The sequence below is a fragment of the Staurois parvus genome, unplaced genomic scaffold, assembly GCF_062004578.1.
Source record: "Staurois parvus isolate SC_StPar_1 unplaced genomic scaffold, SC_StPar_1.0 ptg000147l, whole genome shotgun sequence".
NCBI lineage: Eukaryota > Metazoa > Chordata > Amphibia > Anura > Ranidae > Staurois > Staurois parvus.
The window spans coordinates 24,747,842-25,036,199 of NW_028317943.1; the positions used below are offsets into that span (position 1 = coordinate 24,747,842).

General features: G+C 39.9%; 1 protein-coding gene across 2 annotated transcripts; it reads right to left on the bottom strand.

Annotated features, from left to right (window-relative positions):
• Positions 1 to 54,914: 54,914 nt before the first annotated feature.
• On the bottom strand, positions 54,915 to 203,945 carry HMGA2 (high mobility group AT-hook 2). Of its 2 annotated transcripts, XM_089674149.1 has the most exons (6): positions 203,499 to 203,945; positions 195,301 to 195,390; positions 169,099 to 169,149; positions 164,434 to 164,448; positions 155,698 to 155,709; positions 152,196 to 152,282 (listed from the first exon to the last, which is right to left on the bottom strand). In XM_089674149.1, the coding sequence occupies exons 1-6, from the start codon at positions 203,601 to 203,603 to the stop codon at positions 152,196 to 152,198; spliced, it is 360 nt and encodes a 119-aa protein (XP_089530275.1). In that variant the 5' UTR covers positions 203,604 to 203,945. The 2 variants fall into 2 exon arrangements, with proteins under 2 accessions (XP_089530274.1, XP_089530275.1); XM_089674148.1 differs by lacking the exons at positions 152,196 to 152,282; positions 155,698 to 155,709; positions 164,434 to 164,448 and adding exons at positions 54,915 to 60,217; positions 100,333 to 100,359.
• Between the last annotated feature and the right edge of the window lie 84,413 nt (positions 203,946 to 288,358).

Sequence of the window (288,358 nt, forward strand, 5' to 3'; positions counted from 1 at the left end):
TATTGGCTGCACTGATCTTAAAATACCAGAGGTGCTGGCAGGCATTGAAAGCTACCAAGCTACCAGGGACTGGCTCTTGACTGCTTTGTCCACCATTGCCTGTGAAACACAAGAACCAGCTTACCTACCTGAGGACAGAGATGACACCCCATGCTTACGCCACTGGAGCTAAGCACCTATCCTGACCCCATATAAACTGTTAGCACTACAGTGAGCTCTTTGCCACCTTTTGCCCAAACCAGAGAAAGCCTATGGACTGCAGCCTGACCAGACATCTCTACCTGTATGCCCCACTAGTTTGTACCGTTGACCATGAATAGCCTGGCTGTGTGGTAAAAATTTCCAGGACATTTACCAGTGGGGCCATTGAAAGGTACTTCATGACACTGGTGACTCTGAAAATGGTTATTGGGAAAGTTAACCATGAAATGGTTGTGGTCCATGTCTTACACATAAAGTGATCATTGGAAGTGATTTATTTTTGTATTGAGGATTGTAGCAGGATTTTGTCACTAGCGTGGCTCCCTTGACAGACCTAACCAAGGACAGAGTGTCCACAACTGTTAAGTAGAACCCCAAAGCAGAAAATGCATTTCAGCAACTGAAACTTGCATTGTGTAAAAACAGTATTAGGGCTCATGTACACTGCAGCTGCTAAACCGACGTTCAGGAGCTGTTGAGCGTTTTTTTTTCAGCAGCCCCTGAACTCTCCTTTATGTTTTCCTATGTGTCCATGTAAACATAGTTGTTTACAGTAGTTTACAGGTAGTTGAGTTTACAGACGTTTTCTTAAATGCACCAAAATTGCATTCAGTAGATTTTAACGGCATTTCAAACGCCAAATGCTTGTAACCGCGGTTAACTGTTAAACGTGTTTTTTGTCATGTCCATATCCAGATGCTGTCCAGAGCCTTTTTTCTTCATCAAAAATGCATGCAAAGCATTTTCCATGTATTCAAATGGACCTAGTACACAAGCACAGTCAGTTCCAGGTTTTGCGTGAAGGAAAAAATGGTAAAACGTGCTGCATTATGCTCATGATGGGATCCATAGTGAATACAACCAGAAAAAACAGGTCATCTCAACACATACTGCTCTCTCTGCTTCTCTCTATTTCTCTCAAAATGTCTGAAAAAATTAATTATTTACTATTTTCAGTGCATTCTGGGCATTTGGGAGGTCTCCTGAGGTTATCTTTTAAAAACACTTCTAAATGCAAATGCACATAAACTCGGTATGCAAACGCGGCTAAACTGACATTTTTTTAACCTATGTTTTCTAGCAGTCAGTTTCCAGCTGTCAGAAGCGTTTTCCAAATGCCCTGTGTACATGAGCCCTTAGTTCCTCCTTGTTTCAAAAGAGAATTTGCAGTTCAACCAGATGCCTTGAGTGTGGGCTTGGGCATAGTCCAGAAGCCTGAACCCTGCAGAAAAGACTTTTAGTATAGTGGAGCAGGAGGGCCTGGCCATCAAGTAGGTCTTGAGTTCCCTAAGCTGTCACCTCTTGGGATGGCAGTTATGCCTGGTTACAGATCACTCACAACTCTAGCGGATATGCCAGGTGAAAGAGAAAAATGCCAAAGAAACACAATGAAAGTGAAGCTTTTTTTCTGTTGACTGCATGCATGAAAATAAACATGGGACCAGTTCATAATCACTTACAGGATCTACACAAACACACAGAATGTATATCACTGTATATACAAATTGAAATCAAATTCACAATGGAATTTTTTTTTCATATATGATTCTAGTTTCAGCTGCCATTTACTTATTTTGAATCATTAAAATGAATCATACACTTTCCAAAAGGAAATGACACTTTTAAAATGTTTTAGTCATTTTAGTAAAAATCTACATTTCTAAAGCTGTAAATAGCCTTAGCAATCATTCATCTGGAACACTTCAATCATAACAAAAATGCTTTCCAAATGTAAATAAAAGACCGAGCACAGCTCTCATAAGCCCCCTGCACCACACAAAGTACTGAATGGTTCACATATTTTCTTTACTAGTCTGAAACAGGGGCTTGGCATCCTGAAAGCTGGAGTGAATGAATGAGTCAGACATCAGGAAGACGCTCTCTGTCTTTATTTATTCTGACCTTAGATGTTTAAACAAGAGCACTGTGTGACACCTCCTCAGAGGAAACTCAGAGTGACACAGGGGAAAGGAAGCTGTGCTGGAATTACACCCTGCATTTTTCAGTGATACATACTAATATTCCATGGGATGTCTACGCAACCTAGGAGAATGGATTTCTAATTAGGGCTAAATAATTACTTTAATAAAATAAAACTGTCACAAAACTGAGCAATTGAAACTGCGAACAATGCAAAAGCAGAACTATTAGTCAATTTGGAGAATTTAAATAAATACACAAATCTTGTCTTTATTTATTAAAGTTAAGTTCAGCAATACTCTACATGCCTCCCAAGTCTTCAATAAAGTACACCTGTTACGAATGCTACTCCTGAGCTATTGACACGCAGTACAGAGGTACAGATTCTTTTTAATGTCAGAATTCTTTTTTTCTAAGTTTGTTCCAGAGGTCCGTGGTTAATGAAATGGAGCAATTAGATCAACATGACATCCTGGGAGCCCACACCATAAAGAAAATGGTCAATCATTACAGACTGCATTGCTCAGGTTTCTGATGGGCTTACTTTATGCTGCCGTATAACAGCCCCTTATACTTCAGCAGCCTGCATATCCTAAGTATGGAAAATAGTAAAGAGCCTTCTTGGCAGGGCTGGTCTAAAAAATAACATTTGTTGTTTGTGTTATGTTTCAGTATAATATTGATACTTTAAAGCAGTGGTCTTCAAACTGTGGCCCAGGGACCAGATGTGGCCCTTTGCTTGCTTTTATCCAGCCCTTGGGTCACTATTCCATCTACTGACTCCAACAATGGGACATCATTCCTGCCACTGACACCAACAATGGGGCACAAATCCTCACATTTTCCCAATTGATAGTATACAATTCCACCCAATATTATCAACAATGAGGCACTTTTCCTCCCAATTACATCAACCATGGGGCACTATTTCTCTCACTGACACCTACAATGGGGCACAATTCCTCCCAAAAACACAAACAATAGGGCACAATTCCTTCCACTGACACCAGCAGTTGGGCACTATTCCTCTCACTGACACCAGTGCGGAGATACAGTTTCTTCCAATGACAACAACCATGGGGCACCATTCCTCCAATTAACACCAATGGTGGGGCACTGTTCCTCCCACTGACACCAATGACAGGTTACTATTCCACCCACTGACACCAATAATTGGGCACAATTCCTCCCACTGACACCAACAATGGGCCACAATTCCTTCCATTGTCACCAATGATAGAGCACTATTTCTCCCACTGACACGAATGATGGGGAACTATTCCTTCCACTGACACCAACAATGGGGAACTATTCCTCCCCTAATTCCAAACATTGTGCATTGTTTACTTGTGAAAAGCCAGGACATCTTCTTCTTTGACTTCCCGCAGTCTAGCACCCCTAAAGTCTGAAAGACTGTTAATTGGCCCTTTGCTTAGAAAGTTTGGAGACCCCTGCTTTAAAGGAATCTGTCACAAAGCAAAGCACTTGTTCTGATGATTCATTCCTTGCAGTCATTCCTTGAATTATGTCACACACACACCATGTCTTGGGAAGTGAAGCTCAGTCAGATCACTAACACACTGCCCTGCAAGTATCATATGACACATGAGTCAGGGAACGGCTGCTTCCATTCATCTTACATAGGTAGATTATTAGTGCTGGTTCACATATATGCGGATTGGATGTGGTTTTAACTGCATCCAATCCACATGACATGTGAAATAACATTGCTTTCTATGGTGCCTGCTCACATATGTCTAGTGCACTGGCAGTGTGGATTAAGTGCAAATTGAAAAAGAGTCCTGTATGATTTCTGAGCAGTGCAGTTCAGTTCAGTTCAAGTGCAGATTACAGGCTATTGACTTCTATGGGAACCATTTCATCAGGGCAGCCGATAAGGGGGTAGCTCCGGGCCTCCTGTAGAGGTCCCGGGCCCTTCTTTTTGACAGGGGGGCCCGGCCAGCCCTCAGCTTATAATCCATTAGTAATATGGATTTTGTTCTCAGCCGGAACCCCTTGCATTGCTGCTCATTGCAGTTACTTATAAACACTTCAGTATTTTATAAGTGACAGCGATCCCGGCAGCACAGTCAAAACCCTCCCTTCTCTCCCTGCATATACAACAGAGGAGGGGGCGGGGTGGAATGAGGAGGGGACGGGGTGGAAGGAGGAGGGGGCAGGATGGGACTTGACTGAGCGGGACACACAGCTGTAGCCTCACACCCACAGCATCACCAGAACCCCGCGCCTGCAGCATGACTTCCTCCTGTAACAGTACATTGTTTTCTGTGCTGGAGAGGAGCACTGTGTACTGACAGGGAGAAGAGGGGCACTCTGTACTAGGCAGGGAGAAGAGAACTCTGCACTGAGGGAGGGGGCAGAAATTTTGGGGGTAAGCTCTGGGGGCAGGGGGGGAATTGTACACTGCATGTGGTGCACTGCTGAACACTGCACGTGGCGCACTCCTGAATATTGCACATAGTGCACTCCTGAAGGCTGTACATAGCACACTCCTGAATGTAGTGCATTTCTGATCCTTGAACTGTGTATGCAGCACACTCCTGGGCCCTGCACTCTATACACTGCCCACTGTGTATGTAACGCACTCCTGGACCTTGGCCCCTGTATACTGCACACTCTGTACACAGCGCACTCCCAAACCCTGCCCTCTGTACACTGCGCACTCCTCAATCCTGCAATCTGTTTGGAACATATTGCTGAATTCAACACTTTGTTCATAGCACACTCCTCAATTCTGCACTCTGTTATCAGCGCGCACTGCTAAAACTGTGCACTCCAACTGTAACACACTGCTCAACTTTACATTCTGTACACAGGGCACCGCTGAATTCGGCACTTTTTTGGGTAATACGCTGCAGAATCCTGCTCTCTGTATGTTGCACACTCCTGAACTCTGCATTCTGTAGGGGGGGGGGGTGGTAATGATGTTGATGGCAAGTGGTGCGATGGGGGTGTGATAGTTTCTGCCCCTATTTTCTGAGAGAAAAGCCCTGTAGCCTCATTTACACTTGTATTTGTAACTGCTCCCCCTTCTACTGGATGCACCTGAAAACAAAGATGCATTTTGTTTTGAGACAGGGAAGGGACCAGGGGTGTGGTGAAGGGCGGGGCCAGGAGGTCAAAGGGGGCCCTGTCAGGTGGGCTTTATGGGGCCCCATGATTCCTAACACTGGCCCTGCATGTCATCAATTGTGAACAGGTTAAAATCATGACCTGAATCTGATCTAAACCTGTCCTGACCCTGATATAAACCTGACCTGAACCGCTGAACAACTACAGTATCAATTAGCTGTGAAACCTGAGCTTTAATTTGCACAGCACATGTATGAATCAGCTCTTACAGCTGATTAGACGTATTTAATTGTGGATCACACGATATGCATAGAATAGGTTGAACATCACAGTGAACATCAAAGTGAATGAGAAAATTAAAAGTCTTGAATAGGATTCCTCTTTTCCTGGTATCACTTTATCACAAAAGCTTCAACATTCTCATCCTTTGGACTAAAACCAGCCCCAGGGTTAATCCTTATCCCCCTCACCAATTTCAGCAACATTACTGATCATTAATGATGTGGATGAGGCATTGAAAATAGGCTTTTGGAGTACGTTTAAACCATTATATTAGGGATGTGGAGCCAAAACACTTAACCAAGATTACAGTGGTACAAAAAAGGGCATTTCTTGTTAATAAAGTAATAGGCAGGCATCCTTTGGTGCATGCATTTTAACCGTTGAATGGGACATCTTTAGAACAGAACAGGCTCTGGCATTTGACATTTTGTTGTCAGGTACAAGGCTTAATCTTACTTGGGAAGAAGCTGAGCCTCATGAACAGCATGGGCCAAGGGCTAAGAACACCCAAGGGATGCAGAAATCAGTTTGAGGACTAAGGCAGGTACTTGCAGACATGAGGTATTTGCTTTTCAGCTTTGTTATCTTAGAAATGTGCTAGGCTTGGAAAGATATACTTAAATCTCAGTATCACTGGTAAACTCTGTCTGATTTATATTACAGTGGGCCATTACCCTCCAGGCCCTCCTCCTTCCATTTAACACATTTTTAACTATTTTTTGGGGTAGGAAGTACCTTTGCTATAAGGTACTTGCTCCTATTTCCCTATTTCTCACCTAGGCAGGATGATGTTTGTTCAGTCTGCCCCTCTCTGCAGCCTCCTGAGATACATCACACATTCCAAGCAGCTTCAGGTCTACTGTAATCAGCACATTACACTGCGCTTTGGGGAATCGATTTTGACTGATTAGGAAGAATCCAAGATGAGGACTCAAACAGGGATGGGCTGCAAATTATATGATGACCATGCTGGTCACATTGGGCTGGTATAAACCTGTTTTGTAAAAGCCAGCAGCTACAGTACTTGAATTGTAAAATTTACTTTTTGCAGAACCAGCTGAAGATTCTGTTTAAGCAGATATAAAGGCATTAGGTTGTCAATGCATGTCAATTTGGCCTGTCACACCTACTTCAGAGTAAAAGTTCTCACCTACAATTTATATTACAGGAGTTGACAAATTTAAGAGCCAGAATGTATATTTAGGGAGATAAGAAATTTGGGGTTCCATTGACAAAATAAAGAATTTTCCTCCAACTTATGAATCACTGTCTTATGCCTTAAAATATATATCTGGCCAAAACTTTTTCTTGTTTCCATTTTAGACTTATTGTCACAGCATGCATAGTTTTGGGGTAGACACATAGAAGACCAATGCGATTGAAATTCTTTTGCAGTATGTATGTCCTGGCAGTGCTTCTTGTCTTTTCATAAGAAAAATACATAGTTTACGGCATGTACACTATATTGCCAAAAGTATTGGGACACCCCTCTAAACCACTGGATTCAGGTGTTCCAATTACTTCCATGGCCACAGGTGTATAAAATCAAGCACCTAGGCATGCAGGCTGCTTCTACAAACATTTGTGAAAGAATGGGTCACTCTCAGGTGCGCAGTGAATTCAAGTGTGGTACCGTGATAGGTTGCCACCTGTTCAATAAGTCTATCTGTGAAATTTCCTTGCTACTAAACATTCCACGGTCAACTATTAGAGCTATTGCAACAAAGTAGAAGCAACTGGAAAGAACAGCAACTCAGCCACAAAGTGGTAGGCCATGTAAAATGACAGAGCGGGGTCAGCACATGCTGAAGCACACTGTGCGCAGAAGTCGCCAACTGTCTGCAGAGTCAATAGATAAAGAACTCCAAACTTCATGTGGCCTTCAGATTAGCACAACAACAGTGCATAGAGTTTCATTGAATGGGTTTACATGGCAGAGCAGGTGCATCCAAGCCTTACATCACCAAGTGCAATGCAAAGCGTCGGATGCAGTGGTGTAAAGCATGCTGCCACTGAACTCTGGAGCAGTGGAGACGTTCTCTGGAGTGATGAATCACGTTTCTCTGGAAATATAATGGATGTGTCTGGGTTTGACGGTTGCCAGGAGAACAGTACTTTCCTGTCTGCATTGTGCCAAGTGTAAAATTTGGTGGAGGGTGGATCAGGGGCGTATCTGCCGCAGGCAAACAAGGCATCTGCCTTGGGCGGCACTTTTCAGGGGGGCGGCACCGCCCCCAGGCAGAAGGGGCCAGTGCTGTTGCTGCAAAGGGCAGTGCTTGGCCAGGGGGGCGTGCTCGGGTGGGTTCGTGTGTGTGCTCGGTGGCGAGGATGGGTGAGGAGACAGAGAACCTGTCAGCCATGGAGCTGACTGGAGAGGGGGCAGGGCGGCATATAGAGGACCGTGCATTTCTCGTTTGCTCTATATGCCGCCAGTCACCTCCCCTATCCATCTCCTGCATACGGTCAGCTACTGTATGCTCCCCACAGCCACACCCCCCCCTCCCTCCAGCACTGCAGGGGATCTGTCCTGTCAGCATATGCAGTCCCCAGTGCTGACAGTCCCCCCCCCTTCCCCTCACACAGACGGGAGAGGAGAGAGAAAGCTGCCCCTCCTCCTCCCATCCTCTCCTCCTGTGTCTTCCCTGCCCACACTTCCAGCCAGCCTTGTGTATTCTCTCCCCCTTCTCTCTCTCCCTCCCTCTCTCTCTCTCTCCCTCTCTCCTCTCCCCTTCTCTCTCTCCCCTCTCCTCCCCTCTCTCCCCACTCTCCTTCTCTTCTCCCCCCCTTCCCCTCATCTCTCCCTCTCTCTTCCCCCTCTCTCCCCCCTCCCCTCTCCTCTCTCCTCCCTCCCCCCACCTCTCTCTCCCCCTCTCTCCTTCTCTCTCTCCCCCTCCCTCTCCCCCCTCTCTCCCCCACCCCCCTCTCCTTCTATCTCTCTTCTCTCTCCCCCTCTCCCCCCCTCTCTTTCTCTCCCCCTCTCTCTCTTCCCCATCTCTCTCTCCCTCACTCTTCCCCCTCTCTCTTACCCCCCTCTCTCTTCCCCCACCTCTCCCCCCCCTTTCCCCTCTCTATCTTCCCCCCTCTCTATCCCCTCTATCTCTTCCCTCTCTCCCCCCCCTCTCCCCTCTCTCCATCTATTCTCTCTCTCCTCCCCCTCTCTCCCCCTCTCTCTCCTCCTCTCTTGCTACCCCCTCTCTCCCCACGCTCTCTCTTCTCTCCCTCCCTCCTTTTTTTCTCCCTCCCTCCCTCCTCTCTCCCCCCTCTCCTTCTTTCTCTCTCCCTCCCTCTCTGCCCCCCCGTTCTCCCTCCCTCTCTCTTCTCTCTTCCCCCCTCCCTCTCTCCCCCCTCTCTCTTTCTCTCCCCCTCTCCTTCTCTCTCTCCCTCCCTCCCTATCTTTCTCTCCCTCCCTCTCTCTCTTCACCCCCTCCCTCTCTCTCTTCCCACCCTCTCTACCCCCCTCCTCTCTCTCCCCCCTCTCTCTCTTCCCCCATCTCTCTCCCTCTCCCCCATCCCTCTCTTCCCCCTCCCCCCTCTATTCTCTCCCCTCCCTCTCCCCCCTCTCTCTATCCCTCCCTCTCTCCTCTCTCTCTCCTCCTCTCTTGCTACCCCCTCTCTTCTCTCCTCTCTCTCCTCCTCTCTTGCTACCCCCTCTCTCCCCACTCTCTATCTCTCTCCCCCCCTCTTCTCTCCCCCCTCCTTTCTTTCTCCCTCCCCCCTCTCTCACTCTCTCTCCTCTCTCTCTTCCCCCCCTCTCTCCCCTCTCCCTCCTCCTCTCTTTCTCTCCCCCTCCTCTCTTTCCCCCTCCCTCCTCTCTCTCTCCCCTCTCTTCTTCCTCTCTACCCCCTCTCCCCCCTCTCTTCTCTCTCTCTTCCCCCACTCTCTCCCTCTCTCTCCCCCTCTATCTTTCTTCCTCTCTCCTCTCTCTCTCCTCTACCCCCCCTTGCTCTTCCCTCTCTTCTCTCTCCCTCCCTCCCTTCTCTTTCGTCTCTCTCTCCCCCCTCATCCCCCTCTCTCCTCTTTCTCTCCCTCTCTCTTCTCCTCTCTCGCCTATCTCCTCTCTCTCTTCCCCTTCTCCTCTCTCCCCCCTCTCTTCTCTCTCTCCTCCCCTCTCTCTTCCTCCTCTCCCATCTCTCTCCCCCTCCTTCCCTCCTCCCTCTTTCTCTCTCCTCTCTCTCTCTTCCCTCTCTTCTCCCTCCCTCCCTCCTCTCTCATCTCTCTCTCCCCCTCTCCCCTCTCTTCTCCCCCACTCTCTCTCTCTCCCCCCTTCTCTCTCTCTTTCTCCCCCCCTCTCTCTCCCTTCTCTCTCCCCCTCTCTCCTCTCTCTCTCTCCCTCCTCTCTCTCCCTCCCTCTCTCTCTGATTGGTGTCAGTGGGAGGAATAGTGCCCCATCATTAGTGCCAGTGTGGGAGGAATAGTGCCCCATCATTGTTGTCAGTGTGGCAGTAATAGTACCCCATCGTTGGTGTCAGTGGGAGGAATAGTGCCCCATCATTAGTGCCAGTGTGAGAGGAATAGTGCCCCATCATTGGTGTCATTGGGAGGAAGTGCCCCATCATTAGTGCCAGTGTGGGAGGAATAATGCCCCATCATTGGTGTCAGTGTGGGAGGAATAGTGCCCCATCATTGGTGTCAGTGTGGAAGTAATAGTACCCCATCATTGGTGTCAGTGGGAGGAATAGTGCCTCATTATTGATGTCAGTGGGAGGAATATCGCCCATCGCTGTCAGTGGGCGGAGCTCTAATAGGAAGAGGTGGCGCCTAAATAGGAAGGGTTGGGGTTTGCAGATGAAGGAGTGGATCTTAAACAGGAAGGGGTGGGACAAATTTAGATGCGGGGGGGTGCCCGATTTTAGTCTTGCCTAGGGCAGAACAAAACCAAAATACACCACTGGAGAGGATTATAGTGTGGGGTTGTTTTTCAGGGGTTGGACTTGGTCCCTTAGTTCCAGTGAAGGGAACTCTTAACGCGTCAGCATACCAAGACATTTTGGACAAATTCATGCTGTCAACTTTGTGGGAACAGTTTGGGGATGGCCCCTTCCTGTTCCATTATGACTGCGCACAAGTGCACAAAGCAAGGTCCATAAAGACATGGATGAGTGAGTTTGGGGTGGAGGAACTTGACTGGCCTGCACAGTCCTGACCTCAACCTAATAGAACAACTTTGGGATGAATTAAAACAGAGACTGCGAGCCAGGCCTTCTTGTTCGACATCAGTGCCTGATCTCACAAATGCGCTTCTGGAAGAATGGTCAAACATTCCCATAGACACACTCCTAAACCTTGTGGACAGCCTTCCCAGAAGAGTTGAAACTGTTATAGCTGCAATATTGAACCCTACAGACTAAGAATGGGATGCCATTAAAGTTCATGTGCATGTAAAAGTAGGCATTCCAATACTTTTGGCAAAATAGTGTATATTTATATATGATGAAACAATGATCTAGTGGGATGAAATGTCATCCTTATAGTAATTGTTCATTAATACCTGTATGTTGGAAGATTTCTTATATAATTTGATGTTTTACAAATATACATGCAAGCTTAAATTTTTGAATCTTAGCGTTCAGGTCATATATTTACACTGTTTACAGATCAATAGACTTACACCTCTGTTAAACCTATTTCACAATCAATGTAGGCTTGTTGTATGGGACTACAACATGAAAGTAACACAAATATGCAAATTAGGGGAAGTATATTAGGATATACTGGAAGATAAGATATTTTTAAGGCTGTAAATTGCTGTCCACCAAAGCTTATCTTATGACCTAACATTGAATACACATTTCCCAAATCCTACATATCTGCCTCTTCCATATCTGCACTCTTCCACTTTGCAGACTTGTAACTGTTTTAGCACAACTACACTCCTTAGCGCATTTGAATTCATGACATACTGTAGATGTGCTGAATTAAGGGAGTGTGAAGCCATACTGACTTACTACTAAGCCCACTTTCATTTATTATGCTATAGCAGCAGGTGCAACAAATATATGGGGAAATGAAAACAATGGTATTCTTATCATCTGTTGATTTGACACAGTACCTCTTGACTAAATGCATTTTGGTTGGCCTAAGGAGTCTTCCAAAAATAATTACCGTACTGCAAAATACCACCTGAATTTATTATACATAACAATAGATTCAATGTCTTCAAATGTGCAGTTGAAAAGTGAAGTGCTTGTGATATTTAACATGAAATGATTTAACAGGCCAATGACATATCTATTTAACAAGCTCCAATACCTGGAATATTCGTTATTATTAAATCTTTTCCTCTGCCAACCAACCATAAAGTTGCTGTATGTATCTTTATGAGATTCATAAAACACTGTAGTGACATACTGTATATGTATATAATATGTTGTGGATGTAAACCATTTCAAATCTGAATTGAGACCAGAACTCAAGTAAACCATCAGTCATAGGTCATCCATACAAGCACATTATTCACTGAAATAACCATTCTTATGAACTGTTGCCTAAATGATAATTATAGACATTCATAATGCACAGACATTTATTGCTATAATCTTAAGCACTGATTACTTTCACTTATTTTTCAGGGTGATTTGCTGGTATATCCAGCAGTGGGCTATTTATTGTAAATTAGGGAGATTTTATTAACAGTGAATTTGTTATTTATTACAGTTTTTTACAAATATTCAGCAGACAAGTTTAATGAATGCCACATATGTGAAGCACAAAGATTCTGTCAGGGCGTACAACTTGGTATATAGGTAAAAGTGTACTATTATAAAGTATGTGCCTCTACCCAATATTGAGCTCCATATCTCCATGTGCTGTACATGAATTGTCAGTTACTTATGCTTGATATTATTTGATCAGGCTGACCATGAACATGTCTTTGATCACATTTCTGCCAAGAGCATCTGCAACAGACAAATCTGCTTCTTCTCAGTATCGCTCTTCTCTGTGTAACTCCATACGCTTTACTCTTCCATTTGCACCACTGGTCCAGCCAGGAGGTTTTTGACCTCTGGTGAGATTGACAGAATAATTAAATCATTTTCATTAGCACACCTGTGTTTAAAACTTGAACATTTAATGGGTAATATTGGTCAACTAATTTCTTTACTAATGCACTGTTGTGAAATATTCCAAAACAAATGAAAGATAACAAAAATTAACCCACTCTGCTTAACATATTATGATTGGATCACTTAAATAATTACAACAGTCAAAATAATTACAACAGTCAACTGTTACTTTTTCTAGCTGAAAATGCATATAATGTAATTGATTTCATCTGTGGTCCTTCAAAACATTGGGCTACCATTTTTTACTCTCAGGTCTTCTGGACAGACTTTATATAGCAATAATATTATACTTGTTTAGCTGGAACCAAACTACTAGTTAGTTGATATCACAATTGCCTGGATAACCAACAAATCCATTGCTGAAGGCCAATGTAATGTAAAAGTGGAACAAAAGTCCTTTTTTTAAAAAAATTGCAAGCAGACATGCTCTTGAGTGAAAAGAAACCTACCTGTCTGCTTACAGTCTTCTGTGGAATGTGCACTGATCTGCGCAAGGGCAGCTGAATCTACATTTTGGTGTCCTGCAATGACTGCTTATGAGTGACATCATCCTGCGCCAGCCAATGAAAATGGTTGCAGTTCGATACCTGGAAGAAGCTGGATAGAGGATGCCTGTGATCGACCAATGGTTGAGATTGATCAAAAAAGACACAGGACACATTGGAATTGATTTGCTACAGAAGTAGAGCATGTTAGCACTTTTAAAGTGACTTTTCGATTTACAAAATGTTAATATTCACTTTACAAAGAATACCCAATCGCACACAATGAAAATAAGAAAAAAAAACAGTATTTTCGGTTGGACATGATTGGATGATAGAAGAAAGCAGAGCTTAATTTCAGTCACTAAGGTAAGTGAAAATTCACTTTGCTGAGTCAACAGCCTACAGGCATTTAGTAAATAAACCCCATTTAATCAAAGGGAGACTCTTTTAGTTAAAGAATAATGTAATGTCAGTGGTGATCACATGGAAACATATTCTGCTCTTAAAGCAGAACTGCAGGATAAGCAAACATTGTCTACATACAAGAGCCATGTGAATTTGTCATTGAATATTGGTGTGCTTTTTGTATTTCTTTTGGATCTGTGCAGTAATCCAATGTAAAACTTACCTCTGTGTAGGAACTTGCTGTGATAAAGACCGGTTACTGCTCTCTTTCTTTGACTCTCCAGGGTGACTGATCCTGTCTCTGCCTCCTCTTGTTACTTTCTACAGACAACCTGTGGAGTTCAGCTCTCTGCCCTGGCTATGTACAGCACAGCAATGATGTCATTACTACTTTTACATGATTATAACTGGACTTACAAAAGCATTTGGTTTACAAAATTGGATTAATAGTTTTTGTGGCTATTGGGGAATCTATTTCAATTAAAATTTTTGTGCCTAGAGTTCAGCTTTAACCTTACTGAACTTGATCTAATGTAATCAATCAATTGCAAATTCTATATTAAAATGTTTTTCTTTATACATCATTTACTATAAATTACTAAAACTCAAAATTAGCCTTTTAATTTAAAGGAAAAGTTCACTATGGGAACATGTTACATGTTCCACCCGTTTTTAGGGTGGAACATATAAAATGTTCCTGATCCTGTAGCCGATGCCCCCCCTTCCCCCCCATGACAGAAGTACGGGGAGAAGTTCCCCATACTAGCTGTCACGTTTCAAAAACAGCGAATGAATTAATGGACTACAGGTCCCAATAGCCTTGGTGGCTGTTGGCTTTTAGTCCTCAATTAACTACCAACGCCATTGTGAGTGCTGTGGTAGTTCATTGAGCCATCCTTTCAGAAGTATTGGCTTGCCCGTACGAGCATCCAGATACACTGACAGTGTGCAGGAGACCTGCATGGCATCAGTGATCTGCTGATCGCTGGTGCAATGTTTTAGAGGCTACTAACACCAAAAATAATAAGTACACATATATTTTACCCGCAAAAAAATGTGCATTTATTATTTTTTGTGGAAAGGTGAACTGATCCTTTAGCACCGATTGTGTTTACAAAAAACCTAGCACTAATCCCAACCCATTTCTTGGGCTAAATATATTAAAGTGATTCTAAAGGCTTTTTTTTTTTTAGAAAAAATAACAAACATGTCTATACTTATCTGTTGTGTGCAGTGGTTTTGCACAGAGCAGCCCGGATCCTTCTCTTCTCAGGTCCCCCCGCCAGCCCGGATCCTTCTCTTCTCCTGGCCCCTCCCTCCTGTCGGGCCTTTTCCTGGAATATGCTTACAGACTGCCTCCTGCCTTGACCCTACTTGACTCTGGATTAAGCTACCTGTCTCTGCAATCCTCTGTGGTCATGTGACACCCTTGACTATCAAAGGTTTCATTCACTTCTACTGTGCGTCTAGTGCGGCTTGGCCATTGACTATGGCAGGGTTTTTCAACCTTTTTTCAGTCAAGGCACCCTTCAAAATTCTGCATAACCTTGAGGTACCTCAATCTAAAATGTAAAAAAACTATTCTAATAATTTTATATAATGCAGCAACATTCACACATGTTGGACACTTAGAGATGATTTATTCTTCCAAAGCAAATATACCTTTGCATACTGGTACTGACTAGTATTCCAGTGTTTTTCCCTTGGTTTCTCTCCCTCACTCAGCTAATATGATACCCAAAATCCTTCTTATCAAGTGATTATGTCATCGGTTGTTAGGATGCCAGCAGCTAGAAGGTCAGAAAAGTGAACAATGAAAACCTGTGTACTAAAGGCAGGCTTGATCCACCTGATGGCTTGTATCCAATTTATGGGAAATTTTTAGGCATTTTGCTTAAGGCACCCCTGAAGAAGCCTGAAGGCATCCCAAGGTGCCTGGGCATCCTGGTTGAAAAAGGCTAGACTATAGCACTATGTTTTAAGATGTGCAGCAACCTAGTGCCAGTAGGCTTACTTGCCTGTAGGGAACAGGGGCTGCTATAGATGATGCTACACCTACCAACTATAGTTCTTGCCCACCAGGGCTAAAGCAAATGTAGCAGTGACCAGCATTTACTCTCTTGAGAAATGTACCTCTTTTGTAATATTCACCTGTTCTGTAATGTTTTTGCTAGCTTTAGCTGCTCCATGGCCACTGAAGCTATCCTTCTGCAACTTTCCGTATTGGTTGACTCTTTGGCTGAGCCTTAGGGGACCACACCCTGACCATGCCTGAAGAAGATGCAGGGCGGATCTGTAACATCACTTCAGGCAGGGCACAGGCTGTCATCCATCACCCATTGGAGCCATGTCCCTGTCCTGTTGGTGGTATGCCCATAGAGAAGGGCAAATCCAGGATGGCCTTGTCCTTAACATCCTCCAACAGCTCCAATCAATGAGACCATCTGCTATGGTAAGTTTGGCCTTGTTGTCCTTCCCTGGTCCCCAACATGCTGTTGCTCTGATGGCTTTTAGCTAATTTCAGGCTGTGACACTTTTTATGAATAAATCAAAGAGTGCGCTAAATATAAGTAAAAAAAAAATCCACCACCGAATGAAATGGGTACACTCACCAGAGCTCCATGCTGACCAGATTATAAGTCAGCAAAGATAGCGTTTGCTCTGGGATCAGCAGAAGTAATCCAAACTGGGAGCAATATACTGCAAGCAGCCAGTCAGCACAAAATGGAATAGCCTTAACAGCAGGTAATCATCACGTCTCCATACCATAGATCATGTTCGGGGAATCAAAAAAGGAAATCATGGTGCAGTACATTTAAAACCAAAATGTTTTATTAAAACATCAGAAATGCACTCACAAACAGGGTGTCTAGCCGACACCAGCAATGACAGCCTCAAGAGACGTGATGATTACCTGCTTAAGGCTATTCCATATTGTGCTGACTGGCTGCTTGCAGTATATTGCTCCCAGTTTGGATTACTTCTGCTGATCATCGCTCCCAGAGCAAACGCTATCTTTGCTGACTTATAACCTGGTCAGCATGGAGCTCTGGTGAGTGTACCCATTTCATTCGGTGGTGGATTTTTTTTTGCACGGTGTTTGATTTATACAAGATTTCAGAACTGTTTAATTACTTTGTTATGGTGGATGGACTTTTATATAACATTTTTTCTATCATGGACATTATTATTTTAAACTAATGATTTTTGTATTTACTTATATTTAGCGCACTCTTTGATTTATTTGCATTTTTACCTTTTTTTGGTTAGGAGTGTAGCTTTTGTTCTATTTAATTTGTGGCGCTTTTTTTTCTCTATTTCTCATATTATCTTTGTGACACTTTTTAAATGAAGTCTCACTGCCATGATGTAGGAGCTCTGGCGGTTTGACACCCTTTTTTCAGTCTCCTCTGTTTCTCTGACCACACTGCACATCCCATTGTTCTGGACGTGCTCTCTCATGCTCACAGAGTACAGCACCATAAACATTCAAGCAGAAATACTGGCAATGCAGGTCTGAGGACTTCCAACTTGTTCCCATGGGCCCAAAAGTTCTGCATGGAATCTGCTATATAATGTTTTGCCTCCCCTCTACAGGGATGCCTACTGACACACCTCATCAACACTATCTATGGTTTGCTGTGAGCACACATCATTACTGATCGGTTTCCAATAGTACTCCAAGTATTCACCAAGTTGGTCAGTGTGGTCCAAGCTCTGCATTTTTATCAGGGTATCCACATTGTGAGATACCTAGATGATCACCTGTTGAAAGACCAGTCCACCAGACAGTGCAGGCACTGCAGAGCTTCACATGGTTCCTCAGTCTTGAAAAGTCATTGCTGGACCCAACTCCTCACTTGGAGTACATGGGCCTGATATGATATTGAATACAACCCTGTCCAGGATCCCCCTTCTTAGAAAAATACTCCTGTCCCTCCACTAGCATGCTTTGCAGTCTTTATCTCAGAGCCAGACTTCAATTTGTGCCTGCTTTAGGGTTGATGGTGCCTCCACTGAGACAGTGCTGTATGCCCAAGTTCACTCTTCACCATTGCAATTGAAATTTCTGGCATGAGAAAGAATGTATGTATTTACTTTGGCTTTCATGTGATAATATCAAATGAAGAATTTATAAAGGAGATGACTGTCAACATTTTATTACACTTTTGTGGAAGCAGAGATGGGCTATAGGAGCACCCTCACAGCGCTTTCATTTAAATATTTATTAATTTTCATTTTAAATACATTTCATCATCATGATATATAAACATATATATAAAAATATACATTATAGTATTCAACATTTCTACTTTATTTACTTTATTCCAAATTTCCCCCCCCTCCTCCACCCCCACCCTAATCCCATCTTCCTACTTTTCCTTTTCTCTGCATGATTTTATATCAGCAAGTGCAGTTTTTCTATTATTTTCTTTATTCTTTCCTATATTTCGTATATAACTTAGCTTTTTCCCAGTTCTCCCATTTCCTATTATAAATCTCCATCCTATCTTCCTGGATATGACACAACCTTTCCATCTTTTTAATCTGCTCAACTCTTTCAATCCAATCTTCTTCCTTCGGCACCTCTATTTGCCTCCAGAACCTGGGTATCAGGGTTTTTGCAGCATTTATATAGTACCATATCCCTGATTTTTTATATTTATTAACTGATATATCCATGTTATGCAAAATACACACTTCTGGATCTAGGCCAATGTCTATTTCTGTTATCTTTCTTATCAAATGGGTTATTGTCTTCCAGAATATCTGAATTTTTGGGCATCCCCACCATATGTGATATGTCCTCACAGCGCTTTAATGACGAACGGAGGTGGTTTGGAGTGGTGCTGCAGAATTGGGTATGTGTCTGCACTGGAAAAATCTGACTGCTTCAGACAAACAGACCTGGTCTTTAGACCACTCCATGCATCTAATCTGCAAGACCAGACTCTCCCTATTGTGATGGATTTATAGCCCAGCACTGAAGTCTGGAAAACCCTTTCCTCCCAAGATGTGGAAAGTTCTCATGATAGAGGTCAGCTTTTCAGGCAAGGGAGGAGTCCTGAATGGCATCTTTGTGTAAGGGACTTGTTCGTAGGAGGAAACTTGATTTCCCATCAAAATTCTGGAAGTCAGAGCAATTCGGTTGTCCCTTAAATGCTGGACCTCTTGGCTGATTCTGGCATAGCAGAACTGCATGTTGTGACCCTGTTTACTATCCACATCCCAGGCATGGACAAGCAGGCTGATTTTCTGAGTTTACAGCATCTGTATCCTGGAGAATGGTCTCCCCAATCAAAGTCTTTTGCCACAAGTGGGGGATTCTGAATGTGAATCAGGCCTTTGCAGTGGATGCTGTGGTGACTGTGTGATCAGTTCAACCTGATCTATACCCTTCACCCTTTACAGCTCCTATCTCATGTGCTCTGCAGGAATGAGATGGAGGGCATTGCACTGAACTGACCCAGGAGGACGTTGTGCATGGACATACTCAGACTCCTGGAAGACTCTCAGTGAGTCCTTCTGGATTGGCTGGACCCAGAGGCCGGTCCATCATCCTGCTTCTTGGTCACTGAACTAACTGCATGGTAGATGACTATCGGTTTCAGTCATCCCTATATTCCTACAGGTTAGGAAGTTGTCTTCTCGCAAAGTCTACCATTGCCTGTAAGGTCTACTTTGCATAGTGCAAGTTCATCATAAGAAGTACTCAATGGGGTGCATTCTGTCTTTTCTACAGTCTGGTCTGGACCATCTAGCCTTGAGTACCAACAAGGTACTGTTTTAGAGGCCATTGGATTGTGACCTGGATTAAAAACACAACTGCTGCAAAAGTAACTACAGAGCTCACTCTCAGTCCAGTGAAGATGAAGATTGAGCTCTGCAGTCACTTTTGCAGCAGTTGTTTTCTTATTCTGGGTCACAATCCTGTGCAATGTTCTTTTGTCTCTTTCGGTCAGTTGACCATGTCGACCGTGCTTATGCTTATCAGATCGAATTTTCTCTGAAACTGTATATGCCGTCATAACCTTTGATACTCTACCTCATGACACGGCAAAAAAATTGGCAACTTCAGTCACAGAGGCACCAAGAATGTGCCCTCTTTGAAGCACAGTAAGCTCTGACATGACTCTGTATTACTAGCAGTGCATACAGTGAATGATAAAAGTGAGGCTTTCCACCTGTTAGCTAGGTGTCTCATCACTCAAAGTATGTTACATCACTTCCCATTTCAAAGCAAAACATGCTGCCACTTTCACACCCACAAATCATGTAGTGTTTCCGTTTTTTTGTCTAATCCCTGTATATGTGGCATGTGTTTGTGATGGGAACATACTCAATCATGTACCCCCCCCCCAGCACAGACACTGACAGTTCTTGATCTCAGACTAATGACTTCTGTGAGATACTGTACCTTTTAACAATGAGATACCTCTGATGCTTTGGAAACTCTCTACGAACCATGGCTTTTACTGTAGGATGCAACTAAGAAAATGTCAGGAAAGACCTACTAGAACAGCTGAACTTTATTTGGAGTTAATCAGAGGCACTTTAAATGATGGCAGGTGTGTACTGACTCCTATTTAACATTATTTTGAATGTGATTGCTTAATTCTGAACACAGCTACATCCCCAGTTATAAGAGGGTGTGCACACTTAAGCAACAACATTATTTAGTTTTTTTATGTCAACACCCCCCCCCCCCCCCTCATGTTTATACATCACAAAACCCTGACATTTTAACAGAGGTGTGTAGACTTTTGTTACCATTTCTTTAGTGCATCCAATTTTGAGGCTAGAGATGTTTGGTACCTATTTACTCAATGCAATATCATCTTTTTTATTTACCAAACAAATAGGTATTATATTGTGTTTCTGTGCCCTAAATTTTTTTTTCATGTATTTTGTCCTGAAAATCTGTGTTTGATAAATGGATGTGCAAATATTGGGGTTGATTTACTAAAGCTGGAGAGTGCAAAATCTGGTGCCGCGCTCTGCATAGAAACCAATCAGCTTCCAGTTTTTTTATTGTCAAAGCTTAATTGAACAAGCTAAAGTTAGTAGCTGATAGGCTACCATGCAGAGCTGCGCCAGATTTTGCATTCTCCAACTTTAGTAAATCAGCCCCATTGTGGGACATAAAAGATTGCAACTGCCAGCATTTTGTTCTACAGGATCTCTGTTTTCAGAAAATATATAATACTTGAGGGTTCTAAGTAATTGTCTAGTATAAAATGCTGATTTTGCCATATATGTGAGAAATTAAAAAGAATGCCCCTGACAGCAAGTGGTTAAAAGGAAAGAGACAAATTTGCTACTAGCACGGCTCTCACGCTCCTTGTCATGAACAATGGGTGAAATGCTAATTTGATATGCCCACTTTACTAAAGGGCAGAGTCTAAGGAGTAGTTGGTATTCCTCCAGGGACCCCATCATGTGAGTTTGGACTTGCAAGCTGCCCTCAGGTGAGCCAACAGGTACTTACAGACATGAAAGAGGGGGGATGCCCTAAAGGCTGTGAAGGCCTACAGAGACAGATTAGTACATTGATGGAGGAACTGGTAGCAGGCAGTACTGATGGCTAGACTGGCAGCAGAGTGTACTGCCAGAAGGTTGTACTGTACGAAGACCTAAAACAGACAACACTGGTAGCAGAGTGGGCTGGTAACTGTCCTACAAAAAAAAGGACTACTTCAATATTGTTTATAAGGACTTATGGATTTTTTTCCATCTTTATTGTCTGGGGATTGCTAAGTTTGCTGAGTACAGGGGAGTTGTAGCATGCCCTATCCTCCCCCTATTGTGGCTGGCCTCTTTGCTTTAACCCTTGGTTAACCCTAATCTCTAATAACTCCTTACCCCCTTTCTCCCCTTGGCTTTTTTTTTAACCATTACAATTGTATTTTGTTTTGAATTTTATTTGTTTTGTTCATTAGTGCTTTGTACCTGAAATTACATTTTGGGGAAATATTTTATATTAAAATTTCTACTTTCAATCCCCAGTAACAATATTTTTTTTTTACTAACAGTGGTCACAGTAAAAAAAAAGTGAATTTTTAAAGTTTTGTTTTACATCCTTTTGCCTATAGATTCTGTTGAAAATAAATAATATTTGCAAGACAGTACCATTTAAAGAAATCCCAAGTAATACGTGTATTAATTTGTTATCTTAAGTAATGACAAAGTTTTTGCCAAATAAACAGGCACTTTCCAAAAACGAAACATGCACTTAATATTATTATTATTATTATACTGGATTTATACAGCACCAACGGTTTGTGCAGCATTTTACGAAATGGATGAAGACAGTACAGTTACAAAACAGTTCAGGATTAGATGGTTGGGAGGGCCCTGCTAGAAATACACAAGTTGGTATTGTTGTTCTCTTTGAAAAATTGCTTGTTAGATTGGCTGTCATGTGGATTCTCTGGCTTTAGTACTAAGTCACTGACTTGAAAGAAGTATGCAGATAATGGAATTTGTCATCACTTTTTGCATTTTTGCTCCAGGTCATTGGGCTCCAGGTCATTGGGTTTTGAAGTGAAAAAAGGCCAGGCAACTAGCATGTTAAAAAGGAGGTCAGCAAGGGCCTTACCAAATTCTTTCAGTGAATGTTTACTTGAAGTGAGGAGCTAAAGTAGGCTTTAAATATACAAAGTAAAGATTCATTAGCAAACTGGCAATCAGACATTACACAAGAGGCAAAAGGTGTAGGAGAATGGGGTTAAAGTCTACCTGTTTGGCAATGCTCATGCAAAAAGCTTTCCGTGATCATGTGCTTGATAAAGACACATCAGGATACAAACACTGGCAGTTGATGACTCTTGGTCACAGCATAAAAGATTTGGGCCTGTTCATGAGAAAGAGACACTGGAAGACACCCAAGTCACATTTGAAACAATAATACATAGTGCTTAATGACAATGCAACAAGGCAATTCATTTTTTTCTCTGAAATTAAAGACAATAAACCTGGCATATTGAACTAGTAATCCCATGATAGAAGCATCCTGCAAATAACATTCATTAATGAGCAAGAAAAGTACATTGAAGCTTTATTACAGATAACGATTAGAGGCTCATTCATCTAGAGGATCAAGCTAGTGAGCATTTTCTCCAGACATATTTATGAACTAAATTTCACGTTGTATTACAGTTATTCATATTTTACAAGATTTACTATGATTTGGACAAGCATCACTGCAGAGATAGGCATCTCACTGATTAGTGAAGAAGCGTCTCATGTAGTTCCGCCTGGAACACACTCAAAATCATCCCCTGGATGTTAGCTCATCTTGAGGTTCTCAGACTCCTTTACAGTGACAGAAATGCCAAACAATTTTTTTTTCAACTTTATGCTTCATTCAATAGATTTTATTTGCTTTTGTATTTGTAAGGATGTTCACATCCTCTTATACAGTGTTCTCAAACTTTTCTCAGTCAAGGCACCCTTTAAAATTATGAACAGTCCCGAGGCACCCTTTGAAATTATGTACAGTCTTGAGGCACCCCATTCTAAAATGGGGGGCTTTGAAGTGAGAGGGGGAAGCTGTGATATGGGGGACTGAGAAGTGAGAAGGAGGAGCTACAAAATAGGGGGACTGCAAGGAGGGGGAAGCTGTGATATGGGGGGCTGTGACATAAGGAGGAGCTGTGAAATGGGGGGCTATGATAGGAGGGAGTTGAGAGGGGGGATCTATAATATTGGGGTCTGTGATGTGAGCTGTGATATGGGGGGCTGTGATGTGAGGAGAGTTGTTATATGGGGGAACTGTGATATGGGGGGCTGTGATGTGAGAGGAGGGAGCTGTGATATGAAGGGTCTGTGATGTCAGGAGAGGGGGAGCTGTGATGTGGGGGATTGTGATTGCAAGGGAGACTGTGATCTCAAGGAAAGACTGTGATGTGAAGGGGGGCTGTGATAGAAGTAGGGCTATAATGTTGGGGGCTCTAATGTGAAAGGGAGTTGTGATGGGGAAGGGGGGACTGAGGACATTAATGCAAAGGGGGCTGTAATGTGAAAGACCTGAGTAATAGAAGAAAAATTAGTTTTGGACCTCTGCAGAAAGAAAATATTACCAATCGGACCTCCGTGAATTTTAATTCAGTACCCCTGGTATAGATGATATGAATGGTATACTAATGTGTGTGTGTGTGTGTGTGTAGAAGTTTAGATGATATGTATCATGATGTGATGTCTTTGTATTGTAATGACAAAGTGCAATGGCCTGTGTGTACAGAAAGTATAGATGATGTGTATCATGTAATGCCTTACATGCGTAGAGAAGGTATAGACAATGTGTATGGTGGAGTGATGTGTTTGTAGCACATGATATAGATGATGCATATAATGTAGTGACATGCATGTAAAGTACAGATAGTACTAGATACAGGTAAAGGTACAGATAATGTGTATGCTGTACAGAAGGTATAGACAATGAGTATGGTGAAGTGATATGTGTGTGTGTGTGTGCGCGTAGAGAAGGTATAGGCAATGTGCTAGATCTAGTGATATGTGAATAGAAATTATAGACAATAGGGGATATTTACTAAACCTTGAGGGTGCAACCTGTCTGCATAGAAACCAATCAGCATTTAACTTCAGTTTGTTCATTTAGACTTTGGCAATAACACCTTGAAGCCGATTGGTTTCTATGCTGAACTGCACCCTCCAGGTTTAGTAAATAGCCCCTATTGCGTATAATGTAGAATAGGTATAGAAGAGTGACATGTGTGTAGAGAAGATATAGACAATGTGTATTATGCAGTGACATGTATAGAAGGTATTGACAATGTGTATGGTGCAGAGAAAGTATAGACGATGGGGTTCATTTACTAGAGGCAAATATACTGTGAAGTGCAAGTGTACTGCAAATGCAGTTGCTCCAGAATTTAGTAAATGAGGTAAAGCTTCACTTTGCAAAGAATACCTAATCACAAGCAAAGAAAATAAACAAAATAGCACTTTTACTTGCACATGATTGGATGACAGAAATCAGCTGCGCTTCCCCTCATTTCAGAGCTTCCTCTCCACTTGCAGTGCACAGTATATTTGCCTTTATTAATTAATCCCTCCTGGGTATGGTGGAGTGACTTGTATAGAGAAGATATGGGTGATGTTGTAGGATGTAGTGTCATGTGTGTAGAAGGTATAGACAGTGGGGGAGATTTGCTAAAACTGGTGCACACAGAATCTGGTGCAGGTGTACATAGTAACCAATTAGCTTCTAATGTCAGCCTGTTCAGTTAAGCTTTGACAATACAACCTAGAAACTAATTGGTTACTCTGCACAGCTGCACCTGATTCTGTATACAGTTTAGGTAAATCACCCGCAATGCGTATGATGGAGTTATGTGTTTAGAGACGATACAGACAATGTATATATGTTGTGACACGTGTACTGAAGGTATTTACAATGTGTATGGTTTAGAGAAAGTATGGATGACGTGTATGTTGGAGTGACGCGAGTAGAGAAGATATAGGCATTGTGTAGGATGTAGTCGTATATGTTTATAGAGAGTCTAAACAATGTGCATGGTGTAGAGTAGGTATAGCTGATAGGTATAGTGTAGTGATGTATCTGTGTATAGCAGGTATAGAAAATGTGTATGGTGGAGTGACATACAGTATGTGTGTAGAAAAGATATAGATGATGTGTATGGTGGATTAACATGTGTGCAGATGTAGTGACATGTTTAACAGGTTCCCGCCCGGCCTATAGCTAGATGGCGGCCTGCAAAACCCCTCGTCCTTCCGGTGGATGCCAAATGGCGTCCTTTCGGGCATACGCAGTTTGCATGCCCCCAGAGCCGCACAGCGGCACGATCTGTCAACCGGCCGTGTACCTCGGACACGGCCGATGACAGATCTGAGTACCGGCCCCGTTGCTGGTACCATGTGATCTGCTGTGACCATCACAGCAGGTCAAATGACAGTTGTATACAATGGATGGCTTCCTTTCATGCCATCCATTGTATACTAGTGTGTCTAGCTGTGAATGGTCACAGCGATCACATGCACAAGCTGGGCCAATCACAACCCAGCTATGTCATGTGCTTAGCCGTGGCCAAATCACAGCTAAGCACAAAAAAAAACCCCCTGAATGAATCGATGCCATTCAGGTAAATGCTTGCTTATAGCAAAGTAATTCTTTGCTATAAACAAATTGTGTAAAAAAAAAAATACTGATCACTTCCCCAAAGTAGTACAATGTTACTATGGTAACATTGTACTACTTTGGTCATAGTGAAATATGAAAAAAATCTTAAAAAAAATAAACAAATTTAATAAAAAAGTAAAACTAATTAAAAAAAAATATATATATAATTTTTTTTTTCATACTGTCACCAGTCAGTGTCCCTGATCACTGCCATGCCAGTTATATGATGACGCTGTACTGCACTGGTGACAGTATGTAAAAAACAAAATAGTGAAAATAATTTTTTTAATTTTTTCGTTTTCCAAAAAATTATGACAAAAAAATTACAACTTCGAAAAACTCGCCATGCCTCTTATGAAGTACGTCGGACTGTCTACTTTGCAAAAAGGGGTCATTTGGGTGATATCCGTACTGTTCTGACATTCTTGGACCTCAAGAAATTAGATTGGCCGTCAGTACTTCAGGATTGATTAATATTCAGATATACCATAGTTTGTGAACTCTATAACTTTCCTACAAACTAAATAATACATCCTAATTTGGGTTATTTTCACCAAAGACATGTAGCAGAATACATTTTGGCATACAATTATTTATTTGCAAACTTTTATAACAGAAACAAAGAAAAACATGTTTTTTTTCAAAATTTTCGGTCTTTTTTTGTTAATTTGGCAAAAAATAAAAACCCCAGTGTTGATTAAATACCACCAAAAGAAAGCTCTAGTTGTGTGAAGATAATGATAAAATTTTAGTTTGAGTACAATGTTGTATGACTGCGCAATTGTCATTCAAAGTGTGAGAGCGCTGAAACCTGAAAAATGGCCTGGGCAGGAAGGGGGTAAAAGTGCCCGGTATGGAAGCGGTTATAGACGGTATAGACAATGCTGCAAATAAGGTATAGATGATGTATGTCTACAGCAGACAAAGATAATGTGTATGATGTAGTGTCGTGTGTATAAAAGATATGGACAATGGGGTTAATTTAGTACAACTAGAAAGTGCAAAATCTGGTGCAGCTGTGCATGGTAGCCAATTAGCTTCTAACCTCAGTTTGTTCAATTAAGCTTTGGCAAAATAATCTGGAAGCCGATTGGTTTATACGCAGAGCTGCAGCAGATTTTGTTCGCCCCAGTTTTAGTAAATCAACCCCAATGTATATAGTGTAGAGAAGGTATTGATGATGTGGAGTGACGAGTGTGTAGCGAAGATATAGACGATGTGTACAACGTAGTGACTTGTGTATAGAATGTATAGACAATCATCCATAGAGAATAATCCAGAACAGACGCACTCAGTGTTTGCTTTTAATTTTTTAAAAATTATTTTTATTATGCGGGCATTCCCTGGCTCAGCACATACAATAAACAAATCTATAAAGAAATATGTCAGCGCTCAGTGATAAAAGAAAGATTAGCTGCTAGCAAAAAGTGTTCATACACAAAAAACACATACACAATAAATACAGTTTTGCAGCACTAAAAATCACCACAATTATAATCAACAACACCCGTGAAAGTAGCTGCCACCATCCGTCATGGCTCAAAAATGGGACAGTTTCTAAGAATGAGGCTTAATTGCAGAGATCATAATGATTCATGCAACAGTCAATAATACTAAAGGAGGGGTTCTTAGAGAAAGGTTACAATGAAGATACCCTGAATCAGACTATACATGAAGTTGCAAACATAGATAGAGATTCATTATTGTTTTTGAATAATAAGAAAAAAAGAGAAAGTAAATTATTTTCTCCTCTGATTACTAATTTTTCGATACAATATTCTCAAATTAGAAAGATTATTCAAAATAGGTGGAGTATATTGAAGGCAGATCCCGTCCTAAATTAAGTTTTACCAGATAAACCAGAAACTGTCTTTAGAAGGGCACCAAATTTGAGAGATTGATTAGCCCCTAATATCATTAACTGTTCAAAAAATGTTCCTTTTATTAAAGATTTAATAGGTTTCTATCCCTGCAACAAGTGTGATATATGCAGAGTAGATGGTATTAGGAAAAATAAAAGCACAATATTATCCTTGACCATTGCTGACAGGAAGTATCAGATAGATAAATGTATTTCTTGTGAATCCAGGTATGTAGTATATTTATTAGAATGTCCCTGCAAAAAACAATGTGGGAAGAACCGCTAGAACAGTGGTTCTCAACCTGTGGGTCGCAACCCCTTTGGGGGTCGAATGACCCTTTCACAGGGGTCCCCTAAGACTATCAAAAAACACATATTTCCGATGTGTAAAGAGCAGCTACTGTGTAGAAAGCAGCTGCTGTGTTGAAAGCAGCTACTCTGTTAAAAGCAGCTACTGTGTTGAAAGCAGCAGTATTGGAGGTAAAACGACACTCATGAATTATAATTACTGGGTAAATAATTTTATGGTTGGGGGTCACCACAACATGAGGAACTGTATTAAAGGGTCACGGCATTAGGAAGGTTGAGAACCACTGCGCTAGAAGGTTAAAAGATAGACTAAGAGAGCATGTCTGCAACATCATAAAGGTTTTAAAAATCATAGTATTTCAGCCCATTTCCGCACATGCCATAATAGAGACCCAAAGGGCTTGAAATTTAAGGCTATAGATAAACTTCACCCACATTGGAGAGGTTGTCATCAAATGAGGGAGGTCTCTAAGTTAGAAATTAAGTGGGTATTTGAATTAAAATCCTTTTCGCCTATGGGGTTAAATATTGACTGGGATGTCAATTGCTTTATCACCAGTTAACCTCCCTGGCGGTCTGATTGTTTCAAATTTTTGGTGCTGAAAGCGGTACCATTATTTTGCATGGAAATACGTAGTTTTTTTATTGTAGGCCTGTAATTTTTAGGAATAACTCACTGAAATCTGTCCGAACAAAAGTCTAGTAAACATTCCGGATATGATAAAACTTGAAACACAAAATCATAAATTATAATTTAATAAATAATCATAAAAAATAATAATATAATAATAATAATAATACATTTAATTCAATAATATAATCAAACCAAAAACACTGAAATTTGAAATATAGCGCCAAGTTCGCACATCGCTGAGCAAAGTCACAAAATCGTTTTCAGTGTCTGATGACGAATTTCCCTACAAATCATTATCACTCAATTCTGCAAGTGGTTCTGATTAACTATCGCTGTTCTCTAGCCGGTCTAAAACCGCTTTTGACCTAAAAGGACTCTAATTGGACGCCATGGACTTTTCTAAGTTTCCAGGCAGAAAGAACAGTCAAAATGCAGGCAGGGCACAGGACAAAGCACTAGGGACAAAATGTATGTGAAATGCTTTGAAACAGCAATGTTTTGCTATGTAATATTCATTTACAAAAAAATGACAGTTTTTAAAATGTTTAAATTTGCCGCCGTTTCTGGCCCCCATACGTCCCGACGTCACATGGACCGGAAGCTGGATGCCGGCATTGGCCGGAGGAGATGGCCGGGGACACTGCAGGAGGGAAATCACGGGAGCGAAGGACAAGGTAAGCGCTGCAGGGAATCCCTGAACAACGCCGCTTGGTATTCCCGAGTGTAGCTCGGGGTTACCGCTTTTGGTACTGAAACTCTACTCCAAGCTACACTCTGGAATACCGCCAAGGAGGTTAATATATATATATATATATATATATATATATATATAAAATTAATTTGTATTTTACCATGCCCGTTTATTGTACTGTGTGGCCCATCCTTAAATTAAGAAACGTACAAATTAGGATTCTTTATATACATATATTCAGATATGAGTATTCTTTTTCTGCTGGATATATTTTTTCTGCTGGATATTTCTTATGCTGCGCGGTACAGTATAAGAATTCATAGTTTAATTTCATACACCTAGAGAGGGTGTAATTAGTGCCTGGCGATCCAATATTTAATTAATATTCACTTAAGCACACAATTAACACTAATAATAGAGTAAGTTAACTCCTGGTGGCTCACAAATAACTATTCTACTAAAATTGCATTCAACATCTCACATATTTGTTTGTAGACACAATGGAGGTTTTCAATTTTTTAGAAAATAGACACATTGATATAGATAATGTTTTTCAAGGAGAAGAGAAAATAGATATTAATATACACAATTTATTTAGGAAAATCACACACATTATGGAGAAGAAATTAAATGTATGGTGGGATATGACAACCTTAGAAAAATATTTGAAAGAAAAAATTATACCTAAAAAACTCAGATGGGACATACCCATAGCTGATGGGTTGTTAGAGGAAGATGATGTGATAGAGTGGTTCAACTTCTTTAGTGAGAAGAGTATGGAACTGATATTATTCCTGATAAAAAGAAGGCAGAGAAAAATGCGTAAGATAGAAAATATGTTAAAGGAATATAAAGAGAAAGTGGAAACACACAAAGAACATCCAGACTTTAACAAATACATGACAGAATTAGGAAAAAATGTGAAGAATAAAGACTTGGAGATCCAGAATAGAAAAAAGAAAAAATACCAAAAAGTAACGCAAGAATACAATTTGAAACAAATATATAAATGGCAACAACCAGATATGACAGAAGGATTGAAATCGACAGACAGTACTCCAGCTAAGAATCAAAAGAATAATAAATTGACAAATAAAAAAACCATTAATTTTGCTAACAATTCAACCAAAGAAGCACGCCAACAAACACCTAAAATACAACCAAAAAAGATACAGGTGCAGCAACAAGAGCAAATGGTCCCACCACCACAAATATCAAAAAAACCACCCATATCACAACAGGTGAGAGAAGAATATAACAATAATAAGAGTTATACACAACATCCGAATAATGATTATAGGGGCCAAACACCATATTATTATCAAAACAGAGGCCCACCACCATATCAACAGCCAAGAGGTAGACCATACTACAGAAATAGAAATAGAGGTTATAATCACAGAGGGCACCAAAATTACTACCACCAAGGCCAAAATTATTACTATCAAGGTAGAAATTATGGGCCAAATTACAGAAGTGAATACAGAAATGACAACACAAACACATATACATCAGAATATGTAAATAATAACCAGATAAGAAATACACCACAATTATTCAAAGTTCCTACACAAAATAGGTATTCCCCATTAGAATCAGAGGAATCATACACGCCTTTACCTAACCCTTTTTTAGAGTGGAATCAAAATCTAGCAGAAGCAAATCAAAACACTGTAGAAAGAGGGGAAATAGAGGAGGAAGAAAACACAAACAAAAAGAGAAGGAGAGATTAAAAGGGGAAGGCATCTTTAATCTAAGTGGAACACCCTTAAAACAAGAAGAAATATACGCATTAGATCAGGGCTTGAAGTATGCTCCTAATAAAGGATTGAACAAATTTGAAATGTACATAAGCTTACAGAAATTTATAAGAAAATTAAACATTAAAAAATATTATGCTCAAAATCCGATAGAATATAATCAAGAGGCCAAAATATCAAAGTATCAACATAGCGATCTTAAAAACAAATCAGTTTTCAATCCCAAATCTAGCGATAACACATATATAACAACATTCAAAAAACTAGTAACAAAAGATTTAGAGCAATTGAACATACAGAAGCACAAATACAACTATAACCTTGAGAGAGGAATTAAAAGCCTTAAGGAGAGAAAAAACATAGTTATTAGGCCGGCAGATAAGGGGGGAGGTATAGTCATACTGTCCAAAACATTTTATGAACAATCTATGGAGGATATGTTAAAAGATGAGAGCACATATCAAGAACTTAAGAATAATCCAAATAAAGAGTATAAAAAAGAGCTAATAAAGATAGTAAATTATGGTAATAAAAAGCACATATTGAATGAAAAAGAAACTAAGTATTTAGTACCAACAGTATGCAAACTACCCGTAATATACTCAGTACCTAAGATCCATAAAAATCCCGTGAATCCCCCAATTAGACCTATAATAAATGGGATAGATTCTTTAACGGCAAGGATGGGAGAATATATAGATCAATATTTACAACCATTAGTGGTACAAACGAAGGCATACCTGAAAGATACCAGGCATATAATTCAATTAATGCAAAATCTAACACTCACTGATGATAGCATATTAAGTACAGCGGATGTCACCTCATTGTACACAAATATAGACCATGATGGGGCTATTGAAGCAGCAAAGTGGGCATTAGAAAAGTATTCTGATTTGAATAAAAAGCAGAAAAAATACCTTATTAAGTGCCTAATATTCTGTCTCAAACATAACTTCTTCTGGTATAACAATAAGTATTACCTGCAAACCAAGGGAGTAGCGATGGGGGCACGTTTTGCCCCCAGCATAGCAAATTTATATATGGCACAATGGGAGGAGGATACAATATTCAATAATCACAAACAAGAACTCATAGCATACTATAGATATATAGATGACATAATTCTAGTATGGAAAGGTAATGAAACGTCACTAGCGCAATTCTATAAGGAATTAAATAATAATAATCATAATATATCACTTAGCTGGAATAGCAGCGATAAAACCATTAATTTTTTGGATATATGGCTAGTGAAAGAGGGATTAAAAATCTCTACAAAAAATTACTTTAAAAATACAGACAGAAATTCATATATACCCACCCATAGTTGCCATCATAAAGCATGGATAAAGAACATACCCAGAGGGCAGTTTATGAGACTGAGACGAAATTGTACACATGATATTGATTACCAGGAACAGAGTGACATCCTTATAAAGAGATTTATTAATAAAGGGTACAAAAAAGAATATATAGTAGAAGAAAGAGAAAGGGTAGGAGTACTAGATAGAAACAAATTACTAACAAAAAGTCAGAATAACAATAGTATGGACAATGTTATGACTATTATAATGCCGTACAATAAGCAATATAAAGATGTGCAAAGAATAATAAATAAACATTGGGACATATTAAAGCTAGATAAAGATTTAAAAGATAGTATCCCTGAAAATCCAAGATTTATTTATAAAAAAGCCCCCAATATCAGAGACAAGATAGTGAAGAACGTATTAAATCCACCTAAACAAAATACACTTACTTTTTTTCAGGAAATTGGATTTTATAAGTGTGGAAGATGTTATAGTTGTATCAGAACAAAAAATAACCCCAGAAAAAGAATGCATTTCAATAATTTGATAAGTGGTAAAACATTTAAGATAAAACAATTCATATCATGTGACACCAAGGGGGTAGTATATGCATTGAAATGTCCGTGCAATAAAATTTATATAGGAAGAACAAAACGCAGGCTAAAAGAGAGAATAAAGGAGCATGTTCGGAACATTGCAAAAGGTTATAAATACCATAATGTATCATTACATTTCAAACTATACCATGAACAAAAAACAGAAGGCCTAGAATTTTGGGGAATAGAGAAGCATAAGGCACACTGGAGAGGAGACAATCTCATTAGAGAAATAAGTAAGAAAGAATCCCAGTGGATATATCTAATGAATTCCTTGCATCCTTTGGGATTAAACAAGGAATTTGATTTAGCCTGTTTCTTGAGCGATTATTAAATATAGAACATAATAAAGGGGAAAATAGAAGGATTAATGATTAAGCATACAATAGCATACACAAGCATTTCAAAGTAGTATGTAAGTTTAGTCCGCATAATATTAAACTTAAAGAATTTTAGATAAACATTTTAAATTTATTTTTTTTTTTTTTTTTTTTTTATTTTTTTTTTTTATTATTGTAATTTTTATTATTATTTTTTTTTTTTTTTTTTTTTTTTTTTATTATTGTAATTTTTATTAATTATTATTTATTATATTTTATTATTTTTTTTTTTTTTTTTTTTTTTTTTTTTTAATTCAATTTTTTTATTGTAATTTTTATTAATTATTATTTTTTATTTTCTATTATAATTTTTTTTTTTTTTTTTTTTTTTTTTTTTTTTTGCATTATTTCTATATAATATTTATTTTTATTTTATTTTATATATTTTAATTTTGTTTATTTTGAAAAAAAAAAAAAAAAATTTTTTAATAAATTGTATACTCTCCATTATTATTGATTTTTTTTATATAGATATATGTAATTTTATTTATTTAAATTTATTTCATATTAAATTTAAATTGAGTGTAGGGTATATATATATATTTTTAAGAATTAAAAGTCTGAATCAATAAAGTATGGTAAATAATATGTTTAAGTTAAATTTTAGATATTAATAAACTTTGTGGAAAGATGATCAAATATAAGATTGTAATCCAGATTGTGAGGGGTGTGGATGTAAGCATTAAGTATACAGCCGAAGGATGATGATGCGCACTTTGTATATATACAATGAATAATATTGAGATATAGTCTGAACTCCAAAGTCATGGAGAGGTAACGAATAGTTAACAAATCACAGCAAAAATGGAGCCGGCAGGATATAAATAGCCTCTGTGAATGATGGAATGCAAATCCACATCCCCCAGAGGAAGCTACGAGTCCCTGTAGCGTAACGCGTAGGGGAGGGGCGGTGACGTTATCACGCATCCACAGAGGAACGGCGAGTATATTTACTGCAAGCAAACACATCAGCCAGGCTGTCTGAAGCAGGATCTTGTTACATTGTATTCAAAGCGTTATTTACATTTACACAATGTGAGTGGGAGATCAAAGAGCAATAAATCACTTATATCCTGGATAAGACACTATGTTTCTTTTCCCTTCTCTGCATGTTCCGTATATGGAGGAATAAACAAAGCAGCCAGTGAAGAAAGCACAAAGAGAGGAGACGAGGGAGAGGTTCAAGCTGCCAACACAGACTTATCACATTAACTAAATTGAATAACAACACCATCTCAAATTCAAAGAAAATAATTGACATTTCCCTTCTTTTTTTTTTTTTTTTTTTTTTTTTTTTTTATGTTTTATTAATTTGTTATTATTTTATTCACATAGAATTGACATTCCAATTTTTCATTAATTTTTTATTAATATTTGTTATAATCACATATAATTTTCTAATTCATATTTATAAATTAATTTATGTTAATTGTATATTTAAGCACCATAGAAGTAAGTAAGGATTGGATTATAGGTGGTATATTAAGAAATTCACACAACCAAAAAAGGTTAATCACAAAAGGTTGATAATATTGGAGCGCGGTACAGTATAAGAATTCATCTTTTTCTGCTGGATACTAACTCATTTTTTACACAATCAAGTTTCCCCTGTATTTTTTATGTTTTTTTGGGAGTGTTTTTGGTCTTCTTAATGGTTCTGGACTGGACATAACGTTGTTAAGATGGCGCCGCTACTGGAAGTTAATACGGTTCATTTCACATCCCCAGAAATAACATCATTAAGATAGCACTGATTCCGGAAGTGACACTGGAATCTCAACTTTGGAAATATTTTTCCTTTATTGGGGATGGACTATTAAAGTAAGGTTGTTTTATTCTTAAGATTGTTCCTGATGCGCGCTTGCGCGAAACAGGCGGAGAAAGGTGTTTAGATATGCCAGAGATCCGACCACCACTCTCATCTGAGATTGGCGGCTATACGTGTAAGTGATACCTTTTGGATGGATGTTTTATTTACATATACGGATGTATATGTTTACAGTGTTACTGCTTTTGAATATCTATTTGTTAAAATAAATTACTGCACTATTAGACCGTTTTCATTGTTGGTGGTATCTTGTGGATTAAATGGGCTAAGAAAGTGTTGGAGTGAGATCGATTCCTTTGGAGTGTGTTTTCTTGGGGAGGAGCTTCACTTTATAACAAAGCATTTCCTGCTGTTCTATTTATTTAGACAACAACTGAGTCTGGTCAGTATTCACTTTTACTTGTGGTGGAGGCTCAGCAAATTCAAGTCACCATATTTGGGAAATTGAATATTTAACAGTAGAGAATAGAAGATTCTTTTTGGACTGTTTATACCTATTTTCTTGATTACACACTTTTCAAGGCAACACCATATAGCATGAAAGAAGAGATATTCCCACATATCCCCTTAATCCTCTCTGTCAATACCTGGAGCATATGCCCATGATTTAGAGTGAAGGTCTTCTATGCCCACATGAACCGAAGGCATAAGGACTTTATGAACCTCTGAAGAAGGATTAGGCAAAGAGAAATCTTGTAGCACAACTTCCATTTCAGAGGAAGTGAGATCCAATTGTTGATTTCCGAATTGAGATTGGTAGGCATGGCAAAGCTGCAGATACTGAATAAAGGATTGCTGAGGCCAAACTGTTTTTTAAGGGTATCAAAAGGCGTCAAAGAGCCCTTGGTACAAATCTGACCTGAAGTTTTAATGCCCTTGGATGCCCAAACAATTGGGTCGGGTATGGATTGGAATTCCAGCAAAAAAGGGTTAAACCACAAGGGAGTGTGGGGGGACCAACAGTTGGAGGCCAAATTACATTTAGTAATTGTGAGGTGCCACGCTGGGAGTACTGCCTTATAGATCTGGCTAACCTGGAGAAGGCACGAAGTTCCCTATATAGAAGAATTCATAGAGCCTAATATGAACCCAGGTATGCAGCCTCCAGGACTACAGAAGTAGCAGAGTCATCTGAGATCACTCAATTATGAGTATTTGTAAGGAGGGCAGTCAAAAAACAAGCATGAAGATTAAGGAATGCTAGCCCTCTTCATGGTATACAGAGAATTTTCTTACTAAACTGAGGAGGCTTGGAACCCAATAGAAAGGAAGAAATAATAGAATCAAACTGTTTAAAGAAAACTTTGGGTACCCACACAGGAGAGTGCTGTAGAGTATAAAGGAGTACAGGAAAGATATTTGTTTTAATTACGTTTATTTTACCAATAAGGGACAGAGGTAGCTTTTCCAAGGCTTTTAATTTCTATTTAATCGTAAGTAACAGAGAATATAGATTTAGCTTGGGAAAGATGAAAACATCTTAATAGCTAAGTAGAAGAAGTTGTTCATCCAAGTTAAAGAGAAATCCGGATCTGCAGTACCACGGGCTCCAGAATCAATGGGCATAATAGGTGATTTTCCGCAGCTGACAAGCATCCCAGACAGGCCAGCAAAATGGTCAAAAATAGTAAGTGTTGGATTAAGTGACAGTCCAAGGTCATTTAAAAAGAGCATGGGGTCATTGGCATATAATGCCCTCGTTTGCGTTTATTGAAGAAAATGCACTGCACACATTACAGGGGGAGAAAAATCAACCCAAATGTGTGTAGTTAAGAGTAGGTATAGATGATGTGTATGGTGGAGTGACATGTGAGTAGAGAAGATATAGATGATGTGTAGGATGTAGTAATGTGTGTATGGAAGATATACAGTGGATATAAAAACACCCCTGTGCACACCCCTTTGCAAAACAATGTCACCTGCCAAGATACTGTAGATTACACGGTGGATTGTGGATTTTGGAATATGAAGTTATGGAAATAATCAGTGATATCTTCACTATAGTAAAACATATCTGATAATACTAAGAAAGTAATAGTAATATAGGAATTGTAGGCACACACATTTGACTTTAAATGTGCGTACTTATTTGTATGTACAATATAACATATGGACACAATTTACTATAAGTAATGAATGCCAAAATAGATGCAAATGAATTGTGAATATGCTACATGTCTGTTACAAATATTATGAGCAAGATGGATTGGATAATATTGTTATTAGGTGTATAATGACTAGTGTGAAAAACAATGCATTCCTTTATCCGGGAAAGGAACTTCCATATGGATGAGTGTTAAGGTTTGGCTCTGTGCAATGTGGGAATCATTTCAACATTTGTAAAGCCTGTTAATTTCAGTGATTTACTTATATATACAGAAATACACTATAAAATACACTCCCTGGCCACTTTATTAGGTACACCTTGCTAGTACGGGGTTGGACTCCCTTTTGCCTTCAGACCTGTCTTAATTCTTCTTGGCATAGATTCAACAAGGCGTTGGAAATATTCCTCAGAGATTTTGGCCCATATTGACATAATAGCATCATACAGTTACTGCAGATTTGTCGGCTGCACGTCCAAGATGCTAATCTCCCATTCCACCACATCCCAAAGGTGCTCTACTGGATTGAGATCTGGTGACTGTGGAGGCCATTGGAGTATAGTTAACTCATTATCATGTTCAAGAAACCAGTTTGAGATGATTTGAGCTTTGTGACATGGTGCATTATCCTGCTGGAAGTAGCCATCAGAAGAAGGGTACACTGTAGTCATAAAGGGATGGAGATGGTCAGCAACAATGCTCAGGTAGGCTTTGGTGTTTAAACAATGCTCAGTTGGTACTAAGGCGCACAAAGTGTGCCAAGAAAATATCCCCCACACCATTACATCACCACCAGCCTGAACTGTTGATACAAGGTAGGATGGATCCATGCTTTCATGTTTTTTACGCAAAATTCTGACCCTATCATCTGAGTATCACAGCTGAAACCGAGACTTATCAGACCAGGCAATGTTTTTCCAATCTTCTATTGTCCAATTATGGTGAGCCTGGGTGAATTGTAGCCTTCGTTTCCTGTTCTTAGCTGACAGGAGTGGCAACCGGTGTGGTCTTCTGCTGCTGTTATGCATCTGCTTTAAGTTCGACATATTGCGTGTTCAGAGATGGTATTCTGCATACCTCGGTTGTAATGAGTGGTTATTTGATTTACTGTTGCCTTTCTATCATCTCGAACCAGTCTGCCCATTGTTCTCTAACCTCTGACATTAACAAGGCATTTTTGTCCACACAACTGCCGCTCACTGGATATTATCTCTTTTTCAGACCATTCTCTGTAAACCCTAGAGATGTTTGTGCATGAAAATCCCAATAGATCAGCAGTTTTTGAATCAGTCAGATCAGCCTGTCTGGCACCAACAACCATGCCACATTGAAAGTCACTTAAATCCCCTTTCTTCCCCATTCTGATACTTGGTTTGAACTTCAGCAAGTCGTCTTCACCATGTCTAGATGCCAAAATGCATTGAGTTGCTGCCATGTGATTGGCTGATTAGCAACTTGTGTTACCAAGCAATTGAACAGGTGTACCTAATAAAGAGACTGATGAATGTATAACCTCTGGATGGCAACAACTGAAAATGTTGACAAGCTGGTTTTTAAATGTAAGACCTCTCTCTTATTATTATTATATTATTATACAGTAATTACAAAGCGCCAATAGTTCGCTCAGCGCTGTACATTACAAAGGGGGACAGAACAATAACAAAACAATGCAAAACATGAGGGGTATTATGTGTAACTAAACTGCATATATGTGTTTTGGGCATACTTGAGGCTTGTTAAAGATTATATAGATGAGAGGCTGCTATCTACCTTCCTAATGATCATATTAAAAATGGAGCTGTCATATAAAAAAATTTTGGGGCTGGCTTTTTGGAAACAAGTGAGATAATAAGCAGAAGTGTATACCTCAATATCTCAGCAGCTGTCAGCCAGGCACAGAAGCAGTAATAATCTTATGTTTACAAAAATGATACAGTCAGTCTAATATAGGAAGAAAAGAAAATATGCATAGAAGACAGATATAAACTGTAGTTTCTTGTCACACCCACTAGGCAGTGCAACCCAGGTTATCAGGAAGGAATAAAAGAAACAAAAATCCTTCATAAAAATACTGTGTACAACATTATATGTTTAATAAAGTAGGTATTTATGCATCACCACTTATATCACAAATTTTCAAAGAACCATTTATTCCTCATTTTAGGATATTGGGTAAAGCTAGGCAGGTCATTCCAGGAGCTGCCAGTATGTCCAGAAATAAAGCACATATGAGGCCTAAGATATAGCGTCATTGTGAATTTGCATACAGTGGTTTAATACATACTTCTTACTAGTGCATGACAGGGAAGTTGTTGCCTGTACAGATTAGCTCAGGGGAGGACTTCACTGGGTGGCTTTTGGCCCCCGGCCAGTACAAATTACATATGTTGAGCTGGTGGGCCGAAGATATTTTCTTATCCTGGCCTTAAGAATTGACAGTACTAGAAGTACTGCTTTCCTAGTGGACTTCAATGGAGCATTTATCGGGTAGCAAGTAAGGAAAATATTCATACTCTTCTTTTGCAGGTATATTCATATTGGAATTACTGTTTTAACAACAAGGTTGCTTAAGACATCTGTTTAGAGGTAAATGTTTACATGTTAAACACACAACTGAAGAAACGAACCTTAACCACTTGCCCTCCTGAGGATTTACCCCCTTCCTGACCAGGCTTTTTTTTGCGTTATGGCACTGCGGTACTTTAAATGGCAATTGCGCGGTTAAGCAACACTGCACCCAAATGAAATTTACATCCTTCTTTCCTCACAAATTGAGCTTTCTTTTGGTGGTATTTGATCACCTGTGTGTGTGGTTTTTTTTTTGCGCTATAAAACAAGACAATTTTGTGAAAAAAACCCCAATATTTTTGACTTTTTGCTATTAAACATGTCCAGTTAAAAAATTTTAAAAATCAAATCGTGTCATAAATTTAGGCTAAAATATATTGTGCTACATGTCTTTGCTAAAAAAAAATCCCAATACGTGTAAATTAATTGGTTTACATGAAAGTTATAGCGTTTACAAATGGTGGTATAGATACTGGAATTTTTTATTTTATCTTTTATTTTTACTAGTAATGGCGGCAATCAGTGACTTATAGCGGGACTGCAGTGGGCATTTTGACACTGGGGGGAACTGACTTGGTGTCACTGACATCCCCAGTGACACCAATGCAGTGACCAGTGCTAAAAAACAAGCGCCAACACTACTAATGGCACTGGGCATGAAGGGGTTAACATGAGGGGCGATCAAAGGGTTAACTGTGTGCTGTTTCACAGTAAGCTCTGTGTGTCTACTTCACTGTAATCACACTGCTTTGGATGGCTATGCTGGGCACGCACACCCCTACCCATAAATGCAAAATCACATATATATATATGTGATTTTGCACACCCGTGCTGCCCTGTAGCAGTATATCTGCTATAGGATGGTCGGGAAGCGGTTAATAGTTATAGAAATACTTCTGTAACACTAAGTTGCACATGATTTATAGATTCCATATTGTTTCATTTTTCCTGCATAACTTTTCACTTAAAACAGGGTCCCTAGTCTGAATGTAAACATTGAAGACACCCACAGATTTGGAAAAAAGTCTCTCCGTATTACATGTGCTGCCATTTCTGTAGTCTAATCTCTTGTGGGGATTACTACAGTATACCTAGAAAAATGATCTACCATTACTGGGACATAGTTCTATCCTTCTTGAGTGAGGTCTACACAAAATGCATTGCTAGTAGTTGTGAGAGATGCTGACATTGATAACATTATGGAGGTTCTAATTTTTGTACTTTTGGTGTTGTTACAGACAGGGCTTTAATGATAAATGTGGGACAATACTTCTGCAAGATTAACGCAGAGATTTTTCTGGCCACCCAATGCAGAGTTTTGTCATGAACTTGTGTGATCACAGGGTCAGCCATTTTACTAGACAAGACCATATGCCAAGTGTGATCAAAATGGTGTGCATTCCGGTATACAATCCATTTGAAGATCTGGAACCTTAGCAGATGTCAAAGCCATTTAAGCTTTTTTAGTGCCATTGTTGCTTGTCCTGTTCATCAGGTCATTCCCACTTGCACATGGCTTTCCTCAGTGGTGCTATGATAATATCCTACTATTTAGGTCTGCTCAGTTATTGCCTAGATTCATTATACTATTGACCTGCTCTGGACTCAGATTTGTTTTGTGAGTTAGTAGGGCCATGATCTCTACTGGTTTTACAGTTACTTGAGGATAGCGTGATAAGGCATTAGCATCGGACTTGTCTAGATGATATTTTATAGTATACTGAATCTTTTTCTAGATGGGCCACCCACCTTTGCTCCAATGCTCTCAACTTTGCATTTTACAGAAAATACAGAGGGCTGTTGCTGGTGACAACTTCAAAAGGGACCTTTGACAGATATATACACTGATCAGCTATAACTTTATGACCACCTACCTATTATTGAGTAAGTCTCCTTTTTTCCACCAAAACAGCTCCTGTTTCTGCCAAAAAAGCCCTGACCCAGCAAGGCATGGACTCCACTAGACCAATTAGTGTATGCTGTGGTTTCTGGCATCAAGCTGTCAGTATCATATCCTTTAAGTCCTTATGTTGTGAGGTGGGGCCTCCATGGATCTGACTTTTTTTCCCCACACATCTCTCAGATGCTCAATGTATTGGAATCTGGAGAATATGCCTTGTCTTCCACAAACCAATTTTTAACCATTTTTGCCGTATGAAAGGGCATATTACCCTGCTGAATGAGGTCACCGCAATCATGGAATATAATTTTCATGAAGTGGTGAACTTGGTCAGCAACAATGTTTAGGTAGGTGGTACATGACAAAGTAACATCCACATGAATGACAAGTCCAATGTTTTCCAGCAAAATGTTCCCAAAGCATCACTCTGCCTTCTTCCCTTACTGCATCCTGGTGCTCTCTTCCACAGATAAGTGATGAACATGCACCTGGCCATCCACATGATGTAAAGGAAAACACGATTTCTGTGATCAGCCCAAGCAACCTTCTTTCATTACTCCATGGTCCAGTTCTGATGCTCACATGCTCATTGTAGACATATTTGGCTTTGCACATGGGTCAGCATAGGCACTCTGACTGGTATGCGGCTGCACAGCCCCATACGCAATAAACTGCACTGCCCATTTTTTCTGCTTTCAACCCATCAACTTCTGGGACAAAATATGTACTTGCTGCCTAATATATTCCACCGATTTCCAAATGTCATTGTACCAAGATAATCAATGTTATTCACTTAACCTGTCATTCTTCATACAATTACGGCTGATCAGTGTACACTTTCTTTTTACCGTATTGTACTTGAGATAGCATCCCTTCTAGCCCCTGGTTCTTTGCACCGGTATAAAGAGATAAAGGCTTACTGAAGTTGACATAATTGGCAATTGGTATGTGCAAAAAAATGTTTTTTCTTTATGACCTAAACAGCCTCTTGTTTTTTGTCCCTCATTCTCTTTTTTTATTGTTTTCTCTGTTTCCCCCTTATGAATCGTCTTTAACTGTCTTCCAAGCTATGGAAGGCTCATACCTCTCACAACTTCCCATTTGTCAGATGCTTCTATTTCATTTTTGTATGGCCTCACAACTTTCTGGGGGATCTCATGCACCAAATACTCAAAGTTGTAAACAGATGACATTTTGTGGTTTCAACTTTAATTCATGCTTTCTAAACTAATGAACACTTTCTTTAAGTGATGAGGGTGTTCTTGAAATGAAAACAATATAATTATGCCATCCAGATAGATAAGTAAATATTAAAAATTGAAGTAATCCAAAAAATACCTCATAGCACATTGAAACCTGGAAGTGTGCATTGTAAGTCTGAATGTCATTTGTTTGAACTGAAACAATCTCATGTGGGTTATAAAGATGGATATGGCTACTCTTTCTCTGCCACTGAATGTGAGTCACTTTGGGTGGGGGGGGCATGGAACCCAGCTCACTTTGGAGAGGTGGGGAGACCCCTGTCTCAGCTCCCCATATCCCTCTTTTGTGTAAGTCACCCTGTGCCTGTTAGCCATTTAAAGCATATCTGGATATGGATTACAAAGGATTTCCCTGCACACTTACCAGCCAGCCTGCAAAACAACCAAACTGGCCCTGTCTAAAAGTTTACATTAAAAGCAGAGGGTTTTGTTTTCACACATTTGCAAATACATGCATAAGCTGCAGTCCTGTGTCAAGGGGCCTCTGTAAACTGCGGTCCTAATGCTAAAATTTCCAGAGCCTCCACAGTGGGAGCACATATATCAATGGGTAGGTTAAGGGCAGGTGTGCCTGGAGGGAGCCCACCCCTCCTAAAAGGCACAGGGACACATTGATATATGTGCTCCCATTGTGTAGGCTCTGGAAATTTTAGAGTTAGGGCCGCATTATACAGAGACCCCTTGATGTGGAAAATGAAGACATTAAATACATTTTGTTTTTTTTTCACATTTTCTTTTACACATACTGTTATCAGTGCAGTACACCGTCATCATATGACTGGAGTGTCAGTGATCAGGATTGACAAGCCAGCAGCTTTGCTCCTTCTTCAAGCCATCGGGGAAGGGGGGGGGAGGTAGTAGGGTGGTAGCGCATTTTAAATGTGGTATAAATATGCTGAAGCATGGTGTTACTGCCCTCAGATACTAAACTATTAAAGAGGCACCCTAACTTACAAAAGATATAGCACTATTAAAACTAAAATCATGGCAATACCGAGACTTCAAGAAAAAGAAATTGCAAACAAGGGAAAAAGTAAGTTGGGAATAAACAATAAGATATACAATACAATAAAGTGGGAACATGAGAAATGTTTTCTGTAGATTGCATTAATATACTGTTATATATTCATTAATACAGTACTTACTCATTGCAGTAAAAACATTTTTCAGACCATATGTGTACGGTGTATAATAAAATAAGTAAATAAATATTAAAATAAGTCAAAATATGTGAGCATATACCTAAACTTCAAATACCAATTACTGCTACTATAGTCTAGATGAGAAATAAAAAATAATAATGAAAAAATAGTCAACATTGAGAAATAAGCTATTATGAGTATAGTAAGAAATTTAGGTGACAGATTGTGATACAAGATCTAAGATATACAAATAACCAGCTGAGTGGGGATGTAAACACCACACTTGTAAGACAACTTCTATATCATGAAGGATGAAAATAGATGGATAGGTTTGGTGTATAGGTTTATAGGACCAAAGATAATATTGGACCTATGAAAGGGGGTAGTTAATTATACAGTCATGGCCGAAATTGTTGGCACCCTTGATATTTCTCCAGGAAATCATGTATTTCTCACGAAACGTATTGCATTAACACATGTTTTGCTATACACATGTTTATTCCCTTTGTGTGTATTGGGACAAAACAAAAAAAGGGAGGAAAGAAAGCAAATTCGACATAATGTCACACAAACCTCCAAAAATGGGCTGGACAAAAGTATTGGCACCCTTTCACAACTGCGGATAAATAAGAATGTTACAAGCATGTGATGCTCCTGTAAACTCACCTGGGGCAAGTAACAGGTGTGGGCAATATAGAAATCACACCTGAAAGCAGATAAAAAGGAGAGACGTTCACTTAACCTTTGCATTGTGTGTCTGTCTGTGCCACACTAAGCATGGACAACAGAAAGAGGAGACGAGAACTGTCTGAGGACCTGAGAACCAAAATTGTGGCAAAATATCAACAATCTCAAGGTTACAAGTCCATCTCCAGAGAACTAGATTTGCCTTTGTCCACAGTGCGCAACATTATCAAGAAGTTTGCAACCCATGGCACTGTAGCTAATCTCCCTGGTCGTGGACGGATGAGGAAAATTGATGAAAGATTGCAACGCAGAATAGTCCGGATGGTGGATAAGCAGCCCCAAACATGTTCCAAAGACATTCAAGCTGTCCTGCAGGCTCAGGGAGCATCAGTGTCAGCGCGAACTATCCGTCGACATTTAAATGAAATGAAACGCTATGGCAGGAGACCCAGGAGGACCCCACTGCTGACACAGAGACATAAAAAAGCAAGACTACAGTTTGCCAAAATGTACTTGAGTAAGCCAAAAGCCTTCTGGGAAAACGTCTTGTGGACAGATGAGACCAAGATAGAGCTTTTCGGTAAAGCACATCATTCTACTGTTTACCGAAAACGGAATGAGGCCTACAAAGAACAAAACACAGTACCTACGGTAAAATATGGTGGAGGTTCAATGATGTTTTGGGGTTGTTTTGCTGCCTCTGGCACTGGGTGCCTTGACTGTGTGCAAGGCATCATGAAATCTGAGGATTACCAAAGGATTTTGGGTCGCACTGTAGGGCCCAGTGTCAGAAAGCTGGGTTTGCGTCCAAGATCCTGGGTCTTCCAGCAGGACAATGACCCCAAACATACGTCAAAAAGCACTCAGAAATGGATGGCAAAGAAGGGCTGGAGAGTTCTGAAGTGGCCAGCAATGAGCCCAGATCTAAATCCCATTGAACACCTGTGGAGAGATCTTAAAATTGCTGTTGGGAAAAGGTGTCCTTCCAATAAGAGAGACCTGGAGCTGTTTGCAAAGGAAGAGTGGTCCAAAATTCCGGGTGAGAGGTGTCAGAAGCTTATTGATGGTTATAGGAAGCGACTGATTTCAGTTATGTTTTCCAAAGGGTGTGCAACCAAATATTAAGTTAAGGGTGCCAATACTTTTGTCCAGCCCATTTTTGGGGTTTTGTGTGACATTATGTCATATTTGCTTTTCTGCCTCTGTTTTATATTTGTTCCAATACATACAAAGGGAATAAACATGTGTATAGCAAAACATGTGTTAATGCAATACCTTTTTTGTGTGAAATACTTGATTTTCAGGAAAAATATCAAGGGTGCCAACAATTTCGGCCATGACTGTATATGTTCCTATCAAATTAAGAGGATATATATAATTTTTTATATGGAATAGGAAAAGAGTGGTGGAACCCTATGTCAAGGGGAGAACTAAATTAAGGTATGTGCTTGATAATATAAAACCAAAGAATTATATACTTCTACAAAATGAGGGTGGAACCCTATAATCGGAGGTAAGGTGAAAGTGACACAACTACAGTATATAACAGTGTGCTCTTCCAGCTCTTCATTCAATCCACCAGGAGCCAGAGTATCCAATGTATAAATCCAGTACTTTTCCCTTTCACAGAGATGTTTAAAATGTTCTTGTGCATGAAGACAACTATGATTTAATTGGTATTACTGAATCTTGGCTTCATTCTTCACATGACTGGGCTATAAATATTCCTGGCTATGTTCTCTTTGGGAGAGACAGGGTAAAAGGGGTGGTGGTGGTGTCTGTCTCTATTGGAGAAGTGATCTCAAAGCAAGTGTGAAAGAGTAATGTAATCCTGTTTGAGTGTACAATTGTGTTTTAGGTGGCAGAATTGGATTTGGGTATATTTTGTACGCAACTTGGGTGATGTCAACTCTAGTAGTGGAGGTAAGAGTTGCCAGCAGTTGGTTTGGTGTAATTGAGGGCGTAGATGGTATTGCCGTCACTGTATTTTTTTAATATGTTTATATCAGTGTATTATTTTTTCACAGGAGGGTGTAGCACTGCTTTATTATTTAAGATTGATGTCCTAGACTTAGTATCACAAGTCGTTTGATGCTAGCGACCGCATTAGGGGGTAGGGTTATTCTTAAAGCTCAGAGGTTTCTCCTTTTATATATAATTGACTACCCCCTTGATAGGTCCAATATTATCTGTGGTCATATGAACCTATACACCAAACCTATCCATCTATTACCATCCTTCATGATATAGAAGTTGTTTTACAAGTGTGGTGTTTACATCCCCACACACAGTTATTTTTATTCCTATTTCTTAGATCTCAGATCCAAGAGATCTGTCACCTAAATTTCTTACTATACTCAGTTTTATAATAGCTTATTTCTCAGTGTTTACTATTTTTTATTTCTCACGTAGTAGGAGTGATTGGTATTTGAAGTTTAGATATATGCATACATATTAATTTTTTTAATTTGACTTATTTTATTCTACACAGGACCCTTATGGTCTGAAAAAATGTTTTTTACTGCAATGAGTAAGTACTATAATAATGAATATATAGCAATCTATATTAATGCAATATACAGAACACATTTCTCACGTTTCATTTTGTTAATTGTATATCTTATTTTTTATTCCCAATTTAATTTCTCCCTTGAATGCAATTTATTTTTCTTGAAGTCTCTCGGTATTGCCATGATTTTAGTTTGAATAGCACTTTATTGTTTGTAAGTTAGGGTGCCTCTTTAATAGGTTGGTATCTGAGAGCAGTAACACCATGCTCCAGCCTATTTATACCACACCTAAGATGGCCCCCGTGATGGCCTGAAGGAGCATACATGCTTCATAGCGTGTGAGCACAATAGAATACAATGCAATCTGCCAGTGCAGCTGCATAGAGGGACATAGACACCCCCAATGGGACCACACCGGAACTACACAACAGGACTTGCATACTAAAAGAGCTATTTCATCTTTGTGAGTTACTTAAACTTTTTCTATTAAAATTGTTTTAATATACTGCACTTAGAGGCACTGTTTCCCTTCCTTCTTTATCAGTAGAGATGAGCGAATTATTCAAAAATTCGATTCGGCTGATTCGCCGAATTTGAGGAAGAAATTCGATTCGATGCGAATTAATTCGCTACGAATTTAACTTATTAAAAGGGTTTCTAGGCTTCAGAGAGCCTTTAAATTAGTGCAGAACACTGTACCTTTAATTTAAATGCCCTTGGAGATGAGGAAGGAGAAGGAGAAGGACGAGAAGAAGGAGAAGGAGAAGGACGAGAAGAAGGAGAAGGAGAAGGACGAGAAGAAGGAGAAGGAGAAGGACGAGAAGAAGGAGAAGGAGAAGGACGAGAAGAAGGAGAAGGACGAGAAGAAGGAGAAGGACGAGAAGAAGGAGAAGGACGAGAAGAAGGAGAAGGACGAGAAGAAGGAGAAGGACGAGAAGAAGGAGAAGAAGGATGAGGATGAGAAGAAGGAGAAGGATGAGAAGAAGGATGAGAAGGATGAGAAGAAGGAGAAGGATGAGAAGAAGGATGAGAAGAAGGAGAAGGATAAGAAGAAGGAGAAGGATGAGAAGAAGGAGAAGGAGAAGGATGAGAAGATGGAGAAGGATGAGAAGATGGAGAAGGATGAGAAGATGGAGAAGGATGAGAAGAAGGAGAAGGATGAGAAGAAGGAGAAGGATGAGAAGAAGGAGAAGGATGAGAAGAAGGAGAAGGATGAGAAGAAGGATGAGAAGAAGGAGAAGGATGAGAAGAAGAAGGAGAAGGATGAGAAGAAGGAGAAGGAAACAAATAGATACAATGTTTCAACCGCTGTATGGAGGGAATGTCACAGAACTGTCAGAAATAGCGGAGCTCTGCAGATACACTTAGCGGAGCTCTGCAGATAGATACAGCGGTTGAAACATAGGCTATGTTTCAACCGCTGTATGGAGTGAATGTCAGAGAACTGTCAGAAATAGCCTATTTCTGACAGTTCTCTGACATTTATGGAAACAAATAGATACAATGTTTCAACCGCTGTATGGAGGGAATGTCACAGAACTGTCAGAAATAGCGGAGCTCTGCAGATACACTTAGCGGAGCTCTGCAGATACACTTTTTGCCGGCTTGGAATTCTTCTTATTTTCATCCTACTTCTTCTTCATCCTCATCCTCTTCTTCTGAGGATGAGGATGAAGAAGTAGGATGAAAATAAGAATTCCAAGCCGGCAAAAAGTGTATCTGCAGAGCTCCTCTAAGTGTATCTGCAGAATAGAGGAGCTCTGCAGATACACTTTTTGCCGGCTTGGAATTCTTCTTATTTTCATCCTACTTCTTCTTCTTCATCCTCATCCTCAGAAGAAGAAGAAGAGGATGAGGATGAAGAGGAAGAAGAAGAAGAAGTAGGATGAAAATAAGAAGAATTCCAAGCCGGCAAAAAGTGTATCTGCAGAGCTCCTCTAAGTGTATCTGCAGAATAGAGGAGCTCTGCAGATACACTTTTTGCCGGCTTGGAATTCTTCTTATTTTCATCCTACTTCTTCTTCTTCATCCTCAGAAGAAGAAGAGGATGAGGATGAAGAGGAAGAAGAAGAAGAAGTAGGATGAAAATAAGAAGAATTCCAAGCCGGCAAAAAGTGTATCTGCAGAGCTCCTCTATTCTGCAGATACACTTAGAGGAGCTCTGCAGATACACTTTTTGCCGGCTTGGAATTCTTCTTATTTTCATCCTACTTCTTCTTCTTCATCCTCATCCTCTTCTTCTTCTTCTGAGGATGAGGATGAAGAAGAAGTAGGATGAAATTAAGAATAATTCCAAACCGGCAAAAAGTGTATCTGCAGAGCTCCTCTATTTCTGACAGTTCTCTGACTTTCACATTTACAGCGGTTGAAACATTGTATCTGTTTCCGAATAAAAACATCTGTATCCTAAATGGAAACAAATAGATACAATGTTTCAACCGCTGTACATGTGAAGGAACTGTCAGAGAACTGTCAGAAATAGCGGAGCTCTCTGCAGGGACACTTTTGCCGGCTGATCGGGAAAAATCCGATTCGCGCACCCGAAGTAGGCTAATATTCGGATTCGACGCGAATTTTTCCTGAAATTCGAATCGAATTCCTCTTCGCCTGGTTCGATTCGCTCATCTCTATTTATCAGTTTCAAGATAGTGACTTTTTACTACTCAGGGGGTTGATCAGGGATTTTTTTTTACACTGTAATGATGCACCAGCAATCATTTGAACTGTCATGAATGGCTTTCATTCATGACTCATTGTTTACTATTGTGCTGCTGTGATTGGCCCTCTGCTATTACATTGTACAGGGTGCTATGATTGGTTCAGGTACCATGTGATCACTGGTGACCAATCACAGATGATGTCATAAATGGATTCCACTCATAACTCTTGTTTGCTAGATGACATGTGATTACACAGCAATTCATGGTATCTGGGCCACTCACAGCAGCCCAATATTGAGAACTGCCATCCGCTGTGTCTGACGGTTACATATAGCGCTGCTGAGTACCTCATCATACTGGTACATTATGGAGCCTGGGGAAGACGGTGGCCAGCAGTAAAATTACTGTTGGGCAGTTGGCAAGTGGCTAATGTGAAACACCAGTTTTGTTTAAAAGAAAAAAAAAAATCAACTCTAGTGAACTATATACCTTATAAGGTTACAAGGAGAGAAAACTATGAAGCTTCAAAAATGTTTGTCAGTTCTTAAGATATTGCAAGCGGAGTACTGTGTCCTTTCTCAAACTGTTTTCTGATTGGAAGATTATACCTTCATTATAGATTAACCATATAGTGCAATCTCAGTGTTGTAATGAGAAACGCTACAGTGTCTGCATCCCTTTAGAAGAGGATGTGTATATCTAACTAAAAATTAACTACTACTGTCACTCGCATATCATTGCAGATTTCTGGGGAAAGCAATGGGTCAATTACATAAAACAGGAAATGGCGAGTAGAGAACACCTGCCATTCTGACAGAAAGCAACCTTAAAATTTGACAATCTTAGAAATTACATACTTTCCGGACTGTAATGGAACAGCAGCTTTTAATAACATTGAAATAAAAACTGTCTTGTGTAGCAACTGAGTATGTTATATACGTCTGTGCGCAAATGTTGAGTTTTTCTTTAAGTGCCAGAACAGATAACTTTTTGACTTTATATACTATTGCTGTTTTTCTATACATGGCATCCATCCAAATGTATTTGTGTTTTATGAAGAATATTTCATCTTAAATGTTATATCCCTATGGTACATTTAGGAAAAAACCCGCACAGGATATTACTATGAATTATGATTCTTGGTTTTATATGACAGATTGTTTTTTGGGAAGTTGTTGTAAATATCAGAAAAATATGTTCACATCTTTTCATGTCAAAATATTTAAAATGAATGATGTGTGAATGATACGTTACAATATTTTACAGCATAAAACACTTTTCAAGATATAATAGTTGGCTTAAAATGTGAAGATGTTCTGCAAGGGAGCACTTACCAAACTTAGGTTCATGACAGTACTGCTTGAATGCAAGTGGTAATCAAAATCTTCCACTCCTTAAAAGCCTAAATGATGGGGTGGGGATGAATGCATTGCTCTCCAAAGCATTCCATTCAATTCCAAAATGGGAGGGGAACAGGAAGCCAAACATGCACTTTGTCTAGGGTGCTGGAGTAATCTATGTAACTGTATGTTAGCAATACATTCTTTTTGTATTCCCTTGGATCACATTCCAAGTTTTTATTTTCTTCTGAAGATAGAGTGGAAGACACATAACTGAAAGACCAAAAGTCACTAGTTTCCGTTGGCAGACATATGGATTTCACACTCTGTATTAATCTGTGATCCAAGCAACCAATGCACCATTATGTTTAACTATTTTTCAAGCATCTGCAGGTTGCTTTATAAGTATGATTCAGCTTTGCTTATAGTGCTTTAAATATTTTTGCCTCTTTGTGTAAGGGTACTTTTTTAAATTACATTTTAATGTGTTATATTTTTAAATAGGGTAGCCACTTAGTATAACCCCTTAACCACTTGACCTCCAGAGGATCCAGAGAAGTTGGTTATAAGTTTAGGCCAAAATGTATTCTGCTACATGTTTTTGGTAAAAAAAATACCAATAAGTGTATATTGATTGCTTTGTGTGGAAGTTATAGCGTCTACAAACTATGATATAGATACTGCAATTTACGCCATTTTTTTGCTATACAGCACTGCCCTAGTTTAACGGACAATTGCGCGGTCATGCAATACGGTACATAAATGAAATTTACATCCTTTTTTTCCCCACAAATTGAGATTTCTTTAGGTGGTATTTGATCGCCTGTGCGGTTTTTATTTTTTGCGCTATAAAAAAAAGGCTGACAATTTTGAGGAAAAAAAACAATATTTTGGACTTTTTGCTATAAAACATGTCCAGTAAAAAATTTAAAAATCAAATTTAGTCATAAATTTCTGCCAAAATGCATTCTGTGACATGTCTTTGCTAAAAAAAAAACCCAATACGTGTAAATTAATTGGTTTACGTGAAAGTTATAGCGTTTACAAATGGCGGGAAAGATACTGGGATCTTTAGTTTTTTTTATACTAATAATGGCGGCAATCAGTGACTTATGGCGGTGATCAGTGACTTATGGCAGCGATCAGCGACTTATGGCGGGACTGCGGCGGACATTCTCACATTGGGGGGTACTGACTTGGGGTCACTGACATCCCCAGTGACACCAATACAGTGATCAGTGCAAAAAAAAAAAAAAACACTGACACTGTACTAATGGCACTGGGGAGGAAGGGGTTAAGTTTATTTTTCAGAGAAAGGGTTAACTGTGTGAGGGGAGTGTTTTACTAGGGGGCGGGGGTGTGTACTGCAGGGAACACCGCTGATCGGGAGAGAGAAACTCTTCTGTCCCGATCAGCCTGTCAGGAGCTGTCAGGGAACAGAAAGCTGACAGAAAGCACAGCTACTGCAGCTGTGCTCTCTGTCAGCGATTGCCGCCGACTGCCGGGACATAGCCGGTAACCACCGGCTGTGACCCGGCGACTGACATCCGCAGCTGTGATAGGCGGGACAGGTAGGGCGGCGGCGCGCCTCACGCGCGCCCCCTACCGGTTTACAAAACACACGTTTTAAAACATGCTTTTTCCCAGCCGTGCCGCCCTGCCGCCCTGCCGTGGTGTTTATACAGTGGCTGGGCGGCATGTGGTTAATCATAGATGAAAATGATTTTTTTTTTCAATTTTGATAGCATGCATTTTTAACCATAACCTCTTTATGACAGTGAAAAGTTAAAAAAAACAAAAACAAAAACTAATTAAGGCATCAAAATAGTAATAATGCCAACATTTTTCCCTCAAAAAAGCCTGTTTGCATACTGCCTGATAATGCAGGTATATGTTTAGTTGTCAACAGAGTTTGTTTTTCTTTAGAGTAAAAATTCATTGTATATAATATTTCTCCCTTCATTAAACAAAAAAAAGCTTAATTTTTACAAAGGTATGTCAGATAAAGTGTTGCAGTCATGAAATGGGTTATTGCAAAGACTGCAGGACAACAATGTTAACAACTTAACAGTCTTCAGGATAACGAACCTTATCATTACATGCACTATATGGCCAAAAGTTGGCCACCTGATCATCACATCTATGTGAGCTTGTTGGACATCACATTCCAAAACTATGGGTATTAGTATAGGTTGCTTTATCCCCTGCCCCACAGCCGCGACAAACTCCACTGTCCTGTGAATGCTTTCTACAAAATTTCAGTGCATCTGCCCATTCAGCAAAAGTGCAAGTGTGACATCAGTTTTTGTTATTGGACAAGAAGACCTTGCTCACGATAGGTATTCTAATTCCTCTCAAAGAGTTTTAGAAGGATTGATTTCAGGGCTCTGCAAAAATTACTCAAGTTCGTCCACACAAAATTCAACAAACTGTATATATAACGACCGGACTTTGTGCATAAGCACATATATAAATTGTCTTTATGCCGTAGAACTGAAAGTAACATATCTTTGTACTGTAAGTAAGCTTCACTGGGAACACCCAAACTCAATTTTCAGGGTGTTCACACAATTTTGGCCAATCAGCCCATAACAGAGCTTTTAGTTGTGGAGTTGGAGGAAGATATATATGTGTGGAGATGTCAAAGCACTTGTGCTCCATTGAGATCTACAGTTCCTCTGCCATGGTGGAAGATGGGACTCATAATATTTTCATTCACAACTTCCTGTGAATGAATGATGTAGCTGTGAAGATGTAGGCAGCCACAGCTTTGCGAATTTCAGATCTGACAGGATTCTGTGGGGAGAACCGTAAAACCCTGTAAAGGGGGCAGGTGCTCTTGCATGCCTAAATATCGGTGAAACATGGTCAAAGGTTGAGTTATTTTTAAACTAGTTCAGACTAATTCAAATCTGGCTGCATGGCCATTACATCTACCCACTGGCTTCAGGATAAATATCAGGAAAAGGCTTACAGTCATCCGAGGGAGTTCAGAATTTTTTAAAAATTATTTTTACATTTTCACAAAAAATGTGCTTTTTACTTTAAATAACTTAATTTGACATTGCCAACATGCGCCCTACTGATTCATGAAGTGTTTAATTATAATGATAGGCCACTTATATATGTGGATCTACAAGTTGCTACTGGGATTCACTGTGTGGCGAATTGGAAAATAACGCATCCTGTATCAACCTTTAACATTTGACCAGCAATATGTAAAATTGTAGAATGATAGCCCATCTTTAATGTAAAACTGTGTCCAAGCTATGGACAAATATTTATATATTCTTGATATACTGTAAATAAGCTTCTAAACAAGGCTTTACTGATCTCTGCAGCTCCAGACACTTTAAATCAATTAAACCTTAAAATCTCATACTGTAGAATCACCGAAGATTTTTTTTTGCTCAACAGCTCAGCTCTCCCTCCCACACCTACACACACACTGAATTTATTATTATTATAATAATAATAATACAGGATTTATAGGCTTACATTACAGATTGGAAGGCAGATTGGCAAGATGCCATGTAACTGCCAAAAAAGGGGATGGCCGAAGTAAAGAAAAATTATGCCACAGTGGCTACAGCTACAGAGGTCAACAAGGCCTAGTTTTCAAGCTTTTGTGCTGTTTGTTAAGAAACTGCAAATAATTTCATGTCTGTAGCCTAGCCAAAAAGTTTCACTTTATACAGAAATTGTAACAATAGCAATTGAAAATCAGAAGAAATAACAAAAACATATAGACCACATGGGGATAACAGAGGCTATTATGTTTATTGTGCTAAAGAAACATGATAAACTATTTAAGAAATATGATCAATAAGCAAGCAATTTAAAGTACAATCACAGACAAAGTCTATGCAAAGAGCAAGGCAAAGGTTAGAAGACAATAAACAAAATTAAAAGCAAACGTCATCTTGAAGCATCTTGATATTTTTCCCCTTAATTCCACTAATGTGACAAGAGGAACCGGAAAGTAAAATGTCCAGTCTTGTATACAGGTGACCAGGGACAACAAAGAACAGTCTTATAAAATTTATCTCCCACAAAAATAAACTATATGTATAAAAATTTATAATGTTCTTTCTGTCTGAGTGGTCACCAGCTGCTTTTGTTCAGTCTGAAAAATGAGGTATAGTAAGCCCTAAGAGGTAGTAATGTCTTTTTCTGATTGTACTAAAACAAAGAAAAACATACGGTTAGGTGCTGCAGAGTTGAGAGCTCCTCGGGGCTTGATATCTAAGCAAGAAGATCAAAGCTTACCACAGACAGGGTCTACGTGGTCTGTGACTGTCAAAATTGCAATCAAATTGGTGTAGCATGAACACCTTTGCTCTAAAATGTAGAGCTATTGATAGGTTTAGCGGCCAAGGGAAACACTGGCCATATGAATGGGCACTACAATCTCCTTGAAGCAGATCTGCCAAGAAAATATCTGCAAAGGTTATTATATAAAAAAGTACCTTTTGGGGGTTTACTGAATTTAAACGCAAGACAGTAGAAAACTGGTTTATTTTTAAACACATCAGAATTTCAAAACCAGGCTCAACTTCAGCAAATATTTTGAAGCGATTTAAAGAAAAAAAAACCTGTAATTAACCCATGTAAGTAAGAAATAACTGCAATACACAAAATAATCCTGCAGAACTCCACAAACGTTTTATAAAGCATGTTATTGGATAATACAGTGGCTGAAAATGCCGCCCATGTACAACCAGCCTTGTTCTGACAAGAAAATGATTAATCACATCTAGAATCTCTGAGCCCATGACGACACTATTATGTGTTTTATATTGGACAAAATGAAACAAGGACTTGCATGGGAATCTTTTGCATCCTATTAGATGCATCTATATAGCACTGTATGATTTTATATACGGATGTTAATGATCTTAACACTATATCGATGTAAGGCCTTCCTCACAAATATTCTGCAAACATTAAATAATAAATCCAATTGGACTACAGTTTTGACAGAAAAGCAGGATTGGAGTATTACAGATGCAGTCATATGTAAAAATTCTATCACAAACAGGCAGTCATTAAGTAGTGAAAAGAATTTAACAAACAAGTTTTTTCCCCAATCCATTTTGTACCATTACAAAAGCATGCCACTTAAAATTTCATCACATGCTATACAGCTATATTTGTCTCCATGTTTACCAAACCGTGCACTTACAAGCACCCCCGAGGAACTCTTTCTCTGACCCAGTTATTAATACAATGTTAAGAACTTGTAAATACTGGCTAAACAGAGGATAAAATTCTACTTGAGAACTTAAAATACATCTTAATGCAACTCAATATAAAAAAAAAAAAAATCACATTGGTGTAAAATACATGAAAATACAATTAAATCCACTACATTAAACACATACTTATGATTGCATTATGCAAAAGCCAAGCTTGCATCTTCCCGCCTACAAAGCTTCAAGTTTTTTTGAAGGTTTTTGTTAGAAGGCATTGAGGTCCATGCTTATGAGTGCTGTGAAATTATATTGATCTCAGCTCATAGTAATTGAAAAGTAGGGATTCTACAGGATGAAGCAAAATTTTTACTTTGCTGGAGGCCCCCCTCTGAAAAGCTCACTCGCCCACCTTAATTTTAACCATTAAGGTGGTAAAACCTAGTATTGCAGTGCAACCATTGACATTAAATGAGGCTTATTTTCAAAAGTTGGACCAAATTAGAACTTGATTGCCAGCAGTGCAGCTGCACTGCATTGTGAACAGTAAAATAAGGGGAAGCCCAAAAGTTATATCTGTGAGCAAGCAGTTTGGTTTTTGCCCAGTTTTAGACCTCCACAGGGTCCCAGTCAATCAACCTGGCACAAATAAAGCTATGTGGCATAATGAAACCCCTCACTGTTGCAGAGATGACTCCAGCAGGGAGCAAATTTTAATTTAACCCAGGTTCCCTTCTAATAAACACAGACATATATATATATATATATATATATATATATATATATATATATATATATATATATATATATATGTTTACTTGGTATGAAGTTCTACAGAAATACAATGGTTAGGGATTAATTGCAGTCCTAGAAGTATGATCAGTTTAATAGTATCCGTCTGATATCTGGAGGTACTGTTGTTTTTGTAAATTAATTAGTCCATTCTCCTTTAACAATACAAATCTGAGGTAAATATATGGACAGTAATATTTCAACAAAAGGCTTAACATTTGTATTGTGTAAATCAGAAAGATTCTCCTTAAAAACCTATAAGAATTCAGTACAAAAATATATTCAAGTTAACAGTTCAATATACAGAAATCCAAATACAAAGTTGAAAGGAACAAAATGTTATTGCTGAACAAAGATTTTTTTGCATAACTGTATTAGGGTTTTTAGGTAGACAAACCAGTAAAAAAAGGGATAACTAACTGTACTATTAACATTTTCTGTAATGTATAGCAGAGTATAGCAGCATTAAGTCTTTAGGCTGTAGGGATCTGTAAAATTCAGAGGTAGTCATGAGTACTGAAGGGTATAAATGTTGCTTGCCAAGCATTGGCATGTGATAGGCACATCCTTTTTAATATATGACCCTGAAAGTTAAACCATACATTTTTACATTGGACTAAATTATGAAAATACATAATTTACAAAATTGTTGTATGGGGTTTCCTTTTGTCATCTTGGATGTTTGTCAAAAAAAGTTTACTAACAATGATGCAAGCATTTGCAGTACATTTGGATAAAGACAGTTCAGTTTGCATCTTCTTCTTTTACTACTGCACAGTTCAAATTCGGTAATCTAGGCAGAAACCTCACCTTCTGAATTTTTTATTTCAAGGAATAATTCAGAGGGCTGAGTTTGAATATTTCACAGCCAAAAGATAATACATGACTGATATATTAATGCAAGACATTCGACCAGTGGACCAAAACACTGGAGGCCAAAATCTCCTTTAAAGCAGATCTAAACCCCAATTAAACGGTTTTCCAAAACAGTTAAATCCAAGGCATACCTTGCAAGATAACGGTTATAGTTCCTAGTGTGCTTAGGTTAGCTCTCAACCGATCTGTCAAGCCATCAAATGGCTGGTATCATAACTGATCACATGTGCAGCACCGTAGCAACAAGGGCTAGGATGGCAGCTTTCATGGCTGTAAAGGATAGGGGAGTTTTAAGTGATCATTACAACCAAACATTAATGGTCAACATATAAAATAAGTAAAGCTTCTGCTGTGTTATTTGCTTTGCTGAAGTACAGATCTTGGTAGAATTGCAGAATTACTGAGTATTTTAACATGTATGCTGTAGTATATTATTCAAGCATTTTCAACCATAAACAAAAAAGAACCATATCTCCCAAGTTGTTCCTACAGTATTCTGCTTAAACTATAATGAGACAGTCTCCTTTTAGGCAAATTCAAAAGTTTTTTTTTTTCTTACTAATTAGTCTTTCAAATTTTATGTGTTTGAAAATATTAAATTTGTGTTACAGAAAGACCAATCCTTATAAGACATTGGGTCTAGTTATCAATGTTTTCACTTAAAATTCAAGCCTTTATCACCTAGGATTTAATTAGAAAAAAATGTGTGAGTCTTGGGTGAAAAACATTGATAAATATGCCCTCTTGTGTTGCCCCTCCCTTCCAAGATATTAAAATCTTCAGCATCAGTTATGCCCAATTTTCTAATTCATACTGCTTATTGGAGACCTACTTGATGAACCAGAAATAAAGGGGTAATGCAATGTCTTTCCAAAAGACGAGCTGATAGTCCCTTTCTTTGGATGCAACACCCATTATGCTCAAACAATGTGAGGGATTTTATTTACTGGTATATTTAAGTGAAATGTAATAAATCTTAGCTATGGTGTTTACAATAAATGTAAAATAAAATAAAAAAAAAAAAAACAATCTCATCCCTATTTACTAAAACATAAAGATAATATTAGATACTTACAACATTTTCAAGGTCATACTTGGCAACACGTGTTAACAGCTGTGTGGAGCGCTGAAATTTGCACTTTGGCTTTTAGTTTATTGATGTATTATGAAGAACATGTATATTAAAATCAAAGAATCCTGAACTTTAAAAATTCAATATATGAGCAATCATGATATTTTTTTGGCCATCAAAGAATTATTTATAAGACACAAACACTGAAATACATTAAGAAAAATATCTGTGTCCATGCCCCTCTAAAATTGATATCTCACAAGCATTTAAAATGGCTTTTTACAATGACAGAACCTCTCTGGGGTTTAACCCTCACAACGAAAGTATGATTGCTCAAGGATCCTTTATTTCCCAATATTTTTTAATGAAAAATGGCTGAATGAGGGTGAAGTATAATTCTTCAGCCTATATTGGATATAAAATGAAGTATTTTTTTGTCTCAAACCATATGGTAGAACAGTTTTGTTTAGAAACACAGGTTTTAAGCATGTTGCTTCCTTACAGAAACATAAGAAGCTACTAAGCAAAAAGTAAAGATCTACAAGAAGCTTTGGGGGAAAAAAATCCCTCATCTTTGGTGTTCTAAGGGAGTTTTGTCAAGTTTGGGTGTTAGCTGGTGTGGATTACTCATCTATGCACACCAAGCTTTGCCCATTTCAATGCCCATTTTGTTTTAAAAGTCCTTGTGTATGCAGTGCAATGAGTGACAATGACTAAAACCTGATTCAAGAATGTTTGACCCACACATCTTTTCTCAACAGCATTATTGATTAGTAGGTTAAAGATAAAAACATTTTTTTAAAAGTTACCATTTATCTGTATCCCCTGTCTTACAGCAGTATTTTAGAACTAAACCTGGGACAGTGAAAAGGATTATAAAGAAAGTAATGAACAACTTTTTGGAGAGGTTGAATCATTTTTGAATTCTGCCCAATAGGCAACAAGTGAAGAGATGGGGGTAGTACAAATTAAGTGGTCAAAGCAGCATCTTTTCATTTCTGAGATCCAGAAAAGTTGAAGGGACTGAATCTGAATCTAAGAAAAACTGCTGTCTGAGGTAGAGATTCATGTTGGCGGTTGTCTAGTCCTCTTCAGATTCGTGTGAGGAGGCCTCTTCAGTTTCTTCCTGAAATTGACAAAACACAAGATCAAGGTTAATTACTGATATGTGGTTTAAAGTACAGCACCGGAATTCTTTAACCACTTCAGTACTGGACACTTTCATCCCCTTCCTACTCAGGCCAATTTTCAGCTTTCAGTGCTGTCACACATTAAATGACAATTTTTCGGTCATGCAACACTGCACCCAAATTAAATTTTTATCATATTTTTCACACAAATAGAGCTTTCTTTTGGTGGTATTTAATCACCACTGTTTTTTTTTTTTGCTAAATAATAAAAAGACCGAAAAGTTTGAAAAAAATATGTTTTTATTTGTTTTTGTTCTATCATTTTGCAAATAAATCATCTTTCTTCACAGATTTAAGCCAAAATGTATTTTCCTACATTTCTTTGGTAAGATTAACTCAAATCAATGTATGTTATTTAGCCTGTCGGAAAGTGATAGAGTCCACAAACTATATAATATATATATATATAAATCCTGATGTACTGACAGCCTATCTGATTTCTTGAGGCCCAAAAATGCCAGGATAGTACAAATATCCAGAGTTTGATTTACACAATACGAATGTTACCACAAGTTTTTTGAAGTTGTAATTTACTCACTTGACATTCTTTGCAGAATTTTAGAAGATACAACTTTTGAGCTAATATTGATGGGACATTTTATTTTAGATTTTAAGTAAAGTCAATCAGGCCTATTAACTGTCTGCAATGTTGATCTTTTCAGATAAGCTTCAAATGAAGAATGAGGGCCAATGAAATCTGTCCATAATCTTTCAGACTATAGCCCTAGTAAACTAACCGACAACCCCACATCCCCCTCCCCCAAATGACTGTAGCGTGTGCAAAAAAATGATTTATTTTTTAATGGAGGAAACAAATTTTGGAAAAATCTGAAAGTACTTTGAGAATCTGAAACTTACTTGTGTTTTATCACTCTGCAGGAAACCAACATTGCTTGCTTGGAAATGATAAACACTCTGCCCCCTTTCTTTATCACTTTAAGGCAATTAAAAAAATATAACAACCATGTTATACTACCTGCTCTTTGCAGTGGTTTTGTACCTGATCATCCTCTTCTCGGATCCCCCGCTGGCGCTCCTGGCCCCTGCCTCCTGACAAGCATCCCCAGAAGAAGCAGCTTATTATGGGGGCACCCAAGCAGGCTCACTCCCAAGCCACTGCTCTGTGTGTCCACTTACACACAGAGCTGTGTCTTGCCCCGCCCCTTGTCTCTCCTCATTGGCTGTGATTGACAGCAGCAGGAGCCAGTGGCTCCCACTTCTGTCTCAGCCCATTAGCAGGGAGAGTCTCTGGATAGCCGAGAATCTTGTGCTCATCGCTGGACTGCGATGGAGCTCAGGTAAGTATTAGGGGGGCTGCTTCACACAGAAGGTTTTTTACCTTCATGCATAGAATGCATGAAGGTAAAAATCCTTGTGCTTTTACAACCACTTTAACACAAGATGTCCACAACAAAGGGAGGTAATGGTTAATCATAGACCGGAGAAGCAGTAAAACAAAATAATTGTGAAAGAAGGTTGTAGATCCTTCATAGCTAATGAAAAAATATCAAATCATATATAGTATCAATAGTTTCAAATGAAAAAAAAAAAAAACAAAAAACAAAAATGTATGTACTATAATCCCTACCATTTGAATGCTGACACTCTCAATTCCCCCAATGCGCGCTGGATGCAATGAATCACAAATTGCAAATACGTTTTTTTTTTCATTTTCCATGTGGTCATGTGACTGCAAAGCCCCAGCCCCTCTGTGTGCAGGGCTAATGACAGAAAGGAATTCACTAGAGCAGTGACATCCAACTACATCCACTGCTCTAGGTGTTGTCAGAGAGAGAGACGCTATCTCCTCCTACCATCCACACATCACACAAAGGGGCCATGTATGCAGCAACATTTAAAAGGTAGGAGTTATAGTGCCTAAACTTCTACTTTAAGGTAAAGCCTTTATTGATGCACGGTGCGTCCTAAGAAATACAGCAATGGAGAACAGAATAGGAGATGCAGGTGCAGATGCAAGTCAAGATGTATTAAAAAATTGTCTTGCAAATTTCACACAATGGACCATGGCTGGTATATGAACTAATAGATATTGGGCCAATTACAGCAAAAAGAGACAGTCATTGTAACTATATATTTAAAGCCTTTAACCATTTTAATACCATGCAATTTTACACCTTCCTGCCCAGGCCATTTTTCAGGTTTCAGCGCTCTCACACTTTGAATGACAATTGCGCGGTCATACAACATTGTACCCAAACTAAAATTTTATCCTTTTCTTCACACAACTAGAGCTTTCTTTTGGTGGTATTTAATCACCGCTGGGGTTTTTAGTTTTTGCTAAATTAACAAAAAAAGACCAAAAATTTTGAAAAAAAACAAGTTTTTCTTTGTTTCTGTTATAAAAGTTTACAAATAAATAATTGTTCTTCATAAATTTAGGCTGAGATGTATTCTGCTACATGTCTTTGATGAAAATAACCCAAATTAGGATGTATTTTTTAGTTTGTAGGAAAGTTATAGAGTTCACAAACTATGGTATAGATCTGAATATTGATCAATCCTGAAGTACTGACGGCCAATCTAATTTCTTGAGGTCCAAGAATGTCAGAACAGTACAAATATCCCCAAATGACCCCTTTTTGCAGAGTAGACAGTCTGACGTACTTCACAAGAGGAATGGCGAGTTTTTTGAAGTTGTATTTTTTTTTTGTCATAATTTTTCGGAAAATTAAAAAATTAAAAAAATTATTTTCACTATTTTTTTTTTTTACATACTGTCACCAGTGCAGTACAGCATCATCATATAACTGGCATGGCGGTGAACAGGGACACTGACTGGTGACAGTATGAAAAAAAAAATATATATATATATATTTATTTTTTATTTTTTTATTTTTAATTTTTTATTACATTTCTTTTATTTTTTTTAAGATTTTTTTTTCATATTTTACTATGATCAAAGTAGTACAATGTTACCATAATAACATTGTACTACTTTGGGGAAGTGATCAGTATTTTTTTTATTTTTATTTTTTTTTACACAATTTGCTTATAGCAAAGAATTACTTTGCTATAAGCAAGCATTTACCAGAATGAAATCGATTCATTCACTTTTTTTTTTTTTTTTGTGCTTAGCTGTGATTTGGTCACAGCTAATCACATGACATGTGCATGTGACCTGCTGTGACCATTCACAGCTAGGCACTAGTATACAATGGATGGCATGAATTAAGCCATCCATTGTATACAACTGTTGTGACCTGCTGTGATTGGTCACAGCAGGTCACATGGTACCAGCAACTCAGATCTGTCATCGGCCGTGTCCGAGGTACACGGCCGGTGACAGATGGCGCCGCTGTGCCGCTCTGCAGTTGCGTGAACTGAGCATGTGCGGGAGCACGCCAAACGGCGTGCACCCGTAATGCAGAAGCACTTTTGCCGCCGCCAAAGGTCATTGGCCGGGCGGCAAATGGTTAAAGAACCAAGCTTGAAGTCTTTATCACAAAATCTAAGAACAGATAAACTGAAAACCGGTCATGCAAGCAACACAACTAATGTTGATATGCATTTCCATCTTCAGACATCTGTTATTTTCGAACAATGAATAATTGTTCTCAAAACCAAAACAGAAAACAACAAGGCTGGTATTAAAACCTCATTCTGCTGTCAAACCTGAAACTGTAGGTAATATCTTTCATATCCGTTTTCTTAATGAATTGGTATCCCTTGGCCAACTCATACACTCCCACGGCTTCGCATTGTATTGTTATTGTACTGTCGCATGTTCTGTCTCCCATTGTAATGTACAGCGCTGAGCGAACTGTTGGCACTTTATAAATGCTGTATAATAATAATCTAATATTTTTCCTTCTGTGCCAAAGGAATCCATTTCTTCCTTCCTTTACATACAGCTGGCTCTACAATTTAATAACCACTATACATATTCTGAATGGAAAAAGGCATGTGAATGCAAATTACATCTGTTTGTTAATGTGAACCTAAGGTTTGCTTTACAGAAGGGACTGCTCCTTCCCTTTTGGCTACCACAACCCATATGATATATCTACTATACAGGGTATAGTCAAAATGCATATTTTCAATACATTTCTCAACATTTTATTTAATAGGAATATTGAACCTGATGCAACTGCACGTTAATTTGAGCACATTCATTCATGATGGGTTCCTTCAGGTGGCTCATGTCTGAATTTCATTGAGTACGCATTCTCTTTTAGCAAAGAAGTCAAGGGGGTTAACCACTTCCTGTCCGGACACTTTTACCCCCTTCCTGTCCAGGGCAATTTTCAGCGCTATCACACTTTGAATGACAATTGCGCGGTCATGCAATACTGTACCCATATGAATTTTTTAGCATTATTTTTGAAACAAATAAAGCTTTAGTTTGGTGGTATTTATTCACCACTGGGATTTTTATTTTTTTTGCTATGTAAATGAAAAAGTCCAAAAATTTTGAAAAAAAGTGTTTTTCTAATAAAATTTTGCAAATAAATAATCTTTCATCATAAATTTTGGCCAAAATATATTCAGTTATATTTTTAGTAAAAAAAAAAAATAAGCCAAATTAGTTTATAACCAAAATATATAATTTGTAAACATTTTCCTTACATTTTTTATATTTTTTTTTTTACATACTGTCACCCTAGCAGTACAGTGTCACCATGGTGACACTGTACTACTTGTGGGGGGTGATGTTTTTTTTTTTTTTTACAGTGATTGCTTTTACACCCATATAGGATGTAAAAGCAATAATTTCTCTTTCTCTCTGTTTGCATTCTTGCAGCCACTGAGAAATACTGAGTGAGCTGTGATTGGTCACAGCTTGTCACATGGTACAAGGCTGTTGTGAATAGCCTTGTACCATGTGACCTCTGTGATCACTCACAGATTTCACACGTAGTAAGCAATGATGTCAGAAGTGACATCTTGCTTACTACTTTGCATGTGATCACTGATTGGCCAATCAGTGATCACATGATCAGGACCTTGTACAGAGGTCCCATCCTACGATTGGTGTTTCACTGTGTCCAGGGAGCGCGCACAGCTAGAAATGGGGGGTGCCGTTTATGAACAGCAACCCGCCAACAGACCCAACAGTCATGACATGCATACTGCTGATTCTGTGTAATTGAATCACTAATTGAAAGGGGCATGTTCAATTAGTGAGGTCATTCATTCTTTGAAAAACAGGTGGCAATTATTGCCCTTATTTAAGGAAGGAAGGCAGCAAATGTTGGACATGCTGGTTACAATGCATTTCTATCTGAAATTCTGAGGAAAATGAGTCGTTCCAGACATTGTTCAGAAGAACAGCGTACCTTGATTAAAAAGTTGGAGAGGGGAAAACATATAAAGAAGTGCAGAAAATGATAGGCTGCTCAGCTAAAATGATCGCAAATGCTTTAAAATAGCAACCAAAACCTGAAAGACATGGAAGAAAGAGAAAAACTCCCATTCGAATGGATAGAAGAATAGCCAAAATGGCAAGGACTCAGCCAACAATCAGCTCCAGGAAGATCAAAGAAGGTCTAAAGTTACCTGTGAGTACTGTTACAATTAGAAGACGCCTATGTGAAGCCAAACTATCTGCAAGAAGCCCCCGCAAAGTCCCACTGTTGAAAAAAAGACATGTGCTGATGAGGTTACAATTTGCCAAACAGCACATTGACTGGCCTAAAGAGAAATGGCGCAACATTTTGTGGACTGATGAAAGTAAGATTGTTCTTTTTGGGTCTAGTGGCCGGAGACAGTTTGTCAGACGACCCCCAAACACTGAATTCAAGCCACAGTACACTGTGAAGACAGTGAAGCATGGTTGCACAAGCATCATGATATGGGGATGTTTCTCAGACTACGGCGTTGGGCCTATTTATTGCATACCAGGGATCATGGATCAGTTTGAATACATCAGAATACTTGAAGAGGTCATGCTGCCTTATGCTGAAGAGGAAATGCCCTTGAAATGGGTGTTCCAACAAGACAACGACCCCAAACACACCAGTAAATGTGCAACATATTGGTTCCAGACCAACAAGATTGGCGTTATGGAGTGGCCAGCCCAATCCCAGGATCTTAATCTAATAGAAAACTTGTGGGGTGACATCAAAAATGCAGTTTCTGAGGCAAAACCAAGAAATAGAGAAGAACTGTGGAATGTAGTCCAATCATCCTGGGCTGGAATACCTGTTCACAGCTGCCAGAAGTTGGTTGACTCCATGCAACACAGATGTACAGCAGTTCTCAGAAACAGTGCTTATACAACTAAATATTAATTAAGTGATTCAAAGGAAAGCAAAATCTTCAAACATATTTCAGTTTATATAGTGAATGTTTGAGTTTGTAAAGAAGAATACAAACACTGCTATTTTTTTGAACAGTCTATTATTCACTTTTCTTCAATTTGTTTAGAGAAACAACACAAATTTGATATATTTTTCTTCATGTTTTGATTTGGAATAGAATGTGTAGTGTTCCCAATGCATTTGTGTGTATGGAAATAAAAGCTATCAGAAGGATTTTGAGCTTTATTCACTTTTTTCAACACACTATTATTTTGAACACAACTGTATATATATTTATTTCATATGTGTCCAGACTTTAAGGACACCCTGCACAATGTAATTTGCCCGATCTCCTAAAATATGCTTGATTTCCCTAACAGGGAGCTAAGAATGGATTTTTGCCTAGACAGATAGCAATAGAAACATTATAAGGTTTATTAGATCTAATACTTAGGGGGGGATTTACTAAAACTGGAGCACTCAGAATCTGGTGCACCAGTGCATGGTAGCCAATCAGCTTCTAACCTCAGCTTGTTCAATTAAAGTGTTACTAAACCCACAACAGTAAAATCAGTCTCTATATGCAGTAAAGCATGTCTGTTATACTCACTGTGGAACCTAAGGGGCTAATCCTCTGCATTGTGTAAAAAAAGCTGTTTGATCCTGTCTTCTCTGCCCCTCCTCTTGTTCAAATGTCCACGTCTTATCTCCTGATAAGACAGACTGAACCCGTAGACACATTCACACGCTCAGTTTGGTGTGTATTGCTATAGAAGGTTTTTTTTTCTTTGGAGAGTGCATGTGATCAGCACAGCGCCAATCAGCACTGTCCAGACAGAGCGTCAGGGGATTTGCTTCCTCCTAGTGCAGAAAGAAAAGTCCTGCAAGCTTTAACCAGTGCTCTGCTGATGTTAGATTTACTAAAATAATTGCATTTCCATGTTCTGTGTACTGTCGGAGGCCAGACATAGTAAATGCAGGGTCCTGGGTTTACTAACATTTTAAGCTTTGGCAATAAAACCTGGAAGCGGATTGGTTTCTATGCAGAAGTGCACCAGATTTTGCTCTCTCCAGCTTTAGTAAGTCAAGCCCGGTATGTTTAATAGTGTGTTTTTGTCCTGAAGCAGTTGTGTATCAGTTTATATATCCTTAAAAACATGTACTATTGCAACTATTCAGCAGTTACATTTGGCAGTAAATTATGAAAAGTTGAAAAAACTAATTAAAAACATTGTACCTGTAACTATATTTCCTATAATTTAGGGAACATGTTAAAATCAGCCAAGCAGACTAGTTACAAGTAGCGTAGAATTACTTTTTACTAGGTGTACACACTAAGATGTGGTCATGGATTCTGCATTGTAAAATGGTCAGTGGGTACTTCACTGGAATGTGAGCCTACCCATTAGGATACCAGGCTGATAATTTAGGTTTTTTTTAATCATTATGTACACAGTGAGAAACCTAGGAAAAACATTTACCTAAACAGAAAAAATAATCTCCTTCACCACTAGCTAAACCAGATTATAAAAGTCTTCATACTTTAAATAGATTTAATTTTCCACATGGCTTCATTTTGTCTGGGTGGCTAAGTGACAGAATTTATAACCCTCTTCCTTTCCCAGGCTGCCACACTACCCCATTCAATAAAGCACGCCTTCAAGTTTCTCTGCATTACATGAGCAGGCTTTCATTCATTAGTGTTTGAAACACTTCAGCTGTGAAAGAGCTACTAAACGTTACCACGTGTGACGTTGCTGCAGTAGGGCACCCTGGTTAAGGATACAAAGCAAAGCTCTAACCTTTAAAATTTACATGAAAACCTTGTGCAATATGTTGGAAGCCACTGCTATTGTTGTTGTGACAGAAAATAAAAACCCTTCAAGGTACGAAACACCATAAACCACTAGGATAAACACACAGAAAAGGTTGACAGCTGCATAGATAGAACCACAGCATCAAGCTGTGAAATTTCACACTAGCTGGTACTTTTGTCAGCCTGTACCAATGTGGGAAATAAAGCAAGCATGAAAAGAAGCCCATTCCGAGACAAAATATCTTACAAAAATTGCAGCTTAGGTCACATCTATTAACTGGCTAGCAAGGCATGAACCTCTATGCCTAGTGTGACAGAGAAATTTAGACACAAGAGTGTTTAGTCCCAAGAGTAGAAATGTGCATAGGAAGCTGGTTTGTAGCAGAATTTGAAGGGAATCAATTCACCATTCAGCTTGAGCATACCCAGAGTTTCAGTGGCAGGCTCCAATTGCCAGGTGGCTGGCAGACCAAACTGCTTATAGAACAAAATCATAACATAATTGGTCATGTGTAATCTCATAAGAGGCTGTTCTCGCTCAGAAAAAGTAATTTTACATACCAGTATTATACACAATATGCATCATTGGGATTTGTGACTCTTTAGCACTCTCAATTATCTGTTTGTCCGGCAAAAGTATATGCTAAAATCCCTAATTACTATTGTTTGATAAAGACTAGTGTACATTTTTGCAGGGTGTTTTTTAGAGTTAATAAAACAGCACAAAATGGCATTATATCATATACTGGATCTAACAATAAATGGGCACCATACTCACCCAATTTCTATAAACTAGAATGTCTGAAGACTGTTATTTCCTCATGTCCTGTTTTGATAAAGGTTCTCACTGGATATAGTGATTGCAATGTACTGAATGAATACACTTACGTGAAGTGATTGCAGGAGGTTTGCTGATTTTTTACATTTGTTTCTCAGTGGAGTCCATTTTCCTCTTTAGTTTCTTACACTAACTAAAATGTTATGCTGTGTTTTGGATGGTAGGAAATGTTTAAAAACTACTGTAGAAAAGTTTGACTCTTGTTGGATTACTTTAACCACTTCAGCCCATGTATATAAACGGCTGGATGGGAGCAGTGCACGGGGGGGGTGGCCGTTTACTACCTCCCCGCCCCCTGATTGTGTACGCTCCCTGGGAGCGCGCAGCACCACGATCCGGTGCCCGCTATGTCCTCCGGACACAGTGGAACACGATCGTTGTACAGGACCTCTGGCCAATCAGTGATCACATGATCGGGACCTCACACAATCAGTGATCACATGAAGAGTAGCAAGTAAGATGTCACTTCTGACATCATTGCTTACTATGTGTGATATCTGTGAATGATCACAGAGGTCACATAGTACAAGGCTATTCACAACAGCCTTTTACCATGTGACAAGCTGTGACCAATCACAGCTATAGAATATAAAAAAAATAAAAATGAAAACATTTTTTAGAAAAATTATCATTTTTGGTTATAAACTAATTTGGGTTATTTTCTTTTTTACTAAAAAGATAACTGAATACATTTTGGCCAAGATTTATGGAGAAAGATTTATTTGCAAAATTTTATAAGAAAAACACATTTTTCAGTATTTTTGGACTTTTATTTATATAGCATAAAAAATAAAAATCCCAGTGGTGAATAAATACCACCAAAATAAAGTTTTATCTGTCTCAAAAAATGCTAAAAAATTCATATGGATACAGTGTTGCATGACCGCGCAATAGTCATTCAAAGTGTGATAGCACTAAAAGCTGAAAATTGGCCTGGACAGGAAGGGGGTGAAAGCGTCTGGACTTGAAGTGGTTTACAAATCATATACAGTACACAGCATAAATGAGTACACCCCAACAGATTTGTCAGAAAACCTTTACTTTCCTTTCAAAATCAATATTTTTTATGAGACACTATACTACAAAATACTCTCACAAATGCGGGCCATTGATTGCAAACCAAATTTGTTAATTTGCACACACAAAAAAGTATTTTTCCTAACAAATTCATTCAAGATCATGTTGCAAAAATGAATACACCCCAATAAAAGTCTAAAGGCGACCATAAATTTCCAATTTTCTTGCCGAATTATCGGCTGATAAAAAAATCGGCTGATATTCGTACCGTTAGTGGGGAAAATGTTGGCCGTTTTTCTTAATTTTAAGAGATTTTGAAAATCATCCAAGCTGGTAAATCCTGGGATGATTTGTTAGATCGGCCGATCTTCAAGGTAATTTATGGTTAAATCGGCCGTTCTTCTGGCCGATTTGACAATAAATTGACTATGAAGAAAAAGAAGAAATAGATTTTGCAGGAGAATAAGAAATAGAATATCAAGAAGAAGAATAGAAGAAAAGAGAAGATGAAATAGATTTTGCAGAAGAAGACGGAGAAGAAAAAAAGTTGCAACATTGTATCTATTTGTATGCATTTCGGATACAGATGTTTCTATTCAAGTACAAATAGATACAATGTTGTTTCTTGTCTTCTTCTTCTGCATAATCGTTTTCTTCTGTCAAATATAATAGCGGGTCTCTATGCAGGGACACCGCTATTATATTAATTGACGACCATAGACAGAACCAAAACCCGCCAACGTTTTTTTTCTTAATCAGTGGCAACGTCGGCCGTCTGAACGACCGATTTACAACCACGTCCCCACGTCTATGGCCTGCTTAAGGAGCAAACCTAAATTTTAGACAACAAAATCCTAATTAACAATAATTCAACTACAGATGAGTCTAATTATTCATTAAACAGATGTCTAGCACACAGTTGATTATAAAAGGAGTTATTTAAAGAAAACCCCTCCCCATTTCATGCTGTCATCAATGGCACCACATGGAAGAGAAATGTCACAAGGCCTGAGAAAGAAAATAATTTATTTACACAAGAAAGGTGAAGGCTGCAAGATCAGCAAAGCTGTACTTATCAGTCAGAATACTGTAGCAAAAATGATACAAAAATTTAACAAAGATGAAACTGCAACCATCTCACAGAGACATCCAGGCTGTCCACTGAAGCTGTCACCTCAACAGGAGCATCTTCTAATGAGAGAGGTTGAAGAAAATCGCCATGCAAGTTACGTGCAGTTAAAAAGCCAAACTGGGGTGATTGTTTCCCATGATACAATACAGCGTACACTGTGGAGGAATGGCATGCATGGGTGTCATCCACAAAGGAAGCCTCTCCTAAAGCCCATGCACCAAAAAGTTCCCCTAGAATTTTCCAGAGCCCATGCTGAAAGTGAAGACTACTGGGACTCTGTACTCTGGAGTGACGAGACCAAGATAAATGTTTTTGCAACTGATGGCTTCAAAACTGTATGGCGTTGCAAAAGTCAGGAGTACAAAGAAAAATGTATGGTGCCTACAGTGAAAAATGGTGGGGGCAGTGTCCTTCTGTGGGACTGCATGAGTGCTGCTAGTGTCGGGGAGCTGCATTTCACTGTTGGTATCATGAATTCACAAATCTACTACTCTATATTGAGAGAGAAGATGCTACCATCACTCCGTGTCCTTGGTCGTTGTGTACTTTTCCAACATGAAAATGATGCAAAACACACATCTAAGGCCACGGTTTGTTTCTTTTTTCTTAAAACAAATTTGTATTGTATTTTTGTAAAATAAGTACAAGAATACAATCGTGATATACAAATCTATCAGCCAACATATGTGTAGACTATGAGTACAAAAACCAGTACAACAATTATAATGGGAAGGAAACAGTGTCAGAAATAGACATAAATTATACAAAATATCAGTAAAAAGAGCAGAACCTCAAAATTGAGCAAATCCCTAGGAACGGAAGCTTGGTTGCGGAAGCCTGAACAAAAGCACATCTCTATTTGAGAAGACATTTGAAGAGAATTACTATGTGGGCTAGATACCTTGGAGAGAAGCATGCACTCCACTGTTGGACAGGGAGGAGGATAACTGTGAGGCGGGGCTAGAAGGTGGGTTGGATACTTGGAGTTTACCCAAAGTATTGGTTAGTTGAGCTTTGAGATAGCAATCTGTATAACAGAAGGGTTCCATATGAGCGGCTAATTCAGCAGGTGTAAAGGAATGCTCCATGTAGCACCTCCATCTTGAGATAAAGCGATGTGTGGACTTGAAGTTTTGAGTGATGGTGAAAAGCTTTTCCAAATTAAATAGATTAGTTAGCGCCTGTGTCACGATTTTGAGAGGTGGGGGGTTTGGATGGATCCAAGCTTGCATGAGGGCTCTGCAAGCTACTAAGAGACAAATGTGTATCCACTGGGGAAGATTGTTAGGATGAGCCAAATTTGTAGGGTCTTGGTAGCTGAAGAGACAGAACATGGGATCTTTGGAAATAGAGATGTTGTATATTTGATTGATGTACCGAAGACCTAAAAGGATAATAGGCTTGGTGGATGATTTTAAATTGAGTTTTGCGCCATGTTTTGCAGAGAACAAGCAAAGCAATTTTTTCTGTATCCCGACAGTATTTTGTTGGGAGCTTCAGCCGTAGACAGTTTGGAGGTCCATGGCTTAAATGGAGTAAGGTGGTATTTTGCAGATTGATGAGAGGTTAGATGAGACCAGATATCTGAGATGGAGTAGTGGTCCTGTCGCAGTAGAATCTTTATGAAGGAGCGTTGAAAGGGATCCTGTTTTAGGGAATATCATGACCGGAGAAATAACCAGCTGATGAAGGTAAGAGACGTGGGATCCTGGTAAGGAGTATTGAGGAGAGGGGGGAGGGAAAATGGAGGATAGCGGAAGGGGTATTGCAGGGATGAGGGGGAGCAAAAGGGGGAGCAAGCATGAGATCCTGCCTCGCCTACCAGAGGGGATAAGCTTGCATAGTAATTAACCATAAGGAAGGCGGGTAACCAGTACGAGAAAATAAATAAATGAATCTGAGAGCAGGCCCCAATGTTGTCAGGGCCTAGAAAAAAACAATATACAAGGACCATAGGATAAGTACTAAAGGACAGTAGACAGTAGTCCCTGAGTGCATATAAAAAGTAGGAAAAACCATTACTTAAGACCATGGGGAGGCAAGTCGGCGTGTAACATAGTGGTCTTTGGCCTGACCAAACCGTACAGTTGCAAGAAAAAGTATGTGAACCCCTTGGGATTACGTGGAGTTTTGCATGAATTGGGCATAAAATGTGCTCTGAACGTCATCTAAATCATAACAATAGAAGAACACAGTCTGCTGAACATAATACTACACAAACATTAGATGTTGCCATGGTTTAATTGCACATAACATGTAAGCATTCACAGTGCAGGGAGGAAAAAGTATGTGAGGCCCTAGCTTAATGACTTATCCCAGAGCTAATTGGAGCCAGGAGTGAGCCAATTTTGACTCCAATCAGTGTGATGATATTGGATGTGTTGCTGACAGCTGTCCTGCCCTTAAAAACACACACCTGTTTTGGGTTTACTGGTTTCAAGAAGCACTGTCTGATGTGAACCATGACTCACAGAAAAGAGCTCTCAGAAGACCTACGATCCCACGATCAAGATTCTTGCAACTGTACATGTTTGTGAGGCAGTTTTTGAGGGCTTGGTAAGTTTTGAAAGGGTGCAGTGTTTGGAAGAAGATGATGTAGAAGGAGAACTTTGATCCATAGCCGTTTCAGGGATATTGTTGAGATATTGTTCCGCGTCAGGGGGCGAGGTGAAAGAGCTGGTCTCCATCTGCTGGTTGGATATAGAGGCCAGAGTAAATTTGACATGCTTGTGGTAGAGAGTTGAGCAAATCGCAGAGAAGGCCTTACGTCAAGTAGTCCGCAAACAAAAGTAGTTGGTGTCCATCCACGGATAATGCATGCATGCGCCAAAACTTTTGAAGGATGGCTTGCAGCATAGTTCAGATAGCGGACAATCACAGGTCTAGGTTTAGAGCGGGAATCTGATGGTGGGCTGATACAGTGAGCCTGCTCAACTGCACATGGAAAACACAGGCCTAGTTGCTCCAGAATGGACGCTGCACGTACGTCAACAAGCATGGAGGGAATATATGCTTCGGGTAGACCTATGATGCGCAAATTGAGCGGTTTTCAAGATCATCTACCTTGTCTTGTAAATCCCTTTGAACAGCCATGACTCAGACTGCAGCGGCTGCTGTGTCCCCGTGACAGGCGAGGGGCAGAGGAAGAGCGGACGTGCGACCGCCCCACAAAGTGGTCCATATGATCCCCTTCTGCAGCGGGTGTGGAGGGGGGGGGAGTCAACCCCCAAGCTGTAGCAGGCTTATAACCGCAATGTGGAGGAAGGCAGCAGGAGCAGGGACAGCTCACCTCCTCTCCATGCGGCGCCAGAACCGGAAGTTCTATATCGGTTTCTGAAGAAGGTGAAAGTGATTCAGTGGCCAAGTATGTCTCCTGACCTGAACCCAATCGAAGACCTATGGGGATTTCTGAAGCGACAAGCTTAGCATCACTCTCCATCCAGCAACGAGGTTGTGCTTGAAGAATGGAAAAGTTAGATGTCTGTTGCCAACTTGTTCATTCTATGCCTAGAAGACTTCACTGTTTTATGCTTGATCACGACTCACTAGATACAGTGAGGAACAGAAGTATGTGAACACCCTGCGATTTTCCAAGTTCTCCCACTTAGAAATCATGGAGGGGTCTGAAATTCACATTGTAGGTGCATTCCCACTCTGACAGAATTGAAAAAAAAATAAATCAGGAAATCACATTGTATGATTTTTAAAGAATTTGTTTGTCTTGCACTGCTGAACATAAGTATTTGAACACCTAAGAAATCAGTGTTAATATTTGTTACAAAAGCCTTTGTTTGCAATTACCGAGGTCAAACGTTTCCTGTAGTTCTTGACCAGGTTTGCACACACTGCAACAGGGATTTTGGCCCACTCCTCCACACAGATCTCCTCCAGATCTGCCAGGTTTCGGGGCTGTCGCTGAGCAACACAGAGTTTCAGCTCCCTCCAAAGATGTTCTATTGGATTTAGGTCTGGAGACTGGCTAGGCCACTCCAGAACCTTGATATGCTTCTTACGGAGCCACTCCTTGGTTATCCTGGCTGTGTGCTTCAGGTCGTTGTCATGTTGGAAGACCCAGCCACAACCCATCTTCAATGCTCTGACTGAGGGAAGGAGGTTGTTGCTCAAAATCTCACAATAAATGGCCCCATTCATCCTCTCTTTAATACAGTGCAGTCGTCCTGTTCCCTTCACAGAAAAGCACCCCCAAAGCATGATGTTACCATCCCCATGCTTCACAGTAGGGATGTGTTCTTGGGATTCAACTCATCCTTTTTCCTCCAAACACAACAAGTGAAGTTTAGACCAAAAAGTTCTACTTTGGTCTCATCTGATCACATGACTTTCTCTCATGCCTCCTCTGGATCATCCAGATGGTCATTGGCAAACTTCAGACGGGCCTGATGACTTGATCAGGGGAACCTTCCGTGCAATGCATGATTTGAAACCATCACGGCGTAGTGTTCTACCGACAGTGACCTTTGAAACTGTGGTCCCAGCTCTCTTCATGTCATTGACCAGCTCCCCCCTTTTAGTTCTGGGCTGATTCCTCACCTTTCTTATCAGTGATACCCCACGAGGTGAGATCTTGCATGGAGCCCCAGTCCGAGGGAGACAGTCTTTAGCCTATTCCATTTTCTAACAATTGCTCCAACAGTTGATCTATTTTCACCAAGCTGCTTGGTAATTGCCCCGTAGCCCTTTCCAGCCTTGTGGAGGTCCACAATTTTGTCTCTGGTGTCTTTTGACAGCTCTTTGGTCTTGCCCATGGTAGTAGTTGGCGTGTGACTGACTGTGGAGTGGACAGGTGTCTTTAAAGAGCTCAGACAGGTGCTACTAAGTTAGATTGAGTGGAGTAGAGGTGGACTTTTTAAAGACACAGTAACAGGTCTTTGAGAGCCAGAATTTTTGCAGTTTCTTAGGTGTTCAAATACTTATGTTCAGCAGTGCAAGACAAATAAATTCTTTAAAAATCATACAATGTGATTTCCTGAATTTTTTTTAAAACATTCTGTCTCTCAGTGTGGGAATGCACCTACAATGTGAATTTCAGACCCCTCCATGATTTCTAATTGGGAGAACTTGCAAAATCGCAGGGTGTTCAAATACTTCTGTTCCTCACTGTAAAAGACAGCAACATAGTCCATTTAATACAAATATTTCTAAATGATATAGTGTTATAGCCAGTTACATTTTGTAACTTACAAGTTCTTTTTACTGTTACCCTAGGTATAAATGAGTATTTCACCCTTACAATGTGGGGGGAGCCCCACTGCAGGAATGATTACCCTCTTCCACAGAGTTCCACTTCAAAGATCTCTTCAGGGTAACAACACTGCTCATCCATATACACAATACAGCAAGATGTTACTGGCAGGATTACCAGGTAAAAATAAAAGGGGAAAACTGTACCTATGCTTGAAGCCTACTATATATACAGGCTGAAAAAGAATATCAATCAGTCTGTGCTCAGTGAGAGCTCATTTACACAGTGCAATGACTGGAGGATTTCTGCACTGGTTAAAGGTCATTTACAGCTAGGGCACACGGAAAAACAATTGTTTTCCGTGTGCCCCCATTTACACTGCAACACATACAGGATGGGTGATGAGCAGTGTTAAAATGCAGACATGTAGCATTTTACAGCAACACACAGGAAGGCACCACATTCATGCAAGCTGTGACACTTCACAGCTCACTTCTAGTAAAAACTGACAGCTGTCAGCATTCTAAAATAGAACTTTTAGCATGCGGGCAGTTTGATCTAGCCTTTAGAGGTTTGATTTACTGAACCTGATGCAGACTGCCATTAGCAATGTTCCTTAATGTTCTATATGCTATACTGCTTCATCATTACTATTATTACTATCATTGCCAAGATCCGCTCCTTCCTCACCCCAGACACCACCAAACTTCTAGTACACTCCCTCATCATCTCACGCCTTGACTACTGCAACTCCCTCCTCACTGGCCTACCCAAGTGCAGGCTCTCCCCGCTCCAGACCATCCTGAACTCAGCTGCCAGACTCATCCACCTTACCACCCGCTCCACCTCTGCCACCCCCCTCTGCCTCTCCCTCCACTGGCTCCCGATTGCCCAACGCATCAAATTTAAACTCCTTACCCTGACCTACAAAGCCGTTCACAACACTGCCCCTGACTACCTCACCAATCTGATCACCAGGTACCACCCTACCCGTACCCTTCGCTCCTCACAGGACCTCCTTCTATCCTGCTCCCTGGTCTCCTCCTCCCATGCACGACTGCAGGACTTCTCCAGGTCCTCCCCCATCCTCTGGAACTCACTGCCCCAATCCATCAGACTGTCGCCTTCTCTATTCACATTCAGGCGCTCCCTCAAAACCCATCTCTTCAGGGAAGCCTACCCCACCCTCACCTAACGGCCATCCTCCCTCATTCCTCCTACCACTTCATCCCCCCCAGCCACTTCCTACTGTACCTTTACCCCCTCCCTCCTAGATTGTAAGCTCGTAAGAGTAGGGCCCTCTTACCCCTCGTACGCTGTCTGTCTTTGTTGTACTGTGCCATGTATTGTCCCCCCCTATTGTACAGCGCTGAGCAAACCCTTTGGCGCTATATAAACTCGTAGTAATAATAATAATAATAATACTATGAAATAACCACATTTTAGCCCTTAAAAGAGTACTGGGGGGGCGCTGTTAAACAGCCGCCAAAGATGGCTGCACATTGAAACGACTCCTCACTGCCCGGGTGCACTATACCACTCATGCACATTCAGAAACTGTGCCTGACATCCTGCACCCCATCTCCGGCTACCTGTCAACCCCAGAGAGCTGCCTGGAACGTCTGGCAGGTGCAGATCGCCGGGTCTCCAACCCAAGTCATTGGAGGCACTGCCTTACACTTGGAGGAAGATGGCAGCCACCAGGGCCTCGAGGTCTGAATGAGTACCCCTGGTCTGCAGCCTCCTCACCAGCCCGTACTACCACCAGGACTGTCTCTACTCCCCGCCCACCCCATAGCTGAGCTCATAAGAGGCCGGTCTGCCCTGGCGGGTCTAGGCTTCAGCCCATCCTGCTGCTCCTCCATGCTAACTCCCGGCTCCCTAGGCCTCCACAGCCTTAGACCGCCACAATTGGTGGCTGGACTGCACCCCCATGGAGGGAGCTGCCGATACCCCGGTTGGGCCCTGGACACCGCTGCAGACTACCACGCCACTGATACGGGCTCCCTGCAACAGTGGGTAAGGACATGCATTCCTGACACCCCAGAGGCACCTCCACACCACAGGCCGATGGCATTCTGCTTTACTCTCCCACCTGGGGTCCCGTTATCCCACCATAACCTGAGCCTGCCCCAACATACGCTACCACGTTGGTTCCTGCCTGCTTCCTACCAGCACTAATGAGTGAAACACTTTGCCAGTCATGGGATACCTCTGCCAACCGACCTGCTGGGGATCCATGGCTTCTAGTCCACCCAGCAAGTCCACAGCCCTGATTCCGCCCTACCGGACCCTAGCACTAATTTTATCTTCAGTGTTTGTTCTAATATCATATGATTTAGTTGCATCCAGCTCTGCATTGCCTTGATACCCCTTGGAACTATTCTTCTTAACGACCACGACTGCCTCTGGAAGGTCTCTACCAGGTATCCCTGGCTCCCTCTGGAACCATAGGGAAACATTCTTCTACTACTCTGGCCAAATCAACCAAACCCATGGCGGGTTCTTCCAAGGCCTCAGCCACCCCTGATAAAAGGCCCCCCCCCACAGCTTTCACCTGAAAATCCACTCTCATCCCAAAAGCTTGTACCCCATATGGACGGCTCTTTCAAAGACAATCTCTCTGCCGCACAAATCGCAGATCCCACCACGGCAACACTTTGAGATTCAGCTCTCCTTGAAAAGTTTAAACTTCTCCTTCAACAGGAACTAAATACTGAAACAGAACAACTCCCTACTAAGATCACTCGTGAAATAAAGGACATAGGATCCGGTGACAATAAACACAAAATGGATGATACAATCTTGGTGATCGACAACCACAAACAAGATATTAATACTATCCAAATTGGATCTTGCTTCCGCACTTCAGAAACTTAAGGGACTTGGAGAATCGCAGCAGGAGAAGTAACTTAAGGATTAGGGGTCTCCCTGAATCCATAGAGGACTTAAACTCCACAGTTACCGCCTTATTACAGGAGCTCATTCCCAGAACTCCAATTGAAAGACTGGAATTTGACCAGATCCACAGGGCAATAGGCCCGAAAAGGCCGGATGGTCCCCCACATGACATCATAGTCAAACCCACTTTTTACAAAACCAAGAAGGCAGTCATGCAAGTGGCCTGGTCCAAGAACGAGTTGACTTTTCAATCCCACAAATATCAAATATTCTCTGATCTGGCTCTGCAAGCATTCTTGAGAAACAAGGAATTGAAACCCTTTTTGCAGATGCTACAAAAATATCGCTGGAAATTTTCATTCAAATTCACATTCTCCTTTCAAGGCCATCCCTATGCCTTCACCAAGCCGGAAGAGGCTCAAGAAGTCCTTACCAAGCTGCAGCTCATGATTCCAATACCTACTGGCTCACAGGCATCTTAATCACCCTCCCGCAAGTCTCCTCGCCTCACTCTTAGGGAACCTCTTCCCCGAAGACAGCGTCCTGCACCTAGACAGACTAGGTCAACCTCTAGACCCGAAGTCCCAGATGAAGACTGAATCACCACCATTCCTCCATCTTCTCTTTGCCCTTTTATTTTTTGGGCTAGTCCACTATTTGTTGACTCCACACGCCTATTACTGAGGGGCTCCCAGATAGTCCTGCAGACCTGAACATATTAGTCTCAGCGCATGCTTGTAACTATGGTTTTGGATTCCTGTCCCCTAACGTGTTATTGTGCTTTGTTTTGTTTTTTTTTATCTTTGAGAGCTCGCTGCCTCCCTTGGGGACCTCCTAGCATCTTATAATCCACTATTTGTTCCATTTCATAGGGGCTGAATTGTAGCTCCTTACAGCTCAACCAACTTAAGCCTATAATCACTTGGTCCCATTAGATCATGGAGATGGACCCCACTACCTATATTGCTTTTGGCCCCACTTGGATAGTCAGCAACATCCCTTTTTTTTTTACATTAGCACTATCAGTATTTGCTCACGAGTATGCGCACAAGCATGTTTTACTACTCATGTGCTTTTCTCCCTCATTTTAGCCCCCCCCCCCTTTTTATCTTCTCCTCCTCCCTTTCTTTTCTTTTCCCCTTTTCTCTAAGGTCAGGCAACAGCTTTGCTATTTTTATCTAATGTGTTTTCTGATCATACACTACAATGTGCACCTGGTCGGATTTGGCGATCCCCCAACTATGGCAGTGCATATGATCACGACCGCTGATTGCTCAGGCAATTTCTTCTTTTGAGAACCCTGCAGTTTAGGCTACTATTCATTCACTTACATCACTTTTTTTCCAGCTCTCCTTTTCTGTCCTATTTTTTCTGGATGTCCAACCGCCTGCGTCTACCAGATTTGGGACAAGCTGGACTTTACTGTGTCTTCACACTACTTCACCTTTTACCCACCATGATGGCTACCTCCAAATTTGTTGTGGTGTCCCATAACGTACAGGGATTTAACTCCCCCTGGAAGCGATGTGCCTTTAACTACTATGTCTCATTTTGCACCCATGTTATTGGATTGCAAGAAACCAGATTTTCCACTTCCTCCTTCCCCAAGTATCTCCACAAAAAAATACCCTAGGTGTTCCAAGCAACCTTTGAGGAAAAGTGGAGAGGCGTCCTGGTGACGTCTCACAAAAGCAACCCTTTCATATGCTCTCTCAAGATCGCAGACCCAACAGGTCGGTACCTAATACTACATGGGATAACTGTGTTCGTAGGGTGCTCTGCAACGGTATGACCTCCAGGAGAAAAAGATCTTGGGCATCCAGTGGAGGGAAGGGAGACCCGATGACATGGGAGCACATTGTGCACTGCATCAGCGCTTCAAGAGTGGAAGCAGACTGTAGTAAATAGCAAGGAAGGCACCTCTAAGTGCAGTATGCAGCAGTTTATTGAGTAGTAAAGGTTAAAAGCACTTACAAGATAGCAGTCAGATAAAAGCTCATCAGGTATAATGCCAGGGAGACACACTGAGCCGACCAGCGGTAGTGAGTGTGGTGGAACACACGAGCAAGATGGCTGCTGCACTTCCAGGAGAGGTGTGGAACACTCCTCATGGTCTGAGGAAGGAGTGTCTGCACACCGCCGTCTTGATGTCATTTCCGGTGTGTAATTGTGATAGATACACACAAGGAATTTGACTCTCTCTTGGAAGTATATGCATTATGTCTTGGAAAAATGGGGATTCCCGACTGCTTTCACATCCTAGCTTTCTTTATCGAGGACCCTCTGCCACGGTTCGTTATCTTTCTCGACAATCTTCCCCTTTTCCCATCCACAGGGGAACACGCCAGGGATGTCCTCTTTCCATAATACTTTTTATTTTGGCCTTGGAGCCCCTACTACATCTCATCAGATCTAACCCAGATATCAAAGGAGTTATGGTTGCCCATCAGTCCTTCAAAGTCAGCGCATTCGCGATGACCTGCTTTTGACCTTGACCCAACCACATACTACACTACAGTGGGGCAAAAAAGTATTTAGTCAGCCACCAATTGTGCTAGCTCTCCCACTTAAAATGATGAGAGAGGCCTGTAATTGGCATCATAGGTAGACCTCAACTATGAGAGACAAAATGAGAAAAAAAATCCAATCACATTGGCTGATTTGGAAAGAATTTATTTGCAAATTATGGTGGAAAATAAGTATTTGATCACCTACAAACAAGCACGATTTCTTGCTCTCACAGACCTGTACCTTCTTCTTTAAGAGGCTCCTCTGTCCTGCACTCAATACCTGTATCAATGGCACCTGTTTGAACTTGTTATCAGTATAAAAGACACCTGTCCACAACCTCAAACAGTCACACTCCAAACTCCACTATGGTGAAGACCGAAGAGCTGTCGAAGGACACGAGAAACAAAATTGTAGACCTGCACCAGGCTGGGAAGACTGAATCTGCAATAGGCAAGCAGCTTGGTGTGAACAAATCAACTGTGGGAGCAATAATTAGAAAATGGAAGACATACAAGACCACTGATAATCTCCCTCAATCTGGGGCTCCACGCAAGATCTCACCCGTGGGGTCAAAATGATCACAAGAACGGTGAGCAAAAATCCCAGGACGGATCGGCCGGAGGAGATGGCCGGGGACACTGCAGGGGACACATCGAGGGAGCAAAGGACAAGGTAAGTGCTGCAGGGACTCCCTGAGCAACGCCGCATGGTAAGCCCGAGTGTAGCTCGGGGTTACCGCTCTTGGTACTCAAATTTTACCCCGAGCTACACTCGGGAAACCGCTAAGGAGGTTAAGCAAGTCCATTGTCACCTAGATTTTTTTTCCTGTTGAATGAAAAACTTCTTAGCATTCTTTCAGATACCCACAAGAAATTCCTTAAAACATGGACTCCATGGATTCAACATGCCCATCCTGCTATATCAATAGATATAATTTTGCTATAATTCTGGGAGACCCCATAATCCAGAGTCAGGCACTTTTGATGTTCTCCTTTCGATCCTTTCTTGTCTCGCAACAACCTCACACCCCCCACCTTTCTCTTTTTTTTTCTTCTATTTCACTGGCTCTTCTGCAGGGATGACTTATGATAAGATCTATATTTTTTGGTTCGACTATATATATTGTGCATTTGAAACATTATCTTTTTCACAGTTGTCGACTGTCCGGCAACAGGCATATAGTTCTTCTTTTGCCCTTACACTGACTTATCGACTTGATATGGTTGATGTTTTTGTTTTCGCTCTTTTGACATGTAAATTATTTGTCTAAATTTACAGATATGTTTTTTCAGTGCATGACCGCCATTGACAGTTACTGTTTGTTAATTCTTTGTTTGTACACATGATAGCGGTTGCCTTTGTATCTTTCAAAAAATTTGTATTGAATAGTTTTAAATTTAAAAGGCAAAAGAAGAGTTCTGAAAAAATAGGAGAGAATCTGTAACCAGGAGACATACATACACACCTCATTAAAATCTAGCTATGTTGGAAGGCCAAGTTGCAGCTTCCAGGTCAAGGTATTTAACCATTGGAAAGGGACTTCAGCAAAGTAACATAAAAGGGCCTTTCAAAGTGGAAGTGCACAGTGATGTTTTTATGAGTACCAGGCATGAGGGCTGCTGAACACTGAACAGCTAGCACAGTCACTTCCACAACCAATTCACAAAGAAAATGAACACTGCAGCAATGCAAGGAACATTCTTTAGGAGGGGGTATTGTGAGGCTGAAAGAAGCAGGGATAGGTAGCGTTCTCTGAGAACCCTTTGTGCTCTGGCATTTTCTGCGTTCAACAAGACCCATTCTGCATCATCAATTATGTTCTATTACTTACTAATAAATATTATAGGTAATATTTCAGATTTATTTTCCACAATGCTATTTGATGTGTTTGTTTTCAGCTCTGCTGCATTATCACATTTTTTGTTCTGCAGCCCAGAACATAATGAGGTAATAATTCATTCTAAATATAATAAATTATAATGTTACTGAGTTAGCTTCAAAGATTTGCAGATTTACATAATGCAAATTATAAAGAAAATCTAGACTACTGAGGTCAACCACACATACACACACACACACACACACACACACACACACACACTTTCATGCAAAGCCACTCATTTCAATGAGGAAGAGTAGTCATGAATCTTTCAAGTATATCAGTGCAAGTCTGCTTTAATATATCCTAGTTTATATAAAAAGTAATTAGACTTTAGTATTCAACACTGATGAGGGACAAAATGTCTAGTTGCTATATGTTACTAAACCTCTTACAACACTGCTTTTTATATCACTTTAACAAGCAATCCTCACAGAACAGGCTGACAGATGGCCAGGCTGGTTGTCAGACTTGGTAGTCTAGCTCCAGGGTCAAGTTAATTTCTGTTGCATAGTATGCTATGGAGGAAGCCGGGGAGACAGGACAATACAATGGTGTCTAAAAAAAGTAGTCTCCTCTTCCAGGGTAGTAACACATCACTAACACTGCTTTGTAATTACTCTTCTCATATCCATTAGCCAGACTGTAAGTTGTTCATACTGTATATGGCTTACATTTTCACATAATAAACATGACATGCACAGCTTTGAGATGGAATTGCTACTCAACCAGTGATGGCTAGTACTAAAAACATGTGAATAGTGAAGTTTTCCCTTTTCAGTGAGTGGTTCACCACCCAGTGGGAGAGGATTTCAAAATAAACAATGAAAGACCTGCTGGGAACAGCAGCAGACCAAGACATGGACATGAATTTAGTAAAAACAAGAAACCAAAACACAAGGAATGTTTCCACCTTTGAGACATATGCTAGCTTGTGGATGAGGGTCTAGTTTGGTTATTAACATTTGGATGAAAAATGAATCAAAAGGCCAAGAAGCCACTTTTTGGCACACATTCATATGTACCTCTTTCCCTCAATCTTCTTATCGCACAAAAACCACAATAAGGACTAATATACTGTAAGCATTAACAATGTAAAGGACACCAGAGATTATTATTTCTCATGCCCCCGACTCCCCTTTTCCGTCTTTTTAGTATCCTTCTTGAAGTTTCTACTCCCTTCTCATTATTACTGCAACATAATCTCATCATATGTGTGAAACCAGGGGATGCCCTAGCCATTAGATATTTCTTTATCTATAGAGCATGGGGGGGTCACCACCTTCATACGCCAGATTCACATTTATTTTTTTGATTTTCCCCTTTGTGAAAAGTTGGTTGGTAGTCAGTTCTTCTAGTTCAATATGTGAAGGTTGCTGACTTAATTTCTTCATGCATCTTATACTGTACATCTTACATGGATTGATAACTGTACTTTTTGGTTCTTGCCTTGAAGGTTTCTCACAAAGATTAAAAAAAGCAAACACAAACCCCTCCCCCTGTTTTGATTTAGATGAATATATGGATGTGATCAGCTCAGTGTAAATCATGTCAATGCTTTTTTTTCTTTTACCAGTTTACTGCACTAGTGCTGCACATGTGCATCATGGATGTCTCTTCACAATAATGTAATCAATCAGTGTGCCAAAAATACACAGCATATAGCAAATACAAATTTGGTATATGAAAATAGTGTACAGTGCTTTATTGTAGTCCACTCTGGATGTATGCTAAACCAACAAAAGACGATTCTGTAAACTGCTTGGAACACTAAGCTGGAACATGACAAGTGTGTGTGTGGGTGAAGAGGAGGGTCTGGAATCACTATCAAGGAATCCAGTGTGTCACTTTATATCCCAGCAACATACCACTTAAATTCATGGCTGCACAGGCAGACTAATTTAAAGAGGGGTCAGGGATCCTTCAGCCAACAAAAAGTGCTCTCTTTACCAAACACTGTATTAGTGGTCACAGACAGCATGTGTTCTGCTCACTGGCCCCTGCCTTATGTGGTCAACCTTAAAGATTAGGTAAAGCAGCCTAAGTGTTTTTGAACACATTCTCACTGCATATACATTCCAAAATCCAGGTTATTTATGAAACACAGTTCACAACAATGCAGTGCAGTGAAGTTCAGTGAAAAAAAAGTACAGCAAGCTGCATTTTTTCACAAGCCTTTAAAAGCATATTTTCTTTTTCTGAAAATAGTAGAATGATGGACTTTAAAAAGCTGTAATATTGTTTCATCTGTCCACAGCACATTCTTCCAAAAGGATTTTGGCTTCCTCACGTAAGTTTTGGAAACTCCAATTTAGCAACCATTTGAACAATCCATTGCAATATTTGATCAATTTTTCTCTTTCGTCCACATCCATGGAGATTAGATACAGTGCCATGGGTTGTATAAACTTCTTGACAATGTTGCACACAGTGGACACAGAAACATTAAGATCTCTGGAGATGGACTTATAACCCTGAGATTGACCATGCTTTTCAACAATTTTTGTTCTCAAATCCTCGGACTATTCTTTTCTGCTCTTTCTCTTCTCCATGCTTCATGTGGCACACACAAACACACAACAGAAAGGTTGAGTCAATGTTTCACCATTTTAATTGGTTTCCAGTGTGATTTCTATATTGCCAGCACCTGTTAATTGATACAGGTGAGTTTAATTACAAATTACAAGAGCATCACAAACTTGTAATGCAATTGTTTCTTACAATTCTGAGACGTTGTTTGGGGGGGTTTTGCGTGCAATGTGTCAGATTTGGCTTTTTGTTTCTCCACTTTTTTTGTGTCATATGAATACAAAAGAAATAAACATGAGAATGCCTAAACATTTATAATTGCAACAATTTTCTGGGAGAAGTTGTGCATTATCTGACAGAAATGCAGGGGTGCCAATATTTCTGGCCATGACTGTATGTAAATACTATAACCCATTATAGATCTCACTAATTTTCTTTTGCATACACAGAACTGAAGTAGAAATTTGATAAATATCCCTTCTCTTTGTCCCTAGTTATCAACTATAAATTATTTTGTAACGGCCCTACATGCTCAGACCTATTTTTTTTACAATTAATTTATTTGAAGAATTTTTAGGGGTTTGTCCTGCTCTTTTGCAACTGGTCGATGATTTTGAATTTTTGTAGGCTTGCTTTCCTTTTTACAAATTCGGTTAGATTCTTTTTAACTTTTAAATGATGATAGTGTTCGATTATTTGTAGCTTTTTTTAACTTTGCATGTAAGCCACATATCGTTTATTTTTAGCCATTCAAACCTATTGCCCATGGGAATATATTTGCAGTGTGTTTGCATACAGTCGATACGAAGCATTCCCATTTCTGTTCTGTATTCTTTAATGAGAATATTTCCTCCCACTCTAAATCTTGGAGAGCAGCCTCTTGGATAATGTGCTTTTTTAAAATAAAGTGTTTTTATCTTTCTAGTATGTGCTGTTTACAGCTTACATTAAATGAAATCGTGAAATATGACTTTTTAAATTATGTTAGCAGGGGATTTTAGTGACTGGGTTTACATCTACTTTAATTAAACCACCATACCCAATGCCCAGTACTAGTTAACTGGTGAAGAGGACCTGACCGACTCATGGGAAGCTCTTTGCTTAACCACTTCCCGACCGGCCGTTGTATATAAACGGCCGGACGGTGGCACTGCAGGGTCGGGTGGCCGTCTATAAACGGCCTCCCCGCACCCTGCTTGTGCGCGCTCCCTGGGAGCGCGCAGCACCGCGATCCGGTGCCCGCTGTGTCCTCCGGACACAGTGAAACACCGATCGTCGGACGGGACCTCTGTACGAGGTCCCGATCATGTGATCACTGATTGGCCAATCAGTGATCACATGCAAAGTAGTAAGCAAGATGTCACTTCTGACATCATTGCTTACTATGTGTGAAATCTGTGAATGATCACAGAGGTCACATGGTACAAGGCTATTCACAAAAGCCTTGTACCATGTGACAAGCTGTGACCAATCACAGCTCACTCAGTTCTTCTCAATGAGTGCAAGAATGCACACAGAGAGAAAGAGAAATGATTGCTTTTACATCCTATATGGGTGTAAAAGCAATCAGTGTAAAAAAAAAAAATCTTCATCACCCCTCACAAGTAGTACAGTGTCACCATGGTGACACTGTACTGCTAGGGTGACAGTATGTAAAAAAAAAAATAAATAAATAAAAAATAATAATATAAAAAAATAAAATAAAAATGTAAAAAAAAATGTTTAAAAATTATAATTTTTGCTTATAAACTAATTTGGATTTTTTTTTTTTTTTACTAAAAAGATAACGGAATAAATTTTGGCTAAGATTTATGATGAAATATTATTTATTTGCAAAATGTTATAAAAAAAACACTTTTTTTTCAAAATTTTTGGATATTTCATTTACATAGCAAAAAAAATACAAATCCCAGTGGTGAATAAATACCACCAAAATAAAGCTTTATCTATCTAAAAAAAATGGTAAAAAATTCATTTGGGTACAGTGTTGCATGACCGCGCAATTGTCATTCAAAGTGTGATAGCGCTAAAAGCTGAAAATTGCCCTGGTCAGGAAGGGGGTAAAAGTGTCCGGTCTGGAAGTGGTTAAGGCCACATCATTCATAATAAGCAGGAACTACATCTCAGCCTTTTACATGTTGTCACTGCCATGTCCTGTACAAACACGTTGTGAACACAGAGATCAATACTGATTTTTCTTATTATTTATTATATAAATATTAAGCTGGATAAACAGATAATCCAATGCAAAAAATAAAAAAATGACTGGCTAGCATTATATGTGGACTGATCACAATTTAATTGTATTAACTTTGTTTGAACTTGATTGACACAACTCTGTTTATCAAACTAGTTATACAAATGTGGAAAAATTTGTTGGGACTCTAAGAGCTGTAATGAAACAATGCTTTATTCCGCTGGATCTCAGCACTGTATAGTTCCCCTAATGCTTGGATACAGCACCATGGATTTGAGTCTCGTCCTTTCCCGATTCAAAGGAGTACGTGCCAGGACCCATTATCACCTCTACTTTTCATCTTATCCCTCAAACCCCACATGAGCCACATTCGCCAACACAATGATATCAGAGGCCTTGAGGTTGCAGGAGTCCACCATAAAATGCTATGTTCGCAGATGACATCTTGGTGTACATTTTGTCACCACATATGACACTCCACAATCCAATGGGGCTTCTCTCTAGGTTTGCAAGCATATCGGGCCTCCACATTAACCCTACTAAATTAATCCAGTTGATGCATTTGCAGTTCACATTTAACTGGACCCCCTCTCGCCCATATTTAAGTATAACCCTCAGATCAAGCTATACTTTTCTGTTTTAAGCCAACATACCTCCCTTGGTTTGGCAACTCAGATCATTGTTGACTTTGTGGGAACACACGAATATATATCCTGGATCGGACACATGCACGCTGTTAAGAGGACTTACCTCCCCAAATTGTTCAACCCGCAACGTGTACTACAAATCTAAATACCTTCCCATGTTCTACGTATATTGCAAAACCAGATACTGAAGTTTATTAGGGGCCCAATCAAATCTCATATAAAATTAAGAAACTCTATATAAATCTAAAATATGCAGAGGCTTGGGCGTACCTAACATACTACGACTACAAAGCGGCACATATCACTCCACTGATACAACTGTACTCTACGTAAGACCTGCCACTATGGGCTTTTCTAGATAGTAAGTAAGCCCCATGCCATTGGCTTCATTATTATGGATCCAGTCCTCCCAGTGCTCTAAGCTCCTCAACCCATTTATAAAGCATACCTTGCAGGAATGGGCCAAAAATTCAGCAGGATTAATCTCACCCCACCTACCCCTACTAAATCTCTTTGACTGCCTATTGTTCCCTCTTGGAATTACTGACAAATATGCTCTTAGGTGGTAAATATCTCACAGTCATACATTGGTCTACTCTGTAATTTAACCATGGAATCCACTCTCTCGCAAACATTAGATAACTCTACCAAGCCTCGACGGAGGAATTTTTTCTCTATATACAACTGCACCATTTCGTAGACTCCTTCCTATCCCAGATAGAGTGATAACAATTGCACTTTGCCTGGGACCTTTCTAGCAGCCTGCAGAGTGATGCCAGCAGAAACTGGAAGGGGAAATTAAGGTCAGCATATTAAACATCACATACACTGCACTTCTGCAATGAGCATATTAGCAGTTAATGCACTGAATGCAGGAGTTTTAGTGCGCTTTCAGAAAGTGCACCACACCTCCAAGATGTATTAGAACTTCATGGCTAAGTGCAACTAACCCACAGGAAAGCCGCAGGTGCACTGTGCTGCACCCATGGGGCGGGTAAACTACAGCACAACAGTATGAAAGCAGTCTTATAGGGGACTCAAGACAGTAAGGGCTCATTTACGTTTGAGGTTTGGGGGCAGTAAAACCTCATATTTCTTTGTTGCCTGCAACTGGTTGGTTACCAAATCACTTAAGTGGCCTTTGCTCTTCAAAAGGTTGATCACTCCTGCACTAGTATATAACTAGATCAACTCACTGCTACAAATTAATGCCCATAGGGACCCATGGGAAGATCTTCTCCAGAGACCAATAAAGTATATCTCACGATGAAACCTTACCTTGATCACACATACTTTCATAGCTACTAAACAGACCATAGCATGAGCAAGTCTCCTTTCCTCAACTCAGAGGAGGTAAAATCTACAGTCCAAGGAACTTTTGTGAATGAAAAGCTGATCCTGGAAAACAAGCATGATCAGTTTCTTTTGATATGGCAACCTTGACTGGAATATCTACCTCCTTTGCTTTGAAGACCCAGGCAAATGCTCTCCGTCATCATCTCTAATATTGGGTGTTATTCTCTGTGGTTTCTTTTTCTATTTCTACCTATCCTCTCTCTTCCACTCCCTTATCTCCCCCCCTTCTTCCTGGCCTACAACTCTTGTTGCCTCCTCACCTTCATATTTTCCCTTTCAGATCTATGCCATTTAGGCAGCATGACTTGTCTTGATTAAACATGCCATATTTACTTAAACGTTATGTTTTTATACAGCATCCTCATATTTTCATCCAGTTAGAAACAGCTATGCATTGCTCTGTTCACTGCCTTGTCATTGAATGTACTACAAACATGCTGCATCTTTGCCCCAAAGGGCCTGTCATCTTTATTTTCCATGGAAAATGGACATTTTTGCATGCACACTGAACTGCCCGTGTGGGCTGGCAATGAAGCTGACTAGCAAACTGATTATTTGTTGTGTTATACCCTATATCTTGTGGTTTGTAACATTGTGCCTGCACAATTTTCTTAATAAAATTTTCTTTGCAGCAGAAATAATGCTTTATTACTCATGAAAAGTGATTACGTTAAAAACAATAGTCTCAAATAAACCTGCATGCTTTTGGTATGTCAGAGTAAAAAGAATGTGTGAACAGAAAAATTATTGCTTATTCTAGAAAGATATTCCAAAATGGCCTGGACAGATATTGTTGGTATCCCAAAAAAAGGTTAGAATTGGTTCAGTGTTATTAGAAACTAACTTTTATGTCATTAATCTCAAGTCTTTACTCTTGTAATCAGTCAGCCTATTTAAATAGAGAAAAGTCGTCTGATGTTTGGAATAATTGTATGCACCACACTGAACAAAGACCAGAGAAAGCAAAGGAGAGAGTTGTCTGAGGAGATCAGATTAAAAATTATAGCCTAGCAACTGCAATCAGCTTGATGTTCCAGTAATTACAGTTGCAAATATTAAGACGTTTAAGGTCTATGTTAGCGTAGCCAACTTCCCTAGATGTGTGCAAGAGGGAAATCAACCCAAGGTTGAACAGAAGTAAAGTGCAAATGGTATACAAAAAGCTAAGGACAACTTCTAAAAAGATACAAGCTTAACTCCTAGGTCAAAGTAAATCAGTGTCTGATCTCACCTACATCACAAGTGCCTGATCACATATAAAAAAATCCACGCTAGAATTTGCAAAAAACATATTGACAAACCACAGTGCTTCTGGGAGAATGTTCTTTGGACAGATGAGACAAAACTGGAGCTTTTTGGCAAGTTACATTAGCTTTATGATCAGAAAGAAAACTAAGCTTTCAAATACAAACACCATACCTACTGGCAAACAAGGATTGATTATATTTTGGGGCTGTGTTGCTGCCCCTTGTACGTGTTACCTTAAACCTTTGTAGTACACAACACAATCTTAAGTTTATCAAGGAATTTTGGAGCTAAATGTACTGCTCAGGGTCAGAAAGCGCTCTCTCAGTTATGGTCCTTGGGTCCTTCAACAATATAATGACCCAATACACATAGCTAAATGCACCAAGAATGGCTAAAAACAAAAATATTAGACTATTCTGAAGTAGTCTTCCATGAGCCCTGAATCCTATCAAACATCTAAAAAAAAAAAAGATAAAAAGAAAAAAAAGAGTTAAAAATATGCAGTCTGGAGGAAATGTCTGTCAAACCTGACACAGCTGGAGCAGTTTTCTGAAGATAAGTGTGCCAAAGGTACAGAAGTCTCATTGAAGGCTACATAAATCACTTGTTTGCAGTGATTGCTTCCACAGGTTGTGCAACAAATTATTAGGTTAACCATTCCCATTAGTTTTGTCCTTGCCTTTCTGATTTGGTTGATGCCCAATTTTACTTCAAGGCAATTGGTTGAAAGAAAAAAAAAATTGAAAAATGTACGTAGCACTCTCCAAGATAGCTAAGGGGAGCTAGCTAATTATTTTTTCAGTTAGAAGGGCTGAGTAGCAGCCTGGGCAATAGTCAGTTGGGTCAAGTTTGGGTCAGTGTGAGAAGCTCTGCAGATCAGTATCTTGATACCTCCCTGCTCTGCAATCTTGGATAAAATTTCTAGAAGTAGTGGGTGGGGGTGGTCTGCACTCTTAAATGATTCTGAGCAATCTCCAAGCAGGAGGCTTGGTATGAGGTCAGGACAGCCCTTAAGAGTGACTAAGCCTGCTCAGTAGCAGGAAAGAGCTCGGGTGAAAGATGTGAGGATGCTGAGATGCAGGAGCCTGGGAGGGGGCCCAGTGGGAAGGAGCCTACCTGCAGGCAGCAAGCAGGATAGGAAGATTGCTCAGCCCCACTGGCCCCCAGAGCGAGGACCACCTGTAGAGCCAGGAAAGGAGCCAGCCCAACGGAAGGCAGCTACCTACCTAAATCACCTCGCAGGACTGAGAATAGTGAGTAGTCCTACACCCCCTGGGCCAGTTAAGGGGAAAAAACCACTCTGGTGGGAAACCAGATTCGCTTACCTGGGAATATTTCATTTAAAGTGTCAGGCACTGGATACCCCTGCCCAGGGATTCCTCAGGCAGTTGAATAAGAGGAGGATTATCTGGGGTGGTACACCAGGAGAAGCTGGAGAGCTCTCCAAGAAGAGTTTCTGCTGTGTAAAGACTTGTACATAGTTGCTAAGGAGTTTACCTCAGTTCACCGTTCCTTGGGCATCCTATACACCCCTTACCTCATCCAAAGTCTATACTCCTTAATAAAACATAAAACCAAGCTCAAGGACTGCTTACTGACTCTGAATGCAAGTTGAGAAAATGCATGTTGCCTGGCTGCGCAGGACTATAGGGGGACCCAAAACTTCAGCGACTCCTACAGGGGTAGTGCTACATGTGATTCAAATAATTTACAGTAACTAGAAAATAAACTAAACCGTTAATAAAAGGAAAATCAATAGAGATATTAAGGAAATAGATGAAAAAGGAAGAGATTCTTGTTAATGGGTTTAAGATATACATTATCCTCCACAAACTTCCATGTAGTCTGCATGTTTACATAATTTATCACTATTTCCTTACACCATTCAGATTAGGAAGTCCTTATGAGCTCATGTCCTTGTTAGTTTTGAGCCTGAACTCTTCTCCTTTAAAGGGAAACTCATTTAAAACAAAAGAACTGTGGTGCTGACTGAACATGGCTTATGAAGTTTACAATTTGTGTCTAACATCCTTTTAGCAACAACTAGGGATGTCAAGATTTCAGAAACAGTAACTAGATGAAAAAACAATTTTGCTTTCATTTCAGGCAAAGCTGATACATACATGTCCTAGTAAATAAAACAAAAGGAGTGTATATGGGATTTTCTTAACTTGTTTGGAAATAAGAGTTTATCTCATAAAGTGACAAATGTACAGTATCAACTGTCAATCTGATTAGATGTAGGAAGCACAGTTAAGACTTATTTGTATGTAGCAGTGAAACCATGGCAGAAGTGCAAAAAGTAAGGCTTATAGGGGGTTGGGCAGTTATATGGCAGAAGTAGTTCAATAATGAGAAATGTAAAGTTATGCACTTTGATGCCAAAATTACACATGAAAAATACACATTAGAAGGGAATTTGCCGCCAATATTTTTATGTGCCAGATGCAATTGGAAAATGCTGCACTCAATCCTCCAGATACAAAGAGTTACAAATAGTATTTGAATAAAAAAAAGGTATGCAAATTCCTATTACTATACCAACAGTTACAAAGTATGATATAGCACCACCTACGGGGGTCAGACAAAAATATGGAAAGTGCTCGTTTATCTCGAGCTAACTAGGGAGGTGTGGATCCTGGAGTCTGAACGGCAGTGGACCTTCTGGTGTGCTTATGATGACCCCCAAGTGTGAGTGACACCATCCCTGGGAGTCTGCTGCAGCCCTAGAGGACGCCTTTCCGGTGACCAGACCTGACCAGACCCTGAAGTTTCCACGGATTTTTTACATACATTCCCCAGTTTGTATGTACTTCTGGTAAGTGCATTATTGTACTATTATCTTATGGAATAACCAGGAGTATACTGCATCACCTTGACCACTGCAATTTTGGAACGCCTTTTCATTACAGGACTTCTAATGTGCTATATGAAAGGATAATATATTGAAACAGTATATTTTGAACATTTTTTGCACTTTGATGGTCAATATAAGTTTTAGCGCTGCATTTTTTAAATCACATATATTACTGAGGTGCCGAGGTATGCCTTTTATGCTAGCAGCTTCCTATTAGCTTATCGTTTATCTAACCTGTATTCAGTTGTATGAAAAGTTGCGCTCATTCATTTCTGTTTACTAAAAATATGGAAACACTACATGATTTGCGTAGAAATTGGAAGTGATGTAACATTCTTTTGCTTCCAATGTGTGATGAGACACTTAGCTAGCAGGTGGGAAGCCTCACTTTCATCATTCACTGCATGTGCTGCTAGTAATACAGAGTCATGTCGGAGTTTACTGAGCTTCAAAGAGGGCAAATTGTTGGTGCCGCTTAGCTGGTGCCTCTGTGACTGAAGTTGCCAGTTTATTTGCGGTGTCACGAGGTACAGCACCAAAAAGGTTTTGACGGCATATACAACTTCTGGGAAAACATCTGATAAGCATGAGGGCAGTCGACATGGTCAACTGATCAAAAGAGACAAAAAAGGACATTGCACAGGATTGTGACCCGGAATAAGAAAACAACTGCTGCAAAAGTGACTGCAGAGTTCAATCTCAAGTCTTCTAAAGCCTACGTCCACAAAAAGTGTGCGGAGGGAACTCCATAAGCAAAACATTTACGGGCGAACTGCAATTGCCAAACCACTAGTGACTGATATTAATGCTCAGAAGAGGAGAGAGTGGTGCAACACCCATATATCGTGGACTATCAATGGAAGACTAATATTATTCGATGAATTGGGCTTCACACTGTTTCCAACCACCGGACATGTTTACGCTGGGCAAACACTGTGCCAAGCTTATGACCAGGATTGTCTTATGCCAACAGTAAAGCATAGTGGTGGCGAAATCATGGTTTGGGCAGCCATATTTTGGTATTCTGCAGGACCCATCATCACCTTGAAAGATAGAATCACTGCCAGCGACTGTGTACACATTTTGGCCAACCATCTGACCCACATGGTGCAGACATTGTTTCCCTAAGACAGCGTAATTTACCAAGACGATAATGCTCTGATTCACACAGCTGGTATTGTCAAATCGTGGTTTGCTGAGCATGCAGAAGTCATCTCATACCTTCCCAGGGTGCCTCAGTTGCTGGACCTCAATATCAGAGACATTATGGTAAATTTTGGACAACAAGGCTTGGGCTCGTTTTCTGCTTTCGGCATCTCTGCGAGAACTTTTTGCATGAAGAGTGGTATCAGATTACATTATCCATCATCCAAGAATTGTATGTGTCAATTCCCAGGATAATTTAGGCAGTCTTGGATTCCAAAGGTGGTCCAACACCATATTAGGTAACAATTATGTGTGGTATTAGGGTCCTGGTCACATAATTTGCCTACAATTTTATACTAAAAGCCCTAATCCACTCTGATTAAGATGTACGTTTATTAAGCAGAGATAATTTATCTAATTTCAGTTCTCTACAGTTCACAGAAGAAGAGAGGAGAAGTGTTTCCTCTGAGAACAGCTGAGATCTGTGTAGAATGGGGAGGACTGCGTGTGATCTCCTGAGATAACTGTGTGATTACAGAACACCTGGGTTTAAACAGGGAAAACAAAGTTGAAAAGACCATTACATGAAAATAATAAAGCACTGACCACCGGCATTTTTTAATGCACATTTTGGCACATTCTTTAAATGTGTATTATGGCTCCTTTTTATTGAGCATTTTAGCATTATTTACATTCATTTTGCCACTTTTTAACATGCTGTATTTTTTTAACATGCATTTTGACATGGTTTTTTTTAATGTACATTTTTCTAAACACACATTTAGGCGCTTTAAATGCACATTTTGGCAGAGGTTATTTAACATGCATTTTGGTGTGGTTTGTAACACATATTTTGGCACTTTTCTTAGCACGTATTTTGGCACTTTTTTAAAGTGCATTTTGATTTGGTTTTTATGTTTATTTCAGGTACTTATATAGCGCCGTCAATTTACGCAGCGCTTTACATATATATTGTACATTCACATCAGTCCTTAACCCTCAAGGGGTGTACAATCTAAGGTCCCTAACTCACATTCATACATACAAATACTAGGGACAATTTAGACAGGAGCCAATTCACCTACCAGCATGTCTTTGGAGTGTGGCAGGAAACCCACACAGGCACAGGGAGAACATGCAAACTCCAGGCAGGAAGTGCTGTGGCTGGGATTCAAACCAACGACTCTAGTACCTCCATGCGGAAGTGCTAACCATTTAGCCACTGTATTTTTATTCATATTTTGGCAAACTGCACATCTGCTAGCCATTTTTGGGTGCCATTAACAAATAATGGCACCGCAAATACGACCTGCATTTTGCACGACCTGCATTTTGCATTTCCAGAACACACAAAAACGCAGGTAAAAAATGAGCCAAAATACATGTTAAAAAAGCACCAAAATGCGCATAAAAATTTCAACTCATATTTTTTTTTAAAATGTGTGTTGAAAAAAGCAGCAAAATCTTTGTTACAATCCGCACCAAAATGTGCATTAAACAGGCCCAAAAAAGCCAAACTGAACCTTTTTTGGGCATGGAGTGTTGTGTGTTTTTTCAACACACATTTTGGTGTGTTGATAGCATATTTGTCAAATGACAAAATGCATGTCTGCTAACAGCATTTGGGGTGCCATTAACAGTGAATGGCACCCAAAAGCGCACTAAGTATTTTAACAATTCTGCATTGCTCAAGTGTGAATGCGTTCTAAACGACAATACACTAACTATACTGTGTGTGTGTGTATATATTATACTGTACACTATATATAAAACACAAATATACATATATACATAAACATAGTTATAATTTATAACAAAGTTTAACCCCACTGGTGCCGATATTAGGAAGAAAGAAGCATTCTTCCTCACATCACAGCAACTTCTCACCAAGATTCTCCATCTCTGGGCTGAAGAATCTGGGACGGAGATATTTTAAAGAGATGGCCAGTCATAAACTGGCCATTTCTGTAAAAGTGAAAGACAGAAGGTTGTATCCTGTGCTGAGAAGTGATGAAAATGTTCTCCGCTCCTCACCTCAGCTTCATAAACTGTCACACCTGAGAGATCAGCTGTGATCATCAGGATCTTGGCTTTTCTCTCTTTCTTAAATGGACCCCTGATGGGATTCAAACCAACGATGAGTCGAAAATCGGCCGATTTTTCGGATCGTTAGTGGGTTAATAGGTCGACCGTTTTTTGGTATTTTGTCAGATTTTTTTTTATCGGTAAAGTTTGAAAAAAATCGTCTGATTTTGCCGATCGGCCGATTTTCACGGCAATGATGGGCAAATCAGACGATCTTTTTACCGATAAAAAATCTGCACATGAGCAGTGACCTGCAAGAGGAACACAAAAAGAAGAAAAAGAAGAAGCGGATGAAGAATCCGCGGATCCGCTTCGGATGAAGAAGAAGAAGAAGAGGATGGAGAAGAAGAAGAAGAGGAAGAGGAAGAAGAGGAAGAGGAGGAAGAGGAAGAAGAAGATGAAGAAGAAGGAGGATGAAGAAGAATTCCAGTCCAGCAAAAAGTGTCCCTGTAGAGAGCTCCGCTATTTCTTTGACAGTTCTTTGACATTTAAAGTGGCTGCAACAATGTATCTATTTGTTTCCGAATAAAAACATCTGTATCCGAAATGGATACAAATAGATACAATGTTGCAGCCGCTATAAATGTCAAAGAAATAGCAGAGCTCTCTGCAGAGACTTTTTGGCGGCTGTAGACGGGATGAATATTGGCCGATTTTTTTTTACCGTTCCTGGTAACGCTGGCCGATTGAACGACCGATTTTTCTTTTTTTAAAGAAAAATCGACCGCTTTTCTCCCCATCTATGGCCTGCATAAGGCTGGCCATACATTATACAATTTTGAGAATTTTGCTTTAGATTTACCAAAAACCATATAATAGGAGGTAAAACCTAACAACACTTTCAATTGTATCCAATTAGGCAGGCTCTTGCACTATATAGTTGAAGGTAAATCTAAAGGAAATTGGGCAGAAATTGGACAAAAAATTGTATAGTGTATGATCAGTCAGTGTCTTAGGGCCAGTTCACACTACATGTGTTTCAGTTGCTTTTTTTCTGCATCCAAAAAGCACAGAAAGTAGGTTATATGGTTGCCAATGTCATAGTTCACATCAGAACTTGCAGTTCCAGTCTGTTCCAGTTGCAGAAAAAAAAAGGCAGAACATACTGCATTTTTTCTACACAGAACTGTACTGGAACACAGTAAAATGCAACAAAAAATGCACCAGAACGCACTATCACACAAAAAATGCACTGGAATACTTGTCATTTAAAGGAAAAGGGGGAAAAAAACTGGAATGCATAAAAAACGCACTGGAACGCATAAAAAATGCATTTAAAAAAAGCACCAGAACGTGCCAAAAACACACATTCAAAAAAACATCCAGAACGCATCTGGACTGCGTTTCTATAGTGTGAACTGGCCCTTAATCTTTAGTCAGGACCCCAGGTGTCACTGACAAATGTATTGAGAACAACGCTTTATAAACCTACTACATTATCATATCCTTGGCACAGGCCATCTTGCCAGGAAATGTTAACATACAGATTGCAGGTGGTAGCAGGCTAATCGGACAATAAATCGCTACAATGGATCATAACTGAGCAGAGTAGCTACTGCCAGTAATACAGCAATTGTATCTACTCATGTTTAAAGCTCTCTGTACAAATTTTTCCCCATTAGACAGTGATAGTTTTTCCACTTTTGAAAACAAATTGGGATATCACCTAATTAATATTTGCTCTCATTCACATAGCATAACTTAAAAAAAAAACAAAAAACATTTAACATTGTTGGTTACTTTTTTCTTTCTTAATTCTAGCTAGCCTTCTCCTTTTATGCAATGATGACGTACAAAAAAGGATAAAGGATACAAAAGATTCTCAAAGTACAGCAAGTTAGTTCACCATTTATTCAATGCAAATATTAAATACAGACACACAACAGAAAATGCACTTATAATGTGCTGGAGAGGCACAGGCAGTAATAATCACAGTCCACTGGAAGCACTGCCAAGATACCTTTCATATAGGTTAATCCTGTGCAAGCTGTCTGCTGGCATACAAAGCCTTGCAACCAAATTGTCTTTGTGCTTTGGGGAAAGCGCCATCCATTCTCCTCCACTGGCTAGTTTTGCTGATCTCAAGGGTATGTTACTCTTGCATTTAAACTGAAGAAGGGGAGGGTTTTCCCCGAAACACATCCCATCATCCACTGGCCAAGCAGCAGAGAAGAGGAGGATGGAAAGGCTATGGTAATCAAATTCCTCCCCTTTTATATGACCCCCCAATTCCCCTCATTTATTTTCCTGGTGTCACAGAGATAAAGAGTAAGACATCAATAAAATCTTACAAAGTTTTAGCTTGACCTGGGAAGCTGCATGCCAGTGCATGCTTATTGTATAGAGACCACAACAGACATAAACTGACTTTTATTCAGCCATGCTAACAAAAAGGTAAACATTAAATTAAAAGAAAAATAAATTCTTACCTGACTAAATTTTTTCTCTTGTTGTGGCTGCAGAGAAAAAATAAAACACATTAATCCCGAGAGCCACAAATATTAAACTCACTTATGCAAAATTACCCCCCCCCCTTCCCCCATCCATCAAATAAGCATCTTCAGATTGAATAAAATAGTTCAATAAGATCAGCCTCCTACACTGGTCATTTTTGTACTTGGGTATACTGTATATTTTTATACCTTTGTTTAAAAAAAGCCCATTTAAACTGTTGTACTTGTGAGGAGTCCAACTGAAACTCTACAGGAAGCTTTCAACAATACTTCAGCATAACCAGCAAATTCAGCTACACAGAAATGTTCAGATTTTTTTTTTATTAATTTATATTTTTGGTCCGCATAAAAGAGACTGGCTTAATGTAAATTTTATCAGTCAGAACGCATTTATAAAATACAGTGTTGATTTCAAAGAAGGTAGAACAATATTCAAACAAGAAAAAATATAACTCCAATACAGTGTTAAGCAGAGAGAAATCCATAGGACAGGGAAGGCTCTACACCAGGGGTGTCCAACGTGTGGCCCATGAGTCACATGCAGCCGAACACAAAATCGCAAACTTACTTAAAAATATGTTGATTTTTTTGAGGGATTATTTTTTTCATAAAAGTGTGTTTACACTTAGTGAATGCATCCAGGTAAAGATAAATCTGACAGTCTCTTAACTGGACTTTCATAAGTTTTATCGTCCCAAAAAAATCTCCCACTCTTCACAATCACGCTTATTCATGTCATCAGTATTCGGCAGCACCTATATTTGTGAGCAACTTTCAAGGATGAAGCACATGAAGGTCAAAATTAGAACCAAAATGTCTGATGAGCACCTCAAGAATCCATTGAGAATTGCTACTACATCCATCAAACTAGATAATCCAATTTGGCCTAGGAAAGTCAAAAGGTTGGACACACCTACTCTACACTATGTCCTGCTTATATGAGTGGATAAAAAAATGCACATAGCTCTGGGTAATACTGCACTGTCCAGCGTTAGCGAGATTTACTTTGCCTTTTTAATTGGCCCCTTTATTTCAAATTCATGTTTACTAAACATTCACTAAATTTTCCTTTGGTGTAGGTACTGGTGGGACCTAATGCCTGGTCCAATTGTCCTTGACCATTAATGACCTATTTCAAGGAAATCCAGATGTTCCCCAAACACACACCCATATGATCCTAAGTGCTGTGATATATAAGAGGCATTACAGTGCATTTTCAGTGAGTGCACATGTAAAACCTAACAATTAACTTCTCTTATTTCCTCCCTTTGGTCTGTTAAAAACAGAAGTAGAACTGCTGTTTTATCTGTATGATAGGTGAAAAAAAACCTGCTGATCCTGCCAGAAATAATGTGAGCCAATAATTTACTGTGTTCTCTACCTGTGCTGTACTGTTATCAGTTAGAATTGTTTACAGCTCTCTGTGAAAAATACCCCCACCCTCCACTCTGTTATGGAGGAGAGGTGTTCTGTAGTCCTGTCCTAGGATGACAATGCTGCTTTTCAGCAGATACACACAGTGAGTGTCATCCTAGGACAGGAAATGTGTTTCTGTTACTGGCTGGATTATCAACTAAAATTAAAGGCAAAATAAGCCTAAAGGGAAAAATAATGCAGACACTGTGTCTAAGGACTGGTAACCTGCATTATATTTAATTTTATTGGTTTTAGAAATGCTCTAGGCATTATATCTTTTTACTGGAATTTCTTTCTTCATTTTGATTGTATTTCATTCATATAATTTGCAGGTGCTCCTTCTAGTGGTCATTTTTATATCAACATCCTATTTGTAGGGATTACCGATGATCTCAATTATCTTTAGACAGTTTACGTTTTTTTTTTTTCCAAACCCGGCCAAGCCTGACCATTTACTGGCACTGAAAGGGAGGCAGTAAAGCAAGAAACAGTATGCATATATAAAGACTAAATAGGAGTACCCCATGTTCTTACTGGTTTATATACTATGCACAAAAACAAGATTTTAACCACTTTACCCCCCCCCCCCCTCCCCGACCAGGTAATTTTTTGCTGTTCGGCACTACGCTATTTCAACTGATAATTGCGCAGTCGTGCAATGCTGTACCCGAACAAAAATTTATGTACTTTTTCACACAAGTAGAGCTTTCTTTTGGTGGTATTTGATCACCTGTGTGGTTTTTAATTTTTGCGCTATAAACAAAAAAACCCCGCAAATTTTGAAAAAAAAATATTTTTCACTTTTGGTTATAAAACAAAATCCAATAAAACGCAAAGTTAGTCATAAATTTAGGCTAAAATGTATTCTGCTACATGTCTTTGGTAAAAAAAAAAATCTCAATACATGTATATTAATTGGTTTGTGTAAAAGTTATAGCATCTACAAACTAGGGTATATATATTGGAATTTATGTAGCTTTTACTTTCTGACTGCCTATCACATTTCTTGAGGTGCTAAAATGCCAGGGCAGTACAAACCCCCCCAAATGACCCCTTTTTGGAAAGTAGACACCCCAAAGATTTTGCAGAGAGGCATGTTGAGTGCATGGAACAATTTATTTTTTGTCACATTTTTTTAATATGACAATTTTTTTTTTTTTACACATAGTTGTCAATTTAATGATATATTGCTAATGCATGCCATGGGTATATGTGGAATAACACCCCAAAACACATTCTCCTACTTCTTCTGAGTATGGGGATACAACATGTGAGAGACTTTTTGGCAGCCTAGCTACATACAAGCCCTCAAAATCCAATGACCACCTTCAGGCTTTCAAAGGGCATATTCTCTCATATCACTTCCCCACTACCAATCACAGTTTCTGAGGCTCTAAAATGCCAGGATAGTACAACCCCCCCCCCATGACCCCTTTTTTGGAAAGTAGACACCCAAAGAAATTTGATAAGAGGCATGGTGAATATTTTACAGATATTTTTGTCACAGGGTTTAGAAGAAGAAAAAAAGAAAAGAAAAAATTAATGTTTTCTTTCTTCGTTTTCCAAAAACGTGGCAACAAATGAGATCTGCAAAACACTCACCATGCCTCTTATCAAATACCTTGGAATGTCTATTTTGTAAAAAGGGGTCATTTGGAGGGGTTGCTTCTAGTATTCTGGCATTTCAGGGCCAACATTAGAAGCTTATGCCACACATCACCCACTCTTGAAGACCAAGCCTTTTCTGACACTTTGTTCACATGAAAAAACTGTTTTTTTGCTAAAAAATTACTTTGAACACCAGACATATATATTTTTTTTAAACCAGAGGCCCTAGAGAATAAAACGGTGGGTGTTAAAAAATTTTTACGTCACACAGTATTTGTGCAGCGATTTTTCAAACGCAAATCTTTTCGGAAAAATACACTTTTTAGAATTTAAATGCACAAATACACAATATGTTGCCTAATTGTTTGATACAATATAAAAGATGATTTTACGCTGAGTAAATAGATACCAAACATGACATGCTTTAAAATTGTGCATGTCCGTGCAATGGCAACAAAGTATATACATTTTTATTATCGATAGACGACGCTTTAAAAGCCTTTACAGGTCACCAATTCATATTTACACAGGAGGTCTAATTACTGCCCTTGATCTGTCGTTCGCTTCAATACCTCATACACATGGTGCAACTGCTGTTTACATACCAACACAGGGTCAATGCTTGCACACGCAGGTGCACGTGCGCAGGCTGGCAAGGGTGCTTTTTTTGAAAAAATTTTTTTGTCATTTTGATTTTTATTTTTACACTGTCCCTTTCATTTTTTTTATCACTTTTAATGCTATCACAGGGAATGCAAAGATCCCCTATAACTTCATTGGGCATTGTCATATATTCTTTTTTGAGAAATCAGGGGTCTATCAGACTCTAGATATCTCCTCTGCCCTTACATCATCTAATCTCACCAAGATCAGTGTGATCAGATGCTTTCCCAATTTACAAATGGAGCTGTTTATATCCTGAGAAACTGAAGTGATGAAATGCTCATAGCTTCCGGTCTCTTAGACTATAGAGATGATTGGAGCCATTCTGGTCTCTGATCAGCTCTATGGTCAGCCAGCAGAACTGCCAGCTGCTTTCTCGGATTCCCCTGTGGGACAGGAAAGCCCAAGAAAATTGTGGAAGGCAGCAGGAGGGGGGGAGGGATGTCCCTTCCCTGCTGCTCGTAAAAACAATTCAGCAGTTAATTGGTCACTAGGATTGCTTTTACATGAAAGCCGACCACCAGCTGAAAAAAATGGTACCAGAATGATGCCTGTAGCTGTAGGCATCATCCCAGTATAACCACTCAAAGTCCAGTGACGTACCAGTACATTACTGGTCCATGTTGTGCATATATGTAACAGCAGAGAGTTACATATGAGTCCCGTTCACCAGGATGTTCATTCCGCTGGACACAGCAGACACGAGGGGGGAGCACTGCGTGGCCGCTCGGGTGCGCAGCGCCCTATGTTAGTACAGCCAGAGCAACGTACAGGTACGACGCTTTGCCTGTAGCTGCCGCTCAGCCGTAGTGCATTGCGGGCAGGAAGTGGTTAAAACACATTTATTGACAGTATTCAGATTAAACTGCTCATACTCACATACTGTAAAAAAAAAAAAAAAAAAAAATTGGAAAAAGGCTACTTACATTAATTATTTTGTTTGCTTTTTTTTTTAAACATTTTACAAGGGCTTACAAGTTTCATAAACTGATCTTCTATATCACCTTTTCATTAGTAGTGTCCAGGTATAAGTAACGTACTTAGTTTTTTTTCTTTTTTTCCAGAGCATGCTTAACCTGCTAATAGTGAGTGCCCAGCACTAACTTGGCACTGTTGCCATTTTCTTAACTGTTCTTATCTAGCAAGTCCTCTCGCCTGAAGCCAGTTGTTAAGACCAGCTTCTGTTGAATAGAGAGGTACACACATGCCGAAATTCTATTCAGTACCCGTGGAACTGTCTGGATTTCGATATGCGCATAGCGGACTTTAAAGTCATAAGTTTGAATGGCGAGACTGAGAAAGGGAGAGGGAGTCAACCTCCGACTCTTTCAGCTGCCTCTGTGTTCTGAGTAGAAACGAATAGACAGATAAGTTATACCGGATTGAGAGTCTTTACAGTTTAGTAGCAAATACTGTAGTCAACAGACCCATTTGCTTGCTCTAAATGGCAAATGAAACATTCATATTCAATCATGCAAAAAAAAAAAATTCAATTCTATTCAAAGCAAATACATATACACTAAAGCACTATACAATGAACAGTCATAACTTTATCCCCAGAGTTAAGTGAACATTGATAAACTTGTTACAATGGCATCTGAAAGTGGATGAGACATAATAGGCAGCAAGAGAACATGTTGTCCCTGAAGTTGATGTATTGAAAGCACAAAAAAATGGGCACTGCAGTTTGCTGTGTATGGGGCTGTGTTGACGCAGACCAGTCAGGGTGCCCATGCTGATCTGTGTCTACAGCCAGAAGCACCTACAATGGGCATCTGAGCATTATAACTGGACCATGGAGCAATGGAAGAAGGTGGCCTGGTCTAATGAAATAGGTTTTCTTTTACATCGTGTGGATGGCCAGGTGTGTGTGCATTGCTAACCAGGGGAAAAAATGTCAGCAGGATGGAGTATGGGAAGAAAACAAGCTAGCAGAGGCAGCATGATGCTTCGGCTGGGAACTGGGAAACCTTGGTCCTGCTATTCATGTGGATGTTCCTTGACATGTACCACCTACCTAGACATTATTGCTGACCAGGTGCAACCCTTCATGGAAACGGCATTCTCTCAACGACAGTTGCCTCTTTCAGCAGGACAATGCACCTTGCCAAAGTGCAAAAATGTTTCAGGAACAGTTTGAGGAACACAACGAGTTCAAGGTATAGAGAATCTGTGTGATGTGCTGGAAAAACCTGTCAGATCCATGGAGGCCCCAACCAGCAACGTGCAGGACTTAAAAGGATCTGCTACTGACAGCTTGGTGCCAGGTACCACAGCACACCTTCAGAGGTCTACTGGTGTCCATGTCTCAACAGGTCAGGGCTGTTTTGGTGGCAAAAGGGGGAAAGACCCAATATTAGATGGATGTTCATAGAGTTATGGTTGATGAATGCATATTCCATTTAAAAACTGTTCTGCTTTTAGATATCCATGAGCGCAATACTGGGGAAAACAAAAAGTTATAATAGATTGCAAGGGAGAGAGACTGACTGCAAGAACAATTGAAAGGAGCTAGCCAGAGATTGCAAGATCCAAAGCCTTTGAAAAAATTTGTAGGTCTCTGCTTTTTATTTGTTCAGGTTAGAAATGAAACAATACTGAAACCCTGGTCACTAACATGTTATCCCCAATTACTGCGGAGGTATAAAACAGAGGCTGGGAAAAATTTGAAAATTCACGGTTTATTTTTCTTTTCTGTAGTACTGGATCATATTTTTTCTTGTTCACATGTATTTAAGGAGAAACTAGCAGGTAACAGTAATGAAGTCCTAAGGCTGCAGTACATACGCAGAACTGAGGCAGCCTGTGGGATCATGGTATTTCAATGGTTGCCAAGACAAGAGAAAAAAAGCATATGTCGGAGCACTGGTTCCAAGTATGCTAACAAGATAATATATCGTGCATTACAGGGACAGAGGGAAAGGGGGGAAAAGAAGGGTTAGAAAGAGGAGTGGTAGAGGGGATCCCTGGGGTGTCAGAAGGTGGAGCCCAGATAATCAAGAAGTCACAGAAGACCAAAATCAGGTTATCAGGGTTCCAATGGGGATAAGTCAAAGCTCAGTGGAAGGAAGTGATCAATCATGGCTGCCATCAAGCAGTAAAAGCAGGGACCCTATCTTGCAACCTGGCTTAAGTTTTAGCATGGATCATAGTTTGGTGACCCTATATTTTGTTTCAACATAATTAAATGTTACGGGAAGACTGGAAGCAGAACGGGTTTGAGTGGAGGCAGAGAGATAAGGTTGATAATACAATATCACCAACCACTACCCTTGTTATGCATTCTAACAATATGCGTATCAACGGACTGGATGCATCTGTCCTTTAGTGTTGTATCTGTAAAAATATAAAAATCTCCATCACTTGTGGAGGGAGCTTACTGGACTAAAATGGAACAGATAACCAGATATAGTAGTTGGTGACATTTATCTGAACATGCCCAGTTGAATGTGACTGACTTATATGAGCTATACCAAAAGACCAACATAAATGAGAACCTTCACAGACAGATCAGCAGATACATAGCAAAGCTAGCAATTAAAGAGTTTGTCTCTTGGTCAACAGTGATGTGGCAGGTCTAGCTTTTCTTCATTTGGAGTTCATTAGGATATCCAGACATAAAAGCTTTTTTGGAAAAAGGGGGGTGGTGACAGATGATTCCAGTACCAATTTATTAAAGGTTTTAATTGTGTGCTAATATTCCAGTGTACATTCACCTTTTTCTCTTAGCCTGTTTTATCTTTGTGTGGATAGAGCTACTTCCACTTGCACATGAACAACTAATTCAAGCGAAGACAAAGCCAAAACACAATTTTTGGAGAGAGCCACAAGAAGTGCAAAAATAATGCTAAATAAACTGCTAAAGATTTGGACAAAATTCTACAGAGTATAAATAAATATATTTAAAGTTAACTAACCAATATTTTTTAAAGTTACAAAATGTAAATTCTAAAATAATATTCTTCCTGCATTTTTTTTAATCACAACTGAAATAATGTCAAAGTAACATCAAACGGACAATCTTCTACTCCAACTGTCCCTGTTCCTCAGTAAATAAATCTTTGTGCATTGCTCTGCTTCAGGTCCTGAACTCATGTGACTTTGCCACACTGAAGCTCAATGAAAGAGCGAGCTCAACCAAATGTTCCATGAATTACTTTCTGACACTTCAATGAGGGGGAAGACAATTTCTGAAATCGGGCCAACGTTGGCACTCTGCCCAGTATGTGTCACAGTTGTTCTGAAAGTTGCCCTTCTTAAAAAAAAATAAAAAATAAAATTAACTCCATACTTTTCAGACCAACATACAAACAGACCCATGAAACATTTCAGGGTTATAACCGTGTGCATGTTTTTCCAGCTTGTGTCACCAAAAGGCTCCAGACACTACACAAAAGGTTTTTTTTTTTATCTGTTCCTAGATTTATGAATGGTATGCTCTTGAACTTCTAGTACATTCAACACACTATAAATTGACCTTAGTTTAACTGGGAAAAAAACAAAACTTTTTTTCTTATCTAGAACATATATTCTCGATCTACCCATTTGCTTTGTATTTTATAGAAACTTTAAAAACATGTAATCTCCTTCCTTCCTTCTAGAGTTTTGTTTTCTTTTTTTCTCTTATTAAGTGTTCTTGTATGGCAAGACCTCTTACGGTTACCTCACATATATATTCCTATTATAGCAAAATTTACCACCCTAACTCCTCCCACAGTTTTTACACTACATAGACAGTAATATACCGAAACGTGCGGATTGTTCTTGATTGGTGTGCTATTACTTTGTGGAATGTTTCGCCGAATGGTTCACGAAATATCGGCATTTTTGCGGGGAAATTAGTCCCATAGGAATGAATGGCGGAAAGTTCAAAACTAGAGTGGGAGCTGACAAAAGCTAGAGTGTGAGCTGAAAAATCAGGTCATGATTTCTAAACTGCCATCACTCCCTCATTTTCAAGCCCACCTACACAAATCTTATATCAAAATGTTCAGCTATCCCTGCTGCCACTACAAATGTCCACGACTAAGCCATAGTCCTGATAGTTTTCACAATATGACCATTTGTTTGCAACTCACACCGCCCATTGACATTCATTGAAACTCCACTCTAGCCACCTCAAATTTGAAGGGCAATTTCTAAACTGCGACTGTGCCTTCATTTTTAATGTTCCAGAGACATACTATGCATCAAAATGTAGTTCTGGGTCTTGCGATTCTCACAATATAAAGCTCTTCGGTGTAGGATTTATAATTATTAAACTACAATCGTTTGAAGATGGCAACCGCCGGTGAAGTGACCAAGTTGGAGCAGTTTGTTTTTAACCGCTCTTCTCCGACCTTGCTGTAGAGTGAGTTGCCATAGGAACCCAGGTGTGTGAGCAGGCAGCAGAATGACAAAAGCTAGAGTAGACTACTGGTGGAGGCAAGAACACTTCACACAATTTCCCCAGAAATTGTAGCTTTTCTAGTTTTGTAAAGCATCCTCTCTGTTAAACCTAAGGAAAACCCACAACACACTCACATTTCTACTTCTGAGCTATGCTTTGAGAATATCCTGGCAGCTTTTAGCATCTTGGTTAACCACCCTACAGGTAGAAAAATACTGGCTCTCTGCACAAATCTGTACACAGTTCTACAACCTTGTGGGCATTAATACGGTTCTGAATCAAAACAAGCTGGCATTAAGAGAAATCCCTTCATGTGCAACCATATAAAAAGTGTTTGTAAAACCTAATGACTTATCTTATTTGTTCTTTTGTGATCCATTATATACACACACACACACCATAGAAAGAATTATCTTATACATGTTCATTAAGTGCAAAAAAATACATATTGATTGTGTCAGAAATGTAATGTTCTCCTTGGCACGCTTCCTGGGAGTCCTTCCTGTTCTCTTGCAGTATGGAACAATTTGTTTCTATGCTGTGGAGATGCAGATAATAGGATGGATCCAAAAGTTTATAAGCAGATAACTGGGAAAGGCTGATCTGAAATTGGTTGTACACTAGTAGATGCTGCTGCAGGCATCAGTCCAGTATCTTTTTTTTTAGCCGGTGGAGCACTTTCTTGTAAAAGCAATACTAGCAGCTAAATAGCCACTAGATTTTTTTTATTACAAGCAGCGGGGGGCATCTCCTGTTCCAGGATTGCAGCCAGCAATTCCGCTGGTTGACCACAAAGCTGATCAAGAACTGGAATGGCCCCGATCATTGCTATGGTCTAAAAAAATGGAAGCAACGAGTATTTCGTCACCAGCGGTTTTACCAGTTGTAAACAAATTACTGGTTTGAAAAAGCATCGGATCATAATGATCTTGGTATGATCTGAAGCTTTTAAGGGCAGAGAAGACATCTGAGGTCTCTCAGTAAAAAAGGAACTGTCACTACCTATTGTTATCACTAGGGATGTTTACATTCCTTTCGATAACAATAAAAGTGATCGAAAAAATAATAAAAGGTACAGGGTCAAAATAAAAAATAATAAAATACATAATAGGAAGCAATTGTCTGAAAAAGGCCTGTTCTTCAAGTGGTTAAAGCAAATTAATTTTTGAAATACAGTAATACCTCGGTTTACGAATGTAATTCGTTCTGTGGGAATTTTCGTATAGCAGAAAATTCGTAAACCGAAACACCTTTTCCCATAGGAATGCATTGAAAGCCAATTAATCCGTTCCTGAGGTCAGAAAAAAGCATTAATACTGTACAGGAACAGGATTACTCAAGCAATAACATTTCAAACATCCAACTTCAACTTTTAAAGCATCACACATCATCTTTTAAAACATGGCAAACTTTTCAAACAATTTCAACACTCTCTGGAGGAGAAGAAGAGCAACTAAGCAGCACTAACACAAGCAGGTTCTTCTTCATGTCTAGGCTGTTTTAGTAGGAACCTTTCCATTGTCTGCTGCCTCCGGCGCCTTTTCAGCATCCTTCGGAAAGGGGACATGACATCGGTGTCAAAACTGTTCACAAGTCTCTGGGCTAGATATCTGGGAGGTGCTGTTGTACAAAAACCTGTAGGTTTACCAACAGTTGGCATGCCTCCTTGAGTTCCCTGGAAGAGAACTGTTCCTCACTTGTTTCCTCCTCCTCAAATGAGACCCGCTCCTCCATCGCCTCCTTCTGCAGTTCCACCAGGTCCTCAGTGGTTAGCTCAAGGTTGTGTCCCTCCTCTACCAGCTCGCAGACATCTTCCTCAGTCACCTACAGTCCCATGGTCCTCCCCAAGGAAACAATCTCCTTCAACACTGTTGACTCTGGTGCAGGTGCAGAAGCATCGGAATCAGGTGTCACAACACAGTCTGGCCACAGGTTGCGCCAAGCTGAATTTAGGATTCTATGGCTGACCCCGGCCCAGGCAATGGTGATAATCTGCAGACAGCTACCAATGTCAAACTGGTCTCTCCAAAATTCATGGAGGGTGAGGCTTGATCGATCTGTCATCTCAAAGCATCACCGGAAAAGCTCCCTTGTGTAGAGTTGTTTAAAATTGGAGATGACCTGCTGGTCCATTGGCTGGAGTAGTGGGGTGTTGTTAGGCGGAAGGAACACGACTGATGAAGTTAAAGTCCTCCAGCAAGTCTTCGACGCCTGGAGGATGAGCAGGAGCATTGTCCATGAACAGCACGGCCTTGAGCAGCAGGTTATTGTCGACAAGGTGCTGCTTGACAGCAGGACCAAAAACAAGATTGACCCACTATACAAACAAGAGGCGTGTGACCCAAGCCTTTGGGTTGGACCGCCACAAAACGCTCAACTGCTCCTTCTTCACCCAGTATTTCTTGAAGGCCCGTGGGTTCTCTTAGTGGTAGACGAGCAGGGGCTTGATCTTAAGGTCCCCACTGGAATTGGCGCAGAACAGGAGGGTGAGACGGTCCAACAAAGCTCACCTCCCTACCTTTCCATAGACTCCAGCATGCATGGTGCTAAACCTCCTAGGCGCAACACCGACTCCAGCATGCACAGTGCTACTGTGTAAACCTCCCAGGCGCAACACAGACTCCAGCATGCAGGGAGATATAAACCTGCCAGGCGCAATGCATCCTGGGGAAACTTGCTTCGTATTGCAGTACAAATTCGTAAACTGAGGCAATATTATCAATGGATTTTTATTCATAAACCAGAAGTTCCGTAAACCGAGGCGTACGTAAACCAAGGTATTACTGTAGCTTTAAACAATATCTGTGAAGCCTCTGTTGGCATTATCGCATGCATTGCTGAGATTTTTCCTATGAATATTAGTTTGAAAATGCATCAGAGTATGGCCAGTTTAGATGGATCGAAATTCAGCTGGTTCAGCAGGGACCAGCTGAAGTTCAATTCATGTGCGGAAAACCCCACTCAACAGAACTCGATCGTTAGATCAGCTTCAGTTTAATGGGGATATTGGAAAATGTTTCTTGATATCAGCATATTCTGACTGTGAAGATTCCTCCATCCACACAAGTAATGTACAGTGGCTGACCTAAAAAAAATGAGCCATCTATGGCCAACTTAAAGCGGAGCTCCACCCAAAAAGTGAAGTTCCGCTTTAAGCCTTTGTCCCCCGCTCCCCATTAAGGATTGGCACCTTTGAGGAGTGGGTACACGAATTTGACAGGTACCTGCCTATGCGATCAGATGTGGAAGTTGTCCTCCCACCCGTCCTCCCCGTAGTCTTCTGGGACACGTGACAGGTCCTAAAAGACTACGGGGCCATTCACAAAGCGCTGTGCTTCTCACGCATGCGCAGTGGGCACCTGGCTGTGAAGCCGCAAGCTGTCAAAGCCGGGTGGCCACACTGAAGATGCCGGTACCAGGGAGAGAACACGGCCAGTGAAACCAGCGGTGGTGAGGACACCGCTGGAGTAAAGGACAGGTAAGTGGCTGTATTTTAAAAGTTAGCAGCTACAGTTTTTGTAGCTGCTGACTTTTAATTTTTTTTCAGGCAGAACTCCGCTTTAAGTCTCTCAAACTTAGTTCACTTAAAAGGCCTGGGCTTTTATTTCTTAAAACAAATTAGGAATCAAGTGCATTTCTGGCAGATCAAAGGTATTTTCTGTACTTTAAAAATGATAAAGAAAAAGCATGGGGAAATGTGCATACACAATACAATGTATTGTATTTTTTCTATTTAAGGCTTGGTTCACAACAGTGCGATTTCAGTCATACAGAACTGCAGGACAATGGAAAGCACATTGTTTTCAATGTTGCCCGTTCACATGAATGCAACTCAGCATAGTACAATTTTGGAAATGGGTCCTGTACTACTTTGGTGCGATTCCAGAGTGATTCTTGCCCCATAGAACATACAAACCACATCCAAAGCACAACCAAGTTGCACTACATCTTCGCACTAAAAATCAGATCTAAACAGGATCACAGCAGTGTGAACCTAGCTTTAACTTCACAAATCATGTTCTTTTAAATGAAAGCTTAAAAAGGCAAAGCTGTTACTCATCAGAAAAGTATCAGTTTTCATAGCTTGTAAATTCCAGTCTTACACACTGCACATGCACACTGCTCTACATATTTTTGGTATCAGGGATATGCTGAAATGAAGATTGCTCCTGCAGTGCAGACATCAATGTGACTCCTCTTCCAGACTCCTGAAATAGCACAATATTAGTGCTCCGGGGTACAGCAATTGTACATCTATGCATGTGTGGTATTTTAGAACACTGAGAGATATGCAAACAGGAAGAAAAGTGATGGGTACTAAACAAGATGGTGCCAATATAGGCACACTGGCTACCTTGCAGATATGACTTGATTTTCATTCAAGTGGGCTGTACTAAGGATCTTAGGAAAAGTTAGCTCACAGTAGCAGTTTTGATAAATATGCTTTAATGAATAGTTCCACTTTAAAGAAAATCTGTACATATCTTAAAGTGGAGCTCCAGTTCCCCCAAAACATTTTTTTAAAGCAGATCCACAGTGACATTACATATAGCATTAACAATTGGAATAATTCAATATTAAAAGCATTGTAATTACTTAGAAAATTGTAAATATTTACCAGGATCTCAGAAGCAGGCAGGCGCCATGATGTTTGTGGGCATCTGAAGCCCGCAGGTCTTTATTTCCTGGAATCGTGCTGCTGGCTATCCCAGCATGCAACACTCGTTCTCACACATGCGCAGTACAGACACTGTTTGGTGTGACGTGTGCAGTACAGGTTGCCATAGCAATGGTGGGGACTGATGAAGTTCCCGCCCCCATCAGACAACCTGTACAGCACCGCAGTGCAAGCAAGGCTATATGCAAACAGTCAGTGGAGATGGATACATAAGGAGCAATACACAAGCTGAAATGTCCATTGTTCCTAAACAAAATGGAGCCAGAGAACCTTTCTGTAATGGCATTGACATTGTTTCAATGAAGAATAGTCTCTAAAATGGACTAATTATAAATTAGACCTGTAAAAGCTTTGTTTGTGGTATCTATAAAAAGTGCAGGTGCCAGTAAATTGCAAAGTCTTTTTTCCCCCAGTTGGTCATGCTCACGCTTTTCAAGGTATTTTTTTAAAGGATCTCTAAGAAAAATCTTGATAAACTGGGGCCTCAGCCATGTGAAGCAGCTGCTGGTTGGAGACAGATTCCATTTTTGTCTAAACACCTGTACTTTGAACAGAAGCTGCAAAAAATATTCAAAACCTAATGTTTTCTCTAATAAAGATTATAGTTAAATGCTAAACACATAACTAATGCCAGATCATAAATGTATGGATAATCACAGATGGCTGCTTATCTACCAGATTTAGTAACATTTGAGGACAGCATGTGTTCTCTCCCCATTTATGCTCCATGCACACTAGCATTTTTTAAAGCTCCTAGAAGCTATTATCAGCATATTTTTTTCTGCTCCTAGAAGCTAAATAGTGTTACTCAATGTGTCCAAGCACACTACTTTAGGCTATTAGCATTTTTTGAGCTTCAGCCTCTAAAAGCAGAAAAAAAAACTGTTTTTGTAGAGCTGTTGGTGCGTTTTTCAAGCAGAAAAAAACACTAAACTCTCCTAAACACTGCTAAAATGCTCCTATCAGTTTTTTTCCTAGCTTTTTTTACCCTCCCCATATACTGTAAAAACACTAACGCTCCTAAACGCTTTTGATCACTACTAAAAAAATGCCATTACCAGTGTTTTTTTTATCTAACATTTTCTTAGCTTAAAAAAAAATGCTAGTGTGCATGGAGCCTGAAAAATACATGAGTACAACATTTTGGGGGAATGTTTGCCTAAACAACATCTGATATCATCGAAATTAGGTGACCAACTCCATGAGCTACTTTTCAAACACTGGACCTTTTTAATAACTACAGTGGATATAAAAAGTCTACACACCCCTGTTCAAATGTCAGGTTTCTGTGATGTAAAAAAATGAGACAAAGATAAATCATTTGAGAACTTTTTCCACCTTTATAACCTATAAACTGCACAACTCAGTTGAGCAACAAACTGAACTCTTTTCGGTGGAGGGAAGTTAAAATAAAAAACTAAAATAGTACTTTTGATTTTATTCCAGCACTTCATCTTTTTGGGTAGGAGTCTATCAGCATGGCACATCTTGACTTGGCAATATTTGCCCACACTTCCTTGCAAAAACACTCCAAATCTGTCAGATTGCGACAGCCCTCTTCAGATCACCCCACAGATTTTCAATTGGATTCAGGTCTGGGCTCTGGCTGCGCCATTCCAAAACTTTCATCTTCTTCTGGTGAAGCCATTTATTTGTTGATTTGGATGTATGCTTTTGGTACTTGTCATGCTAAAAGATGAAGTTGCTCTTCATTTTCAGCTTTCTAGCAAAAGCCTGAAGGTTTAGTGCCAATATTGACTGGTATTTGGAACTGTTCATAATTCCCTCTACCTTGACTAAGGCCACAGTTCCAGCTGAAGAAAAACAGCCCCAAAATATGATGCTGCCTCCACCATGCTTCACTATGGGTATGGTGTTCTTTTGGTGATGTGCAGTGTTGTTTTTGAGCCAAACATATCTTTTGGAATTATGGCCAAAAAGTTCAACCTTGGTTTCATGACACCATAACACATTTTCCCACATGCTTTTGGGAGACTTCAGATGTGTTTTTGCAAAATGTAGCCAAGCTTGGATGTTTTTCTTTGCAAGAAAAGGCTTCCGTCCTGCCATTCTACCCCATAGCCCAGACATATGAAGAATACGGGAGATTGTTGTCACATGTACCACACAACCAGTACTTGCCAGATATTCCTGCAGCTCCTTTAATGTTGCTGTAGGTCTCTTGGCAGCCTCTCAGACCAGTTTTCTTCTAGTCTTATCTATTTTGGAGGGACGTCCAGTTCTTGGTAATGTCACTGTTGCACCATAATTTCTCCACTTAATGATGGCTGTCTTCACTGTGTTCCATGGTATATCTAATGCCTTAGAAATTCTTTTGTACCTTTCTTCTGATTGATACCTTTTTTACATTGAGATCCCTCTGATGCTTTTTTAGCTCTCTGCAGACCATAGCTTTTGCTGTAGGATGCAACTAAGAAAATGTCAGGAAAGACCTACTGGAACAGCTTAACTTTATTTGGGGTTAATCAGAGGCACTTTAAATGATGGCAGGTGTGTACTGACTCCTATTTAACATGATTTTGAATGTGAGTGCATCATTTTTAACACAGCTACATCCCCAGTTATAAGAGGGTCTGCGCACTTATGCAACCACATTATTTTAGTTTTTTATGTTTACTTCCCTCCCGTAAAAGATTTCAGTTTGTTTTTCAACTGAGTTGTACAGTTTATAGGTCACATTAAAAGGTGGAAAAAGTTCTGAAATTATTTATCTATCCATTTGTTTACGTCACAGAAACCTGACATTTTAACAGGGGTGTGTAGACTTTTTATATCCACTGTACAGTATATGCAATGTCCCATAGCAGCCTAACAGTTCTAAACCTGCAGTGGAAGACAAACAGAAAATACAATTTCCACTGAAAGGATGTTGTGGAACAATCAAGCCAGCTCTTAGCTTATTAACAAATAACAATATTTTTGTTTTTGTACGTGCAATACAATAAAGAAAAACAAAAAAGCAATCCTTATCATGTCATTAGTTCAAGTTTCACAGGTTTTCCCATGAAATTCATAAAGTTTGTATGGCAGATGATTGTTAATGAAAATTTCAGTCATTCTTTCATGTTCACAGAATTTCCTTTTTTGCGTAAAAATAAAATGGGGGGAATCAAAACTCGAGCAGTTCTGCATGACAGCCAATCAAAATCTTCAGTTTGTTCAGTTAAGGTATGAAAACAAAAAGGTAGAAGCTGACTAGTTGGCATGCACAACTGCTCCAGATTCTAGCTGCTCCGGTTTTGCTAAATTCCCCTCAATGATTGCAATAGAAATGCAGACTATTTTGAAAACAGAAGTTCCTCTGTCAAGTAGGTACTGGGGTTACAAATACTGTGGAGACCCAGTTTGGAGGAGATAAAAGTTGTTTACTTTGTACGAGTGGACCACTGGACAAAAACCACATAGCAATGGGAAAAGTCTGCCAGCTACCCACAGCCACAGAAGCACAACGGGAAAGCACGTGTGACCAAAATGCACATTTTAAGTAGGGTGTAACAAAAACTGATGAAAAAGGTTCAGCTGCCTCTAGAGGACAACATCGAGACACTGTAAGTGTCTTCAAACTCGCTTTGTCATCTATCTTTAGCTTTCACAAATTTAGAGTGGAAGGTGCCAATTATGCCAAATAATAGGTAGATATTAGCTTGTTCTTATTCGGTTGCTGCAGCCGTTTTTACAGTGCCGGATATGCAAGTGATACATTACAGGAGCAAAATTAAACCTGTGCGGCATGACCCAGTTGTAAATGATTGAAGATATGGTTTGATGGGAGCTGGAATTCATTGGGAAGCTGTTCAGACAAGGATGAAACAAATTCTACCACATACGTTGTGCCTGTTTATCTGCAGTATTGTCTTCTCTACATCTGTTCAAAGTGCAGAATTTATACAGCGGGTCTCAGGTTCCAGAATGCAGGGGGCAGGGAGCTCAAGTTACACACTGCACAGCTGAGTGAAAGCTGACTGGAGAAAAGGGACAAAAACATACTTCACACAGCACACAGGAACAGAGCTGGGGCTGTCAATCACAGGCTGTGTGCTGAAGCTCCTTTCCCTGTCACCTTTCTACCTCTTGGTGTCAGAAAAACTTGTCAGAAGTGACTCATGCAGATAGCATAGGAACTAGGCAGCAACAAGGCAGCAGACAGAAATTACACTTAGTGCTCTGGATTGAGACAAGTAAACACAATATATATGCTTTGCTCATATTTCATTTCTGAAGTTTACAGCCACTTTAAGTCCAAGTGAAAATAAGCTTTGAGCATTTGAGGAACAGTGAAGAATTCCAAGAGATCAGAGTTATGGTATTAGCTGTGTTATGTGTGACTGTGATATTCCTCTTTTGTTGATCTAAAGGTGAAACATTCAGGTGATTCAGAATACACCTTTTCAGGCCATGACTCCCTATAGTTGTATACTCTTGCAGTTAGTGTCCTGCACCATGGCTGGTGGAAGGCATAGAGACCGTGTGTCTTTTTCCTTCACATCCATATTTATCTCAGGCCCATCAAATATGCAGGAAGCAAGGCAAACCCCCCTAAATGGAAACATAGACACCAATAAGTAAAACAAGGTTCTGGCTAGTTTGGGGCTGTAAATGTAATAGTTTTAAAATAATTCAGTTTTAAAAGTGATAAAAATTGTCAGAAAACATCAAAAGACATAGAAAATAAACCTTAATGACTAATATTTTTACATGCTTGCTATTTTATAACATGTTAAGGTTTCTAGATCAGCCATTAGATTAGAGCATTCAGTGACTCACACAGTGAGGAGATTATTTAATTTCTCAGGTCACGTTTCCCTATAGTGGCAATGTATGTAAAAATGGTTGCTTGTAGTCTCCACTGGAAACCCATGTGATAGGGTGAGAATGCAGGAGCATGAGTGAAAGACAGGTAATCCAATAACAGAAGAAGCATAAACACAGACCTTCATGGCAGAATCACCAGGTATTCTTTCAATAAAAGTGGCAAATTTAAAAATAAGAGAACATTTTGAAATAACTTAAAATGTTAAAGCGTATATGATTTTTTGGAGATTAGATTTAGATACATAACTTTCTTTCAAAAGCACAAAGCAGCAATCAGAGCCTGCATATTTAGTAATTACATATGAATGGCCTGTGTACATGTACAGCATAACTGCAAATTATACAAAAACGTTTGTAAAAGAATAGATTTACAATGCTGATCCCTTACATATGTAACTAAAACACATAGAAAATATATACATGCTCTTCAAGCAAGGTGACTTGATATATAATCAGCACTTATGAAGAAATGAATGTAATTTAGAAAACATTAAAGTGGAACATTTGTATATTGGAATGAAAGAAAAAAAAAAACAACTTCAATCCAATTCCAGCAGGTGGATGCAGTCTATTAGTTCTATATAGAAATGAGTGAAATATACTACAACTTTGGTAAAATATTAGTTGACAGGCATTCCCTAGCTGGATTGGGCAATTGCTAAGATTATTATTAGGAATCTGAGCTAGGCTTTGGTGCATGCTTTTACCTGATATAACCATTTGTTATATAAATTGGTAAGCTATAATTTCAGTTTCCTGCCTAGCGGCTGTGCTACACCTTACAATTTCCTAGATTCCACAGGTAAATTTTATTAGGAATAAGGCAAGTCTTAACTCATTAGTCACATAATTATCTCCAAATTCTCTCCATAGGAGAATCAGATGACACATTTTCAGACAGAGTTGCATTATCAGTAACTGCTAAAGATGGTAAAAACCCTTGATAAGCTTAGAAAGAGAATACCTCCCCACACCATTTCATATTTTATGTATTTGTTTCCTTGATAATATACTGTGTACATTATACAATTTATTTGAAAAGCACACTGCAAATTTCTCATCTGTTCAAGCTGCACTATGCCACAATCCGTTCTCTTCACTTAAGGTCAACCTTTCAAGTTGTGGGAGTTCTTCAGTAATACATACTGTAGTATACCTAAAAAGGACACCCGCCATTCATATTTTGTTAAATGTTTGAATACTAATAATTAAAAAAGCTATTAAAAGGACAAGTGTAATGCTACAAGACAAAACAGGACTACAATGAAAACCGTGAAACCTGATTTTGCAAACAGTTAAATCTCCACAGCATTACAGGTGATGGTTAAAGTGCTTTAAATTTAAATTTTTTAGTCTGTCCGAAAATCACTTAAAGGATAAGTTCACTAAAAATAAATAAATACATACATACTTACATAAACAAATGCACATGTTTGCAGGTAGCAACAAAAAGTGCATTTGTTTATTTTTGGAGTCTGTAAATCATAGCACCAGGGATCATCAGATCACTGGTAACATGCAGGTCTTAGAAGTCTGTCAGTTTAATCTATGTGCTCATACCTTGTATGAGCAAGCAATTTTACACTGACAGGAAGACTGCATGAACTACCACAGTGCCATGGTAGTTCATTGAGAACTACAAGCCAACTTCCTCAAAGGATGTCGATACTTGTAGTTGATTCATTCACAGAACTCAGTGAATGAATGATGCGGATACGTGGATTTAAAAAACTGGACAGCTAGTACAGGGAACTTTTCACCTTACAGCTGAGGTGGATACAGGATCCAGGAGTATTACCATGGCTGCATGATTCCAAAGGGGGTGGGATTTGGGCAGCAGCTGCAGCAGTGGGAACATTTTACATGTTCCTAAAGGTGAACTTATACTTTAAAAACTATTGAAATCAAAATGATGCAGCGCTACCATAATAATAAAATAATACAATATGGCAAAAACAAAGTGACATATATATGTGACAAAAAAATCAGTGGCTTGATCCTCTCTGGGGATCTCCATATAAAGTGACAAAGTATATATATATATATATATATATATATATATATATATATATATTTATACGTGCCAACAAATCAGTGGATTGATCCTCTCTGGGATCTCAAGTGGAAAAGTGATCACACCTGGTATAAAAAACCAGGAACCAATACCCCCACTATCCAAAATAGGATCATACACAAAATAAAATAAAACACAAATAATGATTGACATTCGTCTCTCCTATATAATGTCCGCATATCACCCATATCGTTTGCCTTGAAAAAGGCACGTGATAGCGTGACGTAACGCGTAGGACGCAAGTGTGGTGACGTACTTCCGGTGCGGATGCCATCTTGCTGCACCCAATGAGTTCCCATGCAAGTACACCTGTAGCATGAGGTCTTTTGAAAAGCTTGTTATAATCTTACTAAATGTGAGTGGGCATTTGGATGTGCTGTGATTTGAGAGTCCCTATTAAAACGGATTTACACTACGGGAGGTTTCTTTTTATCTTTATCCTATCTGTGAGTTGGTGGCTGGCTGCGTTATACTGGAGGGGACCTGGCTGTTCCTAGTGAGAGGGATATCATCTACCTGAGCAGGTGTCCATTACCAGTGAAGATTCCTGGCTTCAAATAACAAAAGCGTTTTGGCCCTTTGAGGGTCGCATCAAAGAGGTGAAGGGTCATTTTAGCTACATATGGATTATTTCCATTGGTGGTGATGCACATCCACAATATCACCTGCACTTAGGAGTATTTGGAGTTTTGGGTGTATATGCACCTATTTGGACTTGGTTGTTTTTACGTTTTTTTTATTTTTTCATTTTTCGTTTTTTTTATGTTTATGGACTATTATATGTTCACTTTTTTTTTTTTTATGTGTTTGCTCATAAATATACCTTTTGTATGTGTGTTTTTTGGCACCATTGTATTTAATTGATCCCACATTTAGGGATCCATTTTATGTCACTATTTAATTTTTGGCTTAATTTAGTAATTATTTTTCACGATCTGTATGAAATTGTTGATCCCTGTTAGGGGTTCACGTTCTCATTTTCACCATCATTTGCATGAATATATTGATTCCTATTTAGGGATTCACGCTTACTGGGTGTTTTATTTTATTTTGTGTATGATCCTATTTTGGATAGTGGGGATATTGGTTCCTGGTTTTTTTATACAAGGTGTGATCACTTTTTCACTTGAGATCCCAGAGAGGATCAATCCACTGATTTATTGGCACGTATATATATATTTTATGTCACTTTATATTGAGATCCCCAGAGAAGATCAATCCACTGATATTTTTGTCACATATATATATTTATGTCACTTTGTTTGTTTTTGCCATATTGTATTATTTTATTAGGGTAGCGCTGCATCATTTTGGTTTCGTTAGTTTTTATTTCCCCATGGTATATGGTTAGGTGCTAGCAGCTCCCACTCACCTAATTTATCACGTAATAGTAGCGTAGGAGATCTTCATTATACTTTAAACTATTACCATTTTTATCACAGAGAGACAAAGACATAGGTGATCTCAGATTTTAGACATTCGGTGACTCTGAAGAAAATGGGCAGATCCCAGATTTTTGTGATAAACCTGTGTCTGGCCACAATTTGCACTTTTGCATTTGCAAGTTACTGGCCATAATACAGTCTTGATGACATACATTGTATCACTGCTGCAGGTTCTGGTAATAAGAAAATGCTGGCAAGTCTATGTTTTATCACAGGGAGCCTAGAAAGACTACATGAAAGAGTTAAATGACAGTCCGATCACTGAGACTTAGATGTCCATTAATTAGGAACAGGTTCAACCATAAAAAAGATCAATTGCATCTGCCTCAACACACATTCACAAGTTATATTATTCAAGTGTTAAGTTTCAGACACTGGGTTTCTATATTAGCCATTTATCTCAAACACCTCACTATTTTAAACTTCAGTAGCACAAACATGAAGCCACACACCATGGATCCAAACAGCTTAAAGCGGAACTACACTGTATCTGAGCACCACAAATCAAACGCACTATTTAGTTTATTTTTAATATTCAAAGCAAGCTCACCCATCCATCAATGTCTCCATGCTTCATTTTGCTGAAAAATCACTTAGAAAAAACACCCCCCTAGCATTTCTGAAAGTGGCCATCTTGAGTAAGGGTAGAAGATTCATGTAGCATTTACTTCCTTGAGTCCATCTGCCCTTAGCTCAGGCATACAGGCAAGAGGGTGTGCTTAGCTGATAAAACCCCTCCTCCCCTCCTGAAGACCCCAGGGATGTATGGCATTATTTGTCTAGGCATGAAAACTAGAAAATAATTACTTGGGAAAAAAAAAAAAGTAACAAGTAAGTATAATATACTTTCCTATCTATTTACTAATGGTAGCAGCATAAGGATTAAAAATAGTCATTGTTGATTGAGAGAGTGAAGTTCCACTTTAAATTCTAGGTATGGTTATATTTGCATAGTTATATTAGTCCAATTGGGGTGTTTGTTCCATAGCTAGCCAAAGAAACAATATCCATACCCAGAATTTGGCTTTAAAACAAATTTTTATAAAGCAGTCACAAGGACATTTCACCCACTGTTTCCAATGCTTTTTGTCCCCAGCTGGGACTTAATCATAGATCAAGGAGGTCATTACTGATGAAAGTTACTTAGAAGATTAAAATGAATAGGGTGATCATGTCACTTTGAGGACTAAGAGAAGTTCTAGCATGTATGTATAAATACTCCTTCTTCAATGACTCCTTGTTCAATTATTAAGCAACAGTATGTGAAGAGTGTCAAGCACATCTGAGGCATGGATGGAGTGTCCTTGTTTGTGGATTAATAAAATGATTTAAAACTATTTGGATCAGTTGTGTGGTTTCATCTTGTACTACATATCTGAGCAGTCAAGGATCCTGGAGTGGTGTGCAACCGCAGCTGAGGTGGATACAGGATCTGGGAGTGTTACCATGACTGCATGATTCTCTAGCTATTTTAGGCAATGTTCTGTTTTGAAATTAAAAAAAAAAACCAGAACACTGTATCAACATCTAGCATTTACTTCATCTATATAAAAGTTAGTTTGCTCCATACATCTCTAACAGGCTGCCATTAAGAAGGAAAACCAGTTGAACATTTAATGGCAGTCAATCCTTCCATAAATCCAGTGATCTCCCAACTTTCTGCACATTCTGCCTCCGCTACATAGTTGTTACTACATTGCTACTAGTCTGCTACAAGTTAATCAACATTGTTCTCCGTTCTCTCTGTGGACTACAAAACACTGCCTCCTGTGTTAGGACAGATTGGGGGGGGGGGTGTTCTGTAGTCCTACCCTAGAATGACAACACTGCTCCTCCATAGATACAGTGTTACCAGGTGAAATTAATGAGAAATAAAGCATGAAAAAAGAAAGTGAATGCAGCCATCTCATCTAAGGAATGACACGCTGTGATGTATTGCATTTTCATTCTTTGGTTTAAATATGCTTTAAACCACAATCATGAAGATTAAATATATTTGAAAACCTGCTGATACTCGAAGGTGACCTATATATGATCCAGCTATCCTCTTTGTCTGTATTTCAGGGTTAGACACTGACTGTGAACTGGTCCAATAATTATTTTGCTGGGTTCATTGCAGGTCACACAGTCCACAACTTCAAGAAATCGGTGGAAAGGGGGGGAGGTGCTTGGACACAGATAATTGTGGAAAACATGCCTGGGATAGCTTAGCCTTAGAGCTAGCAAGCGAAAGGAGAAGGGAGGGGAACAGTTCACCCTCATGCAACTGAGGCTTTGTGATTCCTCCAGTAATGTTACACATTTTTTTTTCTGTACCATGAAAAGATCCCTTTAATGCCTGTGCCCCATCACACAGCAGACTATGTCTATGAATGGCACCTATCAGACTCTAGGATAAATCTAGTGATTAGAGAGAATTTGCCAAAGGGCCTTTGTAGCTCAGAAAAATGCCTACTCCAAAATGGAATGCAGTGAATTCCTGGGAGCACAGGTCCTCCTTTGTTGGAACTCTAGTGGTATTCTGGAGCAAATAAAGGCACAAAAAGGGATCTGAGATGCAATAAGTATTTGGAAAAATGTTCAAAGGGTTCATTTAAACATTCCTTGCTGTTAACTGAATCAATCTGTTTAGCATAATATACAATCTTTAGAATCATCACTCTGAGATACTGTATATAATCCAGTCTAGTTTTAGTCTAGCAATGTTATTTTAAGTCAGGCACTTTTAAAATGTATTTTAAGTTACTTAGCAGTGCATAGTGCTGCACTACAACATGGCACAAAGATAGTTTTAAGAGGCAATACAAAGTGGTTTTGTATAGTGCAAGTTGATTTCATTATAGTCTGGACGATTCCTGACCCAATTTTAGTCAGTACACTAGAAAAACTGCATTATTTTGTAATCTGCCTGGCCAACAAAATTAGCTTTAGGCTTCTTTTTTTGTGCGTTTGTCTACTTGCCGCCTGTCCACAGAGCTCAATAGCTTTATCTGTAGCTTGTACGCATGTACATGCACACATGTGAATATGGCAAATCAGTGAGTCATACCTGCTTGGGCAGATCTGAAATTACAATCAACACAAGGCAAGCCAAAAACACGTAGTGTATGCTGTGATGTCTCTGTAAATACTTGTAATGACTATATACATATAGTGGAAAAGAATTGGTTTAAAAACAAAGAAAAGAAAATGTGTCACTCAAAACAATTATACAGCTGTCACATACCTAACTGGTGGCTGAGGTGATGAGAGGGCTCCCCTTACAGCTTAGTGCAACGCACCCCTGAGGATAGTAACAGAAGGTACAGTGACTAAAGAAGCACGGGTTGCCAATGATGTAGTTGCCTGGTGATACCTGATGAGACGACACCTGTGGGTGGACAGGATACAGGAGTGGGCTCTCCAGAGGACTGACGGATCCAGATGGATGGGCGGAGCAGGAAGTGAAGTCAGAAGCCAGTCAAACACAGAGCATCAATCAGGAGCAAAGTCAGGAGCGAAGTCAGGAGCAGGCCAGGGTCATGCACAAGTCATCAATCAGGAATAAGCAGGAGCAGATCCAAGGAACAAGCCAGGGTAAAAGCCAAAGCAGATCAGGGTCAAGCCGGGTCAATAACTGATAATCAGCAGGGTAATTCGCACAGAAACACAGGAACAGGAGACTGACAATAATCCAGCAACTATTGTGAGGGGCTGCAGTCCTTATAAAGGCCACTGGGAGCTAACAACTATCGCGCCCTGCGTGTGCCGATGTGCGACTGCGTGCAATGCGCCTATGCGCATGCACACTTTTGCGGACATCAGTATGGCCATATTGGGCATTGGCACATTTGCCAGGGCTTCCTCGTTTCCTTCATTGGCAACAGTAGGTTCCCATTAATTCTCAATGTTCTTGAAATAAACAACATTTAAATATGTTTTAGAACTGACGTCTTTTCTGTTAGCCAAAACATCAGATGGAATTTCAGCATTTATTGTGGGAAAGAGAGATCCATATACATAACAGCTCACTAAAGATAAAATAAAAAGCAGTTTTTGCTGCAACACTTCCAATCAATCATTCAACCTAAAGCTACCCACTCAGTACCTCCTTCCAGCCACTAGACATCGTTCTTGGGTTCAATGATGGCTAGCATCATTTTTATTAAGTTTTTAGTTTTAAAACACACAGCCGTTTAGCATAACACAGTAAGAAAGGTATGCAGACATACAGTGACAGTTCAAGTAATCCAAACAAAGTCACTAGTAGCTTCCATAAGCACACGGACACCTGAAGGCAGAGGACACTGCAATAACATAAAATTATATCTATCAATGCACTTATATTTTCCAGTTAAAGATGGAACACTGTATGAACAAGAACTTGCATCTATTTAATGACCTAAACCTAACTTGCACAAATAGACCAAAGTACTGACATATGGCTTGTATAGCAATAGAACCTCTGCAAGAAAGTAATATGAAGACTTCAAGTGCACAAAGGGACAGTAGCCTGTCTAAAATCAGGTGGAATGGGGCCAGACCAGGCACTGTCAGCCAAGGGTTCCATAATCTATCACATTATTATTATTATACAGTATTTATAAATCGCCGATAGTTCACTCAGCGCTGTACATTACAAAGGGGTACAGAACATGACAGAACAATACCAATACAATGCAAAACATGAGGGGATCGAGGGCCCTGCTCTTTCGAGCTTACAATCTAGAAGACATCTATCCTATTGCTGGTATATGATTTTGTTCTTGGGAGATAAAGTTAAAGCGATTCTAAAAGGGTCATTTTTTTTTGTAAAATAACAAACATGTCTATACTTACCTGCTGCGCGCAGTGGTTTTGCACAGAGCAGCCTGGATTCTCCTCTTCTTGAATCCCCTACAGGCTCTCCTGGCCCCTCCCTCCTGTCGGGTGCCCCCACAGCAAGCAGCTTGCTATAGAGGCACCAACTGCTCCGTGTGTCCATTCACACACAGAGCCACGGCTTGGCCCTGCCCTCCCCTCTCCTCATTGGCTGACTGGCTGTGATTGGCAGCTGTGGGAGCCAATGGCTCCAGCTTGCTGTCTCAGCCAATGAGGAGGTAGAGACCCAGGACAAATATATGTGCCCAAATGACACAGTGCAATATTACATAAATCCACTGTAAATAACAAAATAATCCATATATAATTCTTCAAATTCCTTGTGTTCACTTAAAATATATAAATTCTGTTCTTGTTAATTCACCTCCTGTGTGTGAAGTCACTTTAAAATTCGTGCACCCCCACCAGTTGTGCTCTTACCTCAAATATATGACCAAACCATTAAGTGAGGTCATATAAAGCCTGTGTCCCTTAATTTGAACCAAATATGGATGGGATGGTGTCTTAAGTGGGATCCCTTTCGCTCATCAATTGGCTCTCCTCCCATGATGGATATGTTAAAAGAGTAACCAGATCATAGTGCTTTATCCTTAAACAACCATTTATTGATATAAAAAACATTTATTTATATGTGATCACTCACATGATCAATGTACAGAAAGCACTTTGTGCAAAACATTTGCCTCCTAAATTTTGGCAGTGATGATATTCTGTGTGTATCCAGCTGGTGTCAGTATGGAACCCTCTCCCTAGGGGAGGGGCTTTGACGTCACCACGCTCGATGGTTCCATACTGACACCAGCTGGATACACACAGGATATCATCACTGCCAAAATTTAGGAGGCACATTTTTTGCACAAAGTGCTTTCTGTATATTGATCATGCAGGACACCATCCCATTCAAATTTGCTCCAAATTAAGGGACACAGGCTTTATATGACCTCACTTAATGGTTTGGTTATATATTTGAGGTGAGAGCACAACCGGTGGGGGTGCATGAATTTTAAAGTGAATTTTCACACAGGAGGTGAATTAAGAAGCACATAATTTATATATTTTAAGTGAACACAAGGAATTTGAATTATATATGGACTATTTTGTTATTTAGAGTGGTGCACCAAAATTGCCGAAACCAAAAATTCTAAATGCACTTGGCCGAAAACCGAAACTGAAATGCGCAGCTTTTAAAAAATATATTTTTTTTTGGAAAAAAATACACTTTTGATAAAAAAAAAACAATATATACCCCAATTGTTTTGTAAAATATGTAAGAGGATGTTACGGTGAGTAAATAGATACAAAACATGTCACACTTTAAAATTGTGCGCGCTCAGGGAATGGTGTACTTAATCTCCATGGGTGATGCTTTAAAAATGTCTACAGGTTAGCAGTGTAAAGTTACAGAGGAGGTCTAGTGCGAGAATGATTGCTCTTGCTCTGACGTTAGTGGCAATACCTCATGTGTGGTTTGAACCATTTACATATGCGGGCATGGCCTACGTATGCGTTCACCAGTATGTGCGAGCACGAGGGGTTGGGGGCACTTTAAACTTTTAAAAAAAATTTATTTAACTTTTTTTTTTTTTTTGCACTGTGCCTTTTAAAAAAAAATTGTAATCACTTTTATTCTTATCACAAGAAATGCATGCATCCCTTGTGATAGAAATAATTAGTGACAGGTCCGCTTTATGGAGTGATATGGGGTCAATAAGACCCCATAGCTCTCCTCTGCAATGTGAAGCATTAGATTAAAAAAAAAAAAAGTAACAGTGGAGTGTGGCACAATTTGGTAACTTATAATTAATTAGGCAAAATTGTATGAGTATGTGATAGGTGCAGGCGATCTACTAATTTGTAAATTTGTATTTTTGGTTTGGCACTTAGCAAGCGCTATAGCAGCTCACAAGTCTTGATTATAATTTAGAGACCCGGGACAGCCGAGACTGTCATTCACATCGCTGGATCGCAGTGGGGCTCAGGTAAGTATTGAGGGGGCTGGGGGAGCTGCTGCACACAGAAGGTTTTTTACCTTCATGCATAGAATGCATGAAGGTAAAAAACCTTGAGTCTTTAGAACCACTTTAACTTGTTTTTTTCCACTCCACAGTTGTTGGAGAGTTAGAGGACATTCATTTTTGTGCATGACCAGCATACTTTTGAACTCAGGACCCACCCCAGCCTGTGAATGGACAGTAAAGGAGAAACAGCACAGTTTTGAGCTTACCCCTCTGTCAACATGCTTTCATCTCCTATCAGCATACTACTTGTCAGTGTACCAACTTGTCAGGATACCAACTCACTGGCGTGTTGCACTGCTTCCTAAATTAAATTCAGGTACTTACAATGCTTAAATTAAAAAAAAACACTGAATAATGCATTAAAGATTACAGAACAGGATTCCTTTGCCTTTTATTTCTGCCTAGAATTCAGTTTTAACAGAGAACATGAAAAAAAGTGTAGACAGCAAGTCCACCTCTCAGACATTCCCAATATCAAACAAAAGCATTTACAGAATTATTCTAGTTGTCTCCTATGGGAAATCACATACTGTTAAGACTGACACTTTTAAGTATCAAAAAAACCCCCAAACTGTTACTAGGCCATACCAAAAGAACAAAAGAAACCGATGCATGGAACCTTCTTACTACTTCTCTGCAGCATTTGGCCCTTTTAAGAATTAATTTTAATTTTAATGTGGAACCCATACTGTCCTAAAACCAATAAAGAAAAGCCATAGTGGTGACTAGAGACCAGAAAAAAATCTTTCAAACGTTAATCTTACTCCTGACACTAAGAAATAAAATGCCTATATCTATATATAAACATGATATTAAAGGCTATTTAAAAAAAAATGCTATACTTACCTGCTCTGTGTATTGGTTTTGCACAGAGCAGCCCCAGTCCTCCTTTTCTCAGGTCCCCCACTGTTGTTCCTGGCCCTTCCCTCCTGCCAAGTGCCCCCAGAGCAAGCAGAGCAAAAAAAGTAAAAAATTACATGCACAGTGACAGGTGCCACCTTGTGGAAATGAATCCTATTATCTTCAAATAGGACCACTTGCAGCTAGACAGTATAGCTAAGCAAATACTGTGGGAATGTGGAAAGGCTAAAGTTTAGGCCAGGGGTCAGCAACCTGTAGATAGCAATCTACCAGTAGATCCTGGCCAAGTGACTGGTAGATCAAACAGAATGCAATGTAGAGGGACTACTTGTAAAGTTTGAGCTGTAGTAGGGAACAAAAGCTGCATAAACCGATGCCTCCTCTGTAGTGCTGGCTCCTGTCCCATACGGAGTGATACCAACTGCACTGCACCTCTTATAACAACTAGTGGTCTCCAGAGTGGTGCCAGCAGCAGGAAAGAAGAGATCTTTAAGTCAGTGTGAAGCAATACACTGGGAATAATAGTATAGAGCTGCATTTACAGTGATGTGCTGTGTTTTACCCACACTGCAGTGCAGTGTATCTGGAGCTTTCCTGCAGGTTTGCAGCACTTAGCCATAGTCTTCCATTATATCCTGCGGGTTTGGTGCTTTCAGAAAGTACACCACACCTGCAGGATATAATAGAAGTCTATGGCAAAGCGCAGCTAACCCAGGAAAGTCACAGATGCACAGCAGAAGCACATCGGTGTGAAAAAAGCCTTATAGGGGGCTCAGAACAGTAAGGGTTCATTTATATTTGCAGTTTTGGGGTGTAAAACCCCATAGTTAAGATGTGTTTTTACCACTTCCACCCTAACCTCACCCCCTTTAGCTGCAGTGTATAGGGGGGTACACATGTCACAGCTGCAGAAGGAGTTATACATCCTGTTGGTGGGTGTAGCACCTGCCAAGCATGACCCATTCAAGTGAATGAAGCCGCTCTGCAGGTGCTTTGCAACCTTGTGCAGTACAGCAAACTAGGGGTTAAAGCAGGCAGTGCTGTGTCGCTTTCTCACCATCTGCTTTAACCCCTTGGACCCCACATAAGCATTCAGTTGTGGGGCACTTGCAAAGTGGCCCCATTTACTTGAATGGGTTGTGATTGACAGGCAGTAGCACCCACCAAAAGCATCACGGAGCTTAATTTCTGATGCTGCATGTGTACACCATTGGCTGCTGCCTCAGTAGTTAAAGGGGGTAGGGATTGGGGCGGCAAAAACATGATTCAACTGCAGGGTTTTACCCCCCCCCCCACTTTACATGTGAACGAGCTCTAATGGTGACGCTGCTGAATGCAACTAAGGGCTCATTCACAAATGAAGCTGGCATGGCTGCTCCTCTGAAAAATTATCTGATTGTGTTTGACAAGTGGTGAGGAGGATATATATGTTGCCTACTCACCACCTGACTTAAACCCATGAGTGCCATGCAATGTATGCAATTGCAACATGGTAGTACAGCAATTAGAGATTTAAATCAGGTGTGAGGAGGCGACGCACTGCCCAGTGATCTTTTGCTTCTCCCATGTTGTTCAGGTAGATCTCCACCTCTTTAATGTTGTCTACCCCTGGTTTAGGCTATCCTGGAAATACAACCTCTACTAAAAAAAATGACCAGAAAACCTTTTAAAACAAAAAAATGGGCTACATCATTGATTAAAATGTAGGAAAATTGCCATTTAAAACCCTGCAAAAACACACACTGAATTAAAACTCAGCAGGAGAGACTTGAGAACTCAGAGGAGAGAACTCACACAATAGTCTTGCTATACTGTATTTGTTAAAAGTTGTGCTGTACTAACAGCAATTAGAAAGTTCAGCTGTAATTTCACCCCTCATTCATACAAGACCTCCTCTCACCTTAAACAGGAAGCAGGGGCTGGCTTGCTGGAGCTTGAATATAATAGAAGTCTGTGAATGCAGTGTGGCATAGTAATCAATATAAATCTGTCATAGGCACAAGTAATAAGAAAGAGGAATGTCTGCCGTACACACAACTAAAAATTTTCGTTATTCACACATACAGAGTCGGAGCTGATGTTCATTTGAGCAGACAGCATCTAGGTATTTCATTGAAAATATGTTTTTCTAGGTGCAAGATGGAATATTACCGATCTTTTAAAGAAAGAAATATGCATAATTTACGGTGTCTGCTAAAAATAAACAATTTAATATCTTAAAGTGATATTAAAGTCCTTTTTTTCAATAACAACCAAGTTATACTTACCTGCTCTGTGCAAGGGTTTTGCACATAACAGCCCCAATCCTCCAATTCTTGGGTACTCCACCGGCACCCTGAGCCATAAGACACACAGAGTGGGACATGGCACCACCCCTCTGCTCCATCCTCACTTGCTGTGATTGACAGCAGCGGCAGCCAATGCTGTCTCTGAGCCAATGAAGAGACAGAGATCCAGGACAGCAGCTGCTTTTGTGCACATTGCTGGATTGGGCCCAGATAAGTATTGGGGGGAGCTGCATACTGAAGGTTAACCTTTATGCATAGAATGTATGAAGGTAAAAAAACCTTCAGGCTTCATAACCACTTTAACCCAAGAACATAAATTTTAGTTTGTGATAGATAATGATAACCTGTGCTTAGGACACACCAACCAATAGTGCACTCTCAATAGTAAACAAAAAACTGGGTTGCTGCTCCTATAAAAAAAAAGGTACAACCTTATCAACATAATACACAAAATAGCAGAGCACTTATCACCTTCTGGATGTGAAAGGGATTTTTGTTCACTTGTAGATTTCACATTTAGGACTTTATTTCAAAATTTTTGGTTATGTGTTCATTATTATAGCATGTTTTTCATGTGATATAACATATATTGAGGCAGCGCTCCTGCTATTTTGTGTATTATAAATTTCAATTTGCCAAGTTTATGGATGTGGTGACAGCATTCATTTTCAGGCTAAAACGTTTTCAGCTTGTACAGAATATACCTGTTGATCTGTCAGAAATGCAGAGACCTTGTCACTTGAGCTGAACTTAAAAGTTTATTTCCACTTTTACAATCAAACTGCGTAACACCTATTTTACATGCGTTACATGTCTCTATTCACATAGCATATTATATGAATTATAAAATTGCAGCTTAACTTTTTTAAATGCTCTATTCTTAACCCTTCAGCAAGAAAAAATGCCACATAGTTTTTGTTGGGGCTGGGCAGCTGTGCCATAATTAACCCTGTGTTGTGTATTATCAGTTGTAACTAGATATGAACATTGTCTGTCCTAATAAGGCCTCATGCACACAGGGCGTTTTTGCAGCCATTTTTAGCAGCGTCAGTCTTTAATTTTTTTACTACTTCCAAACAGCCCTCCATGTTATCCTATGTGTCCATGCACACAGACTTATAAAAGCTTTTAGTAGCAGTAGTGTTTATCAGCAGGAAAAAACCCAAGGCCTGTGCAGCCAAGAGCAGCAGCATTTTGGCAGAAAAAACACCTGACATTTGTAAAAGCGGCTAAACACGTGTTAACGCTAGACGTGTTTAGCAATTGAACAGTACTTTATTTCAATGGCCAGAATATATTAATATTCTGGCCAATTAAATAAATTAATGCCCAAGTGTTCAAAGCTTGTAAACAGGCCTAAACGCTTGTAAAATAGTACTTTGATAAGAATCAGATAGATTTTTTTTACAAAATGCTGCTGCCAAGAGGAGGAGCGTTTTAAAATGCCTTGTGTGCATGAGGCCTAAGTGGTTAGAGGCTTAGGGGCTGGGTTTCTTGGAACTGGATGTTAATGAGGACAAACATGGGAAAGAGTCACTCTAACATTCTTCAAAAAACCTTGCAGTCAGCCATAACACCTTGTCATGAGAAACATCTAAAATTTAAGAAATTTTTTTTTTTAAAAAAAATGGTGTGTGATTGTGAACACATAACATAGTGGGGTTTTCTCCAATTTGACTGCAAATATGCTTTTAAGTAAAAATAATGTTCCTATCCAACTTCTGTAAATTACTAATCCTCCATCCCATGTAATGGCGATAGGAAGATATGTTTGAAGTACTCAAGCCTAGTTTGCATCCATAACTCACTCCATAGATACAATAGACTGAGTGAGCATTGCCAACCTAATATAGGAGGTTCTTTATTCACAGGATCACCAGGTGACACAGAAGAAAAAAAAAAAAAAAGACTTAAAAAAGAAAACTGATTCAGCCACCAAACCTAAAAGTGCTAAAGTGCAATAAATCTAATTTTACATTTGTTTATATAAGCTTTTGAAGAAACAGCCTAGGTGGGTTTCTTCCGGGTACTCCGGTTTCCTCCCACACTACAAAGACATGCTGGTAGGTTAATTGGATCCTGTGTAAACTGGCCCTAGTATGTGTATGTATGAATGCGAGTTAGGGACCTTGAATTGTACGCCCCTTTAGGTTTAGGGACCGATGTGAATGTACAATATATATGTAAAGTGCTACGTAAATTGACGGCGCTTAATAAGGACCTGAAATAAATAATAGTAATAAAACAGTGAGAATAGAAATAAGGCAGCTTCCATGGCTGGCTTGGCCTTAAAATAGCAAAACTTCCAAGGCCATCAACCTGATCTTGGATTCAGTACCTAGTAAGGTACTCACTAGTTCACTGTGTTGGCCCTAAGTCTTAGTGCTGCTAGACAGAAAATTACAGTAGGCCCATAATAAACTAGATTAAGGTTCATACACTAGTTTCATTAATAGTGGTTAAATGTATTTGCCTGGATGTTAGCTTTAACCCTGTCACAGCCAGTGCCTTTTTTGCACACGTTAAAATGCAAACTTTAAACCTATAAATTACTTAAAACCCTCAAAACATTATACATTTTCTGATAGCAGTAACCCTGTAGAAAAAATGATGGTAGTTGCATATCTTTTTTATGTGCTTATGGGTTTGATAAGCACAACTGCTCATTAAACCCGTATTTTAAGAGAAATATGGCAGCATATAAAATCACTTCTATTTAAAAAAAGAGGAAGCAGACAGCACATTAATAAAGTAAAAAAAACACTTGCATGTCAGTGTTGCAGCGGACATAATCCTAATCATAATGTTGGTGGCAGCAAAATGGTGACAATTATTCTGAGCAGTGGCACAAATCCAGAATGAGAATGCAAGTTCTTTGCAGTTGCAGTGTCATCAGCTCTGCCCAGTTCTCTAAACTACAGAAAACCTCCGGAGGAGGGAGGTGAAATGTAGTCCTAACACACCTCCTGTCTTACGGTGGCAACACTGCTCATCCAGAGATACAGTACAGTGCACAGGAAGAGTGTTAATGGCAAGATCATCCTGTGAAAATAATAAAATGAATGCAGCCACTACATCTAAGGGCTGTTAAGCTGCAATATATTACAGTTTAGAGAGCCAGGGACTCTAACACAGATCAACACAAAAATAGATCCAAAAATCATGCATCATAAAATCGGAGCTAAATCAGTCACAGATATTTTTAATGAAAGTCTTGGTGTATACTATTTATATTCTCAGGGATTCCTTCAACGTTTGTGAGATTTATTTTCTTTTTACAGTGTTTTTCTGCCAAAGTTTAACAGAATGTTTCCTTCAAGCAACTGGCTATTGATTATGTATGGAGGTGGCATACACTAGAAGTAGATTGTAATTTGGAAAACTGAGAAATTAAGTTAAATATTTTGCATGTGAGGCATGCCTGTTCTATAAAAAGCATGTGATGTCTGTGTGTGACCATATCTTTACTGCTCTGACAGAAAAATCCTTTCCAAGCTTTCCCTGTTTCAAGAGTACACAATGAATCACAATCATGTGGCTTAGATCCCTGCCAAATTCCTTTTTTCTGCTACCACTATGACTGTCTCTGAGTGTTGCCAACAACATTTGTCTTCTTGCCAAGATCAATTGGCTGAGTGCTGAAGTGGGAGGCAATTTCTCTTTTTTTTCATAATGAAACAAACAGGCAGAACTCATTGTGTTTTGTTTTCAATAATAAAAAAAAATGTATAAAATATAGAAAGGAAGAAGTTTGCATGTGTATTGCAGACCCCAACTTTGTCACTTCTAGTGCATTAGTAATATGTACATTGCAATAAAAGACAGAGCTGAGGCAAAATTTTCCCAACATCCTCTACAACAGGGGTATCCAAACTTTTGACTCTCCTAGGCCACATTGGAAGAAGAGGAATTGTCTTGGGCCACACAAAATACCCCAACAATAAGGAAAGCTGATGAGCAGAAAAAGTCAGGCAGATCACAAGGTAATGATCCACGGTATAGATAATGTACTGATCTGAGAATAAAACTTAATTTTTTTGTGATATTTTTATTATTAAAGGGGGCAACATAAAACTAGTGCGATATTGGACATTGTTTTTGATAAACTAAAGCATCAATATCTGGTTCAAATCAGGGACAGATTCGCTAATAGCACTCTACGCACGTGACCACAGGTGCCCTTCCTAGTTTTTTTTTCCTTTTTCCCCGACCTCGTCACCTCAGGCCACCCGTGTGCCTGAGGCCAGTAGGGGGGCAGTCCCTGGTCCTGCAGCAGGTGACACTGACAGTCAGGGGTGATAGGTGCGGCAGTGGGGATAGTTCCAAGCACTGATCTCCCTGTATGGCTTTCAATGAGGCAGCTAAAAGTCGCTTCTCCTCCTCTACCTCCCGTGGAATTCATCTGCTTCACTGAAAGCCATACAGGGAGATTGGTGCTTGTAACTGCCCCCACCGCTGCCCCGATCACCACCCCTGACTGTCCATTGGATTTCCCTTTATTTTTGGGCCCCCCATGTGATCCTCAGTGCCAGATCTAGGGGGGTGTTGGGGTGGGCTGACCCCCCCCCCCACACACATTTTACCTGTGACCCCCCCCCCCCCAGGTATCGGATGCCTCATCTGTGTTAAACATCCATCTTCTCTTGCGTTCTCACACAATGCCCAGCCCCTCCCTCCATCCTCCGCACCAATGGGAGAGGTGAGAGGCTGGATCTGCTCTGCTTTCCTCTGTGCCCGCCAGACTCCAGTCCATGCAGTTTCTGTGAATGAGATGTGTGGGCGGAAAATTGTATACAGAGCAGCTGGCAACTCTGTAATGCTTCTGTCTGAGCCAGTCATTCAGGGAACATCCATGTAAGTTAGTCAGTCCACCCGTCCACCCTTCATCCATTCCCTCCCTCCCTTTCTTCTTCCATTCCCTCTCTTCCTTCCTTCATCCATTCCCTCCCTATCTTCCTCCCTTCCTTCATCCATTCATTCCCTTTCTTCCTTCCTCCATTCATTCATTCCCTCCCTTCTTTGCTTCCTCCCTTTCTCCATCCATTTCTTCCTCCTTCCTTTCTTTCCTCCATCCATTCTCTCCTTCCTTCTCACTATATGATGATGGGACTTGTAGCTCCACACATACATGGGGAACTGCATCACCCTGAATCCCAGCAGATTATATCTCAAGGGTCCAAGGAATATGACACCCATGTCTTTTTTTTTCTGCAATACTGTGACTTGTAGTCCCAAACATGGGGAATTGCATTAACCTGAGCCCCAGCTGAATGCATAGAGCTGCAAGTCCCAGCAGGTTAAAGATAAAGCTTTGAGGAAGATAAGTGTTCTTGTCTTTCCTGTGATGCTGCGACTTGTAGTCCCATACACACATCAACCTGAGTTCCAGCAGCTGATGTTACATAGTTAGTCTGGCTGAAACAAGACAAAAGTCCATCCAGTTCAACCATAAAAAAAAAAAAGTTATAATCCTATACCCACAGTTGACGCAGAGGAAGGCAAAAGATACCCAGCAAAGCATGATCCAATTTGCTCCTGCTGGGAAAAAAATTCCTTCCTGATCCCCTGAGAGGCAATCAAATATTCCCTGGATCAACTTTACCTATAAATGTTAGTAACCAATTATATTCTGTGTATCCAAGAAAGAATCCAGGCCTTTTTAAAGCAATCCACTGAGCTGGCCAGAACCAACTCTTGAAGGAGTCTTTTCCACATTTTCACAGCGCTTACTGTGAAGAAACCTTTCCGTGTTTGGAGATTAAATTTCTTTTCCTCCAGACATAAAGAGTGCCCCCTTGTCCTCTGTGTTGACCTCCGGATGAATAGCTCTACACCGAGTTCACTGTATGAACCACTGATGTATTTATACATGTTGATCATATCCCCCCTTAATCTCCTCTTCTCAAGAGAGAATAAATTTAGTTCCTCTAATCTTTCCTCATAGCTAAGCTCCTCCATCCTCCTCTTATCGGTTTGGTTGTTCTTCTCTGTACTTTCTCCAGTTCCCCAATGTTCTTTTTGTGAATTGGTGCCCAAAGCTGAACTGCATATTCCAGATGAGGTCTTACTAATGATTTGTACAGGGGTAATAAGATATCTCTCAATCTCTCTCTGGAGTCTATACCTCTTTTAATAAAAGAGAGGATTTTGCTCGCTTTAAAAACCGCAGCTTAGCATTGCATGCCATTATTAAGCTTGCGATCAACAGAACTCCCAGATTCTTCTCCACCATTGATTCCCCCAGTTGTACCCCCTAGTATGTATGATGCACGCATATTCTTTGCCCCCAAGTGCATAACTTTACATTTATCAACATTAAACCTCATTTGCCACATAGTTGCCCAATTAAACAGTGCATTGAGGTCGGCTTGTAAGTTGGAGACATCCTGTAAGGACGTTATTCCACTGCACAGATTGGTGTCATTTGCAAAGACTGAAATGGGATATTTAATCCCTGACCCTATATCGTTTATAAATATATTAAAAAGTAAGGGTCCCAACACTGAACCTTGGGGTACACTACTGACACCCCTAGACCATTCAGAGTATGAATCATTAACCACTACTCTTTGAATACGATCTTTTAGCCAGTTTTCTATCCATTTACATACGGATTTTTCCAAGCCCATATACTTTACCCTACACATGCTGAACTGCAAGTCCCAGCAGGTTGTAGGTGAAGCTTCAAAAGAAGGAGTGCCCATGACTTTCTTGCGAATGGGGGGGGGCGCACTTCAGAATTCTCTGCCTATGGGCTCCTGAGATGTACATCCAGCCCTGGGTTCAATGGATGTAGTATCAACTCTCATTTTTCTTTGGCTGCATGTGAATGCATTTCTACAAACCCCCCCCCAAATTACCATTTTTCAGTTTATGATTTTGTGTTGGGCCACATTCGCAGCCATCTTGGGCCACATGTGGCCCATGGGCTGGACAACCCTGCTCTACAGCAATGTATGCATTTTACTTCCAACCTGAAATTCAGTGCGGCATACTCGTGCAGTTAGGACTAGTGCTATAATGCTGCTAAGTGGGCACAAACCTGTTAGAAATCTGTCCTTGCGTCATCTTAAAGCCCCATTCTCCAAAAAAAACTTGGAGAATGGGGCTTTAAGATGACAATGAGCATCATAGCAGTGATACCACCATATCTCACTTCAAATCTCTAGAGACTAGCAGTCAGAGGCAGCCGTGTCTTAAAGTGTAACTAAAGGCAAAACTTATTTTCATTATGGATAGAGTGGAGAGGGATTAGAACTCTTGTCAGTTGTTAATGCTGTCTTTGTCTTTGAGATTCACCCTCTCTATTTGTCCTGTTTACCATTATCATTGAAAGTAAAAGAAAATCCCCAAGGAATTCCCCTATTTTGTAGAGATTTCCTCTCACTTCCTGTTTGGCTATGGGACAGGAAGTGAAGGGAAATCTCCGCAATGGGAGACAGATGGTGAAAAAAAAATCTGACGGGTTATAACCCTCCCTTGTTTTTTCCAAAATGAAAAAAAAAAAAAAAGGTTTTCCTATAGTTCTACGGTACTTTAAATCTTCAACTGTAGATACAGTATATGGCTATGAGACTATATACAAAGGAACGCCAAAGAACACTTTCATGAACCACTGTTTTTCAACAGGAATTCAAGACAAAATATATATTTTTAAGAGTACTGTCTAGGCACAATTAACATTTCTAAATTATTCACTTTTTGATTGAAGTTTCACTTTAGGTAGGAAGCTGAGCTAACCTGCCCTATGTGGGCATGACAACCTTTGTTGATAATGATCAGTGCATAACCAAAGCAAGCATGGTTCTCAGGAACCAGAATCGGAGTGAACAGTGTTCTGTGAAAGAACTATTATCAAATGTAATTTCTATAAACAGAATTTTAAATCTCAGTTTTAACTACTTACTGAAACATTTCAAAATGCTAAGGGAAGAAAGATATATTAGGACAGGAATACACAAAAATGTTTACACTATTCTGTTTTAGAATTAAAGTTTTCACAGGAGCCTGCGCACAAATAAATAACACATCTAGAGATTCACAAAGTGAAACTGCAAGATAGCACTTTTTACTGAAGGTAAGAATCCTTGAATGAACGTATGACTCTTGGCCCTATTCCATGCAGATATATCAAAGTGTGTTTGGTTCTGTTAAAACCACATTATAAATAGACTGTACAAGTTGCAGATATATGTGCAGAATACACAAAGTACATTTAACGTGGCAAAAAAAAAAGACATGGAATTTGTGGAATGAATACAGAAACTACCATGAAAAGGTATTGTAAGGTCATTGCACATTAAGATTTCTGTATGTTAGCTAAATGCATCAGAGTTTAGTTAACTAAACATAAGCTGTGTCATAACACATATGCAATTTTGCACATCTTGACAGTAGTCCTCATGCACACTGGACATTTTTACAGCTGCTGTTTTTGGCTTTTGGCGGGGGGGGGGGGGGGGGGGGGTTCTACAGCCTGTAAACTCCCAAGCATGTTATCCTATGTGTCCATGCAACAGACTGTAATCAGCGTTTTTTGGCAGGGGAATTTTTTTGGCTGGAGAAAAAGAAAATTGTTTTTAACGTGACTTTGCACAGCTAATGTTACCAGCGTTATTACAATGTGCAGTGTGCATGGAGCCTTACAGACATTTACAATTCAAAAACTGCTTTCAACTGATCTCAGGGCTATTATAATTTTGATAGCACTTGGACAAATTCACAGAACCTCTAATTTATTAATGAAGTGGACCTTTGCTGGCAGGGGTGTTGTGGGTTGCAGAATATGAGGAGGCACCCAATCCAGTCTTATTCAACAAGCAAGATATTCCTAAAAAAGTAAATTTAGAAAAGAAATATGTTTGATTAGGTTTGTTTTGTGTGCATGCTTGTATGTATATATATATATATATATATATATATATATATATATATATATATATATTATGCCGATCCTTTACACTTCACCTAGTGTTACCCGAGAAGTGTCTGTCCTCTGTGCAATGTTCTTGTCTGTACAAATTCTAACCCTGGACTAAAGCCAACTGGCAAAGAACAATACATCCCTTGCTGCGGCTTGTTCTAGCAAGGCCCTCCACATTAAAAACAGTATCATTAAAAAGTATAACTTATGCTCAGAATATTTTTTATTTAATGTAGAATTTTTATCCCCCCAGTCCGTTTTCCCATTCTTTATTTCCTAAAGGGAGCAAAGAATAGAGAGGGTGGAGGATATTCAGTATTTGAATGCTCAAAATGTCATTTTCAACCTAAAACCAAAATGTACATTCTACTCTATAAGCATACTTGTGTATAAGATGTGCAGTCACCTGTCAAACACTGATCTTGAAAAAGCAGAACTGAGCACTGGAAAAAAAACATTTCTATTTACCAGTCTTGGATTCTATCCATTGGTATAGGTTTGAAAGGGAAAGCCAAAAGTCTTCAATAGTAGGCCAGGGTGGCATGTGATTTCTGCAAGGCCAATCAACAAGCAAGCCATACTGTATATCTATGCCCATTTTAACATTTTAAATGTAATATAATGTATTACAGAAATCCACTCTTGTAATATTTCATTTAGCAGAGGCAGAGTGCTAAACTGGAGGATGAGAGTACAAGAAACAGCTGGAAAAACAAAAGCACATCAACAAATGACTGACATCTTAGATGATGCTGTAATTACCTGTGGCTTCTATTTGCCTTCAGTTTACCAAGGCTAGGTTTGGATCGATTTTCAGAGGCAGTGCTCCAAAGCACGTTACAATCCTGTTAATGTAATGCTTGTTCTCAACCCTTTGAAGTATGGCTGAAGCTCTTTTGTCCATACTTCTATGGATCACAGGAATGCACTTAGTTCTGCACTCCTGTGACTCAGATTCAGCAGGCTTTAGCCTGCTGATGTCACAGAGCCTGTCCAGGCTCCGCAGGGATCCTGACAATAACACTGGGATCCACCTTAGATCCATGACCGACAGCTGGCTCGGTCTGTCAGAATGCCGCTGGGAGACTGAGCCAGCCGCTGCCACAGTCTCCACAGCCCAGCACTCCATTGAGAACTGGAGGGGTAGAGCAGAGGGCTGGTGACTGACAGTCACTTCTCTCTACTCACTGAAGACAGAGTAATCATTTGTCTTTGATCACTCAGTTCTCAGTCTTAGGCTGCATTCACACTTAAGTGATTTGTAGCTTGAAGCTCAAAGCTCCAAAACCGATCAACATTTTAAAAAAATCAATTGTTTTTCTATGGTGCATGTTCACACCTGATCACGTGAAAACAACAGATTTTCAAATTTTGAGCGTTTTTGGAGCTTCAAGCTACAAATCGCTCAAGTGTGAATGTAGCCTTAGAGACAGGAGGGCACAGAAGAAGTATTGGACCAATGCTGTATTCATGCAGGAGGATGTAGAACCCCTGACTTCTGGCTGGACAGCCCTGATTGGCCCTGTGTTGATCACATGCACTCAAAAAAAAAAACCCTCTAGCAATAGGCACCAAACTGAGCATGTGCAGAGCGTCTCCACACGATATGTCTTATCAGGAGATAAGAGGGGAGCAATGGAAGAAGGGGAGGATCAGAGAAGTCAGGATCACACAGCATTTTTACACAATGCAGAGGATAAACCCCTGAGGCTCCACAGTGAGTATAACAACCATGCTTTACTGCATATACAGACTGATTTTACTGTTGTGGGTTTAGTAACACTTTAAAAAATAACAAACCTACTGGCAGAATCAACATGTAAATCAACTATGTTACGGGGACTGTTGTGTTAATGCTATTGACAGACTATCATATGTCATTTTTTATTTTGCCAATGATTCCACTTTAATTTGCGATCCACCTGTGCACTGTGCCTCCTGATAAAAACTTATCAAAAGAAATGCCATTTTGCATATAGTAGTTGTAGCACTGAAAAAGTGCTTACATAATTGATGTTTCCTTTATAATGTCCGAGTGATCGAATGATCTGTCTAAAATTTTTAAATGCATGTCAGAACGTACAAGTGGCACCTCCCATCGTTAGCAGTCTACATTTTTGTAACCGCTTACATATTTTTGGTAAACCACTGTAAAATAAACACACTTTCCAAAAGCCGAGCAATAACTCATTTAAAAAGGCATGTGGTATAATAGCAATTTCACGTTGCTGTAACACTCCCCTTCCCAAGATTTATACTTCGTTGTTTTTCAATAGGGAACAATTAGAAAATACATATGGTAAAAGATCATGTTCACAGCATTAGACTCTAATGTTATGGAAACTTAGTTGCAATTTGCTGAAGCAATATACCTTACAATGAACGATGTAATCCACCTGGAGCCATGACATATATGGGGTTGATTTACTAAAGGAAGATAGACTGTGCACTTTGCAAATGCAGTTGCACTCATTTGCCCCAAAGCTTGACGGAAAAAAAAAAAAAAAAACATTTTTGTTTGCACATGATTGGTGTGGTAATTTGTGGAGCTTCCCCACATTCACCATAGTACATAGTCTTTTTGCCTTTTGTAAATGCACCCCATAGCTTATTTTTGTGAATTGTGAAGATAAACCGGTACACAAAGGCCTTTTGGGCAAAACGTTTATGATAGATTGTTTTTGTCAGCCCATCTACAGTGGTCTGAACAAACCTTAAAACTACTTTTACTTTGAGGACATATTTTGATAGTTAAGTAAGGGATTGCAAGTCATTGATTGTCTGCCTTTTAAAGGTGTCATAAACCTGTGACCTGTAGTGCACCTGTGCTTGAGGCAACTGGATGGGGACTCCGAGTACATCTGCTGCTCTACCTCATAGCTTCTCCAGCAGAGTGCAGTGAAAGACTGCCTGTGTATGAAGCCTAGAGCATTCTCAAGCATGGGAAACCCCCGCCCCCCTCAACCATGATCTGTGTGGCTTAGGGATGTGATACGCTAAACGTCAGCTGGCATTACAACAACAGATGTTATACAAGGAGGTCATCCCAAAACACGGAAAAATATACATATTTGCGCATATATGTTATGAGAGAAGACAGATGCAGATAAGCACTTGATTCTATACAACAAAGGCTGAGGAAATGTAACAGTTCAACTATATACTGCAGAGAAATAGTGGACATTGTTTCAACAGCCAACTGGCATTAAAAATATTTTCAGATAAAACACTGTAGAACACAGATCATATGCCAATTACAATGTTAATGGCATGCTCTCACACCTGCCATCATGTCTGGATTTGCATCTAGCACTAACTTCAGCATTTTCATTTGTACCTACTGTGTCAGATCTATGAAGATATTACTCTCCTAACAAGAAATTCAACTGCAAAGTTAGGTTCTAAAGAGATGACAGCTCACAAATCTCTGGACGTTTTCAGACAAGTTCATGTGAATGCAACAGTTTAAGGTAAAAAATGTTTAGGCTTTAGAGCTACTTTAAAGTAATTCTAAACCTTAACCACTTGCCCTCTAGAGGATTTACCTCCCTTCCTGACCAGGCCATTTTCTGCAATACATCGGCGCTGCCTTAGTTTAACTGACAATTGCGCGGTCATGCAACACTGCACCCAAATGAAATTTATGTCCTTCTTTCCCCCACAAATGGAGCTTTTGTCGGTGGTATTTGATCGCCTCTGCATTTTTTATTTTTTGCGCTATAAACAAAAAAACCTGACAATTGAGAAAAAAAATATTTTTGACTTTTGCTATTAAACATGTCCAGTTAAAAAATTTAAAAAATCTATTTAGTCATAAATTTTGCCCAAAATGTATTCTGCTACGTCTTTGCTGAAAAAAAAATCCTAATACGTGTAAATTAATTTATGTGAAAGTTATAGCGTCTACAAATTGCGGTATATTTACTGGTATATAGGTGGTGATCAGCGACTCATGGTGGGACTGCGGCAGCCTGACACTGGGGGGGAACGGTCGCTGACATCCCCAGTGACACTAATACAGTGATCAGTGCTAATAAAAAGCACTGACACTGGGCAGGAAGGGCTTAATATCTGGGGTGATCAAAGGGTTAACAGTGTGCTGTTTTACTCTGTGCTGTGTGTTTCGCTGTGTAAGCACATTGCTTTGTGTTGCTCTGCTATACTTAAGTTGCAGCAATTAGGATGGCACCCATTTAAATTAATGTGTTTTGACTTGTCATGTGACTGTTGTAAGTCACATGAGAAGTCACAGCAGTGTGAACCAGGGCTAAAACGGAGCATGAATCTTTCCAGCTGGGGCAAGAACAAGAACAAAAAGCTTTTACTAGACTAGATACACTTCAAATATGCCAGTTTGTTATGCTAGAAGGGGGATTGGGTGGATCTGTACTAAGAGGGGGGAAATTTGTGTTATGCGACGGGCATTTGTGTTAGGAGGGAAGATTGGGGGGAAAATTGTGCTAGGAGGGGGGATTGGGAGGGGTTGTGCTAGGAGGGGGGATTTGGGTGGGGAGGAAGGATTTGTGCTGGGAAGGGTAATTTGGAGGGGGTTGTGCTAGGAGGAAGGATTTAGGGGGATTTGTTCTAGGAGGTGGGTTTGGGGGGATTTATGCCAGGAAGGGGGACTTGGGGGACAGGATTATGCTAGCGTGGAAGTTTGAGGGGAAAGAGGATGTGTGCTAGGAGAGCTGAAGTAGAACTACAGGTGAAGTTTTTTTTATTTTGGGTGGGGAGGTGCAAGTAGCTGGTCTTGCCTAGGGCGCAAAATAGTCTAGCATCGGCCCTGGGTATGGTAATCAAGATAAAGTAAGAGTGCCCACATCAAGGACACTGATATGCACAAAGATGTGTTTCTAGTGTAGTGGATAGCAGTGAGAAGCTCATAGTGTGCAATGATATCAATGTAAGAAATTTCTGTAAAAAACTGAAGGTAGGAGTTCAACTTAAGCTGCAAACATACAGTGACCTACAGCAATTCTGTAAAAGACAAGTCCTGATATGCCACTATGTGGTTATTCTACTTTCTGAGTTTTTGTCTTTACCAACGCTACAAATACCCAACAGCAGCTCTTATTCAGCAATATAACATTCAGCATTGTAATGGACTAGCATTACCATGCAACTACACGTCCAGCAGGCATATCCATGTTAAAATATAAAATGAGACAATTCTGATCTCATTCAAAATAAATTTTGGAACACATGTATTTGCAATGGGGGCTTAAAGTATAGCTAAAGTCAAAAGGTTTTTTTTTCTACAATGTGGATAGAGTAGGGGCTGCTGTCAGTTTTTTTGCCATCTGTGTCCTTAAAATAAACAAGCAGTGAGAGAATTCCTTTCCAAAGTGACCAACATCCCCTCTTAGGAAGGTGTAACAAGAACAAGTGTGCCAGTTGAAAGGTTTCTCCTCTATTCCTGCTCTACTGCAAATTAAACATATTGGGCCCTCACTTTTGTTACCGATGAGACTTTGGGGGGGTCATGACCTCACTAATCTATTGAAATCTAAAAAATGTTTTGCTTTTAGTTAGACCATAAAGTGGTTGTAAGAGCTCAAGGTTATTGCCTTCATGCGTTCTATGTATGAAGGTAAATAACCTTCTGTATGCAGTAGCCCCCACTAACACTTACCTGAGCCCTATCAGGATCCAGCGATCTGCACGAGAGCATCAGCTCTCTGGGACTCTCCCTCCTCATTGGCTGAGAAAGCAGCAGAAGCCATTGGCTCCTGCTTCTGTCAATCACAGCCAGCAAGCCAATAATTAGAGAGAGGGGGCAGGCCAAGCTACGGCTCTGTGTGTGAATGGACATGCAGAGCAGTGGCTCAGGAGTGAGCCTGCTTAAGTGCCCCCATAGCAAGATGCTTTCTCTGTGAGAACTCGGCAGGAGGGAGAGGCCAGGAGGAGCTCCAGCAGGGGACCCAAGAAGAGGATCGGGGCTGTTCTGTGCAAAACCACTACACAGAGCAGGTAAGCATAACATGTTTGTTATTTATTTTTTTAATAGCTTTTAATATCACTTTAAGTACTCATACTGATAGATATTTTGGCTTCAACTAAAACAAATAGGCATTTATACAATAATACTTATGTAATTATAAAACAACATTGATTTTAATGGTATTATACAGTTGTACTCAAACATTTGCACACCCTGGCAGAATTTGTGAAATTTTGGCAGAAATTGTAAAAACTGATGGCAAGATGAATGCAGCATGTTATCAGAAAATACTGACAGTCAATTATTTGCATTCTTCTGCATGAAAGTTGCACATGGGATGCTCTTGAACTTTCCAGCACAACAATGAACCTAAGCACAAGGCCAAGTTGACCCTCCAGTATTTACATCAGAAAAAGAAGAAGTTTCTGAAGTGGCCATCACAGTCTCCGGAACATAATATCAAACCACTCTGGGGAGTGGTTCATGCAAGATGACCAAAGACTTTGCATGACCTGGAGGCATTTTGCCAAGATGAATGGGCAGCTTTACCACCTGCAAGAATTCGGGGTCTCATAGACAGCTATTCAAAAGGCGGCACACGGTCATTGATGATAAAGGGGACAATACACAGTATTAGGAACCAAAGATATGTAAGCTTTTTAACAGGGGTCATTTCATTTGCTTACTTGTTTTCTTTTATGGTTGTGCCATTCTATTATGACCTACAGTTGAATATGAATCTTATAATAAATAAAAGAAATGTGTTTTACTTGCTCACTACATACTGTACACCGTGTTCCAAATTATTATGCAAATTATATTTTTCTCATTTACCTAAATAATTGATGTAAATAACAGTCAGCATAATTCTCATGTTATCAACTATTACGTGTACAATTCACATTTTATTGAACAAACCTCCTAATAACAACAGTATTTTTTTTAAACATAAAAAACTTACAATGCGCTCTTCCAAATTATTACGCACAGTAAGTTTCAAAACACTTTATAGGTTGTAAAGAACTGAAAATGGTCATTTGTTGTGTTTGCAGCATATTTACTGAAATCAAAAGCTATTTCAATCAAACTTTTACCAACATTTTAACTTTTTAAACATTTTAACAGGTCACGTTACATCTTAACATAGGACCCCTTATTTGATAGCAGCTTTACAAGTCTTGCATCCATTGAACTTGTGAGTTTTTGGACAGTTTCTGCTTGAATTTGTTTGCAAGATGTCAGAATAGCCTCCCAGAGCTGCTGTTTGGATGTAAGCTGCCTCCCACCCTCATAGATCTTTTGCTTGAGGATGCTCCAAAGGTTCTCAATAGGATTGAGGTCAGGGGAGGATGGAGGCCACACCATGACTTTCTCTCCTTTTATCCCCATAGCAGCCATTGATGCAGAGGTATTCTTTGCAGCAAGAGATGGTGGATTGTCATGCATGAAGATTATTTTATTACGGAAAGCATAGTTCTTCCTTCTGTACCAGGGAAGAAAGTGGCCAGTCATAAACTCCACATACTTTGCAGAGGTCATCTTTACACCTTTGAGGCCCCTAAAGGGGCCGACCAGCTCTGTTCCCATGATTCCAGCCCAAAACATGACTCCACCACTGCCTTGCTGACGTCGCAGCCTTGTTGGAACAGGGTGGCCGTCCACCAACCATCCACTACTCCATCCATCTGGACCATCCAGGGTTGCACGGCACTCATCAGTGAACAGGACTGTTTGAAAATTAGTCTTCATGTATTTTTCTGCCCAATGCAGCCGTTTCTGCTTGTGAGCATTGGTTAGTGGTGGCCAAATAGAAGGTTTATGCACAGTTGCAAGACTCTGGAGGACTCTACACCTTGATGTCCGTGGGACTCCAGAGGCACCAGCAGCTTCAAATATCTGTTTGCTGCTATGTAATGGTATTTTAGCAGCTGCTTTCTTGATCCAATGCATGCATCTGGCAGAAATTTTCCTCAATGTGCCTTTATCTGCACGAACCAGCCACAAATCTCTTAATAGTACAATGATCATGCTTAAGTTTTCGTGAAATATCTAATGTTTTCATACCTCGTCCAAGGCATTGAACTATTTCACTCCTTTCGGCAGCAGAGAGATCCTTTTTCTTCCCCATATTGCTTGAAAATAGTGCTCTGCTTAATAATGTGGAACACCCTCCTTTAGCAGTTTTTCCTTAAATTGGGCTCACCTGCCAATCTAATTATCACAGGTGTCCGAGATTGTTTTCAGTGATCAAAAGAGCCCTGAGACACAATGCCATCCATGAGTTAAACTGAAAAACAAAATATTTAATCTTTATGACACTTAAATAGAATTTGCATAATAATTTGGAACACGGTGTATATTACCAACTCTCCGAGGGTATGCAAACTTTTGTGCACGATTTTATAGAGTGTTGTAAAAATAAAACATAAGGTATCTGTAGAAAAATGTTAAGAACAATGTAGACAATCTAAAAAATTGTGTTACTATAATAAACTAGAAATATATGCTATCTTCTGAAGATTTGGACATTCAAACGCAAATGGTAATATTCTCCCTCTGCTAAAATGGCCAGCCATAGTATGACAATATAGCCGGACTAATCTAATTATAGGGGTAACTAAAGGTGGACAATCCATACTGACTAGAGGAGCAGTGCAACACAAATGCACCAATACAGGGCAATCTATGTTTAATATTTGTAATTCTGCTACATTATTTTCTTTAATCCCTTCGTGCCGGCGCCTTCCAGCCATTTAAGGGTTTTAGAAGCCGAGAGGCGGGGCGGGTTTAGGGTCATGTGACCGCCGTGGCATGCGGTCACATGATTGAGTAAGGTCCCAATCGAAAGAGATATGAACCTTTCCATGAGTACCGGACATGTGTGCTGGAAGAGTGCAGGGCGTGCGCTCTCAGCACATGTCTTTTTTTAATAGAAAGCAAATGTGCGGCCGCTCGGCGTCTAGGCCCAGACTAGGCCCAGACGCCGGGAGCCCGCACCTTTATGTTTGGCCGGCGTGAAGAGGTTAATTTTCAAGCATTCAGACCAATTTTAACTTTTCTTCATAAGACAACAATACATTCTATACATGTAATCCAAGTAACAATTTTAGCAGACATTTTGCTGTTTGGTAAATAGTTATGGACAACAATTATTCTTTCCCAAGAGTATTTGCCACTCAGCTAATAGGTATTCGAATGACTCACCCTTGAAAAATGGGCGCTAGTTTAATCATGATTTCTCTTACTATAAAATGTAAGTACTGAAACTAATTTGGTTGCAGTTTTCAGGTATCTTCTAATTAAGTATTGTTTAACCACTTACTGTCCGCCTGCTGTTTATAAACGGCAGGACGGTGGAACTCCAGGCACCCCCCAGTTCTAGCTTTGCGCACTCCCTGGGAGCGCGCAGCACCGCGATCCAGTGCCCGCTGTGTCCTTGTGCCCGGTGTGAAACACCGATCGTTGGACGGGATCCCGATCATGTGATCACTGATTGGCCAATCAGTGATCACATGCAAAGTAGTAAGCAAGATGTCACTTGTGACATCATTGCTCACTACGTGTGAAATCTGTGAATGATCAGAGGTCACATGGTACAAGGCTATTCACAACAGCCTTGTACCATGTGACAAGCTGTGACCAAATCATAGCTCACTCAGTATTTCTCAATGGCTGCAAAAATGCAGACAGAGAGAAGGAGAAATGATTGCTTTTACATCCTATATGGGTGTAAAAGCAATCACTGTAAAAAAAAAAAAAATCTTCATAACCCCCACAAGTAGTACAGTGTCACCATGGCACTGTACTGCTAGGGTGACAGTATGTAAAAACAAAACAAATAACATAAAAAAAAAAAAAAAAATGTAAAAAAAAATGTTTAAAAAGTATAATTTTTGGGTATAAACTAATTTGGCTTATTTTTTTTTTTTACTAAAAAGATAACGGAATACATTTCGGCCAAGATTTATGATGCAAAATTTTATAAGAAAAACACTTTTTTTCAAAATTTTTGGACTTTTTCATTTACATAGCAAAACAAATAAAAATCCCAGCAGTAAATAAATGCCACCAAAATAAAGCTTTATCTGTCTCAAAAACAAATGGTAAAAAATTCATATGGGTACAGTGTTGCATGACCGCGCAATTGTCATTCAAAGTGTAATAGCGCTGAAAGCTGAAAATTGCCCTGGACAGGAAGGGGGTAAAAGTGTCTGCACAGGAAGTGGTTAAACTGCAATGGCTCAGTCTGGTTTCATTTACTTTGCACATACATCATTTTTAAACAGAAGCCATACCAACTAGAGAATTAATCATCATGTGAACATCTACAGTCCTTCCCTATAACAGCCAAAGTTTTTAAATTAAACGTGAACTTCTAAACATAGCCAATATTTTGATGGACAAATTGTCATCATTAACTATTTCCAATTTGCAGATATGTCTGCACCTCTGCATTTCCTAGCAAAATATCATTGTACATGTCCTGCTCAATACACTGTACAATACAGGGATACACTGGGACTGTGGTAGATGCAAAACAGTCAATCATAGAAGGGGTATTAGGTTCCAGAGAAATCACCAAAAATCAATAGTGAGGTCAGTTTGACTAAAAGATAAAAGCAAGAGATCCACTTCCTCATATGCAGATTATGTACAATGTTCTTCAGTTTTCTTCCTGGACAGTAGGGGTCTGAGCAGTACACCTAGGGTCAGAGCTGACTGCTGTTGTAGAAGAATGCAGCGTGCACAGCTTGGGAAAGTGCAGCCCTACTGCTCCATGTCAACATTCCACCCCTTCTGCATTTCCCAAGGTCTCAGGCAGAAAACCCTTTTTTGTTCTTATCAGTTCAAACAAGAACAATGAATTCCTCTAGCCCACAAGAATGTGACAAGGTGCCAACAAAGCCAACCAGGAAGGTGATATATGACCTATAGGCTACAGCTCAGAAAGATTACACATTTCATTATTACATAGCAATAATCTGCATTTCATATTAACATTTGGGCTTCAGATAATGTAGCAAGATGAACATTGCAGGATCTTCATGTCACATGTGTTTGTGTACACAAGTAGCCACATTTCACAAAAGCTGGTGAAGTGGCTTACCAAAACAATAGAGCTTAACGGATTTCTTCTTTAAAATTCCTTTTTTCTCTCCCTCAGAGATAGTATTTTTTTTTACATTCTAGTAAAACATTGTGTACCAGTACTGCTTAGACCTTGAAGAGGAGGACATACTCTGAAAACTTGTCCTGAAAAATTGTATGTTAGTGAAAATAAAAATGTATCAAGGTCAGTACTCAATTGTTTCTGTTGCAAGTGCATCAACACAGCTACAATCACCTCAAGCAATTCTTTAGAATTCTAAAATGGGTATACACTAGTCTATTTTCATTTGAAATGTTTTGTTTCAATTTTCTAAATGTTAGTGGGGTCAAACTGACACTCATTTTCAGTTATAAGAAAATTCAAAGAAGCAGGGTGGGAAATTTTACCTCACGTGAACAATGAACACATTTCTAACAGTATATGTGGTTTTTGTTTGGTAAAGTCAATTTGTTTCAAAACCAAATGTTAAAAGCAAACAAAATTTTGAACTACTTTCAAACATTCATCAAGGCATCAAATGTACTGAGAATTTTTGTACAAAAGTTCGTACAAATGTTCATTCGAAAATCTACTAGTGTATACCCAGCATTACGCCTCTCTACATTAAATTTCAAGAGTACAGGGCCTCTATTGGCACTAATAATGTGTGTGGTTGCATGTGTTTAATGTGGTTCTTAAGCTTAGAATTAAAAAAAAAACACACACAACTTTGGAAGTTGGTGTTTAATGATGACAGTAGAGATGATTGGGTTTTAGGTGACCTGACCTTGCAGTAGATCTCACAAACAGACAACAGGAATGCTTTGAAGTTTAATGATAAAACACACTTTTTGTTCAAGGATTTTTATCTCAGGTCCATGCTGTATGGAGTTCCAGCAAATTTGTATCCTCTAAATTTCTAACATTTGTACAACAAAATGCAAGTAAACATTTAGATCAATATCATGAATTTTGTAATTATTCTGGTAAGGATTTCATCAACATTTTACAAACATTGCAAGTTTCCATTTGAGATTATGCCTTTAGCAGTGTTTAGCCAATATGTATGCTCAGATCTGTCAGATATACATTTTTTAAATTCTACAAGTCACAGAAAAACCATCCAAGAAAAAAGGCATAAATAATATAATATGCATTTATATTATACATACTTGATAGGAAAAACTGTAAGACCTTCTAAAATTTGGCTGTAGTAGAATAGAGGGAATAAATACAAACTGCTTTAAAAAAAAAAAAAAAAGAAAAAAAAGTCAGTTTTGGCTAAACGCAAAAAGTAACTTCTAATTTGGCCCAGCATGTTTGAAGGTAACAATTTGACCTTTTATGTTATTTAAACTGGTTAAATTTAATAAAATATTGTCATAATTGTGTAGAAATAAGGATGGGATATGTGTCTTAATATACAATTGACAATGCAATGTCAGATTATGCCATGATGCAAACTAGTGTTTTAGAAAAGGATTTCCAGTAAAATCAAACTCAGCAATAATTTATGACGGATACCTTTGCCCATTTAATTAATATGACAATCAAGCAATATGCAAGAACACCCATCATTGTGTTTGTGTGTATATGTACACACATATACACATACACACACATACATACATACACACACTACATGTACACCAAGCCTTGCACCAAAAAAAAAAGAACTTTTGAAGTTGAAGCCTGGTTAGAGTGGACAGGTGCTCTGAGTTTAAAAGAGCTAGGGACTCCTGAAAATGGTGGTTTTGGAACCTTCCACTGTAGAAATAAAATCTTCCCACCTGTATCCTCTTTTGTGAACTGGTCAAGTGCCTCACCAAATAAACACCTCAATGGGAAAGGCATACATGTTTGGTGCCCTTTGCAGGCAGCTTCAGCTGTCTAAGCTCTAACATTCTGTGCATGTGAATGGATACTGGAGCTATTCTGGAAAATTTGTCTCATGACATGTTCTAGGGCAGTGGTGGGCAACCTTTTTTTTCAACTGAGCCAAATCTCGCCAAAACCACGATTGAAATTTATTTTGAGAGCCACATTTTTAAAACTGAAAATACATAGGATGGTACACTGTTTTTAGTTTCAATAAGTTTTTATAGTAATTCATCCCCCATATAGTAATTCATCCCCCATATAGTAATTCATCCCCCATAGTAATTCATCCCCCATATAGTAATTCATCCCCCATATAGTAATTCATCCCCCATAGTAATTCATCCCCCCTATAGTAATTCATCCCCCATAGTAATTCATCCCCCAAAATATAGTAATTCATCCCCCATAGTAATTCATCCCCCATAGTAATTCATCCCCCATAGTAATTCATCCCTCATATAGTAATTCATCCCTCATATAGTAATTCATCCCCCATATAGTAATTCATCCCCCATTATAGTAATTCATCCCCCATATAGTATTTCATCCCCCATATAGTAATTCATCCCCCCTATAGTAATTCATCCCCCATAGTAATTAATCCCCCATATAGTAATTCATCCCCCATATAGTAATTCATCCCCCATATAGTAATTCATCCCCCCTATAGTAATTCATCCCCCATATAGTAATTCATCCCTCATATAGTAGTAGTAAGTAAGTAGCAAGTAGTAAGCCAAGTCCCCCCTGTGTCAATTCACTTACCTTTGCTCCGCGCGTTCCTCTCGCCGTATTCCCGCGCCGTTCCGGTCTTCAGGGCGGACTGTGAGAGGAGCCTAGCTCCTCTCACGTTCGTGACGCTGCCCCGCCTACACACATCCTGACAGCCAATCACTGGCTATCAGGATGTGAGTGGCAGCGAGACTGGCCAATCATTGCATTTGAGCGCGCTGCCCTGGCTGTTTTTTTTTTGGATCACACTGCAGAGTCCCTGCCGCCCGAGAGGAGGGAGGGGAGCGGGCGCCCGGCACACAAGAGCCTCATTAAAGCGTGTAAAGAGCCGCATGTGGCTCGCGAGCCGCGGCTTGCCGACCACTGTTCTAGGGCATGTGTACAAAAGAGCAGAGCAGAAGGCAATTGCTGTAATTGCCATGTAATAGCATGATCCTGCAATACAGGGTCATTTCCGTTGTTTTAGCTGCAGTTTGACATACTGAAACTGCAGCAAGAGCTGGTTTCAGGGCTGGGCCTGCAAGATCAAAGGCAACCTTTCGGAGAATCTGAAACTTTGCAGAATCTTTGAAAGAAGGACAGCTTCAATAGAAACAGAGGTTTGTATAGAACAGAGATGGCAGGATCAAGTACAGGAATAACCCACTTTGTGAACTCTTTTTTCCACTGGAGTGCAGTAAAGATTTTGGGAGGGGGGGAGGGGAATGAAAATTCTTTTAGGAGTAACCCACTCATCACAGACAGCATACATTTTATCTGTTCATAGACTGGGAGTGTTTTGCAGGTCTGTTAGTATCCAAGGTGGCATGGCAAGGCACAAGTCAGGTTGCACAATGCCAAGGCTTTTTGGACAGAAGCAATGAGATTTTCAACATTATCATGCGTGTTGCGTGGCGCTGCCTCTTCAACATAGTGACAATCTGGGGAAAAATCTTCTGCAGCTAACTCCAATACTGCCTCAATATCCTGTTAATTTTGTTTCTGCATCCTCTAGGACCAGCATATTTGGGTCCGGCTCAGGTTAGGAAATGGGTATAAGAGATGTGGCATTTTTAGTCCCTGGACGAAGATGGCTATATTAACGTCATAATGTGTCTGTGGAAGTGTGGCATAGATGTACAGAATTTGTTTGTTTTGGGTTTTTTTAACACTTTAGACAAACTTCAGCAGGCATTAAAAGATTGCAGTCTGATCACGGGAGGAAAGAGGACTGAGAAAATGTTTTCTCCTGCTTGCAGCAGACTGATGACATCATCTCAACCTAGGCAGAGTCACTGAAACCCAAGAACTGCTTTTAGTGGTAAAAGGTACAACTTTTGTAAAATAATTGCATATTGTAACATGTTGGAAATTTATACATGCAGACAAACTGTTGATAGGTCCACTTTAGGAACTTTATTATAGCATGCTATAATGGCTCCAGCGGTTTGATGCTGTCAATGCTTTATAAATGCTTGCTGAAGTTTACATAACATTTATAGCAAAAGATTAAACAATACCAATGAGTTTCTTTGTGAATAAAAAGTCAATGCTCCATTATAGTTGATCTTCAATCTAGGATCGAGAATTAATAAGCGATATCACTATTTGACAATGCATAGTTTCAGCAGGGTTTGTAAAGTATGAAACGTGTTTGTGTACCAGGCTTAAAACAGCAAGGACCTCTAGTGCACTCTCCAATTGATCACTTTCTGGACCCATTTGACAAGGTTCAAACTAATTTTCAAACTAATTTTCAGTACAACGCAGCTTAGGACTTGGAAAACCACTGCTCAAAAGGCAGAAGCTACAATGCAAGGGACACCACAGTAAAACTAAAGACTGTGCAAGCAGCCAACAAAAAGCTCCAGTGCAGAGACCTATGTCAATTCACAACAAGGGGTTTCCCAGAAAAACTCTGGTCAAATGTTGAAGAAAAGGAGAATGGGGTCAACTTGATTGATGCCACTGGCTCTTTATATGTGAATAAGTCTGATGGTCATCTGGTGGGATCATATTCATCTACAGATGTGGGGACAACTAACACAGTACTTTGAAATGATAAGAAATCAAATTAACATAGTAGGCAAAGTACCAGGTGTGTTCAATAGAGGACACCACAAAACATTTACATTTACAGTGCATTCATAAATTATTCAAACCCTTTTCACTTTTCAATTTTGTTATGTTGCAGCCTGATGTTCAGTTGCTTAGATTCATTTTGTTCCTCATTAATCTACACTTAGTACCCCATAATGCCAAAGTGAAAACAGAATTTTAGAAATGTTTGCAAATGTATGAAAAACTGAAATATCACATTGGCATAAGTATTCAGACTCTTTGCAACAACACTTGAAATTTTGCTGAGATGTTTCTACAACTTGATTGCAGTCTACCTGTGGTAAATTAAATTGACTAACTAGGATTTGGAAAGACACACCTGTCTATAAAAGGCCTCACAGCTGACAATGCATACTGTATCAGAGCAAAAGCCATGAGGTCAAAACAAACTGCCTTCAGAGCTCAGAGACAGGATTATTGCAAGGCACAGATCTGGGGAAGGCTACAAAAAAATTTCTGCTGCACTGAAGGTTCCCAATAGCACAGTGGCCTCCATAATTCTCAAACAGAAAAAAGTTAGGCACAACCAAGACTCTTCCAAGAGCTGGTCACCCAGACAAACTGTGCAATCAGGGGAGAAGGGCCTTATTAAGAGAGGTGACCAAGAACCTTATGGTCACTCTGACTGAGCTCCAGAGATCCTGCGTGGAGATGAGACAAAGTTCCAGAAGGACAACTATCACTGCAGCCCTCCACAGGTCTAGGCTTTATGGCAGAATGGATAGACAGAAGCCTCTCCTCAGTGCAAAACACATGAAAGCCTGCTTGGAGTTTGCAAAAAAATCACCTAAAGGATTCTCAGACTATGAGGAACAAGATTCTCTGCTCTGATTAAACCGAGATTAACCGTTTCAATACCGTGCAATTTTACACCTTCCTGCCCAGTCCATTTTTCAGGTTTCAGCGCTCTCACACTTTGAATGACAATTGCGCGGTCATACAACATTGTACCCAAACTAAAATTTTATCATTTTCTTCACACAACTAGAGCTTTCTTTTGGTGGTATTTAATCACCGCTGGGGTTCTTATTTTTTGCTAAATTAACAAACAAAGACCAAAAATGTTGAAAAAAAACACGTTTTTCTTTGTTTCTGTTATAAAAGTTTACAAATAAATAATTGTTCTTCATAAATTTAGGCCGAGATGTATTCTGCTACATGTCTTTGGTGAAAATAACCCAAATTAGGATGTATTTTTTAGTTTGTAGGAAAGTTATAGAGTTCACAAACTATGGTATAGATCTGAATATTGATCAATCCTGAAGTACTGAAGGCCAATCTAATTTCTTGAGGTCCAAGAATGTCAGAACAGTACAGATATCCCCCAAATGACCCCTTTTTGCAGAGTAGACAGTCTGACGTACTTCATAAGAGGCATGGCGAGTTTTTTGAAGTTGTATTTTTTTGTCATAATTTTTCGGAAAATAAAAAAATTAAAAAAATTATTTTCACTATTTTTTTTTTTACATACTGTCACCAGTGCAGTACAGCGTCATCATATAACTGGCATGGCGGTGAACAGGGACACTGACTGGTGACAGTATGAAAAAAAAAAAATATATTTTTTTTAATTTTTTTAATTTTTTTATTATATTTAATTTTTTATTACATTTTTTTACATTTTTTTAAAGATTTTTTTTCATATTTTACTATGACCAAAGTAGTACAATGTTACCATAGTTACATTGTACTACTTTGGGGAAGTGATCAGTATTTTTTTTTTTTTACACAATTTGCTTATAGCAAAGAATTACTTTGCTATACGCAAGCATTTACCTGAATGAAATCGATTCATTCAGCTTTTTTTTTTTTTGTGCTTAGCTGTGATTTGGTCACAGCTAATCACATGACATGTGCATGTGATTAGCTGTGACCATTCACAGCTAGGCACTAGTATACAATGGATGGCATCATGAATGAAGCCATCCATTGTATACAACTGTCATGTGACCTGCTGTGATTGGTCACAGCAGGTCACATGGTACCAGCAACGGGAGCCAGTACTCGGATCTGTCATCGGCCGTGTCCGAGGTGCACGGCCGGTGACAGATCGCACTGCTGCGCCGCTCTGCATTAGCGCAAACTGCGCATGTGCGGGAGCACGCCAAATGGTGTGCACCCGGAGTGCAGAGACACTTTTGAAGCCGCCAAACGGCCATTGGCCGGGCGGCTAATGGTTAAATGGTTTGGCCTCAATTCTAAATGTAATCTCTAGAGAAAACTAGGCACCGTTCACCTGCCCAATACCATCCCAACAGTAAAGCATGATGGTGGCAGCATCATGCTTTGGGGGTGTTTTTCAGCAGCAGGGACTGGGAGATTGGCCATGGTTGAGGGAAAGCTGAATGGAACAAAGTACAGAGATATCCTCAATGAAAACCTGTTAAACCTGTTATGCTCAGGACCTCAGACATGGCAGAAGATTAACCTTCCAACATGAACACACAACCAAGACAGTACAGAAGTGGCTTACAGGCAACTCAGTGAATGTCTTAGAGTGACCCAGCCAGAGCCCTGACTTGAACCCTATTGAACATCTCTGGTGATACTTGAAAATGGCTGTCCATTGACGGTCCCTATCCAACCTGACTGAGCTTGTGCAAAGAACAATGGTAGAAAATCCCCCAATGCAGGTGTGCATACCCAAAAAAGATTTGGGGATGTAATTGCTGTCAAAGTTGGTTCAACAAAGTACTGAGTAGAGAGTCTGAATACTTAAGTAATTAAATGAATGTCGCGCTCCTAATTAATATCAAATATTACCAATAAAATGATGAAAAAAGCAATTAAAATATATAACTTAAAACAAATTAATCACAAAAAATATAAAAAAAAAATAAAAAATGATGATAAATATATAGAAAATATAAATATGCGCTCACCTCCTTTTCAGCCTATTATAGGCTTACTTCGCTTTTTGTTCACATATGGAACTTTAGATAATATGTTGCATCATATAAAGAGTGGTGGGTATCCCTTAATTGCTTCCCAATGCTCCTTTCCTCCTTGCCACTATCCAAGCAGGGATCTTTCACTCCTACTGATCTTTATCTCCTCCTTAGATGTTCCTCAGTAAGAAAAAAATATAGACATAGTGCCTTATCCTTTAAGGACTAAAAATACTTTATTATGTGCCCAAATGCACTCACCTATAATAAGATATAAAACCACTTTGTTTAAATGAAATACAGATCACTGTGTGCGCTGCACACATAGTATACTCGTCGTCCACGGGTATGTAGTGACGTCGTAGCCCCTCCCCTACGTGTTACGCCGCAGGTCACACGGCTTCATCAAGGAGTTGTGATTGGACATTCACTTCACCCTTAATGCTTTATATAGTCAATATCCTTCATTTTCTTGGAAGTTAAATCGGGCGCGGCCATCTTTTTGGGGCCAAAAATTATACTACCAACAATCACCTCTGCCTGTGATCGCAACAAAGGGATTACATTACTATTTCTAGACACTATGGGGTTTATTTACTAAAGCTGGAGAGTCCAAAATCAGACTCCCTTCTGCATAGAAACCAATCAGCTTCCAGGTTTCATTGCCAAAAGCTTCATTGAACAAGCTGAGGTTAGAAGCTGATTGGTTCCTATGCAGAAGGGAGTCTGATTTTGGACTCTCCAGCTTTAGTAAATAAACCCCTATGTGTCACTCCACCTTATGGACTTGCAAGCAACTAGCGGCTCACACTAAACAAGATGATACAAAAGCAATTGCATAAACAAATCCAATAGATACATCCTATATGGGTGTAAAAGCAATCACTGTAAAAAAAAAAAAAAAAAAGAAATCTTCATCCCCTCCCACAAGTAGTACAGTGTCACCATGGTGACACTGTACTGCTAGGGTGACAGTATGTAAAAAAAAAAACAAATATTAAAAAATAAAATAAAAATAAAACATAAAAATTTATAATTTTTGTTTATAAACTAAATGTGGCATTTTTTTTACTAAAAAGATAACGGAATACATTTTGGCCAAGATTTATGATGAAATATAATTTATTTGCAAAATTTTATAAGAAAAACACTTTTTTAAAAAATTTTTGGACTTTCATTTACATAGCAAAATAAAATAAAAATCCCAGCGGTGAATAAATACCACCAAAATAAAGCTTTATCTGTCTCAAAAAAGGTAAAAAATTCATATACGTACAGTGTTGCATGACCGCGCAATTGTCAAAGTGTGATAGCGCTGAAAGCTGAAAATTGCCCTGGACAGGAAGGGGGTAAAAGCGTCCAGACAAAAAGTGGTTAAAGGATAAGGCACTAGGTCTATATTTTCTTACTGAGGAACATCTAAGGAGGAGATAAAGATCAGCAGGAGTGAAAGATCAGCAGGAGTGAAAGATCCCTGCGGGGATAGTGGCAAGGAGGAAAGGAGCATTGGGAAGCAATTAAGGGATACCCACCACTCTTTATATGATGCAACATATTATCTAAAGTTCCATATGTGAACAAAAAACGAAGTAAGCCTATAATAGACTGAAAAGGAGGTGAGCGCATAACCTAATCACAAGAAGGAACCACTGGGAATTGCAATCACTTATTTTTGATCACTTTTAATGGGATTTTGTCACTTTTATATCACTAGAGACTTATTTATTTGTTCAATTTACCTTTATATTTTTTTCAGATCACATCAACACATTTTTTTGGGACAATCACTATTTAGTTATCATTAGAGATTTTATGCTTATTATTTATATTTTCTATATATTTATCATCATTTTTCATTTTATTCTTTTATTTTAATATTTTTGTGATTCATTTATTTTAAGTTATATATTTTGTTTGTTTGCTTTTTTCATCATTTTATTGGTATTTGATATTAATTAGGAGCGCGACATTCATTTAATTATTTTTTTGGTATGCACACATGATTTAAGGATGTGTTTAATGTCAGCAAACCGTATCTGATTATATTAAGTGGTTCACAAGTAATATCTAATTTGAATACTTAAGTACATGCAAAATTTCAGTTTTTTCTTTTTAATAAATTCACAGACATTTCTTAAATTCGGTTTTCACTTTGTCATTATGGGGTACTGAGTGTAAATTGAGAAAAATTTTTTTTAAATAACTGAAGTATCAGGCTGCAACATAACAAAATTGAAAAAGTGAAGGGGGACTGATTATGAATGCACTGTATATCTCTTCCTCACTCTGTCACTACCCCAAATGAATTGCCAGGCATGAGGGAACAAGTAACAATCCCCAAGTTTTGTTTCAATATTTTTTGTTTAATTTTGTTTTATAGATATAAAACTTTGCACAATTATAAAAAGGGTTTAAATTGAGTGCTATCCATAAAGATGGACTAGCAAGCTGTTATTCAAGGCATGTTATAAACAACCTTTAGGTAGTGCTTATTATACAGTATAGGTGGCTCACACCTGGGAAGCAATGAATAAAGTGAAATGCTGGAGTAATGTAAGGAAAGCACTAAATCTCCATTGGGGTCTGTGACAGACAACCTGTCACCCCGATTTGTTGATTTCATCAGAAACTGCTATCTCACCGTTGGGACACAGGACCAAGGTATTCTAGCTGGGCATCGCACCCAAGACAGGGCAACACTAGTTTAGGTGCAAAACTGGAGCTGTTTACTGAACAGAAATATAGGTTTTTATACACTTCAGAGATATGGGGCAGTCCCCACATGAACATAAAAACAAATATTACATATTGGGACAAGCTTCCCACACTGATAAGGTAACAAGGTCAAGATAACACCAGACTAATGCCATCATGTCGGAACCTCCAGGAGGACCAAACAATAGGTGACTCAATTAACAATGGGACAACTACACAACAGTAAACACATCACACCTTGACAAACAGATTACAGCAAGCATCCCCAGCATCAGGTTGTTTTGAGCTGCTTAGAGTCTCTGAGTCTAGGAGGGGGTGGGGAGACCCCAAATCTGTTTCCTGGTCCTCCAGTTCTCAGAGTATGTGTGTTTCAGGGAGACCTGGACTTTAATCCAAAGTAAAACTGCTCCAAAAGGTCCCCCAGGCACACACCGTCCAAAGATTAGAGCTCACTCAGATGCCAGGGCCCATAGTCAGTAGGCAAGAGGCTAGCCTGCAGTCTCCTCCAAAAGCTCCTGACCTGGTTGGGTCTGTCACAGGGTCCCTGCCGTAGACACTCCAATACAAAGCGGTATGACAGCTGATCCTGCCAAATGAAAAAACAAAAAAAAGAGGTGCCACTCCGTCCTTGGTGACATCCCCTACAGCCTAATACCAACATCTTTTGATTGGTGGAGGCTTTTGGAGGGAGGGACTCTCCATAAAAAAAGTACTCTCCTTCCCACTCACCCACCCAGATTCCTTCAGCCTTAATCACCCAGATCAATTTAAAACTGCCTTTCCTATCATCCAAATATTGAATCCAGGGCAGCACAGTGGCTAAATGGTTAGCACTTACGCCTGGCAGTACTAGGGTCGTTGGTTTGAATCCCAACCATGGCACCACCTGCCTGGAGTTTGCATGTTCTCCCTGTGCGGGTTTCCTCCCACACTCCAAAGACATGCTGGTAGGTGAATTGGATCCTGTCTTAATTGGCCCTAGTATGTGTATCTATGAATGTGAGTTAGGGACCTTAGATTGTACACCCCTTAAGGGTTAGGGACTGATGTGAATGTACAATATATATGTAAAAGCGCTGCGTAAATTGACGGCACTATATAAGTACCTGAAATAAAATATTAATATTAAACTTCATTAATGTAAAGTGCTTAAAAAAAATAAAATTATATATATATATATATATATATATATATATATATACACACACACACACACATGCAAATAGTTTGATGTTGATGTTTAGCAATAGTTAGCAATTTAGAAATTTTGATTCACATCTGGACATTTTTTAAAATAGAAATATCATCTCTCCAATCTGGTTTTTACAGATTCTGTCCCCTAGAAACTAGTCCCTTTCAAACACCTATTATGGAACTATTTATAATGTCTGGGGAGGGGATGTTTATTATTACTTTGTAAGATCTTATAAAAAATTTCCCTAAACTTAAACACTCACTTCTCATTTTGTTTGTCCCACATATAGTTTCTGACATGGGCATTCAATTATGTTATGCACAGGTCATAAACTCCCTGATTCTATACACTTGTTATGTCCCAGGGCAAGCAAACACGTTATAATAGTTAAATAACCATAGCTAGTGTCCACAACCACATGGATCGTACAATTACATAAACGTTAGTACAACATTTTGATAGTTTGTTCATTGTATCAACATTTGTGTCACATAGCTCTGCCACCAATAATGAGGTAACACTGAGAAAATCTCCTAATTTCTTGAGCAATGTGGAGAGCAACAAATCCATAATATAAAAAGAAAGAAGGTGAAAGTGGTGAAGTAAAAAGATAAAGAGAAGAACTGGTTGCTCTGATCAAATACCAATACACGTAGCCCCATGATTATTAAACTTAAGCCCCCATTCACACTTGAGTGGTTTACTGCCCGTTTCCCTACACCTGACAATGGCAGAACCCCATTCTTTTAATGGTCTCCTGCTGAAGTCACGAAGTGGGCGTGACGCAACTAGTCGGTACGTGGGGAGGAGCTTCCGGTAATCGCGGTGACGTCATTTCCGGCGTGGGGGCCATATTGGAACACCCTGTGTATCACCCATGCAGTACACCCATAGCATGTGGTAGGAGGCTGGAAGATTCATAGTTTTGTGAGTGGAAATCTACTTTTTATACCTATTACCAATAAAATTACTGGTTGCACTATGGAGGGTCTCTGCTTGTGTCTTACTATGACCCTGGGAGGAGCTGGCTGCTAAACTGGTGGACGCTGGAGGAGGAAGATATTTTCTAGAGAGTGATCCATACTGATAGGATTGTGTGATCCTGAAAGCGTGCTGGCCCCTTGGGGTCTGAGGAAGGAGGTGAGGGGGCATTTTGGCTGTTAAGGATTGTCACGTGTGAATCACGTACACTGCACATAATTTTGCATGAAGAGTGGAGTGTGAAGTTCATCATTAAGCACAGCATCATCAGTATTATTATTATTAACTTTGGACTTTTCTCGTATTTGAACTATTGTTCATTCCTTTGTGCACTTTTTGTAAGGCACTGTTTATTATTAGTATATATGTTATTATAGTATATATTACTTCTTTTTCACGTTTTTGCACGAGATATTCCCCATGAGGGAATACATGCATGACACTGTATATGTATTGAGTATCTTGGATTTTTTTTTTTGGGGATTGAGTATATATTGTATTATGGTTCTATTAGATACTAATTAGCGCTGCACTCATAATTTTTGCTCTAAGGACATATGATGTGCCCGAACTTCTGTTACTCTTGCCTACTAGCAGATTTAGGTGCATTAACAAATTGAAGTCAAACTCCAGCTCACACTTTATAATCAGTTATAGTAACCGGTTTTTCCTTTTGGGATAAACGTTTTAACCACATCCCGACCACCCTATAGCAGAAATACTGCTACAGGGTGGCAGGGGTGCGCAAAATCACGTATATATACGTGATTTTGTATTTCCGGGTAGGGGGCGCTCACGAGCAGTGCGCGCGCCCTACCCGCGCTGCCATTCGTGGCTGCCAATCTCCAGGTCCCAGCCGGTGATTCCCTGCCAGCGCCCGAGCATCTCCAACGGGAAGGAGGACTGCTTTGTTTTCTAACAGTCCTTCTCCCTGTCAGCTCAGGTACACTGCATCCAGAGCAGTGTGCTTACAGTGAAGCACCAACACACCGCCCCCCAGTAAAACTCTCCCAGCACACAGTTAACCCTTTAATCGCCCCTCATGTTAACCCCTTCCTGCCCAGTGCCATTAGTACATTGTCAGTGCTTTTTATTAGCACTGATCACTGTATTGGTGTCACTGGAGATGTCAATGACACCAAGTCAGTTCCCCCCCAGTGTCAGAATGCCCGCCGCAGTCCCGCTATAAGTCGCTAATCGCCGCCATTACTAGTAAAATCTATACTGCCATTTGTAAATGCTATAACTTTCATGTAAACCAATTAACTTACATGTATTGAGATTTTTTTTAGCAAAGACCTGTAGCAGAATACATTTTGGCATAAATTTATGATGAAATTTGATTTTTTAAATTTTTTTACTGGACATGTTTAATAGCAAAAAATATTGTTTCTCAAAATTATCGGACTTTTTTTATAGCGCAACAAAATAAAAAAAAAAAAAAAAAACACACACAGGCGATCGAATACCACCGAAAGAAAACTCAATTCGTATGAAAAAAAGGATATACATTTAATTTGGGTGCAGGATTGCACGACCGCACAATTTTCAGTTAAAGTAACGCAGCGCCGTAAAACAAAAAATGGTCAGGTCAGGAGGGGGGGGGTAAATCCTCAGGAGGGCAAGTGGTTAAATAAATAAAAGCTGATCGTTGTAAACACCTCTGTCAATGTTGAATGGTTTGTCTCTTCCCTGTAGCCGATCACATTGACAAGAGAGCTTGTTCTTTTAAAAAATATAAGGCTTAGTAGGCCAGATCGCCAGGTGGAAATAGACAGAAAGCCTAAAAAAGAAACCTAATGGAGCCATCAAATACACAAATTAGTAAGCTGCAATATAGCGAATATTTGCTTTTGGGTTTAATACCATTTAAAATGTTTATCAGTTGTTGGGGATTAATACATTTTAGAATGCCTATAGTTCAGCTTTAATATAATTAGTTTAATTAATAAAGAAGAAGTAGCATTTCATTGTGAACAATACCTTTTTACTCTTTTGTAAAAGTATTGTACATTGGCAGGAAAAAGCACAATTCACAGAAAATCGTGGTTATATTTTAAAGCAAACCCATACTAGTAAAAAAAAGAAGGCGAAACAAAAATGGTAGCTAGATTTAGGCTTTGTAGGGTCCCAGCACCTAGCCTAACTACTTCAGAACAACTCAAAATTTAAGGCATATCATTTACTGGTAGTGGAGGTTAGGCAATGTGCACAATTAAATACCAAGTCCTAGATCATCCAGTCCAGAGGCCAGAGTAATCAGGGAGATCCACAGAACCATGACTTTAATATGCTGAACATTAATTCCAGGTCCAAGCATTGTCAGTGAAGGCGGTGTCTATGTAAATAATTACTTTTTAGAGCAACAACAAAAAGGTATGTTCTGGTGCCTTATGGTGCCTACTACCAAGAATGTGGCTTGGATCAGTAATCTTCTTCCACTGTACAAGCAAACCAAAACTGCACCTGGAACAAGCCTAATGTCGCAGTGGTTAGCTTTAGAAGTGTAATGAAGATCGTTTCTTGCCCTGCTAAGTTTAATGAAAGAATTGAGTTTTTGAAAATTAATGAAAAGCAAACACCTGTCTGCTGGAAACTAATCTTGTCTGTCTTGGGACTAGTAGGCAGTTGGTAAGGTAATTATCACACTCAGAGAAATACTGAATGGATGATTCACTGCCCTGGAATGAACATTCAGGTTGTGAGTCACAAAAATGACAGCCTCCATCAGAAAGGTATTTAGCTTCACGATAGATTCTGTTAAGGCCAAGAATAATTTTGAGTGATTCACATGGTCTGTTACACCTTGACAACACAGAAAGAACAACGCTGGCATTTCGTGGGCACTTCACTGTTGGGTCCTGCACAAGCCCGCCACAATCTCCATTTAAAGGTATGGGGCGTTTTTTTCTGCTCCCACAGACAGAGGGTGGTGAACAAGTGAATGGAAGGCAAATCTAAGTAGTTTCAGGGGGCATGGCACATCCAAAATACACCAAAACCTTCTAATGCAATAATCAATCTGTATATTTCATTCAACCCGCCTCCATTACAACACCATTTTTACAATATACATTTATTTTGTATATAAAGCACGAACATGTTATACAATTCTTTACAAAGTACATAGAACCATCCTGCTCCTAAATTAGCTTACAAACTAAGGTTCCTATCACACTCACACAAGTACAAAAGACAAACTCTAGAATAATCTGTACAGATACTATTTTAGTACTGCGATCACCTAGAAGAGATCTACAGAAACAGAAAAAATATACAAAGTCCTTGCAGAGTCAAACCCAGGACCCAAAGCTGCAAAACCACTAGTGATAACTTATGTATTGTAAGCGAACGCTTAACAGCAAAAGTTCAACAACTACTAATGCAGCAAATGAGCGGTGAGTTTTATTCAGTACTCAGCCAGTAGCTTAGTAGTTTAATAGATGCCTCATTTAGCAATGTCACAAACACAATAATTATAAAATACAGAAACTGTAATATCCTAAAATCAGTATGAAAGTGTATCATTTAATCATTTGTCAGTGATTGAACAGAGTTTAGTACTTTTCTGTGGGTTTCAAACCAATACGGAAACACACGCTGCTATTGTTTTTGAAGGTACAAACTCCAGGGCTGATCTGAGCCTCAACTTTTATGAACAGGTATGTGCTTATCTTAAGGTCTCAACACTTTCTATGCTCATCCCAGATTAGTAACTTTGCAAGTAATGATGCAAGGATAAGGATGTCAACCCTATGAATTGAACCTTAAAGATGGAGTCAGCAGAGAGAGCACCTATGTTTCACTTTGAAGTATAAATGTACAGTATCCAAATACAGGCTCTTGAACTCCCCTTGTGTCCCTAAAGAAATGTTCAAATTTTGTTTTTGGCCATGGGGAACTGGCGACACAGTTTACAAACTCCTAACAGAATTGCACAAGTGTCCTTATGAGTTCCATCCCTGAAAGTCCTTGAAAATTCTGGGTCTACAAAACTGTTGCAAAGGGAAAATATTTCCCAGGGTATAGACTTGATGCCTCAAGAGTCACTACAATTACAGGAAAACTTCAGTACCATAAAAAAAAATTCTACCCCACAGAACATGACTGGCTTTAAAGCTTTTCAATCAGCAAAGACAAATAAACATTTCACAGTACACTTACCCATTTTCTGGGGCGTCCTCTTGGACGTTTTTCGCCACTACCCTCTTCTTTCTAAAAAATAAATACTTTAATTTAGTCATCTCAAAAAATAAGAATGATTTGACTTCTTTACTAAATTTTAGAAATTTACTGTCAGGGTCAAAACATACCTTTGTGCATTGCCAGCCCATTCAAAATAATGGACTGCCTCAACACAACGCATAATAACACCTCACAATCAGCATTAACACAATGCACAAAAACAAAAGCGTGAATGGCTCTAAAAGGAAACCTGAATGAGAAAACATGGAGGATACCATTGCTGACCTCTCCTGAAAATACTAGTTGTCAGGTCATGCTAGTCAAATAGCTTCAACACTTTCAGAAGCATCGACATAGAACAAGTATGCAAATCTTGGGTTCTGTCTTTCCAATTTGAATTATTACTCAAAAGGCAAGCACGTGGCTTCACATATATGCATTGTAGTAACATAATATAAAATGCATTTTTACTGAATGGTAATGGCAACACATCAGTACAAATAGTTGGTAATGCACGTGTGCTACAACTCACTAAAACACGTAGGTGGAAATTTACTACAACTTGGAGCAGGCAGAGTCTGGAGCAGCTGTGAATAATAAACAATTAACTTCCATCTTTATGGAATAAAATAGCAATAAAAGTGAGCACTCTAAGATAAGTAGCTGGACACTCAAGGAAACCAAATAAAACTATAAGTATTGTCCCCAATAATAACAGCACATATTAGTGAGTCTATACAGTGAAGATAACGTGGTATAATAATTCAATCCAGTGGCGGTGCTCCCAGTGGTAAGGTAAGAATTACGCACTCACCAGAAGCGTAGTTCAATTACGCAATATGTAAAACAACACGGGTCTCCTTCACAGGTATCGGTCCGGACTGGAACTCAGGGTGATTCTCCCTCAGGGTGGTAAGGTTATGAGCCCTCAGAGGTGTAGAATGATCCAGCTGGCCAGAGGCCCCTTTAAGGGATAGGTGGGTACAGATGCGTGCTTACAGGAGCTTCCCTCTCTGGATATGATGGACTGGTAACTGGATCGCAGCAGGGCTCTATAAATAATATAGCTCCTCAAGGGAGACCAAGAAGAGTGCCTAGTGTAGTATATTGTGTCAAAAATGTATTAAATGACAAAGGATTTCAATAAAAAGCAAATAAGCAATTACAGCAGCGTCAGGTATGTAAACAGACTGACCATCCAGGAACTAAGATTGTCGCCAGGCCTCCACGTGGCTCCGGCAGCGTGACGTCATGATGTCCTAGGCTCCTCCTAATGCGTATATATAATATATATATATATATATATTAGATTATTGATAAATCATGGATCATAGAGGTAATTATAAATCAAATGGTAAAAATAGATTAATAGGTTAAAAAAGTTTAATTAATAGCAGTTAAAAATTATTAAGTATAGATATTAAAGCACCTATATATAATGAAATAATAAAATTGACCACGTCAGAACTGCTGTGTTTTACCTCAAACATGAAAGCTCATTGTCATCGCCACATATTGACTTCATACTGGACCTATTAAATTTTGCCATGCGTAAAAATTACATGTGGTTTGATAACAAATATTTTTTGCAGATTAGGGGCGTTGCTATAGGGGCAAAATTTGCCCCCAGCCTAGCAAACCTTTTTATGTCCTACTGGGAGGAGGATACTATTTATGCCATGGAATGGCCGGAGTTAACTTTTTACAAGCGCTATATAGATGACGTGCTCTTGCTATGGAATGGTACTGAACAGTCTCTTATTAACTTTTTCAGTACATTAAATAATAATAAGATTAATATTAGTCTTTCCTATAATTATAGTACTATTGAGATTAATTTTCTTGACCTCAACTTGATGAACTCAAAACGGAAGAATAACCACTAAAATCGTACTTCAAATCAACGGACTGTAATAGCTATATTACTTTGGGGAATTCTCACGACCCTAGTTGGTTTGCCAACATACCCAAAGGGCAGTTCCTCAGACTCAGGAGGAATTGCACAGATGTCACTCAGTACCTATCATTCACAGGCCTCTACATTGTAGGATAGATTCCTTGAGAAAGGCTACAACAGTGAGGTCCTAAATAATACTCTTGAATCTGTAGTAAATATGAACAGGGAGGACTTATTAGGTATTAACAACAAACCTATTAAAAATATGATATGTCCTTTTACTACCACGTTTTCAGTCCAACACAGGGCTATTTGACACATTATTAAAAAGAACTGGGGTATTTCAAAGGCCGAATCTACATTAGCCAAAATACTACCTGATGTACCAGAAGTTATCTTTCGTAAATCAACCACACTGAGGGACAAAAATAGCACCCAATGTGGTCATTTTAACTGTCAAATCACCTTCACTTTTTAATCTCAACGTTTTTTTCCTTGCAATAAATGTATCACTTGTAGATGTAACAATACGAGGAAAAAGAAAATTAACACATATACATCTAACCAAAACTAATAAGTCCTACAATATAGATATGTTCATTTGCTGCAATAGCAAATATGTAGTCTATTTGCTTGAGTGTCCCTGCTTCAAGCAGTATGTGGGCCGGACAACTAGGAGGTGAGGGACCGCCTACGTGAACACATCAATAATATTAAGAAAAGATACAAAGAGCACTCCTTATCTTTACACTATAGGCGGTACCACAACAGAGATCCATCAAGTTTAAAATTTATTGGCATTGACATGGTAACCGCCCATTGGAGGGGTACCCATAAAACTAGGGCAGTCTCTCAATTAGAGACTAGACTCATCTACGAATTAGACACTTCATATCCAGCAGGACTCAATACAGAGAACAATGTAAATTGTTTCATCGATAATAGTTATGTTTACGATTCTGATTTTTTTAATATACCTTTTCCTTTTTATACATATTTATATACATATACTATTAGTATACCTTTTCCCCTTTTTTACACTCAAATTTTGTACACAAATCTGTTCATTTATCTGGTTTTATTTGCATATGATGTATTACGATTTTTATGCGATTTAGTAGTTTTTACACATTCGTATCATGATGGTTTGTTACTTATTATATTTGTTTTATCTTCATTTGCCATACATGGCATGTTATGAATTTTATGTTTCTGATAGCTTTTACATGTTTGCATCATGACAATTTGTTACTTAGTATATTTGCTTACTTTCATCCTCCCGTTTACCATGGGTTTTTTTGGATTAATGTGATTATACTTTTCTACATTCTTATTTATTTTTCCATACTTTTTGGAATCATTTTTATTCCATTTTATTATTTCATTATATACAGGTGCTTTAATATCTATACTTAATTTTTAACTATTAAACTGTTTTTTAACCTATTAATCTATTCTTACCATTTGATTTATAATCACCTCTATGATCCATGATTTATCAATAATCTCTCTCTCTATATCTCTCTATCTATCATTATTGCTACCTCACTCTGAAATTTGCGCTTTACCAATTTCTTTATATATAATAATTATTTGATGGGATAACCTTTTTTAGATATATTTAATCGATGGCTTCCACACTGGTGATGTGCCACTACTAGTATTGTATTATCCCAAGTAATATACTTACCATCTATTTAAATATTAACGAACCTTGGAGTTTTAAAGTTTTAGAGTATTTATCTGTGAACGTCTGTATTCATCCTTTACCCATGGTAAAATGGCGCCGCGCAGGTGCACGGATTAGTATCATTCTTCGGACTCCGACAATATGGCGCTGGCTCAATGCACACGCGCCATCTACCGTATAAATAGCCGACTTCACGGTCATGGCATCACTTAGTTTCCACCTCTGAAGAAGTGCGTGTGCACGAAACGCGTTAGAGGGAGCCTAGGACGTCACGCCGCCGGAGCCACGTGGAGGCCTGGCGGCCATCTTAATTCCTGGATGGTCAGTCTGTTTATATACCTGACGCTGCTGTAATTGCTTATTTTCTTTTTATTGAAATCCTTTGTCATTTAATAAATTTTTCACACAATATATTACACTAGGCACTCTTCTTGGTCTCCCTTGAGGAGCTATATTATTTATAGAGCCCTGCTGCGATCCAGTTACCAGTCCATCATATCCAGAGAGGGAAGCTCCTGTAAGCAGGCATCTGTACCCACCTATCCCTTAAAGAGACCTCTGGCCAGCTGGATCATTCTACACCTCTGAGGGCTCATAACCTTACCACCCTGAGGGAGAATCACCCTGAGTTCCAGTCCGGACCTATACCTGTGAAGGAGACCCATTGTTGTTTTACATATTGCGTAATTGAATTACGCTTCTGGTGAGTGCGTAATTCTTACCTTACCACTGGGAGCACCGCCACTGGATTGAATTATTATACCACGTTATCTTCACTGTATAGACTGTCACTAATATATGCTATTATTATTGGGGACAATACTTCCATCTTTAGCTTGCTCAGTTGAGCTTTGGATATAAAAGCTGGAAGTTAATTGGTTGCCATTCACGGCTGCTCTTGATTCTACCTTCTCCCATCTTAGTAAATTGCCCTCAGAGTGTAATTAGAAGGAAAGCCATCGTGTAAGAAGCACAGGAGGAGACCTACATTTAAAGAAAAGATATTCTTTTAATGTATATGACTGAAAGATTTACAAAAAGGTGATTTGAAGAGAACAGTCAAGATATTGTACACGTATTACTTTAAATATAAATAAACAGCGCAAATTTAGATGATTAATCAATATAATAAATAATATAAAATAGGTGCATAAATTAATCGTGTTTGTCCTTAATCTTAAACAAAAACACCCAAAAGTCCATGTGCTGAAAACATAATTAAATTGTTGAAATAAAAGTGCAAACTTCTTTTCTTCAAAAAATACTTTCACCTTCCACCCGTGCACAAACCAACATCGAATACACTCACCAGAACTTGGTGAGTAAAAGACCTTTAAGGAATTTTTAGGGATCCTAAACCCTCTTTGGTGCCACGCTAGGGAAAATCTTCACCCTCCGAATAGACTCCACCATCCAACCAAAAGAAAAAAACTCACATAGCATAATATTGTCACACAATAGTAACTTTTTCCAAATGGAGATTAAGGCCACTCACATGTTAAACACTTGCTAAAGGCATGTTTATTATGTATAATAGGCTTCAGTTCCAGCAAATATACAAACTTTTCCTTCCAGGACTCTCACATCCACAGTGGAACAAAGACAGGACTCCTCTTAGACCAAACAGTGAACCAAGATGGCCGCTGGAACGCACCGCTCAGCGTGCGTTCCACTCACCGGAAATGACGTCAGGTGCATGGAGTGTGGACCGGAAATGCGTCAACGCCATCTTGGTTCACTGTTTGGTCTAAGAGGAGTCCTGTCTTTGTTCCACTGTGGATGTGAGAGTCCTGGAAGGAAAAGTTTGTATATTTGCTGGAACTGAAGCCTATTATACATAATAAACATGCCTTTAGCAAGTGTTTAACATGTGAGTGGCCTTAATCTCCATTTGGAAAAAGTTACTATTGTGTGACAATATTATGCTATGTGAGTTTTTTTCTTTTGGTTGGATGGTGGAGTCTATTCGGAGGGTGAAGATTTTCCCTAGCGTGGCACCAAAGAGGGTTTAGGATCCCTAAAAATTCCTTAAAGGTCTTTTACTCACCAAGTTCTGGTGAGTGTATTCGATGTTGGTTTGTGCACGGGTGGAAGGTGAAAGTATTTTTTGAAGAAAAGAAGTTTGCACTTTTATTTCAACAATTTAATTATGTTTTCAGCACATGGACTTTTGGGTGTTTTTGTTTAAGATTAAGGACAAACACGATTAATTTATGCACCTATTTTATATTATTTATTATATTGATTAATCATCTAAATTTGCGCTGTTTATTTATATTTATATTGTTTGTGTTTTCACGATTGGCACAGCAGCATTTTTAGAGTGTTATTTGGAAAGTTTTGGCGCAGGAATAAGTTTTCTTGTATAAACGTATTACTTTAAACCTTGAAAAGTATATGCAATACAGCTAAAATGATCTGTTGTGGTTGTTGAAAAGGAAAAAACCTAAAAGTGTTATTAAACCCAAAAAACAACATTATAATGCAGCTTACCAATTCTTAAATGCAGTGGCTGCATCAGTTTTCTTTTTGGGTTTTTTTTCACCTAGTGATGATCCAGCCAGTAAGTCTGATATTTTTCAACTTCCTTTAACAAATCTGTCCAGACAGAGTACTTTAGAGGATTCAGATAAACCATTTACCACTGACAGGAGTCAGGACAATGGTCAGCTTTTATTCATGTAAAACTTTTATCCCAAATAGAGAAAAAAACTTTTGCTCTAATGGCCTGAAAAGTATTAGCTGGAGTTTAATTTTAATTTGTTAGTCAAGTCCATCTAAAAATACTACACTCTCCCCAAATTCACACTGCTGCTGTTCAAAAGTGTCTCCTTTGCGCTTCCATCCAGTGTGGAGATACCCTAAGACAGGAAGTATGTTACTAGCCAGATCCCCAGGTAGGAAAAAAAGCCTAAAAAAAAGAAAATGAATGCAGTCACAACATTTAAGATGTTACTAAATCCACAACAGTAAAATCAGTCTGTATATACTGTATAGTAAAGCATGCTTGTTCTACACACTGTGGAACCTAAGGGGTTAATCCTCTGCATTGTGTAAAAATGAGGTTTGATCCTGACTTCTCTGACCCCCCCCCCTTCCTTCTTCCATTGCCCCCCTCTTATCTCCTGATAAAACATATCATGTGGAGACACTCTGCAAATGCTCAATTTAGAGTGTATTGCTAGAGAGGTTTTTTTTTTTTAGTTAGGTGACTGCATCCTCCTAGAGAAAACTCCTCCTACAAGCTTTAACCAGTGCTCTGCTGAAGTCACAAGACTGCTCTAACTGCTGATGAGAAAAGGTATTTTACTAAAGTTTATATTTACAGTTTATATTTACTAAAATAATTGCATTTCCATGTTCTGTGTACTGTGGGAGACCAGATATAGCGAATTCAGGGTCCTGGGTTTAGTAACACTTTAGGGATTAGCAAGCTGAAATGCAGTACATTATGTTTTTGGGTTTAATAATGCTTTAATACACTGACAGAGTAATAAACAAATGTGTTTATGAAGCAAAACAAAAAAGATTCAGTACATATATGCAATAATTCCCTGTGTTTTTACTTGTACACTTTTTCTCAGTGTATTTTTTTTTTTACAAGATTACTTTTTCGACTGCCAGAAATCCAGCAAGCTCCCAACTTCCTGTTTGAGCTAACTACATAGTGCCTGCTGCAGTGCAATTCTAAGCAATGTTGTTAGCCCTACCAAGTTCTCCCCTGCTGGACTGCAGATCTCCTCGCTCTTTCGTAATAAGAGGGGGAGGTCTGTCTGTAGTCAAGAAGGGAATGCAGTCAAGAAACCTATGCAGGGAAAGTTAGGAGCTCACTAATGTTCTGGAATACAAGCATGTATAGTAGAGATATACTTTTTTAGCCCAGACGTTCACTTTACTATGAACTACAAGTCAAATACAAGAAAGTTAATAATCAAACACAATGCAGCATATGACAGAGTAGATTTACACAAAACTGGTGGAAAACTATGTGGTGCAAAGTGGAACCAGTTACAGAGTCTAGATTGTTGGCTCCATTTGACCAACGGTTACAAAAATATAATGGCAAAAACTATCTAGCTTACAAACAATTATTCAGTGCATCATAAAGAAGCAGAACTTCTGCTCCAGTCGGTATCCAAAGATCCAGGTATTTCCCTGTTGTGCGATGCCACAACATAGAGAAGGTGTGGGCAGGCTGTCAATTGCAGCTCAGATGTCAAACACACCTGTCCTTCCTATGACTTTCATGTGGCAAGTTAAAACTAGCAGACAGTATAAATGGATAGAGATGGAAAAGATGTAATTGCTGGATAAGTGAGAGTTTATTTAAAAATAGCTGATCGTCCCGAAAGGGCTTCAGTTTCTATGGAGGAAGGGAAGAGAATGGATGTATATTTTTTCTGTTCCGGTTTGTTACTCTTTCTTATGAAAAAGCGAATAAACACTATTGAAAAGAAAAAAAAATAGTTGCAGGGTACCACTACATTTACATGTTTGGGAAATAAAAAGATCCACTATATGCAGAAGAGCATCCAGCACCTGTGTTTTCGAGGAAGTGTTTAGTTTATAATACAAGGTAAAGCAACTGATTCACTTAATAGTAGTCACCACAAGAAATTTACACACCTCAATCTGTCATTGTCTCACATGTTGAAATTCATCATAAACCTTGTATTTCCAAATATGGGGAAACAAGCGACAATCCCATTTTTTTCAACAATACAGTTCCTGATCAGTCAACTGTCAGACTTGATTACTCTTACATGGAGACAGTTGTAGATTACATAGCTCTAAGCAGCAACTTTGTGAAAGTTCACAGAAATATTTTTGGGCTATGAATAGAAGCGGCAGAGGAGCATGGGAAAGAAGAGACTCCTTGTGGCATCTGCTATCAAGCAAATGGTTACTATTCCTGTTAAAACAAGGGTTCACTATAAAGCAGACAAGTACTTCAGTAAACAGATGCTGTGCAGGATGAGGTCATGTGAGGCAGACTTGGTACGTTTTCCGTTTGATGAGAATTTTAGTGTAACAATAACAATATTAAAACCCAATTCCAAGCATTCATAACATTTTTAAATGAGCCACCCCTCAACCGATAAAGTATTTAATGACCTTTTTCTTCCTAGTCGTGATAAAATAGTGTACTAAAGTGTCTATTATGACAGAGAGAAAAGCTGAGATCCTGATTATCTCAGCTGAGCTTTCTTGTGCTAGCTTATGTAGCTTAGAAGAGGAGCAGAGAACATGTTCTTCACTTCTCATCACAGGACACACCTTTCTGTCATTCACTTTGACAGAGATAGCTGGGGAGATCTTCAGATCTCACCTTCATAAACCAGCTACTGGCACCATGCGCAACAATGTTCAGTTTGGCTTTTTGGACCTTTTAATGCACATTCTAGTGGGGTTTTTTTTTTACATTGTGGCACTTTTTTCAACACACATTTTACTGTGATTGTTTTAAAATGCATTTTAGTCCATTTTTTGCCTTTTTAATGTGTATTTTGGATCATTTTTTTTACCTGCGTTTTTGTGTGCATTGTGGAAACACATGCAGTATGTGTGTCATGCTTGCGGTGCCATGAATTGTTTATGGCACTCCATAAGTGGGTAGAAGATGTGCGTTTCGCCAAAATGCACATACAAACCACACCAAAATGCGTGTTAACAAATATGACAAAATGCATGTAATAAATGCCAAATTATGCAATAAAAAGGGCCAAAATACACATTCAAAGAACGTGGCAAAATGTGCATTAAAAAGAAACTTACATTAAAAAAGCACCAGTGCTCAGTGCTTATTATTTTCACATAATTACATGTTCTTTTTAACTTTGATTTCACTTTTTAAACTAGGCTGCTCTGTAATCTCACAATATCTCATCACAGGCAGCCCTCCCCCTTCTACATGGATCTCAGCTGTTCTCAAATGAAAAACTTCTCCTCTATTCTCCTTGTAAGAACAAATGTTCTCAGCTTCATAAACAGGGTGCCAGAGGAGATGATTTTTCCCTGAGAACTGAAATGAGACATTCTCTGTTTAATAAACGTACACCTAGATACCTTATTTCAAGGTCCCACGGTATTTCTCCATGTCGCCTGTTCTGGTTAAGATATCAAGTCCCCCAAAGGCTCTCTTTCTGGTCTGTAACTAGGACTGTTGCTCCAACCCCCCACCCCAACAATGTGTTCACGTACAATACAGGACCAAAATCCACCAGTGGTTGTGCACTGTATGCAACCACGTAGGAGTGCTCGCTCACATTCCTGTTGGTAGTGCTTACTCACATTCCAGTGCTGCAGAGAATGACTTAAGATTGCTGGCTGGCTATTATTCTGTTATCTGATCCCAAAAGCAAAACAAGTATTAAATCCTTTATCAGAAGAGCTAGCATTTCAATATGAACAGCACAGTTTTTGTCTTTGACATGGGAAAGCACAAATGCATAATCCTCAGAAAAGTCTAGTAAAGTAAAATCATACTTGGAAAAAAAAAAAAAAAGGATTGAACAAAACTGTTAGATAGATTTAGGTTCTGTTGGGGCCCAGCACCTAGCTTAGTCACTTCCAGAAACACCCTAAAAACTTAAGGCAGGGTTTCTCAACTTTTTTTCAGTCAAGGCACCGTTTAAAATACAGCACAATCTCAAGGCACCCTTTAAAATTCTGCACAATCCTCAGGCACCCATTACAAAATGTAAAAAAACTAAACTAATAGTTTTACAAAATGCAGCAACATCTGCACATGTAGGACACACAACGTTAGAGGTGATAAATTCTTACACAGCAAATACATCTTTGCACTCTGGTACTGTACTGACTAATATTCCATTGTTTCTCTTCTCCCTCAGTTACTCTCCCTCACTCTTAATGTGACCCCAGTGCTATGGGGAGGGGCAAGCAAGGATGCTGTGCCGATGTCCTTTTATATCCACTCTTGACATCACTGATTGTTATGTCGCCAGTGGCTAGAAAGTTGTAATGGTGCACAATGAAAACCTGTGACTTTGTGTAACTACAAGGCAAGCTTAGACAATTTTTTTGGCCAATTTGTAGGCATTTTGCCAAGGCACCCTTGAAGAAACCTGAAGGCACCCTGGTTGAAAAAGGCTGACTTAAGACATAACCTTTGCTGGTAGTGTAGGATAGGCATTCCACAAAGTAATACTCATTGCTAGTTTATTTTATCCAGAGACCAGAGCAGGGAACTCAACAGTCCATACAGACATGATTTTATATGCAAGAGTACATTACCTCCAAGCTCAAGCACTGTCATGTGAAAGGGGTGCCTATGTAAATAATTACAACAACCGCAAATTTATGCTCTGGTGTCTTATGTTGCCCACTACAAAGAACGTGGCCCAATATTCTTCCACTGTACAGGTGTACTTAAGATAGCACCTGGAAAAAGCCTAATGTAGCAGTTAGCTTTAGCAGTGCATTGAAAGTCAGCCATTGCCCTGTTTAGTTTAATGAAGAATACGAACTATATAGCTTACCAACATTTCGGTTAGTTACATAATTTTGGAGCAAAAATTCTGCTCCAGCCTGTCTCTAGAGACCCACTTGTCCCCTGTTGTCATTTATATAATAAACCCAGTGGTGGTCAAATACCACCAAAAAAGCTCTATTTCTGTGAAAAACAAATGGTAAAAATTCTGTTTGGGTACAGCGTTGCATGACTGTGCAATTACCACTTAAAGTAGCGCAGTGTAAAATAGCAAACAATGGCCTGGTCATGAAGGGGGTAAAAACCTCCGTAGATGAAGTGGTTAAATAACAGGATTACCACATAAATGTTTAAATGAAAGGCTAACTCTGCTTTTCCCCCCCAGTAGTTCTGCTGGACTGTAATATTGTTGTTTTGAAACTATTTTAACACAGGTATGTAGTTTAAAAAATATTTAAAAATAGTTTAGGTGAGAAATGTGTATGCTTTCAAAAAGGTAACTTTAATGGTTGTAATTCTGTATTTACCCACTGATAAATTATATGCCATAAAATTAGTCAGCATCCCATTGCAGAGCTTTATACCTATGGATACACACAGAGCACATCCAAATGTAAACATGATACTGACTTCACAATTGTAACTAATACTTTAATCCAACCTAAAACAAATCAAACACAATAAAAATGTCAGCTATTTCATAATGAAATGACAGGCACCATATTTATTCAGTTCACATGTCTCCCACTACTACAAATCAGAGGCAGATCACTTTAAATGTTGTTAAAATGGAATGGGGGCTGCCAACTTTTCTCCTACCGCTTACAGTAAGTCAGGGGTTCTGCAGCCCTACTAAGAGAGTGAACATATAAAAAAAAAAAAAAGTAAGAATCAGAGCTAAACTCTGGCACCTTATAATGTTTACTACCCAGAGGGGATTATAGTTTAATACCTTTTTTCCCTCCAAAGTACAGATTTACTTCTGTTTAGATCTAATCTTATTGTGTTCTTGACAAATCTGAAAATAGAAAAAAAAATAATTCCTGCTTCAGTGTGAAAGGGGGTGTGAAAGGAAATGGTTTAAAAACATGTTTTATTGTCAGTACTCAAAAATACAATCTTTATTAAAGTCAGGTAAATAAGAAACAAAATATATGAATATTTTATATTTTTACTGTCAGCCTGTGGTTTGAGCTCCAGGCTCTTTTCAACATGTCTGTTTATCCTTACCACATGTTGTAAACATCCTCTTTACAGAGCTCAATAGCTAAAGCTGAAATTTTCACACACAAGCTATCAGAGGTCTAGCTCTAGTAAAAGTGCCTAAAAGGGAAGTATTTCTGTTGCATTTTAGGTCGTAGTAGTCTAAGAATCTGTCATGTATTAAATGTTTATTTGTATAACCTGATACGTTATGGTGAAGTGGTCCAAAAATTTTACCTAAACGCCCTACACTATGCCAGTTCAAAGTATAGCAGAGCCTTCATAAAACAGAAGATTTTTACATGCCTCATTCCATCACAAATTTCTAAAATAAGAGTATGAGTCTTCATTTTAGACCAGTGAGTGAAATCTGAAAATAAAGTAAAATAAACCGAAAATTATTAGTTTTGATTTAAAGTAGAATTTCATGCAAAACCTAACTACTCTTAAAACTGCTCCTCTACCCCTCCTAACACCTACTCTCACTAATCTGGATAAGAAAGATCTGTATACTTGCCTATTTTCAGGTTGTTCCGGTCGAGTCACATGATCTTCCATGTGTCAGGAAAAGCAAAAAGCTGCAGAAGAGAGAGCACTCGGCAACAGCTTGTAATACTTAGGAGCGGTGATGTCACCAATAGCCTCCTAAGGCCCATTCATAGCTGGATCATATGTCCAGACTGCACGGGCCTGAAAATAGGCAAGTATACAAATCTTTCTTACACTGGTTAGTCAGAATAGGTAGGTGAAAAAGGGCATTTTTAGGAATAGTAGTATTTTCATAGAATTCTACTTTAAAGATATATACATACACAATTTGCTGCAGCAGGATATAATATCAAGAGAGTTGACAGGGGTCAGCCACAAAGCACAGACAAATGCTGCAGGCAGCAGTGCATGATTCATCATGAGTCCCAACCCTGAAAAAAAAGCTTACAATTCAATGCTCTGTCAATCATGCAGACAATTTAGGTGGAAGTCAATTAACTTTAAAAGAGGAACTGAACTCTGGAAGCTGTTCCCAAAAAGGCAGGCAGAGGGCAAAGGACTAGTCACCAGCATTGTCTGTGGGCTCCCTGCAGCTGATCTTTCCCTCTTACTGACTTACCATGCCTTGTAGAAGAGTTTTGATTTTTTTTAAGTCAGACCTTCCTCCAGAAAAGAGAATGTGAGCAGCACAGTTATGAAATCACCAAACCTCATGAGACTAGTAGTCAGAGGCAGCGATGCCTTAGATCCCACACTGCAGATATACAGCTATGCGACTGTAGGCACAGACAATGGAGTGCACTGCAATTTTCCAGGAGAAAGTCCAGACAGAATTCAGAGTATTCCAATTAACAGCTCTAAATGTCTCCTATAACATTTTGAGATCATATTTACTTTAACCACTTCAATAACAAGCACTTTTACCCCCTTCCTGCCCAAGGCCAATTTTCAGCTTTAGTGCTTTTACACCTTGAATTACAAATGCACGATCATGCATCAATGTACCCAAATGAAATTTTTATAATTTTTTTCCAGACAGATAGAGCTTTCTTTTGGTTGATTTTAATCACCACTGGGGTTTTTATTTTTTGCTAAACAAATGAAAAAAAGACCAAAAATTCCAAATGCCACGTCACAGGAAAACTGGTTATTGGCTTTCCTTTCCTCAGACTGTGACAGCGCTGAGGAAAGGAAATGCTGATAACTGGCATTTGTTCGGACACAGACGAACACATGGTAAAGAGCCAGCGTCACTGACTCTCTACCCTGATAGATGATGTGCTGTGTCCCCGGGGGCACACATGCGTGGCAAGAATGCGCGGACAGCACATGATGTCCTCCCAGAATGAAAGCGGTCCCGCCCAGCTGTAATTGTAAATTAGGCCAAACCAGTTAAAGGAAGCATGTACCGAAAGAATATAAATGCTGCCACTGGTGACCTATTTCTGTAAATACTTATTGACTGGCTGTCATTCGACTGGCTTCAAAAGAGATACAGACCATAAGTATGCAGATCAGCAGTTTCAACTTCTCGCTGACTTTCTAATCCACAATGGTTCTAGGTCAGTCATTGAAAATACAAAGGACAGAGACATCAAGGCACCTAATATTTATATGAGGTCAGCATGGGAAGCCAACATATTTCTCCCAGAACAGGTTTTCTTTAAAGTATAAGGCCAATAGTTTGCTGTAAAACTGTAGCTTGGGCCAGCCTTATTAAATTAGTACCAATCATATTAAAAAAAAACTACTAAACTGTAAAAGATGTAAACAAAAGTGCAGACAGAAAGCAAAGAACTAGTCACCAGTATTCCCTGAGGTTTTCTTTGTTTCTAATCTTCTCTCATTTACTGACTTACCATGTCTTGTTCTGCAGAGCATCTGTGTGGGGACAGTCATCTAGGTAGCACCTCCAGCAAGAACAGCAGAGAGCAGCACAGTAGTGAAATCACCAAATCACAACCCTAGCTGTAAGAGATAGCGATGCCTTCAATTTCACACTACAGATATACAGCTAAAGGAGTGCCTAGGCACCTCCACTCACCAAGAAGTGCACCACTATTTTGCAGGAGGAATTCAAGAAAAGAACAATTAAATCTTTCAGGGTACAGCCTAAGCACAATTAACACTTCTAGAGGATCCCTATAACCTACCAAATTTTCATTTTATCTACCTTAGATACCCTTTTAATATAGATGCTGTAGAGCAGCCTCTCTCAACCTTTTCAACACAATGGAACCCTTGAAATAACTTTCTCAGGGAACCACTGCTAAAAATGACTATATCTACAACTCATGATACATTAGTGTGGTGGTCAGTGGGAAGAATGCTCCTTGCACTTGTGGTCACTGGGAAGAATTACCTCTTTACAGATGGCTAAAAAGATCAGTGGTGTCATTGAGAACTTAAGAACTTATCTGAGAGGAAAGAAATTGTTCATTGCTCAATAGCAGCTGCTAAAGGAACCCCCGGGTTCCATTGAACCCTGGTTGAGAAACCCTGCTCTAGAGGCAGAGAATAGCTGGAGCAAAGCTTGACTTTTACTGCTTTTATTCAGCTGCCTATCCATGGATCTAGTAATCATTTTGGAATGTTGTTTCCACCAACTGTATCCTTTACTTAAGCATTTCTGATCATACACCCAGTTTGAACTAACCAAGATTACTTTAGTTTCTGTATACGAAGTTCGAATCTGCTTGTAGTGGGAATGAAAGCAGGATGAACTGGTCTCATTGTGGTGGTGACTGATGTGAGGTTGGTGATTACATCATGATGAAGGGTGGAATGGAAGACAAACACATTGCCTAAACATACATTAAATATTAAAAAACACAGATTGCTATATAGAGTTTAATTGCAAAATGGGTATTTTATTGTAATTGGTCTGCTTTACCATTCAAACACAAGGTTGCTTAATGCAGGATCTAATCTAATTATCTTCAGTTAAAAGCAAATAATCACACAATAGGCCTTTAAATAATGTATATGTCAGGTGTCTAACGATCATCGAGTAGGAAACCTGGTGCAATATGAGGTTTACCTGTTATGCAACATGAACTAGGAATACAGCAAACGCAGAGTATTACGTTTTCATTTAAATGCACTGGAATAATCCACTTTTTTCATATAATAATATCCACCAATTTGATCATTGCACAATACATCGGGACACAGTTACCTTTGCTTAGTTATGAAATTATGTTTTGCTATATACTTACTACTTTTGTGCTCCTTCATGCAGTATGTACATATACTGTCACTGCACCTTCCCCTTGGTTTTTAACATTTTGATCTCGCATGTGAAGTGAACCACTCTGCTACAGATATGCATTAAAATTGTCCAGAAACTTGTGTTTACAAGGTTTATCATCTGCAAAATAAAAGATATATTTCTGCCTACCCAGACCCAAGATATTCACTCGAAAACCCAGCTAGCCTAGTGACCTGAATTTTCTCTACTGCAGTTAAGCAGCACAGCCTGATCACCATGGCCATAGGCTGATGCTCTGTCCTACGTTCAGTATATTCTTTGTCTCTAGTATTAGAGGGTAACCAGCCCAAAATATGAAAAATTTAAATTTAGAGATTGTAATAGCACACTACACAGCTCATGGTTGTAAGATCAAGGTCAAGGTCATTGCAAGGTTGGTTATCTTAGTGATTTGCATTCTTATTAAATCATTGCATTGCTGAATGAGGGCAAGAACAATGATTTTGCGGATTTAAAATCTAAACCTATATAAGATATATTTCATTTAGTTGTGCCCAGTAAAGCAATGCTCTGCAAATGTCATGATTTAAAATGGTCAGTGCACTTTTTATAGGAAGTCAGTGGCATTTTTATAGGAAGCCTTTTCTTAGAGAAACATAGATGCTGCTACTTCTGCAAATGCTAAATTGCCTGCCTGTCAAGCTGACCCTTTAGTTAACTACTTTCATCCACTGACCTGGAACAAATATATTGCTGAGGGTCAAAGACTCAAAAGCTCCCCTAAAGTCACAATATTCTGTCACCTTACCTACCCCCACACCAAATGTAAACTTATACCCCTCAAATACTTCATTTCTAGAGGAAGGTGGCTCCCCTCATGTACCAGCCACCCATTACTTCTAATTTTACACCAGGTATGTTTCTGAGGTATATCCAGAGCCATATGGAGAAGTGACACTACACTGTGACTCTGATTCCACTTAAAATCTGCACTGTTGTCCACAAATGCACAATATCCTCTGGCTGTTCCTCAATTATATAGCAATACACTGGGTCAGAGACTCCATGACCCTATACCCTTATTTACATTTACTGTTCTTACAGAAAATCTGAACAGGAAATAACAGTATGAACACTTTTTAAAAAAATATTGTCTGTATTCTGTTCTTTTCAAAATGTGGATATTGCTTTTATGTGACCATGCCATGTTACCATTTTACTTTGTATATGTCTAAAGGAAATATTAGAAGATTGTCATGATTAGTCATAAAGCTCCAAGGAGCAGGGCCATTCTAACCCTCTTGTATTGAACTGTATTGTTGCTGTATTGCCTCCCTTTATATTGTAAAGCACTGAGCAAACTGTTGGCGCTATATAAATCCTGTATAAAAATAATAATAAATAATACTACATTCTTCAGGACATTTTGCGGAAAGAATACCTAAACTGTCTTACAGGCCATCTTTTTCCTATATACCTAAATCTAACCTTATAGTACTGTTGCCAGATAAAACCCACACAAAAGAAAATCTGGGTATGCCCAGTGGAAAAATACATTACAGTAGGGCTGAGGTAACTGTGGGCATTGTCTCATCTATAAGACCACTGATGAAGAAGGATCAGACCCATACACATGTATTTTCACAGCCTACACAATCTTCAAGATAAGCAAAGACAATCCCAAATTGCTGATCTTAAGAAAATGTAATGGCCAATAGCACACTATATTCATAACCTGTTGAACACAGTTATCAATTGTACAGCTGCACACCTTTTTATGAAACCTATTGAACTCCTCAAGTCTTATCTTATATTATAAATTACATGGACATAAAGGAACCTGTCAAGTGCAAGACTTTAAATGGAACTTGCCATTCTTTGACTCCTAGCCTACATACTAGTTATGAGGTAATGACGTTTAATCTATCCAGCTTCACTGCAAGTAATGTCACTGCCCTGGAACTAACATCTAACCAGGCAGCCCAAAACAGTTTACATCTGAGGCTTTTCACACATGTATTTTGATTCACAACTGATTCTCCTCAATTTAGCTGCAATTTATATGGGAACTTTGTATCACCTATTTCATGGGATTATTCAAAGCCTGGTATGGTCTGTATTAAAAAAAAAAAAAAAAAACACGGGAAATTGCTTGTATAACAAAATTCTACGAGCAGAGTAAGCATGTGTCTGGCCATTGATGGGCTACTAACACACATTAACACTCATGATGTCTTTTTTTTAGCAGAGTAGAAGTTGTCCAGTAGATGCAGACTTGTTTAATGTGATACTATACGACAAATTCAAAGAAGAGTTTGTATTCTTCTGTAAAAATTTCAATAAGCAATCACAGTTCACTCTGTTTAAGTCAGATCAGTGCACAGTGGAGTTGATTTACTAAAACTGAAGAGTGCAAAATCTGGTGCAGCTGTGCATGGTAGCCAAACAGTGTCTAACACTTCAGCTTGTTCAATTAAGCTTTGACAAAAAAAAAAAAAACTGGAAGCTGACTGGTTTCTATGCAGAGCTGCACCAGATTTTGCACTCTCCATTTTAAGTTAATCAAACCCAACGTATTCTTGTTAGCTGCTATGTGTAACTGTTAAAAACCTTTCATGAATAAGGAAGTGTATTTATTTTCAAAGTGCACATATTCTGTCTACCCGAGTAATATTTTGTTATTGCTTTCAAATTTGCACGTATTTACCATGCCAAATACTAATAATGGCACTTCATATAAAAAGTTTGTAGGTTATGCAGGCCATACATGGGTGAAATTCTGAATGATTTGTTGATCAAAAATTTTGCACGTTTTGTAATTCAATGGTGCCACCATTGATTTCGAAATTCGACCAACCAAGCCTTTCATTTCACCTCATGTTACAAGAAATTTTGTGGCTGGGAATCTACTTTTCTTTCCAGGTCACAGCAAATTTCTTTTTTCTGTTATATTCCTTGCACAATTCTCCCATCATTAATTAGAAATTTGTTTTTCAAAAAATTTCCAACACGCCCAATCACTCAAATTTGATGGCCTCATGAAAATCATCCATTTCTGCGGCCTTACTAATAGCCGAAATTTGAACGATAATTCAAAATTACAAGTTTCCTTTAGAAAAATAGTTTTTTAGCTGGCTGTACCTTTAGATGTCATACAGTGCAATTAGCATTGTGCCAGAAACACAGCTGAGATTACATCAATTACCAGGTAAGCCACCAGTAGTGAGCAGCAATTTCACTTAGGAGATTATCTGAAGAACAAAGCCACATAACTACTTCAGGCATAAAGTGCAGCCAACTAGCATTTCTGCCAGGGGCGGACTGACAACTCATGGGGCCCCCGGGCAATAGGGGATCATGGGGCCCCTGTGTCCTTGTGCAAACTCAAAAAAGCCTATGAAAAGGTACCAGGGGCATCTCCTGGGGCCCCCTACTGACCCCGGGCCCTCGGGCAGTGCCCAAGTTTCCAAATGGTCAGTCCGCCCCTGGTTTCTGCACACATTTGCAGTAACTTCTAATACCATGCAGATAAGGTTTAATGATGCGCTGCACCAACAGGCATAGCTCCAGCACATCCTCAAAGTGCTGGAGCTCACCTACCTCCAGACAGTGGAAAATTTAGCTATGATCCTATGGCAAACAATTTAATTGGGTGTAGCACTGCTTTTTGAATGGACCTGAGAAGTACCTAGCTTACTGTCTTTTGAGGGCACCCAGGACTTTATATCTTTCTCAGCTTTGTTTATGGACGGCTCAAACAATGCTTGAATATCATATACCAAAGCCCACATGCTTGCAGCTAGCGCTAGCAATCAAAAAAATAAAAAAAATAACTCACAGGTTACTTTATGCCAAAATATTTTTTGTGTTTTATGTGAGCAAACTAATTTTTTATAACAAGGATGACAATTGTTAATGAAAAAAAATGTTTTTTCTTTGTGGCAGCGAGTTTTTGCATGATCTCTGTAAAAATTATATTTATATATAATATTAGATATATATTATATATCTAAAAGATCAAGAATCACTGAATAATCAGATGTCTATACCTTGCCACTGAGGTTTAAGGGGCAGAAGACAGTGATTTTGCCCAATGTTAAAGCCACTCTTAAAAGTTCTCTTGCTCGGTTTCCATTGAAAAATCCCAATCATCACTGACTGCAATGATAATCCATATTCCTACCGTACTGGAAGTTCACTATTACAAATGTAGAATGTGGAAAAAGCAAATCTACTTCCAATTCATACTTTCTCCAGTTATAATCCACTATGCAAATATATGAAAATGAAATGTAATATTGCACAGTTTAAATGATATGAAATTACAAATATACTTTCCAGCTTCTTCAAAAAAACCTTGTGGCAAAGCTTTATTTGCTGTCCTGGTTACACTAAAAACGAATCTGATTACTTTTCTCTTTTCTTCACTTCCAGAGCGTATTTTGAACTTTTATACTGAATATACAAAAATTTGTGCATATATATATATATATATATATATATCCCACAAAATGGTGTTATATTCTTGGCCATGTGTCTTGCATTTATGTCTATAAGCTACATGTTGAATGTTGATTTTGGCTTTTCTTTACAACAGAGATTTACTGTAGTATCTGGTTTTTGAACTGACCCAACGCTAAATACTGTAAAACACAATGAAATATGTCTTGTCTAATAAGCATCTGGATAGCAAAATGAATTTGCTTCAATTAGGCAACATGTATCATTCGACCAGCAAATACTCACCTATTAATTGTTGCTTAGTCCTTTCGGTACATCAATAACACTCTCAAAAAAGAACTAAATCTTTGAATTTCCAACATTCTGAAGAGTAGAAAGGTCATTACAAATGATTTTTTCCCCAGAGTGAATGTTGTTCTAGACAGATCAGAAATTGGTAATCCAAGTCCAACATTCTATACACAGAGATTTAGGAAGTATTCTAAAGCAATATATTTCTTGTTATAAAAAATTAAATCACTCAAAGCACTGTACTTATATTTACCTGTGCTGACCTATATCTAGCACTTTGCACAACACCAAGAAAGATAATGGTGCTATAAAAACAACTCTTGTTATGTCTTAAAAGCAATATGTCTGTTTAATCTAACTAAATAAATACCCTTAAGAGTGCAGTACATATAGCTTTACAACTAAACACTTAAAGGAGAGCTATAATCATAGCATACACTTTCATTTTATAATATCAGCATTATAATAGCAATAGAAATGATATCTATATTTGATAATCCAATACAAGCTTACTTGAATATTCTCCTTTCATGTTGTGAGTCCTGCCTGTCTGCTGCCCATCTCTTTCCACAACTTCTTGGATTCCCTGCATGCTTTGCAGCTTCTCCTCTGCTCATTCCTTCGGTTTACTGTTGATTTCTAAGGACAACATATCCCATGGTAACTTGCTGCCTACAAGCAGTGATTCCTGAACTGAATTCCTTCTCTCAGCAACTCAGAAGTACAGAAGGTGGGCTCTGAATTCTGTGACACAGCAATGCCTAATCACAGAACACAATAAATGTGAGTCACAGAATTCAAGGACATAAATGTGTGGTATTCTTTAAAAAGTGAGTGTTCAAACTTCAAGATTATTCATTAATAGAATTAGGCTAGAAATAATTGAAATTCAATGTAGAAATACATTTTGGTTTACATTTTGGCCATAGATAAGACTGATCATGGAATGTTACACTAATTGGTTTGTGATATAAAGACTATATATAAAAAGGTGTTTTATGCTTTTTGTTTTTACTAGTAACAGTTAAGTGGAATTAAACTATCTCAATTAACAGTAACTGCTTTTAATACTTATGCAGCTAGCATTAGTAAATAGATAAAACAAGTAAATATGATATACCTTTCTAATTATTTTTTTTACATTTCTTCAGCTATGTCCTGGTTTCTGGCCTAGGACAAAATTATGTCATACATCCCAGGAGTCTGTATGGGCATTTTTCCCTTTCATCTGGAGGAGACGCCCTCTTCTCAACTAAGCATACGTTCCTCAATGCATGCTAAGGGCTGGATTCCAGGAAGTAAAAGCTACATGAATCATTTGCTATTACTCAAGAAGACTGAAGCTAGAAATGCTAGGGGGTGTTTTCTAAAAAGATTTTCTAACAAAATAAAGCATGGAGACATGAATGAGTTTGCTTTAAAATGTTATAAATGAATGAAATTGCATTTTCAGTTTGTGATGCTCAGATACAGTTAAATTCCACTTTAAAATGTATGTTACCCCAACATCTCTTATTCCTGATATGTAAGTGTTGTACCATGTACTTTGATTAAAAAGTATCCTTTTCTCTTTGCATTGCTTCCTTTGTGCGAAATACCTGGTGATCATGCCAGTCCCCCTTCACAGTACTGCAGCGCTAAGACAAAATATCAGGGTATGTCACTATAACGCACAATAAGCAAGAGACATGTATAAATAAGATCAGATAATAAACGGTAAATAGATATCAAGTGACAAACTGCAAACAAAGTGCAAATAAATGTCCACAATAAAGTGCGGCACTTCCGGTTAGACATGGCGGCCTCCATGGCAGGACAAGTGTTGAGGAATATCACAGCCAAGAGCTCGCTGCTGGGCAGGCAGAAGGAACCATAGGCTTGCTGCAGGAGGCATCTTAAGGAGGGAGGTGCTGACTTCGCCAGTGGAGGACTACCAGAAGAGGAGGCGAACGACCTTACTGTGAGGTATTGTTGCACAGAGCAGCTGATACAATCACAGAGTCCATTCTGGAGGACAGCTGAGGGGCGGCAGATGACCCAGGGGAAGGGAGCTCTCTGGCCAGACCTGGCTGTTCATATCCTTAAGGGGACCTCCGGCTGATAATATACATACAAATGCGTACTTTGATTACGCATCTGGTAAGTGCGTAATCTCAACATATTCAGGGCACATCACCTGGATGATTATTTGGAGCACTTACCTGAGACCATTCTGGATCTTCACTATTTACAATTTGTGGGCACTTATACAATATAGATCAATATATAGATTAATCAGTACCATTGTGTGCTCACGATTGTCACCTCAGCACTTTATTGTGGACATTTATTTGCACTTTGTCACTTGAGATCTATTTACCGTTTATTATCTGACCTTATTTATACATGTCTCTTGCTTATTGTGCGTTACAGTGACATACCGATATTTTGTCTTAGCGCTGCACCTATATTTATCTGAGTACTTTGAAGGTTGATTTTGGTTACTTTTTTCTGGTGCAATAGCTGCTTACGGTTTTAGCGCTCGCTTTCTTCTGATTTTAGATATGCCAGTCCCCCTGCTTTCTTATTTCAAAAACTTAGCACGTAAGGCATAGTAGCACATCCATCCCAGTGTGAATCCATCCATTCCAGCCTGCCTGCCCTCCAATGGCCAGGACTTGTGTTGACATGCCCCCACTGCACAGCTCTTCACTGGGAAGATCAATGTATTGCTCCTACTCTGCCACCTGCTGATAGACTCCCCTGCAGTCTCCACCCCCTCCTCTCCAATCCCTTTATGCAGCTGAGAGGTCATGTAATCACTTATATAAAAAGAAAACATGTATTTTTAAATATATATATATATATATATATATATACACACACACACACATATACACACATACACATGCCTTTTAAACTGAAGGTACAGGCTCACATATACTTTAATTAGTGGAATGCCTTGCCAGATGGGGTAGCAACAACAACTGTAATGGTATTAAAATGGGTAATTCTTTGGAATCTAATAACACCCAATTGTGTAATCACTAAAATGCTAGTAAAGAAAAAATTTTGATGCAGGGAATTCTGACTGCCTTTACAAGGAGGGGTAGGAAGGGGGGTGTGGGGGTTGTAGGAAAGAAAAATAATGTTTTTCTTCCTGTGTGGCAATATTGGCAACAGGTTCTCATTGAGAACGGGGGGCTCACTCTTTCCTAGCCAGGACTACAAAAGTTACAAGAAGTTAACTAAAAATGTATATATACACACACATACATACATATATACACACACACGTATACATACATATATAAAACACACAATTTCTGGTTATATTCAGTTCTAAAGGGGCATACATTTCAGAAAAAAAATTTAGTTTTATTATTTTATTCTTTGCCTTAGTATTTTTAGTTTTTATGACAGGTCATATAATACATTTTTAATTGTCGTGTGTAATGGTTCGCAAGACAACACCCAATCAATTAATCATGAAAGACTTCTCATGCCTGCTTAGTGGGTTGTAAAGTTGCTCGCTCAGCTTCAATGTTGTGGACATAGTAGTAAATTCCACAGAGTTCATTTATGGACACAGGCTGCAAACCATTCCTCCCACCGTTCTACCTTGTTCAGCTTCTTAAAAATGCTTAAGTCCGCCTTCTTAGGAGGGGATAAGTAAGAGGACCATCATGCAATGGAAGACACTATTGTACCCAACAACTGATTGTTACAAAGGCTGCAAAAGCATTTTTCCCTTTTATTATTAAACTACACGTGCAGACAAAAGAACAAATACACACAGCAAACATGCAAGCCTTAAATAAAACAAACAATGATTGATACATGTCATTACTTCCTGTGTAACAAACAGACTTTACAGCATTTTTTACTTTGCAGCTACCTACAACTTGCATATGCTGGGCATGTATGAGCCGTTCAAGGAAACTGTCATTTGACACTAGTATTGATGAAAGAAGCAATCAGGTTGGAAATTCCCATTGCTTTCATACCAAGCATCTGCTGTTTGGAACAACTGGTTGCTTTCAATTTATTAAAAAAAAACAAAAAACTTTAAGGGGTAGATTTACTAAAACTGGAGAGTGCAAATTCTGGTGCAGCTGTACATGGTAGCCAATCAGTTTCTAACTTCAGCTTGTTCAATTAAGCTTTGACAAAAAAAAAAACAAAACAAAAAACAGAAGCTGACTGTTGTCTATGCAGACCTACAACAGCTTTTACACTCTCCAGTTTTGATAAATCAACCCCTTAGGGTCCTTATTGATGTGTCTTCTGTGATGTTATCATGCTTCCTGATATGTGAACACTGACTTTTCCCAGCAGAAAGTTCTTGCGCAAAAAACATTGGTATGGTCAGTACAGTGTGCATATTTACACGTTGACATGTTTTTAAAAATTCTACTAGCTCCCAGAATGCCAAGTATTTAAATAGTGGGGCAGCACAGTGGCTAAATGGTTAGCACTTCCACCTAGAATTACTAGTTGGTTCGAATCCCAACCACAGCACCACCTGCATGGAGTTTGCATGTTCTCCCTGTGCCTACGTGGGTTTTCTCCAGGTACTCGGGTTTCCTCCCACTCTCCAGAGACATGCTGGCAGGTTAATTGGATCCTGTCTAAATTGGCCCTAATATGTGTATGTAGGAATATAAGTTAGGGACCTTAGATTGTACACCCCTTGAGGGTTAGGGAATGGTGTGAATGTACACTATATATGTAAAGCGCTACGTAAATTGACGGCGCTATATAACATAAGTACCTGTAATAAATAAATAGTATAATCTACTATTCAAAGTGGGATTTTTTTATGACAATAATGAGAGCTGGTACTGAATGAAGGGGTTTTTGAGAGGTACCAGGGAAGGATTTAAGAGCTAGCTAATTATGAGTCATCATGTAAAATGATAATGCACATGTATCCTTTATGACATACATTGGTATTGCTGTCACTTCCCAAAATAAAACAAAAGCATTGTTGTCTGCTTCTGGCAACTCTAACAATTAAACCTCAATGTAGAGAAATAGAGTGAACATCTCAAATGTTCCCATTATACTGTAAATGAAGATAAGTACTGCTCTTACTTCACAGAATGACAACTATGTAAATGTTACTTGTTGAGAGTTGCCATTAGAGAACTTTGCTTTCCTGGTGTAATGTATAAATAATGGGCCATCTTAGGAGAACCATCTATAAAACATATGTCTCTTCCACAGAAATGTGACCTTTTGATTACTATATGTTATTTCCAGCAAGAATGGAGAACAAGCGGTGACAGCAAAACAAAGCTGCAGAAATGGAGCAATAGTCAGTTTGGAAGTGGGGGGGGGGGGTATAAACCATAAAGTTTTGTGGTTTGCTATAGCAGTCTCTGATTTTTAATATTTGCCATGTCAGTAGGTATGTATGTGCTATAAATGAGAGAAATGGCAGCGCTCCATAGAAATCACACACTTTGGCCACACATTTAGACAGCATGTGCTGCTCAGCTCACCTTTTGTGCAGATTTTGAAGGACCTTTGTTTTTGCTCCCCTTAGGTCTTCCTCTGGGTCTTTTAGGAGAAGGTTCTCCAGTTGCTGGTTCCTAAATACAGAAATAAACTTGATATACTAGAAAGAATTGAACATGGGAAAATCTCCTACACTGCTAAATCTCAAGGCAGCTAAACCTTCTTTTGCCATGATATACTGTAGTATTAAACCCCTTACAGGGAAACATATGTAACTAATGTATAAAATCCAATGATTTGAAGGAAAGGAAAACATTTACACACTGAGATAGGTAATAAAAATTTAAGTTGTGCACTCTGGGCAGTAACTTTTCCTAACCAATGACATACAGCTCATTACAATTTATATCCTGAAATAGAAAAACAAAGAACGTGACCTAACATAGCAATTCTTGCATGTTGAGAGTGCATTTTATTCAGTGCAATCCAAAGGGAACTTTTCCAAACACACACATGTGCTCTCTCCAAAACAAAGTTTGATACTTCAATTAAAACAAAAAAAAAACACAGAAGAACAAAAACAACTGTGACAAATTATGAGCACAGCGAATGACACCGGTCTGGAAGGAGAATGTTGTGAACTTTTATGACATGGGAAGAAATAGGGAAAACACTGCCACAACACTGATCTTTTGTAAACAAGACCTTCTACTAAGGACAAGTCAGCATTTTTTTGGACAAAAAAAACAAAACAAAATAAAAAACATACTTTGCTGATACTGCATCATGTGACTTGGTTACAACATAGTATAATAATCAGGATAAAAGAACTGCCTTGCCAGTAACTACTCATATCCCTACAAAGCACTTTATTTAAAAGTCGTACCAGTGATGTGAAATTTGTGTGCTGAATTACAGCACCAGGGATAGCTTGGATTGTTGATAACTGTGTGTAAATGTATTTTCCCTCCAAGCAAAACCATACATAGCCCATATCTAAGAACACAGAAGAAGCTGAAATTAAGCCACGAATGAAAGCAGTTGCAGACAGCACACTCCGCTCAGAAGTAAACATTTCTTGTGGCAGATCAACATGGCAATGAACATTTTGCCATCCAACCTACACAGGCATCGGATCAAAGCAAAACATGCATGTCACAGAGAGGGGAATTCCCATTGTCTGCAAGGGAAGCTTTGTGCAGGAGCGGCAAGCATGGGAAGGCAAAGCCTCTCTCACTGTACAATCTCCTGCTGGATAGCTAAAGGACAGATGAGGTCTGGCTGCCCCCAACAGGGAGACCCCCTGCATGTACTGACTCTCAGAAGGTGGACACACGCATACACACAGGGGTGAATGGGACTCTGAGCATGCATGGAATACCATAGGGAGGACCCATGCATACACATGGGTGACTGCAGACATGTACTGACCCCCCTAAGGAGAATGCACACAGGCGAAAGGGACTGCAGGCATGCATGACCCCATACGGAAAACGCACACAGGTGAAAGGGACTGCGGGCATGCACTGACCCCCCCATAAGGAGAACGCACACAGGTGAAAGGGACTGCAGGCATGTACTGACCCCCATAAGGAGAACGCACACAGGTGAAAGGGACTGCAGGCATGCACGGACCCCCATAAGGAAAACGCACACAGGTGAAAGGGACTGCAGGCATGTACTGACCCCCATAAGGAGAACGCACACAGGTGAAAGGGACTGCGGGCATGCACTAACCCCCATAAGGAAAACGCACACAGGTGAAAGGGACTGCAGGCATGCACGGACCCCCATAAGGAGAACGCACACAGGTGAAAGGGACTGCGGGCATGCACTGACCCCCCATAAGGAAAACGCACACAGGTGAAGGGACTGCGGGCATGCACTGACCCCCCATAAGGAAAACGCACACAGGTGAAAGGGACTGCAGGCATGTACTGACCCCCATAAGGAGAACGCACACAGGTGAAAGGGACTGCGGGCATGCACTAACCCCCATAAGGAAAACGCACACAGGTGAAAGGGACTGCGGGTATGCACTGACCCCCCATAAGGAAAACGCACACAGGTGAAAGGGACTGCGGGCATGCACTGACCCCCCATAAGGAGAACGCACACAGGTGAAAGGGACTGCAGGCATGTACTGACCCCCATAAGGAGAACGCACACAGGTGAAAGGGACTGCGGGCATGTACTGACCACATAAACACGCACACAGGTGAAAGGGACTGCAGGCATGCACTGACCTCCATAAGGAAAACGCACACAGGTGAAAGGGACTGCAGGCATGCACTGACCCCCATAAGGAGAACGCACACAGGTGAAAGGGACTGCAGGCATGTACTGACCCCCATAAGGAGAATGCACACAGGTGAAAGGGACTGCAGGCATGTACTGACCCCCATAAGGAGAACGCACACAGGTGAAAGGGACTGCGGGCATGTACTGACCACATAAAAACGCACACAGGTGAAAGGGACTGCAGGCATGCACTGACCTCCATAAGGAAAACGCACACAGGTGAAAGGGACTGCAGGCATGCACTGACCCCCCCATAAGGAGAATGCACACAGGTGAAAGGGACTGCAGGCATGCATGACCCCCCATAAGGAAAATGCACACAGGTGAAAGGGACTGCAGGCATGTACTGACCCCATAAGGAGAATACACACGTACACATGGGACTGCAGACATATAAGGACTCCAATGAGGGCACACATGGGTGAATGGGACTGCAAGCATGCAAGAACTGCTATGAGGACACACACATAGAGAGGGGCCAATGGGACTTCAGCATGCACTGACCCCTGTAAGGAGGATAGACATATATACATGGGACTGCAGGCATATAAGGACTCCCATGAGAGGACATATGGGTGAATGAGACTGCAAGCATGTAAGGTCTCTCATAAGTAGGTCACACACATACAGAGTGGTGGATGGGACTCCGGCATGCACTAACCCCCCTATTAGGACACACACATATGTAAGTCAATGGGACTGCAGCATGCACTGGCTCCCATGAGGAGAACACACACACACATACATGGGACTACAGCATGCACTGTCTCCCATGAGGAGAACACACACATACACATGGGACTGCAGCTCGCACGGTCTCCCATGAGGAGAACATACACATGGGACTGCAGCACACGGTCTCCCATGAGGAAAACACACACATACACATGGGACTGCAGCACGCACTGTCTCCTATGAGGAGAACATACACATGGGACTGCAGCACGCACTGTCTCCTATGAGGAGAACATGCACATGGGACTGCAGCACGCACTGTCTCCTATGAGAACACACATACACATGGGACTGCAGCATGCACTGTCTCCTATGAGATGAACATACACATGGGACTGCAGCACGCACTGAATCCAATGAGGAACACACACATAACATGGAAATACAGCACGCACTGACTCCTATGAGAACACACATGGGACTGTAGCATGTACGGACCCCTATGAGGAGAACATACACATACATGTAAGTCAATGGGACAGCAGCATGCCATGACTCCTATGAGGAAAACACACACTTAAACATAGGAGTCAGTGCATTATGTTGTCCCATGAGGAGAACACACACATACACATGGGACTACAGAATGCACTGACGTCTATGAGAACACACACATACACATGGGACTACAGAATGCACCGACTCCTATGAGGAGAACACACACATACACATGGGACTACAGAATGCACCGACTCCTATGAGGAGCACACATACACATGGGACTACAGAATGCACTGACTTCTATGAGAACACACACATACACATGGGACTGCAGAATGCACTGACTTCTATGAGAACACACACATACACATGGGACTGCAGAATGCACCGACTCCTATGAGGAGAACACACACATACACATGGGACTACAGAATGCACCGACTCCTCTGAGGAGAACACACATATACACATGGGACTACAGAATGCACCGACTCCTATGAGGAGAACACATACACATGGGACTACAGAATGCACCGACTCCTATGAGAACATACACATGGGACTACAGAATGCACCGACTCCTATGAGGAGAACACATACACATGGGACTACAGAATGCACCAACTCCTATGAGAACACACACATACACACGGGACTACAGAATGCACCGACTCCTATGAGAACACACACATACACACGGGACTACAGAATGCACCGACTCCTATGAGGAGAACACACACATACACATGGGACTACAGAATGCACCGACTCCTATGAGGAGAACATACACATGGGACAGCAGAATGCACCGACTCCTAAGAGAACACACACATACACATGGGACTGCAGCATGCACCGACTCCTATGAGGAGAACACACACATACACATGGGACTGCAGAATGCACCGACTCCTATGAGGAGAACACACATATACACATGGGACAGCAGAATGCACCGACTTCTATGAGGAGAACACACACATACACATGGGACAGCAGCATGCACCGACTTCTATGAGGAGAACACACACATACACATGGGACTACAGAATGCACCGACTTCTATGAGAAGAACACACACATACACATGGGACAGCAGAATGCACCGACTCCTATGAGGAGAACACACACATACACATGGGACTACAGAATGCACCGACTTCTATGAGAACACACACATACACATGGGACTACAGAATGCACCGACTTCTATGAGGAGAACACACACATACACATGGGACAGCAGAATGCACCTACTCCTATGAGAAGAACACACACATACACATGGGACTACAGAATGCACCGACTCCTATGAGGAGAACACACACATACACATGGGACTACAGAATGCACCGACTCCTATGAGAACACACACATACACATGGGACTACAGAATGCACCGACTTCTATGAGGAGAACACACACATACACATGGGACTACAGAATGCACCTACTCCTATGAGAAGAAAACACACATACACATGGGACAGCAGCATGCACCGACTTCTATGAGGAGAACACACACATACACATGGGACAGCAGCATGCACCGACTTCTATGAGGAGAACACACACATACACATGGGACTACAGAATGCACCGACTTCTATGAGAAGAACACACACATACACATGGGACAGCAGAATGCACCGACTCCTATGAGGAGAACACACACATACACATGGGACTACAGAATGCACCTACTCCTATGAGAAGAAAACACACATACACATGGGACAGCAGCATGCACCGACTTCTATGAGGAGAACACACACATACACATGGGACAGCAGAATGCACCTACTCCTATGAGAAGAACACACACATACACATGGGACTACAGAATGCACCGACTCCTATGAGGAGAACACACACATACACATGGGACTACAGAATGCACCGACTCCTATGAGGAGAACACACACATACACATGGGACTACAGAATGCACCGACTTCTATGAGGAGAACACACACATACACATGGGACTACAGAATGCACCGACTTCTATGAGGAGAACACACACATACACATGGGACTACAGAATGCACCTACTCCTATGAGAAGAAAACACACATACACATGGGACAGCAGCATGCACCGACTTCTATGAGGAGAACACACACATACACATGGGACTACAGAATGCACCGACTTCTATGAGAAGAACACACACATACACATGGGACAGCAGAATGCACCGACTTCTATGAGAAGAACACACACATACACATGGGACAGCAGCATGCACCGACTTCTATGAGGAGAACACACACATACACATGGGACTACAGAATGCACCGACTTCTATGAGAAGAACACACACATACACATGGGACAGCAGAATGCACCGACTCCTATGAGGAGAACACACACATACACATGGGACTACAGAATGCACCGACTTCTATGAGAACACACACATACACATGGGACTACAGAATGCACCGACTTCTATGAGGAGAACACACACATACACATGGGACAGCAGAATGCACCTACTCCTATGAGAAGAACACACACATACACATGGGACTACAGAATGCACCGACTCCTATGAGGAGAACACACACATACACATGGGACTACAGAATGCACCGACTCCTATGAGAACACACACATACACATGGGACTACAGAATGCACCGACTTCTATGAGGAGAACACACACATACACATGGGACTACAGAATGCACCTACTCCTATGAGAAGAAAACACACATACACATGGGACAGCAGCATGCACCGACTTCTATGAGGAGAACACACACATACACATGGGACAGCAGCATGCACCGACTTCTATGAGGAGAACACACACATACACATGGGACTACAGAATGCACCGACTTCTATGAGAAGAACACACACATACACATGGGACAGCAGAATGCACCGACTCCTATGAGGAGAACACACACATACACATGGGACTACAGAATGCACCTACTCCTATGAGAAGAAAACACACATACACATGGGACAGCAGCATGCACCGACTTCTATGAGGAGAACACACACATACACATGGGACAGCAGAATGCACCTACTCCTATGAGAAGAACACACACATACACATGGGACTACAGAATGCACCGACTCCTATGAGGAGAACACACACATACACATGGGACTACAGAATGCACCGACTCCTATGAGGAGAACACACACATACACATGGGACTACAGAATGCACCGACTTCTATGAGGAGAACACACACATACACATGGGACTACAGAATGCACCGACTTCTATGAGGAGAACACACACATACACATGGGACTACAGAATGCACCTACTCCTATGAGAAGAAAACACACATACACATGGGACAGCAGCATGCACCGACTTCTATGAGGAGAACACACACATACACATGGGACTACAGAATGCACCGACTTCTATGAGAAGAACACACACATACACATGGGACAGCAGAATGCACCGACTTCTATGAGAAGAACACACACATACACATGGGACAGCAGAATGCACCGACTCCTATGAGGAGAACACACACATACACATGGGACTACAGAATGCACCTACTCCTATGAGAAGAAAACACACATACACATGGGACAGCAGCATGCACCGACTTCTATGAGGAGAACACACACATACACATGGGACAGCAGAATGCACCTACTCCTATGAGAAGAACACACACATACACATGGGACTACAGAATGCACCGACTCCTATGAGGAGAACACACACATACACATGGGACTACAGAATGCACCGACTCCTATGAGGAGAACACACACATACACATGGGACTACAGAATGCACCGACTTCTATGAGGAGAACACACACATACACATGGGACTACAGAATGCACCGACTTCTATGAGGAGAACACACACATACACATGGGACTACAGAATGCACCTACTCCTATGAGAAGAAAACACACATACACATGGGACAGCAGCATGCACCGACTTCTATGAGGAGAACACACACATACACATGGGACTACAGAATGCACCGACTTCTATGAGAAGAACACACACATACACATGGGACAGCAGAATGCACCGACTCCTATGAGGAGAGCACACACATACACATGGGACTACAGAATGCACCTACTCCTATGAGAAGAAAACACACATACACATGGGACAGCAGCATGCACCGACTTCTATGAGGAGAACACACACATACACATGGGACAGCAGCATGCACGGATTCCTATGAGGAGAACATACACATACACATGGGACTACAGAATGCACCGACTCCTATGAGGAGAACACACACATACACATGGGACTACAGAATGCACCGACTCCTATGAGAACATACACATGGGACTACAGAATGCACCGACTTCTATGAGGAGAACACACACATACACATGGGACTACAGAATGCACCGACTCCTATGAGAAGAACACACACATACACATGGGACTACAGAATGCACCGACTCCTATGAGAAGAACACACACATACACATGGGACAGCAGCACGCACGGATTCCTATGAGGAGAACATACACATGGGACTACAGGCATATAAGGACTCCCATGAGGACACACGGGTAAATGGGACTGCAGCATGCACTGACTCCTATGAGGACACACACATACAGAGTGAAAGGCACTGTAGCATGCACTGACCCGTGTGAGGAGGACACACACAGACACTTCTGTCCTGCACCGACCCCTATAAGGTAGACTCACACACACAGGAGGCAGTGTAGGTCGGAGCCCATTGTGTGTCATGTTGAGTGACGGAAGATGCGGGTACTGACTTTTTGCGGTTTCCGGGGTCTCCCTCGTGCCCTCTTCGGTGACTCTGAGGGGGATGCAGGCTGTTCCACGGAAGTGGATTGGCGGGCACTTTCCCTTGAGCTCATGGTGACTGCTCCTCACAGCCCGGCGATGTGCTCTATGCTGCACCTTGAGGGATCCACACGAGGAGCCGCCGCCGTCGCACCGGACGTCCTGCTGCTGCCAGAGAAGAGAAAGAGGAGGAGAGCGAGCGGGGGGATCTGTGTGTATGGACTGAGCACGGGGGGCTTACACTGGACACACAACACTCAGCCGACCGATCAATGACACTGCTATGGGAGCTGATGGGGACAGTTCAGGTCACAGGAGGGGACTGGTGACACCACTTTCCTACATGGGGCTGAGACTTCCACTTAGCTGCACGTATAAGTATTGCTGTATGCCCACACGTGTGTGTGATTTGGGGGGTAAGGGAGGGCTTGTGTTTGTGTGAGTAGGGCATGTGATAGAAGGACGGCCCACGGATTAGAGTGGGATGGCTAGAAAAAACACCTTTACCCGTGGGTGGAAAAAAGAGGAGGAGGCTGGCTGGGAGGGCAGGACACGGGAGACACACACTACACAGGACATAGAATACGGGGGTGAGGAGACACACTACACAGGACAGAATACACGGGAGAGAACACGGGGTGAGGAGATACACACTACACGGGAGAGAACACGGGGGTGAGGAGACACACACTACACAGGACAGAATACACGGGAGAGAACACGGGGGTGAGGACTGACACTTCACAGGACATAGAGTACACGGGACAGGACACACACTACACAGGACATAGAATACACGGGGGTGAGGAGACACACTACACAGGACAGAATACACGGGAGAGAACACGGGGTGAGGAGATACACACTACACGGGAGAGAACACGGGGTGAGGAGATACACACTACACGGGAGAGAACACGGGGTGAGGAGACACACACTACACAGGACAATACACGGGAGAGAACACGGGGGTGAGGAGACACACTACACAGGACATAGAATACACGGGAGAGAACACGGGGGTGAGGACTGACACTTCACAGGACATAAAGTACACGGGACAGGACACGGGGGTGAGGAGACACACTACACAGGACATAGAATACACGGGACAGGACACACACTACACAGGACATAGAATACACGGGACAGGACACACACTACACAGGACATAGAATACACGGGACAGGACACACACTACACAGGACAAAGAATACACAGGACAGGACACGGGGGTGAGGACACACACTACACAGGACATAGAATACACGGGAGAGAACACGGGGGTGAGGAGACACACACTACACAGGACATAGAATACACGGGCGAGAACACGGGGGTGAGGAGACATAGAATACACGGGAGAGAACACGGGGGTGAGGAGACACACACTACACAGGACATAGAATACACGGGAGTGAAGATACACACACTACACAGGACATAGAATACACGGGACAGAACACGGGGTGAGGAGACACACAGTACACAGGACATAGAATACACGGGAGAGAACACGGGTGAGGAGATACACACTACACGGGAGAGAACACGGGGGTGAGGAGACACACACTACACAGGACAGAATACACGGGAGAGAACACGGGGGTGAGGACTGACACTTCACAGGACATAGAGTACACGGGACAGGACACACACTACACAGGACATAGAATACACGGGGGTGAGGAGACACACTACACAGGACAGAATACACGGGAGAGAACACGGGGTGAGGAGATACACACTACACGGGAGAGAACACGGGGTGAGGAGACACACACTACACAGGACAATACACGGGAGAGAACACGGGGGTGAGGAGACACACTACACAGGACATAGAATACACGGGAGAGAACACGGGGGTGAGGACTGACACTTCACAGGACATAGAGTACACGGGACAGGACACGGGGGTGAGGAGACACACTACACAGGACATAGAATACACGGGACAGGACACACACTACACAGGACATAGAATACACGGGACAGGACACACACTACACAGGACATAGAATACACGGGACAGGACACACACTACACAGGACAAAGAATACACAGGACAGGACACGGGGGTGAGGACACACACTACACAGGACATAGAATACACGGGAGAGAACACGGGGGTGAGGAGACACACACTACACAGGACATAGAATACACGGGCGAGAACACGGGGGTGAGGAGACATAGAATACACGGGAGAGAACACGGGGGTGAGGAGACACACACTACACAGGACATAGAATACACGGGAGTGAAGATACACACACTACACAGGACATAGAATACACGGGACAGAACACGGGGTGAGGAGACACACAGTACACAGGACATAGAATACACGGGAGAGAACACGGGTGAGGAGACACACACTACACAGGACATAGAATACACGGGAGAGAACAAGGGGTGAGGACACACACTACACAGGACATAGAATACACGGGACAGGACACGGGGGTGAGGACACACACTACAGTACAGGAGATAGAATACACGGGACAGGACATGGAGGTGAGGAGACACACACTACACAGGACATAGAATACACGGGACAGGACACGGAGGTGAGGAGACACACACTACACAGGACATAGAATACACGGGACAGGACACGGGGGTGAGGAGACACACACTACACAGGACATAGAATACACGGGACAGGACACGGGGTTGAGGAGCCACACACTACACAGGACATAGAATACACGGGACAGGACACGGGGGTGAGGACAGGGGACACATAGAATACACAGGACAGGACATGGTTGAGGAGACACACACTACACAGGACAGGGGACACATAGAATACACAAGACAGGACACAGGGGTGAGGAGACACACAGGACATTGGACACATAGAATACACAGGGCAGGACACGGGGGTGAAGAGACACACTACGCAGGACAGGGGACACATAGAATACACAAGAAAGGACACGAGGGTGAGGGGACACACACTACACAGGACAGGGGATACATAGAATACATGGGACAGGACACGGGGGAGAAGAGACACACACTACCCAGGACAAAGGACGCATAGATTACACGGGACAGGACACGGGGATGAGGAGACCCACACTACACAGGATAGGGGATGTAAAGAATACACAGGACAGGACACGGGGGTGAGGAGACACACACTACACAAGACAAGGGACACTTAGTATACACAGCACAGGACACAGGGTGAGGAGACACACAGGACAGGGGACACATAGGCTACATAGGACAGGGCACAGGTGAGAGACAGGACACGGTTGTGAGGAGACACACAATACACACAGGACAGGGACACAGACCACTTAGGACAGGACACGGGGGTGAGGAGACACACAGGACAGGACACAGACTACATAGAACAGGACAAACATAGATTACATAAGTCAGGACACAGGTGAGGAGACATACACTACACACAGTAATGGGCGCACATAGAATACATAGGATAGGATACAGGTATGAGGAGACACATACTAGGACAGGGCAGGGACACATAGACTACATCAGACAGGACATGGGGGTGAGGAGACGCAGACTACACACAGGATGGGGAGACAGACTACATAGGATAGGACAGGCATAGACCACATAGGACAGGACACAGGGATGAGGAGCCAAACACACTACACACACATGGAATACATTGGACAGGACACAGAAATGAGGAGATACACACAAGACAGGGAACACAGACTACATAGGACAGGAAAAACATAGAAGTCAGGACATGGGTGAGGAGACATACACTATACACATGAATGGGCACACATAAAATACATAGGACAGGCATATGTATGATGAGACACACACTACACATAGGACAGGGGATATATAGACTACATAGGACAGGAGAGACATAGAGCACATAGGACAGGATACGTAAGAAGACACACGCACTACACAAGACGGCACAAATAGAATACATAGGACAGGACACAGGATGAGGAGACACACAAAGGACAGAACATACTTAGACCACATAGGATAGGACACATGGGGTGAAGAGACACACACTACACACAGGACTGACATAGAGCATAGGACAGGATATGGAGGTGAGGAGACACAGACTACACACAGGATGGGGACACAGACTACATAGGACATGACAGACATAGACCATAGGAAAGGACACAGGGATGAGGAGACACTACACAGAGGAAGGGGACACAGACTACATACGACAGGACATGATGGTAAGGAGCCATGCACACTACACACACATGAAATACGTATAACAGGACACCAGGTTGAGGAGCCAAACACACTACACACATGGAATACATTGGGCAGGAACAGGGATGAGAAGACACACACTACACACAAGATAGGGAACACATAGACTACATAGGACAGGACACAGGTAGGAGGAGCCACACAGTTCACACAGAACAGGGGCACATAGACTACATAGGACAGGACATGGGGGTGAGGAGCCACACACACACTACACACACACAAGATGGGGGCACATAGACTACATAGGACAATACATACATAGACTACATAAAACAGGACACATGAAGCACATAGGACAGTACAGACAGAGCATATATGAAAGGACAAGACACAAACAGGACAGGATGCGCATAAAGCACATAGGACAGGGCACATAGAGCACATGGGACAGAACACACAGAGAGCAGGACATATATACAATGCATAGGACAGGACACAGGGACAAAGAGCAACACACATGATACACAGGATGGGGGACATGTAGACCATATTGGACAGGACACAGGGATAAGGAGCCACACACGCAGGACATGGGACACAATGCACAGAACCCATAGCACAGGACATGCATAGATTACATAACAGGGATGAGACAGCACATGGAACAGGAAGCACATAGGACAGGACATACATACAGCACATAGGAATGGGCAAGACACACAAAGCATCTACAACAGAACACAGAGCACATGGGACAGACCACACATAGAGCAGGACATATATACAACACATAGAACAGGACACGCATGGAGCACATATGACAATACAGACATAGAATAGAACATATATACAACACATAGGACAATACACATGGAGCACACAAGGCAGTACACACATAAACCACACAGGACAGTAAACATGAAGCACACAGGACAGCACACATACAGAACATAGGACAGGATGCACATACAGGACAGTACACATATAGAGGAATTAGGGCAGTACATAGGACAGTTCCCACCGGAGAGTAGACATAGAGCACATAGCACGTGATCTCACGAAAATTATCAACCTTCCCAAACTGATCTGAATCGGCAAGGAATTCATTTACAAAACATGAAGCATATAAATGCATTACAACACAAAAACATCCATTAAATGCATGTAAAACACGTTACATAATGAGGCTAAAACACAAATTGCATGTATACATTCATCATGGTGCTTTTTCCTAAAAGGTTTCTCTCTTCCTCATCTCAAAGTGCTGGGTGGAATGAACATCAGGCACAGTTCAAACAAAAGAAAAAAAAAATGATACTCCTACAAAATTACCTCCAGAATGAGAAAATGGAAGTCTGGAACATACAGTATATGACACATACAACTCTGACGGGAACAAGGACGTTTCCTTCTTTGCTGAAGTGTACTTTTACTCTCGGTTCACACTAGTGGAAGCCGCTGTGGGACCCACACTTCATCCCGCAGCTGCAACCACCCACACACAAACCACGGGACCCGCAGGCAGTTGTCATTAATCCTAGTGGCACGCTGCCCACACTGGAAGTTGCATCCGCACCAGGCACTGTAGTGCAGTTTCCAGTGTGAGCTGCGATTTTTGGAAAGGTGTGTTTTCCTGCGTTTTTCAAATGAATGGGCTGCCGTGCCGTGACCTAGAAAACAGCACTAATGTGAACCAAGCCCAAATACATTTCTGCTACAAACAATTTTGTTAACCCTGAAGTTCAGGTTATTAAAGCACACCTTGCACTCAAATACAGGGTCCAATTATTACATATTGTCCCCTATCTATAATTGCGAAATTATACCTGTAAAAAAAAAAAAACCTGTGGAAAAAAGTTAGAAAATATACTTACCTTAACACCAGCAACAAAGCAAAGGTGACCTCACGATTCTTCACACGGGATCCCATATCTCATGTGCAGCATCTTCCTGCAAGAATTGGGATCCTGCATCCTCAGGATCTCACTGGAAGGATTGTGGCATCAACCTTTCCATTGCAGAAGCCAGGTGTTATGTACGTTGTAAGTATTTCTATTATTTTCTCCTGTATTTAAATATTTAGGTTTAATCCAAACACAGTGCCCTAAACATGTTAAAGCGGAACTAAAACCTCCTATCCTTTACAGCAAAGGAAGCTGCCATCTAAACCTCTGGTGACCTGCATTGGCTATGGTACTGCACATGTGATTGTCACAAGTTAGCCTGCAGCCTCTTGTGTGTTTATTCTTACCTCCTTGCTGCTCTTGATTCTTTTTACATGTGTGTTTGCCTGTGCTCACCTTTGGGCATCGTCTGCTATCCTCTGGGTTTTATGTCCTTCCCTTCCATCACTTCCTGGGCCACCTCCTAGCTGGCTTGTCTATTTAAGACATGCTCAGTCTGTCCCACTGTGCCTGAGCAACTTTGTGTTGTTGGAGCTCCTGTGTGTTGGCTATCTGTGTACCAACCCTGGCTTCGTTCTGATCTTGCTTGTTTTCCGCCTGTCCTGACCTCGGCTTGCCCATTGGATTCCCTGTGTCTTCTTCTGTTGTACCCTGCTCCCGCTAGCGGTCTCCTCCACCTCAGCTGGGTGTACCTGGGGGCCGTGACCTGGTCCCAACCTGCTGCAAGTCCATCCCCACAATCAGGGGCCCTGGTGAACAAGCAGGCTGGGGCTTAGACTCCGCGCCCTGGGGAACCCCAAGCTGTGGACCTATAGAACTCACTACCATAGGCGTTGACAGTGATCAGTTATGACACCAGCCATTTGATGGCTTGACCATTCCATTGAGAGCAGAAGCACCTGTGACAGTATTAACATATTTTTGGGAAACCGATGAGTTTAATATCATGCATATTTGCATTGTCTCCTGAACATTGTATACTGCTGCACTTTGCAGTGTGATTACAACTTTCTCAAGTATCAGTCTTGACACATAATAGATAAGTGTTAAAAGAGAAGTTAGGCCTCCTCTAAGACTGAGAACTGAGTGATCAAAGACCACTGATCGCTTAGTTCTTAGTCTTCAGTGAGCAGAGAGCAGTAACTGTCAGTCCCTGGCTCTCTGCTGTGCCCCTCCAATGCTTACTGCAGTGGCGGTCTAGCCCAGGCTCTCACTCTTGTTGAGAGGCTAAGACAGCTGCCGGTCAGGCATCTGGATTGATCCCAATAAAGTTGGGATCTCTCCAGAGCCTGGACCAGTTCAGTGATGTTAGCTGACAGTGGCCTTTAGCCTGCTGTCAGCTGAATAGGGGTCACAGGAGTGCAGAACAAAGTGCACACTTGTGACCTACAGGAGACATTTGGCCAAAAGATCTTTGTCTCCTTTAATAAAAAATATCAGAAAAATTATGAATACAGATCATTGTTGTAAACTAGATAACTATGAAATATATGATCATTATGGAAAGTCCAGCGTTGTCATTTTAATGTGTTTGTAATCCTTTTGTGCTGTCCATCATTTTTTGGGTTTCTGCCTGTTTAGAAAACTAGAGTAAACAACTCATGTCTGTTGTTAAAAGATAGTTCCACTCAAACCACTTACATTGATGGAGTCTGCCATTCATACATAAAAACATATCTACTTACTAAATCCACTACTACTAACATATAAATTAAAAATGGTGGTAAAAAAAAAATGGTAAAGTAGGCTACACCTTAGGTGTAGCATACATCTGTGCATGTCCTAATTCACTTGTGTTTCTTTAGGAAACTTAATGTGGTTTTAGTCATTTCTTTATGTGTACAAGTTTAGAAATGGATCCTTTTATATACAGTTTTAATGTTCTATGTGTAAAATTTTTATTTTACAAAAAAATGCTGAATAGAGGCTGTGATCATGATGCTTTGCAGAACATTTTGGGCTAGCCTGCTCACTTGTTAACTGCTTCTGTCTAACTGACAACTGTTTGGAGGCTGTGAGGACCTTTTTTTATACATCAGGATTTCAGTGTGAGAGGCAGCACTGAGCTAGTTCCAACATTATCGGTATGGGGCAGATTTACTAAAACTGGTTCACTCAGAATCTGGTGCACCTGTGTCAAATTCTAACCTCAACTCATTCAATTAAGCTTTGGCAATAAAACCTGGAAGCTGACTGGTTTCTATGCAGACGTGCGCCTAATTTTGCACTCTCTAGCTTTAGTAAATAAACCCCTATGCCTTCACTTTGTTGTTAAAAGGCAAGCTTTTTTTCAACCAGGATGCTTTCAGGTTTCTTCAGGGGTGCCATGACAAAATGCTTAAAAATTGGCAAAAAAACTCTATACAAGCCAGCAGGTGGATCAAGCCTGCCTTTAGTCACATAAAACAACAGGTTTCATTATGCACCATTACAGCCTTCCAGCTGCTGGCATCTTAACAACTAATGATGTCATCAATTAATAAGGAGGACGTAGGTCACCTGCACACTATCCTTGTTTGCCCTTTCCCTGCCCCTTTCTGTCAGCACTGGGGTCACATTAACTGAATGAGGGTGTACAAACGTGTGTTTGCTTCGGAAGAATAAATCAACTCTAATGTTGGGTGTCCTACGTGTAGATGCACTGCATTATGTAAAACTATTTAGTTTTTTTACATTTTAGAATGGGGGGGGCCTTAAAGTACCACTAATGTGCTGTCACTGTCAAGCAAGTTTAATGGTGGCTACACTAGTCAAGTGGCTCAGAGCAAGTGTAGTTACTTTCCTCCTGTCATTACTGGGGAGATTTCTGCCAATCTACAAGAATACTGATAGGTAGTCATTGATAGCAACACATGTGCAGATATTTTATTTATATATATATATATATATATATATATGTATATATTTATTCTGTTCTCTTGGCATGGTCTTCTGTCCTTTTTTTAAGCCAAAAGGATGTTTAAATAAGAAGGAACTACGTTGTAAGTACAAAACCAAAGCTTGAATTTGCTTGAATTTTAGGTGTATATATCAAGAAATTGCTACATTTTTGATGTGTCAAGTTCAATAGTTCTAAAGAATGATGTGCCAAACATGAGCAAGCTGCATCAACAAAGAAGTTGGTGCACAGTGTAAGGGCACTATCCAGTGGCACATGTGTGCCAATTCACAGGCCCGGCACTTCCCTCAGTATCTTGCATGAAAACATTTGCAGATTCATTGCGCACACATTGTCGCATGCCAGCATGTATGCAGTGTGTCTGCTTGCATTCCCAGGCAAACGAGTGCACCCATGCAACAAACTGGCAGATGTGCCAGGCACATGAATTGGCGCCTCTGTTTTGGATGGTGCCCTGACACACAGTAATGGCCGTTTTAGTGGCTATATACTAAAAAAGTAGGGTACAGCTGCAAAAATTACCAGCTGGCTGAAGCGCAAAGATGCATAACGTGGACAGAACAAAACCTGATCCGCTGAGCAAACAAAAAAAGGCATTTGGACTGATGTGTTTTAGTTCACCCTTTTTCCTACATTTGGTGGGGTTTATGATTGCAGAAAGCCAAAGGTTACTCTAAACCCACCTCTACTGCTAAATGTTAAGCTAGGGAATATTTAATAGTACAGCCATTCTATTGTGGGAGTTGTTTAAATACTGCTCTGCATGCTTGAATAATGGCCAAAGCCTGTAAGACCATTTTACTTGTATAGTAGTCCTCTGCCATACATGCTGATGATGTATCCACAGTGAAGGATAATAATGCCCCCATACACTCTTATATAAGTAAAATATTGGTTTTAGGAATGAGGTCAAATAATGCCCCATACACTTATATAAGTAAAAGATTGGTTTTAAGAATGAGGTCAAATAATGCCCCATACACTTATATAAGTAAAAGATTGGTTTTAGGAATGAGGATGAGGTCAGATATCCTCAGTCAACTCACAAATACACAAATCTTGAAGATTTTTTTGTACATTTCAGCCAATGAAACGTAGCACTGAAGAAGGATGAAGCTGTAATAAAAACTACGTTTGAGCACTTCTTTTTTTAAATATTTTTTTTGTGGGAAACAATGGACATACAAGTATTCCTGTGTGAGTTATTTGAAGTTTACAAACTTTATACATCTACATGCGCATTATGAGTGAGTGAGTACACACACCATTCTTTGATCCCTTAGGTTCAACCATACCTTTGCTGCCAATGGTCTTTTTTAAAAAATAAATTCTTTATAGTGCAAAAATGAAACAAAACATTACAAAGGGTCACAGGTCCGACTGTCTTCTTATAACCAAGTAGACATCCTATATATGATCAATTTTAAAATGCAATCTAGTGAGAGAACATAAACATAATGCTTTGTTTCACTGAACTACTTTTAAATCTGATCTGGATATGGCAAAATTGGATAGATCTGGATATTTTCATCCAAACAGACATGCAATGATCCCAAATGTGAGCAGATGCTTATTCTATCCCAATACTCAATATCTGTTTATGTAACAGCTAAGTAGGGAAGGTGACATTTACATTGATATTTGGAAAGATACAGCAGTGGGTTGGAGAGGTGGAGTTTTTTTGTGTTTTGTGCAGAGAAGGCTGTGTTTAAGCCCGTCAATTTTGTATTGCTGTTTGTATCCCCATTGTGAATATTTACTCACACTTCCTCTACGTAGAAGGGTTTCATAAAGACTGGTAATGCTGGGGTTTCTCTTTAAATGGGAGAGACATAAACAGAAGCACATTTAGACTGGTGGAAGGTTATAACATGTATCAGGCTTTTTTGTTCTGTAAAATGTCTATCCCAATGACCCATGCAAAAAAAAGAAAAAAGTTTTGGTCAGTGCTAAGATTTAGAATTAAAGTCTAAAATTAAAATCTGTTGCATCTGTTTTCCACTATTATGTGTTGAAAATGAAACATTATTAATTTAATATTCTACAAATAATTGCTATGGGTCTTGCCAAAGCAATCTGAAACACAAAATGTTCACTTTCACAATTTTGTAAAAAAAATACATAAATGAATTGCAGTTATATAGTCCCTGTCAAACTATCATTAAAAGTCAAGATTCATAATAAAAAACAAAACAGAATGTCAACAATAGTATATGATATTTTTATTTGGAGTAAAACAGTATCTTTTGGTTGTTTTGAATAAATAACATTTTCAGAACTCCATCATGTCACCTGCAGAAGATGTGGACATCACCATTTTCATCAAATCAAGTAAAGTCCTGGACCTGTACTAATGTATCTTAAAATCCATTATCATGGTGTTAAAATGACAGCCTGTTAAAGCAATGTTTTGGGGTTTTCTCTTGCATTCTTTAAGAGCTAACATAAAGCTCTATGATTGGAGAGATTCCAATCCACAATAAGAGCCAGCAGTGTGGATAGATAAAAATATGGTGTAGATAGGCTGCTTTGTATCCAATCTATTTATTTGGTTGATGGAGTGTCAAAAGAACTTTTTCTAGCTCAGTGCTTGTTAATATGGTAAATCTTGCTTTGCGATGCTGTTGTCATTTTACCTGTATGATGCTAAGTTTAAAATACACTATTAAAGATAAACTTCAGGCTAGAGAAAAATGAAATACTTATTCCTTGCTCCTGCAAGCTTTCTCTTCTTTGTAAGACCTATCCTCCAAAACTGCCTGACCAGTTTGCAGCTCTCCTCTGATGTCATCTGGTCCTGCATTGTATGTGAGGACAACAAGGGGTGTATTTACTAAAGCTGGAGAGTCCAAAATCAGACTCCCTTCTTCATAGAAACCAATCAGCTTCCAGGTTTCATTGCCAAAGCTTCATTGAACAAGCTGAGGTTAGAAGCTGATTGGTTTCTATGCAGAAGGGAGTCTGATTTTGGACTCTCCAGCATTAGTAAATAAACCCCCAAGGGACAGTTCACATTCTAGAAGAGTTAGACAGCGGAGGAGAGTGTTATTTGCTGGGACGGGGCTATCAGTAGTATTGTAGATGTTTCATGGCAAAGTTTTGTGTACTCCTATAGACTCAATCAGAAACAACCTTTTTATTTTTTTTTTGCTTCTTTACATTGTTTTTCCACAACCTGTCACCATTCTTGTTTAGGCAAAAATGGCATATACCTGCTCATGCAAATGCTCAAGCAGGGACAGAGTAGCCAGTGGGTCAGCTGCCTGAGCACGGAAAAGGCAGTGGGCTCCTGATGACATCAGAGAGAAAGATAGCGGTGCAGGACCTGGGATGCAGCACCTCAACAGTAAATCACAGTTGAGCAACCCTGGATTTACTAGACAGGTGAGTATTTGAATTGAGAACAACCCAGGTGGTGTGTGTGTGAGGGGGGGGGGAGTACTGAGACTGAAGTTCCTTTTTAGACTGCTCACAATATATATTTCTAAAGCAACATTAAAAGGAATATAGTTCCTTTTTAAGCCACACTTAAAGTTGTACTGAACTCTAATTTTACACTTTTTCCACCCTTCTCACTGTCCTGTTGTGCCAAGGATTACAGAAGATGATATCAAGAACAATTCAGTAAATTAAGCTTATATTTAATATTTTTAATTCAGCACAAGGGATGATATTTACATTGAATGATAAGTGTCCCTTTTGCCAGTTGCTGCTCTGTTCAGTGAAATCTTCATTCTTTTGCCCATGCCCCACCCCACTCCCATACCCCAGCAGTTGCGACCTGGTGCTGCAGGGGTTAATACGAGCTACTGGACCTGTCACAGACACTTATGAAAAGTCACAAATATGCCCACCCTTTCCCCTCCTCTGGTCCATTCATAAAAGCTGTACTATCCCTTCTTGTAATAAAAAGCAGGGAAGAGGAATGGGTATTTCATTGAACAAAGCAGCCACCAGCACATAAGGGATACTTCTAATTCAATGCAAGTACCATCCCTTGTGCTGAATTAAAAGAAAATAACTAAACCTAAGCTTTAATGTTTTATTTTTTAATGAATATATAACTAGAATAATTTTTCTATTCTGTCTGGTGTAGTGCTTTAAATTATGCTTGTGGGTAAAACGGGTAAAAGGCAAAAAAGCCTCTCCAGTTACTAAAAAATTAATATCTGATGACTAACATAAGATTTGAATTGTCAGTTGGCATGTTTCTTACTATATGAAGCCAACCTATATGACTCATATACATATTTGCTGTCGGTTACTCTCCGGAAATATACATTTCTGCGTGTGTACATAAAAATAATGTCATTAAGTATTTCCGAAGTATATATGGAAATATTAAGAACATTTTATGTAGATCTTGTAGTGGCCTGGCAGATAAGTACTAAAGTACTCTAATCTGATGCCAGCATGTCAAACTCCATAAATATTGGACTTCACTCTTTGTGCATGCTAGAGTTTTGTGTAATATATAAGTGACTAAGCACTGACTCACGCTTCTGTTCTTTACAACTGCTAAAGGCTAAGTGTGACTCATAATTCACAACTCACAACTCTTTGTATATTGAATTATAGGATCTAAATGAGTATTTAAAAGGACAGCGAAAGGAAGCCGATGCCATGAGGCCTCATGCATGCTTTGATGTCTTTTTTTCTGCCCCTACACGCCCCTCTATGTTAGCCTATGAGTCCATGCACACATAGCCATTCACATGCTTTCAGCAGCAGGGTCATTTAAGGCAGAACTCTGATTGCAACAAAATCACATTCAGTAGAGAAGTGAGTGGGCAGAAAAAAATGCCCGACGTGCGTGAACGCATCTAAACACGCTTAAAGAGTAGGCGCATTTAGCTCTTGAACATTCGTTTTTTTCTTCAGAAGCCAGAATAAATCAGTTTTCTGGCCAATGAAGCGATCGAATGCTCAAACGCTTGACACGATTAATGTGTCTTAATAAATTTGAAAACCGTGAATTTAGGTGCATCTTTAACACTGCTTTTCTCCTGTTAGGCAGTCGGGACAGCCTAGTGTGCATGAGGCCTAACAGTGTAGTACCATCAGAATTCTAACATAATATTTGGGTGTATTGTTGTGTTTTTCTTCTTTCTGTGATCTTATTCATGCTGTGATGAATCACAGATTTATTCAATAATATGGTTCTTAGTTTAGGATTCTCATTTCCCAAGGTCTTTAAAATTTGCCTAGAACAAAAGGTATAGACAGAAAATATACGGTTGCATATTATGAACAAACTACACTTAAAGCTGAACTCTGGAATAAGCAAATATAATAATAAATAAATATATATATATATATATATATATAAAATATTATAAATATGCATATTCTTATTTGAATCTTGGTGTGCTTTGCGTATTTCTTCCTGATTTGTGAAGTAATGCAGTGTGAAACTTTGCTTCTGTGCAGGAGCTTCTTGTAATACAGACCAGTCACTGCTCCTCTCTCTCCTTGTTCATGGTGACTGGTTTTGTCTCCGCCCCCTTTTGCAGTTTCTGCAGGCAGCCTGTAGTGGGTAGGGCCTACCGAGCCCCTCCCACAGCTCTGCTCTCTGCACAGGCTATGTACAGCTCACTGATGATGTCACTATTTAGTTTACAAGGTAATATCTGGGTTTGTAAGGGATTTTGTGTACAAAATAGATTTATATCCTTTGTGGTTATAGAGGAATATATTTTATTTATTTTTTTGCTCGGAGGAGAGCTTTAAAAAAATATGTAACTAGGAAACATCTGTATCTATTACAAAAGTTATATTGACCTTACTTCCAACTACCGTACTATAGAGGGTGATAACATGATTCTGGGAATACTAAATATGCTTAATCTCGTGAGAAGAAACTCTAGCATAATGCAGGAGTATCTTCCTGCAAGATTTGGATTCCTCATTGTTCGCAGAATCTTGCTGGAAAGATTTTAACTAAATATAAAATAAAAAAACATATATATTGTAACTATGTAATTATTGTAACTTAGCAGTCCTTAGATGAGGGCCTGCATTCGTTTTCCTTTTTTTAGGCATTTTCCCTTTATCTTTTTTTTTACCAGATATTCCTGCAGGCTTCCTCTGCTTGGGTGGCTATGCTCACTCCACAGTGGAGGTAGCCATGGTTGTCACTCAGGCTGGACTTCAAACATGTCTTCCTTTCTTCCTTATCATTACATGGAGGTGGGGGGGAGTAGTAGTTTACAGCAGAAGGATAACATTTTTTTTGCTTTCAGGTCAGCTCACAGGAAGGGACAAGGACAGTGCCTTTCTGGCAGGTCAAGAACAGGTAATTTCTGTACTTGCTGAAAATGTTTGTAGTCTGCTAATGGAAAACAAATGCACTTGTTACACCTAAGGAGTAAAATGCTGAAACATCTTATACTTTGTTCTTGGTTTTAGATATACTTTATTATGCAGCTTTTAAAATCTATAAAATGTACTTGATATGTATATACAGTACTATGCATTTAAAAAACATGCACCACGTAGAACATACAAAAGACAAAATTTGCTTGTTTTTAGCCTGAGCAATGTTGGAAGATCAATCAATAAGATCAGACAATGAAGCCAGTAAATGAACTCTTAGTGCTAAATAGCAAATACTGCAACTGTTTTATTGTCACAATTTTCACCAAGTTTTCCTTCAAAATACACTGACAAATACTTGAACTGGTCCATGAAAACAAAAACATACTTTTAGGTGACCCATGGGCCCAGAATCCTTGGAAACTCTAATATACAAAGCTCAAAATCTGGTGCAAGAAAACTCATATATGTTGTTATGCATGTGCTTGGTGCATTGGGGTAAAAATAAATGGCATCACAATGTACCACACTTGGTTGCACGTGTTAACATACATTTCAGTAACACATGCAAAACAAATGTTTTTTTCCACATGGTAATTATCAATGTGAATGGACCTAGGAATGGCCCTAGGAAGTGTTGAAATTTGTGTATTATAGAATCTTTGGGTATGGGGTTCCCAGGGTGCTCTTTAACCACTTGCCCTCCAGAGGATTTACCCCCATTCCTGACAGGCCATTTTTTGCAATACGTCGCTGCGTTACTTTAACTGATAATTGCGTGGTCATGCAACACTGCACCCAAATGAAATTTATGTCATTTTTTTCCCACAAATAGAAATTTCTTTTTATGGTATTTGATTGCCTCTGCCTTTTTTATTTTTTGCACTATAAACAAAAAAAACCCGACAATTTTGAAAAAAAACAATATTTTTTACTATAAAACATGTTCCGTAAAACAATTTAACAATCAATTTTTATCTTAAATTTAGGCTGAAATGTATTCTGCTACATGTCCTTGCTAAAAAAAATATCCCAATACATGTAAATGAATTGGTTTAAGCGAATGTTATAGCGTATACAAAGGCAGTATATATAGTGGAATTTTTTTTCTTATACTAGTAATGGTGGCAATCAGTGACTTATAGCGGGACTGTGGAGGGCAATCTGACACTGGGGGGAACTTACTTGGTGCTACTGACATCCCCAGTGACACCAGTACAGTGATCAGTGCTAATAAAAAGTGCTGACCCTGTACTAATGACACTGGGCAGGAAGAGGTTAACATCTGGGGCGATCAAAGGGTTAACTGTGTGTTGTGTGTGTTTTACATTGTGTGCTGTGTACTGTTTTACTTGGAAAACATGATGCTTTGTATTGCTCTGCTATGCAAAGCAATATAAAGCAGCATGTTGGTGCTGATAGGGGAGACCTCTCCCCTTTCACTGTTCCTCAGCGATCGCCGAGTGCTGGTGGGGAATCTCTGGTCAGAACCCTGTGATCAACAGCTGTAGCTGCCAATGGCGGTGCGGGTAGGGCGGCCACCCGGAAATGCAAAATCACGTATACAGTTTATGTAAAAAGTCTACACACCCCTGTTTAAATGTCAGGTTTCTGTGATGTTAAAAAATGAGACAAAGATAAATAATGGCGTAAAAACACTGCAGATCACCAAAAGAACACCATACCCTCAGTGAAACGTGGTGGCTGCATCATGCTTTAGGGCTATTTTTCTTCAGCTGGAACTGGGGCCTTAGTCAAGGTAGAGAGAATTATGAACAGGTCCAAATACCAGTCAATATTGGCACAAAACCTTTAGGCTTCTGCTAGAAAGCTGAACGTGAAGAGGAACTACATCTTTCAGTATGACAACGCCCCAAAGCATACATCCAAATCCACAAAGGAATGGCTTTACCAGAAGAAGATAAAAAGTTTTGGAATGGTCCAGCCAGAGATTAGACTTGAATCTGATCGAAAATCTGTGGGGTGGTCTGAAGAGGGCTGTGCACAGGAGATGCCCTCGCAATCTGACAGATTTGGAGTGTTTTTGCAAGAAAGAGTGGGCACATGTTGCCAAGTCAAGATGTGCCATGCTGATAGACTCATACCCAAAAAGTGTGCTGTAATAAAATCAAAAGGTGCTTCAACAAAGTATTAGTTTAAGGGTGTGCACACTTATGCAACCATATTATTTAAGTTTATTTTTACTTTCCACCACCTAAAAGATTTCAGTTGTCAACTGAGTTGTACAGTTGATAGGTTACATTAAAGGTGGAAAATCTGAAATTATTTATCTTTGTCTCATTTTTTTACATCATAGAAACCTGACATTTTAACAGTGGTGTGTAGACCTTTATATCTACTGTATATACAAGATTTTGTGCAGCCCTGCCACCCTGTAGCAGTAGTTCTGCTATAGGGCAGCGGGGAACTGGTTAAGCTCTAAACCTAACGATTCTAAAAAACTGAAAATTTTCTATTAAAAAAATTACACCAACATCTGTAATATTTCAAACAACCAATGCTGATGTCATTATAAGTGTTATTTATTATTTATTTGTTATAGGTACTTATATAGCAATGTCAATTTACACAGCACTTTACATATATATTGTACATTCACATCAGCTCCTTCCCATAAGGAGCTTACAATCTAAGGTCTCTATCTCAAATACATACACATACTAGAGCAAATTTAGATAGGAGCTATTTAACCAACAGCATGTCTTTGGAGTGTGGGAGAAAACCCACACAGGCACTGGGAGAACATGCACACTCCAGACTGTCAATGCTGTGGTTGGGATTTGAACTGACAACCCTAGTGCTGCTAGACTCAAGTACAACCACAGTGCTCACACATGGATCGAAATTAATCCAGTCCCCGCTGAAAAGGCTGAGTTTTGATCCACGTATGGCTGACTTTACTATGGCATCCTTTGTCGGCTGTCCCTACTTTCCCCTAAAGCCGGCTGCTGGGAGCTGATCATGTAAGTGAACTAGAGCACCCTAGTTAAGTATAGGAATCTTCCTTCTATAGGGTAATTAGAACAGGAGCTAGCAGGGGGTGGGAGCCATTTAAAGCTTAGAGCTGGACTGAATTCCAAAACAGCTAAAAAAAAAACCCCACAATTATTACCCTTCAGCAGACTTAGAAAAACCTTCAGAAATAATATTGGCTATGATTGGATGCTGAAATTATTAATGTTTTCACAAGGAAAGGTACAGCAAATGAGATAATTCCATAAATTCAATAGCTGTGTTTGTGTTAGTGAATTTCATATTTATCTGTTATGTTATACATCTTATAGATTTCATAATCATTGCACTACTTACATAACATCAGCTTTTATACAACAGTTAACATTTGTTTTATTGATAAATATGATATTATAAAAAATAATACAAATACAAGCATACAATAAGAACATGAGAAACAAAGTAAACATATGCTACAAAAGCCCTGTAAATTACAGCTTCTAATAAGTATAAAATATTTATTTATTTCCCAATATACTATTAAAAAACGTATCAACATGCACACAAAGCGGAAGCTTGGTGTATGTTACATACATGGCACTCAGATCAAACAGATCATACTCTATATAGGCAGATGTTTCTTTGCATGTCTTTTAATGGAGGCACATCCTTGTTTCCGTTGTATGACTGCTTCGTAATGTAAATTTTTTTCTTGTTTCCTAAAATCTGCTTTTTATGGGTCTCTTTTGTACACTAGTTTTATATTTAGTTCTATAGTTGTTTCAGCTTTATTGCATGTCCTGGAAAAAAAAGAACAGCGCATACACTTACATACACTATGCTTTTACTACTCTCTCTTTTGCTCTAAGCTACAATCTCTTAATGCAGTACAAAGTTCTTAAAAATCAAAATGTCCTTTGGTCTAGGAAAAGTCTTATTAGATGCTCCTTTTTTATTTCTTTAAAATATGTTTCAATATTTGAGGACTTGTGCACACAGGCATTCTTTTCAAGCAATGACTTTTGCATTCAAATTCAGTTCTTCTCCAATGCAATGCATTCATCTGAACATAAAAAGTTGCAAAATGTTGTGTTGGACCTGCTTTGTCTGCAGTGCAAATGAATTGCAACAGATCATAATGCGCCCCTCGAGTGAGTCTGCCCAGAACTGATATTTCAGTGTTTTTGTATTTCATGATGAGTTGAATTGGAGTATAAGAAAAGGCAAAACTTTTTTTTAGTTTTGGATAGAGTCGATAGGGATTAGAAATCCTGTCAGTTTTTACTGCTGTCTCTCCCCTGGTTAGGGAGATTCACCATCTCTATTTGTCCTGGTTTCCATTATTATTGAAAGTGACAGAAAATCCCAAATTTTGGGTTGCCCTCAGAAAAGTAATAGAGGGGAAATCTTCCAATGGGAACACTAATTCTGGTGACCTGGGGGACCCCAAGGAATTCCCTTGATTGGCAGGGATTTCCTCTTACTTCCTGTTTGGCTATGGGACAGGAAATGAAGAGAAACCTCCGTAATGGGACACAGATGGCGAAAAATAATCTCACAGGGTTTATAACCCTCCTTACTCTATCCAAAATTAAAAAAAAGTTTTGCCTATAGTTCTACTTTAACCATTGTCTTAATTTCATAGGGATTTCTGGAGGTAAGATCTATTTAAACAAGTGCCCAGGTTAGTCCATTGTCTATTTTTAATTTATTTAATTTGTCATGGGAAAGGTGAGACTACTGCTAGAGTAGCAGGAATAAAAATCCAGGAAATCTGGTGGAAAGATCTTCCTGAGATAAAAGAGTGAGAAATTCAGTCCATAACTGACAACACATAACTGAAATATCAGTTTTTGATGGACTGATCATTTAAACAAAATAAATATGTACTATTACAACTTTGTGTACAGCACAGTGCACATCACTGTTTTGTTTTTGTACTTTGCACTGATGGACCCACCCTTTATGATGACAAAGCATGTTGTGCAAGTGTTTTCTTTTAATTTTTATTTTTTTCTGTGGTAAAAAGATAAAGATCTGGCATGCTTATAGGGCAATCATCAGGTTCTTGTCTTTGTACTTCTCTATTAGTAATAGAGCAAAAGCTCTGTATTACTGCAAATCAGTAGGAACATATAGGAATGTGTATATTGTTCTAACTAGTATTAGTACAATGAGCATTAGATAAGTTTACCAGGACTCTGTTTCTCCACAAAAATTATGATAATAGTGTTCAGTGTGGTGTATATATAGGGATGTGAGATATACAGTATAAGACCATAAAATGAGTGCTTTTGCAAGTCACATTTGTTAAGCTTCCCTTCTTGATCATTATTAAAGACCTGTGATTTCTGTATCCATTGAGAACTATCCAATGGAACAGGGAAATACAAATGCAATGCCATGATACCAACTGTTTTCATAAATACATTCCCATCAAATTACAAACATGAATAAAGCTAGGTATTCATTAATACATCTGTAAATGTTTTTGCAATGCGACTATTGTAAGTACCTGAATTTTTTTGGTATTGGCTTCTTGCAGGATGGAAGGCAATCAGGTCCTTCATTCACATATTGACAAAGAACATGATAGGAGAGAGCAGAGTGGCCAAGTCAATCTGTAGCTGCTCCTTTCTGCTTCCTAGTCAATGAACTGGGTGCAGAGAGAGAACACCACTGTATTGCTTTTGCAGTCTAAGGCTGACCAATTTTCTTGCACAATTTTCCTTTAGATGTATGAAAACCATATAATATGAAGTCAACATTAAACACTTTTAATTTGTATGCAATCAGATGGGTCCTTGCACCACATACTTGGTAAATCTAAAGGAAATTGAATAAATCAATTGTATAATGTATGACCAGCCAAGGCAGCCAATACATTAGTGTTTTTTTTTTCGTTCGGCCAGCGGGTTGGATGAAAAAAACTGACCCAATTCCCCTATCTACACATTTGAAGTTAATGAGGTAATGAACTGTTGTATTCTGACAGTGGAGTTATCTATGTGCTGGTCTGCACCTGTGGAGCCTTCTATATAGGAAAAACCATTAGGATGGTTCAGAAATGAATGCAGGAGCACACTTATGCCATTTCTACATTTGATTTAATGTCCCCTGTGGCCTATCATGTGTGCCTGGAACATGACAGAGATGTGTCTTACTTAGAATATTGGATTTGGAAGGGGTTGACCCCCATCTATGTGGGGGAGACCTTGACTGAATGGTGTTACAGAGGGAGGCAAGGTAGATTTGAGAGCTTAATGCCACCACTCCAGCTGGCATAAATGATAGCATGAGCTTTACTCCCTTTTTGGGTACATGATGCATAGTTGGGAGATATATATATATTATTATTATTTTTACAATTTTTATTATTTTTGTGTACTTGTGCTCTTTTTGGGGATTTTTTAGATTAATTGATATTGTATTCATGACATGTTCTGTTGAAGTCTATTGGGCTTTTCTCAATGTGCATGTGACCAGAGGTACAACATTAGTTTGAAATAATTGCGATTAAAATTAGCTTACAGAATTATTATTTATTTATGGGTAAATCTATAATGATGTGTTTTTTTCTTTTTTGCAGTTACTGTATTGAATAGCTAATAGATTCTCTTTTTTACCGTGGTCCTGCGATCGAGTTTAGCCAGATATTTGTACAATGGAGAAACTATATCCGTGTCAGTATATAAATATACACTCTATTTACACAAGTATTGGGATGCCTGCCGTTATGCACACATGAACTTTAATGGTATCCCAGTCTTAGTCCGTAGGGTACAATAAACAGCTTCAACTCTTCTGGGTAGGCTGTCCACGAGGTTTAGGAGTGTCTCTATGGGAATGTTTGACCATTCTTCCAGAAGTGCATTTGTGAGGTCAGGCACTGATGTCGGACGAGAAGGCCTGGCTCACAATCTCCACTCTAATTCATTCCAAAGATGTTCTGTTGGGTTGAAGTCAGGACTCTGTGCAGGCCAGTCAAGTTCCTCCACCCCAAACTCGCTCATCCATGCCTTTATGGATTTTGCTTTGTGCACTGGTGTGCAGTCATGTTGGAACAGGAAGGGGCCATCCCCAAACTGTTCCCACAAAGTTGGGAGCATGAAATTGTCCAAAATGTCTTGGTATGCTGACGCCTTAAGAGTTCCCTTCACTGGAACTAAGGGGCCAAGCCCAACCCTGAAAAACAACCCCACACCATAATCCCCCTCCACCAAACTTTACACTTGGCACAATGCAGTCAGGCAAGTACCATTCTCCAGGCAACAACCAAACGCAGACACGTCCATTGGATTGCCAGACAAAGAAGCATGATTTGATTGATAACCAATAATTGACACAAGGTTTAGGCTGCTTGTTTCTGAGTCTATGTAACTTCTGTATATCTGTTTTTTTAACTTAAGGGGTAACTGCATTTCATTAGAAAAAAATAGCAAATAAAAAAATATTACCTTTCCTTTTCAAGCTGTAATTTTCTTGAAAAGGAAATGCAATATGGCAACCTGGAGCATTCTTTTCACAGATGATGTATGGAATACCCCCCAAGATGTAATTTCTTGCTTGTGTGACTGGCTTACTCTTTTCCCAAAGTGCATTAAAATTCAAATCACATTTTGGGCATCCTCTGCAACAAAAAAATCATTTTTGTTGGGATACTCCTAAAAGGAAATCACATCTAAAAGGGATTCAGACCTTGCCATGTTCCTCATTAAAACCCTAAAGGTGCAGCAGATGAGTGATAATCACTCCCATTTTCATTCGCTTTGCACATGGACACAGACAAACAGCTATTTCTTCAGAATAACATAAGGTAGGAATCTGCAACAAAGTTTGTTAAAAAATCCTTGAAATGTACATAGATCACCCGGAGTGGAATATTTTTCTGTCAACAAAAGTAGAGTTGCTTTTTAAAAGGATGTAGTTCCAGTTTTATAAATATAAGAAAAAACACTTTAGATAAAACAATATCAAAAAAAGACTAAAAACTGGTTGTGTTATGTTTTTGCACATGATCTCCAAAATAGACTTTTATTCTCGATTTTGGAGTTCCACTTTAATGCTCTTTGAACAATGGTCTCTGGTACCTTTATCATTAAACAATCCATAGAGTTAAATTAAATACTACAAAGTGGTAAACCTTTGTAAACTGTGTACAATTTGCAAAAATTCACTATCGCTATTATTTTTTTTAATTATTTGCATCGTTTTAAGTATACAAAATGACTTAGTCTTTTATTCAAGTACAATGTAAAAAATGAGCAAGACCCACACTGAATTTCTCAAAACTGTAAACACAAGCTTATAATTGCATTGCATATTAAATTACCTCCAAACTTCAGAAGCGCTGCAATAAACTTTGTGCTGCCATTAGTGATTAAGACCATTTGTATGATTTTAGGAATATAAAGTCTTTTGCACAAATTTATCACCCATTGTTCAGCTAGTTTAGCACCAAATAGTTTCGCCTAATCCTTCTTAGTGTCCAATCCTCAAGTTGGTCAAATATCAGTACAATTGAACTCGATCATCTTCAACCCCAGTGACAAGAAAATTTAAAGGAGCAGAGGATGCAAATTTTTCTCAGTTCTTATTTGGATGAACAAAATTCTAACCATGAATGTGATTTCTCTGTGGAAAAAAATACATATTATAATATAACATTCAAGTAGCAGGTATGGATGGAACTTTAAGGGCTTTTGGACAAAATGAGTTGACTCAATGATGACAAGAAATGCCATTGTTGCTCTGACCAACGATTTTCAAAGTTTAGAACAAAATTTCATTGGTATAAGTCCATCTTTAAACTAAACATTTATGCAAAAAAAAAAACACTGATCAAAAACTATATTTTCTGAACTAAAACCATAAATAATGGTTTCAAATTGATAATACTGTACACTACATGCTGCTGACAAGAGTTAAAAATTCAAATTTGACACATTAGATTCACATATTTCTCCTTTAGGAATAAAAAAACTCATTACATTTTTTAAAATCAGATGCAAATTATTATTATTTATTACAGGTACTTATATAGTGCTATCAATTTATGCAGCACTTTTACATATATATTGTACATTAACATTAGTCGTTAACCCTCAAGGGGCATATAATATAAGGTCTAACTTACATTCATACATACTAGAGCCAATTTAGACAGGAGCTAATTAACCTACCTGTATATCCTTGGAGAGTGGGAGGAAACTGGAGTACCCGGAGGAAACCCACGCAGGCACAGGGAGAACATGCAAACTCCAGGCAGATGGTGCCGTGGTTTGGAATTCGAACCAACGACCCTAGTACTGCCAGGCGGAAGTGCTAACCATTTAGCCACTGTGCTGCTCCAATACTTATACTTATTTTTACATTCAAAAGTATATTCCACATCCAGATCTGATATGAATAAAACTCTCTTTTTTGCCCAGAATTGGTTCATTTGAGGTGATTGACTAAAGGAGCGCTAGCAATTGACCAAGTGAACCTGGGTTCACTTTTAAGCACTCAATCATGTGCAGAAGAATGTGAAAAATAGGAATAACCACTGCACATGATTGGACGACTGAAGTGAATTCAGTTGTCAGACTCACAGAGAATGATTTACTGAAGACGCTGAAATTTTCACACAATAAACTTTTGAATATTTGCTTCAATTATCCAATCGTGAAAAGCAAATTCCTGTTTTCTTATTTCACGTTAAAATAAAAAATTGTGCTAAAGGGTAAAATCCCTAAACCAGCAATGAGCATGCCATTAGATGTGAAATGGCAATATCAAATAAACTCAAACTGCAGCGCTCATAAAACAAAAGCAAAACAAAACTAATATCAGTTCAGTATGTGTGTCTATAGTAAAATGTTCAAACAGAAGAACTCCACTCTGTGAATTGTAGCTTAAGTAAGCTTCATATAGTGTACAAAACTCTTCCAGGTGAAAAAAGCAACACAATCCGTACTCCCACACCAGTGCCCAGATCAAAGATTTGCTGGAACAGTGGGCTCAGAAGATATCATTTTTGGTGAAGCCCACGCTTGTGATGACGTCACATATTATGAAAGTGATCTGCATATTCCCCTGAGGATTTTGATTTACACAGTGCTATGTTTTTTATATCTGTGAGTAGCATTGTTCTTTATTAAAAAATTGGAAAACATTGATTTTATGCTATGTGGAACGTTTTCATTTTTCCATGCGCATTCTCGAGTGGCTGCCGATATATATGGTGAGTGAAGTGGCAGCATCATATATCCAGAATTTGAGCTAATCACTTTCAAGCAGTATTTTACTTTTCAGTTTGAGAGTCGTAATGTTCCTGTAATCTTTTGATCTGGGCACTGGTGTGGAGCACAGAATGTGTTTCTTTTTTCACCTGCAGGAGTTTTTTACACTATATGAATATTATTTGATGTACAATTCAGAGTGGAGTTCTTTGGTTTGCATTGACATTTTACTTTAGACATAGATATTTTATGAGCGCTGCACTTTAGTGTGAGTTTACTTATTTCACATAAAGGGGTATTCATTGTTTATCACATGATGGGTTAATTGAAATTAATATTCACATAATTAAGGTGTCTATTTACCAAACTAAGATAAACCATGATAGTGACTATTTCAACTTCTCTCCACTGTGCAGCAGGTTAATAAAATGCAAAGAGGAATGGAGATGATGTTCTCCTCTTCTGATTGCAGCTCAGTGAGAAGCTGTCAGTGAAGTCAATACAAATGGGCAGTTTATTAAGATGTGATGTAAGTACCCGACTGGCCATTTGTGGAAATGATCTCGCTTCTTGCTTCTGCACATAAGAGATGGAGATAGCAGGGAGAGAAGAGGGAACCAATTGTGATGTGAGGAGGAAGTAGGGGAATTACTATAGTCTTATGGGCTATCCATCATCAAGTCTCAGTGACTCAGATTTGCAAAGTTGCTACCTGTTCTTTGGTTCACCTTTTAAGATTGTATCATGTGGATGTAAAAGCAGTTAAGGACACTGCCTTTCACAGCAATGTTTTGCAAAGGAGGAGCTAGTACAGTGGATATAAAAAGTTTACATCTGTTACCCCTGTTAAAATGTCAGGTTTCTGTGATGTAAAAATATGAGACAAAGATAAATCATTTCAGAACTTTTTCCACCTTTAAAGTGATCTATAAACTGTACAACTCAATTGAAAAACAAACTGAAATCTTTTAGGGGGAAAAGTAAACATAAAAAACTAAAATATTGTGGTTGCATAAGTGTGCACACCCTCTTATAACTGGGGATGTAGCTGTATTCAGAATTAAGCAATCACATTCAAAATCATGTTAAAAAGGAGTCAGTGCACACCTGCCATCATCTAAAGTACCTCTGAGTAACCCCAAATAAAGTTAAGCTGTTCTACTACTGTAGGTCTTTCCGGACATTTTCTTAGTCTTATCCTACAGCAAAAGCCATGGTCCGCAGAGAGCTCCAAAGCATCAGAGGGATCTCATTGTTAAAAGGTATCAGTCAGGAGAAGGGTACAAAAGAATTTCTAAGGCATTAGATATATGATATAGCACAGTGAAGACAGTCATCATCAAGTGGAGAAAATATGACGCAACAGGGACATTACCAAGAACTGTCCGTCCCTCCAAAATTGATGAAAAGATGAAAAGAAAACTGGTCTGGGAGGCAGCCAAGAGGCCTACAGCAACATTAAAGAAGCTGCAGGAAAATCTGGCAAGTACTGGCTGTGTGGTACATGTGACAAAAATTTCCCGTATTCTTCATATGTATGGGCTAGAGTGGCCATATGGAAGCCTTTTCTTATGAAGAAAAACATCCAAGTCCTGCTAAATTGTGCAAAAACACATCTGAAGTCTCCCAAAAGCATGTGGGAAAATGTGTTATGGTCTGATGAAACCAAGGTTGAACTTTTTGGCCATAATTCCAAAAGATATGTTTGGCGCAAAAACAACACTGCACATCACCAAAAGAACACCATACCCACAGTGAAGCATGGTGGTGCAAATTAACAAAGAAATGGCTTCACCAGAAGAAGCTTAAAGTTTTGGAATGGCCCAGCCAGAGCCCAGACCTGAATTTGATTAAAAATCTATGGGGTGATCTGAAGAGGACTGTGCACAGGAGATGCCCTCACAATCTGACAGATTTGGAGTGTTTTTGCAAGGAAGAGTGGGCAAATATCGCCAAGTCAAGATGTGCCATGCTGATAGACTCATACCCAAAAAGACTGAGTGCTTTAATAAAATCAAAAGGTGCTTCAACAAAGTATTAGTTTAAGGGTGTGCACACTTATGCAACCATATTATTTTAGTTTTTTATTTTTACTTCCCTCCACCTAAAAGATTTCAGCTTGTCGTTGACCTGAGCTGTACAGTTTATAGGTCACATTAAAGGTGGAAAAAGTTCTGAAATTATTTATCTGTGTCTCATTTTTTTACATCGCATAAATGTGACATTTCAACAGGGGGGGAGGGGCTACTTCTTGCTGGTAAGGTGCTGAACCCTGGAAATTTGTACTGGAAGGTCAACACTAACCACTTAGTCATTATCAGTTACTTTTTTCATATAGTTGCAGATGAATGAAGAATTGCAAAAAAGACCTACAACTTGCCCAATCTCTTTCTACAGCATGACAGAGACTGTTATAGGAATAAACCTGCAGTTGAACATCCTACATTTGATTTCATGTAAATAGCTGATAATGCTGTCTTTTCATATTTTTTTATACAAACTTTTTTGATACAAAACAAGTTATGAACTTACAGCCACAAATTTATAAACACCCATAAAATCAAAAGAAATGTTTATTTTTACCATAACTTTTAACAGCCTCTAGCAATTTTAAAAAGCATTTGGGTGAATATAGGAATATTTATTGGCACCCTATGGTTCTTGGAAAACTGAATCATCTGCTTGACATGCTTTATTCTAAAGTGCCCTAAATGTTAAAGCGGAACTAAACCCATCGATTTACCAGTTTAAAAAAAAAATGGTTACATTCCGGGCATGCCAGGATTGCTAAAGCCGGCCATACATGGATTGAGTTCCGAAAGAATTTTCTTTCAAAAATGTTTTCTAAGAATTTTCATTCGAATTTACCATTAGTGAGGCACAGCAATGGCTAATTTTCGAGTGACCATCAAATTTGAGTGATCGGGCATGTTGTAAATTTTTTCAAAAACGAACAAAATTCTAATTAATGATGGGAGAATCATGCAAGAAACGTAATTGAAAAAGCAATGAGCTTCTTGGCCATGAAAATTCTTTTCTGTAGCAACGTGATATTGAAGGCTTGGTTGGTCAAATTTTGAAATCAATGGTGGCAACATGGGATTACAAAACGCACGACAGTTCAGATTTTCTAAAGAAAATTTGTTAGGAATTCGACCCATGTATGGCCTGCATAACTGTCACACTTTCTTGTGCCACTGACCACATGTCCAGCACCATGGCAGTTGCATATCAGACAGAGGCTAATGCAGGCCATACATAGGTCAAATTCTGAATTAATTTTCTTTAGAAAATTGGGACTTTGTGCATTTTGTAATCCGATGGTGCCCCCATTGATTCAGAAATTTTCTTGAATTTTCGTGGCCAAGAATTTTCTTTTCTTTCCAGGTCACAGCTCATGATAATTTCTTTTTTGATTATATTTCTCACACGTTTCTCCCATCATTGATTAGAACTTCATAAATTTAAAAAAAAAATTCCAACATGCCCAATCACTCAAATACGATGGTCGTTCGAAAGTCGGCTGTTGCTGTGATCCACTAATGGTGTGAAATTTGAGCAGAAATTCTTAGAAAAGATTTACGAAAAAAAATTCTTTCAGAATTTGACCTATGTATGGCTGGCTTAAGATGACAGTTTCCTTGGCTGAAAAGGATAGAAGAGGGTTTAGTTATGCTTTAAACCACCCAACAAACATTGCATTCAAACTGCCATATTTAAAAATGCAAATACTATTTAACCCCTTTATGACAGTATTACACATACATGTGACAGGTGGGCCTTAATGTGAGCTTCTCAGTGTATCTTATTTCCTGGATGGAAGATGACCAACATAATCTAGCCTACCCAGTTCTTCCCAGTTTAAAGCCGGCCATAGATGGATCAAATTTCAGCCAGTTCAGATAGATGCCAGCAGCAGTGATCATTGTATTGTGCTGGATGGGAAGGCTCCTGATGGCTGGACACAATAGCTTCGGTAGGGATTCTACTGAAGCTGTGTTGATGGTGAAATTTAGCAAAAATGGCTTGCTTAACTGTCTCTGGCCTGCCATTTTCATTTATTGGATTTTAATAATTTAATTCATAGAGATTTAGCAAAGCATGGCTAAAACCTAGGGCAGTCTGCATGCAAATCCAATCTGCCTAGGAATTTCATCTTCTCTAGAATGTCATCACCCCATCATTTTGATACTTCCATAAATCCTCCCAAGATCCAGTCTACTGCTTGTATCAGGGCAGAGGGCTCGTGAAAGGAAGCATGGTGCTATGATGTTTTTAGGAAGTTAGAAAATGCAGCCTGCTGATGCCTATTACCAGCGATGATTTCACTGGATACTAAATAAGGCATGTAATGAAAACATAATGACTTTATTTTATGTCATTAGCATGTATGTACAAATGTGTGCAAACTAAACCCCTGTTTTTTAGGGAAACCGTTATACAGGACAATTCGGTTGGTGTCGCCCTTCCATGTGCTCCTTGCTGCAAAGGTCAGTTATAGATTGGGGCAGTTGCTGTATGTATTGTTGGTATATTGGTGAGGGGCGCACTGGACATCTTAGCTGCCATTGTACTATATGCTGGGTGTCCAGTACCCTGTGCCTTTAAGGAGGGGTGGGCTCCCTCCAAGCTTACCTGCCCTCAATCTATCCATTATGATATATGTGCTTCTACGATAAAGGCTCTCAAACGTTATAGAGTTAGGACTGCAGATAATACTGGGGTACAGGGAAGATGCTCTGCAGCTTACGCATGTATTTGCAAATGTGTGCAAACCAATCCCGTTTTTAGGACAACTGTTAGGACAATTCTGTTGGATGCAGGTTGGCTGGTAAGTTGAGCTGGGAATTTTTCTCTGTTGTTGTTTAACATGCATCGCCCTTCCATGTGCTCCTTGCTGTAAAGGCCAGTTATAGACTGGGGCAGTTGCCATTTGTTTGTTCTGTTGGCCTTATCGAATGTACTGACAAGATTTTTTGTGCGTAATGTACCAGTGTATGGCCAACCTCAGACTTTTCTTTGCATACAAAAATTAGTTGTGTTTCCCAGTAAAGCAACAGTGCACAATACTGTGATCAAATAAAAAGGACAAAATAGCTAAACAAGCTCTGAAGAGTAGGTGCTGGCTGGTGGCAAACCACCCAAAATAAATCTTGTAAAAATACTAAAATGCACCTGTCTTACTAAATAATTTTAGAAAAGGTAATACAAAACAAATATAAAGATACTCTTACTTATCTCACCAAAACCAGATACAAATATTTATAAAGGGGACAGCTGCTGTGGGATAAATAATAGAATGTTTTGAAAATAAACTGCTTCCAAGTTACAAAAGACGGCCATGCAGAATACAGCACAGGGTGTCTATCCAAGGGTCTACTGTCCTTATTTTACCTTTAGAAAATGTTTTGAGAAACATATTGTCTTGCTTCATGTTAAAACAGGTTTACACTGTTAAAGGTGTTCTGCAAATAACTGTATTGTGCAACAGTCCATCTCTGAAAGAGGGAAAAGGCAACTCACTAGGAATATACTTGAAAATGTTACATTCTTATAACTCTAAGTTATCCATAGATATAAGTAGGCTTATTTCTGAAAGACAAAAAATGAAAACTATACATTTTTGTTTTTTTTTGTCTGTTTAACAATATATTCCTTTAGCTGATGTAAATCATTTTCTGTAGCATTGAGCTGGTCTCTTGATACAGTGTAATTTTCACTTCAAAGTGTATACTGTGTGATTTCAAAATAACTGTTCACCTGCCTAGCTGAGAGCAGTTGTTCTTTGCAGGGTCATAGACCCAAAATAATCCATTCTTTATTCAAAGAGTATATGGTAGATCAGTTTTGGACTGAAAGACTTTAAAGAAGCAATATTTGTGTTTAAGCTTCAGCACGATCATGAAACTTATACATGTTTTGACTCCCAGATGAATAGAACAATGGGGGGAATGTGCGGAAGTTGGGTCTTTTTAACCACTTAAAGACTCGGCTGTTTCATCCCCTTCCTGCCCAAGCAATTTTTCAGTTTTCAGTGCAGTTACACTTTAAATGATAATCATTCATGTCATGGAACACTGTAACCAAATTCATTTTATATATTTTATTGTGACAGAGCTTTATTTTGGTAATATTTAATCACCACTGGGTTTTTTCCTATATAAAGTAAAAGAGACTGAACATTTTGAAAAATAAAAATCATAGTTTTTCTTATAAAATTTGGAAATTAAACAACCTTTCTTCATAAATTTAGGCCAAATGTACTCTGCATTTCTTTAGTAAAAATAACCCAAATCACTGTAAATTATTTAATCTGTGTAAAAGTTATATAGTCTACAAACTATGGTATATATATTTGAAAATTGATCAGTCCTGATTACTGGCTCCCTATCTCATTTATTGAGACTCTACAATGCCAGCACAAATACCCCCCAAATGACCCCTTTTTGGAAAGTATACAGTCTGAGGTATTTAGTAAGAGTAATGGTACGTTTTTTGAAGTTGTCATTTTTTCTTACAATTTTTGGAAAATGAAAAAATAAATCCATTTTCCTAGATGGCTCTTCAGAAAGCATTGAACACGTGAACGTGTCCTGATGACACTGGAACTGGTGTTGTGGTGATCAGGGACACTTGGACTGGTGATTTTTTTTTACAATATTTTTCTTTTTTACATACTATCACCAGAGCACTGCTCTTTTTTTTTTACACTGTGATTGCAAGTTTATGATGACTGTATAAGCAATCGATTTCAACACTGTTCAGCTGCATTCACACATCCATTATTTACTACTGTGATCATCGTGATTGGTCACAGCAATCACATGGTACAGGGTCAATTACATCGGCCTTGTACCCTGATCTGTGGTCCGCTGTGTCTGAGGGACACAGTGATTACACATTGCTTTGCTGCATTCCACCAAGGGCACATGTGAGTGGCTTGAGTCGAAGGACATATGGGTACAACCTCCCAGAACAGCGCTTGTCCTGTCCTTCCGCAACTGTACAATGCCTGAGCGAGAAGCAATTAAAGAATGACTTCAGAACTCTGAACCTTCAAATGCCATCCCAAAAATTCTTTATGTACACTAAGACCATCCCCTTTAAACTGAGTTACACCTATCAAAAGGAGGCCAGAAAGATAGGCTCCTAAAGCATCTTCTAGAATGGTCTGTAATGTCTCCTTCTCTTTCTTTTGCCTACAGAGATCCAGGTGAAGCGTGGAAGTGACAAAGTGGATTGGGCTGACTAGAAGTGGAGTCTCGAAAATAGTACAAAGCTTTGGGGGCATAAGGTGATTATGACCAATAACATATGATCCAAAGAGAGCGCCAAACAAATGTGTAAGAGTTTAAGGTAATTAAATGTTACAATTGATTCATAACAGAATAAAACCAACCAATTTTGGGGGCCAGTCACACTTCATTAGGGTCTAAGAATTTTGACTGTGTTTAAACATACTCAGATGAGCAGAACCAAATAAATACATTTGGTGCATTCAATAACAGTAGTGTAGCCTGCTCTCTTGAAATTGTTCCAAGCAGTAAATTCCAGATTTATTTGGTATCTGCTCACCTGAGTCTAGTATAGTCAAAATTTTTTAGTTCTGATGAAGGGGGAGTGTGTTTGGCCTCTGAAGCACATCAGGGAGAATTCAATAAAGCTGCTGCGCCATTTTTCATGTTCGTTTCAGGTAGTTTTAAAATGCACCACTTTTACATTGTGGCGCAATAAATGTGCCAAATTCCAAATAAAATACCGACAGTGCATATCTTACAAAAGTGGAGGTAATTAAGACCAACTTTTTTTACATACAAAGAGAAACTTAACAGACAGATTTTGCAAAAGAGTCTTGCCTGCATTCTAAAAGTGGCACAGAATTTGACAAATTCAAGTACAAGTTGATACAGGTACATGAATTTGATGCATGCTGCGCCACCTTTAGCCCTGACTCACACCACTACAACTTCAGGTGCAACATGCAATTTACAAATTGCACCTGAAATGGTATCTAATGTATTTCTCTGTCACTGTCTTAATAGGTGCAATGTCAAGTAGTGCAATTTGAAAAATAGTTCCTGCATTACTTTTTCACCACATCAGTGCTATTTAACTCTCATATACTATAAGGTAAATGGCACTGAAATTACTTCTGTGTCTATATCAGCGCTACTTTGAAGTCATGCTTTAAATGGGACCAAATCGCACCACTTTGAAATCACATTTGGTGTGAACCAGGGCTTAGAATGCATCGTAGACATTTTTGCAAAATCTGCGCAGATCTTTATGAATTACAGGGATGGACTTTATTCTGCTATGAATCATTTTTCTGCTTTGATTATGAACTTACCTTGGACTTATATATTTGTATGGTGCTCTCATTTGATTATATGAATGTAGATTCTCAACTCTGGTTCCTTTTCCTGTTTCAAAGAGTGGTCCCCATTTTGGGTAGTTCTGCTGAGCCAGAGTCAGTGTGCCCAGTGACAATTTCAATGACTCTTAGAAAATGTAAATTCAGCACCTTATTTGTTCTTGTATTTGCATCATTCCCAATAATGCAGTCTAGGCTGCATTCACACTTAGTGATTTTGAATTGCGGGCAGAGATGCCATGATTCCAAATTGCACAACAGTCAAGGCATTCATTCTTAATGGCACTTCAAATGCAGGGCAATTTTGCTGTGATTGTTGTGTGACAGAATTGAGTAGCAATTGAGGCAAAACGCACTGCACGAAGCTGTCGCCCAAAAGAACCACCTGCTCATTAAGAATGAATGGTACCCAAACACATGCCAAGTGTGAATTCAGCCTTAATGCTGTGGTGCAGCACACACTGAGAGAACAATGGTTAGAGCTCTGATTTACCTCATCTGAACATTACATTTCCAGATTCTCAAGATATGACTAAATATTGAGTTTTGACACTAGGGTGACATGGTACTAAACACTAATCTCAAGCAAAAAGGCACAGGCAGGTAGATTGGGGCCTCTGTATCCATGGCTTGGCTTCATTTCTTTATTTTTATTTCTTTCATTAACAAGGGCACACATGATTTACTTGGAAGTCATTATTCAGATTTAATTTTGCTGTGAACTGCAATACTTTGCCATATAAGAATGAAAATAAATGTAACCAATACATGTGTTTTTGTTTTGTTTGCTTTGCCTGACTAAAGTTCTGACTCATAGCTTTGCCACTCATGACTGATAGTTATTTTTAACTAGTGACATAAAAACATGATATCTAGTTAGTAAACTGAGATCCACATTTTTGTCTGTAAAGGGATTATGGTCACAATGTAATGGGTTAATCAATGCTGCAAACTGGAGTGGTCGTCTCAATATCCAGATGTCTAATGCCCCTGAGTTTGTTTTGCTAAAGGAAGAAAGGGTATAAAAAAATTAAATAAATGAAAAACACATGTTATACACAAAAATACTTTACTATTGTGTTAGCATTTGTTGTTGTGTTATGTCATATAAATCTGTTGCCGGTAATAAAACTAGCCATGTGTTGTAATATCAGCAATGGTATAATCGAACTTGTAAGGAATCTCTATTTGCATGGTGTGTTAAAAAGACCAATATATTTAATAATCATATTACTGAAATAGATTATTTAAATAGTTTTCAGCTTCATACATTCATCCGTCTTCTAACAGGAACTATATAACTAATGTTTTTTGAATGGTGATAGCTCAGAAACAAATCTTGCCTGTCACTATGCAAACCTTAACATTGTAAGGTGCTGATTTCATGCTTTTGTTACAGGTACTAAAGAATTTTACTTTCATTTATAAAGCTTACCAAACAATTAGACAAATGTTCCCACTAAGGAAACAGCAAGCAGTTGAAAAAATGGCTGAGAAGTTGATGTAGAGCAAAAGAATTTGGATTTTTTTTTAGAACTGAGCTGACTCCTTGGTCTGCTACAGGCTCTGTCATTTAATGAAAATGGTTTAACTTGTGGAAATGTATAGTTGGATGGCAAGAAGAGACTTTAAATAAAAGTGTGGAAGCTATGCACAATTATAGCAGTTAGAGGGTATACAGCTAGGGAGTGGGTTTAGCAAAAACACTAAGGAGCTGATTTAAACTAGAAGTGGTACTAATAAATAAAATATGGTAGTAAAATGTATATGGAAAATGTAGAATACCTTTAATTTAAAATGAAATGCTAATGGTAAACAAAGATTATGATATAATAGGTGTAACAGATAACTGGCTTGATGAAAGCTGTGACTGAATATTGAAGCAGAACTGAAGTTCCACTGTTATGGTGAGCAGGCAGGCTTTTTATTGCAGAGACAATGACTTTTCTGCAATAAACTACACCTATAGTGGGGAAAATAGTTATTTGATCCCCTGCAGATTTTGTAAGTTTGCCCACTTACAAAGAAATGAAGGGTCTATAATTTATGTCATAGGTTTATTTTAAATGATAGAGACAGAATATCAACCAAAAATCCAGAAAAAAACATGATACAAATGTTATAAATTGAGTTGCAGTTCAGTGAGTAAAATAAGTATTTGATCCCCAAACAAAACATGACTTAGTGCTTGGTGGAGAAACCCTTGTTGGCAAGCACAGAGGTAGGATGTTTCTTGTGGTTGGTTACCAGGTTTGCACACATCTCAGGAGGGATTTTGGTCCACTCTTCTTTACAGATCTTCTCTAAATCCTTAAGGTTTCTTGGCTGTCGCTTTGCAACTTGAAGTTTCAGCTCCCTCTATAAATTTTCTATAGGACTAAGCTCCTGAGACTGGCTAGGCCACTCCATGATCTTAATGTGCTTCTTCTTGAGCCACTCCTTTGTTGCCTTGGCGGTATGTTTTTGGTCACCGTCATGCTGGAAGACCCATCCACGACCCATCTTCAGTGTTCTGGCTGAAGGAAGAAGTTTCCCATCCGAGATTTTGCCTGCCTGTACCTTTAGCAGAGAAACCCCCAGCTCCAAAGCATAATATTTCTATGGATACAAATGGAGAAACAGAAAAAGGGCGCACCGACCTAGTGCATTATCGTTTAAATTAATTTATTAAAGAAACAAAAACAACTCTTGGCTCTGAGGAAGAGGTTATGTCCTCGAAACGCGTTAGCCAGTTGGTCATCCAGGGTTCCATCGTATGGACTCAGCTGTTGTTTGGATCATACGTCTTGTTCAGTTTGACATGCCTGTGTTATTATGTCCATTGTGAGTATGATACCTATTTTTGTTTCTTTAATAAATTATTTTAAACAATAATGCACTAGGTCGGTGCGCCTTTTTTCTGTTTCTCCATTGGTATCCAGTGTATTCGGACCACCCCGGTCTGTTGAGGGCAGCAAGCAGTGCATATTCCAGAAAATTCCAGAACATTCCTATTGGGTCTATTGAGTCCTTTCCTAGCGCAGGAGTAAAGTGTTTGTTGTGTTGGATTTGCCATAATATTTCTATCTCTGTGCTTGACTGTAGGGATGGTGTTCTTTGGGTCATAGTCAACATTGTCTTCCTCCAAACACAAGTTGAGTTACTGCCAAAGAACTCAGTTTTGGTCTCATCTACCCACAGCACTTTCTCCCACTCCCTCTTTGAATCATTTAGATGTTCATTGGCAAACTTCAGTTGGGCCTGTACATGTGCCTTCTTGAGGAGAGAGGCCCTTACAGGCACTGCAGGATTTCAATCCATGGCAGCGTATTGTGTTACCAATGGTTTGTTTGGTGACTGTGGTTCCAACTGCCTTGAGATCATTCACAAGCTACTCCTGTATAGTTCTGGGCCTACTTTTCTCATGATCATCCTTACTCCATAAGGAGAAATCATGCATGGAGATTCATACTGAGAGCGATTGATGGTTATTTTGTATTTCCTCCATTTGACAATAATCATTCCAACAGTTTTCTCCTTCTTACCAAGCATCTTGCTGATGGTATTGTAGGCCATTCCAGCCTTGTGCAGGTCTACAGTCTTGTCCCTGACATCCTATGACAGCTCTTTGGTCTTGCCCATGGTAGTGCCCAAGAAAGACATTCTGTGGACATTTGTCTTTTATACACATAACACGTTGTCGTTAGGAGCACCTTCTTAAATTGATAGGACTAATCTGTGTACCACATGAGCACATAACCAGTCTATGGGAACCAGAATTATTGTTGGTTGGTAGGGGATCAAATACCTATTTTACTCACTGAACTGCAACTCAGTTTATAGCATTTGCATCATGTATTTTTTCTGGATTTTGGTTGATATTCTGTCTCTATCATTTAAAATACACCTATGATAAAAATTATAGACCCTTCATTTCTTTGTAAGTGGGCTAACCTACAAAATATACAGGGGATCAAATAATTATTTTCCCCACTGTACCTGCCTGATCACAGCAATCCCCAGACAGCAATCTGAGCTGCACGAGCGCCGCTGAGCTTACAGCAGCCACCCCGATCCCTGTGCACTAGAACGATTGGTTCCTGCGCATACACAGGAGTGATGTTACCCATACCGGCCAATGAAGATGCCAGAAAACTGGCATACAGGAGAAGATGCCAGCGAGAGACCATTGGAAAGATATTTATCTCTTCAGTTCTGGTTTAATCTGGAAGTTTACAGGGTGTTTGGAATTTATAGAAAGACATACAAAGAGGATAATTTTGTCTGTTTGCAAAACTGTGTTTAGGACTAGCTGTAAATGAAGTGCTTTAAAGTTTCTGGATATCTTTGACTGTATCTTTAACTACTTACCTACAGGGCCAATTCAGACACTTCTTACATACATTTAAAAATTAGCATTTTTTTGCTAGAAAATTACTTAGAACCACATATATACAGTGAAGGAAGTAAGTATTTGATCCCCTGCTGATTTTGAGTGTTTGCCCACTCACAAAGAAATGATCAGTCTAAAAATCGAATGGTAGGTGTATTATAACACTGAGAGACATATGGATTTCACACTCTGTATTAATCTGTGATCCAAGCAACCAATGCGCCATTATTTTTACCAATCATCAAGCATCTGCAGGTTGCTTTATAAGTATGATTCAGCTTTGCTTATAGTGCTTTGAATATTTTTGCCTCTTTGTGTAAGGGTACATTTTTTTATTAAATTTTAATGTGTTATATTTTTAAATATGGTAGCCACTTAGTATAACCCCTTAATCATAGATGAAAATGATGTTTTTTCAATTTTGATAGCATGCATTTTTAGCAATAACCTCTTTATGACAGTGAAAAGGTAAAAAAAAAAATTAAGGCATCACGATAGTAATAATGTCACCATTTTTCCTCAAAAAAGCTTGTTTGTAGCATGCCCAATACTGCAGGTATATGTATAGTTGTCAACAGAGTTTGTTTTTCTTTAGAGTAAACATTTTACAAAATATTTCTCCCTTCATTAAACAGAAAGAAAGCATAATTTTTACAAAGGTATGTCAGATTGTTATAAAGTGTTGCTGTAATGAAATGGGTTATTGCAGAGACTGCAGAACAACAATGTTAAAAACTTAACAGTCTTCAGGATAACGATTTCTGAACCTTATCAGTACATGCACTATATGGCCAAAAGTTTGTGAACACCTGATCATCACATCTATGTGAGCTTGTTGGACATCACATTCCAAAACTATGGGTATTAGTATAGGTTGCTTCATCTCCTGCCCCACAGCTGTGACAAACGCCACTGTCCTGTGAATGCTTATTACAAGATTTCAGTGCATCTGCCCATTCAGCCAAAAGTGCAAGTGTGACATCAGTTTTTGTTATTGGACAAGAAGACCTTGCTCACGATAGGTATTCTAATTCCTCTCAAAGAGTTTTAGAAGGATTGATTTCAGGGCTCTGAAAAAACTACTCAAGTTCCCCCACACAAAATTCAACAAACTGTATATATAACGACTTTGTGCATAAGTACATGCTATATATATATATATATATATATATATATATATACACACACACACAAAAGCAAAGGGAGAACACTGTGCTTAGGTACAGTTGCAAGAAAAAGTATGTGAACCCCTTGGGATTACGTGGAGTTTTGCATGAATTGGGCATAAAATGTGCTCTGAACGTCATCTAAGTCACAACAATAGAAGAACACAGTCTGCTGAACATAATACTACACAAACATTAGATGTTGCCATGGTTTAACCGCATGCCGCCCAGCCACTGTACATATACGGCAGCAGGGCGGCACTCACAGGCAAAACAACGTTTTAAAACGTATGTTTTGTAAACAAATAGGGGGCACGCGCAAGGCGCACTGCCGCCCTATTTGTCCTGTGGATCACCGCCGCAGATGTCAGTTGCCGGGTCACAGCCGCTCATTAGCGGCTATGTCCCGGCGATCGGCGGTAAACGGTGACAGACAGCACAGCTGCAGTAGCTGTGCTGTCTGTCACCTCTCTGTCAGCTCGAGGATGAGCTGATCAAGAAAGAATAGTTTCACTTTCTCAATCAGCCTTGTCCCGCCCAGTACACACCCCCGCCCCCTAGTAAAACACTCCCCCTCACTCCTATAACCCTTCCCTGCTAAATAAAGTTAACCCCTTCCTCCCCATTGCCATTAGTACAGTGTCAGTTTTTTTTTTTTTTGCACTGATCACTGTATTAGTGTTTTTGGGGATGTCAGTGACCCCAAGTCAGTACCCCCCACTGTCAGAATGTCCCCCGCAGTCCCGTCATAAGTCGCTGGTCGCTGCCATAAGTCCCTGATCACCGCCATAATTCGCTGATCACCGCCATTATTAGTTTAAAAAAAAACCTAAAAATCCCAGTATCTTTCCCGCCATTTGTAAACGCTATAACTTTCACGTAAACCAATTAATTTACACGTATTGGGGTTTTTTTTTTTAGCAAAGACATGTCGCAGAATGCATTTTGGCAGAAATTTATGACTAAATTTGATTTTTGCATTTCTTTTTTACTGGACATGTTTTATAGCAAAAAGTCCAAAATATTGTTTTTTTTTTTCCTCAAAATTGTCAGACTTTTTTGTTTATAGTGCAAAAAATAAAAACCGCACAGGCGATCAAATACCACCGAAAGAAAGCTCAATTTGTGGGGTAAAAAAGGATGTCAATTTCATTTATGTACCATATTGCATGACCGCGCAATTGTCCATTAAACTAGCGCAGCGCTGTATAGCAGAAAAATGGCGTAAATTGCAGTATTTATACCATAGTTTGTAGACGCTATAACTTCCACACAAAGCAATCAATATACACTTATTGGGATTTTTTTACCAAAAACATGTAGCAGAATACATTTTGGCCTAAATTTATAACCAACTTTGAGTTTACTATATATTTTTTATAGCTGAAAATAAAAAATATTGTTTTTCTTCAAAATTTTTGGCGTTTTTTTGTTTATAGCGTGAAAAATAAAAAGCGCACAGGTGATCAAATTACACCGAAAGAAAGCTCTATTTGTGTGAAAAAAAGTACGTAAATTTCGTTTGGGTGCAGCATTGCATGACCACGCAATTATCAGTTGAATTAGTGCAGCGCCAAGTAGCAAAAAGAGGCCTGGTCATTAAGGGGGGTAAATCCTCAGGAGTTCAAGTGGTTAATTGCACATAACATGTAAACATTCACAGTGCAGGGAGGAAAAAGTATGTGAGGCCCTAGCTTAATGACTTCTCCCAGGGCTAATTGGAGCCAGGAGTGAGCCAACCTTGACTCCAATCAGTGTGATGATATTGGATGTGTTGCTGACAGCTGTCCTGCTCTTAAAAAAAACACACACTTGTTTTGGGTTTACTGGTTTCAAGAAGCACTGTCTGATGTGAACCATGCCTCGCAGAAAAGAGCTCTCAGAAGACCTACGATCAAGAATTGTTGACTTACATGAAGCTGGAAAGGGTTACAAAAGTATCACCAAAAGCCTTGATGTTCATGTGTCCATGGTAAGACAGACTGTCTACAAATGGAGAAAGTTTAGCACTGTTGCTACTCTCCCTAGGCGTGGTCGTCCTGTAAAAATGACTGCAAGAGCACAGCGCAGAATGCTGCATGAGGTAAAGAAGAATCCCAGAGTGTCAGCTAAAGACCTACAGAAATCTCTGGCACATGCTAACATTTTTGTTGACACATCTACAATAAGGAAAACATTAAACAAGAATGGAGTACATGGGAGGACACCACGGAGGAAGCCATTGCTGTCCAAAAAGAATATTGCAGCACGTTTGAAGTTTGCAAAAGAGCACCTGGATGTTCCACAGCACTACTGGCAAAATATACTGTGGACAGATGAAACCAAGATTGAGTTGTTTGGGAAGAACACGCAACACTATGTGTGGAGAAAAAAAGGCACAGCACACCAACATCAAAACCTCATCCCAACTGTAAAACATGGTGGAGGGAGCATCATGGTTTGGGGTTGCTTTGCTGCCTCAGGGCCTGGACAGATTGTTGTCATTGATGGGAAAATGAATTCCAGAGTTTATCAAGACATTTTGCAGGAAAACGTATGACCATCTCTCTGCCACCTGAAGCTCCGCAGAGGATGGGTGATGCAACAGGACAATGACCCAAAGCATACAAGTAATTCAACAAAACAATGGCTGCAACAGCACAGAATATGCCTTCTGGAGTGGCCCAGTCAGAGTCCTGACCTCAACCCGATTGAAATGCTGTGGCATGACCTTAAGAGAGCGATTCACACCAGACATCCCAAGAATATTGCTACACTGAAACAGTTTTGTGAAGAGGAGTGGTCCAAAATTACTCCAGATCGTTGTGCAGGTCTGATCTGCAACTACAGGAAACGTTTGGTTGAGGTTATTGCTGCCAAAGGAGGGTCAACCAGTTATTAAGTCCAAAGGTTCACATACTTTTTCCTCCCTGCACTGTGAATCTTTACATGTTATGTGCAATTAAACCATGGCAACATCTAATGTTTGTGTAGTATTATGTTCAGCAGACTGTGTTCTTCTATTGTTGTGACTTAGATGACGTTCAGAGCATATTTTATGCCCAATTCATGCAAAACGCTACGGAATCCGAAGGGGTTCACATACTTTTTCTTGCAACTGTAAATAGATTGAAAGCTGCCAGTCCAGACATGTAAACTCAAAATACAAGTGAAAAAGGAAAAAGTGCAGTGCTAGGAATACATAAATATTAATCTGTAATAAAATATATAAATAATGTGCAATAACGCAATCTCAAAAATCAAATAATACAGTGCTCAGGTGCTGTAAAGATAATTCTTCCAAATAAAAAACAAACTACCAAAAATGCTAAAAAATTATCAAGGTGATGGAAAAGGTACTATACTTCCTTACCAGAACTCGGTGACCCCTGCATGAAACAGATAGATCAAACAGCGCTTCAGTAGGTTAGGATATCGCATCCAAAATGACAACTCTTCTGGCTGGTGTACAGGGTAAAAGTTTGACTGTCAAGTCACCTAAAGGTAAGATATAAAAAACACTTCTATAGGGTAAAACGGCAAAGCACACTCACATTCTGAGAGATGACAACAGGCTTGTCAAACCATACAGAGTTCCTATGGCTTGCTGCAAGTCAGACATCGATCATTGTCCAATCACATGCGTCATGATGTCACCATCACAAGCCCCACCTGACACGTTTTATCAGAGGTGACGTCTGCAGGACGGACTGAAGATGGGCCATCACGGAAAGGACAACTAAATAGTGTACCTCTGCCATCTTGACTACTGGTGGTTTGCCACTAAAGAGGTAATGATTAAGCCACAACAGAAATCTCGCAGAGCCACCACAGAACTAATAGAAAAAACCTGTATTATAGGAAAAACCTGTACTGTACTAAAAAAGAAACAATGGTAACTAAAAATGAACACCATCAATCACATATGTACCAATGAAATAAGATAAAATAAGAAATGGTCTTCATGTCATAAAATATAAAAAAAGGATATAAAAATATTTAAATAACTTCAGAGGGATAAAGATATGTCTCACCTGCGCAGCCATAGGAACGCCTTTAACAACAAATACATATATAACATTCCAATAAAATAGCCTGAATTTTGTAAAAGACTTTTAACTGTTATTTAAAAAACAATTCACATCCCAATCTATGTTATGGCCAATAAGAACATAAGTTTTCAAATTAAAAATCCAACATGTCTCCGATCTAGAGATAGCTCTCCTAATATGGCTACCAGTCCAATGTGGAGTATGTTTTCAATTGCCATAAGGAGAGTACCATCAGGATTTTTTCATTGTAATGTATTTGATGTTAATGGCGTTCCTATATATATAAGGTGTTTGACACAGTTCACTACACAAAGCTAATGTGTAAGTTAAAATCAACAGGCTTATAATGTTTAGTTGATTGATAGATCAACTTCTCATGAATGAGAACAGCCATACATGAATCAAAATTCGGCTAGTCCCTGCTGATCCGGTCGACTTTGGATTAATGTATGGCCAGCTTTACTTTACTTTATAACCTATTTATAAATTATATAGAGTTTGGGATTAGTTTTCAGATGATACCAACCTATGCAGTAGCGTATCATCCATTGTGCAAGGGTGTTGGTTGCACATGAACCCCTGAGGAAAGGGAGACCCACTGTGCCCTCTCACACACCACAAAATAGCTGATACACTACTAGTGTACGATGGACTGTACCTCCCCTCCCACCCTGCCGCACAGATCTTCTGTGGCTCCCTTGCACCTGCCAGCTTCCCCTCCTCTCCCCTCCCACTGACTTCAAGTGCTGCAAGCAGGGCAGGGACTGGGGGGGGCTGTGTTGAGGGGGCCACTGTGGAGTTGGCCACTTGTCCGAATCCTTACTGACAGGAGTGAGTACAGTGTCACTCCTGTCAGAAGGAGCAGCTGGAGGGAGGATTCAGCTTTCTCCTCCCTCCAGCCGCATGGGGCGGAAAAGAGCTGGTGCTGAGACAGAGAACTGACCTCAGTCTCAGCGCTGTGTTGCTGAGGAAGGAGGGTGGGCTGTGTCCTTCTCTTCCCCTGTCATGTGACCAGAGAGAGGAAGGAGATTCTGTGAGTAAACTTGAGAGCATGGAGAAACCAGATGTAAAGGGGGACTCTCCTGGGGACACCTGATGTAAAGGAGGACTCTTCTGCTGGACACCTGATGTAAAGGGAGACTATCCTGGGAACACCTAATGACAGACTGACCTGGGGGGATTATACTGAGGGACAGATTGACCTGGGGGGGGGGGATTTACCAGGGGACAGACTGACCTAGGGGGATTATGCTGGGGGATGTGCTGACCATGTTTTATTTAACCACACGTTTTAATCCTCTCCCACTGTCAACATAATTTGGGGACACCTACTGTTTGCCACTGTGGGCTGAGCACACTGCACTACTCTTCTACTTCATGTGCCCAAGGTGCTCTAGGTCTTTTACAATCCTAGCAACAGCCCTGGCACATTGAAAACCATGCCCACTCTTCACTATGGTGCACTAAGCACACTGCATTTTTTTTTATCAAACAATGGGGCCCAGCTTATGATCTTGCACACAGGCCTACTGACTTCATAAAGCAGAGCCATCAGAGCCTGAACAAGAAGATTCTAACCCAGAGCTGTGTGAACCCAGGGAACAGTGGGTCAAGAGAATAGTATGTCCCCCACAAAGACTTACATATGACTCTGGGGGCAACAGTTCAGAAGAGATGATCCTGACTGTACATTGGTCCTCTGATGCTTCAGTGCTACCAGCACCAGAGGCAAGGGCCTCTTGCATCACCCCCACACCTTGGTGGCAGCTTTCGTTACCTGATACGGATATGCAAGAAGCTGATACCAGGTAAAATTCTGGTATTTACACTACTTGCATAATAATTTTAAATAATATTTAATGATGCATTAATGATTACAGAGTTGCATCATTTTGTGTATTTTATATCAGCCTAGAGTTCAGCTTTAAATAATGAAATGAAAGCTAATCAATGTATCAAGCGCAAAATCTACTGATACAAATTTCTAGGAAAAAAAGTTAGAAATGGTTGGAAATGTTTAAAAAAAACACAGGTTCATTAACCAATAAAAAAATAAATACAATGAAAACCTACATCCACAGACCCCTAAACCCACAGATGATCCAAAGGAAGGCAAAAACCCATAAAGCGTGGTCCAATCTGTTTCAACAGCAAAAAAAAAAACATCAATCACTTAAGGCAATCATATATTTTTCCTAAATTAATATAAAGGCACAAAAAAGTATATTTACATTTAAAGTATATCTAAAGGCAAGCCCTTTTTCTTCATTTTGGCTAGATTAGGGTAGGGTTAAAAGCACTGCCAGCTTTTTTTGCCATCTATGTCTCATTAGAGAGATTTTCTGTTCAGTTCCTGTCCTGTAGATTCAACAGGAAGGATATCTTTCCCAGGGCTTTTTTTCTCAGAGAATAGGTGCAGGAACTCCCTTCTTCTGAGTCAACCCTTGTCTCCACCCCCTACCCACCTCCGAGTACTGTCCCTTGGTTCCACCCCCTACCCACCATCCAGTACCACCTCTTTTAGAGAATACAGAACTAAGTATCAAGAAAAGCACTGAAATAGATCCCTTGCAGCCAACAACACCCAGCAACAATAGATCCCCCCCCAGCAACAATAGATCCATTCCAACAACAATACCCCCGACTGCAATATTAGATCTCCCAGAAGCCACCATTAATAAACCCTCCAGCAGCCAGCAACAATAGACCCCTCCCTCAACAGTAGATCTCACCCCCCACAACCATAGATCCCCCACCAGCAACAATACACCCCTATGCATCAACGGATCCCCTCCAGCAACAATAGATCCTTTAGGAGCCAGCATCAATAGACCCTCCAGCACACCCCAGTATCCCTTACCATTACATACATTCAGTGCTGGAGGTGCCGGAACTCCATTCCCCCATGTTACCACTGAAAAAATCCCTGATCTTTCCAATGTGAGGGAAATTCCCTCTTAGACAATAGTCATGGGAACAAGCGTCCCCAATGGAAGATGATCCTGTTCTGGTGGAAATTTTTGGATTTACCCTCACTTTCCTTTCTTTGTCATTCCCAATTACATTGGTGATCAGGGAAATTAAATAGTGAATCACCTTGATGGGGACACAGACAGCAATGACAGAACCTGAGAGTAGATCTAACCCATATTCACTCTATGCTAATCTAAAAAAAAAAGTTTTAGCTTTACAATAAGGTTAGAAAATACTGTACTGAAATGTATTTAAGTATATAACATTTGTAAAACTATCATTTATTTTGAATGGTATTCAATCTAATTTTTTTTTGCTGCAGAAGAAGCCAAGATCCTTGAACACTGCTTTCCCTGGCCTGACTTTCCCTGCTTTCCCTCCCTTCTTAGGAAGGCCAGTCCTGAGTTGGAACATTTCAACAAATATGCCAAGTTGCATGATGTTGGGGATATCAGCTCAGGGGTGTCTTGGCTGGAACAATCTCCCTCCCCTAGATGCCAGGGGAATGACTGCTCCAGTAAGGAGGGGGCAAGGATACAGGCAAGGTTAGGCAGATACTGGTGATAAGTGACTCAATTACTAGGAGGACAGACAGGGCAATCTGTCTCAAACACAGCAATCGCCGAACAGTATGTTGTTTACCTGGCACTCGGGTTCGGCATATTGTGGATCGGATGGACAGGTTGTTGTGTGGGGCTGGGGAGGACCCAGCTTTCATGGTGCTCATTGGGACCAATAACAAAGCTAGAGGAAGGTGGAGTGTCCTTAAAAATGATTTCAGGGACTTAGGGGGTATATTGAAGAGAAGGACCTCCAAGGTGGTATTCTCAAAGATATTGCCTTTACCTCAAGCCACACCAAAGAAGCATCAGGAGCTAAGAGAACTTAACAAGTGGCTGACGAATTGGTTCCGGAAAACTGCGCTCAGTACTACAAGATATTAAATGGGACCAAATCCTAGAAACATTGAACACTGAGGAAAAATTGGAGTAGTTTAGGAACATAGTAAATAGAGGTATCATCTAGTGTATTCCGATGGGCAAAAAATATAAAAGAGTGAAGGTTAAACCTGGGTGGCTAAACTTTACTGTTAAAAGACATAGTAAATAGAAAAAATGGCCTTTAAAAAATATAAGGCAGAGAGGTCATTGTCAGCAGTCCAACACGACAAGGAATGCAATAGGAAGTGTAAGAATGCAATTAGGACAGTTAAGATAGAATACAAGAGACACATAGCAGAGGAGAGCAAAACAAGTCCCCCAAACAATCTTTAAATATATTAATAGTAATCGAGGTTAGGACATATAGGCCCATAAAAAGATGCTGAAGAAATGTTGGTTACAAACAACAAAGAGATGGCAACTTCATTAAATACATTCTCAGTTTTTACTTAGGAAAAGGAGGGGTTTAGTAATCATGACTGTATCATTAGTAGCGCATCACAGAGTGTACCCTTGTGGCTTACAGAAGGCGGTGTCTGAAAAAGACTTGAAAAGCTTAACACAAATAAATCTCCAGGACCGGATGGCTTACATCTGAGAGTCCTCAAAGAACTCAGTCTGGTTATAACCAGACCACCATCCCTAATTTTTAAGGATAGCATACTGACAGGAATGGTACCAGCTGATTGGCGAAAGGCCAACGTGGTACTTTAAAAAAGGGCAGAGATATATACCTGGAAACTATAGGCCAGTCAGTCTAACATCAATATTATGTAAACTATTGGAAGGGATGATAAGGGACTATATCCAAGATGTTGCAGATGAAAAAAAGTATCTTTAGTAGTAATCAGCATGGCTTTACAAAGGGTTGTTCTTGCTAAACCAATCTGCTAACATTCTATGAGGATGTAAACTGCCATCTAGATAAAGGAAGGCCTGTGGATGTGGTGTACTTGGAGTTTGATAAAGCATTCGATATGGTTCCCCATCAACGCTTAATATACAAACTGAGGACTGTAGGCATGGACCATAGGGTTTATTCATGGATAGAAAGCAGATTACAGCAGCTTGTCCAAAGGGTGGTGATAAATAGCGTGCATTCAGACTGGTCTGGAGTGGTAAGTGGGGTACCCCAGGGCTCTGTCCTGGGACCAATTCTATTTAATTTATTCATAAATGATATAGAGGTTGGTATAAATAGCTCAATCTCAGTTTTTGCTGATGATACAAAGCTAAGTAGGGCAATAACTTCACAGCAGGATATAGAAACTTTACAAGAAGGCCCCAATAAAATAAAGGAGTCGGCAAATACATGGCAAATGAAGTTTAATGTTGAAAAATGTAAAGAAATGAACTTGGGAGCTAAAAATACTAACACAAGTTACTCGCTAGGGGAAGAACCTCTGGGGGAATCCAAGATGGAAAATGATCTGGGGGTCCTAGTGGATGACAGACTCAGCAGTGGCATGCAATGCCAAGCTGCAGCAAATAAAGCTGGTAAATTTTAGCATGCATAAAAAAGGGTATTTAATCAAGAGATAAAACGATAATCCTGCCACTTTACAAAACTCTGGTTTGGCCACATCTGGAGTATGCCATCCATTTCTGGTCACCAGTCCTCAAAAAGGATGTGCTAGAACTGGAGAGAATCCAGAGAAGGGCAACAAGGTTAATAAGGGGCCTAATGGACTGCAGTTATGAGGAAAAACTAAACATTAAACTTATTCTCCCTGGAGAAGAGACGCTTGACTGACAAGTGGTGACTCCAGCATAAGTAATAAACTAATCAGTCTCAGGCAGTATGAGAAGACGGGGTCACTCAGTGAAATTGGAGGGGAAGGGGTTTAGCCTTAAATTGTGTAGGGTTTTTTTTCACTGTCAGGGCGGTAAGGATGTGGAACTCCCTTCCACAATTGGTGGTGTCAGCTGGAAGTATCGATAGTTTTAAAAACGGGTTTCACTTTATCATACGTTTTACAAACAGATACAGATATTACAGATAGATATTTATGGATAATTTCAGGCTTTTTATTCTTTGCATAGCTCATTAATATTTCCTCCCCATTATTCTCACTGTAGCAATTTTTGCTAAGGGCAGAGTAATCCATCTCCCTTTACTTCCTGGAACTCTGCCTAGAACTCTGGGTCTGCCTCCTGTTACATGTGACAGGAACTTCCCAGGATGCAGCTATGAGACCAGGATCACATCACCTATTCTTCACTCCACCAGGAAGTGTAAAAACAGTAAGGCTTGGTTCACATTTGTGTGGATAGTGCCGCTGTGGGACCAGCACAAATACCTGCAGACGCACCACCCAAACAGAGGAATGCGGAAGCCGCAGGTGGGTGCCATTAATTCTAATGGCACACCGCCCGCAATGGAAATTGCAGCCGTACTTCTCGTGCGGGCTGGCCTAAATGTGAGAAAAAGCAAAAATGTTTAACTCATGAATGAAGGATTTCATGCCAGTATGCAGAGTTATATGCTGATGTGATTTTTATTTTTAATACGGACTGATGTGATTTTTTTGTGAAAAGGTAAAAAGGTCCAATATCACAGGGTGCCTGTCTGTACATAAGTTCCTTTTTCTTTGTAACTGGGAAGAAGCCAGGCTACTAAACCCAGGCTGTATACAGGGTAATGAGTTATTTCCAAGTCAATATTAAAGTGGAACTATAATCACCAGCCCGTTTGCTTCTCCAGAGATGACAGATCACAGCTGTCTCTCACTGCTTTTCCACTGAATATGCCAGCTTCTCTGCCTCATATTCTAGGTCCATGAAGCTCATCACTGCCCACTGGGCAACAATTTTTAATGTAACACTCACATATTTTCACAGGAGTTACATTATCTGCGTCACCCAACTGCATCCCCAGCATCTTAGGCTGGCCATACATTATATAATTTTCTTAAAAATTTTGCTTTGGATTTGCCAAAAACCATATAATATGAGATCAAACCTAAAAAACACTTTCAATTGTATCCAATTAGGCAGGCCCTTGCACTACACAGATGATCATAAATCTAAAGGAAATTGGGCAGAAATTGGACAGAAAATTGTATAATGAATGGCCAGCCTTACAGATGCAGCACATAGCCTTGTGAGCACACTGCACAAATCCCTATTTGGAAAACCTCATAAATTCTAATAAGTAATTACAGTTGTGTTCAAAATAATAGCAGTGTGTTGAAAAAAGTGAATAAAGTTCAAAATCCTTCTAATAGCTTTTATTTCCATACACACAAATGCATTGGGAACACTACACATTCTACAAATCAAAACATGAAGAAAAATGTATCAAATTTGTGTTGTTCCTCTTAAAAAATGAAGAAAAGTGAATATTAGACTGTTCAAAAAAATAGCAGTGTTTGTATTCTTCTTTACAAACTCAAACATTCACTATATAAACTGAAAAATGTTTGAAGATTTTGCTTTCCTTTGAATCACTTAATTAATATTTGGTTGTATAAGCACTGTTTCTGAGAACTGCTGTACATCTGTGTTGCATGGAGTCAACCAACTTCTGGCACCTGTGAACAGGTATTCCACCCCAGGATGATTAGTCTACATTCCACAGTTCTTCATTTCGTGGTTTTGCCTCAGAAACTGCATTTTTGATGTCACCCCACAAGTTTTCTATTGGATTAAGATCCGGGGATTGGGCTGGCCACTCCATAACGTCAATCTTGTTGGTCTGGAACCAAGCTGTTGCATGTTTACTGGTGTGTTTGGGGTCGTTGTCTTGTTGGAACAACCAATTCAAGGGCTTTCCTCTTCAGCATAAGGCAGAATGACCTCTTCAAGTATTCTGATGTATTCAAACTGATCCATGATCCCTGGTATGCGATAAATAGGCCCAACACTGTAGTATGAGAAACATCCCCATATCATGATGCTTCACTGTCTTCACAGTGTACTGTGGCTTGAATTCAGTGTTTGGGGGTCGTCTGACAAACTGTCTCCGGCCACTAGACCCAAAAAGAAAAATCTTACTTTCGTCAGTCCACAAAATGTTGCGCCATTTCTCTTTAGGCCAGTCAATGTGCTCTTTGGCAAATTGTAACCTCTTCAGCACGTCTTTTTTTCAACAGTGGAACTTTGCGGAGGCTTCTTGCAGATAGCTTGGCTTCACATAGGCGTCTTCTAATTGTAACAGTACTCACAGGTAACTTTAGACCTTCTTTGATCTTCCTGGAGCTGATTGTTGGCTGAGTCCTTGCCATTTTGGCTATTCTTCTATCCATTCGAATGGTAGTTTTTCACTTTCTTCCACGTCTTTCAGGTTTTGGTTGCCATTTTAAAGCATTTGTGATCATTTAGCTGAGCAGCCTATCATTTTCTGCACTTCTTTATATGTTTTCCCCTCTCCAATCAACTTTTTAATCAAGGTACGCTGTTCTGAACAATGTCTGGAACGACCCATTTTCCTCAGAATTTCAGAGAGAAATGCACTGTAACCAGCATGTACAACATTTGTTGACTTCCTTTCTTAAATAAGGGCAATAATTGCCACCTGTTTTTCAAAGAATGAATGGCCTCACTAATAGAACTCCACACTGCTATTATTTTGAACATGCCTCTTTCAATTAGTGATTCAATTACACAGAATCAGCAGCATGCATGTCATGACTGTTAGGTCTGCTGGATTTCTATTACTCTACTACACCTGCTAGTAAATTATTTGCCATGTAGAAATATCATTTCTACCAAAAACAGTGATTGATCAGGTTAGTGATGTCTGACTGCTATTATTTTGAACACAACTATATATAATAATCCAATAAATCTATGAGGCCGTGTGTAATGCAATCTTAAACAAATACAGGGTATTGATTGGTTATTTCACCCTATAAACAGAAGAGCAGATAGCCCTGACAACATGCTTTTGAAACTGGTAGCAAGAAGCAGTTTAACCGCTTTAGCTCCGGAAAGGTTTACCCCCTTCATGACCAGGCCATTGTATGCTATTCAGCATTGTGCTTACCTCACAAGTAGGTCAAAATGCACCTGCCCCTTGTAGTGGGGTACCCTATATCACAAATGTGATGACTCCTTTTAATCCACTGGTACTTCTCAAACCATCTCCATATTTTGCAATCCTTAAGTGAAGATTGGTAATACACGCAAAATAAAAAGGAAATATAGTGCTCTTCTAATAAAAATGTTTATTTATTAATTACAAATCGAATACACAACTTTTTGGGTGCACAAATCTGGTGCACACAGTACACAGTACAAAGTCTCCAAACTTTCTAAACAAAAGGCCAAGTTACCGTCCTTCAGGTTTTCGGGGGGACAAAATTGTCCTGGCATCAGAGGATGTAAACAATGCATCTTTGGTATTAGTGGGAGGAATAGTGCTCCATCGTTGGTGTCAGTGGTAGGAATAGTGCCCTATCATTGATGTCAGTGGGAAGAATAGTGCCCTATCATTGTTGTCAGTGGGAAGAATAGTGCCCCATTGTTGGTTTCAGTGGGAGGAGTAGTGCCCCATCATTGGTGTCAATGGGAGAAATAGAGTCCCATTGTTGGTGTCAGTGGGAGGAACAGTGCCCCATCATTGGTGTCAATGAGAGGAATAGTGCCCGGTTGTTGATGTCAGTAGCAGGAATTATGCCCTATTGTTAGTATCAGTGGGAGGAAGAGTGCCCCAGGGGCCAGATAAAAGCAAGAAAAGGGCCTCATCTGGCCCCTGGGCCTCAGTTTGGAGACCACTGCCCTAGACTAATAGTACACTACGGTGTGGTAGCAAGAGAAGCAGTCCTTGACACAGAGGCCAGGTTGGTCAGGACAGGAGGGACAATAAAATGGGTGTTTCACCTGATTTCGAATTTCCCACAGACATGGCATCTTTTTTGGGTTGACCTTTGTGTTGGGGTAGGTAGGAAGACATCTGAATAATGTTTCTCATGCAGCTAACTGCATCTGGATTTGGGCTTTAGGCCACAGTGCCTTCTGGATACACAAGGAGATGATCGCATCCTTAAATTTTAGGAAGGAACTAGTTCTTCCAGTAGCTTTGTAAATAACAAACAAATTGTATAGAGCCAATTGAAATAAATATATGTGCACTTTTTTTCTTCCCCTTTCTAAGTGGAGTGTTAACGAGCCATTGGGGAAAGCACCTGCGATTAGATTGCGTGGTGCCACAGTCGAGGTTTTTAAGATACAAACATCTAAAAAGTGACACGCGTGCATAAAAGATGTCCACACACAAATAGCATCCCATATGGAACATGGTGACAACAAGTCCCACACTATCTTACCACTGCTCCCCATGTAGTCTGGGCATCGGGGGGCTCCATTCGACTGTCTCTTTCCTCATAAATTCTAAAGCTGTATGTATAGCCTGTGGCCCTCTCACAAAGCTTGTACATTTTGACCCCTCTATCTGGTATGCTTGCTGGGGAGATATTGCTTGATTGCAAGCCTGCCAGTAAAATGTACAAGGGACTCAAATATGCAGATGTTTTATTGGGGCGTATATACAGCTGCAAATTTCTGGGATGGGTAATTTATGAGGGGCCGAATTTTGTTGAGCCGATCATAATCAGGGCAACCCTGGGGAAAACAGAGGTTATTGTCACTGAAATGTATAAAATGATCATTATCTTATATATTTTCCTGGCCATTGCAGCAGGAAAAAAAAAGCATATAATGAATCGGGTCTGTGGCAATGATGGCAATTCATTCTGTTTTTGTAATGCCCATGTTAAGGGTCAGGCCCAAAAAAGTTTTCAGTTAGGAAATCTTGATAAGTTTCAACTCGAATGGCCTGGCAAGGTATAAATTTGGGTTGGCGGTGATGTACTATAGGGCATAAACATTACTTTGGTCCACAATCAAATTATAGAGGTCTTGGGTGAAAAACAGCAAAACAAAGTCAAGGGGTGTTGTTAAGATGGCTGTTTCCATTTGAACCCTGGGCTGGGCTGTGAATGGGGGGATAACAGGTGCTGCTGTATCTGGGGGCAGCCAGTTAGGGTTTACAAGCACCTCTGAAAGGCTGCTATGTCTCTATGGGCCTCTGCTCGAATTCTTGGTGGCTGTGGTTGCATTGCGCTACTAGTGCTAGCCACCTCCCCAGCTTCTACTGCATTGCTGGTGCTCACCACCATGAAATGCTGCAGTGCTGGTGTTTAAAAGGCCAGGATGTACTATGCTGCTGGTGCTCGCCAGATCCCCAAATAGTAGTGCTTGTACTTGCGCCCTACTGCATCTGAGCATAATAATGTGTTCTAGTACTTCAGCAACGTGGTGTCGGGTACGCCTGATTTGAACAGGTACCTTGTCACCATCATCCGAGTTAGCTGTCAGGGCGCTGCTGCTTTCTACAGGTTCATATTCTGAGTCTGATTCTGACAGTGAGGCCTTCCCTTTGCTCTCAGCTGTCATGCTTAAAATCCTGTTCACCTTCTCACAAGTGTACCTTTTTGGACATACTGAGCACTAATTTTACAGGTACATAGTGGCAACTATGGGAAAAAGAGCTCTTGGCTAGCAATCAGGGACTGCTTGCATGCTAGAAACGTCATTAACTGCTAGTGCTATCAGAGATCAGGCCTGATCTTGCAAACACTGCGGTTTTGCAGACAATGTGTCAGAGGTAGTATTGATCAGAAAAATGATACTGAAACTCCACTTGTTGGGGGGGTAGCTAAACGCAAATGTTAGCAGTGATTGGAGCTGATACTGCTAACACTGTGTTTTTAGGGACACTATACTATTGGGGACACTAGTATAGTTATGACCATGACCAGGATACTGATCCGAAAATACACTATACTAGTAATGGCAGTGATCAGTGACTTGTAGTGTGACTGTGATAGTGTGGCAGGCAATCAGGGACTGGCACTAACTGACACTGGTTGGGAGGGACACTAACTTTACCTAACTGACACTATCTGCTGTCACTAATGAAACTAACACAATTATCAGTGATAATTATTGCACTAATGACAATGGCTGGGTGACAGGGGTGATTATGAGGGCAATCAAGGGGTTAACTGTGTGGCAAACATGTGTATGCGTGCTGATTTTATTCACAGACTAGCTGACTTTTCTCCCTGATCTTAGCTCTGAACGGTAAGTGAGATCAGGGAGCAGAACCAGCCAGTGTTCTGTCAGCAGGTTCACAGCCAAAATCATTGGCTGTGAGCCTGCTGACAAGCCAGTACTGTGGTTGGAGCAACAGGGGGCATGCGCCTGTAAACCTGTAAGTTCCCCCATAACAAATGGGAATGTTGTGGGGGAACAACAGAGCCGCTTGCCAACAGTAAAAGGTCAACTGCTGGTCGTCAAGTGGTTAATGAACTTGAAAGGGAACTCTTTACAATCCAGTGATGAGCAAATTAACTATACTGGTGGATCATAACATATATTTGAATTTCTATCTCCTGCATTATCTGTATGACACACTACATATTCTTGCTTGGATAGGTCAGTTCATTCATCCCTAGCAAGCAGGGGCGGACTGACCATTTGGAAACTTGGGCACTGCCCGAGGGCTCGGGGTCAGTAGGGGGCCCCATGAGATGCCCCTGGTACCTTTTTCATAGGCTTTTTTGAGTTTGGGCAAGGACACAGGGGCCCCATGATCCCCTATTGCCTGGGGGCCCCATGAGTTGTCAGTCCGCCCCTGCTAGCAAGCATATGCTTATGGGTAATAATTCAAAATTTTTCTCCCAGTGCATATACTGTACATTTCATAGACTGCCACTTGTTTGTAAACAGAAAAGAGAAACTAGTACAATGCAAGAATGTTTGCTTCACTGTTGCAGTAAATTGCTCTAGAAAGCACTCCAAAGAGCATTACACTTTCAGTGCTTGATACTTAACTAAAACCGTGTGTCCAAAAATAGTAAATAAACAGTTTACATTGTTATTGCTCTATAAATATGTTGTAATAATAGCACTGTAATAAATATGTATGATATAAGCATCCACGGTATATTCTCTATTTGGATTTACAACACTGTTGGATTGCCAACCAATTTGTTTTCTAGGAAGTTTGCCAGAGGAATAAGAGAACAGACACTCAAAAAAATTGATATAGGAAGTAAGAGACTGAAATAATAAAATAACATGTTTTATTACTACATAATTACAACAACACAGTATTGGTATACTATTGAACTAAGAAGAAGAATTCATCTCCTGCAGTATTTGACTGACTAGTAGTTCAGGTTAGTATGTTCACTTTCACATATTCTTAGAAATGATAAAAACATGTGCTGATGGATGTGTGACCTCACCTGACATATATTGGACTCTGAAATATGTAACTCTAAAGAATGTAAATGGCCATAGGAACACATGATATCAGAAGGTATGACATCAGAGCTTCTCACACTCACCTGGTATCATTCTCTCATCCTGCAGTCATGCACACATAACTAACATGAAGAAACCATCCCATCCTCTCAGAAACATTACTGCATCTCTTATGTTTTTTCATCTAGCTAATGCTAACTTCTCATCTATAACCTATTCAAAAATCTTTACAGTTGCCTTCTATCTGATGACCATGATGCTAAACAGCACCGGAGATATTCTGCAAATATTATATGCAACCTTTACTGTCCGATTCCATTTATCTGTTTCTTTATCATATTTATATTATTTGATACTTCTAGCAAAAAAAAGCTATTTTTAAGGAAAATTAATGAGAATTTAATGACAAATCTGTTTAAAGCACTTTGAAAATACCCTTACCAAGTGAAAGAAAAGTCTATGGACAGATCTACAAATACCCATGTAAATTGAAATGACAGTCACCTGATCTCATGTCTTTGTGTTGGCCCCTGAGCCTACTGACCAGCTGCTTCAAACCCCAAAGCAGTTACCTGGGAAGTTTTGGAGACCTGTGTCAGTTCCTATTGTTCTTCATCGCTAAGACTGCCCAATGCTCATGCCCATTTCTCTATCTTTTCCTCTCTCCACTGAAGCTCCTTCAGCAAAGCAGAGCTTACAAGTTAATAGAGCTCTCTGGCATTTACATTTGAGTTTGAATAGTTGCTATACTCCACTGTAATGCAGAGATCTTTTTTCAAAGACCAAGTGATAAGAAGACAATTTGCCTTAAACACCATTGGGAGCAAACTTTCCAATTTACAAGAAGGACATGTGAGGCGACATATTCCCATCCTTAGACAAGTCACTAAAATGCGAGGATCCACAAACATTATTGACCAATGTAGACAGTAACATACAAGCAGTTTTTAACCCTCCATTATTCTACATGGAAATGGGTCTGAAAATCAGGCAAATCACAAAATGTTATCTAAAGCCTGTTTTTATTGTTTCGCATAGATTGGAAGATATTTTTTATGTGATCTTGTGGGGTCATTTGACCCCCTCAAGTATCTTCCCTCTATAGAAGACTTTAATCTCTTTTTATATATTGGTTTATTTACCTAGGACAAGTCCATGGGTACAAAACCAGTTGTTAAAAGAGTGCCTAAAAATGAGAAACAATGGTTTAAAAATAACTGAGCTCAGTTCTTTGAGGACACATGGGTGTAAACTATCCAGCCCAGGTAATTTACTCCTCTTTTGTGCATGTGGGGGAAGGGGGAGCTTCTGGACAATATCAATTTTGAAATTGTAATAATACCTTACTCATTTTGTACATTAGCTCCACTGTTCTCATTTGTATACACAGAATACAGGAACATCCTCAGTGACCAGCTCTTATTTTTTTACAGGGCCTACATTCTCAGACTCAGTTTTTTTTTTACAAATAATATATTGTAAGATTTTTAGGGAATTTTTTTTCTCTCTTTACCAACCTGACATTTGTTTTGAATTTTTGCCATATCAATTTACTATTTTACAATTCTTGTATTCTTTGTGATTTTCCCATCATGTAAGTGTCTCTTCAGTTTAATATTTTTAAATGCTGTTTTCTATTGTTTATGGCTTTTGTTAATGTAAGATGTAAGCCACATTCTAGATTGTAAGCTCCAAGGAGCAGGGCCCTCGAACCCCTCGTGTATTGTATTGTATTGTTACTGTACTGTCTCGTGTACTGTCTCCCATTATAATGTACAGCGCTGAGCAAACCGTTGGCACTATATAAATACTGTATAATAATAATAATAATAGTAATTGCTTTTATTTTTAGCCTTTAAAACAATTTGCTCATGGAAATAAATTCTGCAATATGTTTACATAAAGTCAATTTAAAACAGCCTAATTTCTCTTTTGTGTTCTGTTATGACATTATTTCCCCCTATGTTTTCAGGAGTGGCCTTTAGCATTGGAAAATTGTTTCTCTTAAAATGTTAAGGCATATTTTTTAAAGCAGTTAATCTGACATTCACCAAACATTCACTGCAGATGAATCCACCAGCTGCATCTGTTTTAAATGAATGTTTGATTCACCACCAGTGAATGTTTGGTGAAAGTCACCTTTACGGCTTTATAGATATACCAAGGTTGGACTTCAAACATGTTTGCCTTTGTTCATCTCCATTACATGGAGGATGATGGGATTTCTAGTTTACAGAAGAAAGATAAGCTTGTTTTTTATTTCTGTTATGGAAATGACAAGGACTCTGCATTTCTAGAAAGATTATCACGTAATTTGTATATTTGTTCAAAAGGCTCTTAGCCCAAAATGAAAACTAATACAGTCACCATATCTAAGAGCTAGAAAGTTGTAATACATAAAATTTTGTGATTTATTTATGCTTTAACAGGTCCAGTAGATCATAATTTCTACTTAAGGATTCTATAAACTGTCCCATAAAATTGTCTAGTATAAGTTTATAAATTTCCAGCATTTTACTGTGCTGTTGCACCATTCAATTTCAGAGTAGCTAAATATCTCCCTTTATTACTAGTGTTCCAGCCTGTGCAGCCTTTTCTATCTGTGTAAGGAGCTGGTTCCTCCTCATTAATGTTGGAGGGCTTTTAACATAGTAACTTCTCCTGTAATGTCTCAGCACCATTGCCTTGTCATCAACAAGATCATGCTTTACACTCACTTTTAACACATGCCTCACTTTACATAACACCATGTTAAGTATTTACCTATTAACAACCCTTAACAGACAGCTTTAAAACAAGCCATCACTGACCTCTGTAGTTGCAGGTACTCTGGAGTAATTTATCCTCAAAAGTCACAACAGAGTCTCTGGAGTCAGGTTGCAGAAGAGCATTGAAAAGCTTACAGCCTTTGTGTGATCAGGAAATGATAAATTCTTTCAAAAAGCTTCCATGCCTCAACAGTATACAAAAGTTTTTACTTGTAGATTCTAGGATTATGATAGATAGGATCATGTAGATAGATAGGATAGGATTGTGTAAGTATACAGTGCAGCAGTCAGGACTATGCAATGTACAACACACTGCTTACAGTGCAACAGTCAGAGTACAGGGGTATAGACTAATTGCACAGCTCACAGAATGCAGTAGTCAGGTGTCCCCTTATGTTGATAGTCAGGATGTACTTACACTGGTAGTCAGTGTTTAGTGCGTCGCCTTAGTTGGTGTTCAGTGTGTACATTGAATGTCAATACGTAGTTTGCCTCTTACACTGCTGGTTAGTGCTCAGTGTGCCCACTTACACTGTTAGTCCATTCTCAGAATGCCTCCTTACATTGGTGGTCAGCAAACACTCAATGCACCCCTTTAATTTTTAATCAGTGCTCACCTTGTACCCTGTTACATTGGCTGTCAGTGCTCAGTGTGTTTTCTTACATTGGTGGTCAATTTTCAACATGCCCCTTTCTACTAGTGGTCAGTGCTCATTGGGTTCCCTCACATAGGTGCTCAGTAGATCTCCTTATATTGGTAGTCAGTGTTTAGTGTGCCCCCTTACATTAGTGGCCAGTGTTCCCCCTTACACTAAAGCAGGTGAAGGAGTTCAGAAGGATGTAGGATTATAACTTTTTTTTATGGCTGAACTGAATGGACTTTTGTCTTTTTTCAGCCAGGCTAACTATGTAACTATGTAAAAATGGCACTGACAGGGGTGGAACACACCACTCCCTTCTTACATATCAAATGAGGGATAGAGTTTTTCAGATAGCTGGTTCATGCTGGAAAAAACCCCACAGGAGCAAACTTAGGGGTGTTAACAATTTCCTCTACCAAGGAGATAGAAGAGGAGTAGATGGGAATAATCAGTAATTATGGGATGGCGTTGAAGCGGTGAAGTAAGGAAACAACTTTGGGATCCAAGTCACCATTAACCATCAGTAACGAGGGTATCTCAGTACTGTTTTTAGGGACATTTTAGAAGATTTATGTCTGTCACACAACAATTTATCTCTTATAAGAACGCTAGACACAAAATGCAAGCCTCTTGGATGCTGCTATTAGTATTAGCATTAGTATTAAATGGTCATGAATATATAAGCTCTTTAGTATTTAAAGCCAAGTTAATAATGCTCAATATTACAAAAGGTTCAATATGTGGGTTAGGGAAAAAAGATTTTAACTGAAGATTTCTTCATAAATAGGCTAATGTTTAAAACACAGATCCCTCATATCACAGATTCTGAATTTGCATTTTTAGCACTGAGCTCTACCCTCAATGGATAAAATGGTTTTTCATTTCTGCAACATTTTATTGAGGAGTTTCAAAGAATTCTGTGATTTCAGTAATTTAGGATTCATGGATGTAACCAACTGCCAACACTATTTCAAAGCCCTGTTACTGCATACTGAGGGTTCTCAACACCTTAATAGATCAATAGAGATGACCAGCACTGGATGATGGGCTGAGCCTCGACTTTGCTCAAGTCAGAATTTTCAAATATAAACACCATGGGTATTTGCAGCATGTCAGATTAAGCTTGTTGAATGAATTTAATGGATTTCATATTCCTGATATGTGCCTGTACTTGTGTTAATAAGTATCCTGTTTGCTTTGAATTGCATCCTTTCTGTGAAATACCTAATTTTCCTGCCAGTCCCCCTCTTTCCTCTTTCAAACTGACCACACTAGGCATGAGAGTACATCCATCTCAGTGTGGTCAGTTTTCTGACTGTGCTTGTAGAAGAACCTGCCTGTCCTCCAATGATCTTCTTGCAGGCGGAGCCATCTTTGCCTTCCACTCAGGGGTACCTTTCCGCCAGGAGCACTCTTCAATGCCCAAGGCCAGGTGGAGACTGCGGTCATGTGAAGAATCTAGCATTATGGCAATTTCTCAACTTAGATAAAAGCCTTCACTGTGTGCAGTAAAAATACAGAGTTTCTCTGAAAACGTGGTGTTTCATGCCAGTATACACTACACTTTAGTAACTGTTGCATTAGGAGGGACAACACTGAGCCTGCGCCCATTCCATCAGTCTAGCGTACCTGTTACCTCACTCCCAGTAACAGAATGAAGTCCTGTTGAGTACATAGAGTGGACCTCATGTGTGCTCAGTGCAACTCCTTCGCTTCCTGTACCTTGTGGCAAAGTCATGGATCTCCGTAACACTGGTCTGCTCCTGGTTGCTACAGGAAATGGACCAATTGGGAGGGAGTCAAAGCAGCAACCCCCTTTGCTACTGGAGGACCTGCTACCTTACCAGGTACCATGTCTATGATTGGTAGGCATTTGTGTATTGAGCTGGTGTTTGTTTAGTCTTAACAATGGCTTTAATCGTACTTGACTTGCTAAGCTAACCCTGTTTTATGTAGTTTGCCTTCATACCCCATTGTGCTTTGCAGACCCCAGATATGCTAGAACCAACATGCACCCCTTTGGATAACTTCAGACCAGGCTTAGAACAGTTAATGTAACTTTACTGGAGAAACTATAAAGTTACAGTCCAATCTCTAATTCTAACTACAGTTGTGTGGCTGCCCAGGCATACATTCTACAGATGATAGTCCATTTCTGCTAGAAGGGCATGATTGGAGGTCCTCTGGAACCCCAATGTCTTCTGTGGACTGCAAGGAACAGCAGTCCCTCCCAAGAGTTTAGCCAAAAGTGGCAAAAAATGGCCCGGGACTTCAGTCTTCCCCCTTTTTATAACACAGGGAACTGAGCACACATAATGCTTTCCCCCTAGCCATGGCCAGCTAAACTCACTAAACATGCATTATCACAACCTACCTACATGCTGACATGTCCTCCTGCACAGCCATTCGCTGGGAAGACCAGTGTACTGATGTTTCTCCACCTTTAGCTCTCTATGCCCCTTATGCAGCAGTAAAAATAGTTTTTTTAATGATATATATACTGTACAGGTAGGTCCATATATATGTGGACAGAGGCACAATTTTAGTTTTATTCAGGTATTTACCAAAACATATTCAAGCTATAGTTATATAATGGATATGTGCTGAACGTACACACTCTCAGGTTTAATTTGAGGGTATGTACATACATTGGAGGAAGGGTTTAGGAATGACAGCTCTTAAGAGTAGCCATCCCCCTTTTCAAGGGACCAAAAGTAATTAGACAATTGAATATAATCATAAATAAAAAGTTAATTTATAATATTTGTTGAGAATCCTTTACTGATAATGACTGCCTGAAGTCTGGAACCCATGGACATTACCAAAGAATGGGAACCCTCTGTATTTGCTCTCGTGAACTATTCTCTTGACTGTAGACTTTGACAATGATACACCCACCTCCTGAAGTGTCCTTCACTTGTCTGGATGTTGTGAATGGGTTTTTCTTTACCATAGAGAGGATCCTGTGATCATCCACCACTGTTGTCTTCTGTGGGCGTCCATGCCTTATTATGTTTCTGAGCTCACCAGTGTGTTCTTCTTTCCTCAGAATGTACCAAACTGTTGATTTGGCCACTCCTAATGTTTCTGCTATCTCTCTCTGATGGATTTTTTTCATTTTTGAAGCCTTACAATGGCCTGTTTCACTTGCATGGACAGCTCCATTGAATCCATGATGTAGGTTCACAGCAATAGATTCCAAATGCAAATACCACACTTAGAATCAACTCCAGACCTTTTACCTGCATAACTGATGAAAAAACAACAAAAGAGTAGCCAACACCTGGCCATAAAACAGCTTTTGATTCAATTGTCCAATTATTTTCGGTCCCTTGAGTAAGGGGGGATGGCTAATCTTAAGAGCTGTAATTCCTAAACCCTTCCTCCAATTTGGATGTATGTACCCTCAAATTAAACCTGAGAGTATGTACTTTCAGCCCATATCCATTATATAACTATAGCTTGAATATGTTTTGGTCAGTACATGAAAAATCTAAAATTGTGCCAGTGTCCACATATATATGGACCGAACTGTATATATATATATATACACACACACACAGTGTATATATGTTTTTCCTTCCTAATTTAAATTGAATATGTTGTTTTACAAGGTAAGGGTCCACATATACTTTAACAAAGTGACAGGTTTGAAACTATGAGTAACTTGCACAGAAGAATACCCTCTACCCTCAAGATGTGCGAAAAAGTGTAGGTATATATGACCCACGAGTTACAGTACAATGTAAAGACCTTGTTATCTTGTTTAATGATATAGAAATTTCTAATTTTTCAGTAGGCTTTGGCAGTTATGATCATTTTCATTTAAATTAATAGAGCATCATGTATACATTAAAACTTTTGCTGCTGTTGACTGCAACAACAATTGCCTAAGTTTCCAAATACCTTACTCTAACAACCTAATGATAACTTGCATTAGGACATAGGAAAAAGATACAAAACCAGATCTAATGTACAAGCATTACCTGATTTATTCAATATCAATAATCTAAACAGTACTTTGGTGGTCCCCATTAAATGTGAAACCTCATGACTGGCATTTTCTGCTTATGTAGTCTTATAGCTCTGTTGTTAGTATGGTCTCAGGAGGTTTACAGTATAAATTCATGTAATACTCTGACCCAGCAGAAACCCTGCGTGACTGTATGGCTATACATAAAGGGATTTTCTCCACTCCCTTTCTCGATATGCTCTGCTGGTTTAGCATAAATACATCTTAAATCCTCTAGGAAACATTTAATAGTCTATAAAATTGTACACTCAAGTCAGTATGTAGTTCCTTGGCATACAATGTTATGTCCTCAAGTGCCCTCTATGTTTAGATACAAGTGTAATGTATAGCTTCTGCTAGTGCAAGTGCTCTAACAAGACTTAGGATAAAATCACATTACAGCAGTTGGCTCACATCACTCACTGAGGTTTGCCACATAAATAGCAACAAAAACAGTTATAGGATGCAGGGTTTGGAACACAGAGGAATTCTTTCTTTATGTCGCCTAGTTTGGGCTCCAACACACTATTTATTCACAGCAGAATCTAAATATGATTTAGATAAAGCATTATTCAATGACATTTTTTTTCTTTTGTACCACCACCAAGGACAAAAACAATGTTGTGTGTTGGTGCAATGCAGTGCCATTTATTTAAATAGCAGTATGAATGGCACTTGCTGATAGATATGCATTGCATTGCAGCACATTGAACTAACGTGGGCTGCAGTACATATCTAAAAAATTGCTACACATAATGTAAATTACCACAACATATAGTGTGAAGATCTCTAAATGAAACTGTATATTTTCTTAATTTTCTTAATTTACCAACAATTTACTAGCAGATAGAATCATAAAAGACCCTAACAGATAAAGAAACAGCAACTGTTAATTTTCTGCAAAAAATATGCAAGGAAGCAGGTAAATAGGCAAGATAATCACCATTCAGCTTTAAGTTTTAGGGATTTATTCTAATTATAGATGAGATTCAAGTTTGCCGCTACCATGGTTTGCGGTTAAACCCTGGGATTCTTGAAGTTCACAAGTTGGAACCTTTCCCTGTAAACATTGCAGAAGGAGCAATCTATAATGCAATACATCGACTTTGCCCGTGGACAGCTGAGTCACAAAAGCCAGGCTGAGTCACAGACCAATAATTTGAAAGAATGGATAACCCAGCCCTCCTGCTATAAAAGGGTGGGCTCACAGCAGCCATATTGTTAGTGTGTGTTGGAAATGTTAGGGAGAGTTTATAATTCTGGGATGTGAAATATACACTTTTATATATTACATTTTGGCATTGGTACATGTCCAAAATTAAAGCGGCAAGCTGTCCGCGCCTTTTTTTTACAAAAGTTTGCTTATTAGACCTGCAAATGGCTGGAATTGAATATCAAGATTCACCACTCCCCAACCATAGACTTAATTGGGGTTTGTCACTAAAATTTGCGAACTTTGAGCAAGATTCATGAAACTGTTTGAGAACTGAGCCCTAGCAGATTCACTCACTTTGTAGGATAACTTTACATTTAGTAGTTTCTTCATATAAACAGGGGAGAGAGGGAAGCTCCTACTAAGTGTAGCATAGGGACTGTTTATTAAAAACACAAAATTGGCAACGCAATTTGTTAAAAAGGTCAACAGACTCATCAATAAAGGAGACCGCTGTTTTGTGTGTGATGTCTCCATCCTTCCATGCGCCTCTAGTTCCCTCTCCTAGCCCCCTACCAAATCTCATACTTATCTGTCTCAAGTATGCTGAGATCTTTGCTGTCCTTTGTGCTGGCTGCTGCAAAGTCTTTTTTACCTAGATGGGTTGTACTTCTGCACATGCACAGTGGATATAAAAAGTCTACACACCCGTTAAAATGTCAGGTTTCTGTGATGTATAAAAAATGAGACAAAGATAAATAATTTCAGAACTTTTTCCACCTTTAATGTAACCTATCAACTGTACAACTCAGTTGACAACTGAAATCTTTTAGGTGGTGGAAAGTAAAAATAAACTTAAATAATATGGTTGCATAAGTGTGCACACCCTTAAACTAATACTTTGTTGAAGCACCTTTTGATTTTATTACAGCACACTTTTTGGGTAGGAGTCTATCATCATGGCACATCTTGACTTGGCAACATGTGCCCACTCTTTCTTGCAAAAACACTCCAAATCTGTCAGATTGCGAGGGCATCTCCTGTGCACAGCCCTCTTCAGACCACCCCACAGATTTTCGATCAGATTCAAGTCTAGTCTCTGGCTGGACCATTCCAAAACTTTTTATCTTCTTCTGGTAAAGCCATTCCTTTGTGGATTTGGATGTATGCTTTGGGGCGTTGTCATACTGAAAGATGTAGTTCCTCTTCACGTTCAGCTTTCTAGCAGAAGCCTAAAGGTTTTGTGCCAATATTGACTGGTATTTGGAACTGTTCATAATTCCCTCTTCCTTGACTAAGGCCCCAGTTCCAGCTGAAGAAAAATAGCCCCAAAGCATGATGCTTGCTCCACCATGCTTCACTGAGGGTATGGTGTTCTTCTGGTGATGTGCAGTGTTGTTTTTGCGACAAACATATCTTTTGGAATTGTGGCCAAAAAGTTCAACCTTGGTTTCATCAGACCAGAACACATTTTCCCACATGCTTTGGAGAGACTTCAGATTTGTTTTTGCAAACTTTAGCCAGGCTTGGATGTTTTTCTTTGTAAGAAAAGGCTTCCATCCTGCCACTCTACCCCATAGCCCAGACATATGAAGAATACGGGAGATTGTTGTCACATGTACCACACAGCCAGTACTTGCCAGATATTCCTGCAGCTCCTTTAATGTTGCTGTAGGTCTCTTGGTAGCCTCCCAGACCAGTTTTCTTCTTGTCTTTTCATCAATTTTGGAGGGACGTCCAGTTCTTGGTAATGTCACTGCTGCGCCATATTTTCTCCACTTGATGATGACTGTCTTCACTGTGTTCCATGGTATATCTAATGCCTTGGAAATTTTTTTGCACCCTTCTCCTGACTGATACCTTTTAACAATGAGATCCCTCTGATACTTTGGAGCTCTCTGCGGACCATGGCTTTTGCTGTAGGATGCGACTAAGAAAATGTCAGGAAAGACCTACTAGAACCGCTGAACTTTATTTGAGGTTAATCAAAGGCAGGTGTGTACTGACTCCTACTTAACATGATTCTGAATGTGATTGCTTTATTCTGAACGTTGCTCTTCTTCACTTACCTTGGCCTGAGCTCCCACGATGTCCCTCCTGCAGTGTCCCCTGCAATGTCCTCCGGCTGATGCCGGAATCTGTCTTTTGAGTTCCGTCCCCTGCGACGTCGGGACGTACGGGGGACGGAACTGGTGGGAAATTTGAAAGCTGTAAAAGTGACATTCACTAAATTCACTAAAATCACATAGTAAAACATTACTGTATCAAACCATTTCACATACATTTTGTCCCTAGTGCTTTGTCCTGTGCCCTGCCTGCATTTTTACTGTTCTTTCTGCCTGGAAACTGAGAAATGTCCATGGCGTCCAAAAAGCGTCCCTTTAGGTCAAAAGTGGTTTTAGACCAGCTAGAGAACAGCGATAGTAAATTAGAACCACTTGCAGAACTGAGTGATAATGATTCGTGGGGAAATTCGTCATCTGACACTGAAAACGATTTTGCGACTTTGCTCAGCAATGTGCGAACTTGGCGCTATATTTAAAATTTGAGTGTTTTTGGTTTGATTACGTTATTTAATTAAATTTATTATTATTATTATTTTTATGATTATTTATTAAATTATAATTTATGATTTCGTGCTTCAAATTTTAACATACCCGGGATGTTTACTAGACTCTTGTTCAGACAGATTTCAGTGAGTTATTCCTACAAATTGCAGGCCTACAATGAAAAAAATACATATTTCCATGACAAAAAATGCACCGCTTTGAGCACAGAAATATGGACATAATCAGACCGCTAGGGAGGCTATGAGTCTTTGAGTCACTAAGCTGGAAAAATGCAGATATTTCTCTTATGACAATTTCTTACATTTTTCTAGGGACTCTAATGAAAAGATTTCTGAACTTGATTTGCCATGACCATTTCAAGAGGGTCTTGTTCTCCCCATTGAATTTTTACATTTTTTACAATTTTTAATATTTTATATTACAGCGAAATAAATAAAATAAGAAACACCCACCCAAAGATGGGTGTGACCACCCAGCACTCTGCATTCAAGTGAAATAGTTCTTGTGGAAGTATGAACACCTTAAAGTCTAAGTTTAGTTAAAGTGTTATTAAACCCACAACAGTAAAATCAGTCTGTATATGCAGTAAAGCATGCTTGTTATACTCACTGTGGAACCTAAGGGGTTTATCCTCTGTACTGTGTAAAAAGGCTGATTACTCCTGACTTCTCTGATCCTCCCCTTCTTTCAATGTCCCCCTCTTATCTCCTGATAAGACATATTGTGTGGAGAAACTCTGCACATGTTCAGTTTGGTTTTTATTGCTAGAGGGGTTTTTTTTTCTTTCTTGGGAGAGTGCATGTGATCAGCACAGGGCAAATCAGCACTGTTCAGACAGAGGTCAGGGGTCTTGCATCCTCCTAGAGCAGAAAGAAAACTCCTCCTACAAGCTTTAACCAGTGCTCTGCTGAACACTGATAGAAGTCACAAGACTGCTCTACTGATGAGAAAAGGTATTTAGCAGTTTATATTTACTAAAAAAATTGCACTTCTATGTTCTGTGTACTGTGGGAGACCAGATATAGTGAATGCAGGGTCCTGGGTTTAGTAACACTTTAATATTATCTCCCCCATATCAGAAGATATTGCTGCAAGCACTAATACAGTTGCGAAACCTGTCATAGGCACTCGTCAAGAGTGTCGACTATGCCCACCCTTCTCACCTCCCTCTTCCATTCTTAGAAGCTGTACTATAGCTTCTACCAATGAAAACCCCTCTATGATGACCCTGCTGTTGGCTAAAAGGTCACAGGGGTGCAGAACGAGGTGCACTCCTGTGATTAATAGAAGTAGCATTGAAATAGCTTTAGCCATACGTCTCCTTTAAAAAGCATATACTAATCTTCCTAAAGTGAAACGAAACCTTCCTACCCTTTAGTCCTCATGCACACTAGACACTTTTACAGCTGCTCTTTTTGGTTTTTGGCAGTTTTTTCTACAGCCAGTAAACTTCCCAGCATGTTATCCTATGTGTCCATGCACACATAGACTGTAATCAGCGGTTTTTGGCAGGGGTGTTTTTTGGCTGGAAAAACCCCCCAGAACTAGTGGGTTTCTAGAGGAGTTTTTTTAGCTGTAAACATGCAGCAAAACACAGTAAAACGCAGCAAACTGGCGTTTTTGGACTTTTTTTGAGCAAAAAAAATATTTTTTTTCTGGGTAAAAAAAACGCTATACAACGCAAACGCGAAAAAAAAACATGGCAAAACGCCACTAAACACTAATGCAAAAACGCTAAAAAAACTCACATATTTAACATGACTGCTAATGTTACCAGCGTTATTAAAACGCCCAGTGTGCATGGAGCCTTACAGCCAAGGAAGCTACCATTGCAGTCTCTATTGTATGTGAACTGCAGTTGCCATGGTGCTGCACATGTGATAAGCTATGACAACAGCCATTTGATAGCTAGGCAATTTGATTGAGAGCTGACATAAACATGCTAGTAACTGTAACAGCTGTCATTCATAGTATGACTTGAAAGTAACTATTTTGGGAAGCAGTCAAATTGTTAAATTCTTCCCAGTTCTGGAGCTGCCAAACAAAAATTGAATGCATGTTGAGAATCCATAAATTAATTCTGACTGGTCAACAGTGTTTAAAATGATACACAAGGTGATGGGCACAGAGTTGACTCTTTGTTTGCATCAAGTTTAAAGTGTTACTAAACCCACAACAGTAAAATCAGTCTGTATATGCAGTAAAGCATGCTTGTTATACTCACTGTGGAACCTAAGGGGTTAATCCTCTGCATTGTGTAAAAATGCTGTTTGATCCTGTCTTCTCTGATCCTCCTCTTGTTCAAATGTCCACACCTTATCTCCTGATAAGACAGACTGAACCATAGCCATTCTGCACATTCTCAGTTTATGTGTATTGCTAGAGAGGATTTTTTTTTTCTTGGGAGAGTGCATGTGATCAGCATAGGGCCAATCAGCACTGTCCAGAAAAAGGTCCTGCATCCTCCTAGAGCATAATGAAAACTCCTCCTACAAGCTTTGTCCTTTGCTGGACACTGATAGAAGTCACAAGACTGCTCTAACTACTGAAGAGGAAAGGTATTTAGCAATTTATATTTACTAAAATAATTGCACTTCCATGTTCTGTGTACTGTGAGACAAGATATAGTGAATGCAGGGTCCTGGGTTTAGTAACACTTTACAGATAGAAAGGAAATTAAAACTGAAATTTAGATGTTTAGAGAAAGACAAATGCTAGCTTTTGGTGATATGTAGCAACCTAAATTGCTAAATCATCGACAACGTTTATACGCTTTCAACCACATTTTCAATTTGCACAGCTGAATGCAAATTAAGTTACTATATTATATGATACTTGGCATTTGTGGTAACAGCTGTGACAACGAAACGTGTCTTCTGAATGCACTTGGTACAGTTTACTACAATACTATACCGTGCTGTGAAAAAAGGATTTGCCCTCACCCTGATTTTTTTTTTTGCATATTTGTCTCACTTAAGTGATTCAGATCATCAAACAAATTTTAATAGTACACAAAGATAACCCAAAAAAATACAAAATGTAGTTTTCAAATGATGATTTTATTTACTGTATTAAGGGAAAAAAGCTGATAGTGTGCCATATGTGCAAAAGAAAAAAAAATTAGGAAGAGGACACATACTTTTCATAGCACTGTATGCATAAAATGCATTGTCAACCATGACAGCACTGACAAGAGTTTGACGTTTTGGCCTTGTTCACACTAGTGAGATATGTCTACTGCTGTGCTGAAATGCAGGATGATGGAAATCACATTATTCTCTATGGTGCCTGTTCACATAACACATATGGTGCCTGTTCACATAAATGCAACATGGTGTAGTGCAATTTTTAAAAAGGTGAAGATGCTTCTTATGGTATAGCATAGTGCGTTTTTGTCCTATGGACTTTAATAAGAGCACATGAAAAGTGCCTTGAAAATGCATGTACATTCGTTTTTGTCAGAATTTTATGTTTAACAACCAGTTTCCCCATCCTACAAAAAAAAAATAAAATGGATGAAGCATGGAAATACATCAAAAACGCATGTGAAAATGTGCAAAAACACACTACAAAAATGCAGTGAAAAAAAAGCATGATTATTCATTTGCAAGTTGTAGTAGAAACCTAGGCTTAAAGCGGAGTTCCACTCACAATGTAAAAAAATAAAAGTCAGCAGCTACAAAAACTGTAGCTGCTGACTTTTAAAAAACAGCCACTTACCTGTCCCACGATCTCGCAGTATCCTCCCCATAGCCCATTTCACTAGCCATCCTGTGTTCCAGGTGCCGGCATCTTCAGTGTGGGCACTCGGCTGTAACAGCTTGCGGCTTCACAGCCGGGTGCCCACTGAGCATGCGCAAGTAGCGATGCATTTCCTAAATGGCCCCATAGTCTTCTGGGACCTGTCACGTGTCCCAGAAGACTACAGGGAGGGAGGGTAGGAGGATAACTCCCACGTCCGATCACCTAGGTGATCGCAGCGGAAGTGGGAGTGGGAGTGGGTACTTGTCAATTTTGGGTACCTGCTCCCCAAAGGTGCCAATCCTTAATGGGGAGTGGGAGACCAGTCCTTAAAGCGGAACTTCATCTTTTGGGTGGAGCTCTGCTTTAAGGTGATAATAAACTGTTACATAGGCCCACTAAAGTGACTAGCCTCATGTGGTGTACAATGATGAAGCAAATCCTCCTACATAAGCTGTACCTGTTTCTCTACAGCCCTTTCTTTTTCTACATCCTTCTATAGTACACAGTTTATATGGTATTTCTCAGATTCCAGGAGGCAGGGGGCAGGAATCTGACATCACACACTTAACAGCACAGAGCTGAGTATAATCAGACAGTGGAGGGAATGGACACATCCCCTCTACACAATATCATAGGAAAACATGCACACCTGAGGCTGTCACTCACTTGCAGTGCTGAGGTGGGGGTGGCAGACCTTCACCATAGATTACCTGATGTCAAAGAAAACTGTCAGAAGTGTTGCAAATAGCAGTTGGTCACATAGTCAGGATCCACACCAAGTGCTAAGGACTGAGGCAAACACACACTATATGAGAATATGCTTTTTTCATTTTTCTTTTTGGAGGTTTAAAACCACTTTAAGTTTTGTTAATTTGTTTTACAAAAAGCAAAGAGGGACAATTTTTAAACACACAAAATGTGGGGTGTGTTTACCATGGCAAGAAGTAGATGTGGCCAGCGAAAAGTGGGTGTGGTTTAAAGATATACTTGCAGCAGTTTTGATAAGAATCCCAGTTGGCATGGGAAGATGTACCATAATATGGACAGAAACACATCCAAGAAGGTATTGTCTATTAATAAAAATATTTATGCATTTGTTTAGCTAGCTACAAATATTAGTACAGTCTATTTATGGGGAAACAGCCCATCAGCTCTTGCAGTTAATACAGTGATATACACCAATTACACTGCAAACGTATTTGCCATAAAATATTTTGAAAACATTATCTGACTCCCACCCTTTCGCTAACTTATGTGACACCTTTTGAGTCTACTCACTGTATGCCACAGTGACATATACTACACATATGCCACAGTCCTTTTATACGCTATATGCTTTAATGATTGTCACAAACGCGAGTCATGTACAACTTCAGCACACACGTTTTAAAAAAATTACCTTAAAATGACCCGGTGATTGACAGCTGTGGCCACGAATGGTGGCGCAGGTAGGGCGCACGCGCCCCCTACCTGGAAATGCAAAGTCATGTATATATACATGATTTTGCACATAGCTGCTGCCCTGTAGCAGTATTTCTGCTATGGGGCGGCGCTGAAGCGGTTAATGATTGTCACAAGTGGGAGTCATGTACAACTTCAGCATACGTGTTTTTAAAAAATGACCTTAAAGTGATACTGAACACACACTGTTTAATTTACTTTATCCCTTCTCTTTCTGTATGTGGAGGATGGCACTGTAATCATTTTAATAAAAAAAAATCTAAGTATCTTTTTCTAATCAATATACAGCTATCACATGACACAGCTCTTTCCCAGGCTGTCTATAGGGAAGCAGTGGCAGAAAGCTTCTAGTCCTCTGCCGCCGTTCACATTTTTGTAAAAGAAAAAAAAAACAGCCTTTGGGATCCAGAGTAAAAATAAATAATTTATATCAATAAACTGTTTTAAATTGTCATACAAACAGATATTATTTGTTGGCAATAACATGATGTGGGCAGATTTCTGCCAGTCACAGGCTGTGTAAAGCCCCTCCACCCTACAGTCTGTGTCTTAGAATAACAGGGAGATAAAGCCTCCATCAATCAAGATGATTTATCCCTCTCCCTTTGTGTTTAGCTGGTTAGTGGACATGGGAAAGAAGGGTGGGAGGGGAGTATAATTTACCACTGTATATATGCCTACATGTGTGACTCTATAGTCACATGGGCTGCTCAGATGTGGTAGGGAGGAAGTGCTCAGAGTGGGGACATGGACAGAAGGGGGAGGAAGAGAACAGCAGGATCAACCGGGTTTTTTGCAGAATACAGAAAATAAACCCATAGTGACTGAGTGAGTATGAACAGGATGTAATACAACAGTTATTGACAGTTTTTATTATGTGGTTTTAATGACACTTCAATGGAGAAGTATGGGCTTATCAAAAAATAAACTCACATACTCATTTCCATGCTGCAGCATTTGGGTGATGCTGCAGCTGCCTAATGCACTGTTGACCGCTGAGTGCAGAGGTCAGGAATGGTTATCACAAATACAAGTATCAGTAGTGTCTAATGCCTAGATTTCAAGGATAAGGAATGGTTAGTGTACAGAGTACAGGGGTCAGAAGTGATTATTGTACAGAGTACAGGGGTCAGGAATGCATAATGCACACAGTACAGAGGTCAGGAGTATGTAACAAAGAAAATGCAGGGGCCAATGTACAGAGTACAACCAAAAATGATCCCCTCATTAAAGAGTACAAATCCCCCCTCCCCCATGCCCATATCCCCCAACTACCTATCTCTCCCACAACTCCAATTCACCTGGCAGTACAGAATGCAGGGTCAGGAGTATACGATGCACAGAATCCAGGGGTCAGGAGTGCCTATAAAACTGAATGCAGGGGTCAGGAGTGTGTAACACACAGAGCATAGGTATCAGAAGTGGTTATCAGACAGAGTGTGGGGGACAGGAGTGTGTAATGCACACAGGGGTTAGGAATGGTTATGGTTAGAAGTGTGTAATGTACAGAGTGCAGGGGTCAGGATTTGTTAGCATACAGAGTACAAGAGTCAGAAGTGGTTATTGTACAGAGATCAGGAGTGTATAACACACAAAGTACAGGTGTCAGGAATATGTAACTCAGAGAACGCAGGGGTCAGAAGTCCCCCTCCCCCAAGACCATTGTTCTCTATGTCCCCCTGCAGTGACTGGCATTGATGAAGTGCAGAAAACTGCCAGTCACCCCACTTAGAGTGAATAGGCTCTAAATGTTGGTAAATTTAGAAACAAACTAAGGCTGGCAATACTGAGTCATTTTTTTCATTCAACCAGCAGGTTGAATGAAAGAAAATGACTTGATTCCCTCATCCACACAATCCATGAAAACACAGCCTCTCTAGTGCCATTTGTACTGCTCTATTAAAGTCATTGAGATTCTGCTAACTAGAAATATATCCTGTCCCACTGTAGACAACAATGGGGTCTTTATCAACAGCTTTATCAATTAATACTGTACATAGAATAAGGTAAATGATTATTTAGTGGATGGACTCCCCTCCATGATCTTTGGTGGCTCTCTTATGTCTGTCTACCAGTGAATGTTCACGAACAGCGGTGAAAGCAATGTGAGAATTATGGATTTGTATGATGATGATTTTTTGTAACTTGTTGCATATTGTAAAATGTTTTCTATATCATTTTACATATGCACCTGAAGAAGTATACTCCTGAAGACGTTGATGCTCATATCAATGAAATGCATTGAGTGTAGCTCAAAAAGAAAAAAAACATCTTATGTTTACATGCTTTTCTGATTACAAATAAGGTGGTATTTGAATAGCTTTTAGTTATACATATTTATTATATGTTCATGAGAAGACGGTAGAATTTTCAGTGGATTCTAACATTTGAGTTACTTAACTTATTATATTAAACAGTCCCAAGGATAGCCACCACGCTCTATGGGTGGGGTAAACTCCCAGGTGCTCAACCAAAAAGGAATATCCATACAAATCCAAAACAGGTGGAGATAAATCAAAGTAACTGCATTTTATTGTCAGTGTTTTGACAGAGCTCTGTATATCTTTCTGTTTTGGATTTTTAACTTATTATATTATATACAGTATATTATAAATATAGCATTTATAATATATATTATATTTAAGTGTATCTTTGATCAAAACATTAAATCATACATTTATTTCCACATTGCATTTCAATTATTTTTAGCCTACTTGTAATAATCTGAATGATCTCAAAGTTTATAAACTTACTTTGTGACGATCCCCACACATATACTCCTTTGAATCCTAAGACACGTATTCACTGTGCCCTTTGAGAAGGCACCACTGTGTCACATTTTACAGAGCCTGCCTTCTGAACTACAGAGGTACTAGGAGGAGGAGTTTCAGAAGGCAGAGTCAGTACAGAAATCACTGTTTGCAGACAGCAAGGTACCATGGGATATGTAGTCCTTAGAAATGTACATTATACAGCAGAGGAAAAGCTGCAAAGCATACAGGGAATCCTGGAAGTTGTGGAAAGTTGTGCAAGTAGATGGCCAGCAGACAGGCAGAACTCATAATGTGAAAGATTATTTTTCAAGTAAGCTTATATAACAGGGGTCTCCAAACTTTCTAAACAAAGGGCTGATTTACTGTCCTTCACACTTTAGGGGGGCTAGACTATAGCTAGTGGGAGAAGAAAATGTCCTGGAATCGGTGGGAGTAAACAATGCCCCATCATTGGTATTAGGGGGAGGAATAGTGCACCATCTTTGGTTTCATTAGGAGATATAGTGCCCCATCATTGATGTCAATGGGAGGAATAGTGCCCCATCATTGGTGTCAATGGGAGGCACAGTGCCCCATCATTAGTATCAATGGGAGGTAAAGTGCCCCATCATTAGTATCAATGGGAGAAATAGCGCCCCATTGTTAGTATCAAGAGAAGAAATAGTGCCCCATTATTGGTATCAATGGGAGGAAAAGTGCCCCATCATTAGTATCAATGGGAGAAATAGTGCCCCATCATTGGTATTAGTGGGAGAAATAGTGCCCCATCATTGGTATCAATGGGAGAAATAGTGCCCCATCATTGGTGCCAAAGGGGGAAATAGTGCCCCATTGTTAGTATCAATGGGAGAAATAGTGCCCCATCATTGGTATCAATGGGAGAAATAGTGCCCCACCGTTGGTATTAATGGGAAATAGTGCCCCATCATTGTTGTCAATAGGAGGAATAGTGCCCCATCATTGGTGTCGATGGGAGGAATAGTGTCCCATCATTGGTAACAATTGGAGAAATAGTACCCCATCATTAGTATCAATTAAAGGAATAGTGCTCTATTGGTTTTAATAGGAGGTATCATGCCCCATTGTTGGTTTCAATAGGAGGAATAGTGCCCCATCATTGGTGTCAATAGGAGGAATAGTGTCCCATCGTCGATGTCATTAGGAGAAACTATGCCACACTGTTGCTTGCAGTTGGAGGAATACTGCCTCGAGGGTCAGATAGCAAGCAAGCAAAGGACCGCATCTGGCCCCCTGGGCTGCAGTTTGGAGACCACTGTTATATAAGTTTGTAAAATAAAAACTATTGTTATTACAATGCTGATGTTATCAAGTGAAGTAAAATGCTGTGACCATAGAACTCCTGTAACATATTAATGTATTGATTTCAATAAAATGAACAAAATATTTTAAAGTGGGACTAACGCTGGGCTCACAGTACTGCAGGTAGACACCACTGCAGGACCCTCACTTCATCCTGCAGCAGCAACCATCCGCATGCAAAATGCGGGACTATTAATCTTAATATCACGCCACCCGCACTTGAAATCGCACCTGCACTACGAACTGTGCTGTAGTGTAGTTCCGAGTGCAGGCTGCGATTTCTGTAAAGGTGCAGAAAACTTTTCCCTGTGTTTTGTGAGGCATGGCAGCCATTCTTTGAATGGGCTGCTATACCGTGGCCCACTAAAACAGCACTAATGTGAACTGAGGGTAAATGCAAAGTATTAAAAAATTCACACAGGCAGGCTTTTTATTACAGAGGAGACATGCAATGCCTCTTCTGCAATAAAGCACACTTATTTGCCTATTTGAAATCCTATGGGGAAGGTACACTGAGCTGCACATGTTTGGGAGTGACACCATCTCGCGCTGACCCATCAAAACGGCTGAAGATTGCCCCCCCCGGAAGAGCTTTGAGAGAAAATGCTGGCACTAGCGAAGGACCTCACAACCCTCAGACCATTGGAACTAAAGTAAGTATGTGTACCTTTAGTTCCGTTTTAAATGGGTAATATTTTTTACACGTGAGTGTCGTTCAAGATCCTAATTTTAATCCCCCATGGTTATTACCTTTTGTATCACTTGACCCTCCTTTTTAGATTGTAAGCTCTATCAAATGGGACCCTCTGATTTATCCTGTATTGAATTGTATACAGGGGCAGACTGACCATTTGGAAACTCGGGCACTGCCCGAGGGCCCGGGGTCAGTAGGGGGCTCCATGAGATGCCCCTGGTACCATTTTCATAGGCTTTTTTGAGTTTGGGCAAGGACACAGGGGCCCCATGATCCCCTATTGCCCGGGGGCCCCATCAGTTGTCAGTCCGCCCCTGATTGCATAGTAACTGTACTGTCTGCCAAAATGTTGTAAAGCGTTGCGCAAACTGTTGGCGCTATATGCAGTATCTCCCAGAAGTGAGTACACCCCTCATTTTATTATATCTTTTCACATGACAACACTTAAGGAATGACACTTTGCTACAATGTAAAGTAGTGAGTGTACAGCTTGTATAACAGTGTAAATTTGCTGTCCCCTCAAAATAACTGAACACACAGCCATTAATGTCTAAACCGCTGGCAACAAAAGTGAGTGCACCCCTAAGTGAAAATGTCCAAATTGGGCCCAATTAGCCATTTTTCCTCCCCGGTGTCATGTGATTCGTTAGTGTTACAAGGTGTCAGGTGTGAATGGGGAGTAGATATGTTAAATTTGGTGTTATTGCTCTCACGCTCTCATACTGGTCACTGGAAGTTCAACATGGCACCTCATGGCAAAGAACTCTCTGAGGATCTGAAAAAAAGAATTGTTGCTCTACATAAAGATGGCCTAGGCTATAAGAAGATTGCTAAGACCCTGAAACTGAGCTGCAGCACGGTGGCCAAGACCATACAGCGGTTTAACAGGACAAGTTCCACTCAGAACAGGCCTCACCATGGTCGACCAAAGAAGTTGAGTACACTTGCTCAGCGTCATATCCAGAGGTCGTCTTTGGGAAATAGACGTATGAGTGCTGCCAGCATTGCTGCAGAGGTTGAAGGGGTGGGGAGTCAGCTTTCTGTGCTCAGACCATATGCCACACACTGCATCAAATTGGTCTGTATGGCTGTCATCCCAGAAGGAAGCCTCTTCTAAAGATGATGCACAAGAAAGCCCACAAACAGTTTGCTGAAGACAAGCAGACTAAGGTCTGATGAGACCAAGATAAACTTATTTGGTTCAGATGATGTCAAGCGTGTGTGGCAGCAACGAGGTGTGGGGTACAAAGACAAGTGTGTCTTGCCTACAGTCAAGCATGGTGATGGGAGTGTCATGGTCTGGGGCTACATGAGTGCTGCCGGCACTGAGGAGCTACAGCTCATTGAGGGAACCATGAATGCCAACATGTACTGTGACATACTGAAGCAGAGCATGATCCTCTCCCTTTGGAGACTGGGCCACAGGGTAGTATTCCAACATGATAATGACCCCAAACACACCTCCAAGATGACCAGTGCCTTGCTAAAGAAGTTGAGGGTAAAGGTGATGGACTGACAAAGCATGTCCCCAGACCTAAACCCTATTGAGCATCTGTGGGGCATCCTCAAATGGAAGGTGGAAGAGTGCAAGGTCTCTAACATCCACCAGCTCCATGATGTTGTCATGGAGGAGTGGAAGAGGACTCCAGTGGCAACCTGTGAAGCTCTGGTGAACTCCATGCCCAAGAGGGCAGTGCTGGAAAATAATAGTAGCCACACAAAATATTGACACTTTGGGCCCATTTTGGACATGTACACTTAGGGGTGTACTCACTTTTGTTGCCAGTGGTTTAGTTATTGAGTTATTGTTGAGTTATTTTGAGGGGACAGCAAATTTACACTGTTATACAAGCTGTACACTCACTAATTTACATTGTAGCAAAGTGTCATTTCTTCAGTGTTGTCACATGAAAAGAATAAAATATTTACAAAACTGTGAGGGGTGTACTCCCTTCTGTGAGATACTGTAAATCCTATATAATAATAATAATAATATTAATAATATGTAATTCAATAGGATTTTTGCTAACCCACATTTGACATGCATTTCAAACACAGGAAAACAACGCCCAACGACATGAACCCTAAAATTGTTAGTAACCCTGCAGCTGTTATTAAGCAAAAAAAATAATAGCAATGTTTAGTCAAATTTTTATAGCCACACATGAAATATGTGCATGGTTTACTCTTTAGGGCCCAATCTTCAAATTAGACAAGTACAACTATTAATGGCGTGCTGAGGCGGTATACAACGAATCGAAAAGCCTGCTTCTAAAGTTCTGTGAATACAGTATTTACCCGTCCTCACTTCGTGTAAATATCTTCTGTTATAAAAAGGCAATGCTGTATCCAACAGGAAGGTGCTTGTGAGCAGCCATTGCCTGTGCACTCGATTACCTTTGTACTGGTTTCAACCCCGCTTTCTCTCTCCTCGTCAAAGTCTGCATTTTATTTATTGATTGGGTGTGTGTGTGTTTTTAAAGAGACGTTGAGGAAGGCTCTTTATTTTCCTCCTCGGAAGAAGAGGGGATGGGGGTGGTAAAGTGGGTGAATTTGTGAGCTGATTGTGCTGCTGCTCCGACCTCCAACAGCCTGGCTTCCCTTTGAAGTTTTCCGGCCTTCGACTTGAAGTGAGATCGATTACAGAAGAACAACAGGGACAAAGAAATGGTGCTTTAAGTGAAGGCACTTTCCCACGATCAGGGCAGTCAGCTCAGCAGCAGTAACACACCAGAGCAGACACAGCCACATTCCCCTCACCTTCCTTCCCTGACAGCTAAACACCAAGGGGGGAAGTGCAGGGAATGTGACTAAATAAAACACCAGGCAAAAACAAAGACACCAGTGGGGAGAGGAGGGGTGCACTTCATGTGTCTGTCACAGTATACCAGGTCATTTCCAGGATAAACATACTATTAATAGCTGCCATAAATGTTCCCTATATCACAGGGTATTTTTATGAAATTTTGGATATATATGTCTGGGCACCACATTACAAACGCCCTTCAGTGCCTATTTCCAGCTCAGGCACAAATAAGCAGATCTTCAAGGATCGCCAAAGGGCGTCTCTAATTGGCCCAATAATACCATGCGCCACTTCTAATTTTCAGCATTGTTTGCAAAAATCAGACAGCTTTCGAGTTCCTAGGGGATTGATAATAAGAGGGTCGTTTTTGAATAGGTTGATTTTCCAACTCTCTGTTCTTTATAGATGAAAGTAACACAAATACCTAGCATTGTTACAATTTGTTTGAATAAGGCCCCTTTCTTGTGAGGCAGTGGATCTGCTTGCTCAGCGGGGGATCTCTCCACTGAGCAAGCAGATGACAGGTCCGTGTCCGATCCCGATCCACTGCTGCAGAGCGAACACAGGCACAGCCCACTGTCCTCTATAGGCTGTCAGATGGAAACAGACCGCCTGTCTGTGTTCATCTGACTGCCATCCCATCTGATCTGATGGATGGAAGAGGAATAGATACCCATCTGTCTCTTTTTGGTGGATCGGATGTTGATTGGTGTAAAGAAACACACATCCATTTACATCCACCGCTCCATAAAGGAGAACAGATGTTCGATCAGGTCCGCCTGAAAAACGGGCAGGCGGACCCAATCGGAACATCCTTGAGAAAGGGGACTAAGTATGCTACACAAGTAACATCTCAAAAGTAGTCACAATTGGAACATAGTGTGAGATTGATTGCTACTAAAAGTTACTTCTGTAGCTTAAAGAAAAATTTAATCGGGGAATATTATCCTCCCCCCGCTCCTCAATCTTTGGATATCTTGTATGTGCGTGTCTGGCAGAGACTAGCAACACATACCTATGCATCTGCACACACCATTGGTTTCCAGTATCAGACCTCGCGCAGATCTGCAACATGTGTACACATGAGTAAAAATGCTCCTGCACATGAAGAGATGTGCTCTTCAGCAAAACACTCCCTCTGGATGTGTGACATGGACATCCCATGAGGCAGCAGGGATTCATCATCATTCCCACCTAGGCTACGAAGAAGTGCTGCAGCAAAATAAAAAAAAAAGTAATGAATATTTCTAATAATGGGAGAAATGTATTGAATTGTGTAGGAGGGTAATCAGGAAAAAAAAGATGTTTCAGTGGGTGAAGGTTTGTTTTAAGTGCACCATACAGGCAAGAACTTCTCTTGGTCGGCCTGTGGGACTGCTGGTTCTTGTATTGTACATCATGATGATGCCAGAATGCCTGTGATCAACAGAGCAGAGACAAGAAATGGCTTTGGGGGAACATTCTTGCAGCTGGGGGGGGGGGGGGGGGCTGAGAGAGCTAGGAAAAGGGTAAGTATAGGTGCTTTATATGTTCTCTCTAGACAAAACAAGCCTTTAACCCCTGCAATGCAGAAGAGTCTCAGTGCAAGGGTCATTTGCTATTTTTCCCTGAGTTCAGCTTTCCATTTGTAAGACACAGGTGGCTTCTCACTGCAGCTACCTAGTGTCCTTCTGCTGCTAGGGTGCAGGTGGTTTCTAACTGAAGCTGCCTTGTGTCCTTACGTTGTTATGATGCAGGCAGATTCTCAGTAAGGTGTCCTAAAGTCCATCTATTGCTAGGACATAGGTGGTTTCCCAAGGAAGCTGCTTAGCGTCTTTCAAATGCTAGGACACAGGCACTACCTTGAAAAAGTTGCCTAGTTTCCTTTCCTTGCTAGGACACAGGTGGCTTCCTATTGAAGCTGCCTAACATACTTCTGTTGAGAGGAAGCAGGTGGCTTTTAAGTGACACTGCCTTGTCTGTCCTTCCATTGCTAGGATACGTCTCAGTGCAGCTGCCTAGTGTCCTTCTGTTGATAAAGTGCAGGCACCTCCTCAGCTGCCTAATATTCTTCCCTTGCTGGGACACAGGTGGCTACCTATTGAAGCTGCCTAGTGTCCTTCTGTTGATAGGAAGCAGGTGGCTTTTCAGTGAAGTCACCAGGTGTGTCTGAGCATTGCTAAGACACAGGCAGTGAAGCTGCCTAACGCCCTTCCATTGCTAGGGTGCAGGTCACTCCTCAAGGAAGCTGCCTAGTGTCCTTTCATTGCTAGGATGCAGGCAGCTTCTCAGTAAGGTGGCCTAGTGTTCTTCCCTTGCTGGGACACAGGAGACTTCCTATTGATGCTTCCTGGCATCCTTCTGTTCATAGGAGGCAGGTGGCTTTTTAGTGAAGCCGTCTGGTGTGTCTTTCCACTGCTAGAACACAGACAGCTTTTCAGTGAAGCTACCTATTGTTCTTCCATTGCCAGGGTGCAGGTGGCTTCTGAGTAAGGCGGCCTGTCATTCGTCCGTTGCTGAGATACAGAGGGCTTCTCAGTGAAGCCACCTAAAATCCCTCCATTGCTGGGACACAGGGGGCTTCTCAGTGAAAGTGCCTAATGTGTCTCCGTTGCTGGGACACAGGGGGCTTCTCAGTGAAGGTGCCTAACGTCCTTCTGTTGCTGGGACACAGGGGGCTTCTCAGTGAAGCCGCCTAACGTCCCTCCGTTGCTGGGACACGGGGCTTCTCAGTGAAGGTGCCTAACGTCCCTCTGTTGCTGGGACACGGGGCTTCTCAGTGAAGCCGCCCAACGTCCCTCCGTTGCTGGGACACAGGAGGCTTCTCAGTGAAGGTGCCTAACGTCCCTCTGTTGCTGGGGCACAGGGGGCTTATCAGTGAAGCCGCCTAACGTCCCTCCGTTTCTGGGACACAGGGGGCTTCTCAGTGAAGGTGCCTAACGTCCCTCCATTGCTGGGACACAGGGGGCTTCTCAGTGAAAGTGCCTAACGTGTCTCCGTTGCTGGGACACAGAGGGCTTCTCAGTGAAGGTGCCTAATGTCCTTCTGTTGCTGAGACAAAGGAGGCTTCTCAGTGAAGCCGCCTAACGTCCCTCCGTTGCTGGGACACAGGGGGCTTCTCAGTGAAGCCGCCCAACGTCCCTCCGTTGCTGGGACACAGGAGGCTTCTCAGTGAAGGTGCCTAACGTCCCTCTGTTGCTGGGGCACAGGGGGCTTATCAGTGAAGCCGCCTAACGTCCCTCCGTTGCTGGGACACAGGGGGCTTCTCAGTGAAGGTGCCTAACGTCCCTCTGTTGCTGGGACACAGGGGGCTTCTCAGTGAAGCCGCCTAACGTCCCTCCGTTGCTGGGACACAGGAGGCTTCTCAGTGAAGGTGCCTAACGTCCCTCTGTTGCTGGGACACAGGGGGCTTCTCAGTGAAGCCGCCAAACGTCCCTCCGTTGCTGGGACACAGGAGGCTTCTCAGTGAAGGTGCCTAACGTCCCTCTGTTGCTGGGGCACAGGGGGCTTATCAGTGAAGCCGCCTAACGTCCCTCCGTTGCTGGGACACAGGGGGCTTCTCAGTGAAAGTGCCTAACGTCCCTCTGTTGCTGGGACACAGGGGGCATCTCAGTGAAGGTGCCTAACGTCCCTCTGTTGCTGGGACACAGGGGGCTTCTCAGTGAAAGTGCCTAACGTGTCTCTGTTGCTGGGACACAGGGGGCGTCTCAGTGAAGGTGCCTAACATCCTTCTGTTGCTGGGACACAGGGGGCTTCTCAGTGAAGCCGCCCAACGTCCCTCCGTTGCTGGGACACGGGGCTTCTCAGTGAAGGTGCCCAACATTCCTCCATTGCTGGGACACAGGGGGCTTCTCAGTGAAGGTGCCTAACGTCCCTCCGTTGCTGGGACACAGGGGGCTTCTCAGTGAAAGTGCCTAACGTGTCTCCATTGCTGGGACACAGGGGGCTTCTCAGTGAAGGTGCCTAACGTCCTTCTGTTGCTGGGACACAGGGGGCTTCTCAGTGAAGCCGCCTAACGTCCCTCCGTTGCTGGGACACAGGGGGCTTCTCAGTGAAGCCGCCCAACGTCCCTCCGTTGCTGGGACACTGGAGGCTTCTCAGTGAAGGTGCCTAACGTCCCTCCGTTGCTGAGACACAGGGGGCTTCTCAGTGAAGCCGCCCAACGTCCCTCCGTTGCTGGGACACAGGAGGCTTCTCAGTGAAGGTGCCTAACGTCCCTCTGTGGCTGGGGCACAGGGGGCTTATCAGTGAAGCCGCCTAACGTCC

Excerpts from the sequence above, each read along its gene's own strand:
- HMGA2 (XM_089674149.1), bottom strand. The coding sequence starts at position 203,603 with ATGAGCTCAAGGGAAAGTGCCCGCCAATCCACTTCCGTGGAACAGCCT. Across the intron at positions 195,391-203,498 it reads GACCCCGGAAACCGCAAAAA|GAACCAGCAACTGGAGAACC; the intron begins GTCAGTACCCGC and ends TTCTGTATTTAG. Across the intron at positions 169,150-195,300 it reads CTTCAAAATCTGCACAAAAG|AAAGAAGAGGGTAGTGGCGA; the intron begins GTGAGCTGAGCA and ends TTTATTTTTTAG.